The 288,358-nt window shown below is 36.0% G+C and overlaps 7 protein-coding genes across 9 annotated transcripts in view; 5 read left to right on the plus strand and 2 right to left on the minus strand.

The window, feature by feature from the left end:
- Positions 1 to 15,009: 15,009 nt before the first annotated feature.
- Positions 15,010 to 154,779, plus strand: adarb1b (adenosine deaminase RNA specific B1b). The gene is made up of 12 exons (XM_079427133.1): positions 15,010 to 15,170; positions 63,591 to 63,672; positions 105,251 to 105,299; positions 129,736 to 129,813; positions 133,288 to 134,216; positions 140,651 to 140,765; positions 141,060 to 141,228; positions 142,094 to 142,245; positions 142,750 to 142,918; positions 147,425 to 147,606; positions 149,875 to 150,053; positions 150,601 to 154,779. Exons 4-12 carry the CDS (start codon positions 129,786 to 129,788, stop codon positions 150,775 to 150,777), a joined length of 2,100 nt encoding a protein of 699 aa, XP_079283259.1. The 5' UTR covers positions 15,010 to 15,170; positions 63,591 to 63,672; positions 105,251 to 105,299; positions 129,736 to 129,785; the 3' UTR covers positions 150,778 to 154,779.
- Positions 154,780 to 166,427: 11,648 nt separating this feature from the next.
- On the minus strand, positions 166,428 to 170,222 carry LOC306876092 (anterior gradient protein 3-like). Its single transcript, XM_079427010.1, has 8 exons — positions 170,128 to 170,222; positions 169,429 to 169,550; positions 169,265 to 169,328; positions 169,140 to 169,192; positions 168,534 to 168,610; positions 168,344 to 168,407; positions 166,793 to 166,876; positions 166,428 to 166,569 (listed from the first exon to the last, which is right to left on the minus strand). The coding sequence occupies exons 2-8, from the start codon at positions 169,523 to 169,525 to the stop codon at positions 166,502 to 166,504; spliced, it is 507 nt and encodes a 168-aa protein (XP_079283136.1). The 5' UTR covers positions 169,526 to 169,550; positions 170,128 to 170,222; the 3' UTR covers positions 166,428 to 166,501.
- A 1,955-nt stretch (positions 170,223 to 172,177) lies between these two features.
- Positions 172,178 to 193,157, plus strand: LOC306875841 (TRAF3-interacting protein 1-like). The gene is made up of 15 exons (XM_079426585.1): positions 172,178 to 172,458; positions 173,757 to 173,825; positions 177,207 to 177,368; positions 179,147 to 179,275; positions 179,516 to 179,911; positions 180,156 to 180,236; positions 181,762 to 181,837; positions 182,005 to 182,025; positions 182,524 to 182,608; positions 183,034 to 183,123; positions 183,813 to 183,936; positions 184,020 to 184,056; positions 184,185 to 184,258; positions 191,965 to 192,188; positions 192,716 to 193,157. Exons 1-15 carry the CDS (start codon positions 172,336 to 172,338, stop codon positions 192,879 to 192,881), a joined length of 1,857 nt encoding a protein of 618 aa, XP_079282711.1. The 5' UTR covers positions 172,178 to 172,335; the 3' UTR covers positions 192,882 to 193,157.
- A 3,207-nt stretch (positions 193,158 to 196,364) lies between these two features.
- Positions 196,365 to 201,258, plus strand: asb1 (ankyrin repeat and SOCS box containing 1). 2 transcript variants are annotated; one of them, XM_079427841.1, is made up of 6 exons: positions 196,375 to 196,572; positions 196,911 to 197,052; positions 197,590 to 197,892; positions 198,829 to 199,205; positions 199,984 to 200,026; positions 200,268 to 201,253. In XM_079427841.1, coding segments are annotated over exons 1-6 (954 nt in total). In that variant the 5' UTR covers positions 196,375 to 196,484; the 3' UTR covers positions 200,269 to 201,253. The 2 variants fall into 2 exon arrangements, with proteins under 2 accessions (XP_079283966.1, XP_079283967.1); XM_079427840.1 differs by lacking the exon at positions 199,984 to 200,026 and having other exon boundaries at positions 196,365 to 196,572; positions 200,268 to 201,258.
- Positions 201,259 to 236,494: 35,236 nt separating this feature from the next.
- Positions 236,495 to 238,640, plus strand: LOC306876107 (uncharacterized protein; the record flags this gene model as incomplete). Its single annotated transcript, XM_079427032.1, has 2 exons — positions 236,495 to 237,083; positions 238,603 to 238,640. 2 exons carry the CDS (start codon positions 236,495 to 236,497, stop codon positions 238,638 to 238,640), a joined length of 627 nt encoding a protein of 208 aa, XP_079283158.1.
- A 12,988-nt stretch (positions 238,641 to 251,628) lies between these two features.
- Positions 251,629 to 255,498, plus strand: twist2. Its single transcript, XM_079426404.1, has 2 exons — positions 251,629 to 252,325; positions 254,171 to 255,498. The coding sequence occupies exon 1, from the start codon at positions 251,803 to 251,805 to the stop codon at positions 252,292 to 252,294; it is 492 nt and encodes a 163-aa protein (XP_079282530.1). The 5' UTR covers positions 251,629 to 251,802; the 3' UTR covers positions 252,295 to 252,325; positions 254,171 to 255,498.
- An 11,953-nt stretch (positions 255,499 to 267,451) lies between these two features.
- Positions 267,452 to 288,358, minus strand: part of LOC306875859 (histone deacetylase 4-like) — a 194,973-nt gene continuing 174,066 nt past the window's right edge. For both annotated transcript variants that reach the window (XM_079426607.1, XM_079426608.1), the window contains 3 exons: positions 274,099 to 274,183; positions 273,610 to 273,751; positions 267,452 to 271,742 (listed from right to left, as the gene is read on the minus strand). In XM_079426607.1, coding sequence (XP_079282733.1) covers positions 271,703 to 271,742; positions 273,610 to 273,751; positions 274,099 to 274,183 — 267 coding nt within the window. In that variant the 3' untranslated portion in view covers positions 267,452 to 271,702. The remainder of the gene's footprint in view (positions 271,743 to 273,609; positions 273,752 to 274,098; positions 274,184 to 288,358) is intronic.

Here is a 288,358-nt window from a genome sequence, read left to right on the forward strand (position 1 = left end):
TGTCACATTAATACCAAGTTTAAACAGTAATGTGTCTCAATAGACCATTTGTGATCAAATCGCCCGAGACAGATGTAAACAGCTAGAACCTCACTGTCCCGATGTGAACTGAGCAGATGAAAACATCCCTCAGACACATGCAATCCACAACCCCTAAATCAGGACTAACATGCTGTTTTGCCTTCTGGCATCTAGACTTTGGCATTCAGATCCGACAGCCCGGAAATTCAGCGAGGAGATACGCAGAGGATTGGGTCTTGTTGGTGTCTGTGGTGGTTGGTGCAGAGATTGCTGGTGCTTGTTCTGTTTGCTGCAGTGAGGTTGACACTGATAAAGTGGATTTTGCGCTCGTCTCTCCAGGGAAACGGGAGGGCACAGAAAGAAATGCTGTCTGGGTAGCTAACACAGATCTCCGCTGTGCTGAGACTACAAGCCTCTTGTAAAACAAAGTGCTATAAGATCAGTGCAGAGATGTGCTGCAGTTTTGCATATAGTCATAGATGTTTTTGACTTTTATAGGAATAGTTCACCCAAAAATTCCTTCCTCAAAACAGATTTGGAGAAATTTTACATTGCGTCACTTGCTCACCAATGGATCCTCTGCAGTGAATGGGTGCCGTCAGAATGAGCATCCAAACTGTTAAAAACAATAATCCACAAGTAATGAACACTACTCCAGTTCATCAATTAACATCTTGTAATGTAAAAAGCTGCATGTTATTAAGAAACAAATGTATCATTAAGGCTTTTTAACTTTAAACTCTCACCTCCGGCTAAAATACGAGTCCATAATAGCTTTTCCTCTAGTGAAAAAATGTCCATTCCCTGTTGTCAACTCACATCAGAATTGACGAACATATTTGTTTAGAACTGTTTTGGACCGTTTTTGCTTGTAAACTGTGCTTGATATGTCCAAATTTCCCTCCTGATTAAGACAAGACAAATTTTTCACTGGAAAAGCAATATTATGGATAGAGGACTCGTATTTAAGATGGAAGCAACAGTTTGAAATTAAAAACACCTTAATGATGGAATTGTTTACTACAAACATGCAGATTTCACAAGACATCAATTGATGGACTGGAGTCATGTGGATTACTTGTGGATTATTGTGATGTTTTTATCAGCTGTTTGGACTCTCGTTCTGAAGGCACCCATTCGCTGCAGATGAGCCATTGGTGAGCAAGTGATGTAGTGCAATTTCTCCAGACTTGTTCAGATGAAGAAACAAATTTATCTACATCCTGGATGGCCTGAAGGTGAGTATATTATCAGCAAATTTCATTTTTTCAAAAATTAAGATTAAGATAATTATTTAAGCAACCTCATGTTGTTCCAAACCTGTATGCTATTTTGTTTTCGCAAATAGAAAAGAAAAAAAAAAGAGAAGGATTTTTTTTCCATATAAAGAAAGTTAATGGCCACATCACTTCAATTTCACTGAAATAAGAACCTGTTCTTTACACAACCACATTGCTTTAGTATGCACTAGAAGGCTCAAAATGACTGTTTATGATACTTTTTTCTGTTGTGTTTCATTTTTTTTGGGGGGGGGACTGCATGAACATTCTTGAGAGTTCCTCCTCTGGTGTTCCATAGCAGAAATAACAGCCTGCAAATTCGGATTGACATGAGGGTGAGTAAATACTGACAGAATTTTCCTTTTTGGGTGAACTGTTCCATTACAGTCATTAGGCAGAATTATTGTACCTAATTGCCTGTGTATCTGGGAAACTACTGAGAAATTATGCATTTGTGATATTTTTCTGCAACCTCTCCTTCCTGGTGATCCATAGAAGATGGCTTATGAGACAGGACTAGTTTAGATTCAGTTCTGATGTGGCCACCTCTCTGTGATTAATCAGTTAACATAAATACACTCTCAAGCTGGTTTGTGTCTGTTTCCAAGGATACAGCAGAAAACACTGTAATACAGACAGCACGTTTTTGGATTTCTGGCAGACAATGAGCGCAGATGTTGAGAGCTTGCTTTTTATAAGGACAGGTCATGAGGTGATTACATATTTCACATGGTTGTTACATATTGTCGTTCCATAAATATACTGACAGAAATGCATGATTTTTTCAACACGCAAGAATAGGGTTATTCTATTAAAGTTCCAAGAGTTCTAGTTTCTAAGGCTGTTTGGCCACCAAAGTGTTTTTTTCCCCAGCGTTTTTATTTTTTTATTTTTTTAAAACATTGAAACATTTTGCCTTGACAAACTCCTAATTTCCTGCTTATTGATAGTTAGTATGATAGTTGTTAAGTTTACCCAGCAGGCACAGGACATCAATATAACGTAAGGTTGTTGGTGGACATGACATCAGACAGACGTTGCATTTTGGTTGAGAATGAAAATTGGGTTTGACTTAACTTTGGATTTTGGTTGGACAACCTAAAAACAACAAATATCACTCTAATAAACAGCCAATATGTTAATAATAGGCATGCTAATAAACAACTAGTTAACAGAGACAATCGTTCCCTACACTGTAAAAAAAATTCCGTAAAATTTACGGTAAAAAAACGGCAGCTGTGGTTGCCGGAATTCTACCGTAAAGAAAACGGTAACAACATTTTAGGTTTTACGGTTTTAACTTAAATTTACAGTTACAGTAAATACCATAATTTAATTCACTGAAATAATGTTAATATACCAACCTATTGGAGTACTGAAATCTGTTTTGTACCTTTGAAATACACTAATAACCACCAAATGCAGGTACATTTTACAGGAACTTACCGTTAACCATTTCACAGGTTTTTACTGTAGCATTTTCACAGTTTTTTACCGTTAAAATCACAGTAATTTTTTACAGTGTATACTGAAGTTTTACCTTACATTTTAGTAGGCGTCCAATCACAGTGGAGTGTGTGTGTGTGTGTGTGTGTGTGCATTTTATTGATTTTCCACTTCGGTACCACCTGTTATTTGTGAAGACAGTTCAGTATGACTACATTTACATTATGGGAATTTATAGGAAATTATTTGTCGCCCGTATAGAACCAATCTTGGGTCTGGATCATCGGTTGTGTTGCAGTAAACAAAACAAAAAATGGTGGCAATGCGGTGTATGCAAAACTTCCTCTGTAATTAGCTGCCTTTAAAAGAAAAAGGAAATTCCTTCACTGGAACATTACAAACATCATAGTGATTTTTATCATTCCTGAGGTTAGTCTGTCATGCAGGTTGCCATCCAAGAGCAAAATATTATTGCTTTGTCTCAGATGTGTCTCTTAAATTCCTTATATAGGAGGAATAAAAATAGACACAAATGAGACAGTTGTTGACTTGTAGTACGAGCTATAAAACAAATGTGGACGGCATAACTGTAAGAATATTATAAGAAATACTTGAGATCTTTAGTATCTTGATAAATCTCAGCACAGTTTTTTCCCAGGTGAAACATCTCCCGATAAGTCTCCATTTGTTTTTAAAAGCTTAGGAAACAATTCTGATGTTAAGGAGAGCTCATTTGCAGTTGTTCTTTCCACTCTGTGCATCCATTCTGCACCTGAAACATCTTTGTTTGTGCAGAAGAGGTGCGGTTTGGGTCGTAAAATTCACAGGCATGAATTTTCATGTATTAACGATGGAAATAACGAGCGCAGGAACACGCCGTGTCGATCACCCATCCGCACCGAAGTGCCATTCTTACTTTTCCAGTGTTCCAGGCCGTCTTATCCTCATAAAGCATTTGATTGACAGGTGACGGAGGCGGCTTCTTTTTTTGCCTGTGGGCACAGAACCTGTGGGAGTCATTGATAAACACTGGGTTTGACTGCCGAGGTCAGCTTTCCGCAGCTAGATTGACTGCAAGCCTGATGAGGGATTGCATATCCCCAGGTTAAATAGGACTGGGCCAGTATAGATGAGTTGGAGTAGACTAAACAAATAAACTGGAAAATGTGTGCGTGCACAATTCGCTCATGGGGAATAATGATATCATTTGCTTCTGTTCATATCTCTCTTGTGTTTAAGGAGCCATTACTGAAAAATCCAACCAGTCTTAGCTTTTCTCTCATGAGGAAATCAGTGCCGTCGGTGGACTTTGAAAGCAAGCTGAGGGGGCAAAGCAAATGTTTTGCTCTGGTTCTACAGGTCTGATGTGGTGCATAAGCTATTAGACATTAGAGACCTTAAAAGGCAACAGGACAAGGCTTGCGGTGTTGCTGGAAAAGGTATTCATAATTCAATCGTGCACTTGGCCATCAGACAGAATGACCTCAAAATAACCATGTGCTGAGATATTATATGTATATATACACGTATATAACGGTGCGGTTTTCAAAGCTGCTAGCTCGCTGAAAGATTAGAGATTACTTTGGGGTCACTTCCATAGCAACGGCCATAAAATGTTGTTGTTTTGCAGCGGTAGCTATGAATCCTGATATGAATCTCAGAGACACGCTGCAGCAGTTCTTATCCAAATAAAGGCAATGCTGCATGACTGGTACGCCACCTGGCAAGAACAGGCACACCCTATGTTCAGATTTCCTTATAAAAAACGCAAATAACAGCTCATTTACTGCGTTGACTCGCCGGTTGGGTTGTTTATGGCTGTACCCTCAAGCGGTTGGCGTTCTGATTAAACAGTGTCGGATGGATATCAACTTCTACGATGTGTCAAGACAAGGTGGAACATATTGACAGCGAGTTTTCCACAACAGCGCTTGATATGATGACAAGCGGCGCTAGATTTGCATTTCCTGAAGGAAATATCAGCCCTTACTTCTGTTATGATGACATCTTTGCAATGGAATGCCTAAAAATACTCTATGCAAGTATAGAATAAACACTTTTAGCTTTTTAAACTTTTGTCGTTCCCTTCAAAAGCGTGTTGGATTGCATAACATAACCTTTATATCTAAGCATTGACGTCTGCCTTGTAAAGTGTTTTTTTCTGCCTAATGATGCATTTACGTCATGTTTGAATTGCTGTAATTATAAGAGAATTCTATTCTGTAAAGCTGTTTGGATCAGTTCATGTCACCAGAAATGATTTGCCTCTATGGCAACACTCATAATCCCAAATTTTACAGTAAAATATTTAAACAGCCTTAAACTGCATAAGATGTTGATACTTGTTTTCAGAGACTACGTTGATTAATTAATTAATTCATTTATTTATTTACTGGTTTGTTTTCTTATAAACATTTTTATAAGCATGAGTTTAACAAAATCTAATTAGGTTTATGCTTAAACCATAAAGAAAGTTTGAGTAATGTCAATAGAGTGCCTTGCAGGTGCTGTAATAATGTTTATATGTTTTGCCCTTATCAGAAATGATGATCTGTAGCTTATCATCGACTTTCCTAAATGAAATATTTTCTAGTGTAAATTTAAAAGTAATTTTCTCTGTGTCATTGTGATTTCATGTATTCCCACATTTATTGTTTTGCATGAACGATTACTGTCCTTAAGGTTTGTACGGGACCATCTGAAAGCTCTTAAGAAACAAAAGAAGGGTTTGGGGTTGTACGCTAGGGAATGTCTTTGTCTGAATCATCCCACTCTCCGTATTGGCAGTACATGGTATGGTATTCATTAGAAATCTGCACTGAGGACAGACTTAACATGTTCGGAAAATGATGGATGTCAAATGTGAAATGGATTATTTTTCATTCATGTAGTTATTGTTAGATGCTAATGGGGAAATTGGAGGAATTACACAATGGAGGGCATTACCTTTATGAGTACTTCATGTTGAATTTTAATTTAGAAAAGACACAGGGGTTGGTCTCAACTGGAGGAATTAATTAAATACTCAAATGACATGATTACGGTCAGATGATTTTTACAAAATGTTGAGTCTGAGTCTGTGTTTAGTGTACAGCCAATTATGGCATCATGCTGGATGGTTGTAATTTACTCAAACATTTTTCTTCGGTTATTTCAAGACAATGCTTGTGCCATACAAGTTAAAAAAAAATGATTAATTGCCTGATTTCTCCCTAAAAATCCCTATTTGGTGCCATTTAAGGTGTCTTTGAAGCTAGTACACGGATATAAACAGACATTTTTGATGAAAAATAAATCAGATCACCTAAGAATGAAACACTTTTGTCATGACCTCATCTCATTTTCTTTCATCCTTAAAATACAAAATGAGCTGCTCCTTTTCTGTCCAGAAGAAAATAATGAAAAGAAAGTATTCCATGCAACTTGTGCACTATATTCCAACTTTTCCAGTCATAAGACTAAAGTTTTTACTCTGATAATCTCTTGCCAGAGCTTTCAGATCTCATTTATGCTGGTTGTGCAATTTTGTATTTAAAATAACTTTAAATGTGTTGCCAAAAATGCCATTGGTTCTTACATGTCACATAACCAGTCGTAACATTGCAAGCTTGTCAGCCAACTTAAACCTTGTCCTTTTTACTCACACAAAGCTATCATATGGCTTCTGAGAACTTTTTTTTTGGACATTTACTGGACATTCTACCTAATGTTAAAGAAAATAACAGGTTTGTAAGAGCACAAGGGTGAATGTGATTACAGAAAGTTCATTTTCAACTGAATGTTCAACTGTCTCTTTAAGACTACAACACATGTAGGTTTGCACAAGTCATGATGTCTGCCCTAAGACGTGATGAATTCTCACTTCTTCTGACTAATTAAGCTGACAAAAAGCATGCCTCGGTATTCTCTGCCTCACTGCTTATAAAGCAGCATTATTCATTGTTTAACTGTGTTTTCTATCCTTGGAAACACCTAGCCTGTAGCACCATGTTCTGTGAAATGCATTGAGAATGTAGCTAATTAGTACGAGACCATGAGGGTGAGCAACTGCATTTTTTTCACAGCTTCGGGCTAGGCTAAATTGTTTGACATAATTGTTTTTTTAGATAAATATTTGACAATTTATTTATTTTCCGCCCCGTGGACAAAGTCTCGAAAGCCCCATCGTTAATTTTCTTCACCAGGGGTTCTTCACAATACCCCTCTTCCCTTCTCTCTCTTTACATTGGCATCATGGCTGACAGACCACAGCCACACTTGCCAAAATTAGATGTTTTTGAATTGTTTCTTTGCATGTAAGCCAGACGTTTCGGCAGCTTTGTTTGAAGTAAGTGAAGAAGAAGTGTTTATAGAGTGGCATATTGCCACTTTGAGTCTTGTTGTTTACCAGCTTTGTGACAGTTTGTAGTGTAACTGAAGTTGAAGGGAAGGCGAGTTTTGTGTTTATGTTCCTCCCCACTGTTCCAGGCCTGCCAGGAGGTTCAGTTCGCCAACCATGAGGAACGTCTAACTGCCTGGTCTTCTTTGCCACCTTGTGTCTTGAAATTACTGTTTAGGTTAGTCAAGGAAACCCACAATGACACTATTTAAAAGAATAATTCAGCTAAAACCGCAAATTCTGCTGTCAATTACTCACCCTCATGTTGTTCTAAACCTCTCATTTTTTTCTGATATAGAGATATTTTTAGATATTCTAAGATATTATATGACCTATGCAATATATTTAAAACCCTCTGAAGCTATATTGTAGTTTTTTTGTGTGGGACAAACACCGAAACGCTTTGCCTCCTTTGATTTTCCTCACTGTTCTGCATTTTCTTACTAATGACTGGCTATAAGACAGAAAAACCAATAACATTTGGTGTCATTATTGTCAAACACTCTGCAACTTGTCTTGAGGTGCCAAATTTGAATATTAGCAAGTGAGCAAAATTTGCAATGAATGGTGGCTTGATCATTTTTATCTGCCATAACTCTCAAATCTCATTTGCGTTTGCATTTTTCAACCCTTGTTTGAAACGCAAGTACCAATGGCATTTGCACAGAATCAAATGTGCCACAATAATTAAAAAATTGCATTTTTAAATTTAAACAAGCACAAATAAAATTTAAGCGAGAATTGTCAATGAATAATGCCTTACATTTTAGCATGACCCTCACATAAAGCTATAATATGACTTTAGAAGGTTAGAAATATAGTGCATAAGTCATATGGACTACAGTAATTTTTTTTTGGTGTTTTTTTGGTCTGTGAAATACAGTATGTTTACATTTATGCATTTGGCATGCAGGCACTTTTATCTGAAACAACTTACACTGCATTCAAGATATACATTTTAATTAGTTTGTGCATTCACTGGGAATCGAGCCCATAGCCTTATTGCTAGTGCAGCGCTCTTCTGTTTGAGCTACAGGAATGCTTTGATATCCTTGATTAAAAAAGCCATTTGGAGATGCTTTTTTTATTGTGTCTTAATTTACTCACTTAAAGAGTGAGTAATTGGCATATTGTACATATTTGAGTGAAGTACTGCTATAATACATACACATTGATGCAAGCGGACGGTCACAAACATTACAAACTAGGCCACTAAACAAGACGAACCCACTTTTAAAGTCTCCCACGCATCAGATCTGTTTATCAATAGTAATTCAGGCTATCGAGCAGTTATTGAACATCCACTGCGCTGACAAAAGGACCCGCTGATGTTATCACAGTCAGGGCAATCTCTGTCCCTACGTGAAATTCAACGCTTCACGTGATCTCTACGTGCAGGACTAAACCAATTCACTAAACCAAATCTCCAAAATACGTATTGTGTGTCTCAGCAGACAGCTGGGACAGTGAGAGACACGGAAGACGGCAGAAAGTGTCACTCGATCCCACTGAGGTTTCACCTGCGTTCAAGGTGAATTGGTAAGGCAAAGCTCAATTGTCCGCCTGTTGAAAAGCAGAACCTGGAAAATGAGGATTCGTGCCTGAGAGAGCTCTTGATTGATTGAGCTGACATTGAGAAGCAGGGAGCAACAAAGGCGCATGAAAACAAGACAGAAACTCATCCCTTACAATTGCATAATTTATATTTTTCTCCCTAAATCAAATGTCAGAGACATCCAGGGGACGTTTTTGCTTATGCTATGGTTGAATTATGAAGTTAAGCTATGGTTGATTAAACATTACCTGTTTGCAAACCGTTTTCAAATAGATTATTAATGCTAAGAGCCCAAAACAGGCTTTTCAAAGCATTCTGAATTGTTTTTATGCGCAACAGCTGATGTTTGTGTTTGTGAGGGGACACTAATGTTGATATGAAGAGACTTACTATGCCCTTACAAGACCTTTGAAATTTTAACATTTAATTAAAAAAATACTGTTCAACATCATGTAGCCTGGATGTCCCTACTTAAAGGCCATTTCTGTCAGCAGCCCCTTGTATTAAAGATGAAATGTGTGTTGCAAGAGTTGGAAAGTGTTATACATTTGGGAAAGTCTGAGAAAAAAATCTAATAAATATTTAGTATTAAGATTTTAAAAATAAATATATGTATATAAATAAAACTATAATAAGAAATACAAAAAATTTAAGTAAGAATTCTAGTAAAATTGTATTAATAGAAGCATTTTCCCCAGGTACAACAGTCTCGTATTTTTGGATCACCATATGTTTTAGAATAGCATCGCAGCATTGTTGTCTCATCTAAATTTATTCTCATCAAGATGACGATTCTCAACTGGTGGACCTCGACCCACAATTGAGTCTCAGGTTTGTTCAAGATCAAACATCAATAACAAAATTCAGCTAATTATATAACTGTCAAATGTTAAAATGGCAAAACAGACTTTTGAAAGGGTTCCGAAAATGCTTTCCACGTGTTTTGTTGTTAACATCAAAATCATCAAAACAAATCAAGAGTATTTTGACAAAAACTCATCTTTTATTTTTGTAAAAGTGAGTCAAAAACAGCATAATGTATTTTGTTTTGGCTGAACCCATTATTGGCTGAAACCATTTTCAAAAGACATTTAGACACCTAAATTTGACATCAAACAGATTTGAACTTTTCAAGAAATAGTTCACCCAAAAATGAAAATTGGCTGAAAGTGTATTCCCCTTTAGGCAATTCGAGATGTAGATGAAGTTATTTTTTTGCTTACAAGTGAAATAAGAAGCCAAAGTGCTGATTTGAAAACTAACAAACAACTACAAACATGTACATTTGTGATGTATTTATCAGCTGTTTGGACTCATTCTCACGGCACCCATTCACTGCAGAGGATCCATTGGTGAGCAAGTCTGTTCTAATGAAGAATCAAACTCATCTGTGATAGCCTGAGAGTGAGCACGTTTTAACAAAACACTGTTGGTGCTGTTTTTGGTTGCCACTTGATGTCTTGAAGCAAAGTAATAGAAGCATCCCTCAAGGCAATACTTGAGCATCCACAGAGCAGTAATCATTCTAATAGCATTTACAAACCATCAAATCTGTGATTGTGGTATCTTGCAGTGGCATTACCCACCGGCCTCCGCATGGCTACCCTAGAGAGGACTCACCGCACTTGTTAAATTCCATCTCTCGGCTTTTCCCGGTCTTTCCCACCTCCCTCCCTAGTCATTGACTCTGTAGTCTCGTTAATCCATTATGAATTAATTATCCATGCTGCTGGGCCCAGCGTTCTTTAATCTTTCTCTTTCATCCAATTGCAGTGCCTGACAGCCTCACATCTTAAGTGGAGTCGTCTCATGCTTTCATCAGTAAACACAATGATTGAGCACTATAGAGCAGAAAGGGGAAACCTGACCCTTAAACAAAGACACATACTAGTGCCACCATATTCTCATAAAGCTTTTGCGATGCTAAACTTCTGCAGTGTGAAACAATATGCTGAATTATATTCACATGTACTAGTTAGAGCTTAGCAAAAACATAGCTACACCCTGGCAACCATCTACAACAACCAAGCATCATGGCAGTGGCTTTTACAGTACTAAACACCATTCAAAAATCTATTTAATCACCCTAAAAATTTAAATCACCCCATGGTTTACTCACCCTCAAGCCATTCTAGGTGTATGGCTTTCTTCTTTCAGACGAATACAATCTGAGTTATATTAAAAAATGTCCTGGCTCTTCCAAGCTTTAAAATTGTAGTGAATGGTGGTCAAGACTTTGAAGCCCAAAAAAGTGCATCCATCCATCATAAAAAGTACTCCACATGACTCCGGGAGGCCTTATGAAGCAAAGTGAAGCGTTTGTGTCAGAAAAATATCCATATTTAAAACTTTATGAACTGTAATCTCTAGCTCCTGCTAATTATCATACGTGCATTCATGAGAGAGTGAGACGTTAACGAATGCAGATGTGCAGAGGAGAGAGCTTGGAAGACCCAGGACAGTTTTTAATATAACACTGATTGTATTTATTTGAAAGAAGAAAGTCATAGGTATATACATATTTTTGGGTGAACTATCCCTTTAAGTATTTTCTTGGAGAAAGAGATATAGTGTACATCTTTTTCTGACATTGCCCTTACTCATTAAACATGCAAAATGAATTTCTGCTTCAATCGTTCATAAATCCATTCTTATGCAATTTCTTGCATTGATTTGAATGCAACAATTTATTTACGAAAGACTTTGTGAACGATTTACGCGGATTTATTCTGCTCTTGTTTCATGAATAAGGCCCATTAATCTTATAATCCAATCATCGAAGACAAAGACAAAGACAAAAGAGAGAAAATAGTTATTTCTGACCCCAATCTAATACAGAGACATGCCATAATATAGTAGATGGGTAAAGCTTTCGAGTTCAGACAGGTCAGGATGTGTTTTTCTTGCTGACCCCATTCCTTTCTCTGCTCTCTATCAATGATGCAGAAGGCTGGCAATCTCCAGAGATGCTCGGCATGTTCATATGTCCACACTCACCTTCTTCATCCTTCCTGCAAAGCTCACAGAGATGTATATTTAGCAGCTGAGTGCAATACCATGACATGATGGTGTTGTTGGTACTGAGAGAAAGTGCTTTTTATGAAGTTTATTGGCAGGGGAAACCTAGACACAAATCAGAGATTGCTCTGTCATAGTTCATACTGTTCTCGGTTATGATTTATCAGCATGTTTTAGACCTATCTATCTATCTATCTATCTATCTATCTATCTATCTATCTATCTATCTATCTATCTATCTATCTATCTATCTATCTATCTATCTATCTATCTATCTATCTATCTATCTATCTATCTATCTATCTATCTATCTATCTATCTATCTATCTAATCTATCTATCTATCATCTTTTTCAAAAGGTACTGCCCCAGAGACAGCTTTTGTACTTTTATTTCTGAGAGTGATAGCCTTTGGCCAGCTTTTCTGTAGGATGACTCGAAGGACACATGCAAAATGAATAAGGAGCGTTTCGTAAAACATAGACATAAGCATGCAGTCAGTACTCTCAAGCTGCTTAACATCTCAGACCTGAACATTTCAGATCTTTGCAGCTGTACTGTACCTGCTTTTCATGGGTGTTTAGGATGTCTGCTCTCTGTAGACTCTGACGCAGACAGAGAGAGAAGGGTCAGATCACTGAGCAGCTGTAGACGTCCCCTGGAACAGACAGGGGTAAAGAGCGTCCATAGGAGAAATAACAACAGGGACTGATGTTCGCTGAAGGCTAGATTTCAAATTCCTTCCATGATCTGTCTACGCTGACTGCAAAGGTCCTGTGTGGTTTGAAACAATCACAGCTGATCAGAATAGACTTGATGTTTAATATACAGTTTATATATGTGACACAAGTTGTATCAAGGTTAATGAAGGTTTGTATGTTCACTGTGAATGAACGACATGGGTTAGTTGATGAGGATTTCGGGCACAGGTCTCTATCATTTCAGAAACTGTAGCTGTTGGTGGTCCAATTGTTCTGTCTTTTCACAAAATCAGTGACCTTAAATTCTTCCTGTCAAAACTCTCACTGATGCAATCCTTTGCAATATTTTAAATTCCTTCCGATGTCTTTGTTTGTCGGACAGAGAGGACGGAGTATGGAAATTTATTCACCCAGGCTTTGATAAGGTGAGTCGAGGGGTGGACAGGGTTGTCTTTTATTCACTGATAGGGAAAATCAAATACATTTGCAAAATTAGTTACATATTGCGCATTTAATAAAAACTGTGCTTCAACTACAGTTTCTTAAAGGAACAGTTATAGTAATTATTTAGCCTATACCGACTACTCCAAAACTACAGTATGTTTTCTCTTTTACATTAAAAACCAAAAGTGTCCATGTAATGAAAATGAATGACAACTGAGCCTGTCAAGCTCTAATTGACAGAAAGCACCATAAATTATGGCACCAATAATGTCTGCTTATCATACAGTGCTATCATATGATTTTAAAGACTTGAAATATAGCAGTTAACTGGAGCAGCTGTATGATACATTTTTAGTGCATTTTTAAAGCTGGAATGTTTCAATCCATTGAATAAAAGTAGTGCTGGCTCATATTTTAGGACGAGGAACAGAGCAGAAGCATATCGTGTCATCCACAAAGCATCTGGAAGCACTGGACGAGTCAGAGAAAAACTAAAAAACATTACATACATTCTGACATACTTCAAACCCCTAATTCTTGCCCTCAATATCTTATGATGGGGAAATCAATAAACAGTGCACTTCTAAAAAAAAGCATTTGCTCTATTGATTTCTCCCCATTTGTCCTTCCAATTTGGTCTGGACACAGAGCTCAATGGACTAGTTGCAGATCAGATGTTTTGTGCCTTACTTCATTTAGTAAATTAGCAAAGAGGAGGATAAACAAATACAGACGTAAAGCTGTGTTGATTAAAAGTAATATTTTTCATTTAACTTTTTTGTTGTTGTTGTTGGTGTTTCCCTCAGCTCTTGTACAAACTATAAACAGGGTTCCCATATACTCACAGAAAACTTGAAAAAATGTATGTAAATGGAACTTGAAAAGTCATAAAATCTTAAAACGTTGTGGGAAAGTCATGATTTCAAATATTTAAATACTTATTCGGCTAGATATTGCTTTTTGCCAGTGCTAGTGAGCGATTAAGTATCACAACATTATTTGGATTAATCTAACATGTTCAGAGATATTCACAAATGGTGCAAACTTCTACTGCTTTCCTTTTCTCTCAAAAATCACTAAATACTCCTAAACACAGTCAGATATTAACATGATATTTATTATAAATATTTATGCATTTTGATGGATGAATTAAGAGTCTGTGTGATGTTGCGGGTGAAATATAGAAAGAGGAACGAAGACTTTTGCCTCATTTAATAAATATCTGACAGCACTGACAAAAGTAAAACTATTTTTTTTTTAAATATTGTTAAACTTCTAAGTTCTGTCAGGACAGAGTAGTAGAGTTTCTTTAAAACACATAGGTCTACTGAGTCTATTTTTCCTTATTTTCCTTTATTTCCTTTATTTTTCCTTATCGCGGAAGTAAGCTATTTTCTTTGAACGTGCGAGAATAGAACTAAGAATAACAGTGCAGTACTCTCAGAATGAGCTTTATTGGCCAAGTATGTTTACAGTGCAACAGAAAGACAGCAACAGGACAGGACACAGATAATAAAAGAATAATATACAAATATACAAATAGGCAATGCACAAAGCAGCAAAAACACAATATATAATATAGACAACTATGTATGTACTGCTCAAGTATGTGAAAATTAGAAATGAGAAAATAAAAATATAAAGATTATGATAATAAAATAACAGTTTGCAATATAAAGCAACATAATAGACTGTTTATGTAAAAGTAAAATAACTGGAAACAATGAGTGATAATTTTGCAAAAATAAAGACTAAATAAAACAAATTTTTTTTGTAAAGAAACTGAAAGTGTTGTATTTTAAAAATGAATATCAAGTAAAGATATGGAATTAATATGTCTCAAGAATCAGTCACAAAGTGTGGGGACTCAGTATAAAACTAACTTAAATATTTTAGTAGACTGCAACCCTGCCAAGCCAACTGATCATCATCACTCTGTCGTTTACAGATATAATTAATTAAACACAACAAATTTGCATTTTTATCTTACAAATGTAATCATCCGTTGTGTTTACAGCCAATCTGTTTCGCTTTGGTGTCCTCCGCCAATCAGAATCGCCGCTTGGGTTCAGCCTCCTGCCCTGACTGACGGATTGTGGGCGGTCCCTGCACCGCTTCAGCCAATCGCGGCGTGTTTCTGTAACCACGTTGCGCGCTGCAGAGTGGCGACCCCGAGAGAGTATTCTAGGCCGCTAGTGTGATCAAACAGATCCACTCCGTTCCTGGGAACATCATCGACATTAGAGGTGGGCTCTCAACTTTATTCCAATGGTGGACGGGGGTCCTTTGAATCTGTATTGAGGTGCCGATCGCCGCATTCACACACCCGTGAGTACTGACGGATCTCCACTCTTGTGTTATTTTTAGACGCGCGATATTTTGCGCGTGTTCCTGCTGTGTTTATGTAACGCAAACGGATTGTTTTCTATACGAAGGGTCCTGACGCAAGTTGTTCGTCTATTTATTGAGAGGTAAAAGCAGAACTGTTCTATAGTAGATGTTAACCCGTGGTGCGTAATAACGCGCTTGCAGTGTGAAACTGAACGCGATGCATCGCTGGAAGCGGGGATGTCATAATGCAGTTCCACAATGAAAGCGCGCACGGTGGATAGATGGATAGAGAAATAAGCGCTTAACCAGGCTGCGCGGAATAACGCTGGTGAAATGGCTTGTTCGCGTCCGACGCGATGTTTTCAGTCAAGTGCATTTAGACTGCAACTTCCAAATATTTCTGTCGCGTGACGCGCTGTGGCAGAAATCACCCATTTATTCACGTGTCTAAATTTGGTCAAATCGCGCCTTCCACCGTATGCATATCATTACAAAAATAATTCTGCCATCATCTAACGTTACCCGATCATCGTTTGACTTTATTTCCCTTTGCAACAAACGAGTTACCAAAGCTGCCCCGTGCATTCATTATTGATGTATTGTGTTACCATATAATGCTGTTTGGCTGTTGTTATTAACAGTCACTTTCATTTCAACCCATTAGTCATCAAAACGTCAAAGCTGCTCTGTGCCATTTATTGAAGATTCAAGGTGACAGCTGTCAAAAATGCGCATATTTCAATTGCATAGTTTTTTTTTTAGTCCAAAAGCCTTATTTCTCTTAAACAACTATCTTTGAGTACTCCGAAAAGCACTCTATACAAATATTATTACTAAAAAGTAAGCAGTGTTATTTTAATATTAAATATTATATTACACCGACATTATAATACTGTATTTTTTTTATTTGATTATTGTATTTATTTACTATATAATAAACACGGTTTATATTTCCACCGAGACGCTTCAGAGTCCAATTAAGTAGATTTTTATTTATTGTAAATTATAACAAAAATAACATTTTGTGTAGCTTATTGCCACATTGTGTGTTTGGCTGTTTTTATTAATAGTCAACTTTTTAGACGATTAGTCGTGAAATTCTTGGTAAATTCCAAGAATACTTTAGCGTATGAAAACCAGCTCACACACAGATATTTGTGTGTTTTAAGTCATTTTGATTCATTTCAATTTGGATGTGAACACATGTTATGATATTTGAGTGGGTGAGTCGTTGACTTTTTAATTAGTCTGTCCATTTTTACCAGTTTGACACATTCAGGCTGACAGTGCACCTGTTATCATAGGTGTGCAATGTTCTATTTTACAGCATGATCAGCCAATCACATGGATGCTTAGCCTTCTGTTTTGTGACTTTTTTCCTGTTTTATGCACTTGCCCACCTTTAAGTGTTTGTTGTATTTTTTTCCTACTTTGGTCATGTATTTTCACTAAGGGCACCAAGTGAGTCACCAAAGACAGCAGTCATGTTTTAATGCTCATATATCTCATATTTATCAGTAGTGCTTATATAGTTCAGGGATTGCAGGAGCCGTTTGAAGCTTAAATCGGAACATAAAGTGCACATTAGATGAACTACTAGTTATTTTGAAACTAACTAACTCTACTTCTACAAGGTAGAACATATTAGTAGGTCATAAGCTCTCCGTAAGGTAATGCACAGTTGTGTAATATTATATTTACCTTCAATTATCCAATAGCAGCCTCGCATTCATGAGTAGAAGCTGTGTTCTGAAATGCAGTGAATTTCAGTTTATCCTTGATTTGGACTTCTTTTGCCTCGCATAACTAAAGTGAAATACAAATATTGATACAAAAACAAAAATTGAAATACAATACTACATGAATAACATTCAGAAACTCTATTGGACATTTAATAAGAATCAATAAATACATTCTTATGAAAACATAAGAAATGCCATATATTTATTATGATTGATTTTATTTGACATGCACAACGTGGAGCGATGCACGCAGAGGCACTGTGCTTAGGTCAGATTTGTTGAGGAGGTGGTAGCAGAGAAATTTATTCACATAGACTTAGTTCACACTGCAGGCTAAAGTGGCCCAAATCTGACTTTTTTGCCCAAATGTGACCCATGTCTGATTTTCTTATGACAGTCTGAACAGCACAAATCTGATTTTTTCAAATCAGGCCCAGGCCACTTTCATATGTGGTCCTAAATCGGATACATATCAGATGTTTTGCAATGCGACTTCAGTCTGAACGGCCATGTCGCATTTCATGCGATTTTTACGACATTGAAATGCCACAGACATCACAATTCTGTGCTGGAGGAGGCGGGAAGATTAAAATCACATAGGCAGACAATATATAGACAATAATATCACTTTGTTATTTAGGCTCCGATTGCACATTAACTTAAAAATTGTTAAACACACGCTAACATGAGCAGCATCCATTTTTATTTCCACAAACACAGTGCGCTGCGTCTGACGTCACGTCTTCTTCTGCGCATGCGGGTCACTTCAGGGCCATATGCGACTGCCATCAGTCTCATGTGTGAACCGTTTTGAACAACCAGCACCCAAAAAATCGTATTTCAGCAAAAAATTTGATCTGAGCATTAAAAACCTGCAGTGTGAACTAAGTCATAATGTGTTCTCTCTTCAAATGTAAACTGGTGTAAATGTCAACATTGTCATATATCTAAAGGACTGAAGTTTGTCAAGTAAAACAAGAACCTATTGATGCGTTTCAGTCAATCTGCTGTTTTATTCTAACTGTTACTCCTGATCGGAGGATTCCATCAATAGTTTATACACAGATTTGTGTTCAACAAAGTTTAATGGTGGAAAACAAAATGATTTAGTAGTGCATAAGTTATAACATTGTCAAATGTAACTTACAAGTTTTGGTTAATTTCCTCTGCTTGTGTCTGTGATGCTCTTGAGGTGTTGGTATGTTAATGTAGTATGTTTTCACATTGTGTGCACAATGGTACCTTCTTACGTTTCCTCTTTTAGGCTTCAAAATTTAAAACTTGATGTCAGTTTCTTTCTTCTGTTGAATATAAAAGCTATTTTGAAGTGTGTTGGTAGCCAGAGAGCAGACGGTAGCCATTGACTTCTGTAGTATGAAATAAAATACTATGGAAGTCAATGGCTACCGTCAACTCATTGGTTTCCAAAATTCTTCAAAATATGTTCTCGTGTGTTCAACCGAAGAAAGAAACTCATACAGGTTTAGAACAACATGAGGGTGAATAAATGACAGAATTGTTATTTTTGGGTGAACTATCACTTTAACGCAAGTCCAGTGTGATGTCATATAAAATAGTTTGAATCTTGTGGAGAATGAGCAGCCATCAAAGCAGCTTAACCATCCTTCCTCAGAGTAGCCGTGAGATGACCTGATGATGGTCGGCTGTCCTCTGTGGAGTATAAGTGCATGATTCACTCGGAGATAGCCAGTCTCATACTGCTTACATCTTCTTGTGTCAGAAATACCATGAAGACTCAAAGCTCCTAATAATGACTCAGCTGCACTAATCAGACGTGGAAAGACATGAACAGATTATGTGGAAATGAAGTTTGGGAGCATTGGTATTTGACTAGCTGTTCTTATTTGGATGCTAAACTGAATTCAGCACATGTTGTTTGAGGATTTCTACATTCTAACTTTTACTCAGCTGCTTATGTTTGGCCTGTCAGCCACCCTGGTTGTTTAAGAAGTGTGTAATCCGTCACATGACATCTCTGCATCCCTGTTAGCAGCTTGTTTTAGGGTCATGGCATTGACATGAGCAGTGCATCAGTTAATATGTTTTCGACCAGCTCATTTATTGTGACGTGGAGAGATTCCTGTGCCGCGATCTGTATTGGTCAGACCGAGACGAGTTTGGCCATAGGGCACACAAAAAGTGCCATTGAGTATTGGGTGTCTCATTTGATGTCAAATTCAGAGTTGAAGGTTAGGCTTAGCTGCGTGTTTGTTCTTCTCTTTGGCACTTTGTAGCGGCAGACATGTCAGATTGAATTCCATCTCGAGTTAATTGACTTCAATTTGTTCATTGGGCTAAATAAATATGCAGGAAGTGACACGGGTGATTATTTGAACCACGATAAAATGATCTGTAATGAAACCGTGTGTGTGTGTAAATTATTGAATGGTAGCACTCTTTAGGAAACAAGGTTGACTAAAAAGAACATTTAAGTCACTGTGATATTCACGATGTTGCTTTTTTCATCACAAATATTTTAAAGTTTATTTATTTATTTATTTATATTTTTTATGTCACCCAGCCCTGTGTGCAAGTAGCTTATATTCTGGACTGTTTCTGTTGTATATCTTGGACAGTTGGTCAGGTGGAAACTACCAGCACTGAGTAGTAGTTGTCCAGAGGGAAGACTGAATAATGAGCATCTGCGGCAGTAAATACAGTAAGTTATTGTATGGTGTGATGCACATAAATAATGAACACAAAGGAGCTTTGTGTGTCACCATATGAAAGCCGCAGCTCTATTCATGTCCTTACTCTACCCCAGTCTTGAGCCATGTGCTCATAATATCTGCATAATTAATACTCCAAATAAATAAAGATATTTCAAGTGGTAAATATGCAGGAGGAAAACAAACCACAGTGGAATTTAGCTGAAATTGAAGTTGAGCCTGTATTTCTGATATATTGTTAACATATCCCCAAGCTAAACTGTGTCTGGACGTGTTAAATTTCTGAAATGCGTATCGAAATATACTGATAAAGATATTTTTGTGGTTCTGTTTGTTGTGATTTCCATATTGAGGTGTGCTGCTATGTTCTACAATACAAGGAGCTCATCTGTTGACATGAATGTGCAGAAGTGCTCACTGGAAAGAAAAAAATAAAAAATAAAAATGGTGTAGGATTAAAAAAAAAAAAAAAAAAAAAACGTAGAAATTGCTATTAAGATATTACAAATATTTACTTTTATTGCAAATAATTAAACATTACATTTTGAAGACTGAAACAGAATTTTCTTGTAAAATGCACTCCAATAATATTTTTTGTTCACTGTTTTGAATTTTTTTTAAATATATTTTTTACAGTTTATTATGACTGATGATTGATTATGATAATACAACAGCATGTTCCCCCTCAATTTCCCATTTTAAGCCCAAATTCAGTAACACGCACATAGCCTCCATTTATTTATGTATATTTTTATGAACTTGATTTTGGTCAAAGGTCAACTCATCAACTACCAACTTAGCAATTAGTGTGAAAAAAAAAAAATTCTTTCAGTTTTGATATTTTGAGGGTTTGTGCTTTAAATCTCCCAAATGTCAACAGTCCAGTGGCATTTTTTTAACTAGTTTGACAAAAGGAGAAAGAAAACCAATTGGCCAATGATTTTTTAAAAAGGTTTGCAGTAGGTAGTATTTTCTATTACACTTAACTAACACTTTTAACTTTTTTTTTTTTTTTTTTATAGACATTTAAATATCTGTTTTTGTAAGTTTTGAAAGTCATTTATTGACATTTATAGTTTTTTGTCTAATTTGCTGATTTTTATTTTTGCTTTGGCACTGCTGTTCTCCATAATAAATGATCAAAATTCCTGTCCCTATTATTTATATGTAATGCTACTTCAAACTGTTTCACATTCTTAAATAGTAAGACCTTTTTTGTTTCTCATTGGGTTGATTTTGGCTGAACACCAAAGCCTTTAAATGACCAAACAGGTCTTTGCTGCAGTATTCTGTTTGATGGTTTCTGCCTTTGCTGTTAAATTCAGCCTCACTGTTGAGTTTTCATTGCTTTTTCTGTCTTTTTTGCTTTGTTCTGTGTTAATATTTGGAAAGCGTGACTCAAAGTTGTGTTAAAGCTGTGAGTAAAGTTTTAAGAGTAGATTTATTGGACTGGAAGTATTGGCCCTTCGGTCAGAGGCGGGGGGGGGTTGGGTGCTTCTTTAGGCTGACTAATTGGGCAGCAGCATGGCCAATGGAAACGGAGGAGCGGGATGCAGGGTTTTTGTCATGGGCTTGGTGATGAAACTGAGGCTAACATGGCTGGGACATCCTGAAAGCTTCCCAGAGGGCACATCATTGCCGCCCCATCTCCTCGTCACAAAATCTGCGTGGCGCAGAACCTGCAGGTTTGCAGTGATTACTCATGCTGAATAAGTTTGTATGCTGAAACCACGGTTGCATAATTCCTTTTAGAACAAGAACAAGGCCTTAAGAAAGTACACCAATCGCATCAGCTGCACATTGAAGGGCTGGGGCACGGCCAGCATGCATTTTGTAACCTGTTTCATAATTTCTTATACAAAGGGAATTAACCAGGGGAAATGGCATCCCGCATATGACTATGTCTAGAATCTGTGAAGCGCGTCGGATGACGTCTCAGAACCTCCTAGTGCCCTCGTACTGCACAGATGTTTGACCACAAGCACAACACACACCTAAGGAGGCATTTTCCAGCATTTAACATGGTTGTGCGTCATCCAAATTTATGGTGCAGGAGTCACTGAATGTCTAAACGCTTGCTCCAGTTTGTTCTAAATGCTTTTTACTAATGCTGCAACTTCCAGCCAGCCTACATGAATAGATAAAAGTTAAAGAGAAAAAAGACTGAATAATTTTGGGATTGTAGACTGATATTGTTTTTTTTTTTTTTTTTTCTTCTTTTCCATGACTGATACAGAGTATTTTATTTTTAAATGTCTGAAAACAGTATTTTTTTTCTTATTTATTCAAAATATCTTTGCACTTGTTTTATTTATTATTATTATTGTCTAGCTGTTATGACTCAGTATTGCATTATTTATTTATGTAATAATTAGTGCTGGGCAATGATTAATCGTGATCAATCGCATCCAAAATAAAAAAATTTGTGTACATAATATATATGTCTGTACTGTGTATATTTATAATGTGTATATATAAATACACACACATGCATATATATATATATATATATATATATATAAATATATATATATATATATATATATATATATATATATATATATATATATATATATATATATAAATAAAAAAAAAGTTATGTCTATATATTTATACATAATATAAATTGTGAATGTACATATTTTCAAAACATATATTATATATGTGTCTTTTATATTTATATTTTTATGTATATGTATGTATATATGCATGTATAAATTTACACAGTACACACAAATATTATATAAACAAAAACTTTTATTTTGGATGCAATTGCGCAGCACTAGTAATAATATTATTATTTCTGCTACTACTAGTAATTATATACCTGAATTATTTGTTGGTATTATTGTTGTTATTGTTGTGGAACAACTTTGTATTATTATTATTATTATTGTTATTATTTATGCTATTATGTTTTATGCAAAGTGGTTTGTTTTGAGCTGTCTAACTGTTAGGCTTAAAATGCTAAAATTAAATAAAAAATATTATTTATTGCTTTTGTTATCCAAAATAACTATTATTATTATTATTATTATTATTATATGTATCCAAAGTTATGCAATCAATTTTAGTTAAGCTTAAAAAGTTAAAGAAAAGTATTATATATGATTTATTTATTTTTATGCAAAATCATTTTATTAATATTATTAAATGTATCCCAAGTTGTTTTGCAGTCTTTTATTGTGCAGTACTGTAATGATGTTGTTGGCCACTGTTGCAATATTGCAGGAGTGTCATTGGCAATTTTTTGCCGTTCGTCATAAGTACAGTCATGTGTCTAGGCTTGCACTTTACTAAGCCAAACATTTATTTCTTAGTTCTGATTTTTCATCTTCTCACCTATGTTTATAGCTTGTGATTTGGTCTTTCTCATTGCATCATGTGCTTTTGTGTTTTCATTTGTAGTCAGACAAGTGAAAGAGTTTGCTTGAATTTAATGGTGCTTTTGCCTGCAAAACTGAATCGTTTAAGTGGAACGTCTCCCAACAGTGTTTTTAGGACTTCTGTTTTTATTTTCTGAATCTTTAAGGAATGCAGTTAAATGCAGCAAAACACAACCCGCAAAATGAGGTCTTGCCCTACAATTAAATGACAGAAGTTAGCAGTAAGCACCAGTGATGAATGTACCTGGACATCTGATGCTGCGGCCAGGGGAACGGTCAGCTTGTATGGAGGCACCCAAGAGTGATTAAAGAGACCCGCTTCAGCTTTGATTTGGTTTCTCTGATCCTACACAAAATGGTTTGTTTGATTGGTGTGTGTTCGAGGCAGATTTTAAGATCAGGGCCTTAGCCACTATGAGTCATAGCCTAATACTAAAATGCAATTGCTAGGCCTTTAGCAGTTCAGCTTGATTATCATCACTTTGACTGCAGGTTTGATTTTCAGGATTCCTGAAACGTGGCTATTGCGTGATCGGTGGGCTTTTGAGAGAAGCTATGTGAGTGCTTCCTCATCTAGCGCTGGTGAAAGCTTCTGTCAGCACAGTGCATTTCACAATAATTCAGCCCTTTTGTTTTCAGTGCAGTGAAATAACAACAGAGGACAAGCACATATCTGCAAGTCATATGTGTTCTGTTGCTTTCTCAAGAAGTAATGATCGAGCAAGACTTGTATCTTAGATGGAATGAAAGATCCATGAATAATACACATGGATTTAAGTGCCTCTGGGAGAAAACAACTGCCTTGTTTTTTTTGCTAGTGTACTGCTAGTTTCCCATGTAAATGGAGTGTCTTCGTCAGTACACAGTGTTTACTGTGGGCAAAAAAAGCCCCTGTAATGTGGAGTTGTTTTAACCGCTAAAGAAAATAATTGATAGTTTATTGTACATGTTATTTAGACTAAATAACATGTACAATAGCTGATTCCTGAAGAAAAAGTGTATTTTGCAGTTTCGTTCTGCTGAATGGAAGCAGCAGATCTCTTACACTGAGCTTTATAATTGAACTTAAAATTGCAGTTTTCATCATAAGAACAACTATTTTGTTAGTTGATATCTCTTTAAAGAATCCCATATTTTCCCATGCTTTCCCAAAAGCATTGTTTCAAGTTAACTAATGTTGTATTTTGCGCCGTTGTTTTGGCAAAGCATCTTTTAAAACTAACTACAATCAAAAGCACAACACAGCTTACTGCCTTTATCAAGTTGCATTTAATTGAATAAATATGTAGTTTGTAGCACTGCGTATTTTGAAGTGAAGAGTTTTCTCATTCAATCAGCTCATGATCCAGTGTTTTTGGAATATTAGTTCACAGCAAACTCCATCTCTGCATGTGTTGAGTTTAACATGCGTTTGGGAACACAATGGGTGCCAGTTACACATTTGCATAATTTCCAACATTTACTGTGGACAGATGTTTACAGTATCTCTCTAATGTAATGTAGTTTGAGATACTATATCACAACTAAAAAGAGGTTCACTAAAGAGAGAGTCCACTATAAAGTCTGGGTACAAGATTTTTTTAACTGTATTCAATTTGGACACTGAAAATGGGTTGGAGATCTTAAAGGTGGGGTATGTATTTTTTTCAGGGTCAGGGCCGAGTACCAAAACAAACTTGTAGCCAATCAGCATTAAGGGGCGTGTCTACTCATGATGTGAGGAGAGAGCGCTCAGTGCACAGGACGGACATTAGCCAAACCGAATGACGACAGATAGATAGAAATGGCAAAAAAAAATAAAAATAAAAGAGGAAAACGTCTGTGGAACAAAAGAAGGCTTACACCGTGTCTACACCGGACGCCGCGCCACAACAGCTAAAGTCTGTCTACACTGCAAGTGACAAAACAACAGTTGAAAATCATTTGAAATTTGTGTCAGCACGTCATAAATAGAACGCGGCAGCAGTTTACTGTCGGGATCCGCATTAATGATTATAATGAGTTCTATAATATTTTGTCGCGCCAGTGAAGACACTGTGTTACATGGGCAAGAAGTATGACCTGTGTAAATAATAGATCAGCTTTCCAGTGCTGGAGAGAACTGAAGGAGCGGGAAGGCCTGCGATCGGACGCCGATGTTGCTTGGCTTCTTCTCGATAGGTGAGTAACATTGGTTACCTGGGGTGGAGCTATCAATATAGGGGCGAGAACCTTTTTGCGGTAGGGTCGTTTGTGTTTTGGTGATTTCAAATATCAACATTGGCTGCCAGAAATCACTTACCCCACCTTTAACTTTGTACTATGAGTATATCAGATTGATGTATGTGCACAAATTTACATTTTCATATCCTAAACTACAGTTCTAAAGAAGTCTCTTATGCTCACCTAGGCTGAATTTATTTGATCTGAAATACAGTAAAAACGGTAATATTATGAAATGTTATTACAGTTTGAAAAAGCTGTTTTTATTTTAACAGTTTTGTAGTTTATTAATTTATTAAAAGTAATTTATTTCTGATGGCAAAGCTGAATTTTCAGCATCGTTACTCCAGTCTTCAGTGTCACATGATCCTTCAGAAATATTTTCTAAGATTTCTAATATTTTGATTTGGTGCTCAAGAAACATTTCTTATTATCAAAGGTAAAAACAGATGTACTGCTTAGTATTTTCGTGATACATTTTTTTCAGACTTTTACTGTCAATTTAATGCATCCTTGCTAAATAAAAGTATTAATTTTTATAAAAGGGTACATGCTGAACTGTAGTGTATGTTTAATATAAAAAAGGCTATGTAATAATTAAAAAAAAAACAACAACTATTGACCTATTAGTCAATTATAAAAAATAATATTTACTTGCAGCTGCAATATATGTTATGATTATTTTGCAAATCTATTGATTTCTTTGATTCTTCCCCAAATTTTCTGTAAAAATACTGCTACACACTCATTCTGTTGAGCCACTGTTTTATTAAAATGCATGTACAAGCTTTGAATTCTTTGAAGTTTAACATTATGGAGCAGTTGAAGTTGGCTTTTTAGGAAATTATTTAGTCAAAGCACTTGACATGACATCCTGGCAACCTACTATATGCTGCTTATGACCTTCTTTAAAGTGTTTAAAATGCTTCCATGCTTCAGTCAACCTTTTTTTCTGGTGCATCATTCTTTGTGGCCTGACATCAGTATTAAGATCTTGATTAGCCTTTCAAATGTTTGCTTGCTCTGCCTCTTGTCACCAATTTAAGAATCAAAGACTCACTCATTCAACGCACCGCTGCACCAAGATTTACTGCCTTTCTCTGGCCTGTCCTGCTGTTTCTGCCAGTGTTCGGTGGCACACGAGGCTGAACCAAGCATCTGAGTGTGTTTTTTTTTTTTGCTGTTCAATGATTGGCCGACGGTGGATTCCCTGGGAGCCATTGTTCTGTTGGAGGCAGCGAGGCCATCTGCTCTTTACTCTGCGTCTTTGCACAATCTGCCTCGCTGTGTCTGTCCGTCGTCCGTCTCCTACCGCAGTGTCAGATGCTCTTGGAAACTTCATCACATGCTCCTCTGGCTTGCAGTGAAGGTTGTCATAGCGTGCACACCATGCCTGACTGTTGTCTGCTTTTATTTGTCTCAGAAACTGCACAACGTAGTCACGCGGGATTACAGATGTACTGTGTCTTCTCGCGCATATGCATAACTGCAGTAGCGATGCGGCTATTATTGCCTGTAGGTGCATGTAGGGGTGTTTCTTTGCTAAATGATGGGAGAAATCGTTTGTTTTATTCACACAAACAATCCAGCGCAGCACAAGCTCGGATGTTCTTGGCTTTCGGCCTCTGTCGTGACTATGAGAGAGAGTGCTGTAGACATCACCCCAATTATGTGGGTCGGTGGATTGGCTTTCAGGAATTAATTTAATGAATAATTGATCACAGTCGCCTTCACGTGGATGCTGACTATCATGCTCACCTGAGGCTGTGGAACGTTTTGTTTTTTGATGTTGCTGAACTGAAAAGGCTGTTATACAACTGTACTTTTCAAACAAGAGGATTATATAGAGACGTAAATTATGAATATAGGCTCAGTCATTTCTGAGCAAGCTTTTTATGTGTATGGAAACAGCAGTTGGTTGTAGGACATTATGGAGCAGTTGAAGTTGGGATGGGAATCTTAATGGAATAGTTCACCCTAAAAAATGAAAATTGCCACTTACTCACTTGTGTCTTTCCAAATGTAAATTTAAATCATTATTCACTATGAAAAATCTAGTTCTCGGTCATTTTCCTGAGATATATTATTCACAAATAAAATATTGCAGCTTTTTTTTTTTTTATGAACTCTCATGCCAAGGAGAGCTAAGACTAATGTCAGTAATATTTTCTAAATATTAAGTATTACTGTATACTAAATAAATGCAATATATTTGATAACATTGACATTGAATATTTTTGTAGTTTTATAATAGTTTATAATAGTTTTTATATCAAATAGTTATAGTACTTTTTAATGTGTCTTTTTAACTGTTAACACATGAACAACCAGTCAGCTAATTTTAATAACTCACAAATTTCGTATTTTTGAACAAATTATTGAATTTATGGAAGTCATTATTGCATCAATCAGACTACACGGATCGTGCTGTATGTTTGTTGGCTGTGCACTATAATAATGGGACATCAATTTACACAAAATGTAAATCAGTATCACATGATCCCTCAGAAATCATTCTAATATGTTGATTTGCTGCTCAAGAAACATTCTTAATATCATTGTTGAAAAGAGACTTTTCAAGTTCAAAGCAACAGCATTTATTTTTTTGAAACATTCTAGATGTTCAACTGTCACCCTTGAACAATTTAATGCGTCCTTGCTGAATAAGTGTTAATTTCATACTAACCCCAAACTTTTGAACTGGTAGTGTATTGTCTCTTATTTTGCAGCAATAAGTTTCTGATCACGTTCAATTCAGATTGTGAACTCTCTAAGCTCTGGATTCCCAGCCCTAGTTAGCAGAGTCCTCAAACGAACTGTCATCCTCTTACTCTTCATTTCTCTCATGACTGCTCACAGCTCTTTTTGTGTGCGTGTGTTTGATGGATGAGTCAGTACTCCCACCCTTCCTCCCTCCGTCCCCCTTCCTCTGCTTGATCTCTACTTCAGGGCAGAGGTTGATGACGGCCTGAAATCATTTGAAATTGAGTTTATTTTTTGCAGTGACCGTCTCAATAATAAAACTACAACAAGGAATTGAGGTAAATTACAGATATGATTCCCTCGTCTCTCGTTTGGGTGGATGTATGGAGTTCCAAACCTGTATTGTTACCTCACAACTTAATGCTGGAGAGAAAAGTGTTTGAGACGGGTGGACCTGGAGTTGGCTGATGAAAAAATAATGAAATGGCTGGGAAATATAGATTGTTAACTGTGCTCCTGACAGGTTTTGAAGGGTGGCGGATTTTTGGTGGGGTGTTTTTAACACGTTGTTCTCTTAGTGGGAACATTTTAATGTGACCCAGTTTTTCCTCTGTATGATGCAGCGGTTGATGCATATGAGACAGTGTGAGGAGGATTCATAATTTTTGTATTCATAATAATTTTTGTATTTAAAGTTTTAGTTATTTAAAAAAAAAATAATGGTTAAATAATGGTTTTTTACTTTTTTTTATTTTAGTTAACTATAATACAGATCTGAAGATTTTATTTAGGTAGGTGTGCTTGCTTTATAAAACAATGCACATTAAATTAATGATAATTTGACTTTTTCAATACAAAAAACTAGTTATTGTTATATAGTTCTTCGGATAACAGCCATGGATCACCTGTCAGCTCTATTTCTCAATTTTACTGTGTCAGCACACAAATATAGCGTCTAAAATAATGCTGTAGAAGGGCTGAATTTACACTAACAAGAAGTAGTTTGGAAAATTGCTTCCCATGGGTAGTTTGAGTGTTTAGTTTTGCTCTCAAACCCTGCCTGTGAGTGTTATCTGAAATATTATCACCTCCACTTCATGTCATATCTAAAAATACTCCTTAACCCTGGTAAAAACAGTGTAATACACAGCCTTGAGTGACTTACTGCTATTGCTACACAATTGCTACCTTTTTTTTCACCCAAAGAGCTTTGGACCTTATTGACTTTGATAGTATACACAATACATTTTTCAACATATTGTCTTTTCTGATATTCCATAAAAAGTTACATTATATAATTGTACACCATTAATTATTGTAAAGACTTTGTTGAACATCTAAAATGTCGTTAGTCTTGGCTTTTTGATCACATTTTGACTTTGGAGTCTAAAACATGTCAACTCTGTAAAGGAGTAGTGCAGATTGAATGAAAGTCTAAACAAAAAGCATCATTCTGTGTTCAGTGATGCAGTATGAACTAGTACAGCATCCCAGGAAATGAATTTCTTTAAAGGAAGTCTCTTTCCTGTTTCCTTTTATTCTGGAGTGACTTGAGGTGCAGAATATCTACGATTGCAGGTTGCATCATGTGTTTTGGGGGAAAGGAAACAAATTCCTCTTTTGCTTGGCTTGAAATGCCACTCTTTTTTGCTCAGTAAAGCTCTTGTGTTTTGACCATCTTGTTTGTCATCGGGGTCACATTTCAATGAGTGCACTCAGATTTTGAACGTGGCCCGGTAATGAAACCGGAATACCAAAACAATGTCAAGTGCAATGAGGTGCACTGTGGACAAGCAGAAGGTTCCTGTTTATTTTGCGGTTGTCATCTGCTTTGCTGAGATTGTTTGTTTATTTCTGGCATTTTTTTCCTTATCTCTTTGGGTTTTGTCAGCATGTTTTTGCTCTCTCCCTCTCTGAGTGTCTGTAGTGGTGCACTCAGCAGGGTGAGAGTGATGCAGCAGTGTTTTCATGTTCATGTCAATCACTGCCAAGTGTTCAGCTTTCACTGTAGATTTTAATGCACTTCCTGCTTTAATAAAACAGTAATCCACAAGAAGCCATCTGTTAGGAGTTTTTCAACAGACATGAGATGTTCTGTTGCCTTTGACCATGGTAAAATCACTGTAGTTCATGTTCTTTCTTGGATTACTGCTTTTATGCAATTGCATTGCAAATGGTTGCATTAATATAAGCAATATTTAAGCAATATCAGAGCATGACATTAAGCTTTACAAGGCTAACTTAAGAGCTGATGATGATCCAAAAGCTTAAATCACTTGTCAGGGAAGAGTATTTTTTTTTTAGTTTTTTTTTTTTTTATAAATATAGCCTCAAACGTTTGCTCAAATTTTGAGTGTTGCACATCAGTGGTATTTGAGAGGTGTTTGGTTGATCAATCAAGAGCAGATTTTTCAATTTCTTTAGCAAAAATCAGCAAACAGCATTCAAGCATGCAATATATTGTTTCTTGTGATTTGTTAAAAAAAGAATTCTTCCACTTTTAAAAAATTTTTTTTTTAAATAATTTTATGATGTTTATATACATAAATCTGACTTACTTGTTCCCTTTCTTATATATATATATATATATATATATATATATATATATATATATATATATATATATATATATATATATATATATATATATATATTTATATAAATATAAATAATAATATAAATAAATAAATAAAATAAATAAATATTTTTGTGTAAATAAAGTTTTTGTGTAAACTTTTATTTATTATATAAATGTAAAAATAAATAAATGTTTTTTTGTATTTTATTTGGATTTTCCCCCCTTTTTTTATTGTTTGCCCTGGTAATATCGTTTTAATACAATGTGTGTGTGTGTGTGTGTATATATATGTATATGTATATACAAACCCGATTCCAAAAAAGTTGGGACACTGTACAAATTGTGAATAAAAACAGAATGCAATGATGTGGAAGTTTCAAATTTCAATATTTTATTCAGAATACAACATAGATGACATATCAAATGTTTAAACTGAGAAAATGTATAATTTTAAGGGAAAAATAAGTTTATTTTAAATTGCATGGCATCACCACATCTCAAAAAAGTTGGGACAAGGCCATGTTTACCACTGTGTGGCATCCCCTCTTCTTTTTATAACAGTCTGCAAACGTCTGGGGACTGAGGAGACAAGTTGCTCAAGTTTAGGAATAGGAATGTTGTCCCATTCTTGTCTAATACAGGCTTCTAGTTGCTTCTGTCTTTGTCGCATCTTCCTCTTTTTGATGTGCCAAATGTTTTCTATGGGTGAAAGATCTGGACTGCAGGCTGGCCATTTCAGTACCCGGATCCTCCTCCTACGCAGCCATGATGTTGTAATTGATGCAGTATGTCGTCTGGCATTGTCATGTTGGAAATTGCAAGGTCTTCCCTGAAAGAGACTACGTCTGGATGGGAGCATACGTTGTTCTAGAACTTGGATATACCTTTCAGCATTATTGGTGCTTTTCCAGATGTGTAAGCTGCCCATGCCACACGCACTCATGCAACCCCATACCATCAGAGATGCAGGCTTCTGAACTGAGCGCTGATAACTACTTGGGTTGTCCTTGTCCTCTTCAGTCCGGATGACATGGCGTCCCAATTTTCCAAAAAGAACTTCAAATTTTGATTCGTCTGACCACAGAACAGTTTTCCACTTTGCCACAGTCCATTTTAAATAAGCCTTGGCCCAGAGAAAACGCCTGCGCTTCTGGATCATGTTTAGATATGGCTTCTTTTTTGACCTATAGAGTTTTAGCCGGCAACGGCGAATGGCACGGTGGATTGTGTTCACCGACAATGTTTTCTGGAAGTATTCCTGAGCCCATGTTGTGATTTCCATTACAGTAGCATTCCTGTATGTGATGCAGTGCCGTCTGAGGGCCTGACGATCATGGGCATCCAGTATGGTTTTCCGGCCTTGACCCTTACGCACAGAGATTGTTCCAGATTCTCTGAATCTTTGGATGATATTATGCACTGTAGATGATGATAACGTCAAACTCTTTGCAATTTTTCTCTGAGAAACTCCTTTCTGATTTTGCTCCACTATTTTTCGCCGCAGCATTGGGGGAATTGGTGATCCTCTTGCCATCTTGACTTCTGAGAGACACTGCCACTCTGAGAGGCTCTTTTTATACCCAATCATGTTGCCAATTGACCTAATAAGTTGCAAATTGGTCCTCCAGCTGTTCCTTATATGTACATTTAACTTTTCCGGCCTCTTATTGCTACCTGTCCCAACTCTCATGAAATCCAAAATGAGCCAATATTTGGCATGACATTTCAAAATGTCTCACTTTCACATTTGATATGTTATCTATATTCTATTGTGAATAAAATATAAGTTTATGAGATTTGTAAATTATTGCATTCCTTTTTATTCGTAATTTGTACAGTGTCCCAACTTTTTTGGAATCGGGTTTGTATATATGTATATGTATTATAAGAGAGCATTTCTGAATGTTAGGCTTTAATATAGAATGTGTGGTTACAGGTTTGACTTTTAATTGACTTTAATGTGGCTTATTCAGTTGGAATCTAGAGTCAGAACTGTTATTTTAGGGGGAAAAAAAGCCAAAATGCCATTTGTTGCAGCTTCTGTTTTGGATCTGAATGCGGTGCCTTGTATATCTGGAAATACATGCTATGCTTCCTCTGCCTCTGTCTGTCTCTCTTCCGTCTCTTCCTGTCTACTGTCTTACAGACTCTCAGTATCTGAGTGACAGCTTCCGCCGGGAGCGCTCCAGCCATGGAGACTTGTTTCCTCTCCTTTCTTAGCACTGCTGACAGGCTGTCCGTGACATATTGGGAATACAAGGACTTTGACAAAAATGTGGTATTTGTGTCTCAGTCCTTGTGGATAGAGCTGTTGCGGCTAAAATAAGATAGCCATGTCGTCTGCTTGCACTTTCCACTGATCACTTACCTCTTCATTTGTTAATGATGGAGAGTTTTGCATTCTGTTACACTGTTTCCATGGCACGTTTTACTTGAGATAGTCAATGTGAGGACCATGTACAATGCTCTAAATTCTTTTGAAATGGAAGTGAACTGCATAGAAACTAGAAAAGGTTCTGAGCTGCCTGCGTAGGCGGTATTTTAAAGGGATAGTTCACCCAAAAATGAAAATCACAGATTCCAGTCCAGGGCTTGAATTTCGGGAAGGGATTGCAGGTATTGCGCATAATTCTACTCATTCCCACAATTTCCGTGCTTGTAACACGGGAAATTCCTGCAAAGATTTTATTGTGAAGAAGCTTGGGACAGATGATGGAATGCATCATTTGCACATGCTTTTTGGTCTGTGCAAGATAACACCAAATATCTCAATTAAGTACTCATGCTCTCTATGACACTCTTTTTGTTTATTTATACATTGAGGACTTACCGGTGTTATTTTAAAGTTGAGTAGGTTATGCAGGTATATTTATTATTTACCACAATTTATTTACCAGAAAAATGTAAATGCACAACACAGTATTTCAGAAAAAGAATAAATAAAACAATATTACATAATTTTTTAAAATGAAATCAGTTAATTAGAAATTCTTTCGATTTGTTCAAATTTAATGAAACAATTAAAATGGAATCCAGAAAATTAATGGAAAACAAAGAATTTGGTAAAAAATAAAATAGAATTTAAGAAAAAATAAACTTTCATAGGGCCTTAAAAATGTAACTTTTAAAAAAACGTTTAATAAATTGCTGTTAAATTGTATAAGTTTCATTTGATATTTTTTTTATTATTATTCAAAAATTAAAAGAATATAAAATTCAAACAGAAAAAAGCAATCCAGAAAAATTAAAATGGAAGAACTGGAATTTGGAACAAAATATAACACTGAGTTTGAGAAAAATTTTAATGGATTTCATATAGAAAATCGCTCACCTTCACACAAAATTCCCAATTGCTTGGATTCCTAACGGACTGGCTGTGAAAATTCACTGGATGACAGTAATTGTGACCAGACCTTAAGTCTTGTGTGTGTATATGATGCTTTTGAAAGCACTTTTCTTAACAGCTAATTTTATGTTTGCTGATCTTGCTCTTGATAATCACTTTAAACAAGTTTGTTAAAACAAGCACAGCCGTATTTAGATGTTTGTTGTGTCTACTAGGTCTATTGTGGTAAATTTTCATGTATTTATGTTAGGATATTTGTTTAATACCACTGTGACTATGCCATTGCTTCTTATAAGCTCATGTTGTTTTTTTTTTTTTTACATTTTTATGTTAAGGCATTTCTGTGCCTCTTTTATCTAGAGCACTTCAGCTGAACACTCTGCATTTGAGACAAAGGCCACTTAACTAGCACTGTTATTATTTAATGAAGCACAGATTATGTTCTTCGCTGCCCTATATTTCCAGAGCCAGATTTGAGGGTAAATGTGATTCATAAGGATCTGCATGTAAAAATAATCTTGAAATGAAAATAATTGCACAGCAATTTTGTGGCCAGATAACGACATCCACCTCGTCAGGATCTGACTGTCTGTTTTTGTTTGTTTGTTGTTTATCCATTCGTGTTCTGAAGGTGTTTGATTCTGGGTCTTTCTGCGATGGAGCGTCGTGGGCGTCTGGTGTTAACGCTTATTTTTAACCTCAATAGGAAGTTGGAACAAAGCTTCCCAGTATCCCGCTCTCAGCATGCAGACAGGAAAACTGCCTGTGTCTGTGCACATTTATATACATTTTTATAGAAATGCGCACACACGCAGGGATCTCATTAAGTTGTTTTGTGAAAATGCTACAGCATCAATTATTCAAGAGTCGGTTTATTGTAAAGGTTTGGATTTCCTCTTGGATTCCTGATGGTTGGGTTTCTCGTGGTCTTTTATTCATGGGCTGGTGAATACGGTGGGCAGTTTCACTCAGACGCTGAAATTAAGCTGAGCTGCTGCAATTATAGTCGTCTGAGGGACGTTTAAAGAAAAAAAAAAACTGTCTGTCTGTCAGACAGCATATTACATGCTGAATTAGTCAAAAGCCTTGAGACCAAAAAGAATCGACTTTGCAAATGTACTACCTTGAACTTCGTATATTGACATGGATTGGAGTAATGATGGCTTAATATTTAAGCATCTTGAGTGTTGACACAAACATTTCTGGTTAGTTTTAAACCAGGGTATCCTGGTAAGCATATATGTATGCATTTATATAAATGTTTAGTTGTTTTTGCAGTTTGGCCATATTCAGGCACGACTTTGGATACTTTTGCTTGGAAGCTGCAGCTTCCATAAATTATTGTCCTTAATTTATTAATACTTTTTTAAATTTCTACAATAATATTTATAGTAGTAGTTATAGTTCTAATAATAATAATAATAATAATTATTATTATTATTATTATTTTCTAATATAAATTTTCATTGTAGTCTTATTGATTTTGACATTTATACATAATCAGTATTTGTCATAAGCAACAACTGATCTGTACAAGATATCTTATGTTTGGTTGCATTTTAAATAAATAAAAATATATAGTAATTGTTCTATTGTCCATAATTTATTAATATTATTATTTTTTAAATGTGTAATAATGATGATAATAATAATAATAATAGTTATTATATTTAAAAACACCAACAACAATAATATTAATAATTTGCCTCGGAGACCGTTTTTTTTTTTGTCTTTTAGTGATTTTAGTGATTTTAGTGTTTTTATTTTTATTTATTTATTTATTTTTTTTCATATTTACCATGTTTGGAAATAGTGTGAAATATAACATTTTTGGGATTATCACTTCCTGTAGCATTTTCTTCCTGTGGTTAATTTGTGACCCTGCTGTGGACATTGAGTAGTGTAAGTTTGGCAGTAGCTGTTATGGAAGAGAGAGGGAACATATGAACCCCACCAGAGACCCTGATTTTAAACACTCTTTCGCCTCCTTCCTCCTCTTGAACTCCACACCCACCCCTCCCTTCATCTGACTTTGCCCTGACCTTGTGGTCTGGAGAAAAATGACCAATCTATGAGTGTCCTCTGACACATCATGCCTGCAAGGGTGTTGTTCTGCTGACAAAGACCTTGTCATAACCATCTCTCTGCATCTGCAATTTTTTTGTCCTAGAAAATCGGTTCTGCATTAAGTCGTGCATGTCTTTTTATTGAACCCTAGGTGACCTTCGCTTGTGTGCGGTGGAAATGTAGCTGCCTTGAGCGTGTGCAGTGTCGCCCGTGTTGACGTGCAGGATAAATTTACAGCCTGTTGTTGCACTGCTGACAGTGAATTACAGCTCCTGCTGGATTCCTCCTAATGATGCAGGAATGGCTTCGAGATGGAACTTCCTCCCTCTGAAAGGCCTAATTGTTTGGAGCTTGTTAGGCAGAAAATGTCTGCATTAGTAATGTGTGAACCTGAATGAAGAATATAGTGTCCCTGTTTTACAGTTCCTGGTTTAGAAAGTGTCAATTATGCAGAAATATGGCTTTCGGCGATGATGCTTTAATTGCGGTATTGAGTGTGTGAGAGTCTGGGGAAGCACAGTGGCTTTGTGCTATATGATAAGCAGAAGTGTAAAGCATTAAGTTCTCATGAGATATGGATGCCTGAAAATTCATTTCCAAGATTTTATTTATAGCATTAGTTGGAAGTCTATTTCAGTTGAATGCAAGTGTAAAATACCTATATTTGATCCTCATTAAGTTAAGAGTTAAGAATTAATTGTAAGTATAATTAATTAATTATTTTATTTATTGCATTGATATTTAAATTTTAGCTGGTATAATTAATGGTAATAATTATTTTATATATATATATATATATATATATTATATGTGATATATTTACATTAATAAAATATTTATATTATTTGTAAGTTAATTTTAAATTTAAATTGGGATGCAACAACTAGAAAGTGTTTGCCAATATTAATGTTAATGTCAATGATTTCTTTTTTTTTTATCTATCCGTTTTAGAGCAGCAATACTGAACAAATGGTTAATACTAAAATATGATTTTATTTTTATTTACTGTAGTAATTCAACGCTGATAAACCAAATGGACATTTTCAGGCTTGATGGGAAAGAGCCGCACAGGAGTTTACGAGCGCCAGGTCTCAGTGGTGGAGAGTGTTCAAGCCTCGCAGCGTTTCGGCCCCTGTCTCTGTGAATCAGCCCCATCGCCGGAGACTCGGGCACATCTGGCTCCGTTTCCCCCGCCGCAGCCCTCGTGCAGCATGCAACAGCATGGAAGACATCGCAAATGGCCAAAGACAAATGCCTTCTTATCTCCTCAGAGCCGCAGCGTAATGCTTGTTTGCTTTGCGCTTTGTAAAGTGTCCTTGAGGGATGTGTGTCTGGTGTGCTGTCCGCCTGACCGCTCGTCTCTCGGTAGGAGGTTTGTGTCAGACTGCGTTCTGAGGGGATTTAGCTATTCTGAGCCTTCTCAACAATTGTGTTTATGACATGAGCTTGCTTTAGTTTACAGGGACGACGGAGAGCACGGCTCTAATCCAGCTCATCTTTTCTGCTGACGTCTCCAGTCTTGCGAGCAGCTGTGGAGCCCGAGACTTCTTCTGGCGATTTTCTTCTTTGGGCACTGAGCTGTGCATAATTATTTTAAAGCAAGCCAGTTTATGTGCTGTTGTACGGAGACGTTGGTGGATATTTTCGACCCTTCACGCTGACTCTGGTCAGCCTTCTGATCTTTCCGTTTGTCTGAGTGATGTGGTTAGCGATTGGGGAAGCTTAGATGCTGTCTGTTTGTTCAAGCTGCTACTAAGACTCTCTATCTTTGTCTCCCTGTAAAAAATCACACACCGAAACACTGCACCCACTGGGCCACCGAGTGGACTCCTCCGATCCGCTTGCACACAGATCAATGGCGACTCGGGCTTCTGCAAAGATCTCACTGCTCTGTAATGGTGAAAATGGGCCGCCTGCTGCTGGTGGGTGTTTATTTATGATGGGTGGGAGGAAATTGGATCGACGTGCTGTAACAAATGAGCAGTATCTGTTTTGCTGATGTAAGAAAATCGTCAGCCACTCTACATTGAAATATCTTGCTGCATTTTACCACAGACATATTTTCTTCCAGTGTAAAGCTACAGGACTTATACATGACTATATAATATATTAGGTTTGGGTCGATAGACAATGCCATCATCCATCGCCGATGTTGAGCCAGCATTGTGATTCCCCCATCACAAATGTACTTTATGTACTGTAATGTAAAAGGCAACCGTTAGCAATCGTTATTTGTTTTCTGTGCCTCTCTGAATACGGATTCAGGCACACCCCCTAACCCCCCCGCAATCCAAATGTTATCGTCCATCGCAATGTTTCACTGTAGACATCATCTGATGCCAATTTTGTAGACATCGCCCAACCCTTATATAAATATAATATATATATATATATATATGAACCCTCTATTTATTAAGTTTTTACAGTAAAATTTGTCTGAAGAGATTAAATTCGCAGAATGTTGAATGAGATTATTAGAGATTAAATAACCTATAATTCTTCAATTTAAGACATCGTTCTTCATTTTAGTTTAGAGAATTCGATTCAGAATCTGGTGCTTTTCTCTCTTTCTGTCTGTTTTTTTTTATGTCATGACAGCTTAAGCCTAGTACATTATTTTTGTATATTTTACTTGGAATTAAAAACATACAAAAGTTATTCTTAATTACGATAGGCCTTCATTTCTGAACATAGCATTTGCAATCTGTCCAATTGCTCGTTAATGTAAATGGAACACAAAAATTGACCAATACGGTAACAGTTTGCTGATAGTAAAAGACTTTAGTAAGAAATTTTGGTCCATTTTGGAATTTTGCCTTGTGAAATCAAATTGAACCCAGGACGAAAGAATCCTCACTCTCTAGGTCTGTTCACACTTGAAGAACCAGACTCAAACCTCTTTCAGTTGACTCAGTGAATAAAAAGAAAAAAACAGTCCTCTTTGCATTCACATTTGTACCTGGACTTGAAAATGGATTCATATGGATTCATGGCTCAGTTCACTTTTCACTTTTTGCTTTGGTTCTAAAGTTTCTTTTCAAGTTTTTATCGAAGTTTCTTACAGAAATTAAACAAAAATACTGTTACTTAAAGCATTTTTAAACCTAAAGGCCTTAATTTAAAAGCCATTGCAACAGCATTCATGTCTGTCACTGGTTACAAAGCTCAACCACTGCAAAAAGAAAACCAGAATGGAATGCAGTAATGAAACCTTTTAGCCATAATCATAACCTCGATAATTTATTCGATTAATTGTGCAGTCCTATAAACCATAAATATTCTGAATCACTCCCTCGTGATTCACCACCATAGCGTCCAAAATAGTTTTAATTAAACAACCTGCATGGAATTACGATCATAATTCAGTGTGACTCATGCAAAATAAAGAACTAATTCTGAACTGCAACCTCTAATTAAATGACAAAAATATTTATTTGCTGTATATGCCTGTGTTTTATCATGCATTGATTGTCCCTGCAGTTACTGCCATTGTTTCCATTCGTCATGTAAGTGACCTACATCAGAACACTTCTTGAAGGATCTCTGAAAGGGTCTGTCAGCTAAATATAGGGCGCAGTGGCACAGAATGCCACTGGGATTTCTTGGCGGCTGATATTGTCTGCTCACAGAACCTAGAACATCTCAGACGAGACATCATCATAGCACTGCATATCTGGAGGTTGTCATCGTTATAATTTGAATTTAGTTTAATGTAATACACAATTATATTATTATTAAATTTATAATATTTAAATATTTTTTACACATTTAAAAAAATATTTAAATATTACAATAAAATCTGTGTAAAATGACAACATAAAGGCCAAGCTAAAGCTAATGAAAAATGGTTGCATTGGCAACAAGCAAGCAGTAAGCGGCAATCCGACTATAACCAGTGCTTATTTACCAAAGCCTGTCAGTGAGACGTGCAGGACTTCTGGGTGAACGTCATGTCAAGTAATTCAGATTCATGAGTCAGGCTGAGTAGTTTTATAATGTGGCCCCCAGCTTTTCAGATGCTTCCAGCCCTCCCGCTTTGGACGTCTTCCAAGTACTTGCTTCAGTGCAAAAGAAGAACGTTCTAGTGACCCTGATGAAATGGGGGCGGCAAAGATGTTATGCATTTGCCCAAAGCATGACACGTTTTGTCACCATCTTGAAGATGTCCTGAGACCCTCTGAAGTGGAACGGATTACGTGTTGGCTGACACTCTTGAACCAAAAACACATTGGACTGTAGTGCCAAGGGGGTTCTTTCCGACGTCCTCGGGCTCTTTTGAAGACTAGAGGCCAGACGATCTCAGTATGCTCTTTGTTTCATATCAGAACAAACCCGATTCAATTTTCTGCCATTTTTTTGGTGTTTGGCTGCTGGAGAACCACAATGAGCATCATCCAAATAGATGGCTGATTTGGGCCTGCCGCTTCCAAAAGTAATTAAAGAGTTGGCGTAATAACAGACCCCCCCCCATCCTGCCTGGAAGGCTGAGGCTGTCAGATCAAATCGCAATGAATGCATAATTGCGAATTTAAATACCATTTGCAGAAGACGGCAAGCTAAAATGATCCCATTTGTCCCTTGGTTTTTTCCATTTATTCATTCTGTACTCAAAGTATACAGCCTAGAGGTGTGGTGAAGCCCCGTCATGCATGCAGTATGTGTAAATTTGGGCTGACATCTGTGTTCCTCGCTATTCTTTCGGTGCATGGGGTTCAGTCACACCCGGGCCCTGTCAAGGTTCTTTGTCTTTTTGCGATGCGTCATGCCACAGGAGCTCAAGTCCTACGCTCGCTTCATACTTTTTGCGTGGCTGAGACCAAATCAAATCGACAAGATGGTTTGCAGCTTTGTTGTTGTTCGGCTGCATAGTGAATTATTCGCTGTGTTTAATTCATGGAAAAAAGTTGCAGAGTTTGTTATAAAACTGCGATCGGTGGGTTTTGTTTTGACTGGCAAACAGAAAGTCCCTGAACACAGTGTAGCCTAACACAGCTGTATAGACTGGAAGCGCCTGTTCTGACGTGTTGTGAAAGATGCTACGCAACGTGTTTCTTTTGTGATGTGCAGGATGTTCTTTTTTCTTTTCTTCATAATAGTACATCTCGTACACACCTACCAGAGACTTTTCAGGTTTTGACATGCTGCTCTAGTCATTCCGTAGCTATATGGGGAAAAAAAAAAAAGGAATATTAATTTTTTTCATTAATATAATATACTCTTATATAAAAATCTTATCTTACCTTCTTTAAATTTTATTGACTATTGTCTGACCATTTATAATTTATTTATAATAACCATTTTTATTATGCAAATAATAAAGTAGATTTTTATTTTAATGTTTATATTTAGAATTTAATTTAATTATATTATATTATATTTAGTGGTGTCAAAATTAATTATTATTATTATTTTTTTTAATCAATTGACAGCACTAATTATATTATTATATTAGTTTTTGGTCTCTGGACTTATTTTTATCTTTAGTTTATCTTCTTATTCTAATAGCGACGCTAACATAGTGTAAAATTATACATTTTAATTTTCCATTTTAAAATTAACCCATGCAAAGTCAATTTTTGATATGCAATTTTATGTGGGTATTTCTATGTTTTTATTGCTGAAGTCTTCTTAGAACTTAAAGCTGCTCATAAACTGGTTATTTTGTCCTATTGGAAATTATCGACAATGGCATTATAGGCACTTTTAGTTTTCAGTGTGTGAATTTCAGTTAAATATTGTGTTTGTTTGATTTCAGTGACTTTTGAACTCATTAAATTTAAAATGATGTGTCAGCATTGTACTGATCCTGGTCTCTAGTTATCTGCACCTGTGTCAGTCTTTAAAATTCACTTCAGTGAACTTCAGCCTGCAGCTATTTGCAGATCTCTTCCCGAGTGAAACATTGTCTCATGTGGAATCTGATAGAAATGATACCTCTTATTCTTGACAGAGCTAAAGTGTGCTAGTTTTTGTTCTTAGCATTGCTGAATTTCTGTTTATCCCATACTGACTCTCACATGCTCTCTCATCCAGTGCAATGAAAATCAGTGTCGCTCTCCATTCTATTGGGTTTGTGGCTTTCCATAAAGCTATCGCTCAGTCTCAGAGCGGCTTCTTTATGTGTGTGTGTCTGTGTGTGTGTTAGGGCAGATGCAAGCATGTAAGTGCTGTCAGGTTCCTCTGCAGGTCTCGGCACTTTCTGTAATTCATGGCCGGGGTCCTGTGATGAAGGAGAGACACTTGACAGAAAGGCTTTCCTGCAACCCTAAATCACCAGCTCATATGAATAAAGGCCTCTACGCACGCACGCACACACTAGGAGTCTCAGCCTAGGCCCTGGCCCTCACTAACAGGCATGGGATTATTGGTGTAAACGCACGACACTGGTGAAGCTGTAAAAGTCAGCTGTTTGAAGTTGTTGTTCCCTGTGCAGTTTTAGTGCTTGTAAAAGCCTGTTCTTCGCTGGCAGAGCACAGACAGACCCATATCATATTATTTTACTGTAAAATTTACAGGTAATTTTTAACAGTGTGCGGCATTCAATCAAATGGCTTCCCAACTCATTTTTGTGTGCGCGAGGCACATTATTTCTTCTGCGCGATCACGCGCTCGCTCAGCTTAGAGGGAACGTTGTGTGGGAGCCCTGTATTTAAGGTAGCCCGACGGGCAGGGCAGTGATACATTTTGGTAGCCCGACTGGAAAACACAGTAGCCCCGGGACGTCGGGCTAGCGATTTTGCGAGCCCTGTCATACAAATCATACAGCTGATGTGGTTTCGTTTCATGAGTGTGGCTTCTCTACTTTATTAAACATGGCTCACTTAGTCTTTTTTATATTTAGACCATCTGGGAAAGATTTAGTGATAAAATAAACATTTGTTATTAATTTTCTCAAAGCTCGAGTGGTGAAACTGTCCATTCAGTCTGGTTGGTTTTCATTAAAAATAAAAAGTGTGAAATACAAGGCTGCATTTATTTGATGAGAAATATATTAAAAAGGTCTTTTTTTCAAATTTAATATGATGTACTTAAATTTTTAAATCTCATTTTCTCTCATCTTCCCCCGGTTTCACAGGCAAGGCTTAAGCCCAGTCCTAGACTAAAATGTAAATCTGAGCTGTTTCAAATGAAAGAAACTTTCACTGACTGATCTTAAAATATATCAGTGCCTTTGTTTTGTCTGAAGATGTACACTAGTAATGTTTTTTTCTAAGGCACGTTTATAAAAAATTACTTACATGTCCTAATTGAACTATGGCATAGTCCTGCTTTAGGCGAAGCCCTGTCTATGAAACCGGGCCCTTATTTTGAAATTTAAATAACTTCTGATGACTTTTTTGATCTAAAATAAGTCATTATTTGTTAGGGGAACTGGGGTTCAGGAATGAACTACAGGGATTTGTGAGTTGATGAAAAGCTTTTCGAAGACTTTTCGAATGTATAAAAGTAGAATTTAAAAAAAATAACATTTAAGAAAGCAGAGCAGTTTTAAGGTGAATCAAATGATCAAATAATGAATAATTAACTGTCATTGTATGTAATCATGTAATCTCATGTAATAAAAAGTAAGTGTAATCTGAATATGATTTATTGAGTGAAATAAAATGCTGCATAGAGTAAAATTGTTCAATAATATTGTGACAGTGTTTTAAAATGTTGCATTTTTCTGATGACTAAATAGTTAAAAAGAGCAGCATTTTTTTGCAATATTAAAAATGTCTTTACTGTAACTTTTAATCAATTTAATGTGACCTTGCTAAATAAAAGTATTGATTTCTTTCAAACAATTGTTTAAAAAAAAAAAAAAAAATAATAATAATAATATATAATTATTTATTTTTTTTTTTAATAAACTTATTGTTTTGTACTGAACAAACATGTATTTTTGCTGATAATCATGTTATTTGTTGATAAATGTGCCCAAAGGATCGCTATTTAATATTTCAGCACTTCTTTTTCCCCCCTTCTTCTTAAATATTTCGTTTTATTTGAAAACACATTACAGATGTATCAATGTGTTGCAAGCACATTTTGACATGTTGACTTTAATGTCCTTGGAGCAGCATCACAAGTTATGCGTTTTGAAAGGTTTGTGTTTCTCTTTTTCCAGCACTGCAGAATTGTTGAATCTTTCAACTGGCTCGGCTGATGTACGGCCAGCTCAATCCTAATATTTTCTTTGCTTAAGGTCATGGAAAGACTTTAATAATTAATGCGTGTGCTTCGTAAATATTTTTTCACCCCCTCAAGACCATCAGATCAGCATGTGGTGATGACTTTCAATTACGAGCTGCATTCCCCAGTCAAATGTCTCTGGGCTCGGACAGACTTTTATGGAAACCCTTTGGAGTTGATGTGTCAGAGATGAAGTGGGCATCGGTTAATTAGCCAGCCAATGAGCTGAGACGCTGGAGTGAGTGTCATTTTGAGAGGCAGATCTTTCAGGGGACCGTGGCGGCTGTGAGCTGCTGTCAGTCGCACTAATGCTGATAGTTGTGATTGATAGTTTGGTTGGAGTTATTTGTCAGCCTCCATCCCTAGATGTGACATTTTAGTATTTGGTTCTGATGCTGTTGAAGCGTGAAGATAAGTGGGCTTCATTCTTTGCCTGCTGTTGGTCTGATGCTCTTTTCAGTCAGCCAGTTTAAAATATCTGTGAATTGCAATTTATTTTATTTTTCTAATCTGACATATTTCAGTCACTCACTTCCCTGTCACTTTTATTTTATTTTTCCCCACATGCATTTATGTTGTATTCCTGAACTGAATTCCTTTTATTCAGCTGAGCAAGAGCATAATTAATTCATGGTTATCTTCTCCAAAATCTCTCTTCCCAGCCTGCACTGGGAAATCAATGTCCATGAATCTAAATGTCAAATTTTTTTTTTTAGCTGCGCAAAGCATGACTCACTAAAACTTTTCACCTTTAGTTCAGGACACTCCTGCCAATCAGCTTCCAGTTCATTCCACACCTACGCGAGACGTGACCATATTCAGAAATTATTGACCACTTTTCATGCATATAATTTTTCAACTATGGTCTATATTTTAGTTATGCATTTATTCTCAGAGGAGATTTACATGCTTCATAGCTGTTGGAATGTTAATGACACTTTTCCAGAAATATATATATTTTTTAACTTTCTACTTGACATGCTAAATTAAATTAACTTAATTAAAACACTAATTATTATATTGAATAATTAGTGTATTTATTACACTTAGTTTTATTTTCTTCTTTTTTTATTTATTTATTTTTTCTCTACATGTAAACACAGTTATTGCTGATCTCTTATTGGTTAGAATGAGGTTCCAGAGAGTGTGTGTTCAGCTGAGTGTAGTCCTGATTTAATGCACTTGTTCTCAAACTCTCACGCAGGTTCATATTTCCGAGGCATTAGACTGATGGATGTCCGCTGTCAGTGCTAGTGCCAGTGATGCTCCTGGGCATGAGAGAGAGAGAGATCTCTTTAATTGAGCAAGAAACATGACTTTGGCTTTGCTCAGAGTGATTTGGACATAAAGACAGTGTTTCTGCATACTCTGTGAACCAGGATAATGCTAAGGTGTCTTCTCTCTCACTGAACTTAATGCAGTATAAGAGTATATGCACACATTGTCTGCCTTAATTAATGGCTATAGGATTGGCATTTTTTTAATGTATTTTTTTTTTTTTATTAGATCTTACATTTTTTTGTTTGTTTTGAAGTTTAATGAAAATAATTGATATCATGAATAATCATTAATTAGTGCAGATTTATTTTTCCACATAGCATGCATTATGCGATTATGCTCTGTGAAGCATGTATATATGCAATACTTTAATATCAAGGTATTAGGACTTGTTATCTTGAGATTCTGCCTACATAGGCAGCTTACTAGGTTTTGTAACTTTGTAAAGCAAAGATGTCTTGAAAGTTGTACCAGTTTTATTTCATGTAGATGGAGAATATGCAGAATTGATACCCATGATGCACTTGGCCTTGCGTGGTTTCCTGTATTATTACTGTTTGATCTGAGGGGCATGTTTTCTGAATTATGCTGAATGTATGCTGATGTGCCTTGAGGGATAACAAGGCGTTGAGCGCAGACTGATTGCTCACCATATGCACATTTTTCAAATTGATATTAATTTATTTAATGATCTGTACATTTACACTCAGTGCTTTCCCTGTTCCACTTTTTATTCAGAATGCTTTTTTTTTTACTTTATTTGTTTACCTGCATGTCACGTGACCAATTACCAGTATTAGAGAACATGCAAATATGATGATAAATTGTTATGTGATGTTAAAACAAGATTTTCGGTCAAAGAGGTTTGGCTGACAAAAAGTTTGGGGATTAATGTATTTATATATTTACAAATTCTCCTTTGTTTACATGTTTCAGTCATGTATGATAATAAATAAATCATTGCTTTGGAATTTTGAATCCATTTTTAAACTAACAGTTTGAACTGATATATTGCTGATTCTCAGCAGTTGTGTGCATGTTATTTTGGACCTGTCAGTGCTTCTCTCACACTTTCTGTCAGCATGTTTCTCAGTCTCTCTGTGTCTATTTTTGTGCTGTTTCTGCGTTTGCTAGTCTACTGGGAAGTTTTTGTTCTTTGGATTTGAAAAGCGGCAAATGGCCACTGTCACTCCATCAGAGCGAAGGGCACCACTGGGGAAATGAACAAAAATCTTCTGTTCTTTGTTGGTCAGCAGATTGAAAGTGACACGAGTTTGTGTTTATTGCAGCAGTTTCAGAAATTGACCATTTAGACTTAAAATTGGTTGAGCTATCAAGATGGGATAAGAGAGGTCTGTTTACAACTTAATCGGGTTTGGTTGTAAATAATTAAAAAATAATATTTTTTGAATAAAATGGATCTAATATCTATGCAGTGAGATATTAGAATATCATAATCTATTATTTCTAAACGCCAAAACAAGGTACTGTTATTCTGGTTTGTGTATAATTATTATTATTGTTTAATTCCATGTGGTAATGAATACCACAGTTACTGTTAATAGAGGCTAACTTGCATTGAGCCCAAAATATTTCTTCAATGTCTCTCTGAGGAGCACGTCTTGAGGTACAGAAGAATGTAAGAGTTCCAGGTCTCTCATTTGTCCTGTTGAACCAGTGTTACATTTCCACTACATCTGTTGATGTGCATTTCTATGCCTTGTAAATGTCTTGGATTTAACTCTTGTTGTTTATTGAACGTTATTGTTGCAAATTCTGCTGATTGAAGCATTGTCTAGACTTGGAAAATGACAAACCAAATCAAAAGATCCAGGTGAAATATGATCTTTTTTCTATTCTGTTAAAAGCTGTATTTAGTGCTATTATAATTCTTGGTATGGTAGCTTAAAGCATGATCAAATTAGCCACAATATTAAATAAGCAAACATCCAATGGGCTAAAGATGTATAGAAATTATTCCAACTGGAATTTTGTGTGTTCTCGGATCTGTGTGGGCCTATTGGATTTGTTTTATGCATTCCATGCTATCGTTTTCCAGAAGAAAAAAAAAAATCAAATTTTATGAATGTAATGGAATTGCAATAATAGTTAGGACTGTATAAATTCCAGGTGTTACTGAATTTTTATTTATTTTTTATATTTTGGGTAAAAATAACCTTAACTGTACACGGATGTATAGATTGTTGGTCTTTTTTGGAAGCATCTGTTAGAACGAGTTGAAAATGACAAACACACTTTTATTTATTTAATTTAATTAAAAATTTTTTTAACTGTGTAGAATGTATTATTAACTGCAGAGATCTCTGAATTCTTATAAGTAGTTGATTGCATTGTCAGTCTATATTTAATCTGTAAATGTGCAAGATTCCATGTGTGGATTTATTTATTAATTTTATTTATAAGTAAAAATGCTGACATGTTGGCAGAGCCAATGAAAATCTGGACTACAAGCCTGATGGGGCCAACGGAAAAATATCCTTACTGCCCTGTCATCTTTGTCTTCTCTTCCTCCTCTTCTCCTCTCCCTCTCTCCAACACTCTTAACACTTTCTCATTCAGCTTTTTTTCCTCCTCTGCCCATATGAAGTGCATTTATCCTCTGGGATTGGGGTAGGGAAGCTGTCACAGGGTGAAATGCTTGGGCAAATGCAGCGTTCCATGTCAGGAAAGGCACAGCTCCAGGGATGTGTGTGTGTGTGTGGCTTCTGAAGCCAAAGATATGTCTCCCACTTATGTCCCTTACAACGTTTCGATAGGTTAAAACGCTACTACTCTATAATTAATCCTGAATGAAATTCATGTGTGTTTATTCAAGTGACACAACTCTGCATGTGAATCCAGACATGCACTGTGAAGTGCAAATGTTTCCAAAGAACAATTAGGCTTTTGTGTGCTTTGGCCTGAATTTTTTCAGGACTTTGCTTTAGCTATTTCTGCCGCGGCGCTGGAAGAGAGCAGCCAGTCAATATTTAATTTCATGTTTTATTGAGATCAATACAACATATTGACATCTCTGAGAGATTTTGTCTGTTGAATGGCTCGCAGATGGAGGCTCGATAGATGCTCCATGCCATTTGAAGGAGAGCGCGATGGACTGGCCCAAAGTCGTTTAATAAAGTGTCTTTCATCTGGCTTTACTTTAGTACGACTGGGGATGGTTTTCACTCGGCCAAGTCGATGAAATTAAGTTCCATCGTGGACTGATAAAGTAAAGCAGTAAAAAGACCGAAACGCATGGCCTCGAGTGGCTTATTGCTGTTGCTGCTGCAAGATGATCAAAGGCATTGATGTTCAATTAATACTTTTTTTTTTTTTTTTTTTTTTTTTTTATGCATTTAGCAGACGCTTTTATCCAAAGCGACTTACATTGAATTCAAGTTACAGTTTTTACATTTTATCAGCTCTTTATCAGCTCCATTTATTATGATAATACTTATCATAATAAATGGAATAAACAAATTATGTGAAATAAATATATAAATAAATAATCAAGAAGAAAATACCATTCAAAAGTTTTTTAGTTTTTTTTGGGGGGACAAAGTTTTATGCTCACCAATGCTACATTTATTTGATTGAAAACTGTGAAATAATATTATATTTTAAAATAACTGTTTTCTATGTAAATATATTTTAAAATGTAATTTGTTCCTGTGATGCAAAGCTGAATGTTCAGCATCATTACTCCAGTCTTCAGTGTCACATGATCCTTCAGAAATCATTCTTATATGCCGATTTGGTGCCCCACAAATATATCTGATTATTATCAATGTTGAAAACGGTTGTGCTGCTTCATATTTTTGTAGAAACTATAATACATTGTTTCACGATTCTTTGAACAGAAAAGTTCAAAAGAACAGCATTTATATAAAATAAAAGTGTTTTGTAACGTTATAAATGTCCTTACTGTCACATTGGATCAAGTTAATGCATCTTTGATGAATAAAATGATTAATCGTAAAAAAAAAAAATTGTGCTGTCAATCGATTAAAAGATTTAATCGCGTTGATTACAGTCCTGGACTGTGATTCATCACGATTAATCGCAAATTTAAAATATTAGGATTTACCTGTAAATGTGTTGAAATAAAGAAAAGCATGACAAACTAGTTTAAGGAAACAGAACCTTTCACATCTCCGCCAGGTATGAGACATAATACTTGATTATACTTTAGTTTTTTTTCAGCCATTATCAGCCTTTATCCTGACAATAAAATGTTTACCAAGCCACATCGCTTCAATCCCAGTATACATTTACCCAACTATTATCAAAAGTATTTCTAAATAAATACAACAAAACATTTTCTTGCGACCTTACGTGTAGTATTATGATAAAATGCATTATGAAGAAGAATTGGACCTGTTCTGCAGGTCTAATATCACATATTTGGGAAGTCGTGGCCTAATGGTTAGAGAATTGGACTCGTAATCGAAAGGTTGCGGGTTCGAGTCCCCGGCCGGCAGGGATTGTAGGTGGGGGGAGTGAATGTCCAGCGCTCTCTCCACTCTCAATACCACGACTGAGGTGCCCTTGAGCAAGGCACCGAACCCCCAACTGCTCCCCGGGCGCTGCAGCATAAATGGCTGCCCACTGCTCCGGGTGTGTGTTCACGGTGTGTGTGTGTGTGTGTGTGCATTTGTTCACTACTCACTGCTGTGTGTGTGCACTTGGATGGGTTAAACGCAGAGCACCAATTTCGAGTATGGGTCACCATACTTGACAATACGTCACGACTTTACTTACTTTACATAGAATTTAGGATGGATCGTGTGCACATTGGCACGCAGGCAATGATATGACGGCAAGAAGTTGGGGTCAAACCTTATCAAACGATTAATTTGCGTTAAAAAAATATTGACGCGTTAATTTTTAGATTAATCACATGCATTAATGTTGACAGCCCTAATTTTGATACAGATGGATGAGAGGGAGGGAGGGATGGATGGATGGATGGATAGAAAAGAGACTTCCTGTTCTGTCTGTTTTGCCTTGAAGTTTTTTGCCATCTTTCGCTGTGGATTGTAGTGGACTGTTGGGCAAGAGGAGAGCAGGGCTTGTGTGTGTGAGTTTGCCTCCGTCTTAGACGTGGGAAAGATCATAGTGATATAACTGTGATGGATGCTTCTAAGTAGGATTGAGCAATCATGTTAAATATTTGAAAAGTAAAAGCAACATTATGCATGTCACTTGACTAGTTTGCCAGTCTTTGCTTGTTTTGTGGTTATGAGAATGTTAACATTGTTAAATTTAATATGAGTCATAATATGTAATAATATGCAGTGTGTAAATGTATACATTGTCATATGCAATGATTGACTATCAAACTGAATGCATTTTTCATGTGTGATTTTAATTGCATCAGCCACTCAGACAGGATTGAAATTTTCATTTGATTATTAATAGGGCATATGTGAAATCTTTCTTATTAGAGAGAGAGTTGTCAACTCTGGGTTTTTCTCCCGTTTTGTAGAACAAAATCAGCCCTGCTGTGTTTATCGTAACGGAGCCAGATTCCTGTCCTCACTTGTCTTGTCATGATTTTCCAGATCATCATTAAAATCTGTGTGAGTCTCCCAAAGTGGACCATCTCTGTTTCCTGAAAACATGAGCTCCATCTGAACGCCTGTGTCCCGCACAGAGCTGAGCCATGTGGAATACAGGTTTTTTTGAGAAGATCCAGATCATCTCCAGAGTCACGTCCGTTGCCTGAACTCTCAGTGCGTAGGTAGATCAGCACCAGATTACGCCGATGCTTTTCATTTATTCAGAATGTGCCATGCTGGAATAGTGAGCATTGCTTCAGGCGGCCCAGGATGCAGCATAAGTGAATCGGTATGTGAGAGGAGCGCCTCTTGTTTGCAGCACAGCACACGCTATCGACACCGACAGCACACCTCTGCAATCCATTTACAGCACCGGACCCAATCGATCCTGCTTTTGCATCAGGTTGTAGTTGTTTATTGGTGAAGGTTACTAGATTGCACCCTGAATTCATTCATCTGCTGATGTCAGTGGATAGGAAGAGCTGCCTGGACACAGTGAGCCTGCAGTGATGTCCGTGAGCACACTAAACATAGCATTGAAGTCAAGGCCGGGGCGTAGAATCAATGGCGTTGCAGACTGCTAATGATGGCCTCTCAAGGGAATAGATGCTCACGTGTAAATGAGACCTGCTTCTCATTTCGTAATGAGTTGGCGAGCGTTTCTGTGGTGTCAGTATGAAAGGCCAAGACCTCGTTTTTTTTTTCTGTGAAAGGTGTGTTCACACTGACAGCACATAAATAGCCTAAATAAGTGCCATTAGTGTCCCACAGTCTGCACTTTCATTGGTAGTTGCTGCTCATTTGCATAAAGTTAAGAAAATGACTGACTTCTGGCTAATTTGTCAGTGAGTCACAGTTTTATGGTGCATTGGCGTGTCTTAAGCACTCTTTAACTCATTTTTGTGACACTGCATACTGAAGCATGGGGCAATTTCAAATTATAATAATATTTTATTTTTATTATAAATCTGTTATTAATCTACATATTTAATATTTATTTAAATGTGTTGAAATAAAAATCTAAATATTTAGTTATTGGTATTGCGGTTAGTTTGCTTTTATTTTCTTATTTGTTTATAAGTTGATTTATTTATTTATTTATTTGTTTATATTTATAGTGTAGTAATTAACTTTAGTTATTTTTATACATTTATTTGTTATTAATTTAAACAAATAAATACTTGCATATTATTTTAATGTTTAAATACACTGAAGGAAAATTTAAATATTTATTTATTTATTTATTATTATTATTATTAGTTTGCTTTTATTTTATTTACTTATTTAGTTTAAATTATTGATAAACAATTAATAACAACAACTATTTATCAATAGTTTAATAATAATTAATAATGTAATTAATTTGATAACATTATTTAACTATTAAAACTATTATTTTTGGGTAACACTTTAGTTTAGGGACTAGGGGTAGAACGGTTCAACTTTTTCACGGTTCGGATTGTATCACCGTTTTAGAGTCACGGTTCGGTACGGTTCGGTATGTTTAGGGAAACACTATACTGTCAAATAACAATAAAGAACATAAGAATAATCTATCTAACTACAAGCAACAGCACAAATAAAAATACAATAGAGTAAAGATACAAATAAAATAATCAGTGATTTTTTTTTTTTTTTTTTTTTTTTTTTTTTTTTTTTTTTTAGGTAGGTCTATAGCATTAGTTTTTAGGTACAGAAATTGAATAAAGCAATCAAATGTAAAACAGCTTTGCATGTTTGTATAAATTAAAGATGAATCTTTATTAAAGTTGCAAAAGCGATTCAATCAAGAGCAGTGAGTGATTTCTTTGTTGTTGCTGTTTGATTAATATTAAGAAAGTGCTGTCACTTTAAGAGAATGCACTGATACTGTACGCTCAGCCGGCTATGTCTGCTATAGGATACTTATCAAGACGGGCATTTTGACTGAATTTTTGTGTGCATTTGTCCATTCAAACACACTACTTCAGAGAGAGCTTCATATTTGTGCGCGTTCTGAGGCGCAGGTTTGCACGCTTCTGATGAGCGCATGCACAAATCTTCTATCAGCACCCGGGTGAGAAGCATACGGCACTCACATTGAACAAGAGTGAATGGTTTGTGGTTTGGTTTCTTCTTATCACTGTTGTTGTAATGTACTGGGAAGCCAGAATGTGCATCCATTAACAGAAACATACATTAGCCGAACCCTGTTTGTTTTACGTGTTATTTATAGCAAACCATATTACACATGCGTTGTCAGATTTAAGTTGAACCGCAGTCCTAGTGCGTGCCGAACCGTGTGTGGAGAACCGTGCGGTTTGGTTTTTTCACGCGAACCGTGCCACCCCTATTAGGGACCAATAGGGGTGGCTCAAAAGTCATAGTAAATGGTTTGTTAATAGCGATTTTAGTTATTTTATCAGTAGCGGTAGAAGTTATTTTTGCTGCTACAACTGTTATGTAGAATGACCAAATATTTTACGACATGCTGTTATTGTTTGATGGGTGACTTAATGTTTGACGTTTCCATAGGCGGTTTAAATGGCTCCTTAGAAGCACACTGCATTGTGGTCATTATAGATAATTCGCTAGAATTGCTTGTAATGTTTTCGTAATGTAACTGATCCTTAGCAATATGTAATTTGCAGCCACTATGAAAGGGGGGATTAAGACTGACTGTCTGTCTTGGTAGGGTTCATTCTGAGTGCCATGCTTAACGTAATTGCACGTTATCGTGCACAAGAAGCTTAGACGATCCACCTCTATTCCTCTGCCACCTTTTTTTCCGTAAAGAGAGTAATCCATCACATTCAAACAAAACACCAGTGTTTCTTTTCAGTTGTCTCCATTTCAGAGTTGGACGCTTGCTGGTCTGTTGTCTGCAGATGGGGAGCCTTTCTGAACGAGACACTGGCTAATCACTTTTTCGGTACATATAATGTTGAGAATCCAGGGCATGGAGCTGACTTATTTATTGTACCGTGATTTGATTGCTGGATATGCATGTATGGGTTTGTTTTTTTGTTTGATGTTTTTGATTTTTATTTAAAAAAATTTTTTTTTTTTTTTATTCATTTCATTTGTTGTTTATTTATTTGTATGTTTTTATTTGTTTAAATTTTATTTATTTGTTGTTTATGATTTATTTTGTTGTCATATTTGTTTATTTTTGTCATTATTTTTTATTTATTGTTTATATATATGTATGTGTGTTTTATTTGTCATTTTGTTTTATTTGTTATTTTTTATTCTTTTTAAAATTATTATTATTAATTATATATTGATATTATTTATTATACGTTGTTTAATTGTTTTTATTGCTTTTATTAATTGCTGTTTATTGATGATAATTTGTTTCATTTAGTTTTTATATTATTATTAGTAGTTTCAGACCTTCGTTCTTTTTTTTAGCCTTTGAAAATGATTTAGTTTTATTTATTTTTTGCGAGAGGACATCAGGGGTTTCATTTAGTTGCAAAACAGAGGCGGAGCTTAAGTGGCTTTCAGCTGCCACACATCAGCTAATTGCCTTCCATCTGGATGCTTCTTCATTTAAATTTTCTTTAGAAATAAACTTCTCCTTTTCCATAATAGCACCCCGTTCGCCTCAACATGCCAAACTGATCCACATCGCACCATTTCAGCTTCCATTCTGTGTGAAATACTCAATCCCACACCTCTTAGCATGTGTCTTTTTAATAAATCCCCTCAGGTTCCTTTAACGACATTGTCTTGTTAAATCAGATTTACTTCAATGTGGAGCTTGTCATATAGTTTTTAAGACCCCCATTCCCGGTGGTACATTACCGCTCCCCCTGCTGATTAACAGGTTCAAACTTTTTGCCGGAGCCAATTTGGGTGACAGAGCTGTTACTTGAGCCTCCCCAAAATAGAGACCGCATGGAGCGAGATGAATTTTAATCAAGCCTATGCTCAATTAGACGCCACAAACGGCCGCCTCGGCATGAATATGAAATTGCTCTCAGCCTCATAGATCATCAGCTACAACAATCAAAATTGATCTTCCTTATTACCAAAGGTTCAGGCATAGATCAAAGGCTTGATACTTCTCAAACAGTCATCAACGCTCATTGAATCCAGAGCAGTTGTCCCCTCAGCCATGATGTCATCGATTCCCCATTCCGTCAGCGGGGGAAAAAAAAGTGCAATTCATTAGCGGCTTGCAGAGGGGCCATCTCCATCTGACGGAAATTTAATTTTGACAGAGCAAGATCCTGTCAGATTTCCCCGTGCCATTGTGGCGGCCCCGCTGAAACTGGCCCCTGGCCCCGGGCCCCAGGCCTGCAGCTCATGGAAAATTGAGTGCACTCCTGCAGAATTCAATATGACATGCTGGAAATAATGGGCTGCTGTCGCACAGATATCCATCAGACACCCCCGGACCCTTGTAGACATTCAGGTGCAATAAATAATAAATCATGTTTGGATGATATTAATAAGGTCGCTTGAGAGATGGCCATTGATTTGGTGACTGCACGGTTTTCTAGCAGGAGTAGAGTGCTGACGTGTGTGAGTGCCACTACGCAAAAATATCAGATTTCCTTACAGGTCTTAGGTGCTGTGAAACTGATGACTGTTTGCTACCTGTAAAGGGTTAGTTCACTTAGAAATGAAAATGGACATCATTTACCTACTCTTATAATGTTTCAAACCTGTATGATTTTTCTTTTTCTTTCAAATTTCTTTTCCAATTGCTATGAATGGGGACCACATATATATATATATATATATATATATATATATATATATATATATATATATAGATATAGATATAGATATAGATATAGATATAGATAGATATAGATATAGATATAGATATAGATATAGATAAGTAAAAAAAAATCAATTATGACCAATTCATTATTAATTTATTTAATAACATTATTAATATTACTTGCATAATATAATAATACATTATATTATTGTTATGTCTTCTAAACCCATACAAAAACATTTTATTGTAACCAAACCAAATTGAGTCTGAATTCATAAGAATTTGTTCAAATGTTGGATATTCTTTAATTAATCTTTTCTTTTCCATGAAAGAAAGTCATTTTAGTTTGAAAAACCATGAGGGTTTGTAACATGCTTTCTGAAATATGTTTAAATATGCAAATGATGCATTATCAAATTAAATATGTGCTAATTTGCTTAACTTTCCAGAACAGAAATTTGAAGATTGGATGAAGTCTTTTTATTTTTGAAAGTAACCGAGGAATGCTGGATATAATATTATATAAATTATATGAGTTATGTAGTATGAACAAAAACCCTCTATAAAAACCTTCACAATACAGATATACATGAAACTGAAAAGTGTGGTTTTATTTAAGTGCTGCCGAAATGAAGAAAATATGAGAAAGCATTGTAATTGAGATCTACTGATGAAAATAAAGCACAGTTAAAATTAATCACTTAAATGTGCATTTTGGATGTTTTCTCTCTACTAGTCTGAATCAACATATTATAAAAAAGGCCAAAAAGTGCAAAATCTCAAAATTGACCAGTGCATGAAAAAACATTGTCTTGCCTTAAAAGGATAATTAGCAGATAAAGGCATTAGTTGTTTAAATGCAAATGATCAACATTGTTTACGTTAATGAGGATGACGATGGGGATCTTTTCACAGTGCCACACGAGAGAACGTGGTAATTGTGTGAGCTGTGTTAGTATGCAGAGGCAGCGCCGCTGTGGACCTCCTTGTTTCTTTTACCCGGGCGACTGCAGTCTGTGTTTCTGCTGAGTCGGCTGCTCTTCTTTGGTGGTTTAGGACTCATTAGGCCTGTAATGTCTTAATTCTGTCCTCTCTACAAAGCCGTACTGACATGCCCCATACTTTACCTCCTGAAATGCATCACACAATTGATGCCTGTTGGGTTAAGAAGCTAATTGACTGACATCGCCCCTTTTTCATTGGTGGAGTTGGTCGAATTTGAAGCAATTTGCTGCCGCTTTAACAATAAGGGACTGGAAAACACACAAGCACACTCGTAGGGCCTTTTGGTAGCACTTAGTTCACTTTTATTTCTGGGAAAACTGAATTTTTAATGCCTCTGCAGTGCTTAGAGCGCATTTTGACTGCAGGGGTGTTTATATTATGGGATATTTATTCGGTCAGGCGGGAACTAAATCACACAATCTCATGCATTCCTGTGTAACAGCAGAAAATGTGCTGATTCGCTGGATGTTATTAGCAATTTGGTTTTATATAAAAGGACTTTGTATGTTTCCAGAAAATGTTTTTTTTTGTTATGAAGCATGCAGGGTATTTCAAGACGAACCCTCATTCTGTTGAGCTGATGTGAACGGCAGATGCTGTGGTTTTTAGCACAGACTGGGTACACGGGTGAACACAGTGTCAATGCCGAACGCAGTCTGTGATCACCCTGTTACTGCGGTCCAGTGTCTGAAAAGGAATGTTAACGGTAGAAATGGCCACAAGTTACCTTAAGTGGAGTTGAGTAGGTCTGGATAATTTACTATATCAAATTTAAAGGCATACTGTAGGTCATTCAGAAATGGAAATTCTCTCATCATTTACTCAACCTCAAGTTGTTCCCAACCTGTATGAATTTCTTTCTTGTGCTGAACACAACGGAAGGGATTTTAAACAATGTGTGTAACCAAACAGTTCATGGAAGTCAGTGGGGACCAGCAACTTCTTATATACCTAAAACAAAAATGTAAACAATGCAACATTTACAAATAAAAAAGTCTGAACTGATTCACTGAAACAAGTCAAATGAAGCAATTGTAACTATATTTTTGTCACTGAAGTTTTAAATCATAATATTAAACCTTAATCTTTTATTGACACTGTCATACTTGTGATTCTGAAATTAGTCTAATATTATGGTCTTAAGGACAGTTTGGCCTCAAAATATCGCTTTATTACTTTAGATATTTTATTTTGCATCCATGAATGACTGCTGAGAGAGAGTCGAGTGATTCCCACCGCTGTGTGCCTTCCGCCGGGCGGGATTTCCTCTAGTTCTTCATAGTTATCATAAACGTCCGTTTATTTTCCTACATTTCACTGCTGGTTATACCCTGTATAATTGTGTATGTGACAAATAAAAAAAATCTTGAATCTTGATTTTAACAAAGAAATGTAACTCATTTGGAACCAAATATCACCGTTGACAGTTTTTATTCCTGTAAAAATACTATTTAAAAATGATAAAATTACTATAAAAGTCATCTGTTAAATAAAAATGCATATTTATAAGTTTTAATAAATTCACGATTGTGTTTTATGTGAAAAAAAACCCCGAAACAAAACAAAAATATTATTTTAAAACTTTTATGGTTATTCACAGTTACAGGTTTGCCATGTTATTTTACATAGAACATTTTTCCCCCATATTTCAAAAATAACAGGATTTTTTTTTTTTTTTAAACACAGGGAAGAAACAACATAATTATTGAAATGAAAATCAAAAGCACTCTAGGAAGCTCAGAATGTTTTTCATTGTAAATTATAAGATGACTTGTTGTTTTTCACTAAAAGCTGTAAATTTAACAGTATTTTACTGTAAAATTACATGTCCCATTCAATTTATTTCAGTTTTTGACTATATAGGAAGGGCACTTACCATTAGCCAGTTAACAGCGGAACATTTTAGGGACCAATTCTCACTATTAACTAGTTGCTTATTAGCATGCATATTACATGCATATTTGCTATTAATTAATACTTATAAAGCACATGCCTTATTCTGCCTGACCATATTTCAGATCCCTTAATCCTACCCCATACCTAAACTAAAAAACTACCTTACTAACAAGGCCGTAACCAGGGTTTGAAAATTAGTGAGGTCCGAAGTAAGGTGTTAAGAATTGTGCTATAATAACACCCACAAATGTACTACATATAGCCTAAACTTCAAAATAGACAGACATGTAGATGATTGTGAAATATTTTTTATTCAATATAATGTTTTACATGTTACAAACTATTTACAGGCTATTTGCTATAGTGTTTCTCTGTGTGTGTGTGTGTGTGCGCGCGTGTTTGTGTGTGTGTGTGTGTGTGTGTGTGTGTGTCTTTCAATTTAGGCTTTTTTTTAAGAAATACATCTAATGTATTTTGCCGGAACCTTTTTGCCATTCTACACTCTCTCTGTTCTGTCTGTTTTGGAGGATAAACATTGTTAAATTAGACCTTCTTTATTGCATCACAATGGGTTATGTAACAATACTGATTACTGTAATAGATTTCCATAATAAACATTGCTATATGGATAAGTAATAATAACTTTGGCTGTGCTCTAATGCAGTGGTTGTCAACTGGTTAGGCCATTGAACCCACATTTTACCATGGACATTAAGCTGCGACCCTTTTTTTTTGGAAATTGACATATATATAAATATATATATATATGCCGTCTGAAAATTTCTTCTAGAATGATCATTTTTATCAAGCTCGTATATTTAAGTTCAGTAATTTCACTTAAATTACAATTAAAATGACCTATTAATTGACATTTAAGTGAAATTACTGAACTTAAATATACGAGCTTGATAAAAATGTCCATTCTAGAAGAAATTTTCAGATGGCACTTAGAGGCTTTTGCATATATATATATATATATATATATATATATGTATATATATATATATATATATATATATGTATATAAATGTACACACATACACACATACACACTGTATATAAGAAAATGCACATACTGATGAGAATGAGGTATAAGGTAACAGGTAAAGGTAAGGTAGCAGTTCCAAAACAGTTTTTGTTAATAAGTTGGTATGTGATGAGACCACAGTCATTTAGAAATACATTACAAAAAAACACAGTGAAAAAAAAAGTGGCATTTTGAGGGTTAAGGTCTGTTACCATGGTAAATTTGCGGTCTAATGGAAGAGTGCGCGCAACCAGCACAGTATGACTGACAGGACTGGAAAGTTCTTTTTTTTTTTTTTTTTTTTTAGGTGAGGGAATTTTTATTTTATAACAAGTTATAAAAATAACGTTAGAATAATGACACCGACATAAAACTTGACAACATCTCATTTGACCGTAGATACTGAATGAGGAAAAAGCGTTTTTCTCAGGTAGGCCTACTTTTAGAAGAGTCAACCGCTTTCAAGCACGTCTTTCAAAATAATAGTCTAGCGTCAGAAAAAACAGAATTACGTTTGTTGTTTCTTTGACTGCACACTCCGCGACCCACTCAAAACGTTTTTGCGACCCACCAGTTGAGAAACACTGCTTTAATTAATGTTTTTTGATGACTTAAGGTTAACTAAAGAGCATGAGACGTCTGCTGGCCAGTAACGTTAAAGTTATTTGGCATAGTAACGTTAGCCTATTTCATTCTGTTACAAACAGATTTGTATTATGCTATTGTTTTTGATAGTGTTATACATTTCTTTCAGATATTAACGATGATCACTGCGTTTGTCTTACCGATTGTGGTATCTTCCTGTCAGCAATTAAATTACAGATTGTCTATAAGCTTTTTTTATGAATGTACAATGTTGCCAGATATTGCTACGAAAAACAAGCAATTACAAAAAGAAAGAAAAAGATATCCGAAATAAGTTCAAAGCTTGTGTTTTGTAAATAAGAATATATCACTAACACTAACGTTCAACTTTCCACTTTATAAACGTCCCAAAGTGTCACAATAAATTGGAAAAACGAGTCACAAAACACGTATAATAGGTGGATCTGGCAACAAATGGAGACTGCACCCGCGCTCTCACTCAACGCGCTCTCAAGCCCCGTTCACTGCGCTAGCTTCTCGCAGCAACATGAATTGCAAACACTCATGTGATATGAGGTGGTTTAAACGGCTAAATAATCATTCAGAGAGCTTGACATTTTATTTTTGAATATAAAAAATGACCGAGGTCCGGACCTCGGTGACCTCATAGCTGGCTACGGCCGTGCTTACTAACTATTAATAAGCTAATTAGTTTGAGGCAAAAATCAAAAATCATCTTTTACGGTTAAAATTGTGATAATTGTTTTTATAGTGTTGATGCTGTAAGAAACTGTACAACAAATCTTAAATATACTGAAGGGTTGGCTGTTTATGTTACTGTAGCTCAGCTTTCTGATATATTTAGGCTCTAGTTGTCCAAAATCTTGTCTATCTTTCTCCTTTTGGCACTCTATCGCTTATTCTTTCTCTTCATTTGTACTGTAACTGTTCCCTGAGGAATAACCTCTAACCTGGTTCCCATGTGCAACCTTATCCAGAACCTGACTGAACTATTGGCCTCCGGCCTACACATTGTTTCTTGCCTCCACCTGAACACCCTAGAACAGGTACTGCCCATAACCCAATCCAGCCTTTGTTTTCTGCTCGCTGACTCTCAACACATCTATTATTTGCTTGCTGACAAGTGTTTGGGCAGTTATCCATGCCAGCTGCTATACCAGTTCTTTCCTTCTCTCAGGTTCAACCATTGACGTTGTCACAAAAAGTTTTCTATCTGGAAAACCAAGCCATTAAATTTAGCTTTGCTTTGTTGCATTGAGGCAGAAAATAAGGCTGTCGGGCTTCCTTTATTTTTTTTCTTCTACACCTAACACTTCAACACCTTTTTTTTTTTTTTTTTTGGACTCAGTAGTGCAGGATGATATATTGAATATTAAATTTATTCAATAATTCTTTTGGTGATTTTATAAAAATTAGTATAATTAATATCACAGTTATCATAATTTACTTTTAAAGTGCCCCTATTGTGCCCCTTCTAATGAACAGGTTTGACTACTTTAGTAATTTCCATGAGTACAATGTTTAAGCATATAATGATAGTCTGAATAACTTTTGGTCCCAAATTGTTTTCAATTTTACTGATATTCCACTGTATGAAAAATTTTGGGGTATAATACAGTATGTCACAGTTCACTTAATTTTACTTTCCTCACATACATGAATGAACTATAGTGTCCTGCACCCACTAGTAAAAAAAAAAATAGCAAAAATGATATCTGGTGTCTGAATAATTTTTGGTTTGCCTGTTTATATCTTGCCCAGCCCTAGTTTTAGTATTACACAGCCACACATCTGGTCATTGAATAGATCTTATGTTGAGAAAACGCATCCGCCAGTGAAGAGCAGGTAATAAAAGTTATTATGTTTGTGAAAGGAGGTATATTTACAGTCTCTATACACCTGTCTTTCTCTTTCCCGAGTATGTTGTCACTCTCCTTTGGTGGGATGTGCTTCCTATTTTTAGATCTCCATTTCAGGGCGGCAGTGATGTCATCTGTTTTGAAACCTCTATTGAGTTTTCTTTCCTTAGCTCTCAGGTCTGTATTTATGATGACAAAGAGGGGCAGTCACTCTTTTGACAGCCTTTCTTTATGCCACAGATGATGAGGTTGAACCAATTTTCACTATGAACTACAGTCTGAGGCCTTTAAAGATTGCAGTCTGCTTTGTAAAACGCTATCTCGTGCCAACAAGTCCACTGCCAGGAAGAAGTCAACCTTGATGATGCAATGACATCAGTGAGATAAAATTTTCAAAACATGCCCTAGTTAGTGCCACTTGAAAGATACCACTCGCCGTTTCTATTAGTCTGCTTGATTAAAAAAAAAAAAAAAAAAGTCTGTTAGATGGTATTTCAAGTTGACTTTAAAGAGTAATGTTATAATATAATCTAGAAACCACTTCATCAGCCACTTATTATTATTTTTTTAATCTTATTTACTTAAGAATAAAGTAAAAGTAAAAACGTTGTGACGTATTGTCAAGTATGGTGACCCATACTCGAAATTGGTGCTCTGCGTTTAACCCATCCAAGTGCACACACACAGCAGTGAGTAGTGAACAAATGCACACACACACACACACACACCGGAGCAGTGGGCAGCCATTTATGCTGCGGCGCCCGGGGAGCAGTTGTGGGTTCGGTGCCTTGCTCAAGGGCACCTCAGTCGTGGTATTGAGGGTGGAGAGAGCGCTGGACATTCACTCCCCCCACCTACAATCCCTGCCGGCCCGAGACTCGAACCCGCAACCTTTCGATTTACGAGTCCGACTCTCTAACCATTAGGCCACGACTTCCCACAAATGGTAGTTTACCAAGGTAGTTTACCAAATGGTAGTAGAATGGTAGTTTACCAAGGTCTCCACAAAGGTATGAAGCTGCACAGCTGTTTTCAACATTGATAATAATTAAAAACGTTTCTAGAATGATTTCTGAAGGATCATGTGACACTGAAGACTGGAGTAATGATGCTGAAAATATAGATTTATATTGCAGGAATAAATTACGTTTGAAATAGATATTCAAATAGAAAAGAGATATTTTTAATTTTAATAATATTTCACAATATTACCGTTTTTACTGCACTTTTAATCAAATAAATGCAGCTTTGATTATTAAGCTTTCAAAAACATAAAATTGGAATTGTTCATGTGTATACTGTATGTGTGTGTGTGTCTATAATGTAATAAATATCTTTATTTGTGAAGAAAAACTGAAGCTTCCCCAGTTGCATGTGGAAGCAGAGAGGAGGTGTTTAAACAGTGATTAAGTGTAAATGAAGTACAAAACGTGTGACAGCTGGGTTTGGGGGAATTTCTCCATTTATGGTGCTCATTTCTCTCACCGAGTCCTCTCAGTTTAGATTTGCTCTTAGGATCAGGATCGGTAGAGAGAACCACTTTAGCTCTAGCCTGATGCTTTATTCCTCTGCGTTTCAGGAAGAAGTGGAGACTCGCAGCAGGAAGATCTTGTTCAAGGCTGTAAGAGATTGGAGCAACACCCGCTGCTTTATAATAGCAGGTAAGAGAATCTGCAGCGATACACTCAAACACAGAGACTGTTCATGCGGTGAAAAGAAAGGTAGAAGATTGATGGTAAGATGCAGCAAATTAAATCATGTGCAAAACAAACTGTTGCTTTGTGCCTGTTGCTGATGTGTAGGGTATCTCTGAGGCCTTTTATCAGAACTGTAGGCACTAGTTATGTAGCGATACATCGAGTTGTGATCATTGCAGTGATTTTATTGCAGTGTGTTTCTCTCCATTTTCACGATCTGTCCTTTCTTTGTGACTCACAACTGTGAGACTATTAAGGCAGATGTTTTAATGTCTGCTGACATCAGCAGCAAAAATGTGTTCAGAATATCTGTTTTGATTAATGTAATTGATGTAGTTGACATTATGGTTCAGTTGTTTGAAGAAGTCAAACATCATTACAAAAAAAGTTTCTTGTTTATTATTTTATTGGTAACACTTTAGTATAGGGACCATTTCTCACTATTTAACTGGTTGCTTATTAGCATGCTTATTATGAACATATTGGCTGTTTATTAGTACTTATAAAGGACATATTCTGCATGACCATATTCTACATCCCTAATCCTACCCAATACTTAAACTCAATAACTACCTTACTAACTATTAATAAGCTGCAAATTAGGAGTTTATTGAAGAGAAGGCATAGTAAATGGTTTGTTAGTAGCGAGAATGGGAAAATAATGTGTGACCATTTTATTAAATGTAATTTATTTCTGATGGCAAAGCTGAATTTTCTGCATCATTACTGCAGTCTTTAGTGTCACATGATCCTTCAGAAATCATTCTAATAAGCTGATTTTCTGCTCAAGAAACATTTTTTGAAATGTTGGAAACCGTTGCATAATATTTTTTGTGGAAATCACTTCGATTAATAGAAAGTTCAAAAGAACACCATTTATTTGAAACAGAAGGTTTTTGTATCTTTTGATAAATCTAATGCATCTTTGTTGAATATAAGTTTTAATTTCTTAATCTTTTTAAAATTCGTACTGACCACAAACATTTGAACGGAATTATATATGCTGTAATAATAATAATAAGATTAATAATAATAAACATTATTATTATTATTACTATTTAGTAGTGTTCAGATAGTGAAAACCGTGTAAAAATAATGCATTGATTTCTCTTTCAGGTACACATTATTTTGTGTATTTGGTGTAATGCAATGTGTTTGTCGTTTAAGGTTCAAAAAACATTATTTTCCACATACTGTACATTATTGTTGCTCTTCTATGCTCCGCCTTTTTGAAACGTGTCGATTTTTACAAAGCTCATCGTTCTGAGAAGCGAGGTGTGCTCTGATTGGCCAGCTATCCAGTGCGTAGTGATTGGCCGAATACCTCAAGCGTGTGATGGAAATGTTACGCCCCCTTACCCTGTTGTGATGCGGTGTCCCGGCGCCACTAGACTAAAACAGTAAAACCCATTATAAATGAGGCATTTGTTGCATCCAGTGGGGACATAATTACTGATTATAATGTCTTATACTGTTTTTTTACGCGTTGCATTGCTTAGCGCTGCGTAAACATTCCCATGTCTGCATTTTTGATCGGAGATACGACAAACAACAAGCGCTACTCTACACTGCTCAAAACTCACGTTTGAATAGTCAGTGGCAAATTCTTTAAATATGAAAACATACTTAAGGCTGTGAGTCAGAAGCGCTAGACTGTCCTTGCAAAGTTGGAATTGCCATAGTTTATAGAAACAGCCTTTGTGTATAATGTTAATTTTAAGTTCTCTGAAAAATGCGCTGCACACACTCTAATATTTGGGTTGAACTGTTCTGGAACAGTGTTGTAAATACAACTTAACCACTGATTTCTAGTTGTGTCCTCTTTTGGAAGCCCAAACAAAGTAGTTTTGCTCTCACAACGAAACACAGCGTCGCGGCGGCAGCAACAATACTACAGCGAGAATAAAAATTTACACTCTCTTTCATTGCGTATACATTTGGGCGGTGTTTTGCAAATCTTCCCACACAGTGATGTAGACATGTGGGGGCGTGTTTGGATGAGCCGTTTTAGGAGGGCGTGGACGGGTTTGAGACTTTAGTCTTTGCAACTTCAGGGATCTTATCTATGCACAAATAACTTGTAACACTCCAAAGAGAAAGAAAAATTTAAAATCGCATCATATGACCTCTTTAAAATGCATCACCCAGTAGGTTCTCTGATTCAAACTGTGGAGGACCAATGGAAAATGACATATATTTCTCTTGGTAATATGACCCAGCTTTTTAAGAATTTAAGAGTTTCATTAATTTATTTAACAAAGGAGCTATGAATATAGCCTTTGTGATAGGTTTCCATGACTTGCCAGAAGAGACATACGGCAGCCTCAGAGGTGAAATTACACAGGCCTGGATTCATTTACCTCTCACTTTTCAACTCTGATGACATGCGTGTTACCATTCAGACTGTGTACACTTTAAGGCTGGATAATGATACTGATTTACTATTTATTTCAGTTTGAAAAAATGGCTTGTTTCGGTTAGTGTTATATAATCACTTCATCGCTCAATGCTCATGCACGTTTCCCCTCACATTTGCATAAATATTTGGCTTTTATAGGTTATTGCACAAAGCTAATATAATGACACAGACGACAGCATACTTTCAGTTTTGGAGTAAGTAGCATATTGAAAAGCTGCCTGGAAAATGTTACCCGCTAGGACACAGTTTATTTTTAATGAGATGTGTGAATGGTCATGATATTTATACTTTAGTGGGCGTAATTTTGTAGAACTGGACGAAATGGGACACATGCTACCAATATTTAGCAAATATTTTCATATGCACTCAGAGGCTTGGATTAACAGATCAATCTTGGGAAGAATCAATTCTGGATTATTCAAAGAAAGAAATTGTAATGCACTTTCATTAGCAGCGCGCTTAAAAGCGTTTCAGCATTTACTGTGTCCTCTCAGGTCTTACATCATTTCTGTGCTATTTTAAGGCGATTAATAGAGCAGGGTCTTTTCGTTCCTTCTGTCAAAGTCAAAACCGGAGCTGATTTTATTATGATCCGCTGTGCATCTCACCACGAAGCCTGTCAGATTTGAGGGAGTTCAGTGTGTTCATTCAGGCTGATGGGAATGGCTTTTCAAAGCTGGCATTGTTTGAGAGCTGTTTCTACACTCGGCGCTTGTTGCAGAAGCTGGTGAAAAGCGCCTCTTGTTTTTAGAAGTAAGCCATCTAAAGACATGGGTGCCTGGGGTCTGGAGCATTCTGTGATTCTGGGCCCTTTGAGGTTTCTTTCGTTTGCTTTGAGGAATTATAACTGTCTTACAAAACGACAGTCTTAAGACTGCGGCGCGGGCTCGTGGGAGCAGCGGGGTGGAGAGAGCAGATGAGCACCTGCTCGCTGCCGCTCTGCAGGTGATGCCAGAGAGACGCTTTGCAGACGAGCTGAGATCTCTAATCAAGGGCATTCACTCTCCACCGCTAAATAAGATTAATGAAAGTGTCTAATCTCTCTCTTCTTCTGTCTCATTCTCACCGTCCCACACAGAGGTGGGTGGCGTAACTAAAATCGTGTATATCATGGTATGAGTAATTTTATATCACAGCAACAGTATTTACCACAATGTATTTATTCCTCCAAAAATAGCTTGTTTATTGAATAATAAAAAAAGTGCCTGTGATTTAAATGTTTCATCTTATTTTATTAGTTGCTATTTATATATCGCATAATATATTGGTACCATATTGGGTATTGGCCAATACTGTGTGTGTGTGTTTTAATATGCAAAAATAATTTTATTTTGTTTAAATAAACTGATTTGGGTATATACAGAAATATGTTTGCTAATAGTTAAAATATGAAATTTATTCCCATAATAATTTACATTTTCAATATGTTTGGCATCATCTAGCACTCAAAGTTAATATTTAATAACACAAACACTGTTAAAATTTATAATATAATTGCAAAATTGTCCATCTTTTATTCTGTCCATTCTAAACATTTTATTTTTGCATCTCTAATTGTATTTTTGCATACTCTAATTTAAACCATGGGATTATTTTATTTATTTATTTCCTTTTTCTAATCTTGGTCTAACTAGTTTTAGATAGTTTTTAACTCTAAATTGGTGGATGAGCCAAGTAAGTAGCAAACAGCAAGTAACCAAACATCAGTTAAATTCTACATCAATATACAGTGACTATGCAAAGGTTTTGTCTAACAAACACCAAAAGTTTTCTGTCTTCTTTAATTGTTTAGGATGCACCCTGCTCTTTATTTAGTCCATGTTTCTGAATCTTCCCTCTTTTTTGTCATATAGATGTTAAACCTTTTGATGTTTCTCCATGTGGTCTTCATTCTCATCTTGCTCTGCTTTTTCCAGGTCGAGCCTTTATTTAAATATAGATTACAGCCATTCTCCTTGTTGCATGCATTACAGAACACAGGAGAAGGAATGAAAACCTGAAGGCAGAGATGCTTTTGCAGGTTTGATCTTTATTTCTGTCATCCATTACTGTAAATAAGGCCTTGGTTCAGACGTAGGAGAAGCTGTCTTGGATTGTAAAGGATCTGCAATGGCCTTTCAAAATAACTGTCCCCTGCTGATGAATAAATGTCTAGCATACGTTGAAGAAACATACATTATTCTCCTTGGAGCATGGATTTAGATCGGTCTCATGCTGTGGCCTGATCCTGTTCCACATCCAAAAAAGCTAACTTTTTTTGCTCAAGTCTGAGCTTTGTACAACTTAGTTAGCTGTACTGTGACTGCATATTGATCAGAGATGAATATAGTTGCTCCCTGTAGACCTTATTATAAATCTACGCCCTGCTTTCCAAAAAGAGCTTTTGGAGGAAGTTCTGCACAGACTCCCAATGATCCGATACCTGGATCAGAGCCACAACAGCCGAACCACTATAGAAAGCCACAGTGTGGTTGAGGATTTTCATATCCTATCCGTTTTCTTCAGAAAATAAGTCAGCCCCTCTACACACTCAAACAGTGTATAGATTTGTATAGCTCAATGTTTTGCAGTTCACTTGAAATATATTGTGCTTTATATTTATAAATCCTGAGTTACAGTCTAGTGAAGCATTGATTTTAAAAATTCATTTTCAGTTTGCAAGTATTGACCAGAATTTTGTTATTTTATTGTTAAACAGTAAATGTATATGTATATATGTATATATATGTATATGTATGTGTGTATATATATATATATATATATATATATATATATATATATATATATATATATATATATATATATATATATATATATATATATATATGTATGTGTGTGTATATGTATGTGTGTATATATATATATATATATATATATATATATATATATATATATATATATATATATATATATATATATATATATATATATATATATATATACACACACACACATATATACACACATATATATATATATATATACATATACATATATATATATATATATATATATATATATATATATATATATTATAACTAAATCTTTCATTTCAACAAATCAGTCAGTCATTTTATGTTAGTAAAATTAGGTATCACGTTTATTTTTAAAACTTTTACTTCCCATAATTGTATTTTTTTTTTAAATAGCATGGTTCAAATTAATAATCTCCTTGCAAAATTTATATATATTGCAGATTCTAACTTTTTTAAGTTTATTTTATTATTATATATAAATAAATATGAAATTGACAAATTTTTATGTTGTGCATCCCTAATTGTAATTGTGCAAACCATGGGATAATTTTAGTCCTGGCCTAACTATGTGTTACTAGTTTTCAATAGGTCCAAAATTGGTGGATAAGCCACATTAGTTGCCAATAACAAGTAACGAAATGCAAGTTTATGATGATACAAATCCAGTATGAGCTGATACATTTAATAATCACTGATACTAATCTAATAAAAATGTCTAAAAATGGCTGATAATTGATATGGTACTAATATACCATGCATCCCTCTTATACAGTTAGTTTCATTATGTAATTCCACATTAATGGGAAAAATGCTTTGGGAACCACGACTGCTGAAAAAGTGTGCACTCACTGTTTGGCTCTTATTGATGCCTGCGTAGTCACCCACAGATCCTCTCCGTGCCTACCAGTCGCTGACATCAGTATTGCTTCTGCCGTCCCATTCGCCAGCCTCCCGCTCCTCCTCACTATTGATGGATGACCCCGCTGATAAAGAGGTGCAACACCGCAGTGCAGCGTCATGCGTTTTGCCGTTACAAATGCAGATCTGGGAATTCTGCAGCAGCTAACCAAACCGAAGAGTGATAAATGTCTTTGTGCCTGTGTCCTTTGTTATGTAGAACAGCAATACATCTTTTCACAGCGATATTAAAATCTCTTTTATTTCATATGTGGGTAGCGAGGCATTAAATTCTATAATGGTCCAGTACTTTATATATGTCAGAACTGGCAATGTGGAGTAAAACATTCATCGATCATTTTCATGGGGGAATGGCTCCTCGCTGTGCCATACAGGTCGAGACTAGAAGGGGGTTGCAGGTCTTTCCAGTTTGAGGTCTACATGGTCTTGTCTCAATCTGAGCAGGACTTTTTAAATCATTTTTTGATTCGCTCTGTGCACAGGCTTGAAATAAGAGCGTCAGAGTTCCTTTTAACACAGTCGTGTTAAAATATTTCTCAACTGCAAACATACTTTTTTTACAGGATGTGTTTCATTTTAGTTCAAGAGTGATTGCTATTTTCTGTTAAAAGGAAACAACAGCAATGGAAACTTAAAGTTAAGCATTTTAGAAAGAAGAAATCATTGGCTATATTTTACTAATATATTACTTATTAATATACTACTTATTAATATAATTTTACTAATCTATATATTATATACAGACGTGGTCAGAATTGTTGGCACCCTTGGTAAATATGATCAAAGAAGGCTCTGAAAGTAAACCTGCATTATTAATCCTTTTGATCTTTTATTTAAAAAAATCACAAAAGTCTAACCTGTCATTGAACTAAAACAATTGAAAATGGGGGGAAATCTCATTATGAAATGTTTTTCTCAAATACACGTTGGACACAATTATTGGTACCCCTAAAAATTCTTATGAGTAAAATATCTTCCCATTCACCCATGTTCCCATTCATATTTACAATTTTGAGCACTCCAGGGTGATTGAACATGAAATTATCCAGCCATGGCTATTTTCCACTATTTTGAATAAGAGTACCAAATCTAAAGTGACCAAATCTAAGAAATAGCACAAGTAAAAATATTGTAAATATGTAGTGAACAAAATAAAAACATGAAAACTATCTTTGAACTATATTGAACGAACAGCGTAACAGTTGTGGGTGAGCAGTACGGCACTGGAGCCAAGTGATCACGAGAAGCTTTGAACTCGATTCTCTGTTCTTTTCAAACTATTTTCAGTGGCGTAGATGGATATACAAACTGGGTGGTCAATGTTTGTCTGACGTGTAAGTGACTCTATATGTAATTGTCTGAATTGCAGCCATGCTGACATTCTGCTGCAAAAATGAGTGGTGTGATGATGATTGAATTAAATTGTATCTTTTTCCTTTAGCGTCATTTATTTTCATTATGGATGTGACATACGGGAGTTCTCTGGGTTCAGTCGAGGTCCTGTGGGAGTGTGAGTTCATTATTGAATTTGCTGTCAATATAAATAAGTGCAGTGAAATCTAATGGCAGCTACTGTCCTATCGTCTCCCATAACACAAATCAGAGCTGAAGCCCTGGAGGTTCGGATCTGTCCTGATAACGCTCCACCTATGCAGACTCGTCAATAGTGCCAATTATGTAGATGTGTGTGATTATTTGTCATGTGGTAGTGTAAGGAAAGCCCAATAGATGTCCTATCTGGCATGTTAACCGTCCGAGGGCCTCTTTTTTTTAATCAAAAGTTTGCCAGATAGTCCTCTGTTTATTATTTAAGGCCTTTGACAGAGCTTAAATAAAGCTCTAGATGTATCTCATATCAAAATTTTTGATTTTGGGAAAGAGGCTTGTTGCGTCAGTTGCAGTTTTTTTTGTTCTATTTGGCTGAGAATTCGCACGCTGTCAATGATATTGCAGATCTTTACCCAAGGACTCAGCTTCTACAGAGTTGGTCTTATCTGGAATATTCAGTGCAGATGTGTTAGACGACATGAACGCTATCGTTTTCTGAGGCAGCAGTGAACGGCGGTGGTATCTGATCCAGTTGTGTTGGAGGAGCTGAATCTGTTCTGGAGAAGAGCGCTTGATTGGGATCCGGAGCTCTGTTTCCATGCACATTTCATTTATGGGCAAAATCAGAATATCACAAAACAATATGGCTGTAAATCAGAAAATCGCCACTTCTGGAGAAATTGGCAGAAAATAGCAATGAAGTGGAAGTTGTATCCACTGGGGCAGCCACTTTGGCTCATTTATTAAATATAATGAACGACTTGCGGTTTAGAATTATTCAGTCGCATAACTTTATAAGGATTTTTTGGAATTTGTTCAGTATGTGTGTATATAGGCTTTGCTGTAGCTCAAATAGTAGAGCATGGCGCTAGCAACGCCAAGGTCATGGGTTCGATTCCCAGGGAAAGCAAGAGCTGATCAAATGTAAAAACTGTAACTTGAATGCAATGTAAGCTTCTCAGTACTGGCCAAAATTTAAGTATTGGTATTTGAATTCCTTCTTTGTTTCTTTCTTTTATGTAATACGAGTTTTTCCATTTAAAATTCAGGTAACACTTTATTTTAGGGTCTCTTAACTAGTTGCTTATTAGCATGTATATTACTAGAATATTAGCCATTTATTAGTAGTAATTAAGCACGTATTAAAGCCTTATTCTACATGACTTTATTCTACATCCCTAATCCTACCCAATAACTAAACTTAATAACTACCTTACTAACTATTAACAAGCAGAAAATTTGGAATTTATTGAGTGAAAAGTCATGGTTGATAGTGAATGTGTTCTCTATTCTAAAGTGTTACCAAAATTCCTATTTGAAAAATAAATTGACGTACTCGCTGTTAATGCTACAGAGCAGCTGTTATTGTCATTCTAACTTTGTTTTGCCATTTATTTTTAGGAAAGAAACTCAGGTGCAAATGCTGGTTTCACATCCGTGCACTAAATGAAATCACCATGTTTTTGATGCTTTATAGGGTTATGGGGCACATATGTGTGTGCTGGTATGGAGCTAGAGAAGGGCTGTTTTGACCCAGAGCTGTTTAGACTGCCCTCTGACCCACAATGCCCTCAGCCTGTGAGTCAGGTCTTTCCTGGCTGGTGGGCAGACTGTACGTGGCATTAAACATCAAAGCCGCAGGTCCGCAGAAGTCATTTCCAATAAGCTGAGAAAAGATCCCGGGCCGTGTCTCATGAGGGCCTGAAGATGTTCACTCAAAAGGGTGTTGAGGTTTGGTTCTGGATTATGTAAATCATAACCGTTCCTCTTCCAAATCGACTTTGATTTGAACCATATTTTAACTTGGGAAAATCGGAATAATTCAATGTCAAGGTGACTTTTTCTTTTTTCTCAAAATTATATAAAGTAACACATACCATTGACAAAAATGTTTGTCAAAACATTCATTTCAGGCCCTGTTTGTAAAGTTATATCTTAATCATTTATGCTTCTGAACTTTCTGACTGCCCAAAAATGTGATTTGTCCAAAACTGTCATTTATCGCTGCCATTTCCTTCCTTTTCTCTGTCTGTAAGGTGGGATCAAAGAAAATTACTTTCTTTTTTCTGGTACTTTTTTTTGGTTCTAAAGGTCATTTTTGCCCTTAACACAGCAATAATTGCTTGAGGCCACCCTTTCCCTGAAGGCCAGAGATATATTGGCAGCTTTATTTTTGTTGATGACTTGAATTGAGGTGATTTGGCACAATTGTATGTGACGAAATGGGGCATCTGAGAGAGGCACTGAGACTCAGCAATAAAGAAATAATTTCATTATGAGATAAATGACTTCTGTCAGAACCTACAAGAAAAAATAAAGTGCTTTATGATGCTTTAAAAAGGTTTCCATAACTCCAGGATTCAGCACAACATCATTATTTATGATTTCCTTTGGGTGCTGAGTATGTCTGAGTTTGTCTTGGAACTTTTTATTTTACTTAATAATTTAACAATAATAATACAATTTTATAAATGAATGCATTATTAATTAATTTAATAATAATAATAATAAACCAGCAATAAAACATTAAATGTATTTTATTTTAGTTTTATTTTATTTATTTGAATGTTTTTGGTTTAGTTTTATTTTGGTTTGATATTACTATTATTATTATTATTATTATTGTACAAAATAAGAAGAACAATAAATGTTTTATTATGGATGGTAATAATAGTTCTACAAACTCAAAGCAAGTTGAAACAAAAACTTAAAACAAAACATTAAAACCAAAAGAATAATAATAATAGTTGTTGTTATCATCATCATCAGTTTTTTAAATGGTTTTTGTTTACCCTTCACATGAGTCAGTTTTTAATATTTTGGTTTGCTTTTTTGCATTGTTTATTATTATTATTATTATTAGTAGTAGTAGTAGTAGTAGTAGTAATTCACTACTACTAATAGTAATATTAATCTTTCGGTTGTTTTTGTTTGTTTGCTTATTTACCCTCCACATTAGTCTGTCTTTCATGCGTGCAGACAGTTTTTATGAAGTTAGATCTCTCCGAATAGCTCTAAATTAACTTCTCCTCCCTTAAATCGGCCGTGCAAATGAACAGCTGTTTTGTTCATGCCATTGCTGTACAGAATCAGATTGTTAATGCTCACGCTTGCTTGTTTGTAATCAGTAACGCCTATAAGCTGAATAGCAATGCATTTTGTCGCAGTGATTTCATCAGGCCGTTCGCAGTGAGATTAGATGTTAGAGGAAACATAAATACAGGTTGAATGGATTAATGCTGTCGGTGTAATGAGAACAGGAGTTGTTTGTGTCAGTGTCCTCTCTGCACCTGCAACCTGTAGGGATTCAGCATCAGCATGCTGGAGATGCGGCAGGCTTATGAGCTGTGCTCCTCTTTCTTATTCTCTCTAACTTAGTTCTGCTTGTTGTGGGTTTTTCAAAGCAGTTTAACAACCTATAAGGAGATAGTTGGGAAATTAAGAACTTTGGAAAAGCTGTGTATTTCTTTTATGTTTCTGACACACTGGTGTGATTTTTTTTTTTTTTTTTTTTTTTTTTTTTTTTTTTTTTATTATTATTATATTTTTTTTTGGGGGGGTCTGGGCTAGGATGTTTAAGATTAAAGTCACTCCTATTGGTTTTCTTTCCTGTTTTGAAGCATTTCTTATTCGAACAGCAAGTTGGATTGGGAGATATCGGGACTATCCCTCTTTTGAACAGCCAGTAGCCTTTCATTTTAATACAATCGACAGAAAGCAATGCAGACACTTTTGTGCAACACATCCAATGTTTGGTTGAGAGAGAATTTAAGTATGAGCATTGACACAAACAAAAACTCCCTGGCAAAACAGTTTGCCGACAGATTAAGTGGTTTTCTTGACAATATTTATTTAATTAATTACTTGTAAATATTTATATTTACATATTTAATTATATGTATGGGCATATTAACATTTTTAATTGTATAAATATTTATTTAGCTACTTATTTAAATTCTATTACTTATTCTTTACCGGTTTACTTACTGACTTATTTACTTATATATTTTATTTCCCTTATTACATAAGTAAATAAAGGTGTATTTGCGTTCAATTGGATATAATAATAAATACTATTTATTTAAGTTACTTTTATAAATATTTATTTGTGTGTGTGTTAATAAATAATTAATAAATATTATTTGTAATTAATGAGATGGATGATAGATTTAATCATTTATTTTATTATAATTAGAAAAATTTATGAATGTATGTATGCATATGCATATATAATATATATATATATAATTAATGTTTCTTTTGCGTGGTTTACTTGTTGCGGTACACTTGTTTTAAAAGGATTGTTGGTTTAATCTCTGTTGATAATTGTTGCTTAATTTACTGTCCTTTTATTGTTTAGTTTGTATGGTTTTATCTTAGAATACTTTGACGGGTTTGTCATAGGAGTAAAGCCATAGTTTGAAGTCCAGCATATGTTGGTCTCAGCAGGAGCTCTGATCCTGATTGTGTTTTTGGGTTGGACTCATCTCTTGTGTCCCGATGGCCTGATTCCATCATAGCTGTGGGCCATATGGCTCAGTCATGTTTTCCGTCTGTGTGGCGGGCAATAGTTTCCACTGCCGTGTCTGCATCACCCCGTCCATCATATATTGATCAGAGTAGAGATAATGAGTCTGTGAAACCCAGACAGATCACATGCGACGCGGTGGACAGGGAAATTAGAGTGACAGTGACGTCTTGCATAATAGCAGCATTATCTTACCTCGCGTGCTGTTCATTTAGACTGCTGTCCGTCTCTCAGCTGCTTGTGTGAAGTTAAGAAGCTCAGATAGGTAGACCGATTCGATTCTAACTCGTAGTGGTGGAATTTGATCAGACGTTGAATGATGAATGAGGACATTACAGGTCTAATGGTGCTTTTGTCATTCAGTTTCTCGCACGGACTCGGTTCCCACAGAACTCTGAAGAGCGTTTCAGATATTCTACATTGAATTTAAACGCCTGTTATTCGTAGAATAGAAAGTTCTAGACATTCACAGCTCTTGCTTGTTTGTTTCAATATTAAATATTTTGCCCAATTTGGTTGTACTTTAAATATGAGTTCATAGAGCAAAATTTGAAGAGATTAAGAAATTCATTTTTCATTTGTACAGGTTGAATATTTACAGCAAAATGCAAATAAATGTTCTACCACTAATATAAATTTTATTTTTTTGAAGTCTTTATATATATATATATATATATATATATATATATATATATATATATATATATATATATATATATATATATATATATATATATATATATATATATATATATATATATGGATAAAACATTAAATTAAAATAAATAAATAAATTAGTGCTGTCAAATGATTAATCGCATCCAAAATAAGTTTTTATTTACATAATGTGTATACTGTGTATATTTATTATGTATATATAAATACAAACGCATGCATGTAATAAAAATGTTACGTTTATATATTAAATATATTTATATATAATATAAAATATAAGTGTATATATAAATGAATAAACATGTAAATATTTTCAAAATATATAGTCTATGTGTGTGTGTTTATTTATAAATAATAAATATACACAGTACAAATACATATATATAATGCAAACAAGAACTTTTATTTTGGATGCGATTAATCGTTTGACAGCACCAAAATAAATTAATACATATTTACAGTATTTGAAGAAATGTTTGGCCACTGACAAATATCTTTTTTTTAATTTTTTTTTTATAAATATTAACAGTTTTGTTTTTTGTTTTGGGATACATTTTTTTTTGTTTTTACATAGGTCATATACAAATGTCCAAAATCTTTTTCTCCTTTGAACAATAAATAAATAAATTTTAGGGTGAACTATCCCTTTAAGAGTTGCGGTCCAGTACAGCAGTGGGGCTATTAATCAGCGTGTCTTACTCACTGAATTAGGGGAACAGGATACAGATGTTTTGAAGGCAGAGAGGATCAGGGCCGTTCTGAGCGTGACCCAGTCAGGTGTATCTCTTACAACACAAAATCACTCGCTCTCTCTTAGTAGCCTTATTCGGATGTAACTGCTATTCCCTGAGGAGATTAGCTACATTTGAGTTGTATGGATATACTTTGTGAGTTTAATTCCATCCAAATCGAGCACTTCTGTGTTTCCCAGCACAACTTCAGTAAAAATTACAGTGAAAATTACCCACTGTTTCTCAACTAACTCTCTGGGGTTCTGTGAGAAATCTCATCCCATCCGGATACAAATGTTTCTATTTGCTTTGTATATATTATATATTATACAGTATTTCTCAATTATTTAGATTTTCCTTGAAAATCTTAACTAAAGATGGATTTCTTGCATCTTCATTATAGATGTGGACCAACTTTTGGTCCAGCTTTATAGATAAACTATTTATATTTACATAAATGTAATTACATAATAAATGTAATATTATAAGATATAATAATTAGAAACTAAGAATATATGATAAATACTGTTTTTACTTAATATATATTAAAATATATTGTAAAATTGTATTAAGTAAATAATTATTTATTTATTTAATAGTAAAAAAACAACTAACAAATATAAATTATGCTAGATTTGACGTCCTGAAGTTCATTCTAAGATAGAATTATTAGAAAGAAAATAAAAAATAAAAATTAAGTAGTGTTAATTAATTTACTTTATATTTAGATTATTTTTATTTATATATTTACCTTTTTTATTCATTTAGTAAAATGCCATTTTTTCAGTAATATGGGATACATACAAGTTGTTTAAAAGGATAATTGGTTTGTTTATTTCTAATAAACCTATTTACTATAAGCATCATAAACTAGCTGACTGGTGCACCTTTGTTATACAGTAGATTTACACCAACTTGATGGGTAAAATAATTTGGTTTTCAAGTTCTGCATCAGATATGATCTAGTCATAGTTCGTTCCTTACATTATATACATAGTTATTTGCATGCATCCAGAGCGCTCAACCTTTCCATAACCTCACATCTAGACTATTATAATAACTACAGATCCCAATCCCATCCAAATCAGTACATGCAATCACAGCCGTCCAGTGTTAATAATTGTAGCTCAGATGTCGTTTAGCAAACTAATCCTGTTCGAATAGTTCTGTTCTCTCTCTAATAGTATTCCTTTAAGCTGATTTTACATTGGCGTTTTATCTTATCTCTCTCAGAGAGCCACAGGAGAGCGTCCCAGAGGGCTGAGATCTGGAAATGTAGAGACAGGTTGATTTAATGTGTCTCTTGCTGCCTTACAGAGACTGGGAATGGAAGACACTGTCACTACAGCTGAACATCATCATTTCTGTCTCAGTCGATCGGTCTTCCCCCTCCTCCTCTTTGCAGTGACTTTGGTTGGAGGTCTGAATGTTAGTGCGTAGAGCACATTAATACAACATTACCCTCTATGGATTAGAGGCTGCATGGTTGGAAAGACATTTATTTCCCCCCCGAGTCCCCCTTTTTGGATCAATGCAGGCAATTTTGAAAGTCTGCCACACGTCGCTGTAGAAAGCCAGCCAGCTTGCGGTTCTGTTTGATATGTTGTGTAGTTGTCCTCATGTGGCAATTTCTCTGAACATAGAGTCGGTGCCGAATGAGTCCCGAGGCGTCCGCTGACGCTCGCTCATTCGCAAGTAATAAGATGTCCTGTTTTGAAAAGTGTCCGGATACTTTTGGGGGAACTGCAAAGAAAATATAACTTTTAATAAATAAATGTATTTCTAGCAAATTACTATTTTAAATATGTCATATGCATGCTTGTTGCATGTTTTCTTTTTGAAAATTAAAAAATTAAAAAAGGAAAACAATGTTATTTTATTTCTTCATTCTTTTCATTATTTCAGTATTTTTCACTATTCAGTATTTTCAATAAGAAAACCTAACATTTCAAAACTTACAATATTCTAGCAAATAATTTGTGCAAAATGAATATGCAATACATGTGTTGCATCTTTTCCTTTTGAAAAATGACAAATGGAAAAAAAAGGAAAATAAAAAAATATTTTTCATTAAATGTTCAAATTTCTTAGTTTTCAGTATTTTTCTTAATTCATAAATATATTTCTAGCAAATCATTATTTAAAAATTATCTGAAAATTTTAATATGGAAAACAAATTCTTTAAATATTCAGTTTTTGTCAGTATTTATTTTTTGGTCATTTTTTCAGTATTTTTCACTATTCAGCATTTTCAAAAATAAACATGGCAAAGAAATGTTAACATTTCAAGCAAGGAAATAAATTTAATATGTGATGCATGCTTGTTGCATATTTTCTTTTTTTTTAAATACAAATGAATAAAACAAAATACAATTATTTGCTAGAATTATTTGTTAAATTGTTAGTTTTTTTTGTACTTTTCAGTATTCAGTATTTTTAAAAAGACAATTGCAGAGAAAAGCTAACAGTTCATAAATACATGTTTATCATATGCATGCTTGTTGCATATTTTCTTTTTTAAATAATGAAAAAAAAATAAAGGTTTAGAACTTAAATCCTCTATAGTTGTCAATCTTAAAATTGACAGTATGGCTTGAAGAAACACTCTAGCCTAATTTATTTGCAGACGCCCCTTGATTTAACGGTTTATATCCAATGGATTGGAAACCATACATTTTAAAATGTCGGAAAATGACCAAAAACAATTCAAGCATTTGACTTCTGAGCTGCTTCAAACAGGGGCCCTCTGATGCAAAGGAAGTTGTTCAGATCGGCGCAACAAATCATACGCCTCAAAAGAACTTCACTGGAAAGGTAATCGCTGCTTCCTATTGGTGCATGAATGGCTTACTAGGAAGGTTTAAAGAAGTGAAGGTGAAAGAGAAGCCTCTCAAATGTCTCAGAGCAGCGGGCCAGCCGCGAGGTTGGTGTCCTCCTCAAGAGGATGGGCATCCTGTAGAGACCCATCATGCTCTGCTCTTCAGTACACCACTTCATTTTCTGAATAAGGGCAGAAAGCAAGGACGAGCAAGGATAGTTCAGCCAAGCGCCGAGTTATTTGACAGAATGCAGTGCTCAGCAGGAAAGCCAAGGCAATCTGTTTCTCGGGGACCTCTGTCAGCCCAATATAGCACAGTGCCAGATTTTCAAATCTCTATATGCTGGACACGCAGTCTATTCTTGATTTTCCCTTTTCGTTCTTTTATTTTCATGAGTCTAATGCAATATTTATGATGTAGTTTTCACTTAATGATATGGTCTGTTGAAATTCTGCTTGTGGAAACTAATCCATGTGCATTTATCTCCTGTGTTACGACTGAACTCTTGAGGCAGTACACCAATTTTAAAGTGTGCTGCTGTTTAGTGGGTTTCATTTGCATGACTACGTTGTGCCAGATGTGCGCAGTTTTCCTTACAAAAAGATCCCCATGAAGGTTTTATAGCAGAAATCTCTTGCTTTGAAGAGTCCAGTGTTCTCGTATAAAGCCAGAACGTTAGCACACTGTTAGTCTGTTTTTGTCAAAGAAATCAAGGTTCTTTGTTGAAAACAACAACAGTTTAAAGATTTACATATGGGGAAGTCAAAGGCTGCGAGTTCGATTGTCAGGTCCGGCAGGGTTTGTAGGTGGGGGGAGTGAATGTCCAGCGCTCTCTCCACCCTCAATACCACGGCTCAGGTGAGACCCTTGAGCAAGGCACCGAACCCCCAACTGCTCCCTGCATAAATGGCTGCCCACTGCACTGGGTGTGTGTTCACTGCTGTGTGTGTGCACATGGATGGGTTAAATGCAGAGCACTAATTCCAGGTATGGGTCACCATACTTGGCCACACGTCACTTCACTTTGTCACTTTCACTTAAAGTTCACCCAAAAATTGACCGCTAAGACAAATTCAGTTAATCTATTATATTATATTATATTATACTTAAGCCCCAAAATTGTATTATTTTATCATATACTCTTGTCATATCAAAACCTCTGATTTTCTGCTTCAAAAAAGATGCAAAGCACCATATATGTAGTCCATATTTTCATGTTATATTCCAAATTCTCTGAAAACTTTATATGATGAAAGATTGAATTTAAAATCTTGCATTCCAGTTTTCACATGCACTGAACTATGTCTTTAGGAACAAAATTCAAGTAAAATAAGTTTCAGACGGTTTCTGTCAAAGCTATCATATGACTAAAGAAAATTCAGAATATACCGCTTTTATAGTGTTTTTTTTTTCTTGGCATCTTGGATTTCAACAGCTTTTGAACTCTATTATATAGAAAAGGCTGACCATTCCTCAGCAGTTTTTATTTTGTGCTCCATTGAAGAAAACTATACAGCTTTAGAATGAAATGAAGCAAAGTAGAAGACAGAATTTTTGGGATAATGTCTCTTTAATTCTGCATTTGCATGATTAAGCTGTGCCAGATGTGCGCTGTTGTCTTGCAACAATCTCCATGAAGATTTTATAGCAGAAATCTCTTGCTTTGAAGAGCCCAGTGTTCTCCTATTAAGCCAGAATATTTGCACACAAGTGTCTTTTTTTGTCAAAGAAATTGGGTTTCTTCCTTGAAAACAAACACATTTTAGGGAAAGGGATCTGTTATCATTCATTCACTCTCATGTCCTTCCAAACCTGTATGATTTTCTGCTTCGAAAAGGATGCAAAGGGCCATATGCATACTCCATACTTTCATGTGTCAAATTCCAAGTCCTCTGAAAACTTTGTTTGATGAGCATCAAAGTTAAATTCAAAATCTTCACAATCTTGCCGCCCAGTGTTCACGTGCATTGAACAATATAATGTATTTAAGAAGACTAAATTCTGTAGCTGAATGAGTTTCTATGACAAAGCTATCATACAGAAAACCTTGACTATAGTTCACAAGTCAAATGATACAGTATATCGAATATGTGCGCAGTTACCAAAATGTTGCACACAAGTGTCTGTTTTGTCGATTGGGTTTCTTTCCCTGCAAAAAAACAACAACAACACATTTGAGAATGAGAATTCTTGTGTTAAAAATCTGTATGAGATGCAAAAGCACCGTAACAGCTGATATTCCAAATCTTCTCAAGCCATATGATATCTTTGTGTGATGAACTAAAGTTGGAGTCTGTTTCTCACGAAAAGCTATTGCGTGACTTTAGAAGACTCTAAATATAGCACATAAGTCATATGGACTACTTTACTGAGCTTGTTTTGTCATTTTGGAGAACAAAACCTTTTGGCTTTAAGTATATATTAGGAAAAAGTAGCCTTTCTTCAGTGTTTTCCTTTTTGTTCTCAATAGCAGAAAGTCATGCAGGTTTGGAACGACATGAGGATGAGTAAATGATGACCGAATTGTATGAAGGATGAAGTTACTATAAAAAAAAATAGTAGAACCATGGCTTCTCAGAGCATTCTGGTGTCCATGGAAGATTAGTGGAAATGTCTCTGCTGACTGTCTGAAAGCAGGTGATCTTTCATTCCAGTGTCCTGCTGAATCTCCGCAGACGTCCTTGCGTGTAATAAAGGATTAATAGTTTGAGTCATGGCCCCATCTGCCGCTCAAGACTGTCCACAGGGTGTGTTCAGGTCACTCAGTAATGTACTTCACTGGGTATTTGGCCATCAATAGGGCAATTCCAAATCATAGGGAGCGTTTATGTTCAGTCCAAAGGGCACTGTACATCAGTATAACACAGAATGGAGAGGGAAATTGTTCGCTACCTCTGTAGTACACAAAATTTGGCTAAAATAAATGCTGAACCTCACATGATTTCTATGCAGTTATTCACAGGTATAAATTTACATTTAGTAATTTGACAGATGCTTTTATCTGAAGTGACTTGCAAATTAGGACAGTGGAAGCAATCAAAATCAACAAAACAGCAATGATACACAAGTGCTGTAACAAGTCTCAGTTAGCTTAACCTAGTACACATAGCAAGTGTTTTTTTTTTTAATTATATGATAAATAAAAAGAAAACTAATAGATAGAATACAAAAAGATTAGAGAAGCTATAGTGTTAGTTTTTTTTTTAAAGAAAACAAGCAGTTTGTAAATGTAGTGCAAGTTTAAAAGCGACATGCTTTTTAAGAATAGAATCAGAATAGAGAGTGCTGGAGTTAGAGGGTCAAATAAAGATGGAAGAGATTTGTTTTAACCGATTCTTGAAGAGAATTGCAAATAAATTGCAATATGATAACCATGCGTCACACAACATAACCCAAATGAATCAAATCACATTTATATTCATATTAAACACTGCAACAGTTACTTATCACTGCATTGAAGTTTTTCTAAATTTGAAGATGTTGTGGAATACTGATTTATTAATGATGATGATTCAATTAAATGATAGCCTATGCTATAATCTTATTATGGTATATAACAGTTAAGTTTATTATTTGTTTTTTTTGTGGACATTGTATTATGCAAATTTAAATATTTAAAAGATTTTATATTATATCTTATGTTATATATATATATATATATATATATATATATATATATATATATATATATATATATATATATATATATATATATATATATATATATATATATATATATATATATATATATATATATATATATAATATTAGTTCCAATGGGAGTTCCGATCCAAGACTCGATCATGGGACACCTGAAGAGCAACAGTGCTGCATGTCAACGCGCTGCCCACGAGGCTATCGGCGATGACCACTTATCACTAAATTGAGGATTTTTGAGAATTTATTATAATGATTTAGATGTGGTGATAATAATAATAATAATAATTCATATAATGTAATATTACATATCTAGAAGACATATATTGTAACAAGTTTCACATCCAACATTGCAGCAGTCACTTATCACTATTATTTATTTATCTACAGATAATATCTGTCTGGGATGGAATGACCTGTTTTTGCAGGTAATTTCACATAAAGATCTTTAATAAAATGAACTTTTGCAGATATCTCCTGCTCAGCGTATAAGGACCCTGGGACGCGTCCAGTGAGTGTTCTTGCTGTCATCAGTATCTGTGTCTCGATATCGTCCTAAAGCCTGCGGTGCATGTGCTGGTCATGCTATACCTCATGTAGGTCAGTCATAAGCTGTGAGAGACCGCCTGCACCATACGGTGCTTTGTTCAGATGAGCTATTTAATATGATCTGTGATTATGTATGAGATCTGCTCTGGAACAGTTGGTGGATTAAGCTTTGAGTGTTTGGTTGCATGGGGTCTGAAACATGAAGATTCAGCAGCATCAGAGAGCAGGACCACATTGAACATAGCAATGTCCTACATTAGTCAGATGACCTGGCATGATTCAATTCATTATCTCAGTTTCATCATGCATTAGCTGTTCTAAAAAATCCACAGGTCCATATTTATTTTGATTTCTATGTAAGCTTGTTTCTGATTAAAAAATAAAAATGGTAATTGCAACATCTCACAGTTCCGAATTTTTTTCTCGTAATTCTGAGTCTATATCTCACAATTCTCAGTTTATATCGTGCAATTCAGATTTTTTTTTTTCAGTTTTTTCAGAATTGTGAGATATAAACTTACAATAAACTTGCAGTTATTTTTATACACATTTTTATTTTACGGCAGAAACAAACCAAAAAACAGAATTGCGAGATGTAAACAGAGTTTAGGGGGAAATGTCAAAATTGTGAGGAAAAAAAGTCATAAACGGAAAAAAAAAACTTAATTGCTAAATGTAAACTTGGAATTCTGGGAAAAAAAGTCGAAAGTTAAAATTTAATTACGAAATTAAACTGGTAATTGTGAGAAAAGGTCAGGATTGTGAGGAAAAAAAAAATTGCAAGTACTTTGTGCTCTGTGGTGGAAACAAAAAGTTATAATTGCGAGAATAATTTAGAGACCAATTCCACAAAGAAATTCAGAATTGCGAGGGGAAAAAAGTCAGCGAATGTAAGCTTGTGTAATTACGAGTTTGTAACTTTCAGTTGTGAGATAAAAACAGTTCTGAGGAAAAAAAGTCAGAATTATGATAATCTCAGTTGCAATGAAAACAAAGTCAGAATTGTGGGATGAATAAAGACGCAATTCCCTTTTTTATTTTTATTCTGTGGTGGAAACAAGCTTCTATGGATTTCAGTGTGTCCTGAACACATTGTTGCAAAGTCCCTTACAGACTAGGTATGTTAGTAGAGGGCTGAGGACTTTGAATCCTAGCAGTCATTAATAGATTAATCAGTTGTGATTATTTCTGTTTGTTGACTACACTGAGCTGAAATCTCCCATGTCACGATGCAGTGGAAACTTGGATTGAAATGTATCAATTGAGAAAATCTGGGGTACATTATCTATATTATAAATTTAAATATAAACTTTTTTGTCAAGTTCATAGTGGACAAGTTTTATTTTAGCATCACTGAGATACTATAACATTTGTTAATAATATTTTGAATATTGTTTATTTTCTATTTTGATTTTAGTTAATGTTTTAGTAATTTTGTAGTGTGTTTTGTAATTTATATATTTTTTTAAAATATTTGTACATATTTTTTTTTTATTAATTTTTTATTTCAGTTTGGTTTTATCAAGTTAAACTAAATCAAAATGAGAAATGTTGCACCGACAACTAGATTAGGTTTAATTAACTAAAATCACCCATAACCTTAAATGTTTTAAGAAAATACCAATGCTCCCATTTGTACATTAACGTAATATTTAGAGTCCTCTGCATGCTTTTTTGAGTATTTATGTTAATGAATACTATGTTATGTTAATTTTTATTTTATTTTTTTTTGGGGGGGGGGGGGGGTGCTTTTTTATGCCTTTATTAGATAAGACAGCAGTAGAGAGCAGACAGGAAACAGGGCTCGCAAAATCGCTAGCCCGACGTCCCGGGGCTATTGTGTTTTCCAGTCGGGCTACCAAAATGTATCGCTGCCCTGCCCGACGGGCTACCTTAAATACAGGGCTCCCACACAACGTTCCCTCTAAGATGAGCGCGCGCGTGACTGCGCAGAAGAAATAATGTGCCTCGCGTGCACAAAAATGAGTTGGGAAGCCATTTGATTGAATGCCGCAGTAAAAAGGAAAGAATAGCAATGCTCGGGCAAACCGCTATAGAGCTGATGTCACGACAGAGTTAGAACTGGTTTCATAGAAAGAGAACGATGTGCACCAAATGAGTCGCTGTAGAAACTGAATACTTCAATGGTTGTGGTGCACTCAACACGAGAGACAATGCAAACGCAATGACATGAAATAAAACGTCCTTAAGTGCTGGAAATAGCGGAGGATGGGCAAAGAACGGTAACAAAGACACGTAAAGTCACACACACGAGTATTGTACAAACTGTACTTCATAATGATGTTTAGACAGCTATAGAAGAATTCATATGTTCACGGTTTTGTTTTTATATTTAACTTACAGATCTCCGCTTAAGTTTGGCTTCAGTTTATATTCTATTCTATTCTATCAGTTTAAATAGTTTGTTTTGATAATATATTATGTTAGGCCTATATTATAGACTCAAAAACAAGGTCAATTATTTATCAGGTCTTTGAGTCTCTTGCTCATTAAGGCTGTATTCATTTAAAAAATACAGAAAAAACAGTGATATAGTGAAATATTATTGCAATTTCTAATATTGGGTTCCTATTTTAATACATATACTTTAAAATGTAATTTATTTCTGTGATCAAAGCTGAATTGTCAGCATCATTACTCATTATCATTACCTTCAGAAATCATTCTAATATACTGATTTATTATCAGCGTTGAAACTGTTCTGCTGCTTAATATTTTTTTGGAACCTTTTCTTTGATTCTTTGATTAATAAAAAGTTAAAAAGAACAATTTTTACAATATAAGTCTTTACTATCAATTTTATCCATTTAACACATCCTTGCTGAATAAAGCTTATTTAACTTTCTTTAAACTTTTTTAAAGTATCTGACCCCAAAATTTTGAATAGATTATATTGTAACACAAAATCTCTATTTCTTTTCTCTAGTTCTTTTTAACTTTTTCTTTTTTTTAAATATCACAGGTCCCAAATATATATATATATATATATAAAAGCAGTATAACTGTTTCCAACATTGATTAAAAATCAGCATATTAGAATGATTTCTAAAGGATCACGTGACACTGAAAATACTGCTTTTCTTCACAGGAATTAATTACATTTTAAAGTATATTAAAATAGTAAACATTTATTTTAAATTGCAATATTTCACAATATTGTTTTGTGAAATAATATTCAGTATTTTTTTATCAAATAGATACAGCCTTGATGAGCATAAGAAACTTCTTTAAAAAACTTTATTGATCTAAACTTTTGAACTGCAGTGTATTGTTCAGTAAAAGTGTTTTCTACCGCCAACTGTTTGGTTAGCAACATTCTTCAAAATCTCCTTCTGTGTTAATCAGAAGAAAAAAACTCATACAGGTTTGGAAAGATGTGAGCGTGAGAAAATGACCAAAAATGTATTTTTAGGTGAACTCTCTCTTTAGTGAGATTCATAGGGAACAATTACCAGTGAACTTAACGGTATAAATCTATCACATCCACTTTCCTTAAATGGAATACAGAAGCTCGGAATTCTGCTTTCTAATATCCTTTGGGGTTTCATGGAAGAAAGAAAATGTGGGGGTCAGTAGATGGTGACTGTTATGATTGTTGAGTTACTGGGTGGTTTTTCTCCACAAGAAGAGAGATGTCAAGCAAGGTCCTGTGAGGTGTACAAAAACTGTACTTTAGTTGCCAGCAGGATAAAATAAAGGTTTACCAAACTTGTGTTTATCCCAGTAATTTAGGGCAGAGAAAGCTTTGCAAGACCCGTGGCATCTTCCTCGCTCTGCAGTTCTTCAGCGCTCAGCTCCACGAGGGTTTATCCCTGATCAACCTTATTCTGCAGCAACCCTGTTAACTGGACTGACCCTCCAACTTTCAACATTCCCTTTTCATATCCTCTACTCAACACAACTGTCAAATGGCGAACAAACCCATGTAAGTTCTGGCGGTTTCCAGACTTAAGACGAACACAGTCCGTATAATTGGCCCTTTTAAAGCAGACCACAAAAAAAGACATAGAGTCGGAACGGAAGAACAAGCATGTCAAATAATTTTAATAGAAAATTATTTTCTTCAAGCCCATTTGCAAATGGTCTAACTGTCGAGCGATAGCAAATTGCTCATATTATTCTCCTGATTATCTCCAACAGTGTTTTCCTTTGTTCTAACTTCTCTTAATCTTGCCCGTTTCGGGCGGATGAAAGTCCGATCAGACTTGTGCAAGACAAGCATGGAGAGCGCCAACACGACACGGGTGACCGAGAGAAAACGCAAGCGTGGTTATGGATCATATTTCAGCATTAGTTTTCCAGAGCGCCTGTTGTGGTTTTAAAAATATGATTTATTACAGACAGGCCGAGCGCAAGTGTAATTAATGATGAGGATGGAGGTGAGGAAGAGGGCAGGAAGTAGCCACTGCTTTGAAGTGCTACATTGCTTTTTCCTGGCAATGTGCTCTGTGGTTAGTCTAGTTAACATTTTGGTGTTCAGACAAAATGCATGAGAGATGTGCAAAACTGCATCATTTTAAAAGAGACTTTACATGTATTCATGGTTTTATTTAATTATTTATGCTTTCAGAAAAAGTTTCATGGACTGTGGTGGAATGGAATACTTTTTAAAAGTGTTTACTTTAGAAGTGGAGCTTTGATTTGGCAAGCATACTAATTAAAGCATGCTAATTGAAGTGCTACTTCTAAGAATATCACAACAAAAACAAACTTAGAACTATTTTAAAGTTCGGGTAACATCCCTAATCAGCTAGTTACATCCCAAACATGTAGCAAACACTCCCACTGCCCAGAGTGTGGAAATTTGTCCTTCTACCAACCTGTTGGGCATTATCTATTAATATGCTGGCCGTGGTTCCACACTAGTTTTCATTCAGGTCCCAGTGACAGAGTGAAAACACCCTGCAGATGCCCTGTCCTCCAGTGTCCTTGCGTTCACTTCCCCTTTATACAACCTGGACGTAAGAGCAGCATTCCTGACCTCGAGATATGATTGGAATGGTAATATGATCGAGATCAAATTAAGGCAGAGCCACGATGAGCATCTGCGGCACACAAGATGATTTAAGCACTATTCAGACTGGATTAGTTGTCCAAATGGCATTTCAGTTGAAATTAAAAGGACGTCTGTGATCTCCTGTATTAATTCAGACAAAATTGAGTTATCTATAGTGGATGGGAATCCAGCAGTATTAAAACGGCTAATTTTAAAACAAATAAACCTAAATTTACCTTTAGTGTGTACATGTGTTATTTATATATATTTGGATACACGCACGCACACACACGCACACACACACACACACACACACCCACACACACACACACACATACATACATACACACACACACAGATGTGTATGTATATATGTGTGTGTATATATATATATATATATATATATATATATATATATATAATGATATTTATTTAATTTTATTCATGTATGTAAAAAGCCTCTAAGTGCCATCTGAAATTTTCATCTAAAATGAGCATTTTTAGCAGGCTCCTATGTTTAGATTCAGTCATTTTTACTCTAACGGCAATATATAGGTCCTTTTCTATGCAATTAACGTGAAATAACTGAACATAATTATAGGAGCCTGATTAAAAAAAAAAAAAAAAAAAGCTCATTTTAGATGAAAATTTCAGATGGCACTTTGGCATCTGACAGCTTTGGCATCTGAACTCGTCATATATACACTAATATATATACATAAACATATATACATGTGTCTGTGTGTGTCTGTCTGTCTGTGTGTGTCTGTGTCTGTGTCTGTGTGTGTGTGTGTGTGTGTGTGTGTGTGTGTGTGTGTGTGTGTGTGTGTGTGTGTGTGTATGTGTAGACCTATTCGCACGGGATTAGTATTATCTGGGGACCATGTATGATTTTGAAATTACCCCCCCACGTCTGAATTTCGTGTGCTGCATTCGCACGGGATAAGCGAAGCCTTATCCCGATACCCGGATGTCAAGGCTTTAAAGTCCCATTCTATGGTCCAATTAGATGGATTAAAAAAAAGAAAGAAAATAAACTAATATAGTTTTGTGCCCCGTGTCATTTACATTTCACCAGGTTAAAATAATATAATATAAAATAATAGATTTATTTGTAACACATTAAACCTTTTCAGCTTTCTCTTTCTGAAAATTATATGGTGTAGCGATATGACAGCACCCAAAATATTATCAAACACTCCAACGCAGCTCCATTCTTTGCGAAAGATGGATAAAAAGGCGCACAGGAAACAAAAACCTTGAAAAATGATATACGACCTGCCAAATGCTGGCCAAAACACAGAGATGCCGATTCACACAGGACTAATATTATCAAAGGACCTCGGTGTTCGGCGAAATATGGTAGGTCATTTACGGGGGAATTTTTACTTTACAAATTACAGACATGGCCGATTCGCACGGGATTAAGATCACAGGAGGTCACCAGGTAATACTAATCCCGTGCGAATAGGGCTTATGTGTGTGTGTGTGTGTGTGTGTTTGTGTATGTATATGTGTGTATGTGTGTGTGTGTGTATATATGTATATATAATATACTGTATGTGTGTGTGTGTGTATATATATGTATATACACGCATTCATAAACAAAAATATGGTTTTAGCCTGCTTGTGTGCACTTGTGCATTGGGACATGTCTGAAATAGCATCATTTTTGTTTTTAATAAACGTCACCTCCTACATGCAGAGCTAATAACAGAACAGCAACAGCTCATTAAAACCGCCGTGCCATTTACACTTCCGATTTATTTTTTTTATTTTTTTCTCCCTCTACGTGCTGTACCATATGCTAATATTTTAGTCAGTTCTCATTCTGGAAGCACTAACCATAAACACACTATATCAGTGTGAGATGGAGTCGTAATAGCCAAACGCCGTCTTGAAGGTACAGTGAGACTGCTGAATTTCTCCAGAGGACCTGAGGGAAAACACCCCTCTGACAGCACGAGTGTGATTTGCTTGTGTTTGGACGCTGGATGAAATAAGAGGAGGTCATTCCTCAGCTCTTTGTGTGTCTGCCTCAGCATCCAAACTTGATGATTTCTTCATTCTGCAGGATGCAGGAGTTTCTGTCATCTCTTTGTTCCTCGTGTTTTGGTGCACTGCTGCATCTTGTTTCACTGAGCTCAAGGACTGTTTACTGTAGTAAAATCAGTTCAGATGCACAGTTTGTGATGTATATTTGTTTGCCCTTCCAATTTGCACGCTTCTTGTTCCCTTTCCTCTCACCTCTCCTTTTACATTTCCTTATTGATGTATCTCTTCTTCTTTTGCTTTGCGTTTCTTATTTCATTTTCTTACCATTTTCTTTTTTACTTTCATTTCCTTTTACCTTCCTTTTGCCTTTCATTTCATTATACCTTTACTTATACATTTCCTCTTTCATTTTCTTACCCTTTTTCTTTTGCCTTTTCTTTCCGTTTTCATTTATTTTTAATTTTATCTCCCTTTTTAATTTCCTCTTTCCCTTTCCTTTTACTTCCCCTTTCCTCTTTCATTTCCTTACCATTTTCTTTCTTTTTCTTTTTCTTCTCTTTTGTCATTAAGACCTTTTCTTTTTAATTTTGTTCTCCTTTTATTTTTATTTTTCTGTTCACATTTACTGATCCCCCATTTCCCCTTTTTCCCCCATTTCCTTTTATTTCCAATGTAATTTTTCCTCCGCATTTTCCTTTCCACTTTTATTTCTTTAATTTTTCTCTTTTTTTCTGTTCTTTTTTGATTATTTCCTATCACTCTTCCTTTTTCATCATTTGTATTCTATCTGTATTCCGCTTATTTCTTTTTATTTTCTTATTGTTTTTCTTTTCTTTAGTTTTTTTCCCTCTTTTATCTTTCTTTTTCATTTCCATATCCCTTTGCTTTCCTCTTTTTTTTGCTATTCTGTAATTACCTTTCACCATTTCTTTTTCATTTTCATTTCTTCTCATATTTTCCCTTTTTTTATTTTCTGTTCTGTTAACCAATTTTCTTTTCTTTCTTTTCCCTTTTCTTCTTTTGAATTCTGTAATTTCCTTACATTTTTTCCAATATTTTTTTTTCTCTTTTTCCATTCTTCTTTTTATTGTCATTCATATATAGATATATTTTTTGAAATTTTTTCTTTTCTTTCATTTTTTCCCCCTTTTCTTACCTTTTCCATACTCCTTTCCTTTTCCTCTCCTCTCGTTTTCTTCCTGTCCTGCAGACACGCTTGACAAACTGATGGCTCACTGCTTGTGTATGCGTTTGGCTCCTGCTGGAGTAAATTGCGGTGCGGTTGTGGAGAGCAGGTGAGCAGAGAGCAGTGCTGGAGGCTTTGGCCTGTGAGCTCCCTATTAAAAGGATCAGACAGTTCAGCACTACACCACACTTCTCAAACCACCGCGGCTCGTGCAGACCAAAGGCACCCGTAACCAGTACACAAGAGGAACATGACCTCAGCGTCTATTCATGTCAAATAATGGCCTTAACAAGCTATTCTTATCTCTCTCTCTCTTCCGCTGTTTGTGTCCTCGCCATTCTCTTTTGCTACTAGCCATCCGCTATACCGTGATGAATGCAGAAGGGCCAGGAATATAATATTATGTTGATATCAGGGCTCCCTACCTGTGTTTTCGTCACTTCAGAGAGCTGTGTGAGCCCTCAAATGCCTGTTTTTCCGTATAAGAGGGAATATTTCTAAAGTACACATCATCCAGCTCCTTTTAACAATTGATATGCTCGTATTGGTAACTCAAAAGTCTGGCTTTGCTGAAATTAACCCCTCAGAGGTTATATCTACAGCTTTCTGCTCGCTCTGTTTGGTTTCCCATACAGATCACATCATTTATCAGTCGGATTATAAAAAAAAAAAATGAATTGCTTAATATTTTTGTGGATTATTTGATGATTTATATTGTCTTTACTGTCACTTTTGATCAATTTTAATTCATTAATGTTGAATAAACGTATTCATTTCTTTTTAAGTACTACTTATGTTAAGGTAGTGTAAATATATGTAATTCATATGTAAGCTTTCATGTGGCTTCAGAGGACTGTTTCTTTTTTAATAAACTTAACATTTTGATAAACTTAATTTGAATACATTTAAATTAATAAACTTAGAAAAAAGAATGGATATTCAGCAAAAACTGTTCTCCACTTTGTTTAAAGAAAAAAATAAAGCAAAATATGCTTTATAAAACAAATCGATTTGTGAAATACATGTCCTATGTACTGCAAGCCCACGTGTTTAAGACATGTGCACTAACCACTAGGCCTCAGCTCTGACCCTTCATTTGCAGCGTCCTCCTTGTAAGATTTAGGAATGTTCCTTATGTTTGCCAGAGTTTAAACAATACAAAAAGACATTTCCATGCCTTACATTTTTCCTCTCAAGCCTATCGTTTTCAGTTCTCGGTTAGATCGCTCATTCATCCTGGCCTGCTCTGGGATGTTGGGGCTTTTTGCAAGTTCAGCGGAGAGGGAATTTCACAGCAGTACTTGAGGAAAAAAAAACAGTAGATGAATGATGCCCTGAGCTCCCTAAGGGAAAATATCCATATGTATTAATCAGTGTGAGTGTCTGTCTCTCAGGCAGGAGGTACTAATGACATGTCTCAGATGATCGTCAGGGCCGAAGTCTCGTCTTCATCTTCATTGGAATGCAACACATAAAGATCTTTTCTTCTTAACCCATGGAAAAAATCAATTTCAACAGTCTTTGTTTTATAATCAAGCTTGCCATGTCCTTTAGAGGGCAAATTGAATGTAATGAAATGTCAGGGTGGTCACAGACGAAATCCCCATGACACTGTAGTACGACCGAGACCTGGCATTTGGGTAAATACTACCTTCCTGTGTATTAGGACCATGGACATACATAGGCATTTTAGTATCTTATAATTCAGTTTATAAAACAGGCTTCATTTGAAATGGATCCAATGGAAGGAGGAGGCGTTTATGATACACAAAAGCAGAATGGCAGCTTTGTTCTCAAACTCCTCCTCCGAGGGACAACTGGTATTTCTGCTGTGCTTCTGCGGTGAGGAATATGTCTGCGTGTGATTTGTGTGATATTTGAAATCATAGCCCACAAATCGGCCCTGTTGCACGCCGTCTGGAAGATGGTTCAGCACTATCTGATCAGAGTAGTAGTGTCAGATATTGTTGTGTTTTTGAGTTATGTTTTTCCTCTGAGGAAAAGGCCTCAGTCGTTGGTTTGTTGCAAAGACAGAATCTATATGCTTTGATTAAGGGTCAGTGTGTCAGTTGATCAAATAATACTTGAGTAAAGGAATTTTGAAGACTGCTGATCTTTCTTTTCCAATAAATAGGTAATTGAAGCCTTCAGATGTCAATAAAGGATGCAAAAACACCATGGAAGTAGTCCACATGACTCATTAAGTCAAGATTTTGGTTGAGTAGTAACTGTATTTTGATGAGTCACTGACCATTTTTATGATACTTTTATGGTTCTTAAGTGCTTAAACTCTTCTGTACACTCTTTTTGTGATTGCATGAAAGCAGTCTTTAAAATGGCCACGTTTGTGTTCCACCAAAGTAAATCTGTTTGGACATGAGGGTGAGTAAATCGTTTTTGGTTAAGCCTCATGTTGTGTTCCAGTCTTCTTGACCCAGAGAGGATTTTCTATTTCCTAAAAAAAAAAAAATGTTAATGTTATCGCATTGGACTAAAACTTTCTGACTTGTTTTTGGAAATGGTTGATCATAGATCAATGATTGATAATGCTATTTTTCACTTAAAACTGAGGTGCATAGGCTTACATCAATGAGGTCTTCAATCAGTCCGTTCAAAAAATAAATTCAAAACCCATGCTAATTGAAAGAGAACAGGAAGGCCCACCAGCGTCTCTATTTCCTCAGGAAGTTGCGGCGAGCTGGACTTGGGAGCTCAGTCCTGAGGAGCTTCTATCACTGTGCGGTGGAGAGTGTCCTCTGCACCTGTATTACGGTGTGGCATGGCAGCTGTACTGCTGCTGAGAGGAGGGCTCTGCAGAGGGTTGTAAGGGCTGCACAGAGGACTATGGGGAGCAGGCTTCCCACCATCACAGACCTCTACACAGCACGATGTAGGGGGAGGGCCCTCCGCATCATGAAGGACTCCACTCACCCTGCACACGGACTCTTCGAACCCCTCCCCTCAGGCAGACGGCTGAGGAGCATCCGGAGTAGGACCACCAGGCTCAGAAATAGCTTCTTTCCTGAAGCTGTTAGACTGTTGAACTCTAGCCATGCTCTGTAGGCACTCCATCTCTCCTTTTGAACATGCGCATGCATGCATGCGCACATACACATACACACACACATACATACACACACTGATCTGCATTACAAACACTTTATCCACCTTAAATGCAATATTTATTATAGGCGAAATACTATGGATTATCTCCCTTGGACAATTTCTTCTTGCTTTTAAACCGGGACCTGAGTTCTAATTCCGTACCATAACATGGAAATGTGAGTTGGTATGACAATAAAAGTTCCTTGAATCATTGAATCCTTAATAAAAAGGCTGAATCCAAGATTTGGAGATAATATAACAAGCAGTTTTTAAAAGGCTAGTCATTTTTAACCTAGGAACACCAAATTAGGTAAAAGCGCAAGGGTTAAATCCGATATTATTTCCTCTGGTGTTGGGACCTGACTTTCCTCGTCAATTGTCATTTGAGCACATTACACTTAGCGTACCTGTGTCTTTTAACTCAAGCAGAGTAACCTCTCGTAATAGTCTCTCATTATTTTTTCTTACTGAGGTGAAACCAGAGCGTGTTTCCATTTCACAGGAGCTCCGTTTGTCATTGAGGGCCATTGAGAATCTACCCACAATGCCTTGTGGCCCATCAGTGGGTGCCGCTGGGGCTCCAAATTACCTCGTCACAGCTGCTGCTGTTCTGCATGGTTGACCCCACGGAAAGGCTCTGACTGAATTGATTAGAGCCTCGAGCTGAAGTGATGATGTGTTTAAAGAGAGATGATAGAAAATGTCATCGTAATGGATTATGCTGCCAATCCATTGGTGATGCTTTGAATGTAAAATATGAACACTGAATATTGATTTTCAGGAGTAGCAAAGCATGTCGTTTGTTTCTGTGAATTTGGGTTACATGACTAAATCACTTTGTGAAGTTGGCTTAGATGGACTTATTCCATTTTCTCTGGATCTTTGGTTTCGGATTCCAAGAGAATGCATTTGTAATACTGCTAATATTCAGAAACTAGTTTGTTCTGATCTTCAGATGTTTGTGTGTATTTTTGAAGATTCAGCTCTTGAATTTGAATTGCAATTAATTGAAGAATTAATTGACATTTAACTAGAAAAGCAAGGTTTGTAAATACAGATTTTGAATATTGACTTGACAAAGACTTGTTTGAAAGTTTTGAAAAACTTAAGAGCCTTGGAGATGGATAGATATATTGATTTCAATTCCCAGAATGCATTACCCTTGCTGAATTTATTTGCAGTTTAACTTGCTGTGGGCCAGTTCAGTTACTTTCTAAATTCCAATGCAGCCTCCCGTGGGTCTGCTCAAAGTCCAAATGGTGAATTAAATTGTTCCAATTCTTAAATCCTGAATCCCTAATCTTGCTTCCTGACTGCTTCAAGCCCTGAATGTATCCTTGACAATTTTAAAATGCCATGAATGAATCCTGGTACCCTGAGTTCTCTGGTTGTGCAGTCATGTACTCTTATGCACAGTTTTGTTACGTAACTTCATGCTGTTGACTCACTGCAGCAGTTTTTTCAAAGCGTTTGTGAGTTGCTACTAAAAACTAGAATTAAAAGAAAGTGCTCCTTGCCTTCTGACGTCTCAATGAGCTTGTAAATATTTCAGAGAGACTCAGAGAGGAAGAGTGGCATGTAATGAAAGAGTTGTGTAAAACATGAATATGGGACTTTATATATTTAATGACGGCTCGAGGGTGCAGGAGAACAGCGACAAGCTGCAGTGCCGACGACGACGCCAAAACCCTCACTGCAACGCACAATCAAGAAAAATAAACAACCCTGTAGAAAATAAATGTTGGCACAGTGCAAACACAAACAGGCCTTCTCTCTTATGCGCTTTTGTATGATCACCTGCTCCCTCAAAAGATCATCTGAAGGTTGCGTTTGATTGGGACGATGGTTGCTGTATGCTAATGATTGATCTGATTTAGATGGGTCCTACGAAGCAATTTACCACCTCCAGCTCTTTTTTTGATTTTCCTTCCTCAGGGCATTTAGTGTCACTGAATTGCAGGTGGGGTTAATGAGGTTTTCTCTGAACATAATTCCTGTGTAATGATATACAGCAGATTGGATGAACCCTTTGTGGTTATCAGTCTTTCTGTCAGGCAAACAGTTGCCTGGGTTTGGCTGGTGTGTGACTGGCTTGCTACGTCTGGGGGTGTCGTAGATGGCCAGATGTTGTATAGTGTTGGGATAGAGACAGATAAGAGCGCAGCCTGATGTTGATGTTGGATGGAGGAAAGCTCGTCTTATCGCGCAGAGCTTAAGGTTGAAGCAGACGGGACAGAGAACACGATCACATACCATAGCTGCAGACTTGTCCCTTCCCCCATGATGTTATTCAGGAATTACAAGCAGCCTTTATTTCCATATTTAACGGAAATGGCTTTGTTTGCTTTGGAGTACGCCCACTGATTGAGAGATGGATGCTGGGTAGACCGGTGGCCAGCTTTAAACTCTACGCCCTCCTCTACAGACTGCAGGCATTACCATTCAAAGGTTTCCTTCCTGTTTCTCTTTACCTCATGCTGTAGCCTTGTGTACGCAGTATTAAGAGATCTTACTTTACTTTGATCTATAGATTTAACGTCAGGCTTTACTAGTATTAAAACTAGTGGTGTCAAAATTAGCGCATTAATGCAGGTGATTAAGCCACCCTACTCAGAGCTGCTACTTCTGTCTCTTTTTTTGACAATAATTGCATTCATTTAGAAGCAGAACTTCTTTACGACCACATAAAACAGGAGAGTTTTCGGACGCATAGTTCAACTGCACCTCAGCACTAGGCGCTAATCAAACAAGTGCGGAAACAGTACAGGTGACGAGGAGCTTCAGTAGAACAACAGTGAACTGCGGACGGATGAGATTTTGTCAGGCAAAATGTCAGTATGCTATTCAAATACAGCAGTGCACGCTGTAGGCCTGTATAATTTCATATTAAAACGCGAATAAATATGAGCATGTCAGATGTCAGATCCACGACACATTCAGCAATGGCAGCTCTTAGAGTAATAGCAGCTAAATAACCTAATAACCCAGCTACAGTGATGTCTATTAAAGAACAAAAGAAAAAAGAGGAAATCAGTAACTTTTGTAGCTTTAAGGATTCATCTATATTTAATTTAGAATTTAGTGTTTGATAACTTTTTTTTGTGTTTGATTAAATTCAATTTCTGTATATTTCCTACTTGAAGGGCACAGGTGAACATTTATTATAATTGGTTTATGTGAGGATTGTTTTAAGTTCACTTAAATTTGAAGTTATTTTTAAAATTGATTGGTCTTAATTATGATGTAATGCTTAATGGCTATAGCCAATGGTTAAATATTTTTTGGGGAAAAAAGCTGAAGCTGGTTGCTTTAAACTTAAGTTTCTCAACTTTTTATTTATTTATTTATTTTTACAGTGCACCTGATGTAACTGATAAGTAGAGACTCTAAGACCTGGAATGGGTCTGTCGGTAAAGAGAGACATCCCTAATGCACCTCTGCTTTGGGAAAGCTGATCTAGATTCCCGATCAGGGCTCAAGAAAATTAAGTGCAGTGTAATGTCTGTATTTTCAGATCATTTTGTATAAAGTTTTACTTTAAAGTCAGCTACTAGATTTGCTGATATTTTCTGGGCAGATTTGTATTCTGCAAAAAGTTCTCTCCTCATTTATACCCTGATATTATTCCAAACCTGTATGACTTCTTTTCTTCTGCAGAACACAAAAGATGACATTTGTTTGTGCTTATTATAGAAGTCATCAGAGTGTGAAATGAATAGTACAGTGAAATGAATTCATACAACTCAACTTGTGTGTGTTGAACAGATTTATTAAATCTGAAATTTATACCTTTATTCACTCAAATCAAACAAAAACATTTATTAAAACATCCCTAAAGACTAAATTAAAGATGGTGACATAAACCCCCAACATCAACTAGTGTTAAACTTCAGGTTTTGTGACACTTGTGTGTGTGCATTGACTTTATAGTTTGATTAATTTGATTAGTAACTATAGACCTTAATTTCGATATTTTCATCATACAAAGTATCATCTTGCTTCAGACGACTTTCATGTCATTTCTGGAACATAAACGTTTTGAACTCTGTCGACTCCCATAATACGGACTACATAAATCTGCTGGAACTTTATTCAGCATGCCTTCTTTTATGTTCGGCAGAAGAAAGATAGTCATATAGGTTAGCAATGACAATAAGGTGAGTAAATGATGACAGTTTTCATTTTTGGCTGATTCAACCCTCCTCAGATCCCCCTCGAGCACAGTGTGAGATCCCTCTACTCTTTCAATCTCTTTTAGACACTCCTGGCCTACTTAAACACAACTGCTGTAACACGAGCTGGGGTACCTCAGGAGATCCTGCGTGGGAAAAAACTCAGGGGCATTGTTCCGCTGCCCCGACAAGAGCGGTCAAGAGCGTTGTGAAAGATCTTATCCTCAGAGGTGTAACTGGTCTGGATTGTCACAGGTTGGTGCTGGACCTCGGTAATCGCTGGGTTTCGGTTTCTGCCAAAGAGCAAAACTCCTAGCTCAATAGAAACAGGTTTAGTCTTATTGATGAATTTACAGAGCAGGCTTTGTTGGAGCTAAGTGTTTGTGTGTGTGGGTAGGGTTATGGTACTTCCCTCGTTTGTCCTGGCCTGGGAGACTTTTTTGTTGGGTACAAGCTGCACTGCGTCACTGTCGTTTTTCTCAGTACAAGGCCACTCTCTGAGGCTTAGGAAAAGTCTACACCACAGAAGCATATTTGACAGATCACCCTCTCAGTTTTAAGGGTCTTTTCCTGAGTCTGCGCACTCCCTGAAGGCCTAATCAGTGCCCAGGTGGCAAAGTTGGGTACCTGCCCTTGGCCTCAGAACTGCAGATGTCGCCCGGTAGGTTCCATGAGCTCCAGCTGTGCCAGCCAGCTGGTTTCTGCGCACTATCCTTGCTTCTCCCTGGAGAGTTGACCCAAATAGCAAGCCCCAGGGAATTCTAAAACGCACCGCAAACAAACAACCCCAATCTGTCAAGGCGCAAGAATGGATCTGGATTTTTAGGTCTCGGGAAGGAGATTAAACACAGCCATGCGCGTCATTCCACACCGAGACCTATTCCTCAGCTTCGCTCTGGTTGTCGCGACCTTTATTCTGCAGGTCCTGTGGGTGTTGACAGTGTTAGGGTTAGAATCCTGCATGTTCTGTATGTCTGTGTGTGAATGAATGGCGCAGACGCGCGGTTTCATTTACTACGTGCATCAATATAGGAGTACATGGACACAAACATAATCTCTAGAACTGCTCTAAGAGTCGCTATATTAGCATTTTACCATTTCTTTTGTGAAAAAGCTATCGTCGTATCATATACAAACAGCAACTTAAAGGACTTCACATCAACACATCAAAATAAAAGTTTGGTTTAATTTGAAGAAACTGTGACAGAAATATATTAATGTAATGATAGTAGTACTACACAATTAGTACTAATACAATTATTAGCACATTATGTTATAGAAATATTTAATATATACCAGAAAAATGTAAATGCACAACAGTGTTTCTGATTTTTTTTTTATAAATATATAAAATAATAATAAATGATTAGCACATTATGTTTAAGAAATATTTAATATATACCAGAAAAATGTAAATACACAAATGTTTCTGATTTGTTTTTTAAATAAATATATAAAATAATAATAAATTATTAGCACATTGTTTAAGAAATATTTAATATATACCAGAAAAATGTAAATACACAAATGTTTCTGATTTATTTTTTAAATAAATATATAAAATAATAATAAATTCATTATTCCTTGTGCTTTTTCATTGTTACAGCAAATTTTCTCTCTGTACTGTACAGAACCTCAGCACTGTAATTCGTTTTAAAAATAGACACCTTTTATTACTTAAGAGGTATTATTAAACATTAGATGAACTCGGGTACTAACATGTATCAAACTGTGGGTTGCAAACCGTACGTTTCTTGTTTTATGGGAACTGTTTCAACCCCGACTGATTTCTCACCTAAGCTGTCTGTTGTTGGCAGGGACTCCTCATTCCTTTATCTCTATTTATTTCTCCTCTCTTAGAGAACTCTCTGTTCTGTCTGGAGGTGTGATTTATGTATTATTTTATTGAATTCCTCCACTTTGTTTGAACTGAATATGGCAATGTGTTTCATTGGCAGCATTAAAACCGGTCTCATCTGGTCTGCTTTGATCTTGAGACAGTCAAACACTGTAGAAGACATGGCAAAGAAATGCGATTTTATGAAACCACTTAGCATGTGCGATACTCGAAAATGAGAAGGCCCATGATTGCCTATTTTTTTGTTGTTTTTTTTTTACCTGCGAAAATTTCATGTGCTAATAATGTAACAGCTTTTTTAAACGAGGAGTTTCTTCTTCGTGTGAACTATTCCCGCAAAGCTTCACAAGAAGTAAAGCGAGCACACAGGACCGTTAGAGCTCGTTATCGCCTCTTTTCTTAGACCACTGTTAAATGCAGAGGAGGCGAGGGTTGACGGGGGAGTAATTTTATCGTTGTAATGAAGAGTGTATCAGCAATTAGCCTTTTGTCCTCTGCAGCTGAAGTTCAGGCCCTCGGATCCAAACATGCGTGACTCCCGCATCCAATTTAGTCTGACTGAGGAGCCTGTCGTCTGACTGTCTGTGCTGGTTATAGATCCCCCGCTCAACATTTTAACTGTGGTCACACAATGCTCTTAAATGCAGATTGTGGTGCATTGCATGGCTCCTCTCTGGCTTATTTGCTCTGCTCTTGAAACTTCTCATTTCAGTTGATTCCGTGGCCCCCTAATTGTGCGAGACCCTCCGGCATTTCCAGCCCTAAAGTTGTTGTTCAACCATCAAATTGTATTTACTATAATGGAAATAAATCTGCCCCTGAAGAAACTGAGTGAGGACACGCTTAGAAAGTTGAGCACTTTACACCATTGTTTGAGGCGTTGTTGCCATGGTCCTCTTAGTCTTTCACGAGTCACATTAGCTTACAGTATATATACAGTTTCAGGGTTCATTTTAATAGCACGATGAGTTTGATTTTGAAATTTTCTGTAATATGTAGTAGAAGCTTGTTGACATTTTTATGTGCAGGAACAGGTTGAGAAAATACCAGAAAGAAAAGGGCAACAGCACCCCCTTGTGACCTAAACAGTGTGATGTTCTCACTGCTTGGTCTGTCATTTTTGTGGTTATAAATGTATTACTTTAGCACACTTTATTTTAAGGTCCAATTCTCACCATTAACTATAACCTTTGCCACAATAAATTCCTAACTTGCTGCTTATTAATAGTTAGTAAGGTAGTTGTTAAGTTTTGGGTAGGATTAGGGATGTAGGAAATAGTCATGCAGAATATGTGCTTTATAAGTTCTAATAAACAGCTGATATGTTAATAATAGGCATGCTAATAAGCAACTAGTTAATAGTAAGAATTGGTCGCTATACTAAAGTGTTACCATGGTTGAGCCACAGGAATTATAATTGATCTAACAACTTTCTTTTAGATTATTAACTAATTGTTAACTAATATTTTTTTTTTAACTTGCATACTGCTTAAAGAAGACCTAAAATGGCAGTACTTTTAAGACATCTCAGACATGTTTCTTGGAATGAAAGAGCTGACTGCAGCTGACCTTAAAAAGTTCAAGACTCACTTTCCGTCTGTACTTTCTCTCGTCTCCCAGTGGGCTGACCTGCTCTCTCTTTAGTCTTTGACGATAGCTTCAGAAAGATGCTGAGCGTTTCTCTGCTTCTCTTCAGTCTGTGCTGATCTCAGCTGGCTATAAGTGAAAGATGTGATTTATATGCCTCACAGCTCGCTTTCTGAATCTGAGGTCTCCAAAAAAAAAAGTGTATGGAATTGACTCAGGACAGCTGTGTATATCAGTGTTGTTTACTGTAGAAAATAACCTCCATGTCATTCCAAATCTATATCTGTGGAATGCAAATGGAAATATTTTGAAAGTAAATGGTGACTAGGGATTATAAAGATTTAAAAATGACAAACGTACTGTATATTTCTAGTCTTATGAAGCCATGTGAAAGCTTTCTGTGATGAATAGACTGAATTTTGTTATTTACTGATGGTAATTTTGGCAATGCTGCAAAGTGCGTGTAATGTACATGAGAAGTATGTTTCTTTTATCCTGCTTTTATGGTTTTTGTGTAATTTTTAAACTCTTTTCATTTTTGAAGATTTCACTTCTCGTTCACTTTCATTGAATACTCATGTCATTGATATCGCTCAGACCATAAGGACATTTTATGTCTTGTATTCATTTTTACTATGACAAATTGAGTAATTTGCCAGCCTGTTAACCAGGGGAGGTCACTAATTTTTTGATGAAAGGGATAGTTCATCAGCCTGAAAGTTTATGCATTTTTGACTGATTCTTTACAAGAGTTATTTGCTTGTGAATACAGCGTTTCCAGTTTAAAGAGGTGATTCACCCAAAAATGAACATTCTGGCATCACACCACTGCCTTGTCTGCAAAATTCTTCTGCATAACACAAAAAATAATTATATTTTGAAGACATTTGGCATCAAAACAACATGGGAACCCATTAACTTAAGTTTTGGGCAAAAACAGAGACATTTTCAGAATATCTTCTCTTGTTTACATACAGATTTGGAATGACATTGGGGTTATTAAATGATGACAGAATTGTCATTTTTGGGTGAATTATCTCTTTAAACTGTGGGAACATTTACTCTAGCTGGTTCTTGTGACGAATCGGTCAAAAACAAATGCATGAACTTTCAAGTAGATGAGCTATTACTTTCATTTGCATGCAATCATGAAGAAAGGTGAAATTGAAAGTCAGACTATTTGTGTTTTGTATTGTTTTTTCCTTGTTGCATTCAATTCACACTCCAAATGCACAATGGTGTGCTACTGAAGAATCAGCACTGACGCAGCACAGATGTTAAACAGTGGTTTTAGAAAACAATACTATGTATCCTCAGTGAACACAAGGAGGCTGTCAGGGGTAAAGAAATGTGCTGCATGGAGATGTACGGTTTGGCAGGCCACTGTTTTTATTGGGCTGCTTTTTCATTTTTCCTTCATAAAGCGTCTTGCTCTGCAGATCTTCCTATTGATGCAAAGTGTGTGTTTAAGGAGCTCAAAGGAGGGAATTCTCTGATTATAAACACGATTGGCTATTATTACTTTGAAATTACCACCCATCTTTCTTTTCTCAATTTGCATCTCCTTCACTCCCGTCTGGTTTCAGGTCATTCCTCTCTGTGTTCGGCCAGGCCTTTGGACCGAGAGACTCGTTATTTTTCCTCTTCCACTTTTATGAGGGACATTTATAGCTGAGGTCGTATTGTTCTCATGCTGGCGACACGTCACCTGATGCGTTTAGCACACCCGTTAGGTCATGTTTTTGTGGCGTTCACCGGCAGGTGAAAGTTTGAGACTCTTGGGAGCTTGGAAAGTTGGTGACGTGACAGGGGATTGAAACTAAATCTGCAGTAGCTGGAGATCACATCTAAACACTACTGGCAGTATGCGCGAGGATAATGTGTTTGTGAAGTGATGTTGTGGAATATCTCTTTACACAAAGGTAGAAACGTACCATTGTGGTTGATCTGAAGATGCAACATGTTATACTGATATTTGGTGTTAAATTCTTTATTTCTGTTTTCTTTCTTGTGTCTACGCAGGCTTGGTGATCAAGCGTTAGAGCTGCTCTGAGGGCCAGTGGAAACCCAGGTGTGTATCTTCGGATTTCCTCTCGTCTCATGTGGGGTTTTACGATATTTACATTCATGCATTTGACAGACACTTAAATTGCATTCAAAGTACATATTTGATCAGTTCTCGCTTTCCCTGGGAATCATTTGGTGCTCAAGAAATATTTCTTCTTATTATCACTGTTAAAAACAATTGTGCTGCTTGCTGTTCGTTTGGAAATGGATGTTGTTAGGGTTCTTTGACGAACATAATTTTGTCTTAACTGTCACTTTTGATCAATTTAATACATCGTTATTAAATAATTTCAGAATTTGTTTAAAAAACTGACCCATTAATGTTCAGTATTGAGCACTTAAACGGCTTCAGTCCTTTCAGTGTAAATCAGGCACATTTAGCTTGTGTGTTTGTATTCACAGCCACTAAATGCTTGATGGTCTTTGAGGTAATGCTATAGTTCCACTGTATTCCATTAGAGGGCGATGGAGAGCTACACTTATACATATCCTGCTCTGACCCCAGTGATATCTTTGATTAATTTACTGGACAAATTGTACAGTCCATAGAGCAGCTACCATGTTGCTTTTAATGCATAGAATGTTTTTGCTTCACACTGAATGCACCATTATTTTACTGCACCTATAAGGTTTGCAAACATTGCAATTGGTACCAAAATTGTGCTCCAACATGTCTGAAAAACACATTTTCTTTCTTTTTTTCCTCCTTCCGTTTCTTTTCCAAGCAATAATTATTGAACGTTCCAAAACTAGCTACTGTTTCATGATGTTAATTGTGCAATTGTACTATAAGTTTATTTTGATTGTTTATTATTACTTTTAGAGGATTGTTTAGTATAGGACTTTTAATATTATACTGATTGGAAATTATAGTGTATTATGGCATTGTTTTATGTTTTTTTTTTTTTCTAATTTATATAATTTCCCAATAATAATAATAATAGCTATTATTATTATTATTTTCTCTTCATTTCAGTCATTCAATAGGCTGACAATAATTTTCTTGGCCAGATTTCTAGAAAATGTTGAGGCTGGGCTGTTTATAGATATGTATTCTGAAATATCAATGGATGTATTTGTGTACTAAAATCTTGATGATTGCTTTTATTTAGTCATTTTTAATATCTGAAAATATTTTAAATAGCTATGACTGAATGTGTGTGGATCATTGGTGATTTTCTGTTCAGTAATAGTACTGGATGAGGTGCAATGGTTTGCGATGGCCTCATGATGGCGTTAGAGTTTCAGACTGAACCTGAACATGAGCTGATACAGAGCCAGCAGATCCAGACTGCTTAATCATTAAATATTTCATTAACTGCACTAAACAGCGGTTGCATTTAATATTCTAGTGATCATGCCTAGTGTAAATCTGAATTTCTAAGAACCTTTTTAGCCTCGTTTTCATCGATTTTCCTGTAGCTCAACATCAAATATGGGCTCTGAGCTTCTTCAGAAGTTGCATGGATGAGTGTTTTCTATAAAGTATTAGACATATGAAAAAACCCCAGCTTAAATGCAGCTGAAAGCGAGCGGGAATATATTAAGTCACTGATGTTTTCATTTACCATCTTGGCTACTTATATACTTAAATATCTATCAAAAATAAGAACGTGGTCTCCCCAATCACCCGACCTCAACCCAATTGAGCTACTATGGGAGGAACTGGACCGTGATGTCCGTAAGAAGTGTCCAACCAGTGTGAATCATCTTTGGGCAATCCTTCAGGAGGCTTGGAGTAATATACTGTATCAAGTCAATGTTTGAATAAACTGACAGCTCGGATGCCCAGATTATGCAGAGCTGTAATAGCTGCTAATGGTGGATGAATATGAGACAAAACTACAGAATGTCACATTTTATTATTGGATGTTTTACCAGCTAATAAGTTCATATAGTTTGTTTGTACAAACAAGCTGAAATAAAGTAAGGTAAATTATTTTTTATGTATTTTATTTGAGTTATTTCAAGTATGGATAGTTTTAGTTGTAGTCATCTATAAAAAGCCTGTCTTACATGCATTGCATTGCAGGGTGTACTGCAGCAGAACAAGAGTTGAAATGTGAAATGCAAGCAGTTTTTGGTAAAGAACTTTGGTAAAGTTTTGTTGAAAGGATGTCAGGGAGGGGAGTAAACGTGTCCTTTTTGGCCATGTGAACCCGGGCTTTGGATTGGCTGAGGGTGCTGTGATGTCATCACCTGGACTGGCGAGAGTAGACTGTTCTTGCCTCAGGTGAAATAGCAGGATACGTGATAGAGATAGGAAGTGAGAAAACCAATCCAGCGCGAAATCTCCAGCGGTTTGTGTTTACTTTGTCTAACCTTGTAAAGCTCTACTAGTGTCCTCTCCGCTGAGCTCTCTGCTTCTCTCTCTCCTCTCACCAAGTAGCGAAAGCAGAGGAGGGGGAGGAGACCACGCATGTGTTTTTGTGTGTGTGGTGGAGCGAGGGAAGAGGGCTGGTGAGTGCCTCAGACACACGGAACAGGGCAGTGCAGTCAGGTAGCTTCCTGTGTCCGACTGGAGCGTTGGGGTCAAGCGGCCATGGCCCTGGTTGTGGACGCCGCGCACTGCATGGGGGCCTACTACTGCCTCGTCAGGACCCGATTCAAGCGGCGACGCAAGAAGCGCTCGGAGCGGAAAGGTCAGAACGCTTTCTTTAACAGGCCTCCCAGAGATCTGTGATCGGGTTCGACTTCTAAAACTTGATCAGATGCAGTGTTTTCTTCAGTGCATGTGATTTGCATTCTAGACTGGTATTAGTTGACATGAAACTCTTTAGGGAAGTTCATGTGTACTGCGGTGTGATGCATCTAATACAATTATAAACTGTCATTTCTTTATTAGAGAACAGATTAGAGAGATTACATGTAATATTTATCAGCTGTATGTATCTGCTTTAGATTTGTAGCTTCTTCAGCTTTATGCACTATTGTCATTTTATCACTTGAAATAGATGTTAAAAAATTGACGTTTTATTGTTCTGCCTGGTAAAATCAAAAGCTAGTTAATACAATGTTCTGGATGATACAGCTGTGTGGTTATGTGATAATGTAACTTTGAAAAATTGGGTAAATCAGTTTAGAAATATGAAAAAAAAATAGAAATCTTGGAATGTCTGCAGGTCCTTAAGTGTCTTAAATGCACTTTCCAATAATCTTATAGTAGTATTTTTTTTTATTAAATATTGTTTATATTTAATGTTTTATTACATTTATTTCAAATGTAATATTGCTAGTATCCAAAGTTGAATCAGCAATTTAATTAATTAATTTAATCTACTTGGAAATTAATTTTCCAGTAGCTAATTTAATGTAAAACTAAAGTGGAATTCATTATCTGATTATTATAAACTTGATTTTTTTTTCTCTTTTTCATAAACATCTTTACATGTTTATTTATTATTTATAAGTTGTAAAAATTGATATTTGGACAAAATTATAATTCCTTTGTGTAAATAATCCTTTTGAAGCCAATTTAGAACATTGTATTTCATTAAAAATAATAATAATAAAATCTTTTTGCCTGCATTTTCCTGTTATAACACTATCATTCAATGACTAGATGAGGGTCTTTAAATGTATTTTTAATTTCTTGTTAGTCTGAAAAGGTCTTAAGTATGCAGATACCCTGATGATAATGACTATTAAGTAGGCTCATGCAGTATCGCATTGACGTAAAAAATTCATAAGGCGGTGTTTTCTTTAAAGTAAGCGGTTTGGTGAGATTTCTGCACAATTCCGTTTCTTGTTGCAGGAGTTCTCCTTTATTGCTGCAGTGTTTTGTGACTGATGGACGTTTCTGTGGTTAGTTTAGATGATGCTGTTCTCACTGGGATTGTTGTGGAATGAGCAGTGTATGTGTGTGATGGATCACCATGGTGATGAGCCACAAACAGGAAGAACAAAAGATCGCTTACAAGCATGCTGGAATCGTATTGAATTAATAGATTTGATATGCATTTGAGTTTTGTTTATATTACGTTACTAAAGCACTGAAGATGATTTTTATTTTTCATGCAATGTTCTGCAGACATCGTCCCTGCTATCTGACAGACACTATGAATCCTGAGATGTCACACTTGTCTCTTGGACAGCTGTCGAGAGCAAAAACGAATCTGACTGTGGGCTGCTATTGAAGGGACTCTCTCACTGTCAGTCATGTCACATGATGGTGGTATTTTGGAGAGGAGTGGACTTATTCCGAGTCCTCCTGGAAGTTAGGAAATGTCACTTTCAGCAACTTTAACTTTGTACTTGCTTAACTCCTCTCTTTTTTAATGTCATTTTAAGGGTACTTTTAAAATGTTCTGATTAACTTGTTTCCATTAAGGTAGGTGTGAAATCTTATTTAAAATGGGAATATTATTTTAAAAGCCATTTTTTTTCTTTTGCACAGTCATCTGATTTTATATGACGAACTGAAGTGTGTGGAAATGCAAAGTTAATTAGCTGCTTTTTGATGTAATGGAATTAAAGTTTGTGAAAGTCAGTACTTTGAGATCTATATTTCAGTTTCTTTGCCCGATTCTGCCTTAAAGGCTTTTTTGGAAGTTTTCATCTTTCTTAGTTAATGTGTGTAATAATTCTGTCCTACTTTGGAACATTACAGTACTTGGTGTAAGTGTTTAGTATTTAGTAAGTATTTCACTTCTGATATTTATGCTTGCTTTTTCAAATGCACCCTGATTATGCAGATAAATCACATTGGCTGAATGTGCTGTGAGCATGTGGTGTGGCATTGGAAATCATAAATACGACACGGTAGTTAAAATTAGGTTTAAATAGAAGTACAGTCAAAGCAAAATTTATTCAGACACCTTCAACATTTCTCACATTATCACTGTTTATTAGCTATAGTTTAGAAAATGGTAATAAATTATGACAAGAGCTCTTAGTTAAACTGTGTCAGAACAAATTCTTATTGATAGTGTCAGATATCTTTGATAGAAAGGTACAGTATGTAATGAATTATGTTGAATAGCTGTCAGCTGTTAAATTTAAGTACACAATTAAATAATACCAATTTAGGTCAACTAATTACCAAGCAATGCTTAATTTTGTTCAGCCTGTGGTGTAAAAAGGTCACATTAGCCAATAAAGAAAAAACACTTAAGCAAAACATGGTTAGGTCAAAGTGTCTGAATAATATTTGGTCCCATAGTTTTATCAATTTTCCTGCTAGTCCACTGTATGAAGAATTTTTATAATATGTCACAGTTGACTTTATTTTGCTATCCTCACTTACATATATGAGCTATAGTGTCCTGCACCCAGTATTAAAAAAAATATTAAAATTTATGTCTGGTGTCTGAATAATTTTTGGTTTGACTTTATAAGCAGCAAGTCTATACTTCTATACATCTTCTTCAAGATGTTTGATTTTAATATTTGATTTGTATTATTATTTTTCATTATTTTTTAAATTTTTCATTTTCTATTTTTTTAGTATTTAAATTTTATTTTTAAAAAAATCTTATTTTATTTTGTATTCAATTAAATTAAATTTTCTATTTTTATTTATTATTTATATTTTGTTAATTCATATTTTATTCCTATTTTATTTTTCATTCAGTTTTACTGCATTTTATTTGTTATTGTTTATTTTTTATTATTATTATTTATTTTATTTCATTTTTAAATGTTATTTCTGTTTGTTTGTTTTTGTTTTTTAATTTTTAAAACTTTTTCTCTGAAGAAATTTTTCTATAGTTTTATTATTGATTAAAAATACAAGTACCTTTTTTTGTTGTTGTTGTTGCATTTTCAGTCATTGTGGATGTATTTTTTTTCCCATTGCATTCTGGATTGCCTTATCCAAGAAGAATATTTGCAATTCTGCTTTAGAATTTGGCCGAAATGAGGTATCTTAGACAGCAGCATAGTCATACATAATTATATGGCCTTTGCATCAGGACTGCAACTTAAAATGCTGTCTAAGTAGGCGGCTCACTAGGTTTTGGAGCACAGCTCATGTGTTTGTCCACCTGTCCGGGAGCAGGGTGAGGTATTGGGCGTCACACTCGGGCGGTGTGCGGATGAGCCCAGGCAGGAGGTGTGGAGGCAGCTGCTGAGGTGTGCGTTTAGAGGAATTATCTGAGCATTCGCCGTTTGCCTTTACATTCTGAAACCTAAGAACTGAGACCTGTCATCCAAGCAAATCCTACTCTGCTGAAGTGGCGTTTTCAGCATGCCTCACACCCCTAATGCGGCCTGGCAACTTAAGGCGGCTTTGTCAAACCCGTGAGTTTGTCTCCTCCTCTTATCTGAGGCCGGATGCTGAAAGGAGGCGTGATTCTCTTTAAGAAGTCTTCTGCTAATGTAATTCCCTCACTCACGGGCCTGATTGGGCCGCGTTGTGTCAGCGGTGTCTCTCTGTGCAGTTGACGTCTGACGTTGAGCTGGATCGGAGTTATCTTTGGAACTTTAGTGGCTTTACGTCACTCATGGTTCCTGCTGTATTGGTGGTAGTAATGAAAGTGCTGTGAGGATGTGATGTGGCTTTGAAAATAACAAACATGACACATTGTAGTTGTGTTTAAATAGTTGGTTTAAAATTAGGTCTGAATAATAGTCCAAGCATTGAATCTGTATACATTTCTGCTCATAAGTTTACATGCCATATATTATTCTTACTTTCTTTTGTTCCTTTTCTTTATTTCCTTGGGGGGGACTTTTTTGTTCTTCCTGAAGATGCTGCATAAATAAGACTGCAGTTATTGATTTTGTTCAGAAAACACATGATAATAACAATCAAGCATGTGCTATTGTTAAATAAACATAAGACTACAAAAATATGGAAACAAAATATAAATATTAGATGAAAAGCTTTAAACTCTTAAATGAAGTTTAGAGATGAGATATGAAATAATAAGTTTAATATGAAGTACTAAAATGGAAAAATAGATGAAAGCTAAATAGAACCATTTAAAAAAAACACAATGTCAAAGGGGCATAAATACTAAAGCTTATACTAAAATTAAAACTAAAAGCTATTTCTAAATATTAACAAATACTAAATAATTCTATAAATTATACAAAAATAAACTACATATATTTATTTATTGATGTATTGTCAGATATAAATATCTGATATGCAGATTTTCAGGGCAGTACTGAAATACATAATACAATTGTTATTCTTATTTATTAATTTTTTTCTGATGGAGTGAAGAGCGTGTGCGGTCTGATAATGGTGTATCTGGGGACGATCACCATAGCTCTGCTCACTTTATTATGCTGTATGAACACACACAGCAGTGTTCTGTACATACATCACTCTTTAGAGTCTGTGAATGTCTGTGACATTAAACTCACTCACATAATTATAAACATGTTGATAATTTAACTTCAACTAAATTGCTCAGAAAGATTGAACTGAGGAAACTGATTGTTGTAGCTACTGTGTAACACCCACGTGGCAATATTGAGAATGTTTCAATGTTTGAAAACAGAATTATAAATTCTAAAATATAAATTACATTAAGAACTAGCATTTTTGTAGTCTCTGATGTCCTTATATGACATTTTCCAAACACTTTATGTGTGTGGTCATACATTTCATCCAGGGAAATTGTGACCTTTTGGGGTTTTTTGTGTCTAATGGCTGTGTATTTTTGTGAATGAGCAGATTAAGTACAGAAATTGTTACAGCTAATGTAATGTAAAAAGTTTACCTAGTAACCCAGTTGGCAATACTAGCAATTAAAAGAGCAGTACTTATTCCCCTAAAGTGGTACCATTAAGCTTTTCTTTGCTCATTGATTGAATGAGCTCATGCCACTGGAAAGCAGAGGCGATCCGCAGCTCTCCCGTCTAAGAGAGAGTCACAGCAGCACATGGTTGAGATGGCATAATTAGCCTGGATCAGTGAGGAAGAGTCATCTGGTGTGTGTGTGTGTGTGTGTGTGTGTGTGTGATGCTGTTGTCATCTCCATCCGTTCGTTTCTCAGGCTCATTACCTGCAGGTTGCAGTCTGAATAACTGCTAATGTCTCTGAAATAATTCTTAAACAAGCTGCCCGCCCACATTTAATGACTCACTCACTGCAGACCACCATATCTCTCTCTCTCTCTCTCTCTCTCTCTCTCTCTCCCTCCGTTTGGTTAATTGAATGTTGATTGAGCTCACATTCATCACATGTCCTTCACTTGTTACCTTTGTCTTTTGTTCATTCATTCTCGTTCTTTCATTTGTCCATTCTGTCTGCTCTTTCATTCTTTCGTTTTGTCATTCTTCCTCTTAAATTTGTTTTGCTCTCTTCTGTTTGTTCTATTTCTTTGTTTGTATGTTCATACTGTCTTTTGTCTGTTTATCCACTCTCTTTTCATACATTTTTTCTTTGTTGCTCTTGTTCTTTTATTAATTCCGAGCTCATTCTGTAGGATGTTCATTCTTTCATGCGTTCATTTATTTCTTTTTTATTATGTATTTATCTTGTATGTTTGTTTTTCATTTGTTTGCGTTTTATTCTTTTTTTTTTCTTTTTTTTAATGCTTGTTCTTCCCTTGATTTGTGCTTTTAGTTTTTTCCCCCATTAGTTCTTGTTCTTTCTTGTTAGTTTGTTTCATTCTGTCTGTTTTTCTTTAATTAGTTAGTCATCCCTTTTCATTAGTTGTTCCTTTTTATTGTTTTTCATTGTTTTGTTTTGCTCCCTTCTGTTTGTTCTGCTTTTTCTATGTTCTTGTTCTTTCATTCCATCTTTCGTCTGTTCATTCACCTTATTTATTTATTTTTTTGGTCATATATTTTTTTCTTATATTTCCTTGTTGCTTATTTTCACGTTTTTCTTTTTTTTTGTTGAATTGTTTTCTATTTGAATAGACTTTATTTTTAAGGTGTCTCTGTTACAGTGTAATTATACAACCGCGTAATATTAATTAACTGCATGTACTTACTATATGGTTAGGGTATATAGTATGTATATGTATGTATATATATGTATATATGTGTATATATATGTATATGTATATGTATATGTATATATATGTATATGTATATGAAATTAACTATGCTTGTAATGCACCTTATAATGCATTGTATGATCTTATGAATAAATTTTGACCACAGCTATAATGCATTATAAGGGGGCGATTTACACGGAATGCATTTTTCTGTTCCAATGCTTTACTTTTCCATTGTTTTTCTATGTAAAGGCGCACTAGACATGTATATTTGGCTGATGTTTCACATCTTTTGCAGCATCTCGTGCATGAGCCCTGCATTTTTTTGAGATGCCGTTTCAAGTTAAAAAGAATTTCAACTTTTACACGCAGCGCCGTTTATGAATGTCAGTTGGACACTGTTCATTGTTACACCTTTGGAAGTATAATGCAAAGACTCTGACAAGAATATTGTGATGCTTATACAGTTATTTGTAAAAGGATATAATGCATTACAGTGGTCATTATGAATGCATTTACAATGCATTATGCATAGGCTTCAAGTAAAGTGTTAACCTTAATATTTCCTTTTGTTTTCTCATTCTTTTGTTTGTTTTTTCCTTCATTTGTTTTTTATTTCACTAATTCCATTAGTTCTCATTCACTGTCTTTTTCTGTCTGTCTGTCATTAATTATTGGGGAAGCAGTTGAGACTGTGTTGAGTCCCGTCCGTCCGTCTGTTTTATCTCCCTGTGATGTTTCAGATTCTCAGCGCTCCTGCCTGTCCATCACCGTTCCCTCCAGAGCTGTTAATAACCCAGCCACCGGCTGTAAAATTCACCGGCTAATCCACTCAGGCATGTACATGCACCCAGCGCTGCCTTCCTCCCCATGGATATTGGAGTAACTGACCTGGCCTTGAATTAGGAGTACAGTGATAGTCATCTGTTGTGAGCAGCGGGGCTGCTGAGGCGAAGAAAATAGGCAGGGAAGGAGACAAGCCCAGAGAGAGTGAGCCAAAGACAGGATGATACATAGTGCTGAGGCCAGCAAACTTCCTGTCTGTCCAGTGTAGGTTAGGAAAGCTGAGGATTAAACACACAAACAGAGCTGGATATAAGCTCCAGGGGCTCATCTGTGCTCATAACCGAGATTTTGAAGCAATTTGTCATGCTTCAAGATGCCACATCAATCCTACAGTCCCACACAAGAAGTCATGCCTCTGAGGTCAAAACACATCTTTTTCCATTTTAAAAAGTAATGTGTATTCTAACAATTTATTAGTATTTTTTTTTAGTTGTACATTACGTTTGATAAATTTGTGTTCAATATGTATATATTATAGTAGGTGTTTTGGAAGTGAGTGTTTAAGGTTCAATACATTAATGTTTGTTAATGCAGTAGGCATCATGATTTTTTATATATATTACATTTTTACATTATTTGCTGTTTATTAATGTTTATTCATAATACTTTAATTAAAATTGTTTTACAGTTATACATTGTTACAGTGTGTTAAAATGTTTTATTAGTATATGAAGAAATTAACTAATTTGTTAATATTAGTATAATATAAATATATTAATTTATATTGATTTCATATTAATTCATATTAATATTTAATATTAATTATATTAATTTAATATATTAATAACATACTTGTTTCTCCTTCACATTAGTTTTGTCATTACTCATGAGCGGGCGTTCTGCCATTTTTCAGAGTTTGTTGTATAATGTTTTAGCAATATATTTTCATAAATGATGTCTGCAACGACCCAGAATACAACAGCAATGCTCTAGAAAGCACTCAGAACACTGCTTGAAATCATGGCTGTGAGTTTTACGCAGTCAAGCAAGCACCACTAGTTTCCTTCAGAAAATGTGAAAATCTAGTTTGTCCACTGATGTTAATAATCCCACAGTCACAGCTATACTAGAGTATGGTTTTAATAGGGTCTTGTTCTGGCCGTCGTCTCTCCTGGTGGTCTTGTGGCGTGAGGTTTTCAGGTACACGTCTGGCAGCTGCTGTTCCCGCTTTGACAGCAGCTTCATTTATCAAGCCCCAGATATTAAGAGCCACTTTATCAAAGTGTCTCGTCGTGAGATTTTGTGCAGGAAATCCTAAATGTGTCTGGTCTAAAAACCCTGTAATTTGCGGCGAGGTAAAAATGTGTTGGCAGACTAATTCCAATCTGTTATTGGTCATTAAAGTGCTGAAATTCAATAATGGAGCTCGATGGTCTCAGCAGCGCCTGGTTGCCATGGTGCCAGTCGGTCAGGGCGGTCGGCTGCTCAGGGGCCGGTCTAAGGTGGCTGCGCTCGTCTTCCCAACATGCCCGGCCCATCAGTTCTAATCAGGTGGAGCGACAGCCTGCCCCATCAGCAGGGACCCCTCTCCATTAGGTGCTCGGCTGGCCAGGGTCCGCCGCACGTGTAGTCCATTAAGCATCGTTGCGTTAGAAACTCTGGAGCCACATTTGAGGAAAGACTGGACAGCGTGTATTAAGAGGACGAAAAGATTCTAGATTCTTTTGTCACGTCTTTTATTTCCCTTTACATTTATAAAGTAATTCAAAGTTGTTGCACCAAAAACTAAAATTGGGAGAATCTTATAAAACCTCTGAGAACATGCCCAGGTCATATTTCAGCCCAAAATATGCAAATATAGAATTATATATCTTATTTATTTAGCATTGTTTTTTTTTTTGTTTTTTTTTTTACTTTGTGTCCTTATTACATGTACGTACTGTAATAATAACAACAGTAAAAAAAATTGTGTAATGGCATGCAACTAACCCTAAACCATATTTCTATCCCTATAGTAAGTACATGTTGTTAATTAATATTATTTTAATAATTATTACTTAATTAATAGTACTTAAATATATAATTACACTGAAACAAGGACACCTTAAAATAGTGTAACCTAATTTTCCGACAATTACATCTTCCCCTTAAATTCTCATTACCGTACTGCAAAAAAACTACTAAAAAAAATTAAATATTTGCATTGCATTTATACAGCATTATGCTGATTTTAATTAATACTGTATTACAGTAAGAATTTAATAAAATAATGCAAAAACAATACCATTGAAATCATTATTGTAATGAGAAAATTAGTAAAAAAAAAAAAAATTATCATGAATTATCATGAAAATAATATCACAATGCAAAAATATTTACAGTTCTGAAAATAGAAAGATTGTCAGTCACAGCTCATTTACTGCTCAAGGAAGCTAAACTGCTTGCATATAAGGAGTAAAAATTACATATTCACTATTAACTACGACTTTTCCCTTAATAAATTCCTAATTTGCTGCTTATTAATAGTTAGTAAGGTAGTTGTTATGTTTAGGTATTGGGAAGAATTAGGAATGTAGAATAAGGCATTAACATTTACTTAATTACTACTAATAAATGGCTAATATTCTTGTAATATGCATGCTAATAAGCAACAAGTTAAGAGACCCTAAAATAAAGTGTTACCAAAAATTGTATGAGGAATTTAGATTTTTTTTTTATTTTATGAAATATATTCATTTATGTAATTTCATTTAAATAGTTTTTTTGTAATATTCACAAATGTTACAAAAAAATAATTTCAAAATAATCTAAACTGAACAAGAATTTAAAAAGTAGTTAAATAATATACATTAAACATAAAAGTAATATAAATAACAGTATAATTAAATATTATAAAGAGTAGATTGTAGTTATACAAATGACATGTCTATAAAAAGATAAACATTATCATGATTTTTTTTTTTTTTATGTTTTAAAGTTAATTTCTGTCTTTTTGATTTCCGGAACCAATATATGTAACAGTCTGCGAAGCGAGCGCGTTATAAATGTTGCATGTCCACAGCGCCTCCCACTGCATTCAGTTGTAACGACGAGATTTTGCCGAAATGTTCTGTGAGAAAGTGTAATTCCTTGTTGCCTACAGCTTTAAATAGTCAATTATTATAGATTATTAATTGATCAGCTTTGTAATTATGTAGTTGCTTTATATCTGTCTTTATACCCCACCTTTTGCAGATAACAAAAGTGATAAATGCCATGATGGAGAAAATATTGACTTGTTCTGAAATGCAGGTCTGGGGCTGTAATGGAAGTGGATGCTCCTCTATTCTGGGAAGGGCTCTTATTTCTTCATGGCTGTTTGAGACAGTGGAGCGATCCATCTGTGTTAGGCCACACACAGGGGCCGCTGTGATGGCACGGGCTCTGTGCTGAACTTTTGCACGTCTCATATCCCTCTCCATTTGCACAGCCCATCCATCCCTCTCTCTTTTACTCACTCATTCCCTCGCTCACACATGATTACTTTTCCTGCAGAGAGCCCTTTGACCTGCGGTAGAGACACCTCACAGGCTGGCTTAAGGGACACGTTTGCAGCCTTGAAAATGCAATTACCTACTAACTGAGAGTAGGTTTTAAAAAACATTTGTAGTTATCATGCTTACAAGGTGGAGGTGTATTGATATTTCTCAAATTTTGGTTAGGGCTTTTTGTATTAAAGGGATAGTTCACCCAAAAATCATTTACTCAACTTGAAGTTGTTCCAAACCTCTACAAGTTTTTCTACAAGTTATTTTATAAAGGTGTTCTTGTTACAGTGTATTTATACATTTAAGTACTGAATTAACTACATGTACTTACTATATGGTTAGGGTTAGGATTAGTGTTTGGCCAAACAGTTGATGGTAGCCATAGACTTCCATAGGATTTTTTTTCCATGCTATGGAAGTCAGTGGGTACCGTCAACTTGGTTTGGTTGCCAAAATTCAGCCTGATTTGTCTTACATACAGGCTAAACTTTGTTTTGTAGCTAATTGAGTTATGTTTCTGCATCATAGTCTTACACACAAAAAAAAATGCTAGTAATTTTTCACAAATAATTACAAAGAAATGACAAGTAAGGTGGAATTCAGTGTGAAATGTAAAAGTATAAGGACTGAAATAGTATTTTTATTTTTTTCTTCAGTGGTCACTTTTATGTACAACTTTATTTACCACTTCAGAAAATCTTATTCGAAAATGTGTATTTGCATGCATGGTCTTCTTTCTTGCAGCTATTTGCATAGTGATTTGTGATTTGGTCTTTTTTTTTTGCATATACATATATCATTTCAAGCCGCCTATGAAGTGTGTAGTTTGTTCTAAGATGCATCCAGAAAGAATCCAAACCTAAACTTGGTAAAAATCTATAATACTGTTTTATTTCTTGCCCTGGATGCATTTGTATTTCCTTTAGGAATTGCAAATCTAGTTTATTTTCAATCCCAAGCCTTCGCTGTGTCATATTAGAGTTTGTATGTTCCGATTTCATTGCAGCATGAAAGATAGAAAATGTTTAACACAGAGGACCTTGGCATAACTATTTTCTTTGTCCCACTGCGTTCATTGTTAGCAAGATGAGGTTGTACGGTATCAAGGCCACTGGATACAATTAGCAAAATGCAAGCTCAAAGCCACTGGAGTCCTCTGAATCATCTCTCCTTTTTTAGAAATGTTCAGAAGCAGGCACCTTTCTTTCGGTTTCCTGTTAATTATTTTTATGTAAATAGCTTTATTAATGACCATGGCCCTTGTGACTGACTGCAGGGCACTGAAAATCAACATTTGCAGCTTCCCTTTTCCCTTCCCTATTCTAGCAGCGTGTTTATATGCACTTAAAAAGTTTGATTTCAGTTTTTTTTTATGTTATGTAAGCACTTATGTCTTTACAAGTCTGATTCTTTTGTACATAAACTGCCTTTCAAAGCTTTCAGGTTGAAAGTGCCAATAAATATTTTTGCATTGTTACAAAATTTTTAGAAATCAGATTTCCATTTCAAATAAAAGCTAATCTGAAAGCTAAACGTTAACATAAATGCAGCATAAGACACTAAATCTTTGTAAAAACCTTTGAATGGTGTTGTATACACTAAAAGGTTGTGTACAAACTCTGACTATTGCACTTTTTATTGCAGTCATTAGAGTTTAATGTTGAGGCCTGTTATGAAGGACCAAATATGAAGAGTAAAAAAGGGAAAAGCATATAAATACAGAGAGAAAGAAAGAGTGAAAATGTGTTTCATATGCTGCATACTAATTCCTTCAGCAATATTATGCAGTGTTTAGCCTGTGTGCTCAGGATCTCTGTTTTCCCTGTGCTGTCCGCTTTAATCCCGTTAATACCGTGGTGTTGAGCTCTTCTGTTTTTCCCCAGAAGCTTCTGACTCTGTTGTAAGCTGCACCTTTGGAAGAATCCTGTGAAATCTTCCTGAAAACCTCAGTAGTACGAGTTGCATTTTATTGCATCACATTTACGTAGACAAGTGTTCATACATGGGAGATTTCTTTATTATTTTTGCGATTTTTGTTTATTTATTTTTCAACTCTATTTCTGCCCGAGTGTAAAAGTGAAAGTCTCCTTGTAAGTTTGGTTATGAAGCTACTAAAGCAATGGAGCATAAATCCTTAGCTCAGCACTGTCTGAGCCAGTGTTCGGTCGCATCGGGTTGTATTTCTCAGCCTAAATGGAGCGGAGGTCACAAATGAAGGGGGATCTGAGAAGAAAAGGATCCTGAAGCATCTGTTAAAGCCTGTGAGGTGGATTGATAGGGGAGGTGGGCTGTCATCTGTCCCGGCGTGGCGGTCACTCAACCTTGGAATGATGGACTCTGGGAGAGCAGCCATTTATTGGCCCTCCTCCAGCTCCTGGTCTTTCATAGCTACACATGTGGGTGATTTATACCCGAGCGCACATGCAGGGTGGGCGGGTGTAATGTACAAGCATGTGTGCGGTAGGGCTTTGCCACAGTAGAGGCAGTATATGCTTTTGCTTTATGGTTTAAACTGCAGTACTCCAGACTGCGACTGAAGCTTTGTGAGTCTGTATGGGGTTTCCTCAGTTATCATGTTGTGAGGTGTCATTCATTCATTAAATACATCTATAGTGTGAACACCAATGTTTTTTTGTAGCTTTCAGATGAAAAGATTATTGACTTAGTGGATTGAATCATTCAGAGTCATTACGTCAGAGTCATTATTTTATTTTTATCCAATTAAACTAAGAAGAATTGTCAATATGACATGTAATTTAGGTTTATCAGACTAAACATAGCGTAATTGGAACAAAGTATATATACTGTGTTTCTATATATATATATATATATATATATATATATATATATATATATATATATATATATATAGTGTGCTGTCAATCGATTAAAAATAGATTTAATCACCTTTTTTTCTAATATTAATTGATTAATCACGATTAATCCCATCGTTAAAGTATTTAATTATACATTTATATTGCAATAATTTCACATTCAATCTTCAAATTAATGTAGAAACAACATACAGTTAATATTTGTTTAATGCTGCATTTGTTTAATTTGTTTTACAAAAAATTACTTGTATACATATATAAAGTATACATATGTAGTACTCTCTTGACAGTGAATGAGAGAGACAGAGACGAGAGTTAGTGGTTGCCCAAGCAGTCCTCTTTTGTTGTCTTTAATTTGCATTATATTTCATTAACCCTTGTGCATCAATAAAAAAAAGTTACACTTAGGTCCATAGTGGACAAAAATGTTCATGTCAAAAAAGGGTCATAAAAATTGGAAGCTTGGGAGCAGAGACTTAAGTGTGGTCTCCTTTTAAAGAAGACCCATGGCAGATTATTGTTGAAGTAAAAAAAGAAGTTATACAGGTTTAAGTTTATGAAAATGATTTATGAACAATATTTTATTTTATGAATATTTTATATATGAAACATGTTGAACTCTAAACTTGCTAGAAAATCAAAGCCATAAATCTAAACAAGTTGTGTTCCAAATTTGAGGTTGATATCTCAAAAAATGAGCTCTCAGTAAGATTTTGTTTGGGACGCAGTACCAATTTCCCCATTAGATGCCAGCAAAACTCTGCTGGTGCACACAGTGCTTGGATTTGTGATTTACAGTAGAGTTTTTCTTTCTCAAATATTACAAGAACACACACTCAATTTTTTTTTTTTATGACACACATACAAACATTTACGTAGACAAGTGTTCATACATGGGAGATTTCTTTATTATTTTTGTTTTCTTTTTTGAGACATTAAGATTCAAACTTACTAGCGCAGATATGCCAAGCTTTTCTGAAGTGTGGATAAAAGCGCTGTCCGTGGTGCTGAAGTAGCACCACTGATGTGGTGGTGGTAGCAGTGCGTTACATCAGCTGCTGCTGACACATGTTGGGCTCTCGGCCACCCTGCCCCCCAGCGCTCTATTAGAGCACAGTAATTGGCGTTCAGGCAGGCGGAGAGCAGGAACTCATATCAGCTGCAGTATTATTAAATTTATTTGGAGAGCTGAATTTATTTGTCCTGAGGGCTTGTGTTTGACTCATGTTGACAGAGGCCCATACAGTACATGCAGAAAATGTGTGCAGTGCATGCTGAAGAGTAACTAATGTGTTAAGATTTAGAGGCACCTGTTTATGAATATTAAGTGCATTGGTTTTTTGACAATATCCTTCATTCCTTTGTTGAGTATTCAGTATACATAAATTAGTATGTCAAGTAGAATGTCCTAGTTGGCCTTTTCCATAAAGCTAATGTGGAAAGGTAATTACAAAGGTAATTTGTACTGTTATGCACCAAAATGACAAAAAATATCCATAAAAGTAGTTCATACAATGCCCTGTTTTATATTAACATCCATAGTATTGACACACGGTTCTTGTAGTCCACATCATTCTTTGTATTCCGTCTTAACAGTGTATATATAACAGTGTGTGTGTGTCTACACACACACACGCACACACAAACAATACAACAATACGTACAGTATATACATTTGAATTTTTAATAAAATAATTATTTTTATAATATGAATATATTACTTGATTGTTAAATAGGTTTCATTTTCAAGTATGAGACATTGTATATGTACACGCGCACACACACAATGTATATACGTTTATATATACTACAGTACATTTAATATTTTAATGTTTTGATTATCAAGTATGAGCTACATTTTATATATTTGTGTGTATTACTTTAACATACTATATAATTATTCAGTATTATATATTGTATTATTATTGTTACTATTATTTAATAAATTATTTATACTATATTTCGGGTGTAAGCTACAATAGAAGTGAATAGAAAGTGAGAGTTTCTAGCTGCTTGATGGAAAATACTCCAATGCTCCAATACAATATCATTTCTCTATGCCTTTCAGTGCACAACACAAGATGTTTTTGATAAAGTCTTCTTGTTACCCTGACCAACTTTTCAAAGTTTGGAAATCACCTGGTACTCGTGAATTAGTCACAACCTGAGTTTGAAGTTTAGTGGAAATGGATGTGATTTAATGTGCTTGCGGGACCATCTCTCTTTTATTTTTGCCTCTCTGTAACAGCATGACTCATGACAGCCGCAGTTAAAGTTAAAGACGATGATAGAATGTTCTCAGGTGTTCAGGCCAAAGTGCCCTGGGTGTGTTACCTTTCATCTGTCTGTCAATACCAGCCACAGGCCACTTTGCCGAAATTACATAGTGGGCTCTGAAGTGGCAGATCACCGTGAATGCCCTCACCCTCATCTCGCTGTGATGTTGACACTGCGGATGGATGTCTGTGTCCTGTAAGCCACTCACACAGATCTGAACTCTTGCAGATCCGTCTTCATTTGAATCTGAGCTCGCTGATGGCATTAAAGACTCTCAGGGTGAACAGCCCCCTCTTTCTTCTCTTCCTCTTTCATTCCATGGCTCGTCAAACATGCTTTCATTCCGAAACGCACATCAGTCTGCTCTAAATCGCATGTTTGAAAGATAAGACCTGAGAGCGGGGAATGCTTTTGGTAATTACAATGCCAAACATGCTGCAAAATCACCTCTTTATGTGTGTTTCCACAGAAGCCATGTGCAAACCAGAAAATATCACCTGTGTGAGTTTGATTTCACCTCTTCCCTTAGGCTTGTGTGGTGAAAATTCGTTTTGGTGCTTATATGGACAGTGTTACTGTATTCATACTGCATTGTGTAAGCAGTGTGGCGATGTATAGCAGAAGTGTAGGGTTTACAAAAATTCATTTTAAACTTACTACCTGTGGCAAAATATGTTTTAATGAAGAAATAATGTGAAATGTAATCATAAAACAATGGTGCAAACTATTCACCAATTGTATGAAAAGACTCATACAAACAGCAGTTTCTATTCCGTAAATCTGTCTGAATCCAGATTATCTGAAGGGACAGTTTGTACAAATGATCATCTACTCACCCTCATTCATAAGTGTTATTTTTGTGTAGTGCTGTCAAACGATTAATCGCAATTAATCGCATCCAATTAAAAGTTTTAAAAAAGGTATTCAAAGCAACCCGTCAAAATAAAGGTTTATCTTAAAGACATTGTGCCAGAAATATATTACTATTATTTAGTAGAACGTATGTGGTACTATTACTACTGTTGAAAAAAATGAATAAATCTTTATTTTTAAAGAAATAATCACACAATGTTTTATTTTTAATAAAATTAATTTTGGGTGAAACTTGTATACTGTTTTTCATACTTTATTACTTGCGAGAAAACTTGAAACACAATTTTAAATAAATATAAAGAATGGCATTGATTTTTGTACATTTTATTTTTGTTTGACTTTATTAATAAAAATAGTATGTTTTTTAATTAGCATGTTTTTGTGTTTTGCTTTGGTACCGAAATTGGTACCAGGAACCGTGGATTTTCACTGGTATCTGTACCGAATACTGACGTTTTGGTACCGTGACAACACTAGTACACATACATATATTATGTAAACAAAAACTTTTATTTTTGGATGCGATTAATCACGATTAATCGTTTGACAGCACTATTTTTGTGTTTTGTGTGGGGAATGGACTGTAATTTTGAAATCAAAATTTTGTCTTTCATAATGCCATTGGTTCTTATCAATATTTTTCATACATTTTTATGCATTGACAAATGCTTTTATCCAGTTTATGCATTCCCTGGAAACCGAACCCACAGAATGCATGAACTGATAAAATGTGCATCTTGAATGTAATGCAAGTCACTTTGAATGTGTTCAATGCTGCATGCTAGTTCAATAATACAAGAAGGTGAATAATTTAAGTAGCGGCAGGTTTTCCAGGAATAATGGCCCAATTGTGGTCCATTCCTCACATCTAGCTATTCAATGACTTATGAACCATTGAGTATGAATGTTTTTGTATGTAATAAATAAGCTGTTAAAATAGATTTTTTTTAAAGAAATTTCCATTTTTATTACAGAAAAATAACCACATGCAGATTTAAAATTACATAAGGATTAATGAATAATGACAGAATTTCAAGTATTAAGAGCTTAAACCATGGAAATAACATACTTGAACTCAAATGGTTGTCTTTCCCAACCTCTGTAGATTGTGTGTAGTTGATTTATCTTTTAAAAGAAGACAATTAGAGCTTGGTTTTTCAAGTTTTATAGTCTTATAGCCAGACCCAGAGAGAGGTGTATTGAACATCCCCTCCACACAGCTATGCGAGATGAAAGAAAAACAAATCAGTGAGTGCATGTACATCTCCCAGATAACTGTATTTCACAGCCCTGCACTTTTGCATCAGCCAGATGAGCAGAGGTTTCTTATTTTTTGGTTTCATATTGGATTGCTGTTTCTCTGTTATTGCAGAAGCGCTTGCTCTCAGTGTCCTGATATGATGCACTGATAAATTCATGCTGGGAGTTTAAAAGCCCTAAGCTGGCTTCGGGATCCTCTGAAACAGCAGATGCTGGTCTCTGTTTGTGTGTTTGACTAGTAACGTTAATGAACTGTTGTGTGTCCAGCTGCTAGGTAAACTGTCTCTGGACTGTGTGTACTCCGAGATGGAGGGACATGACACAGCTGTGCAAACAGGAAATCCTGTAATCTCCTCTCGCTGCCCTCAGAGCCCACAAAAACAAGCCAAATGTGACATGGCTTGAGATCGAGTGTCAACACCTTTCTAGCGGTTACTCTGGAGTCTGTGGCTCTGGTCCAACACCTAGTGAACTGCATTCTAAGGTAGCATCCCAACAGAGACAGATGTGGCTCAAATGACTGATTTAGTTTCTTCCATTATGTATTTTTGGTTACACTTTAGTTTGGGGACCAATTCTCACTATTAACTACAACTTCTGCCTCAATAAATGTCTGCTTATTAATAGTTAGTAAGGTAGTTGTTAAGTTTAGGTATGTGTAGGATTAAGGGATCTAAAATACATGCAGAATAAGGCATTATTATAAGTACTAATAAACAGCCAATATGCTTGTAATAAAAAAAGCAACTAGTTAATAGTGAGAATTAAGCCTAGTTCCTGTTCCTGATGTTTCATTTTATATATTAGGTTTTATTTTTTTATAAATATAAAAATTACAAATATGAACTATACATAAAATATGTAAAACAGAATATATAAAATAAATAATTTCCGTTTTAGACAAACTACTATGGAAGCTTGTTTTCGCTATGGAGTAAAATAATAAATGAAAAAAAGTAATTGCACTTTTCACAATTCACACTTTTTTCTTGCAGTTCCGTGAGATAAAAAGTTGCACTTGCCTTTTTTTATTACTCAGGTTTCGGGGGGAGGGATGGGGAATAATAATTAGAATTGTAGGTTATACACTCAGAATTGCTAAATGTAAACTGAGAATTTTGAGAAAAAAGTCTGAATTGTGAGATAGAAAGTCACAATTACCTTTTTATTTTTTTATTCTGTGGTGCAAAAAAAAGAAAAAGAGTTAGAATTGCAATATATACACTCAAAAATGTGACAAAAAAGGTCTGAATTATGAGGGGAAAAAGTCTTATTGCATTTTTATATTTTTATTCTGTGACGGAAACGGGCTTCCATACACTACACAACTACTCCAGCCATTTAATTTCCATTTGGATAAAATTCTAATTATTTTGCTTAGACACAGGTGATTATATTACATTTTTATTTTATTAAAAATTATTATATTTTGTATGATATATTTTATTATATTAAAACATTTATTTATTTATATATTTTAAGGTTAGCTTCAAACTTACAGTTTTTGGTCTGTGATCAGTCACAGCATCAGTCGCTTCCACTATAGGTGTGACGTAAAGCTGAGGCAGTGACCTTCATGCCCTCCAGTCACCTGTGCTTTATGCAGATGACACATCCAGCCGTCACCACCCCCTTACGCGCTTTTGTGTCTACCACTTCTAGATTGAAGCTGATCTCAATGCTGTTTAATGGATTCATGGGCAAAATGAGAACAGCAGAAGAAGCTAAATCAAAAGCGACAGACACAAAACGAGCCCGAGTCTCGGAGCCGCTCATTACACCGTAGACCATTAGCGGACCAGCAAGAGCAGAAAAGAGCCGAGAGATTAAAATCAAGGAGCCGTTTGACACCCGCTGAAATTTCAGCTCCACTCAGACAAATACTCCCACAACACCACTCCCCTGACTCTTTTCAATTTTCTTATGGAATATTAATCTTTAATAGGATAATAATTGTGGTAGCATATTTGATGTCACCCACCATTAGACCAGATTAATTAGGCCATTTAGTTTAGCTTAAGAAAGTGTCGCCCATGAAGAATGCGCCGGGGCGAAAGCGGAGAGCTGTGATTGGCTGCTTTGTAATGGCTTTCATTGGATTGCATGGCTTTCCATCTCACATAGAGCGTCTGTGCTTTAGTACTGATAGGTGAAGGTGTTGCTCAATGCTTTGGTCAATGACATCATACTTTTTTATTCGTTTATTTTTATGGCCCTGATATAATAAGTTATTTCGGACAGTGACTTTCGATTTCTAAACTAAAGTTATAATTATTGTTTTAATTTATGGGTGCAAAAATGTCAAGATGGTATAACTGCCCAGAGATTGTAAAACTGTAAACAAAATCTAAATCTTGTTTGGAATATCATTTCTTCAAATAAGCATTAAAGCGTTTGTGTTTGAAATATTAATATTTGAAAAACTTTTGTCTGCCACAATGAAGTCAGTGTGGTATAACCAGTGTGCATATATGCATTACATACACACACAATAAATCAATTATAAGTATAAATATAAATTGTATTGTTGTATGTATTGTTTACATAATATATGTATGTGTGCTGTGTATATTTATTATTTATATGTAAATACATGCATGTATATATTTAAGAAAAATGTTATGTTTATATATTAAATATATTTATATATAATATAAAATAAAAGAATATAAATATATGAATGTATATGCATGTAAATATTTCCAAAATATATGCTGTATGTGAGTATGTGTATATATACATAATAAATATACACAGTACACACACATATATTATGTAAACAAAAACCTTTAATAGATTTCTCCCTTTTCATTATTTTAGGCATCCTTATTTGTCATAAAACTTGTATAGAGGGTGAAGAATTTGATCAGCAATTTTTTTTTACTACTGTTTAGGTTCCTTTACTGTAAATTTATCTTTTGTGTTTCATGAAAGAAGAAAGCAAGTCGTACAGGTTTGGAACAACATGAGTAAATGATGACAAAATGTCGATTTTTCATGTGAACGAACCCTTTAAAATGTGTCTAATGAAGAAAGGGGATGCAGAAATATTGACATTATTTCCTTGACAGTGTCTTTTCTTTCAGTTAATCTAGAAGCTCTTCGTATCGGCTCTGTCTCACATGGCCGTATAAAAGCCTCCTCACTATAGCCTCAAGTCAACACAGCCCTGCATCTCCACTCTATTATGAGCTCTTTTTTTAATGAAATGTTGAATTTTCCTCGTGTTTTTGTTGTATTTTTCACCTGAGCTCAAGCGGCATCTGTGTCAATGGGACTAAAAGCCCGTTGATGTCAATAACTGTATTTTTCCTCCGAGGCAGCTGAAGATGAGGTCTAATCGAATGGATATTAAAGTCACAATAGACTGCTCCTGCTATTACGGCCTGTCAAGCACGGCCCTTTCTCTCAAAGATTAGTTTCCCCTGCTGAATATTTATACACTTACTGTAGGCTTAACCTCCCAGTCAATAGTGTTTCATTCCTCTTCTATCCTATTCTCTGCTCTCGTCTTTCATTTCTGTCCTCTTCTCACCTCTCTTCTTTTCCTCTTGTTCGCACTGCTCCACTCGCCTGTCTAATTAAAGCAGCTCGGGATGCATGATGCCATTATTTAGAGACATTATATGACTGCCAATACTCCCTCTTTGGTACTTGCAACACCAGCTCTTTTGGTAAAGTGTAATTTTCAGTGAGACTAATGATTTGAGGGGATTGTGTTTGTTTTCTTGAATTTGTCACTTTAATATTCACATGCAATAATATTCCCACGGAAACACTTTTGGTTCTTTCTGGGCACCGCATGATTTAAGGTTTGAGTCTACATTCATGTCTGTAGCACAATCTGTGTAGGACGTTTACTGCTTCTTTTCAGGGGTTTGTCCACATGATTGACCCTAAGTTCAAGCTAAAGTAACTGTGATTTTAGTGATTTAGCTTACTTTAGCAAACAGCGCTAATGATGATCTGTCTGTTTCTGTCAGGTGTGGCCGGGGCTCAGCAAGCGCAGGGCCAGTCGAGGCGTTTCACCACCATGGATGTTGATGAGGAGGAGAACATGAGTGAGTGCTCGAGTCTTAACCCCAAACCCTCCATTCCAGCACAGAGCCCTGCACACTCCCCTTAACTAATGTGTCACTTAGTGAACGGTTCATGTGTCTTCCTGTCCCTCTCTACGCCCCTCACACTGAACGATCCCACTGACGCACACAGAAGAGATGTGCAAGGGTCACATCCCGTTGAGTCGAGGGTTTAAACACGGACTGAATTTTTATATTGCATCTTCAGTTCATTCAGAAACCCTCCTATATGAGCACTTTGACAAGTTAATCCGAATTTATTTGATGGATTTTTAGGGGGGGAAAGGATCTTAAATGTTTGATTTCAATTTTAATTACTCGAATACAGTTTTTTGCTATAAAAGCAGACAAAAGAATCGTGTGTGGCATTAAAAAGCAAGCAGATTTGTTTTTAAACACTAAAAAAATTATCAGTGTTTTAAAACAAGGTAAATAAAAAAAAACTATGAGTAATGAATGATGTTGTGCTCAATAACCGGTTATCATCAAAATGTTGCATTCCCTAATTCATTGGGCTTTACTTGAATGTGATCAAAGAAGACTGATCGGATTCAAGGCTGAAGAAATACACAGCGTTCTTTCTGTGTCTCAGAGTCCCGATCGTATTCATTCTGCAGTGCTTTGAATAGAAGGTTCTGGGAAGAGTTGTTAACCCAGAGGAAATCTAACCCTCTATTGTCCCGTCACTCAGCCGCTTCTGTTCAGAGCCACTGACAATGGAGGGTCCCGTCATTTATTACGGATCTGTAGTGAAGCGGACGCTTTCTTATTTAGATTTTCTGCTGATAAGCATACTTGATATCCAAAAGCTTTCTTCATGTGCATATTTCTCTATCAGGTTTAGATGTTAGGAGCAGAAAAAATAAAGGATTATGCGCAGCGATTCATTGCTTGGCAAGAGCGATGGTTATATGTACTCATTCAGCACCAGGTTTTCCACCCCAATGACTAATAAAAAAAATTTTGCCCTTTTTTTTCTTTTTTTTTTTTTTTTTTAGCAGCCAGTATTTTTCCACTGATTTTCTCCATAGGATTTTCAGAAAGCTTTGACCATTTTGACCAAGTAGTGCATTCGATTGCATTACCATCCACTGACTGAGAATCAACATGGTGGCTTTTTTGACTCTACTAATGCACACAAAATTAGCTGGTGCACCTCAGTGTTACAGACTTCTGTGTACTTGTGCTTTTAAAGTTCATGTGTGTAGGGGAAAGATCCTGTTGTGTCTGCTTTTACATGTACTGAAAAAACTATTTTCACAAATAATTACAAAGCAATAGCACATTGAATTAAACATGACTTTTTTTGAAGTAGAAAGACTAAAGTTGTATTTTCTTGTAAAACATACTCTAATATTCTTTTTTGTTTAGAACTTTGAAAAATCATGTTATGGCATGTAGTGAGGCATTGTTTTTAACTTCCAACTGTAAGAAGTGTTAGTTTTATGCTTTTTCAGCATGTGCGATTGATTTTACTTTCAGCTGAAGGTGGGCAGCTCTCTAAACTGACAGCTTGAACATCTCTAGTAAACAAAAAAAAAAGCTGTTTTTGTTTTTCCAGTGCTGTTAAAGTTAAGTTGCATTGCATAAATCTTTTAGGGTTTCTTTGTTTTCAGTGTAACATTGGCTTTATTCTGAAACCTAGCGACCTGTCTTGCTGTCTGCTGCTTAATTGAAATTGAACCTCAATTTAGATAGGGAGCATCATACAAGTAGTGATCCTCACACAAAGCACATATTTGACTGAAATGATTTGACATTAATCTCATAAGCATAAAAATACATAGCAAGCACAAATACTGTGTAAGTTAGTCAATTTGTAATTAGATTGCGTGTTTTTGAACACTTTCTGTTACAGGATGAATTATTGTAGAGTATTGGATGTAAGTTTGTCACAATCAATTATGAGATTGAATATGCACACAGTACCTTTTGGGTGGCTTATGATGCTTTAAAATGCCACCTAAGTAAGCAGCTCACTAGGTTTTGGATCAAAGCTGTTGTTTTAGCAAGAGTGTTTTCCATTATTTAGGCCAGAATTAATCACAAGGTCAAATTGATTACAAGCTGAAAAGTGTGTGTGTGTGTGTGTGTAACATGGATATGTGCATTCACACGCATAAGAAGGGTTTTGATTTTTCAGATTCTGCTCCAGACTGTTTTGTATATTTCTCTCTTCTTTGTATCTCTTTTTCGTTCTTTCTCCTCCACGTTCGCTTTCTTGCTCCCCCTGTGTTTTCTCTGACATGGCTTTCTCTCTTCTCAGATATCTTCATTTTATTTCTCCTCCTGCTTTGCACCCACTCCCTTATCCACCCTGTTGTTCCTACTGTTTGCAGAGAGCTCTTACTCTGTTCCCCTACTGTTCACGGACGCTATTCTCTCTCTACCAGAGCACTGAAAGCAGTAACCTAGCGAGCTTTTGCTGAAGGATGTTATAAATGAAAATTTAGCCAACGTTCCATCCGCTTTGTCAATAGGACATGATGATGTGTGTTTCATCTGCTTATTAATGCAAAACAATTGTGACCTGTAAACATACACACATGAGATAAGTCTCATGAAAAATTATCCAGGATCTGTTTCACCCCAAAATCAAAATAACATAATATTAATAAACCATACGTAATTTTAAGGCCAGCTTTTTTGTGTTGTGTTGTGTTTTGTTATTTTTTATTGTTTTTACTGTCACCGTTAACACATTAATGCATGCAATTTAATAATTAAATCAATTTGCCTTATTTTTATACATTCTATTTTTAACAAATTGCTTGTTTGTTTTAGTATTTTATTTGTATTTTAAAGTAACTGACTGCAGTATTTATTCATTTATTTACAGTTACTTATTCTTTATTTTGATTTTTGGGTTGAAATACGATGCTTGATTGGTTGATAAAGAAATATTCACAAAAAACTCTCTAAAAACATTACAAATATTTAGCTTTTTTATTGTTCACCCAGTTTTATTGGTATTTTCATAACCACTTATATGAAGGGACCTGAAAAAGAGCATTCGTCATCCCTCAAAACAAGACTCATTTAAGTCGTTATTAGTCTTTTTAAAGCTTTGCTTTTGTTCTCCATTGATATATATTTTATCTCCAACATGATGATTGATTGACTCTGCATGGGCCATTGCCTGCAAAACTGAAACTGTACTTTAAATTAAACTCATGATTATGATAATTTAGATTTTATACCTCATGGTCTTCTTTAATTGTTAATTAATCTTTTTTTTTTTTTCATGAAATGTTTTTTTTTTTTCTGAAATTTCTCTCATAATGATTTTTCACAAGATTAGTCTAAAAATGTAATGCTAGAATCTTTCGGCACACACAACAAAAGGAACACACATCACTTGTTCGGTTACAAAGAAAGATAAAGGAATCTATAAATTTTACATTTACAAGATCCTGCAACGAAGGCGTTGTAAGTTACTCTTTCTGGGCACCGCAGGTTCATGCAGCACCGACGTAAAGGAAAACCGCAACCTGGACAACGTCTCTTCTAAGGAGGGAGCTGGCCTGGTGGAGCTGCTCCCCAATGGTAGTGGAGGAGGGGGTCGCAAGCGGCCCCTGGAGGAGGGCAACAATGGCCACGCACACTCCAAATTCAGACCCAAGAAACGTAAGAAAACGCCAGGGCCGGTTCTGCCCAAGAACGCCCTGATGCAGCTGAACGAGATCAAACCAGGTCTGCAGTACAAGCTGCTCTCACAGACCGGCCCGGTCCACGCGCCGGTCTTCGTGATGACCGTTGAGGTTAACGGTCAGTTGTTCGAGGGCTCGGGGCCTACGAAGAAAAAGGCCAAGTTGAACGCCGCCGAGAAGGCGCTGCGCTCCTTTGTGCAGTTCCCAAACGCGTCCGAGGCACACCTGGCCATGGGCCGTACGCTCACCGTCAACACGGATTTCACCTCCGACCAGGCTGACTTCCCTGACATGCTCTTCAACGGGTTTGAGACGCCGGCACCGTCTGAGGAAACGTTTTTTCTGGGCTCCAACGGCAATGGCTCCTTAAAACCGCTGGGAGAGTATCCCGTGCCCCAGGCGCCAGGTACAAACAGCCTCGTGCAGGCGCCGCTACCGCCGCCCTCTTCCTTCTCCTCCTCGGCCAGCGGCAAAAACCCTGTCATGATCCTCAACGAGCTGCGGCCGGGCCTCAAATACGAGTTCGTGTCAGAGAGCGGGGAGAGCCATGCTAAGAACTTTGTGATGTCAGTGACCGTGGACTCGCAGATGTTTGAGGGCTCGGGTCGAAATAAGAAACTCGCTAAAGCCCGGGCTGCCCAAGCGGCTCTGTCTGCTCTCTTCAACATGCAACTGGACCAGACCCCGTCCCGCCAACCCATCCCGAGAGAGGGGCTGCAGCTGCACCTGCCGCAGGTAAGAAATCTACACCTCAGACTCTACAAAGTCTTTCATACTGGCCAGAAAACTGGGCGACACGTAATGACTGATGTATAGTTCACCCAAAAATGAAAAATCTGTGGTCATTAACTGTTCCTTCATTGAAAGTCCAAGTAATCAAAACTCCCAAATAGTTTAATAAAGAAATAGTTCACCCAAAATTAAAATGTACTCGCCCTCAAGCCACCCAAGATGTAGATGAGTTTGTTTCTTCATGGTAGCAGAATCTCCAGTCTCCAGTCCATCAATTAAAGTTGCCCCTATTATGGATTTTTAAAAATTACTTTTCATGCAGTGTGTAACACAGCTCTTAGTGAATGAAAACATCCTGCAAAGTTTTAAATCTGAAAGTGCACCTTGTATAAAGTTATTGTCTCTCAAAAGAAAGAGTCTATGCTGAATCATTGAAACGAGTCGTTTATAAAACGAATCCCAAGCCGTTTCATGTTGACGTCAACATGAAATATTAGCATATTGCCCACCCACTTGTTGGTATTTTTCGCGTTGGTCTGAATGAAAATGCAAATTCATTCTTTGCCACTAGGTGCCACTTTTGGAGCGGTAAAAATAGTGGTTTCCCCAGTAACGGCTGTACACAAAGCAGCACTGCGCTCGAAGCTTATCAGGCATTACAGGCATGATGACATGGAACAGGGATGTGATTTTTCCCTATAAATACGGATTTCCGTATTTTCCGACCTCTGACGGACACGACCCATGTGATTCACGTAGATCCAAATTTTTTTTTTTGGAGGGTGGGGGGTTCAGTTGGTTACTGCACGAATGGCCTTGAGCTATTACCTAAATAAACTGCGAAAAGATTGTTGTCTAAAACATGGACGGAATGGTCTTGAGAGCACTGCACAAGCTCATGGCGCCATCTGCAGGACAGTTCAAAGCGTTCAAATGATTCAAAGTGCCAGAATCAGCGCAGAAACGTGTTACTCGACACGGTGATTTTTTTATGAATGGTGGTGAGAATTTGAAATTGCTAGTGCTGTCATAAAACTCCCAATGGTTTTGATGTAATTATAAAACAGGCTGTAGTCTGACGCGCTACATGTCTGCTGTTACAGTACAGTTTTTAGTTTCGATTCAGTGTTAGTGCTAGCTGCACTGCGCTGGGTTTGAGCCGCTTTAATTTAGGAATGCAACATTCATCATTAGAAACAGTGTTTCAGTGTCACATAATCCTTCAGTAAGCTATTGCCAAGCATTAAAGCCATTCTAATAAGCTGATTTGCTGCTCAAGAAACATTTCTTATTCTTACCAATGTTAAAAACAGTTTTGCTGCTTAATATTTTTGTGGAAACGATGTATGATGAAACAAATGACTCAAACATTTGTATAAGTTTTAAAAAAGGGAGAGAAATTAATCATTTTATTCATGCATGAAAGTGATAAAGTGGAGACATTTAAAATGATTTTGATTTAATAAATCCATTAACAAATTTAATTAATATATTTGATAAATGCTGTTCATTAAACTTTATATTGATAAAACAAATCCTGAAAAATAGTGTATCACCATTTCCACACAAAATATGAAGCAGCAAAATAGTTTTCAACATTGATAATAATTAGAAATGTTTCTTGAGAGTCAAATAAATTGTAATGACTTCTATAAGACCATGTGACACTGAAAACTGGAGTAATGATCACAGGAATAACATTACATTTTATAATATATTAAAATGTAAACCTTTTTTTAAATTTGTAATTATTTCACAATATTTCTGTTTTGTTGTTTTACTTTATTTTAATCAAATAAATTCAGCCTTGATGAGCAGAAGATATTTATTTCAGAATCATTAATTGTAATGCAGGTACATTAATAATAATAATAATAATAACAATTCTATATACTATATACTTTACTATAATATATTATAGTACTTTATTATAATATATTATATTATATTGTTAGCATGATTATTAAGTGCTGCTTTCAATTTTTACAGAACAATAATTCTTACAGTATAAGTTATATCTTTAAATGTGCTTATATATATTTTTTAATAAGTGTTGGGGGCGTGGCTTGTGGGTGTGGCTTAGGGCGTGGTCAGATTTTCCTTCTTTTTTGTCTCTAGCTGATCACATGCCTGATGGAAATGAGACTAGCAGATTAGCGTCATGCAAAGGAGGGGTTTGGAAAAATTAATCGTTGAGCGAATCCTTTGGGTGTCGTTGGGCAAGTAAGGTAAAAAGAAATGCATATTATAAGACAATGAAAATGTTTTTTGACCTTGCATGCATGTCAGCCTGTTGTTGGGGACTCCCAAAACCAAAATATGATCAGACATGTCTTTTAAATGTATAGCACAGTAATGGAGGCAGCAACATGCTGCATGCCTCCATGACTGTGCTATACATTATATTATTAATAGCCTTTCTTGTGCCAATCATAGGACAGAGCAAGAAAGGCTATTATTAAACTTTCAGTGTGCAAAAGTATATGAAAGGCTCCAATATAGAGCGGCACAAAGCGCTTATGCGCATCCCGAGCGCAGAATGATGCACTTGATGCAACACTGAGTCACAGTGCTCCCTGACCGCTCCCTCTCGTCTGACCGATACCCGATCCGGCAGAAAATGCCAGCATCGGAGCTCATACCGATACTGAGTATCGGATCGGTGCATCCCTAGTATGTTCCAGCATGTGACATGAACAAATTTCTGTGTTTACAAAATTTGATTCTCTCTGTATGTATGTTTATATGTCAACAAAATTTCAATTAATTCTGTTCATCATATAAGGCATTTGTATGTCTTCAAAAGACTTGGATTAAGCCGCTTTCATATGAATTTGTTGAATGATGTAAATACAGTTATAGTTAATAAAAGTTAGAGGATTTTTCACAAATTCAAACTTTAATGTTGAACCTGATTTAAACCTTTAAAAACTCGTACTGCGGCTTTCTTTAGCGCACACACACCACACTGGCAGATAAAGTCTGATTGTATCTGATCTGTAACAATCTGATGAATATAAGAAATCGGTCCTTCACATCTCATAGTGTTTAATTGAAGTTTCTGATCCGTTTAAGTTTATCAGAGATCATCATCTAAGCCTTTATAATGTGATGCGCAAAACCAGCACAAATTGCCGTCTTCATTAGGAACAAAGCCTAATGGAAATGAAGATGAGCTCTGTTAAAATATTGGGATGGATTGAGTGATATAGCTTAAAAACTTTTCTTGATATGTTTTATACCATTTGGTGATATTCTTCTTTTATATTTTTCATTTATTAGCTATTTTGCTAAACATTGTTTTTATTTTATTATTATACTGTGTATGCATATATGTTATATACATTTTATATATGATATGCATTTATGCATATAAACAGTATTATTATATTGTTTATTATTATTATATTATGCAAAAAGAGGATTTAACCTTTTCCACCAACATATCTGCACATAGTAACTAATATATCTGCATATATTTTCATGTACATGTATAAACTTTCATGTTGAGACTGATAATTTTTGAATGATTTTTGGAAATTCTAAATTGATTCACTTAATAAATTTTTTTTTTGTACATGCAAATTGTTAGACAAAGAAGGACCTTGAAACTTATCTTCAGGAAATTTTAACAGCCAAATAAGAATGTTAAAATCATTATGGTGTTGCTTAATGTCATGTCACAAGCAAAGCATTGGATATATGTCATGCATATTCAATATATTGCTCACTCCTGCCAGTGAAACAACACAGTGAGCCGAAATGACCAATGACTGTCTTTTGTGTGAGAAGACGTATATTTACACATTTCTGAAATCCTCTGTTAATCCTGCTTTTGAGATAAGGCCAGGCCTGGAAGCGACCCAATCTTAATTAACATCTTCCTCTGAACAGTGTCAAAACAAGAACATTTTGTTTCAGCCTGCCCACTACCTGTCCACTAAAGAGCAGTCCTGTCAGCAGCATGTTTTGTCTGTGATGCTGATGGCTCTTGGGCTGTCTGTCTGCGTAACCGATACAGCGGCATGAATGCAAAACCCCATTATCCATCCCTAATCAGATAGCCACATATTTAACATGCTGTCAATACGAGACCCGAGGTGGAGAGGTGTATTTGTTTTAACCAGATGGCGAGAGGTTAAATAGACTCTCGTCACGGGACGACTGATCGTTTCAAGAATGTTTTTCCTGCGCTTGTGTGGCGATACGGACTGACCTCACGTCCACAATGAAAGGTCGAATGCTACAGCAGTGACAGCGGGCGACATGTCAAATTGTACATAATGTGCTGAGTACTTATGACGTGTTAGTTTTTGCTGTAAACGTAACAGATAATGCCACATTTTAATAACCTAATAATGCCAACTTTTTTTTAACAAATCCTATAATATAAAAATATATATATTTTCCCCATATATAGTTGATGTGTATGTATATATGTGTGTGTATATGTATATATGTGTGTGTATATGTGTGTGTGTGTGTGTGTGTGTGTGTGTGTGTGTATATATATATATGTGTGTGTGTGTGTGTGTGTGTGTGTGTGTGTGTGTATATATATATGTATATGTGTGTATATATGTATATAAAATAATTGTATTTATATATTGGATTATATAAAAAATGGACATTGGCTTATGAAAATATGGCACTTATTAGGCGAACAACAAATGAGATAATAATGTAATATAATAATAATAATTGTAACTAAATTATATATACGTTTTTTGTAAATAATATTCATTTTATTAGCATAATATTATTACCATAAATAATAAATGTTTAAACATTGAACTGTGTACAAATAAAATTATATTACTTATCATTTATATGACAGATATATGTATGTATGTATTATGTGTGTGTAACAATAATTATATTTAATGGCACTTATTAGCTAATAATATAATATAATATTTATAAGATAATCATAAAATTGCATTTTATATATAATTTTTTTTTATAAATAATATTAATTTTATTACCATAATAAATGTGTAATGATTGGACTATAAAAAATATATAGATTTAAAATTACTTATACTGTTATTTACATAGAATGTATGAAATCTTCCTTGAATTTTTTTTTTTTCTTGCTGCGTTAGCCTCCTTTTTCCACGTTCTTGGTTTTCTAGGCTGATCTCCTGTGAAATCTGTCGGCGTCTAGTTGGCCAGTGAATTCCTGTCATCTGTCCCCAGGCGCTAATGGGAAATGAAAGCAAATAAAGATGATGGTGGAAACTAGTGTATTTTATCATGAGAGTATAACGCAGCCTCCTGATAATATATCGAGACTACGCTCCACTTAAAACTCCCATTAGCCATCTCCAACCGAGTGCCTCCGAAGTATTTGGGAAGTAATGTTAGACTAATGTCTCTAATTCTTGCCCATTCGGCCATTGATTTTTCCCTGGCATAATAATTTCCAGCATATTAACAGGGGTCTTAAGGAATGTGAAGTGGAGGGCACTGTTAGCGGAAAGGAATCACCGTGGTGCCTGAAGGGTTTCGATGAAATATTGATATTATATTGCAGCAGCAGAAGGTGAATCTGAGGTCTGCGGTAAATTTTGCTTTACAGTCACCCATAGAGGAACAGGTTCTTTGAAATATTCAGATGAGTTTCATTTGTGTTCGTTCCATTAAAAATCAGTACATTGTGTTGAAACTCAGTATTAAACTTACTTTTTCTTCATGGATTTGCATATTCAAAAAGAAAAAATTCTAGAGACTTGACTTGATTTTATCCATCGTTAATTGATTGGATTATGAGAAGTGGATCTTACATACTCAAGCAAGTTTGTTGAAGGGGATAAGGGATGAAAAAGTTTTAAAAATGTATTTTATTTGAATAATATGCACGCTTGTTTCCGCCACGGGATGGAAAAAAGAAAAACTGGATTTGTGAGTGCAAAATGTATTAACTCTGAGTTAGTATCTAGTAATTCTCAGTTTCTTTAACTCAGAATTGCAAGATACAAACTCAGAATTGCCAGTTAATCAATTTTGCACTCACAATTCAAACGTTTCTTCACAGAATTGCAAGTTTATATCTTATAATTTTGTTTTTATTCCATAGCATAAACAAAACAAAAAAAACAGAGCTGTGAGATATAAACTCTAAACTCTAAGAAAAAAGTCAGAATTCTGATTTTATAACTTTTTTCTGAATTTCAAGTTTATTTGATTCAATTTCAGGTAAATTCAGACTTATTTTTTTATGAAATGCGAGACAAAGGCAGAATTGTGAGATAAAACGTCCCAATTACCTTTGTAATGTGACAGAAATGGCTTTCTATACCCATGAGTCGTGTACTGTTCTGAATATGCCGTGCCTGCCTATAGCAGAGTCATGGATGTACTGATGTGTGTTCATGTGTTATTGATGTTAGCATTACAGTCTGTGTGAAGTCTGACATCTGTATGCTCTTTACCAGGTCCTTGCAGATGCCGTTTCTCGTCTGGTAGTGGACAAATTCAGCGAGCTCACTGACAACTTCACGTCTCCACATGCACGACGGAAAGTTCTGGCTGGGGTTGTCATGACAACAGGTAGAGTTCTGTATAAGATTTTTCCATTTAAAAATTGGCTCTGAGACAGCGAATCAGTCAAAAAGGCTCATTAGTAATCCATTTGAATCAGCCTAATGAATCACTCACTGACTGAACTGATGCGACTTATTTTATGTACTTTAAATGAAGAATGCCTTTACTATTAAAAGAACTAAAAGAATCACTAATGAAATCAGAGCCTGAATCTTGAGTGTGGATATTTCTAGACTTCAGTACAGCGGTTTTCATGTTTTGTGATTTTTGTTGGTATGTTTCCTCTTGCTTTTAACTCAGGCACCGATGTCAAGGACGCGCAGGTCATCTGCGTCTCCACAGGAACCAAGTGTATAAACGGCGAGTATATGAGCGACCGTGGCCTGGCGCTCAACGACTGTCACGCTGAAATCATCGCTCGCCGCTCTCTGATCAGGTATCTCTACATGCAGCTGGAGCACTTCTTAAGGTGAGACGCTGTGTTTACTGTCCTGCGTGTCTGTGTATGTCTCATATGTCACCAAAGCATGATGAATGTTTAGCCGAGCAGGAAGGGAAATTAAACTCATAACCGTTTTTAATTTAATATTTTGTGTTATTGTATACTGTTTTAAATAGAGATGCACATTTAAAAGATGAATCATGATATGGCCTTTTTCAATTTATTAAACCACCAATTGCTGTGTGTGTGTGTGTGTGTGTGTGTGTGTGTGTGTGTGTTAGTGCTGTCAAATGATTAACCGCGATTAATTACATCTAAAATAAATGTTTTTGTTTACATAATATATGTATGCGTACTGTGTATATTTATTATGTGTATATATATATAAATACACACACATACAGTATATATTTCGAAAATATTTACATGTATATATTTATATTCGTATAATGTATATTATATATAAATATATTTAATATAAAAACTAAATATTTTTCTTAAGTGTACACATGCATGTGTGTGTATTTTTATATACATAATAAAAATATGTGATTAATCACATCCAAAATAAAAGTTTGTGTTTACACTAAAAGTTTGTTTGTTTATATGTACATATATACACAGTACACACATTTATTATGTGTAAACAAACTTATTATTATTATGATGTTATTGTTGTTTCATATAACATTTTTGTATGCAATTCAGGTGGATTAGGTTTTAAAAGTCAGTGTATGAGATATTTAATTAATATACAGAGCACACCTTTAAATGTTTGTCTTTTTGAAGTTCAAATTGCAGTCACAATGTGTCAAAATAATTATGATCATACAGTTTTGTATCCGTACATGACTAGAACTGGGATTTTTCTGTTGTTTGTCTCTAAATTTAGTAACACTAAAGAGGAGCACCAAAAGTCCATATTCACGCAGTGTGACAAGCGTGGCTTTCGGCTGAAAGACAGCGTCCAGTTTCATCTTTACATCAGCACATCGCCCTGCGGAGACGCCCGGATCTTCTCTCCTCACGAGGCGGGTGTAGAGGGTGAGACTGAGTCTTCAATAAACCAAACTGTTCAGTTCTTTACACAGGATCTAGCAGGGGGTGGATGAGGATGGTGTTTTACTTCAACACTTGTTTGAAATTAATGATCAAAACTGAGTAGTTGTTTTCAATTAAGATCAGGATGGGTCCTCTTATGATCAGGTCGCATTTCATTATAATTTCACTCGAGTGTCTGACTGCATTTCAAAAACAAATTTCATCAGTGTTTTTAATTAGCTGGCTTTGTCGACTCCCTTGTGGCCTGATTAATTCTGCTCTTGAGTGTTGTATTTAAATCATTTTGCTTGGCTTTATATGTCATACAATTATTAAGCAGTTAAAGCAAAAAAAAAACACAATTACTGTTCTTTATGTTAGTGTTATTGGTTGATTAAATTAATTATTGGTTTGTTGAAATAGATTAAACATTTTAGAAACATTGCCTATAAGAGCCACCCATTCTTTTTAAATGTTTACTTCATGTGTTTTTTCTGTTCTCTTCAGACCAGGGAGACAGACACCCAAACAGGAAGGCAAGGGGCCAGCTGAGGACCAAGATTGAGTCTGGAGAGGGAACCATCCCGGTGCGCTCTAGTAACACCATACAGACGTGGGACGGAGTCCTGCAGGGCGAGCGGCTGCTTACGATGTCATGCAGTGACAAAATCGCAAGGTAGATTGGTAGCATGGATACACACATACATATCTACATAGACATCCTAACTAATAAAATACTGATTAACGTGAACCTTGAATGCAGTAGAAGTGCATAAATATAAATGTATCTGATTGCTCTGTGTCAGCAACAACACTAAAACTAGTGTGCAGGGTTCAGTTTTAAGGATGTTTTATACCTAATACCTAATAATAAGGATTATGTCTCATACTTTGCGGAGATGTGAAAGGTTATTTTTCCTTAAACTAGTTTGTCATGCATTTCTTTTTTTCAACACATTTTCAGGTAAATCCTAGTATTTTAAATGTGCAATTAATCGATTACATTTTTCGATTGACAGCACATATATATGTGTATATATATAATTTACATTTTTAGGAAAACAGTAATTAAGCATTAAGTGAAAAATATACATATAATATTTAATCTTAGTTGGCAAATTTTTTTTATTTAATGACATTATTTGCGTTGTTATTTTTTAAATCTAAGTTAGATTTAAAAATGCTACTTGTTGCTATTTAAAGAAATAAAAATATATTCTAGTTCTCTTAGCCGAGCATGTCACACTGCCTTAAGGAGTTGTAATGCTAGTCCCACCTTTACTTCTAAAAATGCTGTCTAGTTAGGCAGCTTCCTTACTTTTGGAGCAGAGCTATTGTCAGCCCTCTTCATTAGAATAGCGGGCAGCTCAGCAAAAGCATTAGTCCAGAACCTTCTGGTTAATCTCTCTGCACTAGGTAGACGCTGTACCCGTCACCGCTGGGAAGAGAACAAGGCCTTTGTGAATTTAATTGCCCATTGGCTCTTACCGGGCTTCATAATGGACAGGGAAAGAAGTGCATGGTTCAACATTACTATAACCCTAGTTAAATACAGAAGAGTGTATTAAGAGTGTAGGAGGGAGCATTCATTTCTCCTGTGGGCTCAGTGTGGCGCTGTGTCTTCCTCTGCCGCCCGGCAGCTGTGAGCGGACAGATAAGGACGTGTCAGAGACAGCTGTGAGCGGAGAGCACAGGTCCTGTCTATGCTAATGAGAGAAAAGAGAAAACCTCCTCCGTACACACTTCTTTCACTCTCGCTCAATACTTGCATATATATCATCCTCATCCCACAGTCTCTCTTTATTAGCTATTTAGTTTTTGTTAAATTGCTTATTTGTTTATTTAGTTGTTCGGGCCCCCCTGTTGAAAATATAGAACTACTTTTTCTCATTTTGTTTGGTTTTGTTTTTAATCCAAAAATAAAAGAGCGAAATTGCTTTACAATATGTGAGAAATGATCCCACCTAAAATTCAGTGTGGTCTTTTCTCTTTCCATATGTCTCTGTTAATTCTAAAGGAGATGGATGAGAGATGAGTGGATAGGGATTGGGATTGTCAAGACAGTTTAGTCTCCATGCATGACAAAAGACCGCAATAAAAGAATATATATACATATGACTCTTCTGAGTCTTCAGCAGTCATACAATAGCTTTGTTTGAGGAACAGATTAAAATTTAGGCTATTATTCACTGAAAATCATGTTTCAGTGTCAATATATTAGGGTTAACCTCCTTAATACCAGGGAGATACTCGGACTTAAGATAAAAATAAAACCAATTTCATTCATTTCAGCTACTAAAAAATGCACTGCAAATTTGCTAAAACTTCAGCTAAATAAATGATAAAAAATTATGATTATGATTAAATTAAGATTATTAAAAAAACAATATCTCAATATTAAACTAAGATAACACTGCTTAAAGGGATAGTTCTCCCAAAATTTTAAATCATGCTTTAATAACTCACCCTCAAATTGTAAGTAAATGCATGAGTTTCTTTCTTCTGCTATTTTGAGTAATGTTGGTAAAAAAAGACTTCCATTTTATGAAAAAAAAAAAACTAAAATTTTAATTTTTGGGTGATCTGTCCCTTTAATGCATATATACTGTATGTATTAGTGTCTAAAATGAGATGCATCAGATGATGCATTGAAATAGACAGTGAGCGTTTCATGTTTTCAGTGTCTGTTTTCTATCAGATTCAGTTTATTGCTCTGGTTTTCCTAGGAAAGAGGTGTTTAGTCAGGGCTGTGCTGGTTTATGTGTTGCTCAGGGACACTCACACACAGCAGAAGTGATGTTCACAGCTCCCTCTCAAGGAAAAGCAGCCCATCTGCTAAGATGAATGAGTGCGTGTGTTGATAGAACTCTTGTCTCATCCGTCAGGACCTGTACCTGCTCTGCTAGTAACGTGACCAGATGTAGGTCTCAAACCAGGACAAAGCGGGCGAAGAGTGTTCCTGTGAATTTTTCATGGGAGGTGCTAAGCCACTCATGTCTGATATAATGATAAGAATAAAAGTAGTTATGTTGTTTATTTCAGTGAAACAGTGGAATCTGTCTGGGTTTAAACCATCTTTGTGATTACTACTCTACTGTTTTATTATTTTGCATAAACTTACAACAGAATTAAATGCAAAAAAATAAATAATAATAATAATATATTTAATAGTGTTTTTTAATCATATATAATATTTTTATTATTTATTTCTGTGATGGCTTTTCGGCATGCCATTATTTCAGTCTTCAGTGTCACATGATTCTTTAGAAAATATCTAGAAAAATCTTTTGTCACTTTTGATTAATGCATCTTTGCTGAATAGTATGTATCATTAGTCTGAATTATTAACTGTCCCCCTTGGTTTTTAACTTCTGATTTGTAATGTGTGGCTCTTTATTTCCCTCTTACTGCCAGGATCAAGTGTTCTTATACAAGGCTAGTCTCAGAGGACCACCCGAAGTCCATTCACTGACTGCATATTTCACTCAAAAACTAATGCAATGAATGCTTTTAGGGATGAAATAATCACTGGATTTGTTGGGTTACTGTCAATTAAACTGTAAAAATCTGTCTAGTTTAGCAAGTAGACTTGATAAAGGTCAGCAGTAACTCTGATTAAGCTGCAGAGTGTTCTGACTACAGGAGGGAAGTGCTTAGCTAACATAGTGGTCTTATTAACGGTAGCAAAAGTTGGACTGTGTCTCTTTGGCATCTGAGGCTGTTGATTGGTTAGACGAGAAGGACTCCAATCACTTGAGTCTGGGTTTTTCTCAGCTGCATACAGCAGGTGTTGTTTTGGGGAGCAGATCTGGGCTTGATTAGGCCTTTTGATTGTGTTCGGCTGAGGAGGGAGACCCAGTGGGTGAGTCTGGGACCTGTGAAGACGTAAATGAGGTGCTTTGGAAGAACGGCACTAATTGAACAATTCTTCCTCTGTTGCCTTCTTATATATCATTTGAAAATCATTCACATCTGGGCTTCTGGCCAGATTGCTTTTCTGCTTTTGTGTTTTGGATTCTTGTAGCTCCTGATTGTCTTATGTCCCATCCACCTGTACATGTTCATTTTTCCTGTGTTTTAGATGGAATGAGATTAGGAGTCCCAAAGGTGTTTCATTGTTAAACTGCTGGAAATACTTCAGGCTAGTAACAAACAAAATCAAAAAAATTTATTGAAATTGAGATTGAGATTAGAGCTCTTGAAAAGGCGAGTCAATGCAATAATGGTGCAGTCAGTGTGTCTAGTGGTGGGCCGGGACCCAAAAATGCGTTGCAAGTCTGTTTTGATGGGGTTGTTTAACAACTGTAAATATATTTAAATGTAATATTAATTATCATAATATAATTAAATAATTATAAGCATAATCATTTATAATTAAATAAAACTGGGTGGCAAAAATTGGGTCTGTTGTGAAAGCAGGGGGAAAACGATGCAAAATGTCAATGATAAACAGAAGTGGGAGAAATATTGTGAAATGGCCATTTAAAAAGCTATGAAATATAATTAATTTTAGTAATTATTATTTATGATAAAAATGGGTCACAGGTCTGTTTTGATGGGACTGCATACAACAAGTGGGGAAAACAATGCAAAATGACAATAATAAAATAATGAAATAATTATAAATAAATGTAATAATAATTTAATTAACTATAATAAAAATGGGCAACTGGTCTGTTTTGGAGGGGTTGCATTCAGCAGGGGGAAATCTTTGCAAAATGCCAGTAATAAAGTTATGAAATAATAATATGTAAGAATAATTAAATTAATTATAATGAATTATGATAGAAATTGGATGCGGGTCTGTTTTGATGGGGTTGCGTACAGCAGAGGAAAATAAATGCATATAGAAAATTCTAAAATATATATTTATATTATGATTGAATTCAATAATAAGTAAATCAATTATGATTAAATATAATTCAAATAATAACTTTGCAAAGTAAATGGGCTTATCAACGTTACTTCTCATACCTTTTATTGTTGCATGTCCAATCTAACATTTTCATTCTGGCTTTATCTGCATACAGTACTGTTGAGTCTATGTAGTTTAAAGCAATATTAATAAATAACAATGCTGATTATATGTTACAGTCTTTTTAACAGTCTGTGTAAGGTTGCCGCTTGGTGTCCAATATAAAATCTGGACACTAATGTGAGGTGTGTGTGTTTGTTCCTGCAGGTGGAACGTGGTGGGCATCCAGGGCTCTCTGATGAGCTACTTCACTGAGCCCATCTACTTCTCCAGCATCATCCTGGGCAGCCTGTATCACGCTGATCATCTCTCCCGAGCCATGTACCAGCGGATCGCTGATATCGAAGACCTGCCCCAGCAATTCTCCCTCAACCGCCCCCTGCTCAGCGGTAAGACATCACCACACCAGCTCGCATTTCCACTCCCAAATCATTGAAAATGGCACCCATGTCAAATTGTATTACCATTTATTAGACAGACAGTTTCCCCCACTCGCCTTCAATTTCCTCATGGTTTGATGAATTACTGGAATTTAGATGGGCCTGCTCTCCACCGCCGGCCTGTTTCAGTAATTCATACCGTGCCTCAAATCCCAGATTCCCCCACTGATTTTTCTCATTTCTCACATGCTTTTTCTTTTTTATAAAGAGGATGCTGGAAAATAATCCCACACAGCCTATAACAATGTTGGGAAATGCTTTTTGAAATTTAAAGTGGTTAAACAACAGTCAAGCTGCTTTTTTGGTCAAGTAATCTTTATTATATAGCGCTTTATACAATACATATTTTTTCAAAGCAGATACACTATAATAAACAGGAAAGCAACCAATAATGCAAACATCATTAAATATGAGACAAAAACAAATACTGTAATTATTCAGTTAATCTCCATTCAGTGTTGATTCAGTTCAATCAATAACGGTCAGTGTTGCAAAATTCATCAATTATGAGGTCTGATGGAGTAATAAGTGTATATTAAAGTTGTTAGAAAAACTTCTAGTAGCTTGCCTAACAAAAAACTAACTCCAATAAAACTAACAAAGAGCTGCTCAAAGAGGAAGTATATTTTAAATAGTGTATGTATACATATATATATTACAAGACGGAAAAAAAGTGTTTGAGTTCTAGATGAATCAGATTTGAAACATTGTATATAAATGTAGCAATATATATAAAGGTGACTTGAATGTTTTTTTCAAAAGCACTAGGTTTAAGTGGACACCGGTTCCCGATTAAAGACTTACTTGAGTTTCAAAATATCTTTAGGGAGACATTGGCTGCTTTTGGAGAAGTATATAGGATGAATTGAGTACATATCCTGTCTGTCTTTGTGCCTCAAGAGAAACCCCCAACACTGCCTTTGCACTGGGTTACATCAGATTCCCAGCAGAACTAGCTTTTAGTGACTCACTGCTGAAAATCTTCATTTGATGATGTGTCGTGAGATGTTGAGGCATAGCGTACTCGACCCAGGCTCAAAGAACGACCCTTCTGCATTTGTCAACTCTTTTTGTTCTTGTCGTCTTGGTCTGCAGGTAAAGAGGTAATGCATAGTGCAACGAACCATTTATGCTTCTTGAAATATTACATAATAGTATATAATTTAATAGATTTTAATATTCATTAAAACTTAAGAATATAAATATGAATGAATAAAAGATTAAAATAATGGCATCCAGCCTTCAAGTGTTGTTTAAATAATTTCCATTGCTTTAGGTTTTTCCAAGTAATTTTTTAGTCAATGTAAATTCGGTAGTTTCTTCTTTCTGGTTTATTTCTGGATTAGTCTGGTTTGTTACATTTCTCTCTGCTCTTTTTGAGTTCATATGCAAGACTTTAAAAAGCAGTAGAAGTCATCAGACTTTCTGTTGAGGGTCTTATTGGAGACACTGTTACACTCATAAGTATGATTGTTTAAATTGATCGATTCAAAATAGTTACCTGACATACAAGTGGAAAGCCACTTCAGCAATCTCTGTAGATTTTTTAAATAAAAAAATGTAATGAATGGCTGGAAAGGTCATGGACATTCTTTGGTGGCAAAGTGTGGGAATCCTAAAGCACATCTTTACCCATCTACTGAATAAACAACCTTGAGCACATTGTTTTATCTGTGTTCCTTCATTAAAAACAGGGTCCTTAAAACAAATTTCTTCTTATTTGTTCTAGAAAAATCTTTATATCAAGTCATCTGCATAAAAAGGGCCACACTGGATGGGGGAAGTCATGGCCTAATGGTTAGAGAGTCGGACTCGTAATCCGAAGGTTGTGGGTTCGAGTCTCCGGCCGGCAGGAATTGTAGGTGGGGGAGTGAATGTCCAGCGCTCTCTCCACCCTCAATACCACGACTGAGGTGCCCTTGAGCAAGGCACCGAACCCCCAACTGCTCCCCGGGCGCCGCAGCATAAATGGCTGCCCACTGCTCCGGGTGTGTGTTCACGGTGTGTGTGTGTTCACTGCTGTGTGTGTGCACGTTGGATGGGTTAAATGCAGAGCACGAATTCCGAGTATGGGTCACCATACTTGGCTGTATGTCACGTCACGTCACTTCACTTTCACTTTCACTTTTCACTTTTATTCATGCAGAAAAGAAAACGCACCAAGGCTGTTTCTGGGTGTGGTTTTCTACTATGATTAGTGTGTTTGTGTGCTTGCAGGAATCAGTAACGCTGAGGCCCGGCAGCCAGGAAAAGCTCCTAACTTCAGTGTGAACTGGACGGTGGGAGATCAGGCTCTGGAAGTCATTAACGCCACCACAGGCAAGGATGACATGGGCAGACCCTCACGTCTCTGTAAGCACGCCCTATACAGCCACTGGGTGCGCCTACACTCTAAGGTACCGCTGTCACAGATTCACTTTCAACATTACTGCAAGACTTAAGGCTTAAGTAAAGTAAAGATGATGTTAAAATTTATGTTCAAATATTGTGTGTGTGTGTGTGTGTATCGTGTTGTCCAGAAAATGAAATCGTTGACCAAAAAAAAAAAAATGTTGCATAAGTCCCATTTCGTTATTACATTAAGAAACGAGGTCAAAAACATTAACGTACTTATAAAGCACATATTCATCATGATCATATTCTACATCCCTAATCCTACCCAATACCTAAACTTAATAACTACCTTACTAACTAATAATAAGCAGCAAATTAGGAGTTTGAGACAAAAGTCATAGTTAATGGTTTGCTAAAAGCGAGAATTGGATCTCAAAATAAAGTGTGACTATATAAAATTCTAAATATATCTTGTATTATAGTAATCGTATATTATACTTACAAGCTTTAAAATGTGAAGCATGCAGTATTGTTAACTATTATAGTTTACATATGGCTTAATTTGTATTGTATTATATTACAACACTTTTTTTTTTTTTTTATCTGCAGCTTTCGTCAACTCTGCGAATCAAAGTGCCCAAGCCCAGCTCATACCACGAAGCCAAACAAGCAGCGGTGGAGTACCATTCGGCCAAGCAAACGCTCATCAAGGCCTTTCACAAAGCGGGTCTGGGCGCCTGGGTGAAAAAACCCATAGAACAGGACCAGTTCTCGCTGAACTCTTGAAGAGGGAACATAAAAAGACCAGGACATGACAACAACCAGCTGTTAATACTTCACTTGATGTGTGGGGATGTGTGTGTATGTGTGTGTGTGTGTGTGATGCTGTTTGTTCTCAGACAACGAAAGAGCCCTTTAGTGTCTGTCATTTTGCTCTCTTTGTGTGAATCATGACTCTGCCTTTTTAATTTGTAACATAGAATCAGATTTTCATCTAACGTATGTTTGTTTTAAAGTTAGCGGCATTAGCCCATAACAGGACGTAATGTCATTTGTAACTGGAAAAATGTTGTTTTTTTTGTGAGAGAGAGTTCTGAAAAAACCTCGATGCCGTAAACGTGCGCGTTACGTGGCTTCAGGTCGACCACACTGCTGTGCACACAGGTCCGAAGGTTTCCTGGTCCAGCCTACCCAAATGCTGGCTCACTATTTTTGAGCATGGTTCTCCTTGATATGCAAAACATAAGCATATTTATATTTTTTATTCCGTTCCCTCCGGATTTTAGAAGGGGAAGAAATTCTATCACAGATCATAACTATACAGCATGGTCCCTTTAGATAGACAAACTTATTTTGTCAGGAATTTAGTGTAGAATTAGCCGTCTTTCTAGTGAAATAGATTTCAGATTTTAATTTGACCTCGGAGGGAAACTTGAATTTTTGCATATGGTTCCTACATAAGCTGTATTCCCAAACAGAGATTTGAATTGGAAAATGGAGTAGTCTTATGGATGCAACCAAAGTGCATTGATGTTATTAAACGATGTGTCGTGGCTGTTGAAATTTCTCAGAGGTCTTAAATGCATGTGCGAATTACATAAGGCTCAAAGAAAGCCCTTTATTCTGGGTTCAATACTTTACTGGCCTATAATGGACCATTTTAGAAGCCCTGCTTTTTAGGTGTCTACATTGTATTGACTTGAAGCTGCATGGAGTCCTTTGGATCACTCAAAACAAGCAGCAGATTTCCCATTGAACATGATCTGCTAATGTGATCGAGTTACACCTGTGTTAAAGGAATAGTTCCTCCAAATATGAAATTCACTCTCGTGTCGTTCCAAGACTTCCAAATCGTCTAAAGCTTCGGGTCTAAAGGAAAAGACCAAACCTGGAATCATGATTGAAACGACACGTTGGTGAGTCTATTTCTGGATGAGCTCTTCCTTCAATATTCATGCTGCATTTAGTCACTGCAGGTTTGAGAGCAGGGCATTGTGGGAGTTTTTCAAGATGGTAGAATGGTCTGTAAAATGCACGTTTATTATTGACAAAAGCCATCTCTGCATGCAGAAGCGAGGGTGTGCAGAGGCGACTCTGACTTTCACTTTATCCTTGCGTCTTGTTTGAGGATTTTTTTATTTCCTGCATAGACCTGAATGCCTACATTCCTCCTCATAGACGCTTCTGTAAGACTGAATTCAGCTGTGTCCTTGAGGATGAGGTTTCCCCTCTGCAGACTTGTGCTGTAGGAAGGTCTGAGCCGGGAGCTTAGGTGCTCTTTGATTTATGACTTATCCAGTGCAGCATGTTTGACTGGTAAGGTTATTGAGAGCTGAGAAGCAGAGGTATTTCTATACCGATCATTCGTTTTTAAAGTTGGGCTTTTTTCATTTTTAGAGTGTTGCTGTATAATATAAACTCCTGGTGGGATTTATAACATTTCAGTCATAATTTTACACTTAAAAAATGAAAAATAGAAGACTGCATTAGTATTTAAAGGAGTAGTTGACCCAGAACTGACAATTCTGTAATTTACTCACCCTCAAACCTGTATGCTCCAAGTCGAGCTCAAAAACGACAAAACATCACCATAAAACCAGCATAACATTACTCTATATGACTTGAGTATTATATGTTAGATCTTGGGAAGCTTTTGTGTGAGCAATTGACTGTAATTCTAGTGAATAATTCCTTACATTTCAGTGTTGAATATGCAGTACAGTTTTGTTCAAAGGTTTGGATAAAAAAAAAAAATGGAACAATTGTGAAATATTATTACAATTTAAAATAACTGAAATCTATTTTCATATATTTTCAAATGTAATATATTCCTGTGATGTCAAAGCTGAATTTTCAGCATCATTACTCCAGTCTTTAGTGTCCTTTGGAAATCCTTCTAATATGCTGATCCGGTGCTAGTAAATCATTTCTTAGAATTGTCAATGTTGAAAACAGTTCAACATTTATTTGAAATAGAAATCTTTTTTAACAATTTAAATGTCTTTAATGTCACTTTTGAGCAATTCAATGCATACTTGATGAATGAATGTATTCATTTATTGTTGAAAATTTGTACTGACCCCAAACTTTTGAACGGTATTGTACTGTATGTAAAATAACATCTGAGAGCTACAGCAGAAGGAAAGGTTTACAATGTTATTTAGTGGGTTTATGGTCCTTTTTTGGGCTTTTGCACCATGGTGACCAATGAACAGCTGCATTAAGATTGTTCAAAACTATCGGTGCCGATAGCCTCGTGGGCAGCGCGTCCCGAGTTCGAATCCCGTCTCGCGGACCTTTCCCGATCCCACTTCACTTCCTGTCAGAGTCTTATCATAAAGGCAACAATGCCAAAAATAAATCTTACAAAAAAAGATTGCTCAAAAACTAATAGGAAATGATAACAGCATACAGATTTGGAATGGTGATTTTTAGAAAGGTCAACTATTTCTTTAAATCTTCAAATGGTTCAAAGTACTGATGTTGGCAGATCCTGAGACTTCCATGAAATCAGACCTGCTTCATTATCACCACAGTCATTCCATTTTCCCCACAGTGGCATCAGGTTTCTCCAGCAGGACTGTTGTTGATTTGAAACCTTTTAAAGAAACCAGCAGTATGCGTGTTTGTGCGTCCATCCGTTCGTTTGAGTGTGTTCGTTTGTGCACCTGCTGCTGAGCCCAGTTGGCATTCTGCAGAGACATCATGGCAACAAGACAGAGATTGCTGTGGAATCTTCACCAAAGATGTCAATTTTTTTTCTTTTCGAAGCATTTAAACCAACGGAGACTATTTTTTAAAAGACAAGAAGGTTATTGGTGCAAAGATTGTTCAGCATTTTACAGTTCTGCCTTGTTTGAGTTTTGTTCGTTCACTCACTAATGTATTTTTGTTTGTGTGCATTTGAGTTGGATCAGTCAGGACTGGATTTGGGACGCGCTCTTCATTATTCTCAGTATTCTGGTTCACAGTGGATGTACTGCTGTAAATATATTGTGACCCACTCCTATGCCGTGGCAGTAAACTCCTTGCATATGTATTACTAATTTAAATTTTTCACTCAAAAAAAACAACATGCATTTTGGTTTTAAGGTCTTTACTCTAAATGCCAGGGCAGCCGTGTCCTTGCAGAGTGCTGTAATGCATTTCTGACAGACCTGTATGAGCGTATGGGGATCTGCAGTACTGTAATGATTAATGACTGTAGACTTTGACTCCCTTTTGCTCTAATGGAAACGATTACGGACTGAAATTAATGAGCACAGTCGGTTCTACGTAAATGTGGCTCAGCAAAAAGTAGCTCTTTCTGCTGGTGACACTTTTCAAGGACGGGAGACTTTTGGGATTTTTTCTTTAAAAGAAAAAAAAGTATTTTCTTTTGCATCATCCTAATTTCATCTTCACCTGCTCTTCGGCTGTTGTCTTCTGTTACGGGGGATTTTTATGGCGTGAGACGCCAATTGATGATGTCACGATTTTTTCCTGTTTATGATTTTTTCCTTTTGGGAATCTGAGCCGTGTCTTAGCGAAGAGTCCTGACTTTTGTCCTACTGGTCCTGGTCAGCCTGTTTCTAAATGTGTTGTGATTTGGTGACTGTACAGTGGAGTCCGGCGGTGGTCCGGCTCGGTCTCAACACGATCTCGGTCCACCCCATCTTTTGCCTGTCCTTCGTAATATCCACATGGGTCACCTGCATGAGCTACTTCACCGAAGCTGCACCCAGCATGACGACATAAGGACTTGTATGTAGAAAAAGGAACAAAAAATAGATCTATATATACATGAGCAAAAAAAAAAAAAAAAAAAGAGAGAAAGGAATAAAAAAGATCTTAGTTTACCGTTGCATATTGGTGTCGTTTTTTTCTCCTTACTTTCTGATTTATTCAAAGTGTGTGTACTTCACAGAAAACTAGCTGAATTGTTATATATGTATCTCTGGCTCTGTTCCAAAACCTAGTGCGCTGCCTTGCTGTCATGGGATACCCGACTCAACATTGATTTCAGTGGAGTTTGGCTTGTTTTAAACTAACAACTTGATAATCTAAGCATTAAAGTGTGTCACATTATGTAAACTAGTCAATTTTTAATTAGGTTGAACTAGAATGAGTTCTTTAATGCATTTATAAATTGATTCTAAAACAAGTTCTTTTTGAAGGCAGCATACTGTAAGTTTGAGGCCCACTACAAACAGTGTGTGTTGTTTACTGATGAAATTTAGTATGTACAGCATAACGATGCATGTGCTATATGTATAATTTTTTTATTCAACAAGCGCACATTAAACTGATCAAAATTAACAGTATTTTAATTTTTTTTTAATCTATTTCATATAATTGCTGTACTTTTGAACTTTATATTCCTCAAATAATCCTGGGGGAGACTATTTATCATGGTGTCCACAAAAATATTAAACTCCTTTCAATCTTGATAAATACTAATAATAAATGAGCACCAAATCAACATGTGTTATCTGATCTGATATATGTATATTTTGGGTGAATAAATATATTTATTCCTTAAATCACATATTTAAAAATACGCTGCGTATATAATATAGGTATTATATACATATACAAAGTATTGTTGTTTGATATCAATTGTGATGTGTGCACTGTAAAACAAAATCCGTAAAAATTTACGGTAAAAAAACGACAGCTGTGGTTGCTGTAATTCTACCGTAAAAAAATATGGTAACATTTTAGGTTTTACGGTTTTAACTTAAATTTACAGTTAAATACCATAATTTCATTAACTGATATAATGTTAATATACTAACCTATTAAAGTACTGAAATCTGTTTTGTGCCTTTGAAATACACTGATAACCACCAAATGCAGGTGGTGATGAGAAAGTCACATGATGAACCAAAGCCCATCACAAGCACTAAACACCATCATGGTGAGACTCATTAAACTGAAATATGCAATAAACATTAATTTAACAACATTAGATGTAACATACAACCCTAATAAACATAACTGATAAGAAAAAACTAAGAAACAACATAGTTATTTCAAAGAAAAAAAAACATCAAATTCACAAAATTTGAAATGCAATGCAGGGAATTCTAACGTTCAAAGTATTTTAACGTTAAAATCACCGTCATTTTATACGGTGTGGTGTAAATTGACAGATCACTATTATTCAGTGAAAAAAACTCCGTAAACTCTTCCAAAGGAGAACTTTTGGTTATTCAAAATTCACTTTTTAAGCTTTTTTTTTATTATTTTTTTTACTGTGAAACAATTTTCAGTTAGGAATTTTTTGTAAAGTTCACAAATAATTACGAAGAAATTGCAAGTAACACATTGAATTAAATGTAAATTAAATGATTCTGTCACAATTTAAAATTACACTATATAAGGATAAAGCTATATAGGATTGGTCTTTAAATGTATGCTCATTATGAAAATGATGCTTAGTTTGCTATTTAATAGACAGCAATCTCAATGATTTCTAGCAAAGTAGAAAGACAGTAGTATTTTCTTGTAAAACATGCTCCAATAACTTTGTAAAAAAAAAAAAAAACCTTTTTACCATGTACTGTATTTGAACATGTTCTTCCGTTTGGAACAACCCCTCAAAATGACTGAGGTGACTTTTCTCCCTTTGAAGTGTCCTATAAAGGCACCATTTATGCCATCTGGAGCACAGTGGAAATTTTGGAACAGAGAGTGTGTTTGTGGCATTGATATGTCCATGTACACTGTAAAACAACAACTTAAAGTGAATTTCCTGTGATCAGTGCTGTTGACAATCGCTTTTGTTACAGATCTAAGCGCTGCCACGCACAAAGTCTTCTTTTTATTTCTCACGCAGGCAGAAACTGAGCAGGCTCCGCTGCTGCTGCTGCTGTCAGGTTTAGCAGTCCTCCGCAGTCTCTCCCACAACACCCTGTGAAGTTTGAGGAGGTACTTTCAGGACAGCAGTGCTGGAGAACTTCTTCCAAAACTTCTTCCTCAGCTGGTGTAACTGGGAATTCAACTTCAATCGTCAAACTAGGTGCATGCTTGAACCAACAAATAATATTTCCCTTTAAATACTCTCCTCCTGATTGAGTCTGGCAGAGTTATCAGATACATAGTGCTCTTATTAATAATGAATCAATAACCAGTAGCGCAGACACACTCAAAAACACTGGGATCTGCTTGTGATGTTCGGCTGGGAGTCGGTCTCCCTCTCAAGTCGCAGTTGTCCAGGGAAGCCCTGAAGTCTTCTACGCTCGCTGAGATCTTAAGCACATCGAGATTCATGCCTCTGTTCCATGCGTGCTGGGTGTTTCTCCGATTAATAGAAGGAATTATTCACCAGCTGATATGGGCTGAGAAACAGAACGTAAATGCACTGCAATAGAGGTTCCCACACTATGAAATGCAAGGGATTTTCAAATTTGCATCACTGCACAGCTTGAAAATTTTATTGGCTAAATATTTGTCTTTGTGAGTGTGTTAGAGGAAGTCTTGCTAAAAGACGACTTTTAAGTGTCTTGTTTGAGCTGTAGATTTAAATTTATTCAAAAACTGGTCTGGAGAATAGTCACTTTATACTAAAAGGCAAAATTAAAAAATGATAATATCTGCCAAATGTTTTCCTCTTGTGTTCTCCATCCATGTGATGGTGGAACAACAAAGAAAATAAAAATAATCAAATTTGGTCCCTGCAATAAACGTGTATAGAATCCAATGTGGTTTGAACCCCAACTTTCTTCAAAATTTCCTCTTTTGTGTTTCGCAGATCAAAAGTCATCGTATAGGTTTGCAACTATATGACAGGGAAGTAAATGATGACAGAAAGATGATGTAAATCCCCTAGCTGAGAAGAAATGAGATATGAAACTAAATTATATGTCAGGATGTCTGTCAACTGGAATAGAAAAACATCTAACACAGACAGAGAAATATGACTTTTCCAAAAGTAGTCCAATGACACAACTTGGCCATAATGTAGTAGTGCTTTATAAGAGGAAAATTGATTTAAAACATGTAGTTGGAGCGTAATCTTAAACAACAACATATTTCTACCGGATTTAATCCATGAATTTTGCTTAAACAACTTAGATGTTAATTTAGATGTTACCAGTTTGTTTTCAGTGCATGCCTTAGAGCTGACAATTCTCAACATTTGGTTTTTCAAAGTTAAAATAAAAAATGAAGGTTGCAGAGAAATATGAAACCTTAATACTTCCTTGCAGTTCACACACCTTTTGTGAAGCTGAGGTATCTTCATGGGAGAAAGCATTGATCATTTTCTTTGAATGGTTGGTTTCTCTTTGCTAGCACTCCTCTGATTCTTCAAAGAAATCTGGCCACACACTTATGAGACAGTGAGCTCTGACTCTCCACAGCTTCAGAGAAAACGCTTCATTGAATCATTCATGGTTAATCTTTTGCCAAATAATTGACATGGATTTATTTATTGCTAATTCTTCAAAACCAATGATATATATTTTTAGAACTGAATATTTGAACCCATGTGCGTCACTCGGTCACAAAAAGCTATAGGCTATAATATGATTGGTCTTTAAATGCATGCTCTCATGATGAAAATTATGATTAGTTTGCTATTTAATAGACAGCAATCTCAAAATGATTTCTAGGAAATCTTTTCCATGATGCTTCCAGTCGTTCATGATAATTGGATCAGTCATGGAAGTGTGGGACCCCCGACTAATTTCCAGAAACAGTATTAATCATATTCTGCTCTGCAGACACAGGTAGCTAGTGCAACAGCATGCCATGTGTCATTGAAATAATTGGGCCGATATTGGTTTTAAAGGTTTGATGTCTATTTATGGTGATTAAAGTACATCCAGATTCAAGATCATTCCACTTCTCTGAAGAGAACCACAGAGTTTGTCATACATAATGAAGTTACCTTGGCCATTAGTTTTCTTCTCCCTGCGGTGGCTCGTTGATTTCCTTCAGTGATCTGTTTAATGGAGCCAGAGCTACTGGTTCAGACACCGCGTTCCTCAAAAGATGGAGCTATTCTCCTCTAAAGCCCACCTGTAGAGTGCTTGTTCGAGATGCATCGCTGCAGCGCAGTCCGATCGGCGTTTGACACCGCGAGAGCAATTCAAAAGCATAAAGAGCCGCCTGCTCTCTAATCGCTTTCGGGGTACTTTGATGCCATACACCGATCGGACTGCACAGCGCCGATGCATCTCGAACAAAACTATAGTCTGTTTGCGCTTTGGTTTTTGATTCACTAAAAAGAACCAGTACAGAAGTCATTTATTCGGTAAGCAGACCACGTTGGCCACGTATGTTTTTGATTCACTAATAAAAACGGCTGTATGTTATTTTGATTTATTTCAAAAGAACCGGGTCCTGAGAATAGTGCTACACTGGCCACGTTGTGTGTTCGTTTTTATGCGCAGCTCTCGTTGACAGTTCAACAGAAAGATTTGCATTTATTGCATCACATCAACAACACACAACTGCGAACTCATATTCACAACTCGGATATGATTTACTGTATTTTTCTGTGGTGCAGAAGGTGTACATTGGTTTACACTTAAATGTTTACTCTCATGTGGAGATCTGCTGTGTCAGTTGAGTCTGTGATTTATGCATGTGCTTTTATTGCTTTTCTCATCTTCTATATTAAGCCTCAAGTGTTTATCACATTTCTCAGCTTATATACAGAAATTAGTTTACTCCCTGGAGACATCCATCTTGATCTTCATAAATCTATAATGCGCTTATATATCTACTCACTTTTCACTGAGGAGTCATCATACTCTGTCTGGTGAACCTCATTCAGATGCGCCTGCAAAGTTTCACATGAGCTCACCTGTCCAGTTGTGGTTCAAAATGAAGCGGCAAGCGGGCCCGGCCGCCTTAAAAGATATCATACATCATCAGATTGCATTCTGGGGACAATGGAATCTGCACTCATTCAAGGCCCAGATTTCCATTTCAATTTTCTGCTCAGTGGAGTTGATGTATGTGGCGAATCGCTCCACAGCCTCGCTCTCCGCCGGCCTGTTCCATCTTCACACCATTTATTAGCCTGGAATCCCGGTGACCTTGTCTCCCCGCGCGCGCTGACGCCACACCTGCTGTCACCGAAAGCAAAGCGAAGCGCCGGGCCGCAAACCCCAGGACATTACACTTATCTGAATCCAGCACACTTCAATTTGGTCTGGACCCTGCATCTGGGCCCCATTTCAAGTTGTTGGTTAAACTTTAGGTTCACTGTCCCCTGGAGAAGAATGCAGGGCTGGATGAAGAAATGTCAGTGTGCTTTTCTGACTCCTGAATATATTGATGGTTGCATGATTAGATGAAGCATAGTTGTTGGTATTTGTTGTTGTCATTGTCGAGTGCTAGGGGTCTGTGGAAAAGTTTAGAGAAAACAATGAATGATTTAACAATTAAGATTACAAAATGAATAATAACAGCAATTCAATTTAAGAAATAAATAAATAATAAAAATAAAGATTAAAATAAATAAATAAAACTTAGGTTAAAATAAATTAAAAAAAAGGGGAAAAATTAAAAAGTACATAAATGTAAAAATAAATGCATGTAAAAATAGATCACAAAAATAAGATTAAAATAAATAAATGAATTGACAAAATTAAATTAAAATAATTCAAACAAAATAAAAATTAAAGATTAAAATAAGTAAATAAAACTAACATTAAATAAAAAAGTATATTAAAATAAGTTAATAAACTATAAAGTACTGTATTGATGTAACTTTATAGAAACTAAATATTTTCCAAAAAAATTATAATAATTTAGACGTTTATAATATTCCTTTTTCAAAGTATATATTCAATGGGGGTTTATACAAGAAACATTACAGATGCCTTTACATTTTTGAATGGGATTGAAACCCCTAATAGCCTATGTGGCTCATCATCTTCATATGGTTTATGATTTTGAACAAATATTTAATCTATTAGCCTATTATTTTGTTTGTTTGTTTGTTTATTTTGTAGACATGGATAAGACTTCAAATTATGTAGCTTGTTGAGGAGAAGTGTTAATTTTTTAAAATTAAAACATTGATGGAGGGACCTCATCATAGAGACTTCTGGGCTTTTTTTTTTCTTTTCTTTTTTTTTGGCTATTATCTAACAATCTAGTTGTAGCAACAAGCTAAAACCACTCAGAACACCTTATCAGCTGTATAGCAATGGCCTGGCAACCCCAACAAATTTACATGCAAATTCTGATCTTTTGGAAATCTTTCTCATGTTTTCTATTGCAGACTTCTTTGTTGCAACCGACAGTTTTTCTGCATCGCTGCTGAGAACAGAGCTCTCACCTCACAATAGAGATCTGTTGGTGTTTATGTGCGCTAGATTGAGCCGGCCTGTGATTACATTGTTTCCTGATGTCAAATAAAACACTACACGTGCGTTCACTTCACACGAGCATTTAGCTAATGTCCCGAGAGTTAATTTGCCCCGTTCCCTCTGCCAACCCTAAGCATATTGATCGATAGTAATTACTCTTGAGGTACGACCTGAGACATCGTCACAGGAATGGATAACATTTATCTGAGAGCTCAGAGCTTCGCGAGCCCCGCGAAATTCTGACGAGGAATTCTTTGAAGCTGACAGAATAATTAAAAACATCGACCCAGCCTCTATTGATGGGTGAGGGAGACATGGAGGAAGAATGAGAGCAAATTAGCATTTTGACCTTCTTGTTTCAATGGCACAGATGCCCCTTTCTTTCCAGGGCACACGGTGGACTCAAAGAGACATCATAGACCTCTCTGTGGCAAAGGTGTGTTACGGGACAAATGCAGAGAGAGAGAGAGAGATTAATGTCACATTACCTATTCAGCTTCTCATTGCAAACAGTTTCCACAAAGCGAGGGCATATTTGAATATCTAAATTGTCTGTGCGGAGCTGGAATGGCAGCTAATGGGTCTTTGTCCTTGTCAGATTTCGGCAAGTCAAAAAGGAGTGCAGAATTTCACCGTTAAATATGTAACTATTGCAGCTTCCTCATACCTACCTGCCTAATATTGCATTCTCAAAAATTCACAAATTATATGCTACTATTATAATAGTATCATTTTTGAATTACAATCAAAGTCAGGCTTGAGTAAGTGTAAAGCTCACAAAACCCTCAGCCTTTGAAATGATAAGTTGGCCTTCAGATTGTATGCATGAGCATCTCACAAGACATCCTCCGGAATCCACGACCATCGCTGAATTCACCCAATAAAATAACTTAATACAGACAACCGAGTGATATTGATTCTTCTCAGTGCAAATACTAGTCTCTCACCGTGAAATGAATAGTTCACAGAAGATATTTGATAATGTGATATGGCCTTCAGGAAGAATACACTTTCTACAGTAGAGACAATAGTTTTTCTGAGTTGTGCTGTACTTAATATCACAGCAGAGCCAAGTGAGAGCAGCTGCCAGAGAATATGACGAATGGGATTCGTCTTGAATCGCTGTGTGGATGTGCTGTTGTTTGAGACATTCAATTTGAAGGGTGGCTTTCTGTTGTGATGCATACAGCAGGTCACAAGAGCCTGTGCATTTTTGTATCATGCACTGGGGACAATGAATCATATTTCTGTTAGGATGTGCTTTAAGACAGGCAGACTTGCTGAATGTGGTTTTTCTCTGTCTGACATTTTTGTTTCACTTACTATCATGTGATGTATGTATTTATTTATTGTAATTTAATTCTTCTCATGCTAATTCAGGATACTCTAAATAACAATTTTTGGGATTAATACATCAAAAGAAAACCAGGATAAATCAGGGAATATTAAATACATCTTGAGATCATCAAAAGTTGTATGGCTTTTAGTGCATGAGTTTCAGCTTTGAAGTCTTCTGAAATAACAGATTAAAAATACTCCTGACTTACCCACGTTTTTGTCTAACAGAAGAAAAGATTGTTATGGCCCATTAAGCCAATTTTCAAAAGTTTGGGGTCTTAAATGTTTTTGAAGGAAGTCTCTGGAGTTGTTTTAAAAACAGTAATATTGTGAAATATTATTTCAATTTAAAACAACACTTTTCTATTTTAATATATGTTCAAATGTAATCATTATCTGATTTGAAGAAACATTTATTATTATTATTATCAATGTTAAAAACAGTTGTGCTGATTTTTTTATGAATTATTTGATGAATAAAAAGTTAAAAAGAACAGCATTTATTCAAAATATAATTTTTTTGTAATATTATAAATGTCTTTAACGTCACTTGATAAATGAAATGTGTTCCTCCTAAATAAAAAGTAATAATTTATTTCTTCAAATAAATAAATAAATACAAATCTTAATGACTCCAAACTTTTAAGTGGTTGTGTATATATAAAGGGGAGTAAAATTTCTTAAAACAAAGGAAATAAAATTGCCATTTTCATGCCTTGAAATGCCATAAAAATTCATAAAATATTTTTTTTCTTGACTACTCTCGCTCTCTCTCTCTCTCTCTCTCTCTCTCTCTCTCTCTGTGTATATATATATATATATATATATGTGTATATATATATATGTATATATGTGTATATATATATATATGTATATATGTGTGTGTATATATATATATATATATATATATATGTATATATATATATATATATATATATATATATATATGTATATATATATATATGTATATGTATATATATGTATATATATATATATATATATATGTATATATATATATATATATATATATATATATATATATATATATATAAGGTGATTTTATTTATTATATATTAAAATTTCTCACTTTTTTCTTGGTTTTTTTATTTTTAGATATTTATTTTATCATTTTTTATATATTTTTTTACGATTAAATCAGCTTCTCTGTGTATTTGCATGAGTAAGATGCTTCATAAAGTGAGCACTAAACACATTTATTATTTGTGCATATTTCTTTGTTTTGACTGTGACCATCCTTGCTGTCCTTTGTCAAGGGCTTACTCTGTGTGTGTGTGTGTGTGTGTGTGTATTGACAGCGGCTCAGCCTTATTGGTGAGGTGAGAGGGTGTGCTCATCTGTGACGTTAATAAGACTGTTCCCGCGCCTGTGTGTGACCAGCGTGCGGCTGTCAGTCAGAGTCGTAACCAGCCATACAGCATTAATTCACTCTGTCTGCGGAGGAATGACCATCCTGCTCCGCTCCATTACTCTCTGTGACCCTGGGCCGAAGGAGGATGGCCGCAGGATTAAAGTCTGTCACCTCACCTCCCCTTCATTCAGCACACTCAGCAACTCCTGACTCATAGTCATAAAGCTGCTTTTTCAAATCCTGTTGAAATTTTTCCAGCGTTTTCTGAGCTTCAGGCCCACCTCTTTAGCAAAACCTCTAGCCGACATACCGCAATGCATTAATGCATCTGGCAGATCGTGGTGTTTTTAAAACCAAGCTCTTCTGTTTAAGATGTTGAAAATGTTCTAAAATAGTTTTACATATTCTAACCTTAGTCTAACATTGCAAGATATTTGACTTTTGAACCATCTATTTAGACACAATGACCCATGTGCTGTGACTGACTACAGTTTGTTTGTGCAGCGTTATTTTAAAGAATAGAGAGCAACAGTACCAATCATACAAGAAAATACATTGCAATTATTTAAAAGAAATTGTTATTAGAAATGTAGTGACTAACTGTACAGACCTACCATGAGCTTTGGTTGTTAAGTAATGATATATGCTTCCATAGGATGTTATGTTTCTTTTCTTTTTTTAAGTCTAGTTTAATTGAGAAACAAGAATCAGAAAATGCCCACTCCCATAAAACAGTGCTTTTATAAGCAGCTTGTATATGTCTGTTTGTTTAAATATTTTGGCAATACTTTTTAAACACTGCATCTTATGAAATAATGATTTAAAATGTATTGCATCATTGCTTATGATTCAGTTACATCAGTCATAATGCTTCATGATATGAGTACCTTCACTCACAAAAAGCACCTTTGTTTATTAATTAATTAATTTTATTTCATATTTTATTTTAAATCTATATTTGTAGTGTTTGCTAGTTGATTTACTTCCAGAAATAAGGCAGCAGAAAAGCACAGCATTTGCAATTTTGTGTATCGATTTTGCAAGTTGAATTTTTGTAATAATATATAATCATCTATCTATCTATCTATCTATCTATCTATCTATCTATCTATCTATCTATCTATCTATCTATCTATCTATCTATCTATCTATCTATCTATCTATCTATCTATCTATCTATCTATCTATCTATCTATCTATCTATCTATCTATCTATCTAGGGGAAGTCGTGGCCTAATGGTTAGAGAGTCGGACTCGTAATCCAAAGGTTGCGGGTTCGAGTCTCGGGCTGCAGGGATTGTAGGTGGGGGGAGTGAATGTCCAGCGCTCTCTCCACTCTCAATACCACGACTGAGGTGCCCTTGAGGAAGGCACTGAACCCCCAACTGCTCCCCGGGCGCCGCAGCATAAATGCTGCCCACTGCTCCGGGTGTGTGTTCACGGTGTGTGTGTGTTCACTGCTGTGTGTGTGCACGATGGATGGGTTAAATGCAGAGCACGAATTCCGAGTATGGGTCACCATACTTGGCAGTATGTCACTTCACTTCACTTTCACTTCACTTTCACTTTCACTTTCACCTATCTATCTATCTATCTATCTATCTATCTATCTATCTATCTATCTATCTATCTATCTATCTATCTATCTATCTATCTATCTATCTATCTATCTATCTATCTATCTATCTATCCATCTATCCTTTTAATTTAATTTATTTATTTATTTGCTTGCTTGCTTTAAATCAGTGGTTGTACTGTGTTTGATAGCTGGTTTAGGAAAACAAATTGTTCCAGAAAATAAGGCTGCTGAAATCCCAGCAATTGCAGTTTGGTCCATCCAAAAGGGATTCATATGAACTCATATGTTTACTATCTTTATGTTTGGCAGTCATTTAATATTTATTTGCTGAACATTGTTAATTAATGTGTTAACATTAATGAATAAATTAGTTCATAAACTGATTATTATAATTTACTCGGAGCTTCTGCTTATTTAGAGCATTAAATTGATGGTTATTATGAAATAGGCTTCTGTACACAGTGTGTTCTGCCATCTAGTGTTTACTCTGTGTCACTGCATAATGGAAGATGTTTGCAATCTTCCTGGTTGTGACTCAAATGTTGATTCTTATTTTGCTTCCTTGATCCTTTTTACAAATCACAGAAAAGTCATGCCTCTTAATCCTTGAACAATGGAGGATGGATTTGCCTTGTGTAGGCTACTAGTTAATGGATTTAGCAACTGTTGTTCCTGCTGATCTTAGTCCAGTAGATCATTTTGTTTTACCTGATGTTGCCTAAAGGTCAAGTGAATCCAGAAGCAAAATAAACCCTGAATAAACTCGCATAGTTTCCCTCTTCCTTCATACCTTTGCACTACTTCTTGCTGTTAAAGGAATGCACACAGAAACATTATTACAACTAACAGACTTTATTTAAAGTGAAATATTGTTAGTTGCACAAAAAAACTGGGTAAGCTGTCGTCTATCCATCACAGATCATCATGCTTCTTGTGTTTATCCTTGAGCAGGATCTTGGCTTTCCCCATGTTCTCTGCCACTGCGCACACACAGAGATATAGGAAAGGGCCATGACTAACTAATGTAGTAAATCAAATATAAATTTTCAACATTAGCACATTAATGCATATAAAGTAGCAGAGGATGTGTTGAGTGTGAATAAACAAATGAACAGCTCGGCTCTGCTGTTGGGAGTCAGAAAGAGCTTGACAATATAGAGCTGGAGCTTCTCAGCGGAGCTCATTAGAGAGAAAGACACTCACAGATGTCCATGTCGCTCGCCTCGTACGTGTACATTCGGTTGGCGTATTTTCCAGCAATGTCAGCTCGCACAGTCAGTGATGGATCTGGGTGGAAGAGGAGAGAAGACGGAGAAGAGTGAATCTCACCAATAACATGATCCTTCAGAAATGAATCTCACCAATGCTAAATCATTATCAATGTTGAAAACAGTTGTGCTGCTTAATATTTTTTGTTCAGATCATTTATTGAGGAATATAAACTTATGCATTTATTATAAATAAAAATCGGTAGCATTTTTACAATTTGTTAACATTAGTTAACAATAAAAAAATACTTCTAAAGCATTTATTAATCTTAGTTAATGTTGATTCCAACATTTACTAATACATATTTAAATGTATTTAAACGTTGTGTCTATTAATGATACAACATAAGCAAACATGGACTAACAATGAACAATGCTAACGTTAACAAAGATGAATAAATACTGTAACAATGTATTGCTCATTGTTAGTTAATGTTAGCTAATGCATTAAATATAGTTTACAAATGGAACTTTATTATAAAGTGTAACCAAATCTTTTCCAACATTATAAATGTATTTTTTATTAAATGTGTCCTAGTTAAATAAATATATTTCTTTCATTTGACACTGAAGAGTAATGGTTGGAAATTCAGTTTTGTCATCATATACACTCTATAAATTACTTTTTTAAATGATTTATAATAAAAGACAGATATTTTAAATTGTAATAATATTTTGCAATAGTATGGTTTACTATATTTTCGATCAAATAAATGCAGCTTTGGTGAGCATGATAGTCAAAATCCTTCAAAATCAATAAAAAAAATTAAGCAAACTTAAAAATTTAAGGCAACCAGCTTCCGCAGATTTTTGAGTTCTCTCAACGTATTGTTGTATAAACTTAAAACAAGAAGTTGAAAAAACTCAAAAATCTGCTGAAGCTGGTTTCCTTAAACATTTAAGTTCTCTCAACGTTTGATGTTTTACAGCATTGTAAAAAAAAAAAAAAAAAGTTGAGCAAACTTAAAGTTTAAGGAAACCTGCTTCAGCAGATTTTTGAGTTTTCTCAAATTGTTGTTTTAAGTTTTAAGTTTAAACAACAAAAAGTTGAGAGAACTCAATAAGTTCCTAAAAAAAAATTTAAATTTTTTTTTTATTTTTTTTTACAGTGCACCAGAGACTGCACTGTCCTAATGACACCACAATAGTTATTGTTTCTGCTATTGAAATCACATGATTATACAATATTATCTGGTAATCCCAATTTGGTAAGTCATTACATTGAACTGTTTAATAGGAAATACACTGTAAAAAAAAAAAAAGAAAAAAAAAGAAGAAGAATTGAGCCAACTTAAAATTTTAAGGCAACCAGCTTTTTGCATATTTTTGAGTTCTCTCAACTTATTTTTGTAGGAGATTCTCAACTTTTTGTTGTATTATCTTAAAACAACAAGTTGAGAAAACTCAAAAATCTGCTGAAGTTTGTTGCCTTAAAATTTTAAGTTGGCTCAACTTTTTTTGTTTTACATTGTATGTGAAAACTCACCAACAAACAAGATCCTGGGGACATAGAAGCCATCGGGGGCCAAGTTAATATCAGTGGTCTCATGCTGAAAATCACAATCACAGGGACCATTAGTTTGCTCTTGCAGTTTCAGATGCATTTCTCACTTCAGTGTCTGCTGAATATTTGACAATATTTGTACTTTTAAAAATAATAATAATAATAATTGTACCACTAAATTTAGCATGATTAAATCTGATTTGGCCAGCCTTTGAATAGTTTGATGTTCAACAAAAGCCTTTTTCAGAGCTAAAAGAAAGCAAATAGAGTACAGAAAGAGATTAATACATTGACATGCAATAGCATTTTATGCAAACATGCAATTAAGATCAAACACTTGTTACTTTCGGATTGTGATTTAAAACTATTGTAAAAAAATAAAAAAATAAATTGATTAAAATAAATGAAAAAAATTTGTAGATTTTTAAATAAACATGAAAAAACAGAATATTTTCTAAATAATATTTAAATAAATATATCTATTTACATTACATTACATTTAATCTTTGTTTTTTTGTTTTTTCACAAGAAAATATATAATTTCCTTTTCAAATTGAATGGGGCCCCTCACTCATGGATGATGATTTCGGGGATCAATGGCATCTAAAAGATTGAAAACCCCAGATTTAAAGGAACAGTGCACCTTTATTTCTTTACTATACAGGTTTGAAACTAGGGTGAACTATTTATTTAAGCACTCTTACATGGATCTATGACACAAAGAATTCATCTATACATTTCATAACTGATCATGATGCAGAATGCAAAAGATGCAAACCTTTACTGTGCGGACAATCCTCCAAATGATGAATGATCATCAGGGGCTTCTTACTATGATAAAACAGATATTTAAAATCTGATCATATAACAGACGGCATTTAATCTGATTGCATCTTAAGGTACCTTTCAATCGCTTTAGACAGTCCTTCTTCATACGTCTGAACCCAAGTGATATCATCGCCCCAACCTGAAAGAAATGCAGACATTTTTCCATGATCAATTTTCCACAGCATCAGATCAAAATAGACTTATTTGGGTCTGTTTATTCATATGCAATTCACTAATACCTCTTGATAGAGTTTGGATTGTCTTTTTTTTCCTTTGCGTAGAGACATCACAGAACACAAGACACAAAAGTATTATGCAGATCATCCAGTTCTGCATGATTGTATAGTATGTGTTATGTGTCCTGAGAAAGAAGAGAGGATAAAAAGGGAAGACAAACGTGATTGCTTTGTTTTATTCAACTGTTTTTAAGGTTGGGTCCACCTACTGACATTGCATGGCATTCTGTTAAACCGATGACAAGAGCCGTTAAACTGGACAAACGTGCTTGTGATGCTTTGTTCTGACAGGAACGAATAACAAAAGTTCACCTGACTATCAAAGAGCATTTTAATTTGAGAAACTATCAGTTTTATCATTTAACTTGATGCTATTAATTAGAACTACTATCAGCAATTTGACATACAATAATGTACACATGCCTTGTCCTGAATAAAAATGCAATTACAAACTGAAAGTAAAGCTTTTCTAATAATAACTACAGTTACAGATATTTTGCAGTTTCTAAAACAACGTACTTTTCATTCAAGCAAGTTTGGAACGAAATGCAAAAGAAGCTCAAGTGTGTCAAATGAGAGTGATGTGAAACTAAGACTCCAATAAACAAACCAGCATTTATATATGGATAATAAATTCAGATTCAGATCAATTCTTAAATAAGTCTGAGAAATGAAGAAAACAGGAAGTAAAAAAGAGCCTACCGGGAGTGAAACAGGTGAACCAGATTAACTGTCCCTCTTTCCAAGCCGACAGCAACTACTACGTTGTAAGTCAGGCATTTTTATAGTCTCACTATGTGTAACCTCCCAAACAGGTTTTGCATGCAGGCTATACAGAATTCATCTCACATTTATTTAGCCAATCACAGAACCATCTACTGTATAGAATAAATAGAGTTTTTCATCTGAAGATATCTGTGGTTTCTTAAGTCATTTCATTGTAGAAAATATTCTTTGCCACATGCTAATTTACTCGTCCAGGAATGAGCTTTGAAATCACATACGCACACAGTTATGCAACAAGCTCAGCAACCTGTAGTCCTGTATGCTTATTCATTAACCTGTATTTGAATTTTTGTGATTTGAGGATATTAATATTGGAGGCTCAGCGCTATCAGTTTTAAAAGTAACAAGACTTCCCAGCTGAGTAGCTTGTTTGTTTGTTTTAAAATAATTTATTTAGTTATTTATCTATTTTAATTGTATTTAGTTTAGTTTAGCCATTTTTGCACTGTTTTTTTTTTCTTTCTCCTCTCTAAACTTTTCTATAGACCACTAAAACTCTCTTTTGGCCATCAGTTTGAAAACCCCTAATTAAAATACAAATCAAATCATACATAAACATTTAGATTTATTTATTTATTTTAAATTAATGTTATAATTATTATTATCTTTTCATATTATTTTAACTAATGTATTAATTAATAATTATTTAAAAAATAATATAATAAATTCTTTAATCTAATCTGTATATCTTTATATTTTAGTTATTTGTTATATCACGTATTTGCTTCTTTTTAAAGTAATTGTTTAATTTAAATCTTGTTTAAATCTTTAATTATTTATTTATTTTTACAAAGTGTGTGTTTATTTATTTATTTATTTTTGGTTCATTTTTTTGGACATTTACTATTAAAATGATAACCTTTCTATTAGTGCTGTCAAACGATTAATCGTGATTAATCTCATCCAAAATAAAAGTTTTTGTTTAAATAATATATGTATGTGTACTGTGTATATTTATTATGCATATAAAATACACATACATGCATGTATATATTTTAGAAAATATGTAATGTTTATATAAACACATAAATGTAAATGCATGTAAATATTTTCAAAATATATACCATATGTGTGTGTATTTATACATAATAAATATACACAGAACACACACATATATTATGCAAACAAAAACTTTTATTTTGGATGCTATTAATCATTTGACAGTACTACTCTCTATTTTGTTATTATTAACTAAGGCATAAATAAAAAAATAAGATACATTAGTTAAAATATTATTATCTGAATTCTGTAATCTAATCTGTATTTCTGTTTATTTAAGTTATTTGTTATATTGTGTATTTGCATCTTTTTCAATTAATTTAAATAAAAAAGTTATTAATTTAAATCTTGTTTTTAATTTTTAATTTATTTTTTTACAAAGTGTTTATTTTTAAAATGATCTTTTTGGGGTTCTATTTATTTAAGCTATTTGTTATATTGTGTATTTGCATCTTTTTAAATTAATTTAAATAAAAAAAAATTATTAATTTAAATCTTGTTTTTAATTTCTTATTTATTTTTTACAAAGTATTTATTTTTAAAATATTTATTTTTTGGAGTTCTATTTATTTAAATTATTTGTTATATTCTGTATTTGCATCTTTTTAAATTAATTTAAATAAAAAAAATAATGAATTTAAATCTTGTTTTTAATTTTTTATTTATTTTTTACAAAGTGTTTATTTTTAAAATATTTATTTTTTGTTCTGGTTAATTTTTTTGGGACATTTACTATTAAAATGATAACTTCTCTATATTGTTATTATTAACTAATGCATAAATAAGCAAATATTTATGAATACATTAGTTAAAAATAATATCTGGATTCTGTAATCTAATTTTTATTTTTTATAATGTATTTGTTTCATCCGGTCGGTTTAATCTGACATAAGCTACAGTGTTCTACTGCTGTTTGTTGTTGTCATGGACACCTGTAGCCCTTGGCGAGCGCCTAGGTTCTGCGCATGCGCAGAATCTGCACAGCGGAGGATTGTGGGATAGAAAGCTATCGCCAGGGCAACAGCAAGAGTTTAGCAAGCGGAAATCTGCTGCTAGCAGAACAGTAACGGCGATTAATTATCAAAGAAACATCTTTTACACCAAATACCGTTTTAGTTTGTTGCCATGAACGAATCTGTAGCCAAAAAGACCCAGGAGACTCTGGGAAAAGTGATCAAAAAGCCTCCTCTGACAGAAAAGCTGCTCAGCAAACCGCCGTTTCGATACCTGCACGATATCTTCAGTGAGGTGAGTTACTTAAAACATTATTCTTATGACATAAGTGCTGTTTTATTTCATTCACCGTCTACAAATTTACCTTTATACGCTTCAAATCCAGTTTATATATCTCAAAGCGCTAGCCTGCTAATGTAGCCTGCGCATAGTCTTCAAAATATGACAAATAAATCTCACTAAGTTATATGTTTGCTTGATGTGTAAATATCTCTTATTAGCTTTAGTATTTGAATGGCTAGAGCTTTGCTTTAGTTTCGGGGCTTAGGTGATGTTGGTGTTTTGATGGTGGCTAATATATTTACTAATACAATAACTGTTAAAATACTGTCATCAATATCATCTTTCTTCTGTCTGGGTTTACTGTCGGTGCATTCAGAGCTCTTGTTGAGCTGTTTACCTGGTTACTAGGCATAGCTCCACATGGTTATGCAAACTAAACTCAAGGGTTTTGCAATCTGGGTGTCCATGTAATGTAGATGATCTTGACATATTCATGGGATATAATCTCAATCTAATGCCAGAAAATAGAAAAAAAAAATGTTTGGCAATTTTTTGGGCTGTTGATTTTGTAATTAGGAGTATATTCCCTCAATAAACGACAACAATTGCCAACTATCAAACTGTTTTTTTTTTTTTTTTTCTAAATTCCACACTGTTAAATACCACACACTGAACACATTAAAACAGAAAAGCAGAAATGCATTGAAAATGAATAATAATAATAATTCCATTTATTTATTTTTGTTTGACATTTTATGTCATATACATGCATAATTTATATATGTCAAAATAATTTCTAGCATTTAATCAAAAACCAAGGTGTTCATCAGAAACATCAATTCTGTCAGGTGTGTCCAAACTTTTGGTCATACAGGTGAGTTGGTTATAGACAGCATTAGGTAAAGGAAGAGGACAGTTAAGGATGTGTGGGTGTGTTTGTGTCCAGAGATAGGCCCAAGGTTTGTAAGCTCAGCTAAGATTAGCTAGACAGATAGAATCACACACCGTCTGTCAACTGCGTACTCTATACACCTCTTGAGTTATGCTTGTCGTAGTATAATGTTGTGTTTAATCACATTTTGTTTTCATCCTAAATATTTTAAAATTATTTCTCCATCATTATATGCCATCATTAATGTGAACAGTTTACAAAAGTGATTATATCTTTGTAGTGCTTTGAGTTGCTGCTTGCATAGACTGTTCCAAATCAATCAGGTTCGGTTTCAGTTTGAAGGCAGTGGACAACAAGGCAGTCTTTATGTTTTTGGATTAAACACTTGGTTGTAAAATCCTGTTTTCTTATTTTTTAGGTAATACGTACCACAGGCTTTATGAAAGGACTTTATGGAGAAGCAGAGATGAAGTCAGATAATGTGAAGGTAAGTTACCAATAAAAAACTGTCAACTTTTAGAGGAATGTTCAGGTGGACAGTTATTTTTGGCTGGCTATTCTTCATCCCAGTGGTCATGTGCTTGATATACACTACCGTTCAAAAGTATGGGGTCAGTAAGAGATGTTTTAAAGAATTTGATACTTTTATTCATCAAGGATTCATTTAATTGATCAAAAGTGACAGTAAAGATGTTTTTAATGTTATATTAAAAAATATGCATTGAACAATTCATCAAAGAACACTGAAAAAAAACATATCATGGTTTCCACAAACATATTTAACAGCCAAACTACTTTTAACATTAATAAGGAATATATCAAATTTTAAAATAAAGTAAATTGTAATCATATTTCACAGTATTAATGTCTTTACAGTATTTTCGATCAAGTAAATGCAGAGACTTCTTACATTAAAAAAATCTTACAAGCCTAACCTTTATAACAGAAGAATCATATTTTGTCAAAGCTGTAATTTATTCATGTAAAACTTATTTTAACAAGGGGATAAATGACTGAATGCACCTTTTAAGAAGAATTTTAGGCTATATATGTGTGCATATATAAATGTGCAAACTTGACATTTATTTCTTGCTTATTACAGTACTACCTTACAATCATATGACAGTTTTATGTTCCTTGCCAATTAATCCACCTTCTTGGCAGTGATACATCATGTTACAGTTGACCTCTCGTATCTGCCTGATCTTCTGCCTCATTAAGTGTTCATGGATTCTATAGCCACAGTATCTCAGACTTCCACTCTGCTGTGTTTTTTGCTGTTAAGGTGTTGACATTATCAGATAACTAAGTGTAACTTGACTCTCCATTTAATTAGCGTGCCAAAGTCCAACGTTGTGGTGAGTCATGAGGTGTGATAAATCTCCCTGTTAAAAGCTTCGTGCCTTTAACTAGCTTTATTTCGATCAGTATCAGTGACCCTGTAAGAGATGCGGGTTACAAGAACTATACTCTGTGTGCAAAGTGAGGAGTTCACGTCTGATCCTTCTCCAAATGGGGAGCAGTCTGAAAGCGCTCTGGCCTTTGATGTCCCAGCATGCATAATAAATGACCTCCCCACACCTGTGCAAAGCAGGACAGCCTGACGGTATACCATGACATTATAATGTTTTAATAGCGCCACAGTTTGCACACTTTTCAGGGGAATCTATCTACAGATAGCTTACTTTTAGCTGTCTATACATAATAACTAGGAGTATTAAAATATTTTGATACCAAAAATTACATAGAAATTACACCAATTTTGTAAAAATCATAATAATGAAATTATATAATTGTATGTAAATGTATAGTTTTTGCAGTTTTGTATTGCTGTCCTGATTCTGATTTATGCTGATTTTAAATAAAAAATAATTGGGAATTATATTGTATTGCATTAAGGAATTTCACCATTGAGGAAAAAATGGGAATTAAATGCTCAAAATGTTCAGTGTCTGGACTCATTATGCTAAAGAAAGTATGGAGAGAAAACTTGCTTTAATGTCATAAGGCATAAAATCTTAATGGTCCTAAAATGTGCTTCATTTCATGCAAAATCAGGTTTTTTTTGTGTTGAAATGCATGTGGCATGAATATGTTTTCATCAGATTTGCATGTTAGAATGATTTCTGAAGGATCATGAGACACTGAAGACTGGGGTAATGATGCTGAGAATTTAATTTTGCTGTCACAGAATAAGTTATGTTTTCAATTATATTGAAGTATATATTAAATTGTAATATTTCACAATATTATTGTTTTTACTGTAAAATGTGCTTAATTGTCATTTGTCATAATGCATGATGTCATTTAATGTAAAATATATTTTTTCATTTTGTGTTGCAATGTATGTGACATTTTCTTAAAATTCGCCTGATTTTAGTGATTAGCTTTATGAAACATTCCTATCACATGGATATCGTGTAGCCAGTAGTTGGTTATTAAACACTGCTGAGTGTGTAAAATCATAACAGATCACTTCAGCGCACAGGTAGTTGTGCCGCTGGGACCTCATTAGGAACCTCATGAAGTATGAAAGCATTAAATGGCAATATGGACAGTTGCACTTCATCATAACCAGCAAAGCAGAAATACAGAAAAAGAGGGTTTAATGGAGTGGATGCATCATCAAGCTGCTGGTTATGTACTATTGTCTTCAAAGCATCAGGATAACTTTAGGTTCTTTGTGTAGAGTGCAATTAAGCCTAAACCTAAAATAACTAAGCTATACTGAAATAATAATAATAAAAAAAAAAACATTTGGTGGTGACCAAAAAGATTTTCCTGTTCTAAAAATATATTGTTTTCTTGACATAACATGTTTATGCAACATTTAATCATGAAATCTGATACTGATATTCTGTCAGAAAGTTACTAAACACACCAAAGTGCCACAGGTTTTTTAAGAAGAATTTACAGAATGAGACCGACACCACAAATTATTTACATAAGATAAAGTTACAGATCATCTTGATTGTACTATTGTTACTATAAAATGTGTAATTGCCTGTATTTATTTGATCAAAAGAGTAAAGATGGTAATCTTGTTTTTATTATTATTGTTATTTTACCTCTGTTTTTAATATTTGCATATATTGTAAAAAGTGATTTATTGCTGTGATGTAAAGATGATTTTTTTCATCATTACTGAAGTCTTCAGTGTCATATAATCCTATGGAAATCATTCTAATGTGCTGCTTTGGTGCTCAGGAAATATTGTTATCAATGTTGAAAACATTTATGCTTCTTAATATTTTTGTGGAAACTGTGATACATTTTTGGGATTCTAAAAGAACAAAACAATTTTGAACTAGAAAAATATAAATATATTTGATCATATTTGGTTAACTGAATGCATCCTTACTTGATAAAAGTATTTTATAAAAGTATCTTAGCGACCCAAAGAAATAGATTTTCTTTAAAAATATAAACATTTTCTATATCTTTCAAAACGTACAAAATTCTAAATATATCAGATATTATTATATTCATTTGAATAAGATAATAATGTTTGTTGATGATATTAATGAAAGTAAATTAATGTTACTGAGAAGCATATTTTATACAGAGTGTCCCTGGAGACTGGTGTTTGGCCCCTGTGTTTGTAAAGGTTTGAAGTGTCTGCCTTAATATTTGTCCACTGGCTGTTTTCTGCATCCTTAGTGGCCCCAAGCAGAATTCCATGAATATGTTTGTTTAAGTGGCCCAACTGTGCTAGCAGTAACAACCTTGGCTTATGCAGTGGTGTGTTTCGGGTGGACTACCTGTTTGAACAACGGCAGACTGGGGCCGTGTTTGAAACTTGTTTCAGAACAGACACTATGTTTGCAATTGTGTTTCAACTGCTCTATTCTCTTCATGTACCCTTCAGGACAAAGACTCAAAAATAGCATTCCTTCAGAAGGCTATCGATGTGGTGATGCTGGTTAGCGGAGAGCCCTTGGCTGCTAAACCCGCCCGAATCGTAGCCGGACACGAACCAGAGAAGACCAACGAGCTGCTGCAGGTCATTGCTAAGTGCTGTCTCAACAAGGTCAGTCCTGCGATTAAAGACCACTCAGCTACTATACTTCTATGTTGCAGGATTCGCTCAAAGCCATTTAACTAGTGAATGACTCAAGACTAATGATGTCCAAGCAGGGGGTAATTTATAGACGTATTAATTTAATTGCACCCTTGAGCTTTTCTGAAGGTTAAGGAGCAATGGAACATCGCCAGCAGCGTTATCAGGGGAACCCACTGATGCCTGCAGGGCATTGAGCTGAATGACAGCTCTGCTGCTGCTCTACAGCACATTGGGATATTTTGTAGGTTGCAAGAGAAAAAGACATGCCACAGTGGTGAAAGTTGCTGGATGGCTAAAGATTATAGGGGTGACCCAGGTACTGGAAAATTGTCAATCCTGCTCTGTCACCTTTGAGTCTTTGAGCAAAACATTTGACCTTTTATTGCTTCAGGAGGATTTGTAGGTAGCTCTGAATGGTAGCACCACTTTCTTTCTTCTGTGGGATGCATTTGGAAAATGTTGTTGTTGCTCTTATCCTACATAATGGTAAGGGACTCTCAAGCTCCAGAAGGATGAAAAGTACCATAAAATTCTTAAAGCACCATAAAATTATCATAAAATACTCCATATGACTCTTTTCCAAGTCTTCAGAAGTCAAATGATAGCTTTCTGTGAAGAACAGACCGAAAGTCATTTTTCACTGACAATCTTTCCATGTGCCCAGCTCTCAAATCTCTTATGCATTTGTGAACAGCATATTGAACAAGTTTTTGGCATTAAATTAATTAAAATAAATTAACCCTTAAATTTAATGTGTGCTGTGGATATAAATGATACATAAATTGTATGGTTTGTTAAGAAGAGGTGCTGTTCATTTTTAGTTTTAGACCTGGAGGACAATAAAATAAAATTGGGCGGGGGGAAAAACAAATCCCATTTGACTTGAGCCAATAAGCAAAACCCTCGCAACTGTAAATCAACATATTCAGAAAAACACAAGTGTTGTTTTTGTTATCTAAAACTATTAAAATCATTTTTGTTAACTGAAAAAAGCTGAAATTAAATAAAATATAAACATTAAGTGGAAAAAAACACTTAAACTTAAAAAACTTAAATGAAAATTAAAAATGTTGCCTTGGCAACTGACTGAAATAAATTTTCTAAAAAGTTTCATTTGAAGTACTAAAATTAATAAAACTCAAACTAAGGTTAAATGTAAATATTTTAAAACATAACAAAATGATTAAAACTTAAACTAAAATTAAAACTAAAAACATGAAAATAAAAGCTGATTAAAATAATAATACTATAATATTGAAATAATAAAATAACTAAACAATACTAAAATAACACTTTACAACATATAGATCACCCACAATACTCTGTTGATAACAGTGAGTTTTGTATCAAGCACCACCACACGATTTCTTCAGAAAATTTAACAACTTTGTTAGTAATTTGTCAGCCAGTCAAGTCAAATTTACTAGTATAGTGCTCTTCAAAATACAGCATTGTTTCAAAGCAGCTTTACAGAAAGTGATAGTTTGTGCACACATATTTAGCCGATGTTTTTATCCAGAGTGACTAATAGTCCATTTATTCTTATGGATTGTTCATGGAGTGCATTATCAGCCTACTTCTTTTTTTTTTTTTTTTGGTCACCCGCCCAGATCATTAACCACCATGCAACCCCATCTGTTTCTGAATCCATTTTTGTTTGGTGTAAGATCTTACTGAGGGTTGCTTGGGACTTGTGTTCATTATATTAAGTTGTTGTTAAACAGCATGTTCTGTCCTTGTTCCAGCTCTCCAGTGACGAGGCTGTTAGACGGGTGTTAGCAGGAGACAAGGTGGATCAGAAGGGGAAGCCCAGCACCTCCAGGTCCCAGGACAAGGAGAACAGAGAGGGCAGGGAGCGCCACCGAGACCGTGAGGTTAGACCTGCTTGAGGCTTTGACCCAGTGACATTTTCAGCTGAACCAGAATTTTCTGTTGTCTTAAATCACTATTCATTCCTCAACTTGCCCCCCTTGGGATTTTTTTTATTGTGCCTTTTTATTTTACTCATGAAATCTGTTATTAAGACTTTTGGGTGCTGATGGAGCTGTTCGGTTTATTTGTTATGAAAGTGATATGTAGAAAAATATTTAATGTAGACTCTGGCTGTTGTCCAGGAGAGGAAGGGCATCAAGGAGAGCAGCGGGAGCCGAGAGCAGAAAGATCCAGATCAACCGAAAGATCAAGAGAGCAAGAGGGACGACAAGGACCGCCGGCGAGATGCTGAGAGGTCAGACAAGGGACGCGAAAGAGACCGGACAAAAGACAGAGACAAGGACAAGAGCCGGGATCGGGAGAAAGACAAGACCAGAGAGAAGGAACGCGAGAAGGAAAAGGACCGCATCAGGGACAAAGAGAGGGATAAGAAAAGGGAACGGGAATCTCACAAAGACAAAGACAGAGAACGAGACAAGGAGAGAGATCGCGAGCGTGAGAAAAGACGGGAGAGAGAAAAAGAAAAAGAACGACACAGAGAGACTGATGAGAAGCTAAAGGACAGAGGCGATAGAAAGGTTTGCTCACATGATTTTATGGTTCTGTAGCTTTGCCATATGAATGACCAATTTTACCAGCATTTTTCCATATCAGATTTACTCTCTTGCACTTAAAATCCCATTTAAACCGAGAAATTAAGTTTTAGAATTAAACAAAAATTAAGAAATATTTCTAGACCTTAAAGCAAATTCCTGTAACATGTAAACTCTAAGTCTCACTCACAGCTTTCAATACCTAATAACAGCTCGTCTTCTATCATAGATCAAAGCAGCAGAGGAGATCAGCAAGCCAAAGCCTCACCCAATGGTTGCGAGTAAAATACATGAAGCCGAAGCAGATGAGGTAAGATTGATTGATTCCTCTCATAACCTCTGTTTACGCCCTTTGCGTTTGTTCTGTAGGAATGGGCCATCATCAAGGCTTGTTGACGTTTATTGTTCTTGTCTTTGTTCCTCTGAATTGGAGGCCGAGGGCGGTGAACTGGAGGTACGAGTCTGTTGTGATGTCAGTGCCTGCTTTGCTTCGCTGTAGAATAATGGGTGTTTTGCATATTTGGCATTGCGCAAGGACAGTCTTGATGGTACAGTTTGTTTTATCAGGCCTCATCGGTTAGGATTTCTTTCTGACGCGCAGGTTGAGACATGAGTTAAGAATTTTACCTGCCGTGGTAACATTTTCTCTGGTCCTGAATATTTTTTCATTTTAAAAGTCTCAATGTACACTACTATTCAAGTTTGGGGTCAGTACTGCATTCTTCAGTGTTACATGATCCTTCAGAAATCATTTTAATATGCCGATTTGGTGCTTAAGAAATATTTCTTACTAGTACCAGTATTGTAAACAGGTGTGCTGCTTTTTTGTGGACACCTTGATGCATTTCTTAAGTATTCTTTGATGAATAGAAAGTTTAGAAGTCTTTACTTTCACTTTTGAACCGTGTAATACATCCTTGTTGAATAAAAATATAAAAAAGTTTTACTAACCCCATACTTTTAAATGGTAGTGCGTATGAGAAGCAAATACATTTGCAATAAACATTGACATTTCTTCTCAAGAAATGAAAAGTGAACTTTTTTTTTGAAAGCTCAGTAATTTTTTAATTTTATAGACCATTATAAAGCATAAATTGACAAACCTTCTGGACCTCCAGCATTTTGTAAACAGAAGCTACATTTGATGTGTATAGTGGGCCAAAGTGCTCAAAATAAAATAAGTATATGGAAAAGGAGCCTATGGACAGATTTTTTTTTTATGTGACAAGAGGCAGAATTATTTATTTATCACAAATCACTGTAAATAACAACAAACAAAAAAACGGCAACAATGTATCACAAACTTGGATATTGCATTTCTAGAAAATGTTAACTTATTTGGAGCTTTTTGTGCAAGTTTGTACTGTTTTCTGGGTAGTATCCCTAAAAGTGTTTTGCTTTAGAATGTGCCCTTACATACCCTCTGAAATTGTAGCTTTGTGTTTTATTTCCTGACTGTAGTTTTGTCACTTCATGTCCATGTGTCTTCGCAGCTTCAGGCTAGTTGCTATAAGAGTATTACATAAATGTTGAAGTCTTAAGGCCCTTGTTGCGTTTTGTTTTGTCTTCATTCAGCCTACAGATCTCTCTGAAATGCAGGTAATTTCTGTTTGTCACAAGAAGTGAAATCTGTTTCCTGCATTTTCTTATTGCCTGACTCTATGATGATATTTAATTTGTGCAACAGCAGCCCAGAAGATAGTTTTTTTTCTTAGATGGTTTGTATAGAAAGAGAGCCACGTGTTTATTGGCTAATGTCAGTTTAAGTGCTCCACAGTAAGAGGAACTCCTAGTGGAAATGCATGGAAACTAATGTCTTTCCTCATTTCTTTCAGGCTGAGAGTCCTTCCCGGATCCCAAGGCCCTCATCGGCTAAAGGACAGCGGCGGTGGCCCAAAACAGGGGGTCATGGTACTAAATGTCTTTCTTAACAGACCCTATTAATTATTGATGTAGAGTGCATTAATGCGTTGTTGCATGTCCAGCTTGATCTGTTTAGTTGTTTCTAGCAGCACGTCAGATGTTGTTTAATGTGATTAGTCTTAAATGATGACATGGATTGTGTATCTCTGTTTCAGATGAGACTGACAGTGAAGGAGGTGAGTCTTGTTTTCTTTAGTGAGCACCAGGGTCCAAATCTAACTTTCTGTTATACCTGCCAGTCGCTGGTGACTGTTATTTAGACTATAAGTATTACATACTTAGTATTTTTACCAGCCAGGAAACTGTATTTAACAAATGAAGCAAATAAATCTTTTTTTTTTTCTCCTCTCTAATAGAAATTGCAATCATAATTCATAATGCTTGTATATACGGCTGCATGATTTAACCTTAAAATCATATTTTACTATTTTTATAAATTTCAAAAAAAAAAAATACAAGTTTAAATGACAAATTTGGGAAGTTTGATGATGCATGTTATAAGCAACTCAAACTTGCAGCACTTTCTGCGTACCGAGCTGCTCCGAGACACCTGATCACACCACTTGTGTGTACATGAACACAGTGCAGATTATATAAACACTGAAGCCTTGATTAAAAAAAATGTATTGTTTACATTTTCTATAAATATCTATTCTTATTTTTCTTTCTTCCAGAAGGGGAAGCCCTTTCAGCAGAGAAACCAGTCCCCATTGAGAATGGAGATATAACGGATTCTGTGCCATCTCAAACAACACATAGGTTTGAACTTTCTTTTTTTTCTTTCTTAATTAGTGGTAATGATCCCATAAGTGTGTTGATTTAAAGATAAAAATGGCTACATTTCCATCCAGTGATAACAAAGTAAGCCAGTGTGATAATGTGCTGAGGTGTTTGTGGGTGGATGGAGTGTATCATATATGCCCCCGTGAGAGATTGTCTGGCAGTGGAAGCCACTTATGCAAATCCCTCGCTTTCACTGCACTGTACCGCAAGATCTAACCACAAGATATCACTCTCATCCAGATCATTACTCTTGGTTCTCAAGACTGTTTTTGTAAGCATTTAGCCACATAGGAACTTTGTGTTACTTAAACTCCCCACGCATAAAGTCGCATGCATACTTTACGAACAGTACTTGTGTATTTCCCGTGTGAACGTATTTGTTTGAATGTTTATGTGAGTAGACGGTTACCGCGGCCTAGCAGCGCACGACCGGCAGCCCCCCGTGTCAAACGACAGGAGAGTTACACTGATCACGTGACCCCAGCAGAGAGGTGAGAGATCTCACTCATCAGGCTCTCACTTTCTCACTTTTATATTAAAGAAGTAAGCCACAAGCTGGCTGCATTACAGTGGTTTTACTTCAGGTGGGGGGTTCTTACCTGTAGTACCCCCTAAACATTTTGTAATAGGGATATACTTTACCATTCAAAGTTTGGGCATGGTAATAATGTTTTGTTTTTTAAAGTCTCTTATGCTCACCAAGACTGTATTTATTTGATCAAAATACAGTAAAAACAGTATTATTGTGAAATATTATAGCAATGTAAAATTATTATTTTCTATTTTAATTTATTCTTATAAAATATCATTTATTCCATGATGACAAATGTGAATTTTCAGTGTCCTACAGATTATTATTTTTTTAATTAATAATTCAGTTTTAATTTCTTAGTATTTTCAATGTTGAAAATAGCTGTGCTGATTAATATTTTTTGTGAACCATGGTACATTTATTTTCAGGATTCTTTAATGAACAGAAAAACATTTATTTGAAATATTTTGTAATATTGTAAATGTCGTTGCTGTCACTTTGGTGCATCCTAGTTAAATAAAAGTATTAATTTCTTTTTTAGAAAAGTTATACTGACTCCAAACTTTAGTAACCTATGATAAAAGATATTATTGTTCAAGAAAAAAAAAAAAAAAGTTGTAATTAAGCATTTTTTCTCTGGCTGGGCAGTGGCAAGACCCCTGCAACTGTCATTTTGGATGGCAAGAAGCTCTCTGAAGATGAGGATGATGAAGATGGGCAGTTTGTGGTGGAGGAGGCTGCTGTGCCTCCTCCTGACATACCTGAAATTGAGGTAGTGTAGATGCTCTATGTGTATGTAGTATTGAGATAAAAAGAAGTCATGATTTGGACTAATTGTCTTATGTTTCATTACAGCGCAATTCACTTGAACTGCAAGGGGACGACAAACACGGTGAGTCATGTACAATAATAATTAATCCTGAAATTACAATTCTGCCATAAATGTTGAATTATGTGAATTAACCCTTTAAAAGCTCACTTCAGATCAGGAATCATTGAATGGTTTTCATTTGTTCGTAGGTGGACTTGTGAAAAAAATCCTAGAAACAAAGAAAGACTATGAATCGTCTCCATCCACAAAGTCAAAAGAACAGGTATGATGTTATATTTTGTTCACATTGATATCACTAGGTGGCAGTGCTATTCCATCTTACGCGGTCCAAGTTTTATTTTTTCACAACAAAATTCCTGTAACGTGAGTAAATGTATTTCAAAATCTCTTCATCAAGGGAATCAGCATTTTTGTGCTCTGCAGTACCTCAGGGATGCCTGACCCAGTGCACCGTCAGTTTACTAAAGAAAGCAACTTTGCAAATGGAGTGGAGAAATGCAATTGCAGTCCCTCAGAGCCACTGAAGTGTTATTTTCTTCAACGGAGCTTAAATAATTAGGGCAAAACAAGCATGATGGCACCGTTCATGCTGTTTAGATATTTAACATGGTTAACTATTGTGGCCTGTTTCTTTGTGAATTTTTATGGTTTTGGTTACTGAATTGCAAATTGAAAATCAGAATGTGCTGGTGGCTTGGAGTTGGAGCTTGCTTTTGAATTTCGTTTAGGTCTGAATTGTTTTAAGATTAACATTTTTGGGGGATTTTATCTGAAGTGTCCTTTGGCCCATGAGAGTATAAAGATTTATCAATGGAATATAGATTAGTATTAGACAGTATTTCATTTCCAAAAAGCAATAAAACGGATTTCATTCTTCGGGCACAATTTCAGTGTGGTTCAGGCTATATACTTTTCTTCTCTGGCCAGATAATTTGTGGAATGATTTTTCAGGACTGCTGGAATATGATTGTCAATCCAAAGTGGCACTTTATCAGTGTCTTCCCATATTTTAGCTTGAATTGGGCTGTTTGTGAGCCAGTGAAGATGAGAACAATGTGATTTGAGTTTTGAAGCCGTCCTTTCCATGCCCTGGTGGAAGGGGTCATGTGCACTGGGTGGTCTGCCCTAGCCGGAACGATGGTCCGGTCTATCTGTCCGTCACTGGCTGTAGGCCTGATGGATGCAGTGTTTGGTGGTGGACTTCATGATGCAGAACCCCCGCTCTTTCACCTCGACTTCCCACCTTAGTCACATGCTCAGAGAGTGAGTTGGCAGTGGGGACAAAAAGGGATGGGAATTGTAAAGAATTTCATGTAACAATTCTGGTTTGTTAATTTTTAGTCATTTAATTTTTTTTTTTTTTACCAATTTGATTCAGTAAGAACAATTTTATTTCATAATCTCTCAGCTAGAAACTCTTGTACTTAAATGAAATTTCAGATTTTAAAAGAACTTTAATAATATTATTAATAAGAAAAGGTTATGACCAATTTGCATATATTCCAGTCTAAATAGTTGTGATCTAATTGGCTATAATTCAGCATTTTCTTTAAATTAGTTTTTCAGTTTATATTCACTACTGTTAAAGAAGTAAGACTTTTTTTAAAGAAATTAATATATTTATTCAACAATCATATATTAAATTGATAAAGTTACAGCGTTACAAAAGATTTCTGATTCAAGTAAATGCTGTCTTTTCTACTTTATATTTATCAAAGATTCATGACAGAAGATGCTTTCCACAAAAACCATTAAGCAGCACAATTCAGCATTAAAAAATAAATGTTTCTTGAGCAGCAAATCAGCATATTAGAAGGATTTCTGAAGAATCATGTGACACTGAAGGCCGAAAATTCAGCTTTGCATCACAGGAATACATAACATTTTAAATAAAACAAAAAAACAGTCATTTTAAATTGTAATAATATTTCTCAATATTACTGTATTTCTGGTCAAATAAATGAAGTCTTGGTGATCATAAGAGACTTACTGATTCTGAACTTTCTAACAGCAGTTTATAGGATATAAAGGTTTTTTTTTATTTAATTTTTAGCTCCTATTAATTCAAAAGCTTAAATATAAGAATTGGAAGTTCTTATATTTAAAAATGCAATTGTCATTTTGTTGTATAATGAAAGTAAATGAACAATGTTTAGTAGGGTTGATGTCAAAACTGAAGTGGCACATCTTTTTGGAGTTTGACTGAGTCCCCATTACGTTTTATTATATGGAAAAGAGCGGTTAATAAGTTCATTAACTTTTCTCCATATGGAAGAAAGAAAATGATACAGATTTGGAATGACATGACGGTGAGTAAATGTTACAGTTACAGTATTTTGTTCATAGAAGGCATGAGCTCTGTGTGCTTCACCACTGGCGCGATCCTGTTTGGTGTTCAACCTCTGCCGCACACAGTGAGCTGCTCCCAGCTGGCCCTTACAGCCAGCGCTTCTCCCTCCTGTGTTCTTGATTTCAAAACAATCAGACTGGATTTCCTTTCAATCCCAAATAATCAAATTAGATTTCCCCCATAAAACGCAAGCCAACTCCAGGCTGGAATCTGAGCGCTGCTGGTCGCGCTTTCCTAATTGACTCAATTTAGCCTCATCAGCTCTCTAAATTCTCCTTCTTAATTGCAGTGCATGAAATGGGCGTGTGTTTTCGGGGCAGTACATGTTAACTGGCACACCGCACCTCTCCTGTCTAGTCAGCTGTATTGAAAAAAATCTATAATGACTTCCTTCCTGACTTCAAAGGGGGGGTGAAGGTCACCGCAATAAAGCGGCTGCTCTCCTGTAATCACGGTGTAACATCCAGGGTTAAAAATGTCAATATTGAGCTTCCTTATCCTCCCTGACAGGTTTGAAGTTACAGCGCTCATAACTCATTCTACAAATATGAGCTTTCGCTCTCAGATCTCTCCAGGATTTTGAGTTTATGGAGATCGCCACATCAAGTACGTATGACTTAATCTCTTCGGAACGACCACAGAATTTAGAGTTTTGACTATTTAGTAATTCCAAAGGTGAAACTGAGCCAATGACTCATTCTGTGGCTTTATTATCTTGAGCTTTCCGTTCCACTTCGTAAGTGAAGATTTACCTCGCCAGGGTCGACAGAACTTCATTTATTATGATCCGCTAGGCCGTTATTTTTTCATTTGACTGAAATAACAGGACAGATGCAATATTGCGAAGGGCCGTTTCACCATCAATGTTCATTTTGCCGTACATTTTGCTGCTGACCTTTGTTGTGACCCTCCAGATCACGTGTATATTATTCTAAGATACCTCTTGTAGGGCGTCTTTTTTGTTTTGAGAGTATTGGCCCCTGACAGCAGCTGCGTTTTCATAAGCTTTTTTTTTTTTTTTCCTCCTTCCTTTTCCCTCTTTTGCGCCATCAAATTAGCCTGATGAAGGTTTGCAATGTATAAATAAACCCCATGGCACACAAATGGATGGCTGTTGAGTGAATGCCACGCCAGCTCACGCTCTGCAGAACAGGCAGGAAAATAAATAGTCATCCCTTCAGGCCCGTGTCTTTGTAAACATCTACCTTTTTGTTGGAAATGTTAAGGAAATGACTCTCGTTGCATTCCTCAACAATTTGCCCTCACAGAGAGACGATTGACATCTCTGTGGAATGACCCTGGAGGTTGCGGTGAAATACCACGGTTTGGGTCTCTGAAGTCTGATAGCGTAATTGGTTGCGTTTTAACCTATTATTTCAGTCCTACCGCTGTCTGGTTCTCATAAGCTGAACTGTCATACACTGTGGTTCTGTGGTGATCCGCTGAGCACGCAAGTGCAGGACGGTGATCTCAGCGGTGACCCCCACGGGGCCGAACTGACCCTTCCATCCTGTGTACATGACTCTGCCTCTCTGCACTTCACTTCATCTCAGCTATTTTTATGATGTTGCTGGACGAGGCCCATGTTTTCCCCAAGGAGGAAACCCCTAAACATTGTTAAACAATTAATCTCTACCCTTTTAGTCAGTGTTGGATGCAAAGACCCACCATGGTGTTTTTTTTAATACCAGCAGCAGGCTGTCTAAAAAGGACCACTGCTCATGTTTAATTCTTTAACCATGTAGTTTAAATAAGGTTTTCTGTAGTTTTTAAGTTTTTTAAAGTTTTTAAAGTGTAAACAATGTGCTAATATAGTCTGTTAGAATGCAGTGTCCAACCCAACGTGCTATAGCAGATAAAACGAAAACTGGTAGAAATATGTTAAATTTTTGATTATTGTTTCTGTCTGCCGAGTTGTCCTGTTCTAGCAGGCTGCATGCAAAAATAAACGCACCACCAGTGTAGTCTGATTCATAACCAAATGATTCATTTGAGCAGCTATGATTCATTTTTACTCATGTTGCTGGTTTAAATCAATCTGACGAATAACTGAAGGCATCAACAGTTACTGAATCAACATCTGACTCACTTACTGATCTGCAAGTTATTGCTCCTTTCAGTGCTTCTCGAAGATGAAGTGTGATTTCTGTGCCACTAGAAGTATAACTAAACTGCATTGTATTTTAAGCAGTGAGTTTAAGGACAAAACTACCTGTCTGTCCAAACAGTGATATATAAGCAGAGTGTTTGATATTATTTTTCCAATTCTGTTTGATGCTGCTGGTGGCGAATAAGTGACTCGTTTATTTTTAAAGTTTGTCATACTTGTCCTAACCACAAATTAAAAAGGAAAAGCGGTTCTCCTTTGTATTAATGTAAGCCCAGTTTATCTCATGAATCATGTTTGAACTGAACATTTCAGATCCACAGAACCGTGACACAGCACCACAGCGGCAAAGTGGATGTTTGTCAAGTTTATCATTCTCAGGAGGACTGCAAGACTGATTTTCCTTGCCAGAGCTCTAATTTGAGCAGTGCTGTTCTGCTTCTTTTCGTACTTCTTTATTAGCACTCTATAAATCATGCATTTTGCATGCATTACTTCATTAACCAAATTGGGCTTGCAGCTGAAGGCTCAGATCCACATAGCGAAGTAATGAGGCATCCTGGTGCAAGAGGCCTCAGCGTCTCTGGGAGCCACCTGCCCCAGGCACACCGACTCCATGTCCTGCTTGTGTCACTGTCTGAGATAATGGGAAAACCTGTCCTCAGATGCCTCGTGCAAAACAAATATTTTTCTTGGGTCCAGTGAAGAGAGGGGAAAATGAGAGCCCCTATAAACGATTGATTTATGTCCTCTGAGACAGAAAGCTGAAGTTTTTCTTTTCTTTTCGACTAAGGGGTGAGGTGCAGGAGGACGCCAAACAGAGCGAATCCGGCCTGGCCTTTGCGCTCCACGAACAGTGGGCCGAATGTGCTGGCCGGTGTTTGTGTAGAGAGGGTGTTTAGGGGCCAGGGAAACCACCCACATTGCAGACAACTATTAGACATTTCAATCCGAACACACTTGTAAACCACAGAGAGTGGGGAAAAAAAATTAAGGTAGTCTTTCTTCTCACGCGTTTGTTAGAGTTCTAGAGCAAAGCGGCATAGTTAACCTTTGAAGTGTTTGTAATGTAGTTACCGAACTCTATAAAGTTATAACAATAAACATTAAGTTTCAAAACAGATGATTAGAGACTGGCTCTTTGTGAAAATATTTTCGGATTTCAAATCTTAATAGCGTTTGACTAACTGTATGTATGTGTGGACTAGGTGTGCGAGTTTATATATTTTAGAAATAAAGTAATATTAATAAGTAATTAAGCTTTTATATATATATATATTACAAGTACTTAATTTTTGGAATCTGATTACATAATCTAGATTATATGTAATCTTTCTACAATTTTGTAATCTTAGATTATGTGTTACTTTCCAAACCCACTTTCCAAATATTTTTATGATTTATTTGTTTCATAATACACAGAAGTTTTTTACCATTACTAATATTAAATATAATGATTTTTACACACCATTATAATCTGTAGAGTGAAATTGATTGAGAATCGGGTTATGAATCGATTCACGGAAGTGAAGGTTTTGAATCACATAAAATGAATCAAACTTTCCAACTCTAACACCATTTTTGCAACTAAAGTTTATTAAACCTTAACGCTCTCATACTTACAAGTTGAGACACAGAGGGATTGCGATACAAGTCTAATGATGCTTAATTTCCAAATAAAAAGCTCATTAAAATCATCGAGATATTTGCAGTGTTATCCAGTTATGTATCGCCGGAAAATATATTCTAAACATGTCGATTACATTTAACACAGTGTTTTTGTAATGCTCAGCCTATTTTGCTAAGGAAGTTTCTGGTTATTGTATTGTCATGTAGCTCAGGTTTGACGTGTCCCACCTTAGAAAGGAAGTTGTTGGTGTTTATAGCCAGAATGACATGAACAGCTTGAAACGAGGTAAATGTGAAGTAGTTGTTACCGAATACTGTTGTAAAATAACTTCACTGCCATAGCCTGTTACTAAAATAAACAAAGTCACGTCTTGCACGAGGGTGTGTGTGTGTCTGAGTCGGACGGAGGCAAGAGTAAAGCCTGTTTGGCCTAATGCCACACATAGCCTGTGGCCCCAGCTGAGTAAATAGACACGGGCCCTGTTTGCCAGGGGGGGCCTTCTTGTGCTCGGCTGAAGGGTGACTGGGGCAGACCAGGACCCCCCAACCACACCGCATACAGAGGAGGCCTTCAGTAACCACTCACTCACATTATAGATCCCATGTCTCTTTCGTTTTGATCTTTATATACATTGCAAGGTTTGTATAACCCCTGCCTTGAAATTCTAAACATTTGTAGCCTTGACATTGAAAACCACTAAATGCAGACTTCTCCCTGCTGCTTTTTTTCCATAAAGTATATTGTTGATGGGTATAGATTTCCTCTAACCTCATTTATAGCATTCATCTGAAGTGCTCCCCTGTGGGAGCGACTTCCCACTAGTTATTTAAAAAAATCAGCTTCTTCAAAACTCCAAAATGAAGTTTGTTTGGGGGAGTTCAAGACACATTGCCAAAGCAAACTTTCCAGAAATTTTTTTCACACTGGTAAGCACCTTCAAACTACCATTGGTCCATGTGCTCTGGGTCTTCACCTTCTTTGACGTGGAAATCTTCTCTAGTTCAGTCAGTTTGTTTGTTCTGTCGAGGTCAGACATGAGTAAAAACATGAACACACTAAAGAGCTGCTTTATAGTAGAAATTAAGTTGTAATTCTAATTGAAAGCGACACTGACACTGGTATTTCAAATAACTCACTACCCCTAAGCAAAGAGCGGAAAAGTTCATCCACAAATGAACATTTTTGACATTTACTCACCCTCATGTCATTCCAAACATGTATTTGACTTGTAAAAAAAAGATATTTTGACAAATGTAAACAACACAACAAAAAAATTTTTGGAGTTCCAATGTTGTTGTTTTGGACCCCATTGACATTGTATGGATAAAAAACATACAGACATTTTTTTTAATATTCTTTTGTGTTCTACAGAAGAAAGGTCATACAGGTTTGAAATGGCATGAGGGCGAGCATGCGATGCTCATCCAAGTGCAAAGCTATGTATATAAAGGCTAATTGTCAATTTACACACTGAAGAAATTTACAAAAGCTGTCACTGGGGCTTTACCCTTTCAAAAGGTGCTAATATGCACCCTTTAGGGAAATAAGGTACACCCCAGTGATAGCTTTTGTACTTTTTTTCCCCAGTGTCCAGACAACAGTTAACATTTGTTTACTTGAATTTGCACTTTGGACTTTTGTACCTTATTTTCTGAGAGTGTATGATGATTGGGTTATCCTACAAATACACAATCATAGCTTCATGTGGAAAATCTGTCAAAATGGGCCATAAATGACAATGGATCGAAGAGAAATTAGGCAGTCGTTTAGTCGTTGACAGAAGAGGGGAAGAGGGTGAGATTTCAGTAAAAGCAGTCAGGAGGTGTGACATTGTTTTGAGACTAGTGTTGATCTTTTTCCTGTGGTTCTGTCTTTCTGCAGGATCGGTCATTGGTGTCGGAGTCGTCTCGCAAGAAGGAACGTGAATTGGTGGCGAAGGAGATCGAGAGACTGCGTTCATCCATACAGACGGTGTGTCGCAGTGCTCTGCCTCTGGGCAAGATCATGGACTACATTCAGGAGGATATGGACTCCATGCAGAACGAACTGCAGACCTGGCACAAAGAGAACAAGGAGAACGCACAGGCTCTGCTACAGGAACAAAGGTGCACATGCATATTAGTTCTGTCCCTAACTCTAGTTAGCTGTCTTGCTGGATACTGCCTACACAGACAGCATCCTAACTGAAGTGAAACCTCTTACTCAAAAGTCATACAAATAATGATCCTCACACAAAGTGCTCAGGAGCTGACCTTAAAATGGATTTTAATAGAGCATTAACAAGTTACAAAGTTAACAAGCAAGGTTTTAATATAGGTTGTAATAAAAATGCATACAATTGAAATTTTGAGTAGTCCATTTCAATTTTTTAAGTGCTTTTTTAAGAATATAAATGTATATACATTTTCAAAATATATACTGTATGTGTATGTATTTATATATACATAATAAATAAACACTACACATATTTTGTAAACAATATATATTTTTGTATATATAATTTTTTTTTTTTACTTGTTGGTTGGATGAGCCAGTTTTGGGATCCCAGTATTTATAATGATTGAGATATCCAGCTGCTTTTGAGTGGTCTTTGTTTTTTTTGCGTTAAGCCGTTTCTCTGTCTATATCTCAGAATCACAGACAGCGTTGTGGAACCTTTGAAGGCTGAGCTCAATGAACTGGAGCAGTTAATCAAAGACCAGCAGGACAAGATCTGCGCAGTCAAGTCCAACATCCTGAAGAACGAGGAGAAGATCCAGAAAATGGTGTCCAGCATTAGCGTCTCCTCACAAACGTGAATATCAGCACATCCCAAAAGAAACCTGAAGCACTGAGCAGCAGGGAGAGCTCCTGTTAATAGACCCCAATGTCTTTGAGCCGCACTGGAAAGAGTTCAGAAGGTGCAGGTACAGTCAGGAGTCACTCTCCTCAAACCCCCTTCAAGTAAGGTGCCTTCTGTTAGACCCAGGATCTGTTTGCGCTGGTCCATTGGGATTCTCGAACACACTCACACGTCTGCAGTAGATTTGCACTCGTCACTTGCTTGAAAGATAAACGTGTGTGTGGTCACCATTCTGATGTGTCCTGTATTTTTTAAATAGGACTTTAATTGCTTTCCATGGTCTCTTAGGAAAACAGACTTTATTTTATTTAGCTTTTTTCCATTCAGACTGACAGGTGTTTTTTTTCTCACAGGAGAACATTGGCAATATATCATATATGTATATATAATTATTTATATATGTATATGTGTGCATAGAAACTATGGAAGCTTGCTTCTGCCTTTTTTCTTTTTTTCTGGGATTAAATAATAAAATAGGTAATTACAACTTTTATCTCACAGTTTGAAGTTTTTCATGAAATTCTGAGAAGGAAAGGCAGAATGTAAGATAAACTTGCAATTGCAAGAAAAAAGTCAGAATTGTGAGAAAGTCAAGGTTTTTTTTTTTAGCGCAAAAAAAAAAGTCAGAGATGTAATCTCGGAAAAGCGAGAAAGTAAGTCCGAATTCTGAGTTTACATCTCGCAATTCTCAAAATTGTGAGTGGAAAAAGACCAAATTGTGAGATAAAAAATCACTTTTTTATTTAAGTAGTTCATTTATGCTGTGGCTGAAACAAACTTTCGTTGAAATATGACATATATATGTATAGATATATTTTAATGAAACTTTCTAAAGCTGCTAGTAAGCAATAGAATTTTACAGATGAGCATTAGAATTGCCAAAAATTTGAGACACACTACACGCGCACCTCTGCACTTTGATGAATGAAAATGTAATACAGCACATCATTTACTTGTACACATCCAAAACCTCTCAGCTTAATACATGTCGAAAGAAACGAGATGAGATTGCATAAATGTCTTTTAAGTGAATTTATCATATAAATCAAGAAATGTACCTTGATCAACTGTATATGTGTATGTTTCAAATTCGTATCAATAATATTTCATTTGAGAAAACATGACTGAGAAACTTTTTTGGAAGGCTGTTGAGTGTTTTCTACTGCAAACTGAGATCCATGAAGCAATTATTACATTGAAAATTTCTATTTTGATAAGGTTATGACAGGAAAAACTTTGTTAGATAAAGCAATAGTTGAATCCGCTGGTCAAGCACAACGTTTAGAAAATCTTCAGCATGTATATATCCAGTCACACTTTATGTATACTGTGGTACTGTACCAGTGTCTAGATGAATTTTACATCTAAACCACGCAGCGTGAATGTCAGTAGAATCAGACTTCAATATACAGATTATATACTACATCAGTATTATCAGTTGTGCACCATGACACAAAATACAGTTTGCTATTTAAACCAACATGTCGATAAAATATATTGTGTTTCCATTTACTTTATAAAAGAGATGACCATTTACACTGTATACGATTTTTACCATTTGCTGTACATTTTGTGTATACGTTGTTTGTATCATAGTCCACAAATGAATATGGATTTTGTAGTGAAGTCTAATAAACAGTTACATTTCTGTTAAAAGTGTGAATTGTGACCATTTTACAATGCATGCGGTTCGGAGAATATAGTCATTATTTTTCCAATTCTGTTTGGTGGTGCCAGTGACACAAAAATTACACACTTCACCGTTAAGTAAACATTGCAACATTTTAATGACTGTTTTGAATTGCATTTCAGAGCAGAGGTAAACATGCTGAGTGAATGTTTCTGACGAGTTCACAAAAAGGCCTGGATGTGTTTAACGTGTCACACACTGTGCTCTGGAAAGCTGACCCGGTGGGACACAGCGAAAACATTGAATAACATTTTAAAAGCCTGTATCAGCACATCAGTTTTGATTTTTATTCTGGCAGAGTTTGAAACAGCTGCACCGCAGGCTCACACGCACATACTGCAGGAGCACTATTGAGTAACAGTCGACTGGGCCGTTTAAGATCAGGATTTGGAGGCCCTTGAAAACCTGGGCACCTGCCTGAGATCCCTGAGCGAGCGTTTTGGATTAGGTCAGAGTGAACAGGTCACGTGCCCTGCGGGGCTCTTTTGTCTGAGCGTTCTCTTGCTGTGGGCCCTGGAGAAAACCCCAGCCCGAGGGTCCTTGGGACTGTCAGAAATGATTGTGCTGCTTTAACAAGAAGAACAGTGAACAGGTGGAACTTGTGTTTCCAACATTGAAATAAATCCTTTTTTATTTTATGCCTTATTAATGGGACTCATGGTCAAAAGGAACTCAATGCACCATAACCAGCAAAGAAAACACTTTAGTCTGTGACCTCAAGGAAGAGTCCGTCATTAAAATGCTATTAACAAAGGATCATTCTGAAAAGCAAACCTCAATTCTTTAGTGGTGTTGCTCATATTTAGGTTTAGGGGTTTAAACAAACCACTAACCATAAGTATTAAACTTAAGCATGTGATTCAGCATGTTCTCAAATTGCACGGCATGTTCAAAAGTGGTGTTAGGGTTAGAGTTTTTGACTTTGCAGACCATAAAGTAGAGCCTGATCTAAAAACCACCTAGTAACTACCCAAGAACACTGTAACAATCCTAAAAAATCATTTAGAACACCTCAGTCATGTTAAAAATCCCTAGCAAGTTGTTAAAATCACTCCGAACACTTTTTAGGGAGTTGAGTGTTGTATCTCCCTGCGGTCCAGTTCTCTTCAGAGACACATGAGGCTGTCAGGCTGGCTGTTTATTTTTCAGTCCTGTAGGCCAGTGTTCATGGTTCAGCTGTCGTCAGGCAGCAATACGGCATGCGTCTGCGGCTCTTCAATATAAACTTCCAACAATGACAGACTCAAGTCACCTACCACAGTTAAAGACATTCAGGCTTTGTCTTCGACCCCAGGAGACTGTACTGAGATCTACACTCACCTCCTCTGCTCTGGGTCTCATCACGTCTCTGAATGAACGAGCAGAAGGTCTGTGAGTATATGGATGCATCCCAGGAAAACTGTCAAAAATATTGATGTTCCATGTTTAGGTCTCCCACTCAAAAAGCTAAAAGTCATAATTCAAAAAATAAAATGTATAATAATTTAAATGCTAAATTATTAATAATTTGTTATTGAAGTGGTATTTTAATAACTAATAATTACAATACTTTATCATTTAAATTATGTTTTGTAAATTGCATTTGGTTGTTTTATTATAAGTCATTAAGTCACTTGGGATCAAAGAATCATATAAGAATGCACATATCCACACTTAGATAATCACTCAAGTATTTTCACCTTAAATTCGCAGAAGCAGTCCACCTTAAATCCAGATGAGCCTGTGATGACGGAAAACTGCTTCTCAGCCAATCAGAGCGGCTCATACAGGCCTGCAGCCGAGTCCATGCCAAGAAAAAAGCGCAGACACTTTGTGTAGTACTTTTGCTTAGCCTAGCAGACATTTATTTAACTAGACTTACAAAACACGATGGCTGATGGTGAGAATGTTGAAGGGGATGCTGAGGTCCCACCGGTCCCTGAGCCATGGCTCCCAAACATTACTGCATCTGGAGCTGGTACAGTAACATTATGCCAAAACAGTCATATCAGAATGAACAAAGGCTTTAGAGCCATACAGTATTATGTTCGGTGTTCAGGCCATAACTGTTGAAAAGCCTCTAACAAACACCAGCGAGATATTCATTTATGTAAGACACTTGAGATATGTGTATGTGAATTTTGTTTCACTATAGCTTTAGAAGTGTTTCTAAGAAGCTTTTCCATGACCACTCAAACTATCATACAGATTTATCATTCACACATGAATGAAACACCTGAAATATGAATCCTGTTCTCACAAGCATCAAATATTGACTATGTAATTGACCTGACCTGTTTTCTGTCTCTCCGTTAGGTCGTAACCTGAGAGGATGGCTTCAGGAGCAGTTCGGGGACAGGCCTCTGGAACAGTGTGAGGACATGAGTCTACATAATGCTGCCCATGTAGGAGACCTAGACACTCTCAAGACCCTCCTACAAGAAGACCGCTTCAAACAGTGAGACTCCTTCTCTGAATGATTCATTAAAGTTGACTTAAACGCAGAAGTGCATCACAATACAGAAGAAAAGATCTGTTGCTACTAAAGTTTCATCACAACTTTAAAGGAATAGTTCACCCAAAAATTTTAATTTGTTGTAAATTTACTCACCCTCAGGCCACCCGAGTTTGTTTCTTCTTTAGAACAGATTTGTAGAAATTTCGCTTCACTTGCCATATGGATCCTATGCAGTGAATGGGTGCCGTCAGAATGAGAGTCCAAACAGCTGATAAAAACATCACAAGTTCCACAAACTTATTAAACTCATCTTGGATGGCCTGAGGGCGATTTTTGGTGGACCATTCTTTTAAAGATTGCTACACACCACTGCTTTTGCTATAGGACCCACGTTTTACATCGGACAAAACTCACAACCCATGTTTCTTCTCATTATTAATTGTCTCATTATTATTCTCAAGTGCAGTTCAAAGGTGATATTCTTAACACAGAATATAAGATTGTTTTTTCAGTGTGTAACATTGAATTATTTTGTAGGCAGATCAATGATAAGTTGATTTGGTCCTGTGGTTGGCTGCCCTGCACGCCGCTGCGTATTGCTGCCATGATGGGTCACAGCGAGTGTGTGGAGTACCTGATCTCTCAGGGAGCTGCAGTGGACCTGGTGGATGTGAAGGGTCAGACTGCTCTGTACATGGCTGTGGTTAATGGACACCTGGACTGTGTGACGATCCTTCTGAAAGCCGGTGCTGATCCGAACGGCAGCATTCATCACCGGAGCACCCCAATATACCACGCTGCACAAGTGGGCCGAGTGGACATTCTATTAGAGCTGATCAGGTGGGGATATATCTTGCAAATTCTATAATTACTGTATTGAAAATGGAGTTCAGTTATGACTTATGCATTGGCGGCCAAAAGTTTGGAACAATGCTCACCATGCTGTATTAGTTTTTACAGTAAAAACAGTATTAGATTGTGAAATATAATTACAATTTCAAGGAACTGTTTTCTGTATAAATATATTTTGAAATGTAATTTATTTCTGTGATGTCAAAGCTGAATTTTCAGCATCATTACTCCAGTCTTCAGTATCACATGATCCTTCAGAAATCATTTGGTGCTCAATTATCATTAGTGCTCATTGATTGTTATCAATATTAAAAATGTGTTTGCTACCTAATATTTTTGTGGAAACCACATTTTTTGCAGGATTTTTGGATGATTAGAAAGTTCATTGAACAGTATTTATTTTTGTAATATGAGAAATGTCTTTACTGTCACTTTTGATCTATTTAATGCATCCTTGCTGAATAAATGTATAAAAAAATTTTTTAATCGTTCATAGCCCAACCGTTTGAATAGTATCACACTTTCCATAAAAATATATTTAGCAGCATAACTTTTTCCAACATTTATAAACATTGATAAGAAATCTTGAGCACCAAATCAGCATATTAGAATGATTTCTGAAGGAAAATGTGACTGAAGACTGGAGTAATGATGCTGAAAATTCAGCATTGCGTCACAGCAATAAATTAATTTTAAAATATATTCAAATGGAGAATAGTTATTTTAGATTCTAATAATATTTCACAATATTACTTTTTTTTACTGTGATTTGATCAAATAAATTCAGCTTTGGTGAGCAAAACAGACTTCTTACAAAAACATAAAAAAATCGTAATTATTCCAGATTTTGGCTGCCTGTGTATGTTCTCATGGATTATTTAAGTGTGATTTATGATAATGCTGATTGCCCTGGAATACACACAGGTTCAATGCTGATGTTGATATTGACCACCGTTTGGATCAGAGGTCCATGTTCGGCATGCACACTTTGACAACTATGGCAGCCTGTCCACTGTTCATCAGCGCTGCTTACCATCACCTCCCCTGCTTCCGGATGCTTCTGAATGCCGGTGCCAACCCCAACTACAACTACAATGGCCCCGTGAGCAGGGAAGCACTGGTCAAGGGCCGGGCCTGCTGTATGCTGGATGCAGTTCTGATACTCGGATGTGAACCAGCCTTTGTTAGCTTACTGCTGGACCACGGCGCTGACCCGTATCTAGTCCCCTGGAATGATCCTGACACCAGTGCTCGCTTAAAAGTCAACGCTGAAGCCCTTCGCATCTATCAGGAAGTTAAAAGTAGGTTGAATTTTTGATGTTGTCATGTTGTTATTATTGGGTCATTTCTATTATGGAGTATATTTTTTGCTTTAAGTGCAAATTTGTATACAGTGAGGTCCAAAAATATGGATTTTTTTATTATTAAAACCTGGAAATAAATGGAAAATTTTATTATAAAATTCTAAAAGTCTTATAGCAAAAAACAGTCATGTCACATGAGGACCAACAAGCTCCTAATTTTTAAATATGAAAAGTTTGTTTTTCAGTATCACAGGTAGGTGAACATTTACAATTTTCAGTGGATTTTAGTCATATGCTATGCACTTTTAATATGGAAAAAAAAGTGTTTTGTTAAAGAATATTTCAGATATTAAAAAAAAAAAATCCTTCATTCAGATTCAATGTTGATGTTAACTAAAAGTGTTGAAATAGCTACAGTAAAATTAAATAAATAATATATTAAAAACTTTTTAATTAAAATAAATTTCAATTGAAATTACAAAAAAAAAAAAAAATCAAAGCTATATAGAACCATAAAAAATAACAAAATGGCCAAAGCACATACATTTAGTAAAGCTTAAAAACTAAAAGTAAAACGAAAACTGAAAATTTAATCTATTTCAAAATGTTAACAGCTGGGTTTAAATGATAATTGTTTTCTTTGGAAATGTTGTTTTCAATTGTTATAGATTCATGGTTTTTTCATGTGTCTTCAACCTCATTTTTCATCTTATTAGTCTTCTGTAAAATCCTTTTAACTAACAACAGCCACTTTCTTAATGACAATCTTCTTTAGGCAGTGACATCATTCTGGAGGGTAAACAACAACTCAAACATTAGTGAGTATTAGCAATGGATTTAATGAATTCTGCACTTGCATACACAGGATGTGAACATTTTGCTGAAGGTATGTTTTTAACTGGAGAATATTCTGTAAAACAGTGAACTTGAAAAAGGCAGTGCAGGAAATTCAAAATTGCTTGATTGTTTTATTTAAGGGTATAACTTCCAATGTACAGTTGGATTTCTAAAGGTCTTTGAGGCCTGACCTGTACTCGCTAATGTTGCTTTCCAACACAGGAAACCCAAGGAGACTGATGAACCTGTGTCGCATTACTATCCGGGAGATCATGGGCAAGAAGCGTCTATCCTGTATCTCTTCCCTTCTGCTGCCTGAAACTGTCATCAAATTTATGTTTCACGAGGACTGACCATGTAGACGGTCGATTAACTCAAGGGTGCAAGTGACCTCTCGCTCTCCAACACTGCTTACATGGAAACCAGTGACTTCCACAAGACTGGCAGCTGTAATGGTAAGTGTTGATTTTGGGGTGGAAATCTGTGGAATGGATTCCTGGTAAAAAATAAATGTGTTAAATGGAGCTGAGAGTACTGTACTCTTATAGTGAGTTGAATGCATAATCATATTAGGAAAAATGTTAAATATATGCACTGCTGCTGCCATTTTAAGAGTTTTACGTACTCTTCTTTGCACTGTACCAAAGAACACGATTACCTGTAGTAAAATCACTGTAATGCACTGCCTTTTGTGGCTCATTGCTTTAATGGAGGACAATATTGAACATCACTGATAAGATAAAGTCATATTGAGATTAGTCTTATTTTAGCCTGTTACAGCATTTCAGTAATGACTATTGAATATTATTAGATTATGATATTGGTGATATGTTCTCATATCACCTACATTTGATTATATTGCTGAAAGTTGCCTTACATATTCTCTGTATTTTTTGCAATATTGGTAATGTGAAGAATTTGTTCTTCTCTACTTTATTGAAGTAGCTTCTACATTTTTTGAAGATTTCAGTTTGTTTTCCTCACTACAAATGTTTTCCATATAAATATTTTTTACTTTAAAAGATTCTGATTGTTTCATTATTCATTACCCTGATTCAAATTTTAAACGGTAGTATATATATATTATTTAATGTAATTTTAATGATTTTTTCAACTCTTTTTCATTTCATTGTGTACTGTTATTATTATTATATTGTCTCATTATGTTTTACTTAAGTAAAAGTCATGCATTAAAATATAACTTAAGTAATTTATTGATGTGGTATCTTTTATTTATAACACTGATACGCACACAGCACAATGCACCCCTTGGATTTTTTATTGTTTGTATTTAGCTGTAGGTTTTTTTCTTTACCCCAAGGGGTCATTATTGTTCTTTGCTCTCAGCATTTAAATTATTGCTTAATCTCTTGATTAAAAACGTAATTATCATTCAGCGCAGGAAGTGATTTATACTTCCTGTAAGACCGAGTCTGTCTTCACAGAGGCCCTGCCCACAAGTTTCTCAAGGATCTTGGTTGATATCATGTTAAGCTATCACATCTCACCATCATATAATAGCCCCTGATGTGCACTGATTCCACTGAGGTTTTCAACCATATCGCAGATTTCCCAGGCTTCATCCATCAGGATCACTCTCTGGGTACAACTGCCTTTTTTCCTTGTCAGACTATAACTTTACTGTGCTGTGACATTAAAACCACATCTTGTTGAAAACCACAAACTGTGGAAAAAGCAAAGCCTGGGAAAGGCCGGACTCTGCCAACGAATCACCAGTGGGCTCGTAGAGAACTGCAGTCCCTCTATCTGCATCTGGGGGAAAGGTGGGTTCACACACTACTAAGTGCACTCTTGTTCGTGGGTACCCTGTAATAGTCTCCCCTTGGTGCATTTTTGCTGTTTCGCTGCCATCGAAATCTTGATCAAAGCTCCCTATGTTTAATGTCAATATGTCAGCAGCAGATCTTGAGTGACTGTCATCTCATCTTTTTCCGATTGTTTTCAACAGCAGATCTGGAAGGAGGCCACCTAGCAACTCCAAAACTCCAAGAGCAGGATGCGTGTCCAAATGGGTGGGCGCTAAATCCCTAAAGTTTGATTGGCCAGTCCAGGTGTCATCTCAAAATTCAAACCTGTGATTGGTCATCTCCCAAGGCGGGATGCTCTTTAAAACCCAATATGACCTCCTTGGTTTGAACTGGAGCAGGAAACCATGTCAAGAAAATCCAGACTCATTTGGATATTTCCCATCCAAAATAAATATGTAAGTACACATTATGATATAGCCTATATCAGTATAATAAAAGAATATCAGTTTTATTTGTCCCTAGTGCAGAGTGTTTCCATCAAGCCCCAACACTCTTAAAAATAAAGGCTCCAAATAGGGGTTTTGCAGTGATGCCGCAGAAGAACCAGAATGGTTCCCAAAAGTACCTTTCAGTGATCAGTTCTTACAAGAACCACTTTTTTAATTACTTTTTTTCCCCCCATTCTATTTACTTTTCGTTGAACTTGGAATTATTAACTCAAAAAAGAAAATTTGTTGAAAATATACTCACTCTCAGACCATCCAAGATGTAGATGAGTTTGTTTTCTCATAGGAAAAGATTTGGAGAAATTTAGCATTGCATCACTTGCTCATCAATAGATGCTCTAGAGTGAATGGGTGCCGTCAGAATGAGAGCCCAAACAGCTGATAAAAACCTCACAATAATCCACATGACTAATCTGAATCAGGAGAGAAATATGCACAGATCAAGCACCATTTACAGGTTAAACAGTCCAACAATTTCAGTGGATTTCGATGTGAGAAGACAACAGGGGATGGACTTTGTAACTGGAGGAAGTGTTATCATGGATCCTGACGGCACCCATTCACCGCAAAGGAGTGATGTAAATGCTAAATTTCTCAGAAAGTGTTGGCTAAAACTCTTATTTTCCACATTTGGGCTTGCTGACATATTTTTCAAGTTGGGATTTAGTAGAAAAGACACTTGGATGAAGTTAGCAAAACAGTTTCAAATAACTTCAAACACCTTCAGTGCTGTGTACAAACATTTCCATGGCATCCTAGACATTTACAGCTGAGCTGCATCCCAGCAAACAGTGACCTTCATAGACACACAGCAAAGTTGTCATGTAGTATCTAGATAATGCATGTTTCAACTTTGATTGGCATGTCCTACATCAGTTTAACCCCTCTATCTTTACAAAATTCAGTTCTGGCCAAATGGCACTTCTTTGGCACAAAAAAAAGTAAAAGTCGTGACGTATTGTCAAGTATGGTGACCCATACTCGAAATTGGTGCTCTGCGTTTAACCCATCCAAGTGCACACACACAGCAGTGAGTAGTGAACAAATGCACACACACACACACCGTGAACACACACCCGGAGCAGTGGGCAGCCATGCTGCGGCGCCCGGGGAGCAGTTGGGGGTTCGGTGCCTTGCTCAAGGGCACCTCAGTCGTGGTATTGAAGGTGGAGAGAGCGCTGGACATTCCCTCCCCCCACCTACAATTCCTGCCGGCCGGGGGCTCGAACTCGCAACCTTTCGATTACGAGTCCGACTCTCTAACCATTAGGCCACGACTTCCCCAAAACACATACTATTTTTTACACATACTATAGATAGTATGTGTAAAAAACACATACTATCTATAAAATAAGTATCTGTGTAGGACTGTATGATGTATTGTGATGTTTAACCAAGACACTTTACTTATTCAGTCAAGATTAAACTACACTGTAGATGATGGATTGTACATTTAACTTTGTCCTAGGCAGGATCTCTGCTCTGTTTTGTTGTAGGAGCTGCAGTAGTTTGAGTTTAATGGGTTTATATTGATTCAGTGCTGTCTGAAGGATGGCTCTAGATGGCACTATCTTCATGTGAAGCCTCACCATCTCATGAATTCTTTCTCTCCACAGAGACCAAAAACAAATTACAACAAACATTTACTCTTGGGCATTGATTGTATTTAGCTATTTGCTGACATATTTAGTTATGACATTTTTTATTTAGTCATATATCCCTGCTCTCTTTTGCATTTGTAGGTTCATTTGCTGATATTATAACAAACTAGTGCAATTTACACTTTTGTTTGGTCTATTTCTGAGTTTTGTACATTGGCTGCCTTCAGATTCCCAGAACAGTCGGCTATATTGATGAAAGTGTGGTTTCATTTATTTTTCCTGTTATTTTTAATTGTTTTTCTCTGAACCGATCAGCTGTAGATGTAGTTATTCTGTTGTTTCATGATGCCACTAATTGCATTCTTGTCTCATAAATGTATTAGAAAAAACATCTCAAGTTTCCAACCAAACAGACAATTTCCTCATGCATTTAATTTTGGTTTTAACGGAAATGCAATTAACTGCATCTTAAGATTTTATATGAGCTTATAAAAGTGCATGTGTGCTTGTGTCGGGTATAAAATTACTTTTTTCCTTTTGGTTAAAATTGAGTAACAGCTGCATGTTGTTTGGTTCATTTTAATTTCGCATCTCCCCTTCTATCAGACTAATTTGCACTTGCGCTCTTATTTTATTTTCCCTCTTTAATTGCATTTTTTTGGAACAGTGATCTCATACCTTTGACTAGCTCTTTTTGTTGTGTGGTGTTTTTTTTCTCTCTCGTACTGCGGGGTATTTCACTTAAAGAAAAGAAAGAACGCATTTGTTCTTTTCTGATTTGTATATCACATGTGATTTAGATCAGGTATTATTTAAGCTGTGCCGTTCCTGCCAGAAAAACACGCTAGACTTCAAGAAATTAAACACTATTGATATGCAGTCCAAGTAAAACAGTATTTTTGCTTGTTTTGTGTCAGGTCAATATAACAGGAAGGGTAGCGATTAAATACATTTTGGTAATTTTTCATTTCTGTGTCATACACATGCAAAATCAATTACAAAAGTATTTCCGGCACAGTTCTCCTCTCAAACGTCCGTTTGCATGTCTGATCTCAGAGCATGACTGGGCTGTTAACAGTAAAGGAAGGCGACGCTTAAATCCGTGGCTTGGTTTAAGACAGGAAATATTGAATGGAGAAAATTTACCAATAAATCTGTTTTATTTAGGAAACCAAAATTGCTTAATGCCACTTAATTTGACTTTTTTCCAGCAGCACCGGCAGTTGTGAATTGCGGTGAACAGCGGAATCGCAAATGAATGTTCCAGACTCTCAGATCCTGCCCTGTGAAGTGTTCAGATCTGAAACTAATCAAAAAGCAAACTGAACAAACAAAACATCTTTGAGAACATTTACCATCTCGTATTGCAGGTCGACGGCCTTGTAGCCTTGGGTTTGTGCTCATTAACCTCAGTCGATTTAGAGATCGTGTAGAACAGCTGTAGATTGCCGTTTTATTACTAAACATCAATCTCGAGCAACAAAAAGCTGCTAAAAATAATCTCGATATGAATGTTTTACTTATGTTTTTTTTCCTCCTCTGAAATACCACACACTCCCAGAGTTTTTCCAGTACTGTAAGTACAGAGGCTTTGTAATTGATAGTATTCATTAAGCCAAACTGCCCATGGTTAATTGCTTCTGTGAAGCTTTGGCTCTGGGGAGCAGCTCCACAGCTGAGCTGAACGGTTTGCTCTTGGCCAAGGAACAAAGCTATCAGCAGACATGTTTGAGGGCATTCGGGCTTCCTCTGGAAATTAAGCAGGAATTGTCACTCGGCTGACAAACCGCCATCAGACAACAGTATCAGCAGGAACTCTGGAAAAGAAGAGGAAAATAACAATTTCACTATGGGAATGCAGTAAAATGTGTTTTCTTGCAGCCTGGAATCCCACAGTTAAACCTGCAAGCACAGAAACGAGTGGAAAGCGGCCTTCCCAGAGACCTCTGAACGCCATGCATGCTGATTCACAGCGAGAACGGGAAGAGTCACAGGATTGCATCATCATGTGTCATGAAACCCCCTGACACCAAATCCACCGCATGCCTTTAGATTTCTGAATCATGCTATTACATAACTCTGAGCGCATTCGCAGACTCCGACAGGAGTGTCGCTTTCTGCAATTCGGATCGAGTGACCCCGAAGTGGAACCGCTGACAGCGTGGAAGGAGGATATGGGGTGTCTCATTTGGATGGGGGCCTTGCAACCCTTCCCTTGGCTCTTCCTCCTAGTATGACCCTTCTGACAGATGGTGGGAAAGGATCCAAGCCCACGGCCCGACGCCACATCAAATCAACCATTTCCTCCCATGATAGGATGGTTCAGACGAGCTTCCCAGATCTCCAATAAGGAGGAAAAGAGATGTTTAGAGGATCAATCCTGGTGGAGGATGATTTTGGCCATCGTTGTTCCTTCCCACTAAAGCATCTCGTGTTTCTTCTTCAGCATCGAGAGACGTTCTCCTCAATCTCGCTTCGTTCTGAATAAAGGCATACACTGACACAAATGTCTCAGCCATCTTCATTTCCAACAATGGACTTTGACTTTTCAGGGAATGTATTTCCAAGTTCAATGCGATTCCAAATTTGATTTGGCGTATTTCAGTTATAATTTCCACTGTTATTAATTAAAATGATTAATTACAACAACTGGCTCCTCAGCGTCATTTGTTTGGAAACTGGGCACCTTTGACATGTTTTTAATTCAGAAAAAATATTTGAATCGTATGCGTATTTTTGAAGGCCAACCCATAAGTTAGCATCACCCTGGTTCCCTCGACAAAAACCCAATAGGATTTTTCAACTGGCTTTTGCAGTATTGCAGAAAATATGCTCTGTGACCAACAAAAGCTTCTTACACATTTTGTCCATCATGATAATCTCGACCAATTAATACAACTTTTAATAAGTCTAAATACTTTTATCAGAAGAAAAAGCTAAACATAGGATATAAACGAACTACACCACCATTGCATGACTTCAACTACAGCTTCTGACAGCTATATCAGTCTTTAAAAACATTTTTTGTTGAAAGTTTCAGTTTGCAAGAGCGTGATTATTATCTCAATGAGGCTTTGAAAGTTAGTGATTAGTGAGTTTACCTGTTTGGTGGGATGGCATTTAATGTCCCCAATAACCTCTGCAGTCCTACGTCTTTTTCAAGAAAAGTAAATGTTTAAAAAAAAAAAAAAAAAAAAAAATCACAATACTGATGTATTTTATGTGGTAGAATAAAATGTGAAAATATCTTCAGTTTGTTTTAACCACAGACCTTATTTCAGCCATTAAACCAAAAACCCAACCCAAAGGGATGATGGAACCCTAATTGCTATAATCCTAACTTGTTTTCGGGTTTTGGCCCACAGTACACAAATACGTCATCCTTGCAGCACTCTGTTGCACAGCATTAAACACAGACTGCAAATTTAAATTCACATTACAGGCTTATAGTATGATTTATTTTGCATTGGTGCTGAAGATTTAACAGTAGCCTTCAAAAGAAATCAAGTAAACTGTAATCAAAAGCAGCTTGGCATCAATGGTTCCATGAGCACTGTTTCCAACTTCTTTTAATGGAAAGTACCTAAAGCCTCCTTGAAAAGTCGCTAATTGTGCTAGACTAATTAGCATATTCATGATGTCATATTTCCTTTTACATTTGTTTGCCTTTCTGTGCTCACATTTTAATGGAGCCAAATTCTCAATAAAAGTGTTTACATTGATATATTTTTATGTTTCTGTTGTCAGACAATGAGAAGAATGTATAATAGTGACTGAAACGCGGCCTATTACGACTACATAACCAGCTCTCCCTTCCGAGATGTTATTTGAGCTGTCATCTGATGAAATCAAATTCACATAAGATAAGGACAATGGCTGAGAAGCAACAGAATATCTATTTTAACCGAATGCGCTGCTGATTTGTCACTAGGCGCTTCTTTGGAAAAAAGTCGCTAAAGGGGTCTGAAAAGTCACGAAGTTGGCAACACTGAAGAACCTTTAACATTCATGGAATCTTTCCATTCCACAAAAGGTTCTTTATAATGGAAAAAGGTTCTTTATTAAAAATGTTCTTCACACCAAGAAAAAAATGGTTATTTTAAGAACTGTTGACTGAAAGGTTCTTTGTGGAACCAAAAATGGTTCTTCAGTGGCATCACTGCGAAAGCCTCTTTTGGAACCTTTATTTTTAAGAGTCTATGTCATGCATGTTTTTTAAAGGGATAGTTCACCTAAAAATGAAAATTGTCATTAAAGTGCTCCTATTATGGATTTTTGAAAATTACCTTTAATGCAGTGCGTAACGCAGCTCTAAGTGAATGAAAACATCCTGCAAAGTTTTAAATCTGAAAGTGCACCATGTATAAATTTCTCAAAAAAAAAAAAAAAGAGTCGACTTTGAATCATTGAGACGAGTCGTTTTTAAAACTAATCCCTATAGTGTCTCATTTTGACGTCAACATGAAACATTAGCATATTGCCCACCCACTTGTTGCGTGGTCCAGAAACATTGTAAGGACATTGTTAAAATAATCCACGTGGCATCAGTGGTTCAACCGTAATTTTATGCAGCTACAAGATTACTTTTTGTGCACAAATAAAACAAAAATAACAACTTTATTCAACAATTCATCTCCTCTGCATCACCCTGGTGCCACTTTGCATATCCAAAGTATGTACGCGGATAAGTTGTTTACACTTTGATCTGAATGTAAACAACGTATCTGCGTACATGTTGCAAACATTGTTTACGTATGTGATACTCTCCAAAATGGCACCAGGGTGACGTGGAGGAGACGAATTATTGAATACAATCATTATTTTTGTTTTGTTAAAAGTGTTCTCGTAGATTTGTAAACCACTGATGTGACATGGATTATTTTAATGATGTCCTTGCTATGTTTCTGAGCCTTGATCATGTTAGGATCCTTGCTGTCTATGGGAGGGTCAGAGAGCTCTCGGAATTCATCAAAAATATCTTAATTTGAGTTCCGAAGATGAATGAAGGTCTTACGGGTTTGGAACGACATGAGGGTGAGTAATTAATGACCGAATTCTCATTTTTGGGTGGACTATCCCTTTAAGCAGATGTACTCGCTGTTTGCAGAGACAGAACTGGATGCATCCTAAGACCCCGGAGTCTGTGGGGAAACCCAGATGGATCGGATCGATGGCCATGACGAGTCTCTAAATGTGAAGAGTCAGCACATGAAAAGAAAGGTACACACAACTCGACTTAGCTGACCCGTGTGGCAGAACCTGATACTCCCCGAGCGGAGCGGAGGCCCGATTCAAGCATACTCGCTTACCTCGGCTCCATCTCTAAAGGCCTCTGACTGCCTTACCTCTTTAGCTTCCTGTCAGGATGATGCATTTCCTGTCTGCTTGTTTTTTTTCTGATATTAAGTAGGAGAGACAGGTGTGTGCCTGATGCCACCTTTATCTGACACCCAAATATTATTACAAGGCTCATTTTTTGGCTAACTGCGTCCAGTTTAATCAAGAGATACCTGACATTCTTGTTTTGAAACAGTGCAGGGTACATTTATCTTGGGTGGCTGTGCTAAAATACGAAGTGCAGAGCCCACATGACGGTTGAATGTAGTAGTTGCATGAATTTCCATGGAATGTTTATTTGGAGCAGTGATTGCTAGGTGTGTTGAGAAAGCTCGTAATCGTTCGCTGGATCTCGTCAGCATTGCGTGACAGCGGAGTGAAGATCCGGTCCTTGGTGAATTTCATCATGAAGTAAAATGCTCTTGTGGTTTCAGACGGTTTCTGAAGTCATGGCGAGGCTTGTTGATTTATAATCTCAGATGTCATCCTTCACAATGACTCTCCACTGAGACAGACCCTGCGTTCCAAGCCCATTCCACATTAATGCTTCCTGTAGAAATGAACGCATTGAGTCTTCAACCAAAGTTTTGGGTTGGCTTCAGCGAGGCACGTGCTGTAAATTTATTCTTCTAATCACAGCAGAATTTGACTTTAATTCGGCATCATCTCGTGTTGTATCTGGCAGCATGCTTGGGCCAAAGTGGCGAAGGAAACTCCGTAGTGGATGATTAATGAAGAGCCGACTCACCCTGACTGGTTGTGGATAAGTATCACGCCGTATGCCCCAGGCAATTGCACATGGAGACACAAACAACCACTTTTTTATGACTCGGTTGCTCCAAACCTCCAATGTTTCATCCCTGATATGCGCCGCCCTCTCGTCAAAAACTCATATGCTCATTAGTATCCACATCCTCTGTAATTTACTCATCAAGAGGGCAGCATCCCCAGTTTACTGAGCTGGTTATGCTTGTCATCTTCTGGCTTACATTTTTTTGGCAATGTGCATGAACTCCCTGAACCTTCAGCAAAAGAAGCTGTCAGGTGTCGGGATAGCCTGAAAATGACCCTGTTTAAGATCAGGACTATGAACTCAGGACTATTCAAACTTTTAGTGGATTTTGAATGCAAGTTTCAAAAACTATTGTCATCTTTCATTATGCACTAAGTTGAATTATTATTATCATTTGCTTGAAACTGAAGATTCTGTCATCATCTGCCGGCTATAATGAACAGTAAAACCTGCATTACTTTTTTCCTTTGGAATCCAAAAGTTATCAACAAAATATACTGTTATAATAATTGAAATAAATATTCAAATAAGTATACATTTTTAACTATACATTTTTAACATTTGTATGTATTTATTTATTCAATAGTTTGGTTTCTTTCTCTCTCTCACTCTTGAAATAAATAAATATATAAATAAATAAAATGTTTTATAAATTTAAATAAACATTCAAATAAATATATTTTTATGTGTTTATTTACTATGGTTAATTTATATTATGTACAATAATGTATCAAATATTTTTTGATTATATTCTTATAATTTGTTATAAAAACGTTTAATAAAATTAATAAAGTATTTTTATGTTTTATACTGTTATTATTCAAGTAAATCGTATTACATTAAATTCTGCATATTATACATACATTGAGTGTTTGTGTGTGTGTGTGTGTGTGTATATATATATATATATATATATATATATATATATATATATATATATATATATATATATATATATGAATATACTGTATATATGAATATACATATGGTTAATTTATATTATGTACAATAATATATAATATAATTTGTCTATTGTTATTAAATATTGTTATCAAATAAATATAATTATATAAATATAAATTATGAATTTTGTGTTTGTTTGTTTATTTATTGGTTTATATGCACCGAACTAATAGATAAATAAACACAAATTTCATAATTTAAATTTTATACTTGAATTTTATATTAAAATGTTTTGGTATTATTAAATTTATGAATTCTATAATAAATAAATAAAAAATGTTTATATGTTTGCCTCAAGTGTTTAAAATTAAAATAAAGTTTTATTTAATTTTACTTTTTATTTTTGTGAATTTTCAGTCAGATTTAGACTTAACACATTTTTCATGAGAACTATTAAATTAAAACTTTTTTGTCATCTCTCGTCTAGAAGCAAGTAAAAAAAAAAAAAAAAAAAAAAAGTAATTGTTTCAGACCATGAATTTCTTACTGACAGTCTTTGAGGGTGAGTGATGGCCTGAGCGGCAGGAGGATGTCAGCAGTGCGCAGCAAATGTGAATTGGTTGACGGGACTTCCTCTGATTACCCCTCAGGAGGATGTGATATTTGATGTGTTTGTTTGCTTGTTTTCAGCGCAGCCTCGCTAAAGCTGTGCACCGTCTGCTCAGTGCGTTACAGGCTGCAGCAGGAAGTGGAGGACAGCTGCTCACAGGCCTGGACTTTGCGTGGTCCCCAGGCCTGTGATCTCATTCGCACGATGGACGTCCCTCAACGTGGCCAAACAGCATCTGACTTTTCGCTCATCACTAAATCAAGCTGATGATCAGGAGCAAGTCCAAACTGCTCACATCATGCAGACATTTTATAAAGTTGTATCCACTCAAGCTTGACTTTATGTGTTTTTGTGTATTTGCAGAGCTTCTTTATGTGGTATGGGTGAGCAGAGAGCCATTCAGTGGACAAAACAATATTTTAAATCATATGTGATATACAAAAGAGCAGATTATGCTGAGGTTATGGGGCTTTCCAAATGGGGTCTGCAGAAAAGAGTAAAAAAAGAGTTGTATATAAAAATGTGCATATATAGTAATAAAGTAATAAAAAGAATATAATAAATGTTAAAATTTACAGAATTTTATATTATGGTTTTATTCTGCTTTTTATGGATTGATCAAACATCACTGATTAATCAAAAAACAGTTTAATGTTTTTAGTTTTAAACATCTGAAATGTATTCTAATGGTGGGCTAGAAAAAAGATTCAATTTCAACTTAATATAAATATTTTGCAAATACTTGGAATAATTATTCATATTTACATTTTATTCATTTATTTTATATTTATTTTTCATGTGTTTTTCCATGTCATTTATTTATTTTATATGTATTTATATAAATCGATTTATCTATGAAAATATATTTTTGAGTTTATATTTTAGGAAGGGCGTCCCTCACAAGTGGATCAAAGTATGAAAAACCCTTGCTGTATCCCACAATGCATTATGCATTATCAATTTCCAATCTGATCAATAAATCTTAATAATTTGATCAGACTACCAAGCAGGGTTATTATAGTTAACTAAAACTAAAACTGTTACTAAAATGAAAACTATTAAAAAACATTTTTGTTACTTAAAGTAAAATAAACAAACTGAAATAATATATATATATCAGGCTGTGTGCGTGCGTCTGTTTGTGTGTGTGTGTCTTTGTGTCTTTGTGTGTCTCTCTGTCTGTGTGTCTGTGTGTGTGTGTCTGTGTGTGTGTGTCTGTGTGTGTGTCTCTGTGTGTGTGTGTGTGTGTGTGTGTGTGTGTGTGTGTGTGTGTGTGTGTGTGTCTGATTTCTTTTTTTTGTCAGAGCTGACAGACAATTTGGTAAAGCGTTAGCTGTGGTCTGGCCTTACTAAACTAGCCAAACTCTGTGCATAAACATTTCAACCCCTGATGCCGTTTTATTTATCGCAGCGCACTTCCACATCCTCCGTGAACGGGCGGCATGTTGCTTTGATAAAAGCGAGTGGGCGAGGAAGAGGGCCGGAGTGTAGGTGGGGTGTGCTTTGCATGCAACAGGCCACTCCACACTGTTATTCTTCTCTCGGTGTTTGATGGGTGGGAGGTTTGCCAGAGAGCTCGTGTGTGTGTGTTTATAGTGTCAAATGTGTACCACATGTAGGCTCAGGTCTGGTTCGACTAGTCTCTCTCTCGGAGAGCATCCTGATGGCAGACAGGAGTAATCAGCCTGTCTTCCTTCTCCTCGGCAGTGCGCTGCACCTGCTTTGTGGTGCTCAAGTACTTTTACAGACCATTTCCAACCGGCTTTCATTCATTAGTTCAGTATGGATTTATTTTGATACACAAAATCTAAGTGGACAGCTCTGTGCCAGAGACCTAATGGAGTAGGGTGGATCCCAGTGCGAATTATATGGACAGGCTGTAAGGAAGTTCATGCATCATCTGTTTTGGTGATGGTAGTAGTGCTATTGTAAGGTGAAGTGGGCTGGTGTACAGGGCTGTCAGTTGTGTACAGCAGCTGTCCTACCTAAAAATGAAATGATATGCTTTAAATATAGAGTTTTAATGGAATAATTATTCCAAAAATTAAAATTCAGTCATTATTTACTCTTCCTCATGTTGTTTTAATCCTGCATACTGTTATTGTACTAATTTAGTCAATTGCCCAAAAGGGGTTCATTTCCTAATGTACAATACTAAATCATACAATTTTTTTTTTAATAAATTAATCATTTATTTACAACCATTTATTAGCAACTTGAATGCACAAGGTATTTATCCTAAAGAGATGTGTTAATGTTTTTAAAACTCCCCAGAACTTTTTAATGTACTGTTCAAAAGTCAGTGTTTTTATTTTTTTAAGAAATCATTACTTTTGTTCAGAAATGATGCATTAATGTGAGTGAAAGTAAAGACATTTATAATGCTGTTACAATTTTTATTTGTATTTTTTTGGCTTCTTTTGAATTTTTGATTCATCATAGACTTAATTTTTCGGTATTTGATAATAAGAAATGTTTCTTGACCAGCAAATCAGAATATTAGACTGATTTCTGAAGAATCATGTGACTGAAGTCACGAGTCATGAGTAATGAAGCTGAAAATTCAGGTTTGCATCACAGGAATAAATTACATTTAAAAAAAAATATTCAAATAGAAGTCAGTTCTTTTAAAAGGTAATAATATTTTACTTTTTTTCTGTTTTTGCTTGGTCAAATAAATGCAGCCTTGATGAACATAAGAGCTTTCTTTTTTACGGGAATAATACTGTAGTTCATTTTAGGTTTTGAAGCCACAAACAAGCCACTCTTCTCTGAAGTTAACTAGAATTTTCCAAGTTTTAAATTCTCAGTGTTTACACAGACTTCCCAATTTAAGAGATCGTCATTTCAGGTTAATGGAAAAATTGCTGCTTCTTTTATCCTTTCAGTGACATCAGGAGCGTCATGAGGTAAGATGGATTTTTTATTTATTCATATATCATATATCAAACTGTTCTTCAAACTGAATGCTTTAGGGTTTCTTGAATATAGATGTTAGGGTTATATTTGACTTATTTACAGTTTACCTGTTGATATGATCAGGACAAAATTAAATGTATTTAATTTCATGTTACCAAACATTGAATGACGTCATTTGAACTTGCCATACTTTGTCTTTATTGAACTGACGCCGCCGCTTGTGTACCGCTGAGCTTAGAGACACAGCGTTTGAGCCACTCAGGATAACAGTACCTATTTAAACTTTTATTTACGCCCTGCCAAGAACCACTGTACTGCTTTACTTCCAGTTTTAAAACTCTTTCATTTTAGTCACTGGAGAATGTGGCGCATGACAGTATCATAAAGCACAGCTTCATCAAAGCCTGGAAGCCCAGCAGGCCATGATAAAAGCAGCATCTCATGGCATTTTGTCTTTTTCTGACTTCATAGCTCTCCTGGTGTAGTCGGTGGAAACCAAAGACGAGCGATCGAGGCCTTGGCTCTTTCCCAGATGCTCCCATTTACCCTTCTCCAACAGTCTGGACGCCAGCCGCAGACAAAGGGCAGATGTTGTGATGCGGTGTGTTTCTTTGGTAAGGTTTATTTTCTCGGTCTGTGTATACACGCAGTATGTTTATTTACTTCTTTAGTCTGTACAGTATCCACCAGAGGCTCACTTCCGCTGAGAAATGATTTTGTTTACAGGGCAGTTTTGAAGTAAACACACATGCGCAGGCAAACTCGCTGCTTTCTGTGATGGCAAACCACTTCCTAAGATGGGAGCGATTACTGAAAGGCCTGACACGTGTCAAACAGGGGCATCAACTGAACACCAGCTAGGCTTTTTTTTTATTATTATTATTAAGTGCTTTCCAACTATTTGGTCATGTACACCCACAGATCCATCAGTGTGGCTCAAGTACAAATTCATCCATAACAAACTTAAAAAACAGTGTTTTTTCTTAAAAAGCAGCAGTTGAAGTGTTACAAAAAACAAGTTTTTATTTTTATTTTCAAGTCAAGTTCATTTATATGTAGCGCTTTTAACAATGCACATTGTTTCAAACAGTTTTACAGAAAATCATGATGATAATGTTTGTTATCTTAATATCTTCATGCCTTATAGTTACATTTAGCAGATTAGAGCTGGGCGATAATATAGTTTACATTTTGTAATGATACAAGCATATATATATATATATACACATACACTGCCCTCCAAAGGTTTGGAAACACCCCTGGCAAAGTGTGGTTTTGGACGATATCATCATAAATCCTTATCATTTTTTGGTGCAAATACATTAAAGTAACTTGACATTATCATTGAAGAACAGCAATAAAACATAATAATGGCAATATATACATGTCAAAGTCAGACATGCCCCTTTGCCAGCTGTGATGCCTGGTTACTGGTTTAAATTTGGCCCAGGTTTTTAAAATATTTTTGGGTCAGCACACCTTAATACTGTAGCTTTAACAATTGATTGCTAATTCAAAGTCAATGTTTGAATAAACTGACAGCTCAGATGCCCAGATTATGCAGAGCTGTAATAGCTGCTAATGGTGGATATTTTGATGAATCGAAAATTTACATTTTTTTCTATGTATAAACTGTTTATGTAGTTTGTGTTGTCCCTTATCAGTGCAAAATGATCACAAATTAAAAATGATTCATGCCAATATTGTCCAAAACCCCACTTTTCTAGGGCGTTTCCAAACTTTTGGAGGGCAGTGTGTATGCAACTTGGGTTGGGTATTGTTACGTACTGCGACAAAAAAAAAAAATTGTTGAAAAACAGCTGAGATTGTTACATATATATTGCTCTAGGTGAATGCACCATATATGGGTGATTCTTAGACTATGGGCACTTTTATGTTTTTTGGTCATATTTTTAAAAATACATATAATTTTGGACAAATTCCTCTTTCTTTGTCAAACTAACAATAAAACCACCTTAACTTTTTACTCCCTTTCTATTATGATTTTTTCATACTTTTCAACCTCCTTATAGGTGTCAAAATCACTGTTTTCTCCTTGTCGCACACCCAGACTTTTAAACTTCAACAATGAAAATACAGTTTAAAAATATGTGTTATCTGGTAACTATTAATGTACCTGAATTAAGCACTAGTAAAATAATTAAAATACATTATAGTATTTAATGTGAGACCACTATCATTATTACTTTTTATACAAAATATAGCTGTCGCACAGTATTGGTGTCATTTCCACCACAACACTGTAATGTCCCTTTAAAAAGTTTGTGTGAAAGATTGTTTAGGTGGTTACTATGGAAATGTTCAGTGATATCAGAGCACATATTGGACATGGAGGGAATTTGAATTTTCATCAACAACATATGAAGAAAAATCAAGGTAAATATTGCTTGATCAGTTAATATATTTATTCTACGTCATTTCCAAACATGCTGTACCTTCAAGGTTTTTTTTAAAAGCTAAACATTTTAAGTTAAATAAGAGTATTTTGCAGACATGAAATGCTAAGTATTAATTCAAAGCTAATCAGTGAAGCTATCTTCCATTTTTTCACAAAAAACTACATAAATGTCATTTCCACCACACTACCTCTGTGGTGGAAATGACATTTATGGTTTCAAAGTACAATTGATATGTTTAATGACTTTGTGAATTGAGTTTAATGAGTGTGATGAGTTTAAGACTTTTTCTAATAAATATTTCTGCTGTTTCTCTACATTCACGTTAATTAATTGTCATTACCACCCCCACCCTGTCATTTCCATCACCACACATTTAAAAAAAAAATATTTAAAAAGTTCTCATCACACATTAAAAATACTGATTAAAAAATACTAACTTTTTTCATTTACAGCACATCATGGGGTCAGAAAATGGGGTCAGGAAAAAAATCGAACTCTTGTTGTGTGCACTTGCAATCAATTATTTATTAGTTTTAGCTACATTACTTTTGAAGTTTTTATTTATATTTTATGCACTATGGTTTAACAAACCAAAATCTTCATCATTCCAAGTACATCCTGGGGTACGTCTACCACTGTTTGAATATTTTAGATTATTTTAGATGTTTTAATATATATATATATTATTTTTATTTATTTATTTATTTATTTTTTTAAATACAGCACATGTAAATAATATTAAAATATATAAAATAATTATTTATTATATAAACATAGAGCTAGCATTAAAAATATCACAAATGAATTTAGCTAATTATATATATAATATAGTCCTATATTTTATCAGTCTAGCGTGGCGATCAGTTGCACCCCGGCCCACCACATTGCCTCCTGCGGCGGAGTGAAAATGCTGCATGGCCCGCTTCCCCCAACTCCTAATTCAAAGCACATTTCACCAAGTGCGGCTTTGAGAGTGGATGTGGCTAAAACAAATAAAAGAATCATAAAGGAGGGATCAAAGCAGGCCTGCAAATCCATTCCTTCTGGGTAAAGAGCCTTTCATAAAAAAAAAATGAAAAGAAAAGAAATCCCACATCCAGACTACATATCTCATGGAACGGATCACTGGCAAACGCGTGCCTGCGCCGGATTGATGGAACGGACGCTGTTGGCAGGCCTCGCCTCGCGCCTCTGCGCTATTTCCTACGGAGGGAATGCGCATGGGGCCGTTTTCATAACTCGCTGTTATCAAGCCTTTGGGGAAATACGTATGTGTGTGTTTATGCATGTATAGATGTGGGTCTCGAAGACAGATGTTGGCACGGACGTATAAACGATTATAAAGCGCAGGAAGTCGGTAATGCTCTCAAGGCGTCGCAGCCTGGGCAGGAACATTTGGTGACCATTGCGAAGATATCCTTCAACACAGCTGCGAGGGACTGACATAACCTGCTTCATTTAGCCTCACAGCTGAGCAGACAGGCATTATCCTACTGAAGGGTGAGGTCTTTTCCATCACATAGACATCCGCCACGCGTCGTCAGAGGATTCTGGGTAAATCTGGACCGGAGCTCCTCTTTGCACGCAGCGCATACTTGCAGAGTGATGCATCTGTGCTCGTAATTCGCAAGCGCTGACGTTTTACACTCGATTGACAGAGTTTCACAACAGATCCTCTTGGTAAAAGAAGAAGAAGTGAAAATCCGACAGATTAAGCGAAGCTAGACACGGATAGTTTGAGATTTATTTTACACTGGATCAAAGATATCAGGTTTTTATTTTTTCTTTCGCATAAACCGCACGATGACTAACTTTCCCCAAAGAGGACAATGAATCTTCGAACCCTCCATTCAACAAAAACACATTAACTTAATGGGCAATACATATTCCAGAGTTGTCGTATTGTAAACTCGACTGATTGTTTGACTTCGTATGAGCTGCGAATTGACACGAGTTTATTTCCCAAGCTCTCGAATCCTGCCTAAACACAAAAGAGGCACTGTGCGACAGTTTCCACACACAAAGTCTTTGTAATTACCACAAAGGACATACCCGTGGGCTAAGTCAATAACTCATCCGGCAAACAAACTCTGATGTCGGTAAATGATCCAAAGACTTATGATTTGGAGCACAAAGTAAAACTGGCGTTTGGTTTGTGGTTTGTCCCTGAGCACAACAGCGCCGTATGCTGATCCTCTGACCTGTTGTGACAGTCAGTTTATGCTGAAAGAGGCCTTGTGCATCAAAGCGGATGAGAAAAGCCAGGCGTTTCATTGTAAGAATGGGCCGGTACTGAAGATGGTCCGTTTTCAGAGTGGCGTGGTTGATGCTGATATATTTTGATCACGGCCGCCACAGTGTGATGATGGATCCTGCTTGTGCAGATCCTTCATTGACTCAACAGACAGAGAGCAGGGGTTCAGAAAAGGCTTCAGATTACAGCTAATGTTCAACTTCACAGCCTGATTTTTACGCTATTTCCTGAAGATTCTGCACTGTATATTGACTACCACAGTTTTTAAATGGTAAAAACAATAGGCATTATTATGCTAGTTCACTCTATGCTACTTTGTTACATGATCTCATTTGGCCTCATCATATTGCATGAAAAAGTTTGGATTTTTTAAAAATGTTTTTAAAGAAAGATTCTCTTACTGTATGCTCCCCAATGATGCATTTATTTGATCAAAAATACAGTAAAAAATTTAAAATTTTGAAAAATTATTACAATTTAAAAGAACTATTTTCTGCAAGATTCACTGAAGACTGGAGTAATGATTCTGAAAATTCAGCTTTGCATGACAGACATAAATTACATTTCAAAATATATTCAAATAGAAAACAATTATTCTGAATTGTAATAATATTACCTTATTTTGTGTTTAGGGTTACAAAAAGGTGGAAAATGTCCAGTAAATTCCAGAAACATTCCAGTAATTTTGGACACTTTCCAGTATTTTTTGGAATCTTCCGGATATTTTCCACCCCTTTGCAACCCTATCTGTGTTAAATATATATATAACATCAACATTTGCTGTAATGTGTTAATAAAACCATAAAACAGGAAATGACATCACCACCCTCTTGATCTTGTGTTCAGGTCAGTGTTTTTTTTGTTTTGGTTTTTTTTTCAGAAAATTTGACAATTTTCTCAAATGTTGAATAATCCCCCCAAAATGTAATGATATTCATGTTTAATATTATTTAAAAAATTATAAATATTAAAGAATTATATATTTATATATGTGTGTGTGTATTACATTTAACTACATTTTTAAAAAGCATTAATCACCTTTTCATCATTCCAGGCATGTGTATTTGTTTCTGACCCCCATACAGAGTGCTGAAAGGAGACTGTGTAATGAACACCAGCAGTACGATGGAAGGGGAAAAGCTGATCCTGCCTAGCCAAGGCAGTGGCATAAAGCGTCAACCAGGTTTCCTGCTGAGTGGTGTCGTTACATAATAAAAGATACAGTGACCCCTGCAAACTTTGCCGTGCCGGGGCCCCCTTTGCGACCTCATGGAGTTAACATCCCAGCCTTGAAAAGAAATAGTTCTCAGCTATTAAAATACCTCTGAAAATGGGATGCTTATCAAATAATACGAACCAGATTGCCCGGTTTTCCTTCTAGCCTGGCAGGGACTGTAGTTGAGAAGATATCTACACCTTTCAAGTCGCTTTTGAAGTCTGTGACATTATACAGGCTTTGAGCGTCTGGGAATGTTGCGTGGTTATACTGGGTCTGAGAAAAGAGCGTTGGTTTCTAGGGTCAGGGTCGTTTCAGACCAAACCTTGTACGTGGTCCGAAAAGATCACTGCCTCGATCAGCAAGGACAATCTGCTATCCCATTTCCCAATTGCTTGCCAAAGTCATGATCTGGTGATACACCGCTGTCCTTCCAGGGAGCACAGATGAGTCTTTTAGAAAATGTTGCGGAATCCGTGATCCGTGATTTTCCAGCATTAAAGGGTCCATCTGATTTAACTGCAGCAAACTTTGAGACTCTACCGGGCGTCGAATCTGCTCTGTCAAAACCAGTTACCATCACAGACAGGTCTACTACTTCAGACAGACGTATTTCCATACAAGATCGTTTAGGTTAGAAATACGGTACTCAAAATCAGCCCAGGACATGAGAGAGAGAGCAGCATTTGGTGAATGTTTAGGGGAAGGGAGGGCAGGTGGAGGTCAATGCTTTTAATATTCTTCTGTATGTGGGTAAGGGCGGCCGAGCTCCCAGAAGACTCTCAAATGACAATTTCAGGTGGAGTGTGTATGTGTGTTTGTCTTAAGTGTGTGCCTTCTTTTCACCGGACTGGCTGATTGCAGCAAAGCCTATGGTTCACTTCAAAAACTTTTATTCTTGACAAGATACAAAGACTTTGATCCAACTCTGACTTAATAACAACGGATGACATGATTGTAATATAATGCTCCATCACAGAGATGGAGAACCCGAGTGCAGCGATTTTATATAACAAAACGATTACTGAAAACTAGGATAATCTAGCATAACTCAGAAACATAAACCAAGACACTATTACCAAAGACATAAAAGTAAAACCGTAAGCGTTTACATACAAGACCAGACAAAGAATAAAGACACTAGAACAAAAGCATATGTGGAAGAGTTTTTTTTTTAGAAGTTTGGATAACTTGTACTATTACAAAGGCCTGTTTTCGCCTTGGAAAAAACAGTAATTCAGTCTTTTTATCTCACAATTCGGATTTGTTTCCCCCCTTGCAATTCTGAGACGTAAAGTCTCAGATGAGATGTAAAGCAAGAAACAAACTCATCTGGTCCGAGAGTGAGTAAATTTGATCAGATTTTTATTTTTATTCCTAATGTGCATTTTTGCTTTAAACTCTCATTTTGATCAACTACATTTGAAGACATCATTATAACAAAAATGATTTTGATTCACGTTACATAGGTCAAGAGTTTGCGCTTTCTAAGATGCTGCACACTTTCTGGCTGCTCCGCTCCAACTCATCCACTACAAAAAGAAAAAAGAGAGAAATAATTAAAGTTTTGTATAGACACAATTTATATTTGTCTACAAAACTAATTAGAATGTAAGCTAAAGTCTTTCGAGCAACAGGGGTTTAAGGTCCTGACTATCAAATACAGCGAAGTGTGTCCAAACTTTTGACTCGCATTGTTTTCCGTTAGCACTGTTTGGTCTTTGTGTTGCACTTGGTGGAATTAATTCTGTCTCATCACATTAGCAATGCAAACTAGCTGATTGTCCAAGTCATGTGTTTGTGCCGCATATGTGTGTTTGGCCTGTTGGATCAGCGCCTTGATCTGCCCAAATAAACAAAATGTCTAAACAATCAGTGGGCCTCCTCATATTCCAGGTGCACATTTAGTTAGTAATTGGGTTCAGAGAGGGAGAGAAAAGAAACAACATCCTTGTATTACAGTCTGGAGAACCTTGATATCCAAGGCACGCGTTCAGCTTTGGATTGGTTTGGTTTTGCATGCTGGATGCTCATCAGTTTCATTTCAGTTGTGGGTAAGTAACAGACTGTTACATTAGACAATTTCACTTTTATTTAAGCAACTGAACATACAGAATAATCTTGCTATTCGACAACTTATTACTATTTAGAAACTATTGAGATTGCTCTTGTCCATCCTGTGCAGTGTTAGGGAATGTTATTTTCAAAGTATGTTATTTACCTCAATTGCAGGTAATCAGGTTATTTGGAAATGCATTTAAAATAGAAGTGCAAAAATTGATATGACATAGTTTGTATGCAAATCTGAGGTCAGGATCTGTTTTTTTTTTTTTTTTTTTGTGGCAAGGATGCATTAAATTGATTAAATTAAAGAGACAGGAAAGACATTTATAATGTTGCAAAAGATTTCTGTTTTTAATAAATGCAGTTCCTTTGAACTTTTTTATTCACTAAATAAACAACAAAATGGTTAGTTTCCACAAAAATACTGTTTTCGACTTTAATATAAGAAGAATGTTTCTTGAGCAGCAAATCAGCATATCAGAATGATTTCTGAATGATCATGTGACATTGAATACTGATTTAATAGCTGCTGAAAATTCAGTTTTGCCATTGCATTTTAAAATATATTCAACTAGAACAGTTATTTGAATTAATATTAATAATAAATAACTTGTAACACGTTACCCTCAACATTGCAGCAGCTACAGTTCCCAAAGCTGTTCAGGGTGGAAGCCTGTGATACTCCACCACACTCTTCCTCTCATTAAAACTATGGGACACTTTCCTCTCTTTTCCGGCCCTTTCCATCACTCAGTCCTGTCTGGAAAAGGCATCAGGCTCATAAAATCTTCTTGCATAAACAGTCCTCCAGTGGGCTGGGCAGGGACACCACAGGAGAGACGGCAAAGCGTCAGCCGACGCCTTTAGAATCAACATATAGGCTATTCTGACAACCTCTGGCTCTGCACCAAGACGTGTAGTGAGAGTAGGAACTGATCTATTTCTGATGCTCACATGTATCGAACACTTTAAGTTTTTATTAGATTAATATTACTCAGGGCCCTACAGTGTGACCATTTCAGTCGCATTTGAGATAGAAAACTAGGCTCCTGCGTGCGACTATGAAAGAATATTTAGGAGAAACGTGCGACTGACCCGATCAGTATATTTGTGTTTGTGCTGAAGGAGCTTCAAAGGTTTCTAACGTACTCACAATGTGTTTGGCTGCATTGAGTAATGTATCACAGACAGACGTATCCACTCATTATAACAAACAAAGTGTAGACAGACTGTAAATTAGAGATTCACTGTACAGTGTAAGGAGCTGACTATAATAGAGTTTTGTGAGATCGCAAACTAAGATGATTGACAGCTTTTAATGATTATTAAGGGAGTTTGCAAATGTGATTGATTTAATACAACAGTTCATTAAACAAGAAGGTAATACTAAGTGACTTATATTGTCTGTCTATAACAATATTGTCTTATTTTGCTCTATTTCGACAACAAAAATAGTTTCCGACAAAGTAACAGCTGAGCCGCTGCGCATCTCCATTCAAACACAGCGGCGTTTCGTTTATGAATGAACTGCGTTTTTAAACGAATCTAGTGTCAATGATTCATAAAGACAGTCACGTACTTCCTTCCTGAATGAATCAGCCATTCAAACGAATCAAATAAATGAATGATTCAGTGATAAAGTCGGGAGGTCGTGGCCTAATGGTTACAGAGGTTCAAAGGTTGCGAGTTCGAGTCTCGGGCCGGCAGGGATTGTAGGTGGGGGGAGTGAATGTCCAGCGCTCTTTCCACCCTCAATACCACGACTGAGGTGCCCTTGAGCAAGGCACCGAACCCCCAACTGCTCCCCGGGCGCCGCAGCATAAATGGCTGCCCACTTCTCCGGGGGTGTGTTCACAGTGTGTGTGTGTTCACTGCTGTGTGTGTGCACTTTGAATGAGTAAATGCAGAGCATGAATTCAGAGTATGGCATGCAACACTTTTTTTTTGTATTGTGCCACCCTAACATTTTATACTGGCCCCTTTTGGCCACCCTATAAAAAAAATCCTGGAGGCGCCACTGTATAGACAGACCTTTTTTCCCTGCGAATACGCCTATAGACACTACTATAAGAAATAATCAAAGAGGGCCACATCATCTATGCATTCTGCAGCGAAAGCAACCCCCCCCCCCCCCCCCCCACCCCAAAAAAGGTCTGAAATGGTGGACTAGAGTGTTATTTTAGTATTGATACACTATCATAGTTTTTATTATTTCAAATTATTATTATTATTTTTTTTACCAAGTTTTAGTTTATTTTTAGTTGTTTTAATTCTTCAACTTAAGAAAAAAATATTTTCAGTTAGGCTAATACTTAATTTCAGCAATGCAATTTTTAATGGTTTTAATTTTAGTTAACAATAATAACCCTGTGACAAAGAAAAAAAAATGTTGCAATACATAAATATAATAACATTCAATGCAATAAAAGTTTAAATGTAATTTTTAAAACAAATTTACTAATTTGTGATCATTGGATTAGAATGAAATCTATCTGCTTCAGATCAATTTGTGTATCTGCTATACCAGGGGTGTCATAATCAGTTCCTGGAGGGCCGCAGCCCTGCAGAGTTTAGTTCTAACTCTGCTCCAACACACAAACCATCTAGTTTTCAAATAAGCCTGAATGACTTAATTAGCTAGATCAGGTGTGTTTAATTAGGGTTGTATCTAAACACACCTGTGCTACCGATACATTGACACACACACACCAATGTGACATCACCTTGCAAAGTATACAAGGAAATAACATTTTAATGATTAGATCATTAAAAGCAGAGCATCACTAGAAAAATGTATATTCAGTCATTTCCATGACTATTAAGTTTTTATAATTTCCATGGTTTTTCTATGACTGTAGGCGCACTATTTATATGACACACTTGTATTCCTGCCTATGCAAATGCACTGTAAAAAAAAAAAAAAAGTTGTTTAAACTTAAAATAATTTGTTACTCCGCCGCCTAAAATTTTTTAGTTTAGTCAACTAAAATATTCCAGTTGTCCCTTAAATTATCATTGAGTAACTTAAAATTTCAAGTTGACTAAACTAAAAATTTTAAGTCAGCGGGGTAACAAATTATTTTAAGTTGAAACAACTTGAAACAATTTTCTTTTTTACAGTGTGCTGCAAATCGGTTGCTTATGAGACTTCATTTCAGTTAATGCCAACTTAGTGAGCTGCTTCACTGTCTACTGCATGCTTCTAAGTTTTGGATCAGATCCACTGTTCCAGATCTTCACTCCCTGTTAAAAGACGAATCTCTTTATCTCTCTCCCCCTCTCAGAGTGAGTTTATGGAAGGGGGTGTTAATTGTTCCAGCAGATCTTAAACTCTTGCAACTGAGCTGCTGAATGGCCTTGAGGTTCAGGGCTTCAAAGCTCTCCGGCTCTTGAGTATGTGTGGCTGAAGAAAGAAACGGCCCAGATACCCAACTCTTTCGACCCATATTAAAAGACTGAGGTGCTCTTCTGCAAGGATGATCGTGTTGACAGGTCATCTGTGGATGGTTAGATACCTCTTTTATCATCACCCGATAGGGTAAAGACCAAAGGGCTCTTGTCCACTGCACAGGTGCGGCCAATACACTGCTTGTAGCTTGAGCAGTCCAGAGGCTGCAGAGGTCACCTGATTAAGAAAAAGGGGAACACGTAAGCACTAATCGCTGCATCGTGGTGTTGTTTCTCATTTTGAGAAGATGGCCTGTTCGATCATTAGCAGCTTTCCTGGAAACAAGCTACACAAGGAACCTGCTCAAAATATTGTATTGATAAAAGAAGTTGTGAAATCAAAATCAGCTTAGAAATCTGTGGGCATATGGAGCTGGATAACATAAAACCCTTTAGAAACCTCCTTAGTGATAAATGACTTTTGGTAGGTCAGTGAAAACCACAGATGAGGAGAACAAAACAACTGTGCCATGATCCTGGAGCCTTAGAGACTGGGCCACTATAACAGAAACATTAATAAAATGACTCAGCCCATGAAGAACAGTTTATTTCATCCTGAAAACATTGATTAAATGAGTCATGTCCGTGTAAAATATCTTTCTCTTGAATGATCACTGAATGAGTAAAGCCCTGAGTCAGTGCGACTACGTTTGGTAAATCATAGATCGGAGGAGGCTATTATTAGTATTGCTCATCTGTTTCAGGTGAAGCTTCCAAACATCACCAACAAAAGAGATGTATTACTGGCTTATTATCTGACAGTTTTGCTTGATAATATATGAGGCTGTTTCGAAACAAAACTGCATGAAGACTACACTGTAAAACACAGGGCATTTATTTAGACAGCGCTTTATTTCAACAATTTATTTGGGTAATTTTATTTGTGCATTAAAAGTTCATTTAGGAGTAAAATGGGAAAAATATGGGGGTTTTAAGTAGTATAAACAATAATGCAATAAGTATCAATGAGAATGTCATGAAACTCCAGAGGTAAACAAACTCTAGGTTAGAGTAATGTGTCCATCAGCTGGCATTTAAGAAAAGTAATCTGTAGTTTTGGAGGAGCTCTATAAAGCAGAAAGAGGAGGAGTAATGACTGCTCTTTATAGCTTCTTTCATAAGGCTTTCCAATACCAGGATGCCAAGTATTGTGAAATGCTAGATATTACTTTAGCTAGTTTGTTATATGAGGCCAATTTTTAGTTGTCATTCAAAAATATCAGTCTCATACATGCTTAATGTCAAATTATTTCACAACAGCTTATATATTTGTACTATATAAAATGTCCACCATAGTACAATATTATTTTATATTTTAAAGTAGACAGCATTTATTAAAATAATTAAATATATCATCAATAAATTTCAATTTATGTTTGGTTCCTTGTTGAAAACGTTGGACTAAATTAGTACAGTTGTTCTCATTCCATTGCCAAATGCATGTTTCTTAAACTTGATATGTACTCATGCAATCAAAAATGACCTGCAAGACATTCTGCTGCTGCAAACTAAATTTGATGAAAAAATCAGGCATCAATTACCAACCCAAAAAAAAAAAATCTAAAGCTGATTTAAAATGCAAATTCAATTCAAACACAGGAAGGAAACAAACAAACATATTATTAGGCCATTTTGGATTTTTAAACGGGAGCACCTGTAATGTCCAATAAAAGAATGATGCAATAATGTTAAATTATTAATTAATTAAATCTATATTGAAGAAGATTATTTTAATGAATTCCAATGAATAATTCATCCCAGAGGAAAAAGTTTTTTATATACACCAGGCTGACATCTGAGAGCAATTTGGAGGTCTGCGTGGTTTCAGTGGAAAGGATTAGTTAGCGGAAGTAAGTGGCAGGTCTCAGAGTGGGGTCTGGAGCACCAGGGCGACGTGCCAGCTTGTTTGCACTTGCATGCCTAAGATATGGCGAGGCATTTGCATGAAAGGCACAGATGCAGTAAAGTGAAAAAAGCCAAACATTGTGTAAACCTAACAGTGTTTCTACAGCACTGCACCACATCATCAAATCAACCAGCACATATAGTGGGTAGTGGGGTAAGCTGTGCCACTTTTTTTGTTTTCCAGACAAAGAATAAAGAACTAAATGCAAAGCTATAATCAAAGTTGTATTTGGTTATTTTCACAATTTGCATCATTTTAAAGCAGCTTTACAGAGAGTCATACTGTTATGTTAATAATGCTTTAGTGTTTTACCATAGAGAGAGTTTTAGGCCTGGATGATGTGACAATGATACAAGTGAGCCTCTGGACTTAGATTTAGCTATGCTGTATTTATAGTGTTGTCTAGCACATATATAATATATATCATAGATATTTGAGCATTGGTTGCTACTGTTCAATTAAGAGATGAAAATATTGGAAAATATGTGTGAAGCAAGAGTGACTCTCATAAAGTAATAAAAAATAAGATCTGATATCACACGTAGTCTGAAAAGCTTGATGCTCAATAATTATCACCAACTGAATTTATCAGTTGCATCATGTAAAGTTGTATCATGGTGTAATATGTGAAAAAAGATTTATATTTCAAATTAAAATAGGACTAGTCAATCAATCAATCAATCAATAATTTTCCGATATTTCATGAATTTCCATTACTTCTCAAGGCAATGACACTTTTTTTTTTTCGATTTCATGATTGTGGCCTGTGGGAACCATATCAGTTAAAGCACTGGCACAGCTTTCTCCACACTCACACATGAAAAGTATAAAATAATATTAATCATCATCATATGCTCATTTCAAATTCCCCTGCTGCCCTTAGTGTTAAACCATACTACAATTTGCATGCTCGTATAATTTGCATTGTTGTTAAGACGAGTAATTTTGCTTCAAATATGCTGCAGTCTCCACAGACTCTTTCTACAAGACCAGCACAAAGAAGCGTCCTTAACAGAAACCAAACGACCATAATTGCTCATAGCCACAACCCTCAAGATCTGGGAAAAGGTCACGTCTATTGTGGTAAAACTTTAATTTAACTTGGTGAGAAGGAGTTGTATAAGAAACAAACTACAAGCATGACAAAATGAGCTGCTGTTTTGTGCGCCATTAGATCACTGCAGGAGAAATCAAGAGTGGACGATCAGTATACAGAGGAAAGCAAATTAAGGCCAGGTTTTGGCCACAGTTGTGCCGTCTGAGTCAATAAGGTTGTTAAAGGTTCACATGCTCACCAATCAATTGCATTTATGATGAATCTCAACCTCAAACTTAAGTACTGACAGTGTTTTTGCAGTCAACTAATGAAGACCCAACAGAAGCACATCAATTACTGACATATCCGTGTGAAAAGAAAGAGAAAGGGAGAATGTTAAAACTAACATATCTATATAATAAATATCGTAATATTTAGTTGGACTTTCCCATTGTAATTTAACAGTAAAAATGCAGATTAACAGTAAATTCCCTTACTCTATGTATAGTGAAAAATTCTGATAGCTATAATGAATGAATGATGCATTTATATAGCGCTTTATTGTGTATAGCTGTACACCCAAAGCGCTTTACAATCATGTGGGGGGGGTCTCTCCTCAACCACCACCAGTGTGCAGCATCCACTTGGATGATGCGACGGCAGCCACAGTTCCATAATGGAACATTTTACAGTAAAATTACAGTAAAATGTTTAATTTTTGGAAGTGAAAAAAACTATTCATCTTGTTTTTTTCTTATCACGTTATGTACATTAGGGTTTTGTTACATCTTAGGTTGTTAAATGAATGTTTATTGCATTATTTTAATGACGGTGTTTTGTATTTGTGTTTGATATTGTAAATGTTTTTACTGTATATTTAAGTTCAGTCTGTAAAACGTAAATGCGAAATAAAGTTTTTATAAAGTTGTAAAGTTCTAGCAACCACAGCTTCCACTTTTTACCATAAATTTCATGGATTTTGATCAAATACACCTCGTGTTTGCTCTGAACAATGAAGAATTCTCGCTTATTCACCCAGTCATGACAGACTCCAGACACTCGAAATATTTCCAACATTAGCACAATGCTTTCTTGAGTCGATGCTGTCAGTAATGAAAACCTTACATCATACAGTCTGAAATAAAAGTTAATGTTGCACAGTCTGACTTTTACTCAAGATCTCACTGGAGTCATGAACTTTTTGACAAGTAACATCGTAAAATATAGGGGGGAAAAAAACGTGTACACCCAGCGTTAGATGACATAAGGCTTGTTTTTATATTTAAATCAACAGCAGTCTGTCAGAGGTGGAAATATCATAAACTTATTATAGGGTTTAAGGTCTTCTGTTCATGTACTACACAGACCTTCACACATGATCAGGTCTTCTGCTCTGAGACTCACAATCTGTTCAGAAGGTGTTTCTTTTCCTGTGTCGTTGCCAACACTGTCAGACTTTAATCCTACTACAAAAAAGTAAATAGATTAAAAGAAACAGCTCGCAAAACGTATACATGAATGAAAACGAATGAGTAATTTCACATGATGCACAGAGTGTGAGCCACCTGATCAGACACAAGTCTTGCATAGACACATTTTTGACATGTGGCATAAAGCCTGGTCCACTTATTCTGTCCCAGAAACGACTGCTTAATCAGGAAAAGGCTGTTTGATTGACATCTAAACTGATCAACCACAGTCGTTTTTGTGTTTTGTTTAGAGGCGGTTTAATCAGAAATTCATATCACAATAATAGACCTATGTGAAACTCTTCCAATACTTACATAAAACATAAAACCAACCATCACCTTCCACCCATTTCCATTTCCCCGCAGAGCACAGGTTAAACTCAACAGCGAATCCAAGTACTTTCTGTACATCTGTGGGTGATTTTACATGGCAGCTGGCCTAAGAGTTTAAGTCTTGCCAAAAACCTGCATGAATTTCATCGAAGAGCGGACAGTAAGTGAAGGTGAGCTTGTGTGTCGATGTGTGATGAGATATTGTAATAAAATGCTAATCCTGTGTTGGCTGTGGACTCATCGGGATCATGGCAACAGTGCTTTTTTTCCACCGCACGACATGCTCTGCTGACTGGTCAAAGGGGAATGTATGTGGGTAACCTACTTTAATGGTGACATTTATGTGAAGTCTATAATAATTCAGTTTCAAGAAAATGGAAGGAAAACAAACACTTCAAAAGAAACCTCAAGAGCAAAGAATGCTGCCGAAATGTCACTTAAGGATTATTTGCAGTCACATTACGTCAGAAGTGACAGTTACGTGGACACAATAGAAAGAAAACCAACTACAAAGGGATAATATTGCACTTTATAATGCTCAAAAAAATTGAGGCACGAAAAAAAAAATGGTTTGCTATTTGCGCAGCTTTTTTCAAAAAGAAATAACTGCATTCAAAATAACACCTGAAACTGAAATGTTTTTTTGCACCACTAGTAAGCACCAAATTTAACTGAAATAACATACTCGTATTATTATTTCTACAGTATATAGTAGGCCTATTAATACTGTATTACACCTACATTTCGGTCTGTGTGTTAGTGGTGGGGGTTTTTCAGTATTTTCTGCAGATTACATCGATGAATTAGCCAGTAGGTGGCGACAAGTGCTGTCTTTATGAGTGAATCACTGAATCATTCATCAAATGATTCATTCAAAACACTGATTCATACTGGAATGACTCAAATATTAATCATTGATTCATTCATTCAACTGGGAGATGCAAATGGTTCTGCTGAAACAATTTGCGTTGACTGAGCGAAAACAGACAATTACATGTGAAATGCTACTCAGTATTAACTCACCGTTTACTGGATTGTTGCATAAATATCACAATTGAGCCGTTTTTTTTTTTTTTTTCTTTTACTCTTGCTCAGGTCAAATTGCTTAAACCTTTGAAACAACAAGTTATATATAACTGGACGCAGAAAAACGTGTTGAGGTGACAAAAATAGTGAGATAAAGTGACCACAATGTAGAATATTGCACCTTGCAAAGAAAAAAAATGCAGACAGATTTGTCAGAGTTGACTTGTGACTGTAATAGAGTCTCTTTAATATCGACTAGTTAAGTTAGACGCCAAATTGTATTTAACAATATGAAACGCAGATGAAAACAAGGTTGTGAGGGGATAAATAACTCTGACAGCCAATGGACATGCGACTTGAAAAAAGTGAGCACTGCGAGAACGTAACTTATTTTCCCCATTTTAGTAGTTGTCATATCTTTGTAGTGCGGTACCTTTTGTACAGGTAAGCGTCGATCAAAAACATTTTCGTTGCAATGGTGAGTTCTGGTGGTCACCATTTGTTATGGTGAGTGCAGGTATGTGAATTTAATTCTTGTTGAAGATCAGAACTATTTACTTCTATTGTGTCTCGGCAGGGTTAAAGGAAGCCTTCGGCGTGCCTGAGAGAGCGAAGGAGAGAGGACTTGGCATCACACCGGCAGAACGTAGAGAAACACCGCTTGGCAAGGCACTGCTCTTTCGGGGGCAATGAAAAATAATTTCCTCCTGAAAAAGCAGCACGAGGGAAGACTTCTTGGACTGGACACGAAGAATATGAGCCATGCCGAAAGAATGCGCGCATGACTGTGACCGCCAGACTTAAATGTCAAAGACAGACGGCAATACTGCACTGGCATGCCATGAAATGTTTACTCAACCTTGATTAGCATATGAAGAATTTCTCTTCACCAGCCTGCACAGAGTCGGTGTCAACGTCTGTCAGCCTGAAACGCTGGAAAAATATTAAAAACCTCAGAAATATGCCATATATTTATAAGACATTAATTGATGGACTAGAGTCTTGTCGATTATTGTGATGTTTTTATCAGCTGTTTGGACTCTCATTGTGATGGCACCCATTCACTGCAGAGGATCCATTAGTGAGCAAGTGATGTAATGCTAAACTTCTTCAAATCGTTTCAGCTGAAGAAACAAGCTCATCTACGTCTTGGATGGGCCTGAGGGTGAGTACATTTCAGCAAATGTTCATTTTTGGGTCAACTATTCCTTTAATCTGCACAGTTAGCTTTTGTCTAGCTTCTTGGCTGTTCATGCAGTGAGATTCAGTAATGTCCTGGAGCAGTCATGTTAAATCTGCAGCCCTACCTAAGCGCTACTTAACATTGACGTCATTCTGCAGTTCGTTTTGGCCGGACACAATGATCAGGATACGTAAGGCGGTACACCCACCTGATTGAACAGCATCATTTGCATTTGATTTCCTCTTGCTCAAGCCCAATCGGTAAGTGTTCATCAGACCAGAGATGTGTGTCGACACATTCAGTCGTTCTGGTCTGTGTGCTGGCATAACCAAACAGCATGGCTTATTAGCAAGGGCACTGTAACCTTTACAAAGCAAAGCAATGGGAAACAAAAACAGTGAGAGTACAAACAAGTGGAGTAAACAAATCTAAGTTGACTGTGACCCCAGTCACTCTTAGAGGAGAGTTCAAAGTATATAATCACCCTGTACTGATAAAACTGATTGTGGTCCAAGTGTGTAGAAGTAAACAGTGCAGAACAATCACCGTCTCAACACAGCAGAGCATGTCTGACATATGACTGCACTAACCGCAGATAAGAGCTCTAATAGCTTCAGTGGAACAAACACCATTATTTCAGCACAAAAAGTTGTTTTTGATACTCTGGTTATCTGGAAAGATTACCACAACTTTGCAATAAGCCAAACAAACAGAATGACAACATTCTTAATGTATCCTGTGCACTTTCTCTCAACAGAAAATAACACAGCTCTGCTGTTTTATTTTATTTATCTGACATTTAGCGTCTCTATGGACCCTTTTTACCTTTACGGGGTTTTCTTAAGCGGAAGTCATCATATTTTGGTAAACTTCCAACCACGTTATTTTGCAACGCGGAAAAAAGTGTTTTTCCTTGACTGTGCCACTTACCACCCATTAGCCGCTGTAAACTGAAGGCTAAAACTATTTGTGCTACAAACATGTGTTTATAATTACGACAATAGATTAAAATACTATAAGAAATACCATTTTCAACATCATGGAGAATAAATGTTTTGTACAGCTAAAAATAACTGGAAGCGGAAAAATCACCGGAAGCCTGGCACATTCAATTTACCACTTCGCTCTTACTTTAAAAAATAAGGTGGATAGTGGTGAAGGAAACTAGTCAACAACAAATATAAGTATTGTGTTCTTATTTGCTCCCATTTGGAGAAAACAAACAGCATTTCTATGACTTTACAAAATGGAGAGATTGATTACACCATAACATGTTTGGCCATAAGAGAGAACAGACACAAATTTGACCATCTTCCATGATCTTCCATCTCTTGCCGCTTGTAAAACAAGCATTCCGTCAGCTTTAATCTGAAATTCCATTGGCTCGCGCCAGTGCTAAGGTTGACATCTGTAGCTTGCTGGCATAACCGGAGATGTTTATTTCATATAGGCTATCATATAGTGTGTAAATTTGTTAATGCCTTGTTCTGTGTTCCATTTAATGTTTGTCATTCATTCAAGTGACTATTGCTCTTTGTAAAATTCTCGTTTCGTTCTGCTGAAAGACTAAATAATAGTAATAATAAAAAAGATATGTGTGACCATTTTCGAAATGTTCATACTTCTGGTTTCTACAGAAGCATTTTGCGACTACTTAGCTCGTTGAAGGTCCATCTTAAAACACTCTTTGTGTTTATCTGTAACAATGGGTTTCATTTTGGAGGATTTTTACCACTGTTCTGCACCTGCCAGATATATTATTTATGACTGGTGTGATAAAGCACAAGCTTCCACCTGATTATATCACCGGATGCATTGAAAACCAGGTGTAGACGAACACGAATCGCAAAAACGATGTCTTATTATCCTGCAAACAACTTCCAAGATGACACAACTTGAAACAGAGACTAATCACAAGCAGATGGTTTGGTGCATTGGACTCAAGGGCCACATGAGCCAATTCAGTGTCTTGTATTAAATCAGCAGATTTCATTCTTGACTGACCATTTTATTTTTGTACAAAGATTTGTAGATTTAGGCTACAAGCTTTCTGAAGGTCTCTATGGTCTTTCCAAGTCTAAACAGTTGAGTGTTTTGTTGTGATGTGGAGAATGGCTGGGTCTCTGCATCTGACAGCAGTATTCTTGAGTGTCAGGCTGCCTGCTGTCTGCAGAGCAGAAGGTTCTGACAAGCCTTTCCTCAGAATCCACTTCAGGTTTAAACATTCTATATCAGACAATTAAAATCTAACATATAATTGAGAACAAAAGGCATTCTACAATAGATTTTAATTACAAACAAAATGGTTGTGCTTTTGTATTACGGAGTGCTTCTTTACTAAATTTGGCATGGTACATCTAAAAAAAAAAACCAGCAGATTGAAAACCTTATTAAACATTTATTAAGAGATGTTGAAAATGAAACGAAGATAAAACAAGGATAATATTTTTATTTAATTGTCTGTGCTCTCAATATGAAAATATAAAAGCTTGTTTATTAAATGTATTGTAATTTTTGTAATAAAAGTGTCACGTCAATAAAAATCATTCGAAAAATATAATTTACAAATTATTATGAATAATTAGGCTACTTACAACATGTAGGCTAATTCAACAATGCATTGATTAAAAGCAAGCCATTTCACTTGCTAAATGCATCAAAATAAATTATTTAAATATGGAAAATCTAATTAAAATTTTAAATTATTAAATTATTATTTGTTTCTTATACAGCAAAAATAACAATACAATTTCAGGTTAATATGTTAGGCTATCGTAGTTATCCCTGCTGAGCACAAACAAATAAACAAATAAATAAATAAAAAAACAGGTAGAATAATTTACAATCACTTCTTCTAAGAAAACATGTTTATGAAACAACATTCTTTGCATGAGTTTGAGGACTCGCCTGATGTAAACAACACCATTTTTGCTTGTGTTATTGAAATCAGTTCAATTATCTGAAGAGTCACCAAGAGTCCAGCACAGCAGTCCTATGCAAAGTGTGAGGCCGGGATGAACATTTTCATGTCATAGAACATTTCGTCCCGAATATTGTGAAAATGTCAGGATTATTGTTCAGACTGGTCTATTTACAGTATTGTATTTTTTGTTTATGGCAGATTTAAACATTGCTTGCGAAAGTAAAAAAAACAAAAAAACTTTGCAATTGAATCTCAAAAGAAAAATAATGAATGGCATATAAATGAGAGTGGTTATGTTTGTGAAGTATAAATAATTTCTACAACAGGTGGTGAAGCATGGCCATATAGCTAAGACAGGCATTTAGGAATTTGACCACCCATGTTCCAGACGACTAAACTAACAATTTAATGACAAAGCAAATACTTCAGATCGTCCAGTTGGTGCAGTAAATATTAGTCCACTGCTTAAACCGAATAGGAAACAGCTTAAGAAAACTTTATGATTGAACACGTGCTCTGAGCATCCACTGATGCCGTCCAGTGCTTTTGAAATGACAGAGAGTCATTAGGAGGAGGCACGCGTCCTAATGAGCTCCTTTTGAAACCTGCTGAATAGAGACAAGCACCCTGCGGCGAGACCTGGAGCTATTTAATGGCCACTACGCACAGCGCTGCCCAGTTTACGCACGGTAGTTAGAGCTCACACACGCGGTTTTAGTGAAATCTGAAGAAAAATGGAAGATATATTTTTTGATTTCGATGCTCAAGATGCTGCCACAGACTTTGCCTTCTGGGGCCAAATGGACCCCAACTTCCAGTTCCAGTCTCAGCTGGACACGCTGCTGTTTGACTGCAGCGCAATGACAGGTGAGCTGTCGCCCTGGTCCTCTATCGGGTGTCAGTCCGTGTTCCCCGAGGCTCAGCTGACCTTCACGGACTTAGACTCACAGTCTCCGCAGCTGGAGGTCGGTGCTGAAGTGGACAGCTCCTTATTGGACGAGCCCCATGAGATCGCCAAGCGCAGACAGCAGCAGCGGCGCTTGATGGCTCATCATCCGTACAAGGTGCAGCGCCACGCCGCCAACATCCGGGAGAGGAAGAGGATGCTCAGCATCAACTCTGGGTTTGAGGAGCTGCGCTGCCACGTGCCCACCTTCCCCTACGAGAAAAGACTCTCCAAAATAGACACCTTGAGATTGGCCATCGCTTACATCGCCCTGCTTAGGGAAATCCTCATGTCAGGCTGTGACCCCAAGTCATATGTCGATGAATGCATGAAGAGCGGCTATAAGAATCAGACCAATGCCATCTGGAACACAAGCGGTAAGATGACAGTAAAACATATAAATAGCGTAGAAACAACTTTTACTCAGAAATTGCTAGTAAATTTCACAATCGATTACAACGAAAAGACAAGTAGGCTAACTCACTGAATTAAACGTAATATTTTGAAGTAGAAAGATTAAAATCTTACTTTTTTTGTAAAACATAGGCCCTACATAGTAATCTTTTTTTTTTTTTTTTTTACAATTTTGAAAATCATTTCAAAGTTTAGGCCTGTGTGATTTTTTTTTTTCAATTTTGAAAATAGTGTAGGCCTAAAATGTTGGCCATAGTTTGAGATCATTAGTGAAAAGAATCAGAGGGAATTGTTTAATAAATTAATTTATTCAAATAAATAGAATTGGAGCAAAAGGTTGAATTGAAAATGAAACGACTGAATTTGAAACGGATCAATTCCTATAAACAGGTTCTTTGAATCGAAAATATATAGCGCGAACACTGTCTATTTGCTGAACGAATGACTCGTATGAACCGATTCTTGAATCAAACAGCGCAAAGTCTAGTTCGATTCCCAAATGAATGCCTCTTGTGAACCGGCTCTGTTTTCAGAAATCTGTAACTCATAACGTGAACAGGGTCATCTAATTCACTTGTAAGAACTCCTTGTAGTGAATCAAAAACATACGACGCGAAGAGTGTTGTCTGCTTCCCAAACATTATGAACCAGTTCATTTTAGTGAATCAAATATTTTGTTTTTAAAAAGTAAAAATGTATAATATTTATATAATATTACAGTATAATATTTTAAAATGTATAATTATTATTAAAATATCATACACAAACTCATATCAATATATAATCTATATATGTGTGTGTGTGCATTTTACTTCGAGTACACACACAAAATTCCCTTTTTTATTTAGCAAATCAAATAATTCATTCTGGTATCCAAAAAAAATAATAATAATAAAATAAACATGACCTAAATAATTTAATCCCTCACTGGTTTAAAAAAACATCTTTGATCATTTTAAAAACATGACAGGAGATTTAGATCAAACATTTGTGCAGTCTTAGCATCACTGCAGCAATTTTATTCATTTAAACCAGCATTTTGAAGTATTAGGAACAGATTGGATATTTATCCACATGCACACAAATGTTTCCTTCCCCTTGTTTGTGGGCCATATGAGGTAAATGACTTGTTTATTAGGAGTGCATATGCAAATAGGTCCTCAGTAGGGCTTATGTCACTCAAACAGGTGTTGTTTTACATGATTAAACAGTTCCCCATTGTTTATATTGACTGTGCAGTTTATTCCCAGCTGTCCAATCCGTTTTAAAAAACTTCCTTTTCTAAGACACAAGTATTTTGACTGAGCTGAAAGGGAGCTGTGTACTTCAGTTAACCACATCCCAGGGTTCCAGCTCTTCAAGGGGGAGGGTTTTAATGAATAAGTGTGCCTTTGTTAGCCTTAGACCAGCGACTTGTTAAATGGTCATTAAAATGTATCTAAAGCCTCATGTTTGCTCTGCTTTTGTACTCTCCAACTCCAGATCTGACAGCTCGGCTCTCTTGGATAAAGTGGGATTAACTGCGGCATGGGCCATGAAGAGAGATGCCGCCTCTCCCTCCTTTCTCACGCTCCTCTTCAATAGTGCCATGGCACGACGACTGCGCGACATCTGCAGACTTCTCACCGCGTTACACCTCCTGGCACTCATGACACTTTTTATATTCTAATTTGTTAGTGAGTTAGGCCCCCTTTCGCTCATCCAGACGTGCGTTGTTTGCTGTGAATGAGGCCTTATCAGGACAAAGCCGTGGCACTTGTGCCTGTGTGCAAGATGAGAGAATGGCAAAAGGGCAGCAGTTCGAATGTGTTTCCATGTGCTCCACTGTTAAAAGCAAATCGAAAAGGGTTTGGCCTGGCAATGTGCCTGATAACCGCATTCAGATTTAGAGCAGTGACCGTTTGTACCATGAAATCCTTTTATCACAACAGTATTTATTTGTTAATTTATTCTTTTTATTTATCAAAAAAGTTCTGTCTTTTAACTTTGTGTGATTGAATTTCATATGATTATTTATTTAAAAAAAATATATATAAATACAAAACTAATTAGTAAAAAATTGCATAAATAAAAATATATAAAATGTCTGACTTTTGATTACTTTGTGATTTTAAGAGGACATTTTTAGAAACTTTATTTGCCTGATTAATTTACTGTAAGATATAGGGCAATATCGGGCAAGATCTCAACACTTTTGATGAATGGCTATGATATTTTAAATATTGTCATTTCATCTGAATATCAACATTTGTGAGATTTAGTCATCAAAACAGTTTAGAGGTTAAATCAATGATCTAATTTTGTGTCTCTGGAAAATATCTGATCTTTGTTTATCTACTGTATTATGTTATGTACTATGAATATCAAATTTAGTTTTATGTCTATTTAAGTAAAAAGTTCAAATAAGATGCTTGAGGTAGGATAGTCCCCCAGAGTTGCCGCAAAAGGCCCCAAGTGGCATGTTGTTAATATTATTATTTTTAAATGTAATATGTATTGTAATTAATACACACACACAGCAGTGGGCAGCCAATACTGCGGTGCCCGGGGAGCAGTTGGGGGTTCGGGGACTCACCTCAGTCGTGGTATTGAGGGTGGAGAGAGCGCTGGACATTCACTCCCCCCACCTACAAACCCTGCCGGACCTGAGACTCGAACCCACGACCTTTGGGTTACAGGTCCGACTCTCTCTCCATTAAGCCACGACTGGCCGAAGTTATTAGTAACTTAAAGATACATATCACCTAAAATGTACATAATAGTACAGAAATGGTAAATATTTGCTCCAGTGACAGATTTTGTACCTTTTTTTCTGAGTGTAGCACTGAATTTGCTTCCAACAGTCCCCTACTAAGAGGCCACATTTGTTATAGCCATTTCCCCTTTGTTTTAAAAGCCTCTCAAGGGAACTCTCAAACTGTAGTCACTTACAAACATAATGACACTATTATAGGAGCAAACGCATGATGGTGTTTGGATTATAGACAAGTTGAGCAGATTCTCTGAGAAAAAGCTAGCAGGAATGAAACATCCAGCACGTTTACCTTTCAGGTGAGGTGTGTAAAATACGTCTTTAAGTCTTTGCAAGTGCAATTTCTCCGCTGCTAATGGCCCTCGGTGGATATAATTAAACTGGAGTGTTTTGTGGTATGGGAAGCTAATTATAGTCTCAGTCTGTCGGGCAGGTTTTAACCCCCTGAACGTCTGGCCTCAGAGATCCCGCTTACAGTAAAATAGGGGTGGTCCTTGTGGATTCGGTTCCTGTGTAACTTCACCTGCACTCTTAAAAATAAAGGTTCCAAAAGGGGGTTTTCGCATGCAGCAATGCCATAGAGTAACCATTTTTGGTCCCCAAAGATTTAACCATTTTTTCTTAGTGTGAAGGGACAGTTTAGGTTTGCTCAAAATTTGGTCATCATTTACTCCTCAAATTGGTCTAAACCTGTAAGAGTTTCTTTCTTCTGTTGAACTCAACAGCAGAACAGTTGACGGTAGCCATTGACTTCCATAATATAGAAAAAATACTATGGAAGTCAATGGCTACCGTCAACTGTTTGGTCACCAGCATTCTTCAAAATATCGTCTTTTGTGTTCAACAGAAGAAAAAAACTCAAACAGGTTTGGAACAACTTGAGGGGGAGTTAATGATGATTTGGATGAACTCTCTCTTTAATAATCTAAAAAACTTTTTTTTTTTGAGGAATGGAAAGGTTCCATGGATGTTCAAGGTTCTTCATGGAACCAAATTCCAATAAAGAACCTTTATTTTTAAGAATGTGTGTCATTTTCACACAGACCCTTAAGAGCTGCTCCATAACTGCAGGAGTTCGAGTTGAATGGATTCTTAAGGCCGTAGCATTGCAGTCAGAGTCTTTGGAGATTGGTATTGACTTCATTTATGTATTTGGCTGACTCCTCCATCCAGGGTGATGTTCTTACCAGAGCTCCAGCTCCATCTCTGGAGGCAGCAGCAGGTGTGTGATGACTCCCCGCATGCGCTCCAGACATCAATCACAATATAACACAAGCCCTGCTGCACTATTACAATACCAGCGGCTTCAATTACAGCCTGAGTTACGTCCCTTATTACATGTTGTATGACCCTGAGAAGGTCTGTGTTATAGTGCTCCGCGCTGTCAGAGCAATGTAGAACTCAAGTGGGGCGTACAGGTGGAGATCCGATTTACCTTTGGGACTCATGCTTACTGTACTGACTCAAGCGAGCTGGACTTGTTATGCGCACGCTGTCACAGTGCTGTTAGTTGATCTTCTGCACAGAAATTCTTACAGAATGTAGCTTGAAAAATAACAATGCAATAAGAAATAACACTGGGTCATTACTATCGCCATCTAGTGGTTAGTTCATTTATCTATAGATTTTCTTTTAAATGACTTTCTTAACTGTCCCCAAAATGAAAATTCAGTCGTTATTTATTTATTTTTCCATGGTCCACAAAAGTAGACATTTTGAAAGAATTTTTATGCATCTCTTCTGCATATATTAACAGTTCATAGTGACTATAGCTGTCTATAATTAAATAAAATAATTCAATTAAAAACATTATAATAGGGCTCCACAGTTTGGGGAAAAAAATGGAATTGAGATTTTTCTGATAAAAATTGCAATTGCGATTTAAAAATAAAAACAATTTTCCTGTTTAATACTGTAAAACTGCTTTGAAACAATCTGTATTGTATAAAGTGCTATATAAATAAAGATAAAAAAAATGTCAGAAAATAATTTTATATATAAATATGACTATATAATAATATAAATAATAATAATAATAATTATTATTAAATATTTAACATATGAAAAACTACTTTTATAAAAAAAAGTATTAACAAAAAATTATATAATAATTTACAACTGTAAAATTATAATACTAATATCTATAGCTATGTTCATTTATTAATTTTAAAATGTTAAACAACCAAACTTTTATTTTGACAGAAATAAAGTAACTCTGAAACATGCAGTGTATATGTTTACTAAATTAAATCGCAGCTTTTACTATTTAATAATCACACTAAGCCATATGGCAATTTCAGTTTTATTTTGATGACTCATGCAGCTATACATAATAATATAAGCATTATGCTTTATAAAACTGTTATAAAAGTAGTCCATATGACTATATTTTAAAAATGAAAAACAAAATATTCAGTTACAACACACATATTTTGCAATCAATGATGTGCTTTTTTTTTTAATCTGGTCATGCACAAAACTGCATGGATTACTTTTTTTAACTTTTCAGATGTGGTCAGTTTAAACTTATTGTATGTAGAGTTGTGCAAATATTTTAAAGAAATTTCTGCATTAAAAAAAGAGCATGTGGGTTTGGAAAGCCATAAGTGTGAGTAAATCATGACAGAATTTTTTTTTTTTTAAATATATATTTTTGGATAAACTATTGTATTACTTTAAATGTGCTGGAGGAAAAGACTATCAACCTTTAAAATGTCTAAACAGTATTTAGTATCAAAATATTGCGAAATAGTTTAATGGACACGTTCTAGAGCTCCATTACAGTCTGTGAAACATTCATTGCTAAAACGTTGTGTGTTGCTCATCCGTCTCTTGTGTTTACGGGATTAGTGCTATAATTCAGCAATGAAATAAAACGGAAAAAATCAATGAAGCCCAATAAACACTTGCATCCTGACAGCTTCATGATGTTCCGCCTTGTTTCTTTTAGCAGCTGGGTTTGTTTATTGTCTGGCCATTCAACCTAAGCTGATCGTCACACTTTGTGTCAGGAAGGATGAGGTCCGGAGTCCTCCGGGCAGGTGTGTTTATTGTGCATTTCACTTCTCTAAACATGATTATGACATCACTTCCTCTGAAAGCAGGCTTGCAATAGGATATCAACCACCAACGATTATGGTATTCAAGGAATATACACACTCGCGTCAAATCAACTGTCACGTAAAGCCTCTCTAATCAAAATAATAGATGTCTAAACAAGTATAAAATACTGAGAGCAGTTGTAACCACAGCTCTCAAACATTAAAAAACATCACCATGCCTTCACAAATTGGAACTGTCATTTCCGAAACAAACACCATTGATTGAATTATTTACACAGACACCCTGGAAATCTTTTGGGACACCATGAAACATTGAGTCAAGGTCTGTTTATGCAATAGCAGAGGGATGTTCATTCACACACAGTTATTTAGATGATACTACAGTGCTTTCGAGAAATTGATCTCCACGTGCATGTGCACCGCCACGCTCGCTTTGCAGATCTGAGATAGCTGTGAAACACATTTTAAATGATCCACCTGCTTTGCTCATTACCCCGGGCCCCTCAAGGCCTACACACACACACACACACACACGCTGAGATAGTGACTGCCATTTGCTAAGTGGGGAGATATGCATTTTTCCTTAAAATACATTTAGGGAATGTCAAGGTTTCATTGCCACAGGGGCATATGAGCCATTTTAAAAAATACCTTCAGGGTTTTCAGCCTTTCTCACTCAATCGAAATCACAGCATGCTTTATATCCGGAGAGCTTTTTAAGAAACCAAGGGGAAAAGGATTCAATGTGTTTATATCATTACAGAACCGATTCGATTGTATTTATTAACAAAGCGATTTTTTGTTATTGTCTATCAGTGTAGCTTCTAGCAAGTGGGGTCCAAAAGTCCGAACCAACATTGAAAATATGGATCAATTTAGTTCAAGGAATAGTTCACCCAAAAATGAAATTTGCTGAAATTTACTCACCCTCAGGCCATCCAAGATGTAGATGAATTTGTTTCTTCATTGAAACAAACATTGATTTGGAGAAATGTAGCATTTAGATAGCATTTAGAACACTTGCTCACCAATGGATGCTCTGCAGTGAATGGGTGCCGTCAGAATGAGAGTCCAAACAGCTGATAAAAACATCACAATAATCCACAAGCAATCCACACCACCCCAGTCAATCAATTAACATCTTGTGAAGCAAAAAGCTACATGGTTGTAGGTCCACCATTAAAGCATTTGAACTTTAAACTATTGCTTCTGGCCATAATCAATAATTCTTCCTCCAGTGACAAAGTCCATCCACTGTTGTTCTCTCACATCAAAATCCTAAATACAAACATAATTGTATTGTTGAACAGTTTTTTGGACTGATTTCACTTGCAAATGGTGCTTGATCTCTCCTGGTTGATGTAGATGAAACAACTTTTCACTGGAGAAAGCAATATTATGGATAGAGGACTCACATATTAGCCGGAAGCAGCGGTTTTAAGTTACAGATGTATTTGTTTCTTACAAACATGCAACTTTTCGGTTATCAAGATGTTAATTGATGGACTGGAGCGGTGTGGATTACTTGTAAAATTTTGTGATGTTTTTTTCAGCTGTTTGGACTCTCGTTCTGACGGCACCCATTCACTGCAGAGCATCCACTGGTGAGCAAGTGATGTAATGCTACATTTCTCCAAATCTGTTCTGATAAAGAAACAAACTCATCTACATCTTGGACGGCCTGAGAGTGAGTACATCTTCAGCAAATTTATTTTTGGGTGAACTATTCCTTTAAACCTGGAAAGTTTTAACAAAAGAAAGATAAGCCGTTTTGAAATGACATGAAATGGAGAAATATTTCATTTTCTGCAGTATTTCTTGGTCGCTAATCGAATAAGTAAATTAGTGACATTGATCAAGAGACTTTTCTTGTTTCTTTTGAAAGATCATGTCATCTCTCATGCTGCTGTCATTAAAACAAAAGGGAGACAAACCAAATACTGAGTCATTCTGAAATTCATGTCATTTTGTTATGCTGATAACAATTATAGCAAACACATGGTAAAAATGTGTGCCATAAGATCTATTGTAGAGAGACTTGGCTCACTGGACTGCTTGCATTAACATTAGCAAACATCACAGCTGACATTTGTAAATGGATTGCATTCTTTTATAATCAGTCGGCTACACAAAACCGTAAATAACTTTTACATGCAAAAACGTTTACAGTGAGACCAAATAAACCGATTTGTGTTCTTGTTGATTTTTGTTATTCTACAAAATGAGTGTCACTGTCCCTCATATACATGTGAAAATATGAACTATAACAATAAATAGCTGATGCAAACTTTTCTTTTGTGGTAAAACATTTTAACAATTTTATGAAGATGCATTTTTATCTCTTAAAGTGTAATTGCATATTAGCTATTTAAGCAAATATGCACATTGTAATGAAGAAATATTTGGAAATATAAGCTATGATTTTATGAAATAAAATGAATGGTAACACTTAGTATAGGGACCAATTTTCCCTATACTAACTAGTTGCTTATTAGCATGACTATTATTAACATATGGGCTGTTTATTAGTACTTATAAAGCACATATTCTGCATGAATATATTCTACATCCTTACCTAAACTTAACAACTATAACTATTGATAAAGAGAAAATTAAAGGCAAAGCATTAATTGTTTGTTAATAGCATTGGATCTTAAAATAAAGTGTGACCAAATTAATATAAAAAAATAAAATAAAGCATATTGTATTATATTGATCATATTATGTACTATATATGAACACACTATATGTATATACACACACACTCACACAGTATGATGAAGAAATATTTGGAAATATATACTACGATATTATAAACAAAATAAATAAATTCTACAAATAAAATAAAAATATTATACATACAATAAAATATTAAGTATATTATTTATTATATATAATCTATTATTAAAAAGACTTAAATTTGTGCCAAATTATGTCACAACTACTCAAACTAGAAAATACACCCTTTTTAAAAGACACCCACTTGCCAGTGCAGATTTATTTATTTTTTGCTTTCTAAGACTACTTTACCCTGACAGTTTACTGTAAATGTACTTGTTGCGTTTACATCAATCATGACTCAGGCTTTCCTCTAGGCCAGTCCAGGCCAATCAGTAGGGCAAACAGGCCATGTTTGCCTAATTTCATAGCACTTAGACGGGCCACCTGTGCCCACACGGCCCTGTGAACCTGAAACTAACCTTAGCACCAACATCACAACTGCCCCTCTCATTAGCCTGCAGTGTGTGTGCAAGAGCTTGGCGGGGGCTGGAGCCACACCAACACTGACTGCAATTCTCAATCGCTACAACAAATTCTGAACACTGCAACTGTGAAGTCATGACAGTGGGTTTGAACATGGAATATATTACAATGTGCATCATCTATTTTATGGTTAAAAGAACACATGTCCTTTACGATGACTAAGAAACGTCTTCTGTTCAAACCAACTGCGATACAGATCAATTCCTGAGATGGATCAAAGATGTTTCTGGAGAAATACACAGTGCTGTTTATTTTCGAAATCTGTATTTTGTTATGAAAAACATATGACATTTACACGCATCTCACAGCGTTCAAAATACTCTTTGCAAATGTGAAGCTATTTCAAGAACAGCTACTAAAACATAACAGCACTTGCCTGTCAGGGTCCAGGCCGTTGCATATAATGGACATGCTTTACTCCGTTTGCTTTCCTTCAGTTGAAAGCGCTCTCAGGCACCAGACACCCCAGACCAAGACCACATAACACCCGTCCTGAAAGCAGGAGGAGAGGGTTAAACAATCTGCATCATATTAAACAAACCTAAATGCTTCAAGCTGCTACATACTCCCTAATGAAACATTTATGAAGGACCTCTAATGCAATTTTAGGAACACCTTGTCACCGGGGTTGCTAGAAAACACAGTCATATGGATGAATGAGAGGCCAAACTGCCTTAGAGTGCGAGTTATCGCCGCAGGGGGGCAAAGCTCATTCCACTATAGGAAAGCATTTACATTTTACAAGGATAGTTTAAACATTCGCCTTTCAGCATTTATTTATTTTAATGACCGCAGCAAATAGTGCCACCCCTGAAACAATGCTTTGTATTAAACAAACAATAAAATAAAAATGCAGTGACCCCAAAACGTACTCATTTACTTAAGCCACGGTTAAAAATTTCCATTAAAAACATGTTTTTTTATTAATTTTAGTGGATGTTCTACAAGTTCACAAAGGTGTATTTCACTACTTTAACTATGATCATGATCAATTAATGTTTGACCGCAAAGTATCCAGCAATTTTGTCTTTATTTTTAACACTATATCTATTGTTTCAGCAATCAAAATGTAACTTTTTTCCAATTTATGTCAAATGTTTTGCTTGAAAATTGTGCTGTCTTTCTTTAAAAGAAATGGCATTTTGTTTGATAGGCTGTATCTAATGTACTGTCATTCATAAATATGTAATATTGTGAATAACTATTTTCTATTTGATTATAGTTTTTTTAAATATTGCAGCATTTAAACAGCATTTATTTGAAATAGAAATCCTTTGTAACATATAATAAATGTTTTTACTGTCACTTTTGATCAAGTTGTTTAATAAAAAGATTATTTTCAATATCCTTTTTAAATCTTACTCGTATTTAAGAGTTGTACATCACAGTGTCCACAAAAATATTAGGCAGCACAATTGTTTTCCACGATAATAATTAAAAAATGTTTCTTGAGCAGCAAATCAGCACATTGGAGTTATTTCTGAAGGATCACGTGACACTGAAGACTGGAGTAATGAGATTGAAAATTTAGCTTTGCCATCACAGGAATAAATTATATATTAAAAAATATACAATTAGAAAATTGTTCTTTTAAACTGTAATAATATTTCAGAATGTTCTTGTTTTTACTGTATTTTTCATCAAATAAATGCAGCTTTGGTGAGCATAAGAGACTTAAAAAAAATTTAAAAAAATAAAATCTTAATTACTCTATTCCAGTCTTTAGATCCGTAATGTAAGTGTGAAAATACATTTTGGGGCCACTGTATTTTTTAACTAAAAACATGTTCTTAAGGATACCTGCACGAAGTTCATGACTCGCAAATGGAGAGATTATCTATGCAAACATCAATGTTTGTAAGAAGACGTTTGCACTGTTGGCTCACCAAGGCATGCCATCTTCACACCACAGAGTGAGGAACAAGGCATCTGTTGATCCTCAGCTACTTGCTGAAAAGATAAAGGGAATCGTCATAGAAAAGCACATTTAGGGGATTACATTTTATGCAAGCGTTGTGTCATTTCCAGTAGCAGCAGCAGTCATATCAAGACTGACTGCACTTTCAGGAAAAGACGTTGAACTGATATTAATGAAAAACAGCTGTGTGTGAGCATCCTTTGTACTTCTTGGCACTGGAAAAACATTTCGATGCATTGGCTCATAGAGACAGATATATATGCATTGATATATGTGTGCCCTTACAAAACACAGTCACATATTAGGTTCATCTGTGCGGCTTAGACTGAATTCTAACACTATAACTATCAGGACTATAACATTCATCACATCTCTCAGATAGTCCACAATTCTTCCCAGAGCATCTCCAACCAATTAACATTACGCATATCACACTCTGTGAGGTTTCAATTATCACTAAAACTGTAAGACCCCCAGATTGTCTTCTGCAAGCCTTTTCTATTTGTTTCTGAACCTAAAATCGGCCTGCAAACATCTGCAGGTTGATGTGACAGGCTGCTGCAGAAAGGATTTCAGCTTATTAAAGAGTTCCAGGCCATGTGGAGCTGATTTGGAAGTGTCGAAGAGATATAAACACGTCATCTTAGCAGAGTGAAATATGGCACGGCATATCTTTGATCTGATGCAGGTCATCTCCAGAACCTGCCGGCTGGGTCAGATGGTACCCGACCTGCCCCTGCTGGGGCCTTCGAAGAAATCTATATGCTATTACAGCATATATATATATATATATACACCTGTAAGTCACGAGATTTTGGTCCGGAGAGGCTGTGCTGTGCCGCTGGGCCATATGGAGTCTATCTGATGCAGCCGTGTTGATGGAGCGGGTCAGGCCAGGGGGAAACAGGCTTCAAAGTTGGGCACATGTCAATGTCTCTCTTATCCTTTCACTATGAATTACAGGACAGAAGATATTCATTCTTCCCAATCGCCTGATCCTTCATCCTGTTGGAAAATCCAAAAAGTGTTTATCGAAGGCAGGTACTTCACCCATAGTTCACCCAAAAATAAAAATCTGGTCATATTTACTCGCCGTCATGGCGTTCCAAACCTATGGCATTTCAGAGGAGAAATTACCGCATGTACACTTTTAAAAATAAGGTGCCAAACGAGCAGTTTTGCAGTGAAGAACCATTTTTGATTCTCTGAAGAATCTTTCTGTGAACAGTGCTTAAAAGACCCAATTTGTCTTGGTGTGAAGAACATTCTTAATAATCTAAAGAATGTTTTCCATTAAAAAGAACCTTCGGTGCATTCTAAAGATTCTTCATGGAACCATCAATGCCAATAAAGAACCTTTTTATTTATATAGCTTTAGTCTGTTAGTTTTACCTGGATATAGACTTATGGTTTTTTATGTGATTTTTGTGGAGCTTAATTCTCATTTATTTTCATTATATGGAAGAGAAAATTAATCTTTTGTGTTCAACCCTCATGAATTGGCGTTGGTTCCATGTAGAACCTTAAACATCAATGGAACATTTCCATTGCTCAGAAGGTACTTTATAGTGCTTATTTAGGTTATTAAAATGTTCTTCACACTAAGAAATATGGCTCTTTTATGAACCGTTGGCCGAAAGGTTATCTGGGAAACCAAAAACGGTTCTGCTGTGGCATTGCTGCGTAAACCAGATTTTGGAAACTTTACTTTAAGAGTGTACAGAAGAAAAAGGGCACATTTTTGGTCATGAATTATGAATTTTCAGTTTTGGATTAACTGCTCTTCTAAATGAGTTCAGTCTGTAAATGCCGGTCGACACATTCGAAAATTTTCTTCTTTCTTTATATTAGAGATTTTGTAGCATGTAATACTATAATTGCTTCAAGCTCTTTGATTAAGAAGCATTCATGTTGCATTATCTTGAAGCTCTGGAACCATAAACATCCCTCACCGAAAATCCTTTCAGAACGTCCATGTTTTAACCAGAGTGGACATGGAGATCATCTGAGCATCCTCAAGGCTATTCTCGCTGGCTTCGGCCCAAGTGTCAGTCATCCGTTCACATGTGGATTACATACATAAATCAAAGGGAAACAAATCTTCTTTCTGAAATAAAGCATAATTTACAATTGAAAACCTTACAAATGTGACCAAACTGCTGCCTTATACAAAACATCCCAAAGCCCCTTTTGAACACTGGACACTGGTAAAAGAAATCTGACATGCATTATTATTGTCTTATTCAAAGAGACAGTCCAGGCCCAGCATTCAAATGGCCGTGTAAGAGCAAAAGCCTGTGAGGCTTTGCCAAAAGTTCTTCACAACAGGCCGACTCCTACATGTGTTTAGGGTATTGTGAAACCTTGGACTTATTCTGGAAAACAATAGGAAGAGGTCTTTCATCTGACTTGAAAGGATGGCGTGAAGAAACGCTTGCAAAGAAATTAATCTACTGTGTGCTACATCTCAAAGAGGTGAGAGACTTTTCGTGGCAAATTAATAACTATAAAAAAGAAATGATGGCCTTAAACATTAATGATTAGACTTTCGGCATAAGGTGAATATGAAAATTCAATACATAAACGCATAGCTTGAAAAATTAAAACTGTTGTAACCTTGCCGAATTCTCAAAATTTTAAATTTCCATATCAGAAGGTTTACATATGCTGCATATGCTATAGCTTATAGGGAGCCAATATATTAAGAATTATAGTGTAACATGTTGCCTTTTTACATTTTTAATGTTATAAATTATTTTGTGTCTGTTTTACCATTTGCATATTTTGTAAAGCCTATAATAAACTGGTTAAAGGCAGCATTGCATTGTGACAACTTACCCCATTTTTTTCTAGAGCAGTAACGGTGGAAATGCTCAATAGGTTTTTTGACAACTCCACATCTATTGAGAAATATTCACTAAAGAAAAAGTGTGTCAACTAGCCCTGATCTGTCGTATAAAACAATTTAAAAAAGGCATCAAATAAATAAATGAATGAACAAATAAATAAACAGACAACTAAACTTTTTTAAATATATAAAAAACTGTAATGCAAGAAATTTTACTTACCTCATAAATTATAAGGTAATTACTAGTTTTTACCTATAGAAAAATATTCAACAATATTTTACCATATTGCTTTTACCATATTTCAAACGTGAGATAATTATTGAGATAACCTAAAACCATTTTAGAAGTGTAGCCTACAATGTAATTTCTTACATTATTATCTTATAATTTCATAACATAATTTTTACCATAATACTTTTTTAGTATACCCGTTTTTACTGCACCATTTACAATCTTTTTCCAGTGTGAGATTGATATATCGTCTAAAACCGAGAGTATCGATCTAAAAGTGGGGTACAATTTGAGTGGCAGCCGGTGGAGAGGTGCAGTGTAACTTTAGACTGGTCCTCCTCGTTTATTAGTCCACCAATCAGAGAGCAGCACTTCCTCCCCCTCCATTCACACTAGTATTTAGCATCAGAGACTAGGATAAAGTTTCCCCAAAAATTAGGAAACTTCCTGAGGGAGGAAAACTGTGCCAAGCTCTACTTCTGGAAGTGGAGGCGCAGTCTCGGGACTTCGGAGGACAAACAAACGCACGGATATAACGGTGTAACCACGGATTCGAAGGTGGAGAGCGCGTTTTCTCCTCGACCTTCTCATTTCTTTAAAAAAGAAATGGAAGAGAGTTCAAGCTCTCCCGTCTCCCCAGTGGACAGCCTGGTGACCAGCGAGGAGGAGTTGGACAGACAGCAGAAAAGGTTCGGGAGGAAGAGGAGACAGAGTAAAAAGTCGAGCGAGGACGGCAGCAGCCCGAGCTCCGTGAATAAACGGAACAAAAAGCCGAGCCCGAGCAGCACTCAGTCGTTTGAGGAGCTGCAGAACCAGCGCGTTCTGGCGAACGTCAGGGAGAGGCAACGGACTCAGTCGCTGAACGACGCCTTCGCGTCTTTGCGCAAAATCATCCCCACGCTCCCCTCGGATAAACTCAGCAAGATCCAGACGCTCAAGCTCGCCTCCAGGTACATTGATTTCCTCTGTCAGGTGCTGCAGAGCGATGAGATGGACAACAAGATGTCGAGCTGCAGCTACGTCGCGCACGAGAAACTCAGTTACGCATTCTCGGTGTGGAGGATGGAGGGCGCGTGGTCGATGTCTGCGTCCCACTAACGGAGACACTCGTCCGTACAATGCCGAAAGGGTGGGTAGAAAGATGTCATTTCAGCTCAAGACGATTTCATATTGTCGGGCTAGCTCTTTGAGAACATTTGCTAAGTTGCTAGGCTTTTAGAGGAACTCCAGCTGTTCTGGACAACTGACAGTTCAGCGCGAATGCAACATTATATCCTCTTGACACCACAACAATTCTCATTTAGATTTGTTTAGATAGTTAAACTTTTATAATTATTGAAAAACTAGTTTAACATTGTTTTATTAGCATTCTGATGCATGGATATGTGCTACAGCAATAACCTGAACAGATTCCTCTTGTGTGTGGAATATTTACATCCTCCTGAGGCCAAGCTCAAAAAAGCGTTTTGATTATTTTATTATTTAAAATAATTAGAAATATATAAAAAAGAATGTTGATTTAAAATGTTACCTATTTATTTTTTATAAGTTACCCTAGGATATATATTAACATCAACGTTTAATGTAGCTATCACGGGGGTATTAAATTCAAACTGTTGTCAGAGTATTCATTTTTTTAAAGATAGCTACTTTAGGACATAAACCAGTGGCATTATAACAGAAATGCTAGAGGTCATGATATGCATATTAATTTGACTAAATTAATATGGCCTATATGGATAATTATTATGCTTTAAATGCAAACATAAAATCGTTAAACAATCGCGCGCATTTAAAGTAAGAAATTAAAGTTCATCCGAATTATTTTGAGAACTGGCTAATTTACACATTCCTTGACTGCTAAAGCTTCTATAGAGACACATATTTCTGGTAACATCTCAACAGACAGTATGGCAATAATCTAGCCTATATTTACAAATAAAGAAAACAAACGCTGGATTCTCATTTTTCTCGGTTAAGTTCGCATCACACCGGGCCAAAGCGCATCCGTTTCTTATCCAGGAATAATAAACATATTCACATTATATCGTCGATCTTATGAAACGAATAACAACCCTCACGGATCATTTATATTTAGTGGAACATTTTCCCTTTAGTGAATAAAACACACATTTCACCAGCTATTTAAAAACTGGTTACAAAGAGAGAAACGGAAAAGAATGATCAAAACTAGATGCATTCGAACGCTTTTATATACGAACGAAGAAACTAAGGTTCTCTGAAACCACTGAAGAAGAAGAAAACATCTTAGTCTACTCGTAGAAATAAACGTGCAATTCGGGAGATTCTTTAAAGCACCTGTATAATGAAGAACGATGCTCAGTTAACTAAAATATGCATGCAGTGGTATTTCTTATTATGAAGATGCATGTCTACAATACTGAATACAGTCCTATTTTATATCACCAATACGCTATTAAAATATAAAATGAAATGAGTAATCATAATTATGCATTTTAACCATCCCATTTGAAGTCTAGCTGGATAAAGCTGGAGGTTTGGTTATATGGCTGGATTAGGCCTCCATCAATCAAGACAACACACAGCTGTCAAACAACCTTAAACTCAATCCTTGGGATGACATTAGATTGTATTCTAACTGATTCTCATGAATTTATTTGCATAAAGTATTAAGAAAGGCAGGTGTACGGCTTCGCATTTCAAACCAAATGACCTCCTAAAACAGTTATTTTCCAGTGACGTAATTCCACCTGGGATTTGTGTAACATGTTTGAACCAAGCCTTTTCCTGTCTAAGCATGTGCTCCCACTCAGAATTAAATAATGGGATCATTAATAGCTTCCCATTTCTCTACATTTTAATCCAAGGCTGTGCATTCAACCACAGGCAAATCTTGAAGCTTTAGGCTTTCGTAGAAAAATGCGGCATAAAACTTTCAGAAAGAAGCAGATTTTTGAACCTTTCTTAATAATGCTTTTCTTTTCTTCCACAGACTGTTTACTTCCACTAATTTTGAAGACACCAAAGGATTTATTGATGAACCTCTAAACCTCAATGACGTGGCCAAAGGACATTCAGTAGATACACCTACGGACCTGAGCATCCTCACAAAGGACACAGCTTTTTATATACTTAGAGGAAACGTAGATGACATCTCCTGTGTCGTCAAATACATTTAATCTTTTTCACAAGTTATTCTTAAATGTCGCCATGGTGATAGTAAAGGAAGGCCATCTGTTATCTGTATGCAAACTATATTGCGTGTTTGTCTCTAAACAGAAGAGTTTATATATATATAAACAAAAAAGTATTGTACATAGGCTACCTGTGAGTATTGTCAGCTTTTTTTAAGGGACCAATGCAATTTAGAGCAATACTTTCTTGAAGTATGCTGCATGGATGAATGCATACATTTGATTTTTCCTATGCAACATTTTTCGATTTCCGTCCATTGTACATTTTGCTTATTTATTAAAACATATTTTTGAACACGTAGGCTGAACGCTTTGATTTGTCCACATCATCACCCCAGATATGCCAGTTTTCGCTACAGTAAAGAACATTCAGATTTTCCCCTTATTTTGTTACAAAAAGAAACTGTTATAAAACAGTGCAGGTTCATTAGCCGAAGAGAAAGTCCAGCCAGTTTTACCCCTAAGCTTATAAAAAAAGCTTGTCCGCTTTAATAAGAAGAAACCACTGAATCCAGACGGCTGGAGGCAAATGCTTTAACAACCGCAGATAACCACCGCATTTAAATACCGGACCCCTACCAGACCTTTTCATTTCTCCTTTAAATCTACACCAACGCTCGCAAAGCATTTAATTGTTTACATCTCATTTTCCCAGGCTTAGCTTGATAGAAATCTAAAAGCAACGACTCCACTGTTGAGGCATTAATGTTTGATAAAAGCTCCGTTGTTCTGTGGGCCTGTTCAAGAATAATTGAACTCTAAACATCTGATGGCGTTAAATCACAACATATTAACATTATTTCCAGTTTTATGGCACTTAATAACTGTTTAAACAGTTGTGTTTATTATGTAGTTTGCTTTTATCAATTTATTTGATTTTAGGGTATTTTAGAGCTTTAAATAATAATTGAAGTCTAGTATTGAACTTTGTCAGGAACCTTTATATCAGATAGCTGTATGTCTGCAGGCTATATGGGTCAATGATGTGATGTCTGAGATTCTAAAAAAAATGTTTAAAAATATAAAATAGTTTTAATAGGTAAACATAGTTAGTTTAAAACACCATTCACGTTGGTTTTGTACATTTATGAATATAATTTTCAATAAAAAAGGGGATTTTGTGACTAATGATGTGGTGGTGTAACCATCAAAGGTCCTCTCTCTCTCTGTGTTATGGTTTTCTTGTCACATGACAACAAAATTACTTCCTGCCTGCTTGTTATGCTACACAAAAGTAGCTATTTTAAAAGTTAATGTTTTAAAACATAATTGCTTCAGTGTTTATTTTTAAAGGAAATAATAATAAAAGATTATGCTAGGCTACAATATGTAAAAAAAAAAATTTTTTTTTTTAATAATCTCAGGGCAGATTAACCCCTACAAAAATGTGAAAATTAATTTTACTTCAAAAATTGAAAATAGGAAAGGTGTCATTTTTACTGACAAACAAATTTGGCAACTCGCCATTGACCCAAATATAGAGATATGCTTACGAGAAAACAGCTGCAGCTTAAAAATAAAAATAAAAGTTCTTAAATATTCACTTGTGGTGACGGGGAAACCCAAAGAAAAAATCTCTGGTGAAAACTGAGGTGAAGAGTGAAAACCAACTGTTAGATAGCCCACACACCTCTCCCTTTCCCTTTATTCTGTGCACCTGCACAAATCTCTGCAACCGCAGCGGAAACTATATATATATTCTGGTTACTAAATCATGAATTAAACTACAATAAAGAAACATGGTTAGGCTACTAATAAAATTCTATCAGGAAAAAAATAAAAGAAACTACAATGTGGCTACAAAAGGCTTTATTGTTAAGTTTTAGAGCAAGTAATATGCACAGCCGTGATTAAATAGACGTATAACGTCATGACGTAAAAGAATCACTGATTCTTTTTTGCCGATTTGAAAGAACCGATTTGTGGAAAAGATTTGGATATCCCATCATTAATAGACAAATCTAAATGATGTGAGAGGCACATGGATTTTAAAAAAATATATATAATAATAAAAAAGCTTGTGTGTTGAGGGAGGGTGCGTATCCATCAGCAGCGTGTTTGATAATGTCTCATTATTCCCGCCTTCCTTCTGAGCCAGAATGCCTCGGGCCACAGTTACGGAGTGGTGCGAGCCCCAGATGTTTCCCATAAAATCAGACGGAAAAAGCAACAAAATTTTAATTTGCAGTAAAACGGATAAAGTAAAGGTTGCATGCGCCGCAGAAAGGATTTCATGTTCAAGCTAATGCCAAGGTTACACTGTGGGGGTGGGCCCTGGCTGGACACACATTTCCTTCTGCTAAACCTAGAATCAGATTTGTAGGCTACCACCCTAGTGGCTTACTCTTACCTTCTGTGTTGATAGTAAACTAGAAGTTACAGAGGAAACATAAGCAACTAAAAGACATGTTTAAAAAAAAAAATCTGCTAGCTCTCTAACTTCAGTCGAATTTCTGATTTGGTGAGCCTTGCTAAAAACTGTTGTAAAATGCTGATAAATACAACACACCTGTGACCTCACATTGATATTAATGCGCTAAGCTACACCATAAACAGTCTACAGTGGGCCTAATGAATTATATTAGCATTCTTAGTAGAAGGTTTTTTTCTACTATTAAACTTAAAGCTAGAGGCAACCACCCCAAAAAAAAAGGTGGTACCACCCTTGTGTAGCCTATTATCTCTTTCTTCTGTGGAATATAAAATGTTTTTTGATCCACAAAATGAAATTCAATGGGGTACAGTGTTTAGACTCCAATGTTTTCTCAAAATCTCTCAAATAATTACCCATGGCTTATTGCTTTAATATTTCATAATATTATGTGCAGCGAACAAAAGTTTGTAGCTAGTATAGCAAATTATATTCTTGTGAGGGAACACAAATGCTGATTTTAAGGCTCTCCGGGTGACAATAATCGGAATCGAGATGAGTGATCCCATAACACTCATCTGAGGTCGATCCTGGCCTTCTTGCCCTAAAACAGCTCCACGACAGCATCTGTGCGCTAGTGTAGATGACGTGGCAATGCAGCACATGTTTGGCCTTAGATCGCATACAAACGTCTGAGCTGAATCACCGACCAGCAGATCAAATCAGGACATTGTTGAAGGACAGTAGATTCAGAGAGTGTTATGAACATGCGTTTTGGGACAAAGCCTCTATAGGGCAGGTGTTCCAGCACAGGTGGAGTGCTGTACACTTAGAGCGTTTCAACTGGGAACAACAGGTGGAGATATTTATATTTTGTATAAACAATCCAAAAAGCCAGGAAGGGATTATGGTGGAAAAGAACAGTTCTGAAAAGCTCTAGACTGTCACATGCATAGAGAAGACAAAAAAAGAAAAAAATAGTAGTGAGAGGGAAGATCAGAACATCTAGGGACCTGTCAAAATTTCAAAAGAGCCCTAATGGATGATTCCTATTGAACATTTTTAAAAACCCTAATGAAAGATTCTTCACTAACTAAATAACTAACATCTATTGACATTTTTAAAAATCCTATTGGAGGATTCTTAACTAACAACTAACTACTGGAAATTTTAAAGACCCTAAATGACTCATCACTAAATAAATAAATTCCTAACTAACAAGCAACTGAAATCAGAAATTTTCAAATACCTTGACAGATGATTCCTATACTATTTAAATTTGAAACTTTCAGAGACCCTGATGTATAATTCCTAACTGAGTAACCAATTAACTAATGATATATTTTTAAAGACCCTAATGGATGATCTCTGACTACCTAACTGGCTATCTACATTACTGAAGACCTTAATGGATGATTCTAACTGCTGAAATTTTCAATGACTAATGGATGCTTCCTAACAAACAAACCAACTAACTAACAACATTACCAAAGACTGTAATGGATGATTCTTAACTACTGAAATTTTAAAAGACCCTAAAGGATAATTCCTAACTAACTAACCAAACAACCAACCCTAGCAACTGTGCAGCAACACTTTACCAACAATCAAAGTACATAAAGCATAAATAACCTTCAAACAGATTCTATGGCGTAGGATTCTAAGGGGTGTCCAGCTGAGTTTAAAAAACACTAATTTTGTAGTTTTCCTTCATGTTCATTACAGAATGAATGTGCTTGTAATTGCACTGTGAAATGACCTTGAGCTTTGAAAAAACAAAGCACTATACAAATGATGCTTATTATTATTATTATTATTATCATCCGTTACCTGTGAGAGGGAACAGACTTTCAGTCTTCCACTGCCAGCAACACCACCTCTTCCTTCACCCTGGGAAGCACCAAAAACACTTCTCAGCCACAGTCACTCCAAAAGCACATCACCCCCACCCTCCTCCTCTCTAAAATTCCTCCAGTCTTTCCACCGCTGGGGAGATTTCCGCTGCTCTTGAAGGCAGAATCAAACTGGACAAGAAAATGGCTTAAAACACTAAAGTGGCTGTAAAAGCTGGTATGCTGTACACATGCAGACCAGGCTATGGAAATTACCTCCGCACTGATGTGGCTCTTACTCTGCGTTTATCAGTGGCTTTGCATAATTCTGTATTATGATTCACTAGCATCTCTATTCGGTCTCAGGCCTTCATTCAAAGTGTATAATGAGAGCAGCTGTAAAATATAACAAAAACAATGGCCTTATACACAACTTTCAAGTGCTAAAAGAGCAGAAATTCATCACCTTAACTGGATCAGGCAACTTGCAATAATGTTCAGTGGTTAACTAAGGTGCAATAGCTCACACACCGGCTGCGGTAATCTGATCTCGTCTCGTCTGTGGGTTCATACCACGGCACACTCGCACACCAGACCACTTTCCTCTTCATTAGAAGAAAGGTCACACCAGGCTACTTAGGTGAGGAGCTGTTATTCTCTCATTATGATACAAACCACCGATACACCATGCCCTATAACCAAGCACGGTGCTAGTTTCCAGCAAGCAATTTGGCTAGCTACACTAAAAGTGAAAATTCTGTGCAGTTTTGATACAATTACATCCAATCTGAACATATTTTATATTTAATATATATCCAAATGGAGCATGTAGACAAGTAAGATTGCAATGTGGGTGGAGCTTTTCTAGCATGACACCACATAATAAAACACTGTCAAATCGCATTGCATTGTGCAGTGTTTTCACTTTAAGTGTGGACGACAAATTTTTAGAAACGAGTCAACCCACAAAATGTTTTCCCAATTTTTTGGTTTTCCCAGTCATGCCTGATTAAGACAAAGTTAGATTTAACTTAGATTCTCACACACACATACACTCACATATGTACATATATATGAGAGTTGATAGAAAGATAGATGTACAAACAAACTGGAAAAAATGAGAGATAGATGTGTTTTGCAGCCCACCCATCTCATGAATTAAAGCCCTCTGCTGGCAACTATGAAGCATATAAAATATGATGTTCAAAACAAGAGAAGTTTCTGTTTGCAATTCTGCATTATAATATCTTACATATGAGGATTCAAATTGTATATTTGTCATCCATTAAGCAATAGTAGCATCTTGCCTTAAACAAGAAACATTCAAAATGAAATGCAATGTTTTTAAAGAGCTCTATTAGATCAACATATCTAATACAGTAATTATAGTGCAGTGTGTTGCTATGTGGATGCATAACTCAAAAATAATTCCTATATACATATGGCTGAGGTCCATGTGAGACGCATTTTTAATTAAAAAATAAAAATAAAATAAATGTTATACAGATGCGTTTTTTCTTTATTTCTTTATTTTAAAGCGGAACCTCTTTTAAAGCAACTGTATGTAGTTTTATTTATTTTTGCCACTTTGGAGTCCCCTACAGTTAAAAGTCTTAATTACTGTGCATAGCCATACACGTGCATTTGTTTCCAGCAATCTGCCCTTTTTTGTGGAATTTTATACCCCTCAACAAACCTACATACTTCCAGAACAGAAGTTTGGAAGGGAGCGTGGGAAAGAAATAGAAGCCATTTGCTTTATTAGAAGTCAGTGAACCATCAGAATGATTTTGAAACTTATATATCAAGTAAACAAACTAGAATTCAGTTGCTTAGAACCAGTTCCAACGATTGATTCATCACTCCTTACTGTTTGCCTGCAGGCTGTGGATTGTGTACTAAATGTTTAGTTTCTTGCACAGACCAATCGTTTTGCTTCATAAGACCTCAATGTATCGTCATGAACCACGGGTATTAATATTGTGTTTTCTGATATGCTTTTTTTGACTCTCAAAGCCGCTGACTTGCATTTTGTGAATCACCATGGACCAAGGTTTCAGCTAAAAATCTTCTTTAGTATTCTATTGAGAAATAAGTCACCTACATCTGGGATGGCCTGAGGGTGAGTAACAACCAAATTTTAATTTTAGGGTGAACTACCCTTTTAAGTTAAGCACTGTGTTTTTTGCATCACAAATGTCTTTGAATTCCCCTGCGCTGCCGAAGTTAAATACTTAGTTTTAGGGGTTTATTCAAATCACTAATAGTAATAGTGATACTTACCTCAGCAAACAGCACTAATTATCTATTTGAGATAAATGCATAATTCTCAATGTTTTTGTTGTTGTGTTGTTGGTGGATGAAACGCCGGTTCAGGGAGATTAAAGAGCAGAGATGCACGGAGATGTTAATGATTCCTCATGTGAAGGCAGCAGGATAAAACATACAGTCCCTTTACACGGTTAGCGCAGTCGTGGGGAATTGCGGTGTGAATGATTTGAAGTCAAGTCAAGTCACCTTTATTTATATAGCGCTTTTAACAATGTAAATTGTGTCAAAGCAACTGCACAATATCAAAAAAGGAAAATAGTGTCAATAATATAAAATGAAAAGATTAAAAAAAGATATCGCTGGAAATGAAGTGTCCCCAACTAAGCAAGCCAGAGGCGACAGCAGCAAGGAACCAAAACTCCATCGGTGACAGAATGGAGAAAAAAACCTTGGGAGAAACCAGGCTCAGTCGGGGGGGCCAGATCTCCTCTGGCCAAACGAACCAGCTGCAGCAAAGTCAGATTGTAAGGGCTCAACTGGTTCCAGTGGTCTTTCCCGATGGCTGTCTAAGTGGCGGGGTCCTTACTGGGGATCTGTCTCTGGCGCTCATCTCGGTGTCCTGGTCTCCGCTGACGTTCAGGGCTGTAGAGGTCGTCTCTGGGTGCTGATCCACCATCTGATCTGGATACGGACTGGATCTGGTGACTGCAGTGACCATCTGATCTGGATACGGACTGGGTCTGGTGACTGCAGTGACCATCTGATCTGGATACGGACTGGATCTGGTGACTGCAGTGACCATCTGGGCTGGATACAGACTGGATCTGGTGACTGCAGTGACCATCTGATCTGGATACGGACTGGATCTGGTGACTGCAGTGACCATCTGATCTGGATACGGACTGGATCTGTTGACTGCAGTGACCATCTGATCTGGATACGGACTGGATCTGGTGACTGCAGTGACCATCTGATCTGGATACGGACTGGATCTAGTGACTGCAGTGACCATCTGGACTGGATACGGACTGGATCTGGTGACTGCAGTGACCATCTGATCTGGATACGGACTGGATCTGTTGACTGCAGTGACCATCTGATCTGGATACGGACTGGATCTGGTGACTGCAGTGACCATCTGATCTGGATACGGACTGGATCTGGTGACTGCAGTGACCATCTGATCTGGATACGGACTCGATCTGGTGACTGCAGTGACCATCTGGGCTGGATACGGACTGGATCTGGTGACTGCAGTGACCATCTGATCTGGATACGGACTGGGTCTGGTGACTGCAGTGACCATCTGATCTGGATACGGACTGGATCTGGTGACTACAGTGACCATCTGGGCTTTATACGGACTGGATCTGGTGACTGCAGTGACCATCTGATCTGGATACGGACTGGATCTGGTGACTGCAGTGACCATCTGATCTGGATACGGACTGGATCTGGTGACTGCAGTGACCATCTGATCTGGATACGGACTGGATCTGGTGACTGCAGTGACCATCTGGGCTGGATACGGACCGGATCGGGTGGCTAAGGTGAAGGGGGGCTGAAATTAAACTTGCTCCGAGGGGGTAGATTCCCTCCCGTCCCGCTCCATTTTTTGATCTCATACAGCCGGAAGAGGATAGGTCATCTGTGTAATTTGGACTAACACAAGAGGCATACATTTATGTGGGTTGTGTTTGTATGCACTCTTAAAAAGTTGTGCTAGTGCCTAATGAGAAAAATATGGCACGGCCCTCAAGAGCCACCTTTCCTTGCTCTCTTTTCTGTGATGGTAAACATTTATGACAGTCTTGTCTTCACATGCAAAGTAGAATCAAACAGTGAGGTGCTTTATGTCAATATTGAAAATGATCAAGTAGGAAATAGAAAGAGTGTAAACCCACCACTTTGGGCCTGTGTTTGTATCCTCTCAGCACAGCAGCACCTGCAGTGCAGTGCGGGGCGTGCAGTGACGGGTCAGTACACAGATATGTCTTCCCTGTAGGCTCTCGGGTGGGCACTGGTTTTAGACTAAACACGGCAAAGACAAGCAAGCAGCACACAGCTCTCAAAACACAGCACACGCGAGACTGAAGATGACAGTCGACCAGGAGGACAAGCGTGCAGTGTCTGGAAATATTTGAGCATAAAACAAACTCGGCACATCACAAGTGCCATCAACATCCTCGTCCTCAGACAAAATATTATCAAATGGCTGGACAGATGATCAAATAAAACAATAAGCCGTGAGAGGTTGTGTGTTACAGAGCACCTCACAAAGAGAACAGTCTAAGTCTAAAATCAGTTTAGCTCATGTCCTCAGATGGCTTATTGCTAAAAAAAATTATAATAATTGTTTAAATAGTTAAAGGGATATTTCACCCACAAAATTAAAATGCTGCCATATTACTTTCATGTTGTCCCAAACCTGTATGACTTTATTTTTGCTGTGGAACACAAAAGAATGTTGGTAACCAAACGGTTTCTGTTACCAATTGGCTATTACTATAAGAGGAAAAAAACACTGAGAAATTATTTTTCACAGGAGCAAGTCAAGTGCGTGTTCAGAATGATATGAGGTTAATTACGCCAGAAATTACATTAAAAAATTAAATATTGAAATGAACAATTACTGCAATAGTAATTATAGCATTATTGTTAGTTATAGCTGTGAAATATATAAATAAATGTTTTAAAACTTTACTGTACAACAACGTTCAATTTATCAAAAGCATTAGGTATCATGATTTTTTATTTTTTATTTTATATAAATACACTTTTTGTTTATTAATAATAGATTAGATAATGTTAAATTATACAACTTGAAATGTTAATAAATTGGTATGTGCAGAAATTAACAAACAGATTAATAAACAGAATAGTTTAATAAAAGTTTTTTTAAAATGAATGTCTAGCTAATGTTAAATGATTGTATCTTAAACGTAAAGTGTTACCAAAACTGTTTTTCTTGATAATGTTTGATCAAAATCAAACCTTTTCCCACCCCTGATATGTTTGTCTGATTCATCGACATCACAAATCCCTTTTTCAAACTTTCTTATCAATCCTCAATGGATAAAACCAAGCCCTCCCCTACTTTTTTCCCTCAAATACCAATTTACTCAGAAAGATGACAGATTAAGTAAAATGACATGACCTTTTGATTTATACAGCAGCTTTGAATGTGTCATCCTGTCAGAATTTATAATCTGAATATGTGATTTACAGTCTAAATTTGAGCAGGACTCGTCCACACCCACAGGGTGAAGCGCAGGTCTTACAGCTTGTGTCATATCGCTCCGGCTCTGTAAGGCTGATCTCTAATTTGGCTCTGAGATGCAGCTGCCTTCATCCACCACCTCAGAGCCACAATTAAAAACTGCAGAGAAGTGGCAAGCGACGCTCTGAAGGAGGACCTTCTCTAATATAGCAGACCGTAATGACAGACTGAGCCACCTCAAATGAGGATGAGCAGAGGGATGAGGGAAGAAAATTAGAAAGATAGCTAGAGAGAGAGAATAATGTTGAATTGTGTGACCACAGACCAAATTGTAAGAAACTAGCTAGAGGTTTTTCGTCTGATGCATCCGACTTGTGTTCTCCAAGACGGGTTTATTGTGGGAATGGATGGTGTGTAGAAGCCCAATTGGGAAAGAGTTCAGGGTCTTAAATCAAACGCAGAGACCGCACTGGGTTTACCTGACCCCGAGCCAGAGGGCAAAGGTCACGGTGTTCAGCGACCTGGTCAACAGTTTCACTGACACATACCTCAAACTGACTCCCGTGGAGCCCATATGTGAACGCATTCCTGGGGATCACGTCACCTTATGTCGATCCGCGAGACGGTAAATATTGTCTCTCGCGTCTCCTTTTACACTAGTTTAACCATGCCACACTTCCCAGGGTGCCAGATTTAGGAATATTCAAACACGCTGCTTTGTGACATAAGCGACATTGTTTGCATATTTTCTACTTGTTGACCTAAAGAGTCAATTCAGCAGCGCTGGACTGGAATTAGCTGCTCTAACGGTTGTTTATTTGACTGCCGATCAGGGAGATGTTTCTGTTTGCGCTGGTCAATCCGCTGGATTTATCTGGCTCTAACGTGCCCCTGTATATTTGGACAGGCATCTGACCCTTGTCTCTTCTAAATGAGCTGCTAATCCCTGTCGTGACTACTGTAAACTGCTCTCCTCCCTGTTGCCCTCACCTGGACAGAGGGAGCAGTGCTCAAAACACAAGCATGGCTCCATCAGGCCTTCACCACAAAAAAGCCATACAATCAGATTCTAGGAACTAAATGGTACTATATTCATGTATTATGGTACTTTTTGTAATTTCTTTTAAAACACATTCAACATCATCTTTATTTATATTTTGTTTTTACATTTATTTAATACATTTATTTTTTTTACTCCCAATACTTATTCAAATTAATAAAAAATTAATAATAAATAAAATAAAAAACCTTTTTAATGCATGTAAGTGGCCCATGTATATATCACTTTGAATTCAGTCAATAAAGATAGATTTTTTTTTTCTTGTTGAAATACATTCTTTGTGAAATATAACAGATAATGACTTTAAAACAACAATTTAATAATTCCATAAAATCTACATTACTGTTTAAAAGTTTTGGGTTGTTAAATATTTTTTTTAATGTTTTTGAAAGTCTCTTATGCTCATCAAGGGTGCATTTATTTAATAAAAAACACAGTAAAAACAGTAATATTGTGAATATTATTACAATTTACAATAAGTCTTTTCTGTTTTAATATATTTCAAAATGTTATTAATTCCTGTTGTGCAAAGCTGAATTTTTAGCATCATTATTCTAGCCTTCAGTGTCACTGATTGTTGATTTGCTGCTCAAGAAACATTTTTATTATCGATGTTGAACCTGGATTTTTGCGAAAATCATGATATTTAAGATTAGATTCTTTGATGAATAGAAAGTGCAAAAGAAAGCATTTTTAACAGATTTTTTGTAAAAGTCTTTACCCTGTCAGTTTCGATCACTACTCTTCTTGTTGAATAAATGCATGAATTTCTTTCTTACTGACCTTTGAATGGTAGTGTGTAGTTCACCATTCAAGTGAATGTCTCTATTTTGCATTTTTTGAAACACTTTTTTCATGAAAAAAATATATTATCAGCACAACGTGAATGAATAGAAATTAACATGAATTTCTTGAGCTTCAGTAAAAGAATATCTGACTGTACAAAAAGTCACACGATCAGTGTCATTCATTTACTTATTTGAAATTAAAATATTAAAATATTTATAAACAAATGTATGTAAAGATGTAAAAATATTTCTTTATTTTATAATGTCTTCCATTAATATTTTCAATGTTTAGCCTAAAAAAACTAAAATCCGAACTTTCCTGGAAAATCTGAAAAGATCCCTATTATCTTGTAGCTTTAGGGCAGGTATATTCAGCACAAAGATGTACATATAAAAAAAAAAAAACTCTCTCTCTCTATATATAGTTTAAATATATTGTCAGAGTCTGACGCTAAAGTTCTGTGCTCCAGGCAAACTGACGGGAACTGATGCTTGTGACAATAAACCACAGGCTTTAAACACACTGTGGGACATGTGAGCATCCCGGCCCTGCTCTCCACACAAACAATTCGTCTCCACCAGTTCTTCATAGAATAGTACTTGTGGTGCACTGCTGTTTGCTATGTAATAGATTTACAAAAAGTCCCCGTCGCCCAAGAGCACACCACAGAATTACAGTGTAAAATGATGAGAAAAGCTCAGCGCTCACCACCACAAAGACCATTAGCCCCTTCACAATGTGACAGGAACTCCTACAGCGGTCACATTAACACAGACCTTGACTTCCTACTGAAATGATTGAGTTTTAACAACGGCAGATATTCTGATTCCTGTTCTTTTGATTAAAAAGCATGTCGAGTAAAACGCTGAGGATAAACCACAGGAGCATTCTGTACACTACAGCACTGATTTGCCTGTAGATGTTTTTCACATGTGCTGTGCAGATTTTGAGTGGAAATCTTTACTAATGTCTTAAAATTAACCTTAAAGGAGGATGAAATAATAACACATATATAATTTATATTATGTAGTTAATAATAATAATAAATAAAAAATTAACCCACACATTTTCAAACAACTGTAATTTAGACAATACAGTATATTAGCTTTCAAATGAGTAATAATTATTACTAATAATTGTTATTTTCATAATATTACTTTGATGTCTGCTCGTTTTTAAGAGGGTATATTGCATTGTACATTGTATATATATGTATATATAAACAAAAGATGGCAGGTAAAGTTGTAGTATAGTTATGCAAGCCCTGGTCCATCACCTCCAACTTTTCCTGGTTTTTATAAGAAAGAGCATATGCACTACAAGTTATGACAGTGTACAATAAATCTAAAATAGAGATCAAAGAATATAAAATGATGATGTCATATGAGAGCCGAAAAATGACCTCACCTAAGTAAGTGATCTTAATAGAAAATATGGCATTAAATCACTAAAATGATTTTACTGTTGTTATTGGAGCCCCGTTTCCTGATTGCATTAGGTAAATCCATTCAGTGAAAGAAATAAAAACAAGACATTGTGGTATTCAAAAACAAGGAACTTTATAGTTGATGTCAAAGACAAACGTTAGAGCAAAGATCCCAAGAAAAGTTCTATTGTAACAATGGAAAAACAAAGTGACAAAAATAATATGCATTTCTTACATTTTGTAAACCTAGAAGTGTTCTCGAGCCACAGTGGTCACAGGTATTACTGGCTGATAAGTGCTTTTTTTCCTTTTGGACAAACTGAAGATATATCTGACAAGCATCTGGAAAAAGCCCTTTGATGATTCCAGATGTTTCTAAAGGAACAACCCTAATCTTTTCCTAGTCTTCCTCCAGGCCCAAAAATACGTCCCGATGAAGAGTAGAAAAACGAGAAAAGAACCGAAAGCAAAAGAAGTCTCACAGACAGTCTAACATGTGGCATAGTGTGTAGTTCACCTAAAACAATGCTCTACATAAATACAATAAAGCCTATAGTCTGTATGTCACAAGTGCTAGATAACTTTATTGTTGTTGTCGTTGTAAAATATTCAAAAGTCATTTTTCTTTCATTCCATTTTTAAACAAGTAAAAAGCACATCTGTCGGACACCAAGAGCATCAATCCGTCTGTGTACTGACCAGAGACAGAGGAGGAAAGAAGAGCTTCCATCCCATGCATCCCTCAACCCTCCCGTGTTCCTCCTTTGTGCAAATATGTTACAAGGACAGACAGGCATGCTGACGCACAAACCATGCAGAAATCTACAGCTGTGAAGGAAAGAGAATGAAAGAAACTTCACCCTGGCCTGCAAATAAACAACAGCTCAGGCCAGACCTCATGGCAAATTAGCAGGAATGACAAGAAAGGTTTAAAAAAAAATTGGAAAAACAAATGGAATGCAGTTTTTTTTCTTTTATACAAAACAAGAGCAAAGAAAATGACTGGATGAGCCGGATAGAAGTGTCCCTTTGACATGACTGTACTGATAGGCTGCCGTTAGTATTATTGCAGAGTGGTTTGTAGTGATGGTCCGTTTGAGTATTACTGTTATGAGACTCTTTGGGAATGTCGCTTTACATTTCCGGGACACTTTCAAATCAGTGTCAGCCTTCGCACTTCATTCTTGAAAGTAATTCAGATGAGATTTGACGGGCTTGGTCTGGATATGACACTGCAAAAATGCCCAAAATAGATCATGCTTGATAAGAGTAACAAGATGAAAACACCCAGAGAACGATTGCTGATATCGTTACCGCAAAATGAAACCCTAACAATCTCACAAAATCATGTCCAGGTTGCATTTCACCCCAAAATCAAAAGGAGGTAAATAAGAAATTGTATTTTGCATAAAGAAACTGAAGCCTGTTTTGAGGATTTCTTGCATTATGAAATAATTTTCAGGATAATTAAGCACATTTCCCCCCACCATAATTTAAACAGATGTTTTACTTTTCAGTTTTTTGTTACTTTCCTAAACATAAACATTTTAAATTTAAATAATTGTATTATTTCATACATAAAGCATGTTTTACAAGAAAAACAATTTCAGTCTTAATTTAACGCGTTCCTTTGTATTTTTTTGTGTGAAATTTAATAGCAATTTCTGAGCGATAATTGTTTCTACACCATTTCTTTACAGTGTGTATAATTTCTGCACCTCCATATAATGATTATTTTCAAACACTTATTTTGGAAACTCCTATGTCTGCCATTGGTTGAACAAACAGACAGCCACACCCCCAAACTCACATCATTGGTTGAGCTTGTTTTGCTTTGTTTGCAATTTCTTATGTCTTTTTGTGGGTGAAATACGACCTGGACATGTAGTTGACAGGCTAAAGTAATTCAAACCTATTTAACTAAAATCCATATTGGATGTACCCCACAGAAGGATCACTGTGATGTCAGCATCTACTCTAATTGGTCTATCCAAATGGACTTTTACCAATGGAAATGTACAGTGTCAGTCCATAATATTTTTGTTTTAGAGTTTAAAGAGCAAACTGAAGCCTGGAACCACGAAGATCGGTTTGATCAAGAGTTTACGGTGCCAGAGTAATGCTACTGCGAATGCATGAAACCAATAAACAGTGCCTTCAGTGGAACCGGCCAAACAACGCCGAAGCCAGACCACGTACTGAAATATATCACTTTGCAATACTAGTTCTCTTATTCGAGTCTGCAATCTTTATAATATATAATATATCTATAGATCTTTGTAATATAAATCTACTATGAACAGAACGTAGTAAATACACAATTGTCGGAATCATTATACAAAGTAAAAGCATCTCCCTCCCACCGCATACAAAAAAACAAGATAAAACAAATTAAAAAAGGCTTGTTACTCTCTAAAACAAGAAACTAAAGATGTAAGCATGTAAAACACATTGTCAACTACATAAAGACTGACAAATGAACAAGTAAATAATCCAAAAAGTAAAAAAAAAAAAAAACAGGACAAACGAGCAAGTAAAACGAACAAGAAAATAACGGGCACGAACCCAAAGTGGAGTAGTCATACTTGACAGGCATATATAAAAATGAAGTAGAGGAACCATGGCAACGGTGAGTCAAATCTCCCGCCTTAACACGTCTCATATTGAACATGACACACAGAAAAAAATGCCAAAGGTAGTTGCCGAGAGGCTAAACACGAGTCAGGGGCTGTCAAACAAATTATCGCCTCTTCATCAGTCCAGAATCGAAAAGTTCAATGTACAATCAAAGTCAAGCCAAATGATCTACTGTCAGCATGCATAATTGCGTATATATACAGTTCAATGTGCCGCTTCGAAGCGCCACCGAAACTACGTCAATGTCCCATGCAGATTGTCTGAGTATCACAGTTGTCTCAGAGGCGTTTTACGATTGTTTTCTGAGTGGAAGCTGGTGGTCCCGCTACTTCCTGGATTGTGTCATGTGACGGGCACATGTTCGGTAGAACCCGCCCCTAGCGAAAGGCCCATAACCCTCCTCGCTCAGGCCCGTCGGCAGGAAACCAGCGCTAAATCTCACCAGGTGGCACATCTGAAGGCTCAGTGGTACATTTAAAATCGGTAACCAGCCCTTTTCTGCTTGTTTCGAAAGTGTCAATAAAATTGACTGTCTGGCTGAGTAGAATAAGAGTAGTGATACGCTAGTGCCCTTTGATTAACTGTAAAGTAACCGGAATACTAGACATTCATAGCTATATAAAAGTACAACATGTCGAGAGAAGGAAAAATAGAAAGTTTGTCTCGAACTACAAATCGTATGACGCGAGGTCATCGCAGCCCTATCCTATATGCTCGCAGTAAACTCATGCTTGTCGGTGCTGTTAAACTACGACGGTTGAATTCTTAACTTGGCAGATGGAAAGCTGCATGCTGGTCAACTTTTCGGAGGAGGACTTTTTGGTCATTAAGAGTTGAAATGAGTCGCTACATTGGCTTGCCTTCTAAAGCGCTGGAGAATTCAATCGAAACGTTCTGCCCTTGGATAGCTGGCAACTACCTTAAAGTTTGTTTGTCAGTGACACTTAAAGTCATGTAAGCACAGTAAAAAATGAAAGAACAGAAAACAGGTCATAATGCGTGTGAAGCATGAAGATATCTGTAGGGAGTTCCTGGTAAACATGCTGAGGGTTTCACGATTCTTCAGGCCAGCCTTTGACCGTCGCGAGTCAAGAAATACCGAGACGGCGAAACGTCTTCCCTCCTGTAACTAGTTTAAGGCAATGTTCTTCTGGATCCATCTTTTGAAAAAGGCACAAACTCGCATTGTCGACTCTCCGTCGGGCTTCCCAGAATCCTTCGATTGCTCTCCCCACATCGTCCACCCTCGTGAAGCAGTAACTCGAATTGCGAATGGAACGAGTACATTTTTTCTCCAAGAATAAAAGAAAGACAGACAAACGAACAGAGAGAGAGACGACAAATAAAAAAACGTAGGCCGTAATAGCCGAAATCAGTCATAGTGGCTCTGGAAAATAATGAAAAAGTTCATTTCGAAAGCACCAGCTCTCACATCTAACAATGAAACGTGAGTCTATGTCCTGCTCAAAAGTTAAGCGTCCCTGCAGACAGACCAGGTTACACAGTCCCGGACGTTCTGCCACGGACAGAGACAGACTAACACGGCTGAGACGTTTGTCGCGCTCTGGGTGTCACAAAGATTTCTTCAGGCCGTTTCGAATCCCGTGCTCAAAGCGCGCACATCGTGGGACAAAAAATGAAACGGATGGAGAGAGTAGAGCGACGTCAGAGGCCTTGAAGAGGCTCTGAGCCGAGAGGGTCACCAAGGCAGTTGATCGGACCTTCTACAATGGAGGTTCCTCTTCCATAGGCTCCTCCTCTGTCCTGTGGGGCGACACACAAACATTGTGTCACACATGAGCAAAACACAAAAATTTCCACATCTTTTCACTCCATGATATTTGCAGTGTTATAATCACTAATTGAATATTTCAGAGATAAGCACAATTACCAGTGTTATTTTTGTATCATTGCTTCATTTTGTGTTTTTAATCATAAACTATTATAGTTTTTAAAAAATATTTAAGTAACAAAAGTTTTTGGTTTTATTTAGAATTTTTAGTTAACCTTGACATGCACAATAAAAATTTATATTCACTATATAATGTTCATTAATTTAAGATTTGACTCATTTTAATATTTTTTCTAGACCTATTCCAAGATATTTCCAGGTTTCCTTGCCTCTGGGAACACCCATGTTCATGTATTTTAGTATTATTTATATACTATTTTATTATTTATCAATATTTTGAGTTGGCTTTTATTTTGATATTCTTAGTTTTAATTAAAAAAAAATGTATAAATATTATTTGAAAATATTTCTATTTTTAATTTAGTTGTAGTAAATTTAGTACTTTTTGAACTAATTGAACTTATTTCAGTTAGCTGCTACAACATACATTTCTTAGTTTCATATAAGTTTTCATCCAATATAAAATAATATTTTATAGTTAACAATAAAAACACACAAATATATTTAAAAATGTGTTTAAAAACATCTTTACTTGGGATCATTCAGTAAGGTGGTGCTAATATATTAATTATATATTCCAATAGCGCAGATTTCCCATTTTGACTTTATGCACAGCAATTGGATTTATATGGCATTCCAATAGCATTATATTGGCAATATGTACAAAGTTTAGGGTCACTGTACATGTTCATTTCAGAATTAATGCATTACTTCCTGTTTGGTGTCAAATTTGCAGGTTTTTCTGGAGAAAGGTGTAAGACATTAAAACCAGTTTTGTATGAGTAAAAACAGTAAGCAAATTCATGGTAAAAATGTTACACAATTTAAATTCTCTATTTGAGAATTTTGGAGGAAATCAGGAGTACCACCAGAATAACGGAATTTAGGATCGAGAGAGACAAAAATCATTTTGTTTAAAAAGTTATAAGCTAAAATGTTTTCTGGTGGCACTAGAGTGTTTGAGAGACTCTGAAACTGGCACAAAGACCCTCTTTTTTTTGAGACCCTCCATAACCAGTGTGCCAAATGCCCAGCCAGAAAACAGAATATTAAACTTGGAAAACCAACACGTATAATAGGTGTCAACACACTTTCTGCACTTGGCCCCTAATAGGAATAACAGGAAATAATGTGAGTGTGAACCTGTGCTGGGCACATGAATACACATGTGTGTAAGAGTGTGAGTGTGTGAGGAAGGTCCAGAAACCTCAAGCATCTGTGCTCAATGCTGCCTGAGTGTTTTCAATTAGGACTCTGGCAGACTGTGTCTCTCAGAAGCCTGACGCTGCTGGACGTCTGCCCCGCACATTCAGAGAGTCCTGCCTGCTTATCACTGCTCATACACACACCTATCCCGCACCTCTAGAACACTGCTGTCCCATCACACACCCCTCACAAATATGCAACTTTCCAGGAACAAGGTACAAAATACAGTTTGAAACTCATTTGTAAGTCATTTTGGAGCAAATTGTGAATGAAAGGAGGTGCTTAGCTTTAACAAAATGTTGGGAGTCAAACTAAATATTATATGAATTGTTTTTATTTGTTTTCATTCATGTTTAGAAATGTTGAGACATGCCTGAAAAGTTTAAAACTTTTTTTTTTTGTTTGTTTTTACTCTAATTTGCATGTAAAATTATAATATATTAACATATTTATCAGGGTTATTATTAGAATTAACTAAAACTGAAATTAATATATATATTAATATATCAATACCTCTTTCCCATGTGCTTGTTGGCCACAGACAGGGAGGCCATGGCGGTCACCGTCTCTGCCTCTTCAGTTTCACATCTCTGAGCCTCCAGCAGTGAGTAGCCCAGAGTCGAGGCAGATCTCTGCAGCGAGCGCCAGTATTTACCTAATCACAAAACACGGTCAAAGCTCAGCCTTAAACATGACTAAGCAGTTTATTTACAAGTGCAAGACATCAAGTAACATGTAAAGACATCACATGCATGCCAGAGTTATGACTACACAGCATAAAGTCTGCTTTATACTACAGAACATTCTCACCAAAAACTGCTTACTTCAAGAAAACGACTCCTTGTAATTGACATGTAAGCAGCCAAGCACAATTTTTACAGGTTGTTTAGGGGTATGTTTATCTAAAATACACTATACTACAATAATTGCTGTAGCAGTTGTGTACAATATGTATCAGGCCATCGGTATATGAATAAACTGTGATACTTTGTGTGCACTCACTGTGGACCTCCAGAACTTTCTCCATGGAGTGAATGGCATTGGGGTTTGGCCTCTGTTGTAGCACGTCTTCAGGAAGAGGGTCCAACTGAAAGGAAGATCAAAATAGCAGGTTAAACCTTGATGCATGAAGACTCTACACTAAATTATATATATATATATATATATATATATATATATATATATATATATATATATATTAGTGCTGTCTATAGATTCATAAATAAACAGTACACACTCATATATTATGCAAACAAAAACATTTTATTTTGGATGCAATTAATCGCGACTAATATATATATATATATATATATATATATATATAATGTTTTTGTTTACATAATATATGAGTGTGTACTGTTTACTTATTAATCGATAGACAGCACTATATATATATATATATATATATATATATATATATATATGATGTTTTAAATTTTAAAAACTAATAAATAACAGCAGCAACATAAATACACATATTATGGAAACTTGTTTTCTGCCACGGGATAAAAAGAAAAAAAAAAAGAAAGAAGTAATTGTGACTTTTTATCCTACAATTTAGACTTTTTTTCTAGCATTTCCGACTTGCAATTTACTTTCTAACTTGTCAATTCGTAACCCTGACAAGAAAAGGCAAAAGTTTGTGAGATAGAGAAAAAAAAAGAGAATCAAATTACTTTATTTTTAATTTTGTGGTGAAAAATAAAAGCAGAACTGTGGGACAAACTCTGAGATTCTGAGAAAAAACTCAGAACTGAGATATAAACTCGGACTTGTGAGACGTAAACTGGGAGCAAGTGGGAATACTGTGTTTATCTTGCATCTTTGACTTCTTCCTTGAATTATGAGGTTGTCTCGCAATTCTATGTCTATATCATGCAAATCTGACTTTTTCACTCAGATTATATATATATATATATATATATATATATATATATATATATATATATATATATATATATATATATATATATATATATATATATATATAGCATAAGAATCTAAACATTTAAGAAATTTTTTCCAAACATTACAAGATTTATTCCAGCAACCAGTTTCCAGATTTCAGTAATTTGTCTATCATCACCAAAAGTGAAATAGTGTAGAGTTACAAAATCACATTTGATGTTTAATACTATGTGGAGTGGGATTTTGGAGAACATATACACCAAATCCACATCTTCATTGAGTTATTTCTGGAAGCAGAGCCTGCGAGTTATTGTTTTCAGGGACCACTGATGGCAACCTGGCAATAAATGCATTATCAAATGCAATATCAAGCTTGTGTTTGCAGTATAACGGAGGCTCACAGATGTGCTGAATGCTTTAAAGATATGCAACAATGCAGGGCTTTGTGCTTTGTCGCAGCGCGTGGGCAACGAAACCTCATGCTCCGGCAAACCCTCACGACAGCTCAGGGACCAGCGGGGCCACAGCCCAGAGGAAACAGCCAGCATGCGACGCTGCATTCCTGACGTGGAATGATTCCATTTCCCTTTGGCTCTCGGCTGCATTTTTTCACCCCCACGCAAAAAAACTGAAAATCTACGGCCAAGCGTTTCACATGCAAACATTAAAGATGGAGAAAAGGGAATGCATCCTGTCATTCATCCTTAATAATCCATTTACATGAACAAGAACAGAGAAAAACAGGCATGAAAACTGGGTGGAGTGATTTTGAAATATTAGCAAGTGTAGAGAGAGAAAGAGAGATCATTCTCTACTCCTGGCTAAGCTGGAAGCTTTGGTTTAATTAAAACAAATAGGATGAGGGTAGGAGGACTGGAGGCGTTGGGAAAGGCCGTCTGAGGAGACGGAGACTTTAATCCTGCTGTGGCACGACACTTGGACATATCAAACCACTCGGTATTTCTAAAACAATCAACCTAGTATTAAAATACTAACAGCACACAATGCATATTTTATATTTGATAAAATATTATGCATTTCATAAAATATTTTATGCGTAAATATATTCTAATTGTTTTTATATATACACATATATAGTATAACATGTTTATTAAAATTAAATAATACACTTTTTAATTTTACTAAAAATATTTTGAAGTGGTACTTACACAACTGTTTAAAGGTTTTGGGCAAGTAAGATCAAATTCTTTTGAACTTTGTTTTCATCAAAGAATCCTAAAAGAATTATCGTGGTTTCCACAAAAATATTAATAAGCTCCATATATGCTGTTTGCAACACTGATAATAATAATAATAATAATGTTTCCTCAGCAGCAAATCAGCTTATTAGAAAGATTTCTGAAGGATCATGTGACACTGAAGACTGATGTAATGATGCTGAAAATTCAGCTTTGTATCACAGGCATAAATAACATTTTAAATTAATATTATTTCACAATATTTTCATCAAATAAATGCAGCCTTTAAAATGTTAAATCCAAACCTTTGAATGGTTGTGCAAACGTGTGTGTATTTACATACACATACAAATTAGGAAGCTTGTGAAACAAGAGCAAGTGCAGTAAAGTGTAGCCCAAGATTCAGGGCTGCCACACAGAAAACTCTCACACTGGAAAGAAAGAGCCTTATTCAGTCACTGGCACCCCACACACTGAACTTTGGGTGAGATCAAACGGATACACCATAAACACTGAGAAGATAGTGTTCACTCAACAGCTCTCCTGCAACACATCCTGAATACAGTGTTTGTTCTGAGAGAGCAGTCTTGAGGTGGGCCACATCTCATTGATATTTACTTTGAGGAAACAACTTGGCAATGTTCTCAGAGTTGGAGCACTTACCGTAAATAAGTCTTCAACTCACCCTGGGAAGCTCCTACTTACAAGCTTGCAAATCATAAATCTGATTATGTATTTAGTATATGTATGTGTATATATATATACATATACACACACACACACATACATATCGGGGGACTCCCCTCCATCGTCAGGCCCTTAGAATTGTCCTAAACCCCCCCCCCCCCCCCTTAAGGCGCCCCTGATATATATATATATATATATATATATATATATATATATATATATATATATATATATATATATGCAGTGCCATCCATAAGTATTGGATCAGTAAAGACAAAATTGATTTGTTTGCTGTCAGAGTCATTAAAACGAGTCGTTTTTAAAACGAATCCCAAGTCGTTTCATGTTGAGTCAACATGAAACATTAGCATATTACCCGCCCACATGTTGGTCTTTTTGTGTTGGTCTGAATGAAAATGCAAATTCATTCTTTGCCACTAGGTGCCGCTTTTGGAGCAGTAAAATAGCAGTTTCCCCAGTAACGCTGTACACAAAGCAGCACTGCTCTCACAAAAGCTGCATTTTATTAGGCATTTACAGGCATGATGACATGGAGGGGTTTGGAAAAACTAATCGCTGAGAGAATCATTTGAGAGTCGTTGAGCAAGTAAGGTAAAAATAAATGCATATTATAAGACAATGAAAATGTGTTTTGACCTTGCATGCATGTTATTGGGGACTCCCAAAACTAAAATATGAACCTTTCCTTACCCATAATAGGGGCAATTTAATGAAGCCAATTACAATTGTTGCTTGTTTTGGGGAGTTTCTGCCTTTACTCTCCTCTCCAGCTGGTGAAATTCATGTTCAATCGGATTTAAATCTGGAGATTGATTTGGGCAATCTAAGACTTTCCATTTCTTTGCCCTGATAAACTCTTTGACTGAACTGGCAGGGTGTTTTGGGTCATTGTCCTGATGCAATATGAAGCACTTCCCAATGAGTCTGGTGGCATTTTCCTGAGTATTGGTAGTCAAGATGGTTTTGTACCCTTCCAAATTCATTCTGCTACTGTCATCATACATTAAGTCATCAGTAAAGTTGAGAGGGCCTGTTCCAGAGACAGCCATGCATGCCCATGCCATGACACCACCTCCACCATGCTTTACAGATGAGGCTGTATGCTTGGGATCATTTGCAGTTCCCCTTTTTCTCCACACTTTTGTTTTCCCATCACTTAGATAAAAGTTAATCTTTGTCTCATCTGTCCATAAAACTCTGTTCCAAAACTCTACTGGCTTTTGCAAACTCTAATCTTGCCTTTCTATTTTTGGTGCTGGTCAGAGGTTTGCATCTTGCTGTGTAGCATCTGTAATTCTGTGTCAAAGTCTCCTGAGGACAGTAGATTGTCAGAGCATCACCCCAGCTTTCTGGAGGTTGTTGGTGATTTTACAGACATGTATTTTAGGGTTCTTTTTCACAGCTTTTATGATTTGTCTGTCATCAACTACTGTTGTTTTTCTCAGCCGATCAGGTCGTTATTGGTTGGTGATGTTACCGGCGGTTTCCAGACTCCATTTTTCTCAATGCACTTTGATTTGAATCAACTTCCTCTTTTCTTTTAGCATCCAAATCGCTTGCTTTTCTCTCAAAGTCAACTCCCTTGACTTCATCCTGGTTTGTGTGTGTCATCATCGAATGCAAGACTCAGAATACCGAAGCAATAAATATAACTGATATGACACATTCCCTGCTTTTAATATCTGAAGAATGAATGCATCAGGACACAGCTGATCACTGAAAGACCTGTGAGGCAACTGTTCCAATACTTATGCTCAGATCAGATAGAGGGATGAAACTCTAAAAGTGCTGATCTTAGCTGGTAAAATATGTATGTGTTGAAACGGCTAATAATAAAATGTGACATTCTGTAGTTTTGTCTCATATTAATCTTTTAATCATATTTACAGATTTCTTGACTCCACAGCCAACAGAGCAATTTTGTCTTTACTGTTCCAATACTTATGGAAGGCACATATGTATACTGTATATATTAGTGCTGTCAAATGATTAATTGCATCCAAAATGAAAGTTTTTGTTTACATAATATATGCATGTTTACTGTTTATTTATTATGTATATATAAATAAACAAACATTCAATATATTTAGAAAATATTTACATGTATATACATTTATATTATTATATTTTATATTATATATAAAAAAAATTGTCTTAAATATATTTGTGCATGTGTCTGTATTTATATATACATAATAAATATACACAGTACATACTCATATGTTATATAAACAAAAACCTTTATATTGGATGCGATTCATCACAATTATATTTATATTATATATATATATATATATATATATATATATATATATATATATATATATATATACACACACACACAAACACATTTATTTATATAATTTTATTACCCATCCAGCATTTTTATGCAATATCACTAACTTTGCATAAAAATGATGTGGATGGAAGTCCAGCTAATGAAACAATAATTATGCTCAATATTAATTTGCTTCTGCCATGATTCTTCAATTGACATGTTGCCAACTCAGAAAGTCTGGCCTTAAAGGAAATACAGAGTTTCCCACCGGTACGAGTTGCAGTTGCGTTCATCTCGTAAATACGACCTTTCCGACATGACTTGGAGTCAGCGGTCCCATATGGAAGGGTGAAAAATCTGCGTGTGTGAGGCCAGCTGGTCATTCATTCACACTTTCCCGCTGTGCGGTTTGACTGAGGGTCAACACACTCGTCCCTCAGGAATCCTCCTGCTTCAGCCCGGCCCCTCTCGGCTCTCCAATCCCGCTGTGAGCGCGACCCTCTGCTGCCCTGGCACCGGCCGAGGAGGAGGGGCCCGCCCTGTCCGTCATCGTGATGGACGGCCCTGCCGCACGTCTATAAACTTTAATAGGTCTTGTCAGCGCACGCCAAGCTGCTTGGCAGGTATAAAACACATGCCAGTTGCCAGCATCCACCATGACAGTGGGATTTATTTGATTTTCCCTCGCGCCCGCAGCCTGAGTGTGAGGACCTTCACATTCTCCAGGAAAAAGAAAGGCTTTTGTTAGGATGGTTTCTGTCAACCTGCCTGCAGTAAAATAAATTCTGACTGTTTGAGAACGAGGCACGTCCTTCAAACACAGATGAAGCCAAGCAAACTGGGAACTTCATGCAAAACAGGGTTACCCGAAAGAACGTGGAACAGCAGAGAAGCAAAAAATAACAAACTTTGATTGTTTGCAATACATTAAGGCAGTAGCTCTCAAATTTTTGGCCAATGCCCTGCTTTATAAGTAGATTAACTAAAACTACTGAAATAACAAGCACATTATTTACATGTATCCGTTTATCTGAAATTTACAAATGAGAGAGAGAGAGAAAACAACATTCTGTACTTTCTTTCAGCTTTATATATATATATATATATAAATAAATATATATATAACAATATGAAAAGGAAAATATTGCAATGTAGTCAACCTTGCATAATTCCAAGAAATAGCAACCTATGATAATGGCAGAAAAATAAATTTTCTAGATTTTCTTAATATTTTTTTTTTCTGATGAATAACAGGTTTTATTTTAACAGATGGTACAGTTTTGCTAAATAATGAAGTTACATTATTTACTAAAAAAAAAAAAAAAAATTCTGTCAGAAGATCAACACTGTTCTGTAATTTTCTGTAAAAATATACTTTAAAGGGGTCCTATTATGCTCTTTTACAAAGTCTTGATTTTGTTTTGTGGGTGTACTAGAACATGCTCTCAATTGCATTATTTTTCACATAATTTTCATTATTGCAATACCCTTTTCCCCAGCCTGGCACAAACGGCTCGATTAGTTCCAGGTTTGATGAAGGCCCGCCTTCCGAAAAACAAGATGTGTTGTGATTTTTTAGCTGTCCCAGTGCGTTGTGATTGGCGAACAGCTTAGACGGCATTTCAGTACTGCCCCGCCCCTCGCCAAAACAGCAATTTCCGGATGGCGTCAATACTGCTATATCAATTTGAGCTGGATTCAGACCCCCGAGAATATTGAACAAGAGGATCGCGCAGAACATTTGCACGCACGGATATTGCAAGACATATTAAAGTGGTAACGCTATTTTTTTTTTTTTTTTGGGCTAAATCACGTTTTAGATAGGATGTCAACAACAGCTTAAAAATAACTGCATTCACCAACCATTCGAATTTCTGTAGGCAGGATTTATTTTTGTGATGTCACAAATACAGGAAAACAACTTTGTAGTCCAAACGAGCCGTTCGTTGTAGTTCTTGAAAAGGAATTTTGTAAAAACAAAATTTCTCCCTTTGGAGTGGACTTTGAGATTTATAACTTTGTAGATCTTTTTATACCCAAAAATACACACTACACACTTACTAAAATTCAAAAAGTGAAAAAGCATAATAGGATCCCTTTAATATATTGAAAATGTTATTTAATATGATTAATTTAATATATTAAAATATAAAGTATTTGAATTTTATAAAATAGCTATTGCAAGACTAAAACAGTAAATATACAAATAACTTTATAAAAATATTTGTATTAAATAAAAAATACTGCTTTGCATGAGCAATCTGAAAGATATAGGTAACTATTTTGATCACTGATCAATACCAGAGAAGAAAGTAGTGGAGTAACTCATTGGTTCCCATGCATATCGTCAACATGGTAAAATATGTGAAAGCAGAGAAGATTTGGGGAACTATAGGAGTCTGCAGAAATTTTAAGAGCCTATTGAGAGTGGTTATTTTACTAGAAGGCCATAACTGACTAGCCCTAACAGAGCTGATTACAGTTCATGCTAATGCAGCCTTGCATGAAATGATTGCAGTGACCAAACAAACATTCCTTTACAGGACAGAAAACTTTAGGTAAAAACGACCATGTTTACTGTAGCTGTTGGGTAAACACAGAGAAAAACCTCATGGTGACTGGCAACAATTAGCCTATTAGGATGCTGTTTATCATATAATTTCTAATGAGCACAATTTGAGAACAACATCTGCTCGCGCCCTGCCATCAATGAGCCACAGGTTCAGAGCTGAATGACGTCAGAGTCCAAGCATCATCCGCCAGCTATTTAACCAGTCAAAGCTTTGGTTACTCACAGACAAAAGCGAGGGAACTGATCAGCAGATTTGACTCATTTTCCAAGGAAACACAATCCTCATTATAACAGCGCCTCCTGTGCTTTACCTGCCTTTAAAAACGAGGAAGTATATTTGACACTCCAGCCCAGGCAGTTAAACGCTCAATATAATGATCACACTCACACAGGAGGCTGCGGCGCTGTGAAACCTCTTCACAGGGTCTTTCAGGGGTTCGACAGCGGTTCGCTTAAATGTGTCAATAAGCGATCTGAGCCCCTTTAAGTGACAACATCATGGTGGGAGTTTCTTTAACATTCTGACAATTTAGACACAATAGCCTACATAGGACTATAATAATATATAGGAGACTATATTAATATTCATAGGATCATTTGTGACTGCTTTTTTAATCTATCTGGTCTAAACTTCAGAATACAAAAGAGTATTTATACAAGTATAAAGATATAATATTAAAATTTTGAAAAATAGAATTACTAATCTAATGATAATAAAACAACTATATATATATATATATATATATATATATATATATATACACACACACACACACACACACACGCACACGCACACACACACAGTTTATAGTATACTTTTTTCAAAATTGCATTTGCAAATAACTGACTAATTCTCATTACTTAATGTAGTGTGTTCACGTATTCATTTTCATTCAGAACACAATAAAAAAAATAGTCTTATGTAAAATTTTTGAGAAGTGAGTTTACTTCTGAGTGAAAACACCCTTCGGCATTTGAGTTACCTTTCAAGTAAGAGACGGCTGAATGGGTAAAGCAGGCGTGTAGAGGTTGCTGTAGCTGGAGCACCTGTTATCCCATGAGTCTCTAGTTCAAACACGCTCTCGAAGGCTCTCAGACTCTATCCACATCATCTACTCACTGCCCTGAACTTCACCTCCGTTACAATGTGGGCTTGAATGCAATGATAAAACACCTGCTTCCTGCCATACTGATTACAGTCCGTGCTCTTGTTTCTTATTATCTACTATCTGGCCTGAGCTGAGCTTCTCGGGGCATTTGTGACGTCCTGCATGGGTCATCAAGTGACCGTGTGCTTGAACTGAATGGGTGCCATGAAAAACATGCATATTACTTTACAAGAAACCTGTATCTAAACAAGGCCTCCAATTTTCATTGTTGGCCAGAAAAGGCCTAGACGAGCCAAAAACCTTGCATATTAAAACAATGTGTGCACAGGAGTATTTGTATGATTATACAGAAATGATAAAGATACATGACTAAAATAATATAGTCATTAATACAACATAAATCTTAAAATGACAACAAAAAGAATCTATATGACTATGTTTATTATTATTATTAAATATAATGCAAACATTATGGATTAGAATATACATGTTCATATTATTACCTCAGTTATATGTTGTCTGCACTATGTTTGTACTTCTGTACTGGAAGCTCTTAACACCAAGACAAAGTCCTTGTGTGTGTAAACACACTTGGCATTAAAGCTCTTTCTGATGTTCACATTGTTCACATTTTTAAATATTAAATAGTTAAGTATTATAATTGCAATTATTATAAAACACTAATAAAATGATTAGCATTTTTTGGTAAATATATCTTTTTAAGAATAGAAATATATATTATAACTATATAAATGTATATTGCATTTATAATATTGTCATTATATTTATAATAATATAATATACAAAAATAATAATGGCAATAATATTTAGAAATGTTAGCCAAAATATTTTACTCTGTTACAGAGTTTATATTATGCTATTAAATCTACAAACAATCATTCTTAAACATAATAAACAACGTAATCTTTAAATATCATAGATTACAATATTTCTGTTGTTTAAAATATACAATTAATCAATATTTTTGATATAAGATTATATAGGAAATAATACATTTTTTGTTGCATTATTATATAAAAATAATATATTTTGAAAATAATACAATATTAATCTTATTGTAATAATATTAAAAATTACATCAGGAATATTCTACTCCGTAATATTTAAAGATTATATTGCATTATGTCTAATTATTATTAAATATAATATATAATTATATAAAATATATATTTATATGAATATAATTGAGATAAATATTATTTATACACACACACACACGTACAACTTAAATCCTTACATGAATATACTTAAATAAATATTAACATTTATTAAATTAAATATTAAATATGAAATTAAAAATGACCCCCTAAATTCATGTCACAAAAAAAAAAAACAGATTACTTTAAAAGAAATGTACATCTATACAAAGCCTCCAATTTTAATACTTGGACTGAAAAGGCTGAGATGAGACATTAAAACAGCATATGAGGACAGAAGCATCTAATGTGGCATAAGCTGCTCTGAGTGCCCAATGCTCATGGGAAAGTCGGTCCTTCCACTCTGAAATCAGACTCTGACTTTCTGACATAAGCTTCCGCTGTACTTTGTGCTTCTAATTTCCTTTGATTACTTTAAGTCTGTCTCTGTCTCTCTTGCTGTCAGTGACCCCGTCTGCGAGAGGTGTGAAACTAACTGCTTTCAGATGGGCTGCTGGTAGCGTCAGAGCGAGCGTGAGATACTGAGCCCCCTCTCAACATCCCTCCAGGGAGTGCACTCAATAGGCAGCTGAAACCGGCCCTTACTGAGCAGTTTTGCTTGCTCAGTGTCTCTGTCTCCTCTATCCTTTTCTTGCTATGACAACAAAGCTTCCCATGGGGCAAATTGCAGATGAAGGCAGCGCCAGGCAGGCCTGCAGACTCACAGTCTCAATGCTGGTGCAGGTAAACCGATTATGATTATTGCATTAAGGCTGCCAGTACGCGCTTCTCGTCTAAAGCAAACAGCTCTGCTTCAGTTAGTGCAGATATTTCCTGACAACCCTATATATTCAGACTTACAACTATATATTCTGATCTACATTTATATATTCTGATTTACTTAAACATAGTCACAGTTATATAGTTTGGCACAGTTTCCTGTTTGGCGCTTCATATATATTTTTTATAAAATATAGATATATATTGTATATTTGTATCCCTCTCCCTCTATATATCTCATATATATTTTATTAATATAATATATAAATACAAATAATGTTAATAATGATTAGAAATGGCAACAGAAAGCTTATACTATATTAAATATTCAACTATTACTTTATCTATTATTTGAATAATGAGCTGACAAGGTGATGATGATAATAATAATAATAATAATTCAACAGTTAGTAACAAATACAAATTTTAAAGAAATTACTGTTTTTGTAGTTTTGTAGAAAAAATATTATGTTATCAAACTTGGTGAGCTATGACTTGATTTTAATAAACAGTACTTGTTAATATAAATAAGAAAAATATTAAAGTCTGGCTGACAGTGTAGGGCAGGGATTAGAAATAAAAATAGTGCACAAAATTTTGTTGAAACAATACCTCTTATTTGGATGAATATTCTGTGGATTTTATTTGCTGAAAATACTGCTTTGCATCACAGGAATACATTACTTTTTAAATAAAATATTTAAATAGAAAACTTCTTTATATTGCTATAATATGACTTTTTCCTACCAGTTTAAATTATTGTAGAATACCAAATATAAGCCTAATTCCTGGTGCAGAAGACACAGAGCACACAGCCTCCATCATGCTGTCTAATTATCCTGTTTATTTTCCTCTCATCCTCAGAAATGGAGTATAGCCAGCTTTCTTTTACTGTTCCAGGAATGTATTTACAGGCTTGTCTCTAGAGCTTCAGTAACAGCAGGAGCGAGGCCTGTCCTCTCATCTGACCGTAAGAGTCCTGCTCTGCACACTAACTCCCAGCGGTCAGCAAAGCAAAGCCGTAGAAACCAGCAGAAGCGTAAATGTCGGGATCCACACAGGTTTTTGCTATTGAACGTGTTTTAGAGGCTCACTGGGTATGTATGGATGGTTTCAACAGGTTCTCCTCTCCTTGTTCAGTGGAAGTAAACTCTGTAAGAATGTGCCACAGTGTCACTCTCACAAACACACTAAAGGCCTGTCACCTCACTTAAAACTGTTTTGGAATGTAATTCTGTCAAACAGATCAACTAAATATGACTGACCACTCTATTTTTAGAAAGTCAACATGAGGACTGTATTAATTCTTGTGAAGAAACCATATTAAATACAAGTATAAGACTAAACAAAAGCCACTTCACACATGGAGCTGCAGCAGGTCCCTGTTACAGACCTGTATTCTGTCCTTACTTTGGATCTCCGGTACTCTATTTACTTTAATCATAATTTCTTTGAGTAGCTCATATCATGAGGAATCTATCGAGGAATCTATCACTAAATAGCAGAAAAACTAAAAATAAGGGGCAAACAAAAAAGTATGACGTCACACACACATATACATACATAGATTATTATTTATTTATTTTTAACAAAGTGGAGTTTAGTTATTATTTTTAGCTAGTACCTTCCTGTAATTAATAATAACAATAATATTAATATTATTAAATGTAAATATATCTATGTATGTTTTTGCCATGTGGGGAGAGGAGGGGTGGAAGACACAGACAACTCAAAATCTACAAGAAAGTACAGAGATGGAGATTTAAAAACCTAGTGAGCATTACAGGCCTAATATTTGGTTGTGCTATAGTATTTTTTGCTGGTTAGAGTATCACATTTATCTTAGCTAATGTCAAGCTCTACTGAAATCATTTGAGGATGGATGCAATAAGCTGCTGCTTATGCAGACTGCTCCAAAGCGCTCACTTATGAGGTTCATTTAGATTTAGTGTGCTGTTTAGACAGCAAGGCAGAGCCAAAATGAGAGCGTATTTGATTTAGAAACAGAAAGGAAGGCTCTGACTGAAAGAAGATGAATAGAAAGAATAGCAGTGAAGATGAGAGATGGGAACATAAAAGAAATGATTCTTCCTTTGACACAGAGACAAGCAGATAAATGAGGCCCTACAGCTTCATTTGTCTTGTTTGTGTGTGTGCGGACAGTGAAGCGTTTGCTATTCTTTCCCTCCCATCCTCAGGCTGGATTATGACCGTGTCAGCTGAACCTTGGTGGCTGGCCAGCACAAAGGGAGTGCTGCTAACTACACACCCTGACAAACATCTAGTCTGTGACACCCTAGACAAAAGCTGGGTGGGAGGAAAGAGGACAGAGCTTGATGAAACAGGGCCCGGGGCCAGAGAGACAGAGGTTCAGTTCACCTGATGGATCATCACTGTTAAATCAGCATGTAGAATTACTGGGCAAAAATGAGCGTGTCATACACGTGTTCTTTGCACTCAAAGCCAGCTAGACGACACACAATGGTGCTCGAGATCCTTTGGTATAACTTGGGACACTGCCTTAAAAACACAAAATTCATTCTGTAAAAATATGTCCACCTGACTCAAAATTATGTCTAGCTTAGACATAGAGATTGCACATTAATGCTTAAAATTAAATATATTAAACTTGTACAAATAATTTGATTTTTTTTTCATTAAATTTGTCTCATAAAATGTAAAATATTAAAAATAATACACCACTTTTCTATATATAATTTATTTTTTTAAAGCAGTACTGTCAAATGATTAATTGTTTACATAATACATGTGTGCACTGTGTATATTTATTATAAATACACATACATGCACATATATATTTAAGAAAAATGTGCTATGTTTATATTTGAAATATATTTATATATAATATAAATTATATGACTATAAATACATGTAAATATGCAGGGTTCCTACACATTTTCCATTTCAAAATTCCATATTTTTCCAGACTCAAATTTCCAAACCTCTCTTTAGATTTTCAGACCACATGTGACCCTGGACCACAAAACAGTCATAAAGGCATTTAAAGTTGTCCAAATGAAGTTCTTAGCAATGCATATTACTACTCAAAAATTAAGTTTTATATATATTTACGGTAGGAAATTTACTAAATATCTTCATGGTACATGATTCTTAATATTTTTGGCATTAAAGAAAAATGGATAATTTTGACCCATACAGTGTATTGTTGGCTACTGCTACAAATATACCTGTTCTACTTATGACTGCTTTTGTGCTCCAGGGTCACATATTTAACATAAATGGTTCATAGAGCATTATTATAATCTGTAAATATTATTCTTTGTTCAGGGTTTTTTTTCTTTTTCATTGATTTTCTCTAAGTGACATTAACATACAGAGCCCCTAAAATAAATAATGATAATAATAATAATAAATAAATAAAAAAAACAGACGTCTACATGCACACAAGGAACTTTTTTGCAAACTTTTTGCAGGCTAGTTTCTAGTTTTATATAACCTATTTCTTTTGTGCATCACAACATTTTGGATGCGATTAATTGTGATTAATAGTTTGACAGCACTAATATAAA

The sequence above is a fragment of the Barbus barbus genome (assembly GCF_936440315.1).
Source record: "Barbus barbus genome assembly, chromosome: 10".
Classification (NCBI taxonomy): domain Eukaryota; kingdom Metazoa; phylum Chordata; class Actinopteri; order Cypriniformes; family Cyprinidae; genus Barbus; species Barbus barbus.

Bases quoted from the DNA above. Each gene is read 5' to 3' on its own strand.
- twist2 (XM_079426404.1), top strand. From the start codon at position 251,803: ATGGAAGAGAGTTCAAGCTCTCCCGTCTCCCCAGTGGACAGCCTGGTG.
- asb1 (XM_079427840.1), top strand. From the start codon at position 196,485: ATGGCTGATGGTGAGAATGTTGAAGGGGATGCTGAGGTCCCACCGGTC. The intron at 197,053-197,589 runs GTGAGACTCCTT...ATTATTTTGTAG, and splicing joins CAAGAAGACCGCTTCAAACA to GCAGATCAATGATAAGTTGA. The intron at 197,893-198,828 runs GTGGGGATATAT...GAATACACACAG, and splicing joins ATTCTATTAGAGCTGATCAG to GTTCAATGCTGATGTTGATA.
- LOC306876092 (XM_079427010.1), bottom strand. From the start codon at position 169,525: ATGCAGAACTGGATGATCTGCATAATACTTTTGTGTCTTGTGTTCTGT. The intron at 169,329-169,428 runs GTATTAGTGAAT...CATTTCTTTCAG, and splicing joins AATCCAAACTCTATCAAGAG to GTTGGGGCGATGATATCACT. The intron at 166,877-168,343 runs GTGAGTTTTCAC...TCTTCCACCCAG, and splicing joins CCCCAGGATCTTGTTTGTTG to ATCCATCACTGACTGTGCGA.
- LOC306875841 (XM_079426585.1), top strand. From the start codon at position 172,336: ATGAACGAATCTGTAGCCAAAAAGACCCAGGAGACTCTGGGAAAAGTG. The intron at 182,026-182,523 runs GTGAGTCTTGTT...TCTTTCTTCCAG, and splicing joins TGAGACTGACAGTGAAGGAG to AAGGGGAAGCCCTTTCAGCA. The intron at 184,259-191,964 runs GTATGATGTTAT...GTCTTTCTGCAG, and splicing joins CCACAAAGTCAAAAGAACAG to GATCGGTCATTGGTGTCGGA.
- adarb1b (XM_079427133.1), top strand. From the start codon at position 129,786: ATGGATGTTGATGAGGAGGAGAACATGA. The intron at 134,217-140,650 runs GTAAGAAATCTA...GCTCTTTACCAG, and splicing joins TGCAGCTGCACCTGCCGCAG to GTCCTTGCAGATGCCGTTTC. The intron at 147,607-149,874 runs GTAAGACATCAC...GTGTGCTTGCAG, and splicing joins CAACCGCCCCCTGCTCAGCG to GAATCAGTAACGCTGAGGCC.